Source organism: Tachypleus tridentatus, chromosome 6, assembly GCF_004210375.1.
Source record: "Tachypleus tridentatus isolate NWPU-2018 chromosome 6, ASM421037v1, whole genome shotgun sequence".
In the NCBI taxonomy this organism is placed as follows: Eukaryota; Metazoa; Arthropoda; class Merostomata; order Xiphosura; family Limulidae; genus Tachypleus; species Tachypleus tridentatus.
Window position 1 is genome coordinate 70,268,902 of NC_134830.1, and position 288,358 is coordinate 70,557,259.

Consider the following 288,358-nt stretch of genomic DNA (forward strand, 5'->3'; position numbering starts at 1 on the left):
ATTTAATTATTATGTTAATTCTACATTAAAACATATTTAACATAAAATTTCAAGAACTGTTTTTTCTTGGAAAAAGTAATGAAAGTAATGAAAACCAGTTAACAGAAAAAAAACCCAACAAAAACAAAGCAGTTGACATCACTTTAAATAAGAAAGATAACCATAATTTTATTTCAGGAATAAAAAGAGGAAATTCGTCTAGTGTCAATAAATTTAAAAAAACTGTCCAATAAATGTACCCATACAAACCGACACTAGGAGCAAATGCCACTAATAATTCATGTTAATTAATGAAAATAAACTTAATTTAAAATACAGTACACTTTTATTAATTATGGAACAACCTGTTAAAAGACGGACAAAACGTAATATTAACTTAAAATCCTGATTAACCGAAAAATGTGCCAAAACATTTTTATTCATTCAAAGCAATTGAAATATGGCATTTGAACAATAATGGATAGAGATAAATGATGTGATTTCTCTTCGTTTAATAACTTCTTAGAACAAATTCGTCTTCTAAATGAGTTAATAACGAACATTTAACTAAATACTGGGTGTATACTGGAATTGAACATGTTATAACAACAAAAACTAAATGGCCGAATAAATTTTCCATATTTGCTCTTATAATATATGTATATAAGAAGAAGAATATTTTGAAAACAAATCTTGTAATTTTCTTTCTTTAGTTTAATGAATTGATAAATAACTGAGCTCTTACAGCAAAATCTAAATTTCTGTGGGAAAATGTTGCATCCTTTGTCATAGGAGGTTAACTTAAGGCAGCGAAATAACAAAGTACAAGTTGTATGACATGTACGTTAAACTTGGTTTCCTCTTGTTTTTAGTGAAAGACCATTATAATATAAATCTGTAACATCACACTGATTTGATTCAAGACCTTAAATACTTTGTAAACATGAAATAAAATACCTATCGTCAGACTGGTTGGTTGTTGTTGTGGAATTTCGTGTAAAACTACACGAGAGCTACCTCCGCTAGCCGTCCCTAATTTAGCAGTGTAAGACTAGAGGAAAGGCAGCTAGACATCACCACTAACCGCCAAATCTTGGGCTACTCTTTCAACGAATAGTGGGATTGGCTATCACATTATAACGCCTCAACTGGGCTGAAAGGGCGAACATGTTTGGTGTGACGGGGATTCAAACCTGGAACCCTCAGATTACGAGTCGAGCTTCCTAGCTTCCTGGCCATGCCGGGCCTCTATCGTCAGAAGATGACGATGGAAATATATTTGCGGGAAAGATGCGCTCTGCTACAACTAATAATAAACAAAGACTGATAATTTTAATTAATCATTAATCTGATATAGCAACCAAGACTGCAAGTTAACTAAGTTAAAGAAAGTTGTCGACGTAAAAATGTCAAACAGAGAAAATAAAATTATCGAACGAGATCAACTAAACTACATTGTGTGACACAAAATTTGTTCCTGGACAGTATGTGTTAGTTCTTAACTACTTATGTTGCAAAAATACAGGAAATGGCCATTATTCCCTTCAAACTTTGCTTTTGTTACCTGAATAATGACATTTAGAAATTAACTTATTCTCTATGTAAAAACGGACAAATTTGCCAATTTTCATTTACATAAGGTCTGAATAAAACGACATGTGAATCAAGATTTATATGTATTTATACTAAAGTTATACAAAAATTTTTAAAAGTGATTAATTTTTCGAGATTTGCGACTGTAATGTAAATCACTTTCACGTATCAGCCCCCAAATATAGTTTCCCATCATGTTTTCGTTATATGTTCCTTGATAGCGGCGTTCAAAGTCCAGTATATCATGGTGGAAGCGTTCGCCTTATTCCTCTAAGTATGCTCCCACGTTCTCCTTGAATTTATCAAGATTAGCGTCAAGGATATGGACTTTCAGGGACATCCTGCAGCCCATTTTGCCGTAGTTCTTCACCAGAGCCTCAACCAATTTCACATAATTTTCGGCCTTGCGATTACCCAAGAAGCCCCGAACCACTACGACAAAGCTGTACCAAGCTTTCTTTTTCCCTTCCTACTGAGCTTCTTGAGGAATTCTTTGCACTCCAGGATCTTCTTTATTTGTAGTCCAACGAAGACATCAGTTTTGACCTTTGCCCCAGACAGCTTAGGGAAGAAGTCTCGAAGGTACTTGAAGGCTGTGACAAATTGTTTCATAAGACTTAATTTTATGTGCAATGCTGTGACAAATTATTTCGTAAAACCCAATTTTATGTGTAATGGTGGGAACAATACCATCTGGAGGTTGACATTTGACATTGTGCCTCCCAACAGGGAACTCGGTCCGTTGTGGGCAGTGTCCCTGCTGTCACAAAGGCAAAGATAACAGGGAAACTTGGTAAAGCTTCCTTAGAGACCCATCAGAAATGCCACCATTTTGAAGTATCTGATAACCTCCCAGTCATACTCATCATACTTCAAGGCTTCTAACAAAGTCTTGACGCTGTTGTATTCGTCTTCGAGGTGCACCGAAATATATTTAAATTTTAAAAGGTCTAAAATTTGTATAATATAAAATCTTACTATTCAAGCAAGCAAAAATTGTCCGTCTTACCTTCTAGATTTTTTTTTAAATGCTCGCAGGTAAAATGAGGTGCCCAGGGTTTGTCTTAATCCCAGAAAGGCATGCTGAAACATGCCTTGTAGGCTTCACACATTTTAGGAGATGCTGTCAGAGAGTACTTTTTCGCTCTTTTCTTGATAAATTGACCACATACATAGCAGAATGCGTCTGGAGAATACTTGCAGCTTCTTCATGCCATCTTTGATAAAACCAGATAGGTCTATGTATTCACTTACGCAGCTAGAACTAAATTGAAGTGGTGAGTGGTGATCCCCTGTATATATATTACTATGGAAAGTTCTAGAAAATTCTCGTAAGTTCTACAACATTCTAGAAAGTTCTTGAAAATTATTGTAAGTTCGAGAAAATTCTCTATTATCTACTCAGCACTGAATCTACCTGAAATGTTTTGTAAAATGAATAAATTTGAAAATTTTATTACTCAGGTCACAAAAGCAAAGTTTGAAGAGAGAAATAGGTCTTTTCCATTTACTTTAGGCAAACTCATAAGTTATTGCTGTAATTAGATTTTCGACGATTTGTTCTCTTTTATAATGATTTTATTTTTACAAATCTTTGTATTTTAAATAATTTTTCAGACCTCTTTGATAAAATGATAACTGCTACATAATTAATAAAAATATATTAATAGAGTGCTTGCAACTTATATCGGGCAAATAAAGTTTGGTTTCATTAATCTTATTTTAGAAATTCGATTTGTTGTAAAACACTAGAAAATTACAAATGCAATGACAACGACAATATAATTTATTACAGGCGTTTGAAATGTAATGTGATAACAGTAATAAATCCTTAATGTTACCTAAACCTAACCTAAGTATTATGTAAACAAAGACAATAAACGCAGAGGTCCTTAAACATGACGGCAGGAAGTGAGAAACTGACTTTTCTAAAAAAAATAAAAAATAAATGATACATTAGTGAAAATGTTTCGAAACATTATTATCTTGTTATATTTATTTTTCTCATATCTTACCCGTGCATACAATAACAATGAGAATTTTTGGTAATATTTTATGATTAATTAATCACTTGTGAAACAAAAACGTAAAACGAAACAGTGCTATGAAGCAGGCTCTTGATGACAAAGCAGCAAAGAAACTTAACAATATTAATTAAAAAGGGTTATAAAAATAAGTTAACTACATACGTTTGCATAACAAATATTAACATCGCCAATGGTACAGCGGTATGTATGTGGATTTATAACCCTAGAAACCACGTTTCGATACTCGTGGAAGGTAGCGCATAAATAATTTTTTTGCTACAAGAATAAACATTAGGAATATTGCTCTTCCAGGATTTTACTAACTTTCAGAATTTAAGCCTAATATTTCTTTAATATTTGAAATAAACGTAAGATGTGTAGGTACTTTCACTGACCTGTTATGGTTATCTTTCAATCTTTAGAAAAGCTTCTAGTCAGACGTGACGGATACACCACACAATATTTTTAAGGGGATGTCGGTCGGTTTGTAATTTATCATGAGAGTGTATATTCCTAAAATATTTGTTTAATAGTATGTGTGTTTTATAGGAAAAAACACATTTTAGCTATTTGCTGTGTTCACCGCAAGGAATGTAACCTCGAATTTTAGCGTCGTAAGTCCGTAAACGTATAACTGTCCCACTAGGAGATTTCTAAAGTATAATACAACAGGTTTGCTGTGTTAGTTGAAGCAATATTCATCTACATTTCCAGCTCTCAAATGAAGCACTTGTAAGGTCATTAATATATATATATACATATATATTAGGTTGTTGTAACCAAAAACAAGCCGAAACAAAAATAAATAAAAATGAAAACGATATACTAATTTAAAGGATCCAAAGGTACAAGCTATAATGTGAGATATAAAATGTATCCTATGTTTTGGAGGTGACGGAAGAAGTAGTAGCCACATTGCGGTAGAGATACACCGTCTATCAGTCTTAACCTCCATTCGCCAGTCTCGCATAAAAAAATAAAATAAAAGTAAATGAATAGCAATAGAAACAGAAATTAAGGGAAGTGTGATGCGAGTGCTCAAGTCCACAATATCCCACATCTATATCACTCTTCACTGTGTGCAGACAGTTATTGGAAAATGATTCCTCTCCAAAGTGAAGAAGAAGAAAAAAAAAAAAGGTACTACATTGGGGGTAAGTAAGTTAAACAGACTTATCTCGTGAAGTTAGTATTCCAACCCCCATTATGGTAGAATGGCTCTAACTGGTAGCCCAGTGAACGAATTATACTAATATAAAAAGTCCCATCCAGTTATCTAAATTAACTAGTATAGCTCCAAACCACCACACATTTATTAAGTCTAGTATGACTATCATGCTCTAAACCAGTGGTTCTTAACCTGGTAGTCGTTTGAAGTTTCTCGGGGAGTCACAGAAGGTTTGGGAATTATTGGGGAAATCACGGAGCAGTTTGTAGTTTTTGTGGCAAGTGCCTGTAACTGCCCACCAATGAGAAACAAGCTGAAGTGCGGCAGTTGAACCGCGTCGAGATGCTTGTTGCGCAACCACCTATCTAATTTTGAGTAAAAATTTTCATATATTACAACCTTTTGAATTGCCTAAATTTTTAATTATAATATTAATACATAGTACTTAAAATTTAAATATCAAATTTTCCATCGTATTTAGTATATTTTCTCATTATATATATATATATATATATACTGGAAGCGGAAAATGTTTGGCAAGATAATTTAGCCTCTGAACAATTCGGTCTCAAGGAAATTCGTCCTCAAGATGATTAGGTCTTGAGATAATTGAATCTCAGCATATTTCTGCCTTAATTCATTTGGCCATCAAAAAATTTGCCTGATAAACCTCAGCAATTAAAAATAGAACTAATTTCCACAAGACTTATATTAAATTAGAAAGACAGATAAAATGTTACCATACTATATATATATATATACATACATTTATATAATGTATATATATTGACTTTTTATTTAATTTATAAAAATAAAAAAAATTCGTTTGTTTGTTTGTTTTTGAATTTTGCACAAAGCTACTCGAGGGCTATCTATGCTAGCTGTCTCTAATTTAGTAGTGTAAGACTAGAGGGAAGGCAGCTAGGCATCACCACCCACCGCCAATTTTTGGGCTACTCTTTTACCAACGAATAATGGAATTGACCGTCACATTATAATGCCCCCAAGGTTGAAAGGACGAGCATGTTTGACGCGACGGATTTACGAACCCGCGACCCTCAGATTACGAGTCGCACGCTTTAACACTAATCAGCGTTAAAATTCTATCCAAAACTTCTTGAGGGGTGCAGCGCTGTGCCATACTGCAGACACACAAGACACTTTTCACACAAAAAACAATATTTTTGTCTACACAAGATCGAGTGAAGTTATTTATTTTACTATTATTGTTTATTATTCATTATTTATTTCTTATTTTATCTTCATGTCTGCAAGTTTCTGAAACGAAATTTTATTTTCTTGCAGATACATTTCTGTTTTCTGTTCGCAATATGTCTGCAAAGAAGCGTACATACAATGAAGCCTTTCTCAAGATGGATTTCACAAGTATCGTTCAGAACTCTGTGGTCAAGCCGCAATGCATCGTTTGCGGAAAGGTTTTGAGTAATGAAAGTATGAAGCCAAGCAAACTGAAGGTGCATTTTGAGTCTCTTCACAGCCAACTGTTGGACAAAAGCTTGGACTATTTCAAGTGAAAAGAAGCTTCTCTAAAGGCCAGTCGCATGGACTCCACTGGTCACTTCGCTGGTCAGAACAAAGCAGCGTTGGAGGCTTTATACAGAATTGCTCTAAAAATTGCGTAGACCAAGAAGCCTCATACCATTGGTGAAGATCTGACTAAGCCTTGCATTCTGAAAGCAACGAAGGCAATTCTTGGAGAATAGCGGGCACACCAGTTGAGGGCAATTTCCTATCGAATGATATAGTCAAAAGTCGGATCTCGGACATGAGTAAGGATATTCTGCTGCAAGTTGGACTGCTGTAAAGAGTAGTCCTGTGTATTCACTGCAACTGGATGAGTCGACAGATGTTGCCTCGTGTTCCCAACTCATTGTTTATGTTCGCTATCTTGACAGAGAAATTATGAAGGAGGAGTACTTGTTCTCTGAGCCAGTGGCCACAACAACTCGTGGAGAAGACATTTTCAAAATTCTAGAAACCTTTCTCCTTAAACATGGGCTGAGTTGGGAAGCACTTGTTTGTCTGTGTACAGATGGGGTTCCTTCCATGACTGGTTGCAAATCTGGCTTCAAAGCCTTCATGAGAAATGTCGTTCCGCATGTCTCGTTCACTCATTGCATGATTCATCGTTATGCTTTGTCGATGAAGGTCTCCCACTTGGACTTCAAGAAGTGCTTACGGACGTTGTGAAGGTTGTGAACCATATCCGAGGGAACTCAACAACTTCAAGAGTTTCTAAAGTGCTTTGTGAAGAAATGGGTGCTGACTTCTCTGTTCTTCTGTTTCACACGGAGGTACGTTGGCTCTCAAGTGGCACGGTTCTGAATCGGGTGCTACAACTTCGAGAGGATATAACGATGTTGTTGGAACAAGGTCGTACCTCGAAAGAGAATCTTCTTCATGAAAAGATGCAAGATGACCATTTCGTAACAAAGGTTGCCTACCTGGCTGATTTCTTCTCTGAGGTGAATTCCCTGAACATTTCACTCTAAGGAAATCTTGCAATGCTGCACACAGTTCGTGACAAAGTGGCAGCGTTCAAGTATAAGATTCAACTTTATCAGAAACGAGTTCAGGACGGTGACACAACGTTCTTCTCTCAGATGACGACTATCCTGGCTTCTATGCCAGAAGCTGAATGCAGTTTCCGTGTAGAGATTTCAGCTCAAGTTCTGGCTGTGAATGACGCCATCAAAAGTTACTTCCCAAGATTGGATGACCGTTGTACTGATGTATGGATCCTTCAGACCCTTTTTAGTGAAGGAGAGTACCATCAGTGATACTGATGTTGCTGCCAAGGTAGAATTTCTTCAAATTCGTGAGGATACTCAGATGAAAGTCGATTTTTCTGAACAAGAGCTTCCTACATTTTGGGCAAAACTGAAGAACAACTATCATCTCCTTTCGATGCGTGCACTGACTATGCTGATCCAGTCCCCTTCGCCCTATCGCTGCGAAGCTGGATTCTCAACTATGATGGCTCTGAAAACAACGGCACGCAACAGGCTTTTGATTAACGCCGACATGAGGTGTTGTCTGTCGAGCATTGTTCCTCGCTTTGATGTACTTATGGCTGCAAAACAATATCAACCCTCACACTGAGTGAATAAGTAGGTTTTGTATGATGTTCAGTAATTCCATGAATTTTGCATTTGTTTAGCACTTGTAGCATTTCTCAAGGTCATTTATTTGTAACATTTTTAATAAATTAGAATCTTTATATAGTTTTGTTTTATTCTATGTTTTGTTTATGGCAAAGTTCACCATTACAAAAATTATTATAGGGGTCACGGTAATATCCTGGAGAGTCTCAGGGGGTAAGACGATGAAAAAGGTTAAGAACCACTGCTCTAAACAAACCAATATAATTAGTCAGAGGTTTAGATTTGCTGTTCTTAACGGAGTCTTTCCTTTTGATTATGTATTGATTTAATTTACTTAACTCATTCTGTATTAATTTTCTCATATATATTGGTTTGTTATAACTTAAAAACAAGCTAAAACAAAAATAAATTAAAATATAATAAATTACTAAACAAATAATGCTGCAAAGATTCCAGCATACAAGCTATAATGTGGGATATAAAATGTACTCTAGGTTTTGGAGGTGACTCAAAAAGTAAAACTCACATTGCAGTGGGGATACACCATCTATCATTCTTAACCTCCATTCATCAGTCTCACATAAGAAATAAAGGAGTAGCAACAGACATAGAAATAAAAATTAAAAGAGCGAGATGTGGGTGCTCATGTTCATAACTATCTTACATCCATATCACCCTTCATTGTCTGCAGACAGTTATGGGAAGGTCACTGCTCTCCAAAGTAAAGAAGAAGATAAAAAAAAGTAAGTATAAGGTACTACATTGGGGTAAGTAGGTTAAATAACTTACCTCATGAAGTTAAAATAATAATATATTGAGCATTTAGGTTATTCTGCTAAAAGCCATTCAAAAGATGAAGAAATTCAATGAATGTAAACTTAGTTCGCATTAAAGTAAAGTGTAATATTCTAACTCAAACATTTTCAAGTTCATTTAATTCATAAGAGAATAAATTATTAAACCTGGATTATCAATAAACGCAAGGATTGTAAAGTATGCTTTCATTAATCTCATATAAATCTTTACTTTTTTACTCAACAATGTAACAAGTTCTTGTAACTGGTAACGACCAATTCTCCACCTGCAATAACATTCAAGAGCTAAATGCTTTTAACATTCCAATAATTGATAATAGTTTTTTTACTGAACCTGCCCCTGTCTCATGGCTCAGCTGGGAGCTTCAAGACTAACAACGCTAACATTTTGAGATTCATTCCTACGGGCATGACCAGATTAAAGGCCTACCTTAATCTGCCTGGAGCTGAAGACTTCCAGAGGACCTACTCACATTACTTCATGATACAAAAAACAAATAAGATGGTCATTCGAGCCAATTATTTAAAAGAACTAACTTTATAAGTTTCTAAAAGAAGACAGATCAGAGAATTGAAATTTAAGTTTTTTTTTCTCAGTCAGGAGAGGATACAGAATTTTTTGAAGAGCGGCATTCAGCCTGTAAAAGAACTGTAAAATAAATAAGAACAGTAGTATATTTGTGATATTAAGATGCATGTAGGAGTGTTTCAGAGGAAATTCGTTGATTCGATCAATAGTCAATACTAAAAATCTAGGTTTGTCATAACATACTTGTTTTAAATTTCCACTTATTATCCTACTAAATACTTTTATGTTTTAAGGTTGTGCTTGGTGAATTTAAGTATAAGATGTTGATGAATCTTCGAAGTATCATAATTCTTACGTATTAGGGCAATTTTATCTGTGAATAAGATAATTTCGAAATATAGTTCATCGACATTTTGATATTTATCATATGCAAACTATACATACACAAAATGCATAGAACTTTAAGATATGCATATTTTTGAATTAAGATAGATTGCATAGAAATACTAAATGTATATTTCATTTCACAATTGGGTCAATAATAATAGTTCACGTTATGCATTATTCTAGTTTGAATTTTGAGCTGAATAAATATCTTGAAGATAAAATAATTTATGTCTGTGTTATTAGCTCTGTTTATACAAGATCAGCCATTTTTACCGATATTGTAACCACCATAAAATATATGAAATAGATCTAAATCACCCCTTTTTTCTTTCTAAAACAGCTACAGATTATAGTCGAAAATTATAATTACTTACAATAATGTGGCTTCAGAATTTTTTGTTCAATTATTCATCTTAGAATATGAAATATTTTCACACACATGGAGTTCCCTAAAATTGCGTAGTTTATTTAGCTTTCTAACTACCATAGAAATGACTTAAAATTATTCCGATATCTGGTCAAACAAAGCCTCAATAGAGATATTTGAAGAAAACAACTTACAGATGTTGAAATTATTAGTCCACTGTTCCACAGTTTTAGACCCTACAGCTGCCAGTTGAATACAATATTCGCCTTTTATTGGTTTAATATAATGTAATGTAATGTAATGTAATGTAATGTAATATAATATAATATAATATAATATAATATAATATAATATAATATAATATAATATAATATAATATAAAACATGACATTTGTCTAGTATTTTATTGCTAATATCTCTATAAAGCAAAAGCTTTATTGTGACAAATTCTTGCTATAAATTCATAGTTTAGCTTGAAGATATATGAATATAATGTAAGTGGTAAATTACAAGGAAAGTTATAACGCCTTAGAGAGTAGCAGAAAATGTTGACATAAATAGTTCGAACTGGAGAACTGTCATCATGATACACAGAAAGTGAAGTTTAGCATTTATATATATATAAAAAAGAACCCTTCTAAGAATACAAAATTGACGCTTCATTTTATGTTGATGAAGTTTTATTTGCAAATTATGTTAAATGCCAGCTTTATTGAAATACATTTATAATAAAGTAGTTTAATTAAAATTTGAATGTAAATGTACAAGACTGTGTAAGACGAACTTTGACCTATTCATAGTAAAAGCGTTAACACTCTCAACACGGGCTCGGTCCCAGGAAACGACTTTTACCTGTATGTCGTTTTAATACTATGACAGTTAATGCATTTAGTATATCATCACAAAATCTGACAGGTTCTCAGTAAACAGAAGAAGTCGTTTGCACGAAAATAAATAAGTTTTGTTTAATGAAATATTTTTACCAAAGAATTTTCCGTGAATTTATCGAGTTTCTTTTTAATTAGTTCGAGTGCAAAGTGATTTTCATTTTAAGATTAAAAATAGTTTTCTTAATCTCAAATGACATTTGCGTTATCTCTAAAACTTAAATATATGTTAAACTTTTTTTTTTCACTAAAACTTTATATTTTACTTGTTATTTTCTCCACTCTAGCTCTATACAAGGTTAGCCAATTTCACCGACCTCATAACCACCAAAAATCTCGAAATAAATCTAAGTTACATCTTCGTTTTTGGAATGACTTCAAATTGCAACATGAAACTACATTTCTTTAAACTAAGTAGTTGTAATTTAAAATTTGTCTGTTCTGAAAGTGTTTGTATATGAAAAAGTTTTCGTTTGTTCATTAACCTAATATCTGTCTTTCTTCGAATACATATAAAACATCTTCCTTTAGGCTCGGTATGGCCAGGTGGTTTGAGTCACTTGACACGCAAACTGAGATTCGCGGACTCGAATTCCGAATTCTCATTCCACTAACATGCTCGCACTTTCGACCGTAAAGATATTATAATGTTTGGCCAATTCAATTATTCGTAAAATGGGTAGCCCAAGAGTTGGATGTGGGTGGAGATCACTAGCTGCCTTCCGTCTAATTTTTCACTGTTAAATTAGGAACGGTTAGCGCAGATAGCCTTCCTAAAGCTTTGCGCGAAATTCACGAAACAAACAAACATATGTAGGTTTTCCTGCAAACAAAAACTTCTTCTTTCACAGCTGTTGACGTTATAGTGCGGGAAAATACTATGTTTGTTGTTACACCAGGGTCGTGGTTTGTACCCTGTGCACAAGTACACCATATGACACTTTCCAAGGCTACATCCATGTACGTAATGCATCAGTATATTAGCATTTACTGTGAAAAAGTGCAGGTTTACCTACCAGCTTGTAAATTAATAGTAAAACAACAAAAAAAGGGCAGATATTTTTTTATAATAGACAGTTTACAACCCCAATTCTGTTCACAAATGCATTCAACATTGTAACAGTTTCGTTACATCTTTGGAAAATGGGGATTATGGTTTGCAGTACCTTTACAAAGTCAATTTGACTATACTTTGGTTGTAGGATGTTTTCATAAATAGTGTGTTTTCTTATATCAAAGCCATATCGGGATATCTGCTGCGTCTACGGATTTATAACGCAAAATTCAGGTGTTGGTGCCCCCCCCCCACCGGTTATACAAATTTTATAACGAGTTATTTTTAATTATAATTTTGATTACTTTCTCAGAATTTAGTAATCGAAAAACAATGAAATTTCTGTCGCATATTGAAGGAACTTCACAGCAAAAATGGCAAATTTCAAACCTCAAGAACTACTCACAAACACATGCTCCAAGACCTGACGTTGATCTCGTGTGCAAAACAGATTTGGCTATTTTCATGCAGTTAGTTCTAGTCGCTCAAATATTTTAACCGTCTCAAACTGTGCATGTGTTTCCTTCAGATTTTTCTGTAATAAATTTAGACCTATCACACATGACTAAAGCTGCACGCGTCTTCTGTTTGTTTGTTTTGTGTTTGAATTTCGCGCAAAGCTACACGTTTGTTTGTTTGTTTTTGGAATTTCGCGCAAAGCTACGCAAAGGCTATCTGCTCTAGCTATCCCTAATTTAGCAGTGTAAGACTAGAGGGAAGACAGCTAGTCATCACCACCCACCGCCAACTCTTGGGCTACTCTTTTACCAACGAATAGTGGGATTGACCGTAACATTATAACGCCCCCACGGCTGGGAGGGCAAGCATGTTTGGCGCGACCGGGATGCGAACCCGCGACCCTCAGATTACGAGTCGCACGCCTTAACACGCTTGGCCATGCCGGGCCGTAAAGCTACACGAGGACCGTGTTTGCTAGCTATCCCTAATTTAGCAGTGTACGACTAGAGAGAGAGCAGCTAGTCATCACCATCAACTCCCAACTGTTGGACTACTTTTTTATCAACTAATAGTGGGATTGACCCTCTTATTATAACATTCCCACAGCTGAAAGGGCGAGCATGTTTGGTATGACGGGGATTCAAACTCGCGACCATCAGATTGTGTGTCGAGAGTTCTAACCACCTAGTCATGCCAGTGTTTTCAAATATTTTAAAAGCTGAAACCGTCAATTTTCTAATGCGATTTTTGTTTTTGTTTTTTTTGAGCGCGATGGGCCAGAAGCTCTGACTTAATCCGGTTCCACCAACAGGGCTAACATCACAGATTCTGTAACTTTACGCTTAATTCTAAATAAATAAATAGTATCTTATTATTATGCTTAATTGAAGTATTTTCTTAATAACCAAATTGTTACTTTTGAAAATATTCTGAAAAACAAAAAACAAAACAAAAAAAGAACATCGCTCTTATATTGGTTATCTGTAATAGAATTTTTTTATTACGTTATTTGATAATCAGCAAAAGCTTATCAGTACACAGATTATTGATGATTCAAAACTTCAAAAAACAAACATAAACAATGAATATAATTTAGTTTAATATTTTTGAATGTCATAATACAATATGGTAGCGTTATCTAAAGCATCAAATATATACAAAAATATCAATTAGAAACAAATAATACTGAAATATAACAAAACTGATAATCACAATTGGTGTTAATATAAATCTGAAACCACATTTCTAATAACTATAGTGGGTCGTCGATGTTAAGTTTTCGAGTTCATACTATTTTATTTAAAAAACAAATGTCACTGCACAGTGCCATGGATGGAAACATTCTGTAGCACTAATAACCTAGAATACTTCATTAATGGTGATTAGAGGACTGTACATTTCTACCAAATATTCCACTGTTAGTTCGGAAGAACTGTCTTTTCAATAATGACCAATACACTTATAAACGTTAGAAATAAGCTGAGACGAGGAATCGAGAGGCCTAATCAGGATGAAAAACTACCTTTTCTGGTGGTATTGGTGATGCAAAATGTGTCAGTGTTTCTACTATATGTTAACGAACTTGTAACACTAAAAGTGATCAAGGAACTCGGTCTTATCAACGAGAAATTAGAAAGTCCCGTTGCAAGCTTTCATAATGTTTATTTTTATACGATATACGAGTATAGCTACTTCTGTATAATATGCCTATCAAAGGAAAGTTGTATCCTATTTAAGGTGCTCGAATACAGTAGATTGTCCTAAGTTGGGACGAAGCTATTTAGTTGACTGTAAGTTTTGTCTAATAATTGCTAAGGTAAAAGTTGATTAAACTATGTTTCTCGAACCGAGCATCAAACGCCCAGAAGTTGGTTTTTAAGACATGAGAAAGATATAATAGTAGAACATATGATAACATAGAGATAGTTGTGTGCAAAATACGTCCAATGATTCAACGTAAAAAACTGCGTGCAAATAATGGTTTACTGACACTGTGAAAACAACAAGGTTATTATCAATTCCAGGGCCTGAAATTTCTCTCTAAAAATAATGAGCCTGTAAATCAAGTGTTAGAACGTTATACTCTAGGAAAGAACATTCTTTCCGGACGTTCCATATTAACCTAATTTGTAAGCCTTGCTTTAGAGCGCACAGCACCTCAAAACTCGAGTTATAGTTTGTTTGTGCAAACATAAAAGTATGAACTAAATTTATAGATCAACGATATGCTATAGGTATTTCAGCCCACATTATGACTTTGTCTGTTAAATATATATTTCAAGCTAATACATGCATACAAATATATAATTATCACATATTTTTGTTACTGCTTTACAGACACCTTAATATTCTGAAAAAAAAAAAAATGGCCAGGTTTATAAATTCTCAAGCAGAACCATAAAATGAGGATTTTGCTATCGACAACCATGCAAATATGTCGTGAAAAAAATTGGACAGAACTGGTTGAGGTTTGAACAAATAATTTATTTTAATCTAACTGTTTTTCTATTACTATTTGCCAATCAAAACTCTGATATAACTTTATCCTTCAACAATCCAAAGCTAAATGTAACAGTTTTGAATAACAAATCTTTGTTGAGCCTAAACCACTATAATATATGTCAATTTAGCCTTACATGCGTCTTTTTGATTACAGGATTAAGTTACAATTTGAAAGTGTCAGATAAGTTCACTTTTATTTCCTTGCCATTGTAGTAAATAAGCATAACATGCATTTTTTACCTTTTTTTTCGAAATAGCATCATTCAAAATTGTCAATTCTTATATGTGCAGTTTTCATGTAACAGTGAATAAGAAAGTCACTAAGTGCCTGTATTTCAGTTGTCCTTGTCATTCTTTTCAAATAACACTCATTGATAAGCAAATTCCTATTTTGTGAGGACTCTTTGATGATTTTATTGTGTGGTGTGTTGGCTGTGTCATTATTAGAGCTTCATTTGGTCATTAATAAACGGTATGGTCTTAAGTTTAACAGTTAGTGAAGCAACGTTTGAGGGTCTTTTTTCATCAGAAAAGGGTATTCTTATGCAAATCCATGTTTTGAGTGATATTCTGGTCAATATCATGTTTTACTATGGGTTTTACCATGACATGACTTTGCATTATGGTAGCCAATGCAATGATTGCTATTAAAACTAAATTATTGAAGTGTTGAATGCATGGCATTATATTTTAATGGATAAGAACTCAATTTATTAGTTTCTTTCAAAGGATATATCATTTACAATGTTCATTCACTTATATTAAAGGATAATTTACTGTGTAATCATTATGAAAAGATATTTCTGTGTATTTATTGAGTTAAAAGGTTGTTGAAAGAACAATAGAAAACTGCAGTATTATTTGACCATATCATGTATAAAATGTATTGGTTTTTTAAAGTTAAAATTAGTTGTTAGCAGAGAACAAGCCTGACGTACAAGGGTAGGGAAAGTGCACTATATATGCACAGCATGTAAACTTACCTTCTTGTACTAGTACAGTATTATTTCAAAATTTATCAGTTATTCTGGTATGTGTAGTTTTATATAATTTTTAGATTTCCAAACAGAAAAATCTGCCCTTTATCTTTTACTTAATATACTTTAACTTCATTGCAATGTCCTGCAATATTTCCAAATGCATTAGCATTGTTTTTGAGATTATTTCAACTATTTTTTTGTTAAAAGAGACAAAACAAATGAGTAAAAACAGTCAAATTATACATCCATGAAATCTTTGATTATTCATTTTATCCAATTCAGTTTAAAATAGGTTCAACATACCTAGAATTATTTAAGAATCCATAACATTTCTAAACATACAACATACTAATTTTATGTTTTAGTATTACTTTGAAACTTTTCAGAAATTTTTATGAAGAAGAAATAGTATGACTGTGTAAGGTATTTTGACATGTTCAGATTTGGGTTTCTCATTATGTTTGAGAGATCTTGAAGGGAGGAAAGGTTACGTTTTATAACAATGAAAAAATTCAGGTAGGCCAGTAATGTTCATGGTTTAATATGACTCACAGTTTAGTGTCTATCATGAAACCAGAGCATTTTTACTTTATAAAAACTTTTATTGGGACACTAGGGCAAATTACCAAAAAGTGGAAGTGTCCTGGCAAAACTGGAATTTTTGATTGCCTTAGGACAGTTTTGTCTTTCAGTGGTAAGTCAGTGATGTCTTGGTTGAGTTTATTATCTCCTTTAAGTTGGGGTGAGAATGACCAGTAATTTAGTTATCACTAGTTACTCTATTAGACAATGTATGGTTTACACAGTCTAATTAATGATTTTGTCTAAGTGAATCAGATAGAAGTTACTTCTGATCTTGTAAAATTGACTGTCCTTTGTCAAATCATCAAGCAGATATACATTGTGTTTGTGTCAATAATAAAGTTTATTCACTTGAGTTTTAAATTGTGTCCTGTCTCATTATTTCATTTGTCACAAACTCAGAAGTACTCCGAGGTAAATATCTTGAAAAATCTGTTATTTTAAGGGGCTCATCTTATCACTCTAAGGAAAATCTGTTTTAAATACTAAACCATCCATACTTATATAAACATGAAAATTAACAAATTTTGCAGATACTGACTGATCACAATTATGTATTGTATTATAGAAACCTTATTCAGATAATAAATGATGTATGTATATTTTTGCAATGCAACATTTCACTTTGCATGTGTAGAAATGTTAAATAAATATATGTGTAGACTTTTTGTATGGACTGGCTGAAAATACTGCAATGACTATTGAAACATTAGACTAAGTAATTACACAAATGTGGGCATCCACAGGAGTGGCAAGCACTTAACATTTATTTTAATTTAGTGCAAGCTTTCTTTTTATTAATATACCAAATTATCAATGGAATTAGTCATATAGTTTATGATCCTGTTAAGTAGGTTAAAAAATTTTGTTGATACAGCTACAACTTTTATAATTCTTCCAAGAGTTGGCTTAGTAGAGCAGAACCAAGATTGTAAATTAATAAACTGAATTAATAACCTGATGAATATAAAATGTTATTTCATAGTTTAAAAAATTACCTTTTGTTAAGAACCTATCAATAGGAAATAGATAATTAATTGTATCATTTTTGAAACCTGAAAAAGAGAAAAATACTAATTTTATTATATTAATGGTCACATATTTTATTTTTAACATCCTACAAGAACGATATATATATCTACAAGTATTTTAGGAGCAATTATTCCTAATGTGAATAATGTTGCAGATATATATTTTTAGTAGCTCACAATGGAATTCGTTAATAAGAGAAAGTAGTAAGGAAGAACAAAATGTTGACTACTTTACAGGAAGATGTAAACAGAGCTTTGCACAAAATAATGTTTAGAAAAATCATTATTCACTGTGGAAAAATTTTTAGTTTAATGTTTTTTAGAAATTTACTGATAATCTGACAGTTTCTATATAATTTAAACTATATTACAAACTAGTAAAGGAGAATAGAAAACAAATATGGAAGATTTCCCAGTGTAAGGCATAAACTTACAATATCCAATGAAAAAAGTATCCTAACAATAACCAATATTCTATTAAAAGATTAGTATTACATTTTTATTCTCAACATTCTCATATCTCTTCATATCACATAGTTTTTCAATAATGTTTTGAAACAATGAAATTAGTAATTAAAAGTTTCTCTTTAATAATGTTTACATACATGAGAAACAATAACTTGAAATTCCTGAGAATTTATTTTTTTGTAATAAGTTAAATGAAGTACATAATTAAATATTTTTTTTATTTATTTATTGTAGCAAAGAACAACAAAATATAAAAATTCTATGTGTGTGTGAAAAGATATTTGAATACCATTATCAGTTTTGTTTTATAACAACCAGATAAGGAAGTTTCTTTTATAAATTATCAACCCCAAGTTTTAAATATAACGACAACAACATGTTAATGATAAACAGTCTTACAATAACTATTAAAAACAAAACAAAATTACAAAATATGAAATGTGTGAAATGCTTTAATACATTATTTTTATTTCGTCTACAGTCTTTCATTCATAGCAAGCTAATGATGCAACCAGAGAAAAGTGATAATGTGTACTCATGCATTGTAGCAAAGCTGTAATGTTAATGTAACAATGACTGCTACTTTATTCACACTAACTGCACATTTTAGCAAAGGCAATAATTGTTATATTGTACAGAAGACTTTATAAAAGTGCAACTTCAAATAAAACCTTTTTAAATTCAACAGTTAAAATAAAAAAGTACTCAACAGAATGAAGACAGAAGTTTACTGATGAGTTAACAGTATAGCATTTACAAGAAGTTATGGTTCAGCTGGATTAAATTCTATTGATTGCCATCATCAGTCATAAACTGGCTTAGAACTTCCTGTGTAGGATTATCATATTTCTGTTCATCCCTATCACCATGTTGTACAGAAGTGTCAGTCAATCTGTATTGCTGACAATTAGTTCCTGTAGTGGTGATCACATGTGTGGTTAAAGACCTGAAAAAAAGACGATATTGTCTTTATTTGAATAAAGTTTGAAAATTCAAAGATTTTGAAATCCTAAAATTTGACATTATTCTCAGTTTAATTATATTTTATCAAAGAACAACATATGGGAAAACACATATTGGTGGTGATGACAAACTAATGAATTCATGAAACACAGTTAACCTGACTTACATAAATAGTAAGACTTAACAAGACTTAAAAAAATCTCATTTGCTGAAAAATGAAACACACATGAAAATAAAGACTGAAAGGTTAAGGTTAGAAAGGCATATTGACAGCAGATATCATTGCATGACAAATATCTTATATTTTAAAGGTGAAAAAAGGAAGTAAATGTAGGAATAGCTTATGTCAATTATTCAAAGACAATGTGCTTGTTTTATTTGTTTGAATTTAAGCACAAAGCCACACAAAAATGGGCTATCTATGCTTTGCCCATCATGGGTATGGAAACCAGGATCATAGCGATGTAAGTCTGCAGACATATTGCTGTGCCACTGGGGGGTGAAACAATGCATTTAAACAAGATAGTAGGATGGCATTTGGATCATAGTTACATAATAATACAGGCACAAAGTGTTATAAAATGTTTACAGACAAAAACTGGGTAAATTAAACTTAATTGTGAATAGTTATATATATTACTGTATGTTAATTCTTGTATTCATACTATCCTGTTTGTATTCTTTTTTGAAGGGCTGATATTCACCTTTCCAACATTTACTTCTTTTTCTTTTTAATTTGTCTGTTTTTAATACAGTGTTTCAATAGACATAGGAGGGTTGTATTTATAACAAAAGTTTTAAAATACAGTGAGGTTCCAACTGTAATATTTATTGTTTATCTATTACAGGCTGGTAATTCTTGTTTTACCCTGCACTTAAGTCTTTTAAAGGATCACAAATTTCTGTAATAAAGATAACTTCAAGAAGTAATAATAATGTCATTTATACTATAATTATGATTTTTAAAAAATGACTACTAGTTATTATTACTACTTACAAAAGCAGATATACCATTGGAAACTATGTCACCTCATTGAAATTGATCGACACTATTGTTTTGTTTCTGAGTTATCATGTAATAAAAGTGAAGCAGAAAAAAATAAAACAAAAAATTTAAACCTTTTTCTATATTTACATATCCTGAGAATAGTGACTCAGTCATTACATAAATATTGTTACAACAGGATGTATAGTGATGTAACATTCTGATGACCTATTGAGGAGACATCTAAAATTTAATTTCTACAGGGTGTTTGGAAAGTCACTGTGCACTTATATATTTATTAACAGACAAAATTGCACAGTGACTTTCCGAACACCCTGTATGAACAATCTGAGTAATCTCTACATAGGCAGTGCTACTGTTTTGTCTGATAATTTCTGCTCAGACATTTCATTATATTAAAAGTCTTAAAACCCAAAACTCCAATAGTTTTTCAAATTGGAACAAAATCATATATTGGTAATGTAACTTATTACATTTTCATATGAATGTATTTATGGGTGCATATATATATGTACATACACACATCTTTATATAAAAAAAAAAACTTGCTCTAGGTATTAAAAAATGAAGTTGTGTGTCACTCCAATACCAATGCATAAAGATTAACTGAGTACATAAGAATCGGCATTATCCATGTTTTTCTTTTTGTTTTTTTTACTGTACATAAAGCAGTTAACCTATTCATGCTAAATAGCCTTTATTTATCTGGACAGCTTTATATAGTAGCTATGAAAAGAAAATTATCAGTCTAAAATTATATCCATAAGTTCTGGATAGAACAGTGTAGTTGATGCAATCTTTATACATGCATTTGTATCTATTCAATTAAAAAAGGCTGATGATGTCTATTTTTCCAGCTAATTCATCCACTTTTGGTTTCTATATGTCCTGTAGATTATAATTTAAGACTGTGAGCTTGCATGTAATGATTATCCAGGAACTGTAGTTTTGAGTTGCATCAGATAAGCTGGGTATCATTCAGAAATGTTATCCAGTGGGACTTCATATAATGTTAATGTGTGGTTTGTCAATATAAATGGGCTAATAAGAGTTTCCAAAAGCTTTTATTTGCTGATCTTTTTTATTGCATCTGTATTTGTACTCGTGTTATCTCTCTGAACTTTCACACTCCATCAAACTGATAGTTTTAATAGTTGAAAAATTAACTTTTAATAAAAGAAAAGAAAAAGAGAGACAAGCAGATAATATAACATACCTTGTTAATGATCTTGTAAGTGTAAGTAACAATGTATATAAAGTTTCAATTACAATACTGAGTCCTTCACAGGTTGGTTATAAATCCTTAAGATGTGTCTGACAGTCATTTAAACCTAGCATCATCAAATAGTTTCATTGTAAATACAACAGGGTAATTTATTAAACATAAAAATCCAGAGATATAGCTTGTAAGTGTACTTTAAAATTTTATAGACTCTTTACACTTCTAACATCCAACTGGTGGTTAAATAGTTTATAACAGTGTCTATTTCCAAGACAGTTTCATTATTTATGTACTTTCCTGTTTTCATAATACACAATATTCTACAAATTAAGAATCACTTTGTTTTTATGTTAGTTTGTGTTTTAGAAAAACATTTCATTTCATTAACATTAAAATGCTTACCTCATTCCTGCAGTGCTTTGTGCAGTCCAATGACTACCACCATTGTCATTTTCAATCTCATGTTGCCTTTCTTGTTCTCTTTCTGTGAAAGTAAATCTTAAATATTGTAACTTATTCAATTTAAAATTCTCAAAGAAAAAAAATCATCCTGGTTTGAGAATTTTTCATTGAGAGCTGTTAAACTTTATATCACTACATTTGAACTGATTTTCACACCAGAATTATTTGGCGTCTGGATGAATGTTCATATAAATTTTATCAAATAATCAATTACTATTACCACTATCAGTAACTGTATTTCAAATGTTTAACTGCTACATAATGTTTAGATATTAATCTGTAATGTAAGTATCGAAAATTAAGTTAAAATAAACATAAAAGATGCATAATTTCTTACAACAATAACTGAAATGGAATATATGAATGATTTTTGAGAATGATTAATTCGTAAGTATGGTTAGATTTGTAAAATTACAGTAATATATAACTTCAAATAATATTACAGAAACTTATGATTTAAAACAACAGGAGTTGATGCTTCATTAACTGCAATGGTCATGCCAACAAAATAGAACATATACAGTTGACAACAGTGCAGGTTTTACTACAGTTTTCAAATATATGCAGTAGTAATTGAAAGCAAATTGTAGTATTTTACAGGAATAATAAATACTGTGGTTTGTTTCAAAAAAACATAGGTTCTTTATACTTTCACTGCAGTAAATTTCTTTAAAGATAAGTTCACTAGATAATTAAAAGTCTCAGGGTTTGGGCCTATAAGCACTGAAATATATGGTGTTTCAGTATAATATCAATCATTTTTCTATTCTGATTTTTTAAGATACCAATGTTTATCAATGGCTCTGGCTCACTTCATTTAAACAATGGCTCATTGAAATTAGAACTATTTTTGAAATGATAAGTCCAAGAAAAATTTAAACTAACCACTCTGATAAGTAGGCAGATGTTATAACCAACTAAGCTAATATGTATGTCTTAAATGTTTGGAAACCTAAAATTCATTTATTTCTGTTTTGTGGTTGAAAAATTCTGCATGTTTTTACTTTGTGATTTTAGAAAATTTAAGAAAGGAATATGCTAGATAATAAAGTTTTTGGCTTGAATCCTATCCAGTCTTAGTTTCCACATACTCAGAACTATTTCTATTAACAAAATTTCAAGTTAAATACATTTATGTCCCAAGTTTTAAAAATATATGAAAATCGTTAGATAACAAGCTAAATAATTAATAGCCTCAAATTTCTGAAAATGTTGAAAGTGTGCTTAATTATGTGTTTACTTGTTTGCATACCTACTCATATGTTACAAATACAAGCAATTAAAAGAAATACAAGAAATCTAAAATTCTAGTTTAATCAGAAACTTTATTTTGTTTATTTTGATGTTGTTGCTCTTAATGAAAGGTAGTAATAATATCATTAGAAGGAATCATTAATTTGGGAATTGTAAAGTTGAACATTATATTTTATACTGCACAACTTTATTTTGGAAACAATTCTATTAGAATTTGGAGATAATTTGCACAAACAAAGAATTAGCAGTAGGAAACAGGATAGCTAATGTCTCTGCATACATGTAGTTTTATCTAATCAAAAACACCTTAGATATGAAAAAAGGTGTGGCCAGAAAAGGACTCAGTATGTGACTTAAAGAAAAGATATACCCATGTTTCTGCATATCCTTTTATATTACAGTTTTGCAACTCTAAATCAGCCGTCTTTACTCCAAATGACAAAAAACTAAAAACGTTCCAGTATTTCTTGTACATGAAGTTGTAATAAGAATGTTAGACAAACAGCTCACATGACTTTTAATGTAAGCATGCTCAAAAAGTTTTGTTAAATGTAAGCAGTTTTTGTTGAATAACGTTGCATGCGGCTTATATTTATACCAAACAAGACTCCTAATTGTAGGTTTTAAACATCTGCCAGTGTCCCAGATTTGGAAAACTTTCATAAGAGTTAAGCATGTTTTGTTATTACATGATGTTTCCATACTTTTGGTGTCAAGAAAAAAGAAAAAGAAAATCAAAATATAGATATTATACGTCACGTATTTCATAAGGGATTATTTGGAAATTTGGTGTGTGAAATTAATAATTCAGTAGAGCACAGCAACTAAAAATATATGATAGTTTGAAGTATCACAGACCGAGATACACAATGTGGAAAATCACTTCATTTTCACTCTTGTTAATAACACAGTGTGTTCTGTAGGTTTTTTTGTTTTGTTTGGCCACAAAACACGCTACCATGTGTTTTGATTTATACACTTGACACAAATGCTCATCCCTACTGGAACAGCAGTAAGTTTTCTGATTTACAACACTAAAATCAGGGGTTCATTTCCCCTCAGAGAACACAGCAGGTGGTCTGATGTTGCTTTGATATAAGAAAAATACACACAAATGCTCTCTACATATCCACAGACACAACAGAGTAATTTAGCTTAGACATGAATGTTCAAAACCTTTTTTTTAAAACAATAATTTTACTTACTTATCAAATGTTTTACTGCAATATAAGATGTGCAAGTACAATGTTTAATAATACTTGATAAATATTAGTTTGTTTAGTCAAGTCTTTGCACGGGTACTTAATTATTTTATGAAAATTCCTAAAAGTAAGTAGAAATGAAACAAAAAATATTTTTTTCATCTAACAGTAAACCAGTGCAAGAGGTGATTTAATCCTCTAAAAGCAAAAAAAATTAAAATACAAATTTAATTTTTAAGTATGTTTGGAGAGGAGAAAGTCATCTTCAAAACTGGTTGAAGGACAACTGCCTCAATAGGAAAATTACCTCCTGCAGTCATATCTTCTTATATTAATATAACTGACTAAAATAGAAAATTGCCTTTTGTAGAAATTGTGGTGTCAGGCAAAGTACATAATCCAGGCCATCACACTAAACATGATCAAAGATGGATTAAATATATTCAAAAGCAGCATGAGACCTTGAACATTGTTCTTGGTAAGTACAACTACCTCTCAGTATAATAAAGTATGAGTTTTATAGGATAGGAAGTTCTGTTTCTAGTAAGTTAACTGGTATTACACATATAATGTTATATTATTGAAGCACATGCTTTTTTATAATTTCATACATAATAAGAAAATAGAATTAAAGAGTTAATGAGAAGTTAAAATTAAGTTAATTAGTACCTGATGTCCATTCCCGAACATCCTTGGAAGATGAGTTATCAGGTTCAAGCATATTGTAAAGAGGGAATGTGGCATGGATGTTAGATAAAGTAGGGGTTGACTGTGAAGGTTGGGTTGGGTAGGATTCCATTTGTGTTGAGCAATGATCACCACCTGATGAATCATGAGCTATATAGGATTCACATGTATGAATCTGAAGTCTCTCACTATGTGAAATTTTTGTCATCAGCTCATCATCATGGTATTCACTCCATCTTTTTGTGAAATCCTCCATTTGTTTCTCTGCATCTAGATTTGATAAAGTAGCTTTATGAATCTCTGGTTTCACAAATTTCTGTGTTGCACATACCACATTTCCATCTTCATCAGCTTTTTCATAGTAATTTTCATCTTCAATAGTATGCTGCAATGAGTCAAAATTTTCAAAAAACTCTTTTGTCTTCTCTTCAGCATTTGAGCTTTCACAAATCTTTTTATTAATTTGAGGCTTAGCTTTCAAATGTGTTTTCCTTATCCTTGTGATCACTACATTTCCTGTTTCATCCACTATCTGATTCTTTTCAATGTTTTTCTTTTTTTCCCCTACTTCAAGAGTTTGTTGTTTTAGGAAACTTCTGAACCTTCCTTCAACATTATCTTCTTGTTCTGTGCTGCTTTTCTGTGATTCATACTGAAGATTCATTTTAATACCACAAACTGCAAATGAATTTCTCTTTTCATCTACAGTTTCAATTTCTTCTTTGGTTTCTAACAGTTTGCCAGTACCAAGAAATTCAGCATGTTTTTTAAGTGTTTGGGGTGTGTCAGTATCCAAGAAATGCTCATCATTTCCTTCACTAAAGTAACTAGTTATTTTAATAGGTTGGTTTAAGCTATGAGAGACTAAATGGAATTGATCTTCTTTGTGAAAGTTTTCTACCTGCTCTTTATTTGAAAGTTGACAAGTCTTTGTGATTCCAGGTATATTTTTTACTGAGTAAGAAAGAGACACTTCTGTCACTGAACTATCACTTCTATTCACCCATGTTGATTCCTCTCCTGAAGAAAGAAACTTATTCACAATTGAAGAAGATGTTGCTGAATTAGTTTTTAAGTCACAATTGGCATGAATAGCAAAGTAACTGCTAGGTTCAAGGGAATCTGTACTTGATATCATGGAGTCTTTAATATCTTGAATGTTGTTATCATTTGAATTTAGGTCTTGTCCAAAGACAAACTCATCTTTCAAAGAATCTTTGTCATATTCCTCTTCAGGTGGGTGCTCCTGAGACCAAGAAATTTTATTATCTATTTCTTTGGAACTTTTATTATTATCTATCAAAATATCTTCATAATCATCTGGTAGTTCCATTTCTTCATGGAGAGAATCTTGGTCCAAATCTTTTTCTTCTTGCAGTGAGTCTTTATCAGCTTTTTCTTCAGCTAATGAGTCTATGTCTGTAGAAATATCATCATGTAAGGAATCTTCTTCAGCATGAGCATCCATTTTTTCGTGAAGTGAGTCTTCTTGCATGGAATAATCAGATTCATCATTCAAAGAGTCTCTATCCTCATCTACAGCTACATAATTTTCATTTCCTTGATCTAAGAAAAGATAAGGTTTATGATTGCTACCAAATTTTACATTTTCCACATCTGCCCCAATTTCTTTTAAGGAACCTGAATCATACTGAGTTAAAGCATAGGACAAAGTCTGTAGATGGGAAACACAGTTTTCAGCTGGGTTATTATTTACAGTTATCCCACCTAAAATGTCATAAGGTAAAACAACCGAATGAGCTGCTTTTTCAGGTGCAAGAGTTTGTTTTGTTATTTCTGTTGCACTAACTTTGAAGGCTAACTGTTGTCCATTAAACTGCTCATTTCCATCTAAAGAATCAGCATCGTTATCATCTTTCTGAGATGGTGTTTTCTCCATAAGGCTACTTTCAGTACTTAGACTTGATCCTGTCTTGTTATAATGAGGCATCCCAAAAGCAAAACCAGAATGTTCTAAAAGTGATTGGTCATGATCAGAATAAGCTTGTTCTATATTTGTCTGAGCTTGCCAAATGATGTTAGCAATTTCACTTATTCTTTTTTCATAATCCTCTGAATCACTTGACTCTGTGTTTTCTAATCTTTCTTGACTGCCATTATCAAGAAACTTTAGAGAGCCTTCTTTGACAAGTGAATACTCAGCCTCTGCACATTCTTTTTCTGACTGTTTGTATTCAGTCTGAAAACGAGGGATGTCATTTACTTCTTTTGAATTCTGAAATGTTCTACCAAGTAATGAACCATTGGATTGTGGACTAAGTTTATGCTGTGTTGAAATGGCTAACTCCAATTTTTCAAACTCTTGTAAAGATGAAATTGATTCATCACTTTGATCACCCTGAATCGAACATTTGTCATCAAAATTGTTATCCATTTCTATTACGGACTGTTGTCCATAAGTTTTCTGAGCTATTTCAATAGTTTCTCCTTGGTGTATTTCACTAAACAAGGGCTTTCCTATAGAAGAAACTGTTTTAGTCTCCTTTTCAGTATTTGTATCATAAACATTTTTCTCAGATTTAATAATAAATGAATCTTTTTTACCTATAATTTCAAATGGTTCACTGGTACAAGGGCTTGTCTGAAATTGACCAAAATAGTTCTCACAAGGCATAATTTGTTGTTTATTCCTAATGGCTGATTCTGCCTTACTTTCAATAACTGAGGAGTTTGAGGTTGAGAAAGTCGAAGCATATTCAAAGCTATTATTCTGTGTAGTTGGAACACTTGATGGGATGTTTCCCTGAAAGTAAACTGAATCTTGGTCACTCTCTGGGAGGTATATAATATCTTCACCCAAAGATGTAGACTCCAGCTGTAGAGGTGAAACTAGGGTTCTATCTTTTCCAAGTCTCTTTTTTGCTCAAATTGTGATACATTATTAAGAACAGTCTTCATTTGTGAGTCTACATTATCTTCTAGTTTGTCATCTTTACTTGACAGATACAATTCTTTTGAGAATTCCAAAACTAGCTTTTTATTTTTATTATTTATTTCAAGCTGATTAATATTTTGAAATTTGTGTAACTTTACTCTTGTTTCTTCATCCTCATGTACTTCAGACTCTTGAACATACTCTTGTTCCTGAAATTCTTGCAACTTTTGGGTTTCCTGAAATGACTGAATTTCTTGAATATAATGCACATCTCCCTCAGAAGATTCAGACTCTGAGACTGTGTGTTCTAAAGGTAATGTTTTCTGGCATAATTCCTGAGTTACTGCATAAGCTGTTTTAGGTTGTGGTTGGTAAGTCTGTGAAGAAACTACATGCATTCCATCTCCAGCAGAAAGAAGCACACTGCTTCTTGCTTCAGTGGTGCTTGTTTTTTCTAATGTGTCTTGTATGTCACTGATGATGCTTTCATTTGTTACTAATGATATTGTTGAGGTTTCTTCTGTAAAGGGCCTCACAGTACTTTCTGGTTGTAGTCTCTCTTTACCTAGAGTATCATATTCTGGAATATACCTCACTTCAACAGAACCAGTAACTTGAGGATAAAATACTGATCCTTCCAAATGAGGAGACATTTCTGGTTCTTGTTCAAATACTTCATCACAGGAATCAAATGTTGAAGACTGTTTTTGAGTGAAGTTGTGTAGTACTGTAAATCTTACTTGCTGGTCTTGGCTAAATCTGTTTTCAACAAAAGTCCTAGCTTGCTGTTCTGAAGTCTGAATGGAATTTTGATCACTTGAAGGAAACCATGTTTGCTTACTAAGAGTGGCAGAACTTTCAGATGCAAAAAGCTCTTCTTGCTTACAACTCAAATTAACAGTAAGATCATGCACTGAATCAGTGACATCTTGTTCCTCTCTATATATTTTACCTTTCCATGCACTTCCTTCTGAGCAGTAACATCCATCTATAATATTACTACCAAAGGTAATTCCTTCTTTGTTATTATGAAGCTGCTCAGTCTGCAAGACAAATGCTAAATAATCTACTGGATAATCTTCTAGCTCTTCTTTTGTAATGATTTCAAAAGGACTTGATGGAGCTTCTTCCATTTCAGAAATTTTTGACTTGTCATCAAACATATTAGAATATGATGAATCACACGACTGGTTTTGCTTCCACGCTTTTAGAAAAGGAATCTCCATACCTCCTCGAATTATTGCTTCAGGTATTTCCAAGTCATAGGGTTCCTTGGGAGTGAATGCATTGATCATTTCTTCTTCTTCTATTATTGTTGTTTCTGTATTTCTTTGAAATTCTTGTACTGATGGAACAAGAGTTTCACTTGTTACTGAGGACTTTTCCACACTAGTTAAATGTTCTGAGCTTTCAGAATCTAGGGAGCTTTGACTACGAGATGAATAAGCAGTGTCTTTTGAGATATAAACTGTAGCATATGAGCCAGAGACTTCTGGTGAAGTGGCACAAGTGTCATATCCTGAAGATATTGGTGCAACATAAGTGTTTGCATCAAATTCTGAAGAGCAAGGCTGACTTGTTGTTGATGTACCCTGAGATGTTCTTCCACTCTCAGACATTCGAAATGTGTGATAGTGACTATCAGTTTCACCAGAGCTTGAGTAAATCTCATAGTTTTTGTCTAAATGCTTTTTTGTTTTTGATGTACTTGAAAGATCAGATGAAGCTACTTCTACACCAGGACTAGAACTTAATTTCTCTGGTTTATCAGATTTGCTTGTCTTTTCTTCATCAGCTTTAACAGCAATTTCAAAACATGTCTGACCTTTTGTTAATGTATCTTCCTGAAGATCTTCTACCTGAAGGTCACTTCTTTCATCTGAACATTGCCACTTGTGTTTTTTATCATTTGTAATAATTTCTTCACAGTATTTGTGAGTATCTTTTGAGATCTTATGAATGGTTATTGATTTTGGTTTTTGGGCATCTTTGACAAAATTCTGTGTGGTAATCATTGATGATTCTGATACCTCAATGTTTTTTTTTTCAGTGTTAACAGAGGTTTCACGAATTTGTTGCAAAGTTTCTGGAAGAAAATCACTAATGTTTTCAGTGGTTTTAGTTTCTTTTTTAGCTCCTTCTGTTTCATCACTAATGGTCATATCAATATCATCAGAATCTTTATGTCTTTTACTTTCACACATGTCATTAAGTAAATATTCCTTCTCACACATATTCAAAACAGCTTTCTCTGAAAACTTTGACTCAGTGAAACATCCTTGCTCATCGTATGGGACTAGAATTTGGTCATCTTTTGTTTCTTCGTTTACCACAGATAAAGATGAATGATCGTTATTGTCTTTTTCTATTATAATTTCATTCATTTTGATGTTTGCAGTATCCACTGATGAAACTGGGAACCACTCATCTTCATGTTCTCCAGAAATGTACATACTTTCTTCTTTGGTTTCAATGTTAGCATTAGTTGTTAATTCTTTATAATGTTCACTTACTTGTTGTTCAAAATTAATATCATTACAACCATAGCCATTTGTCTTACTGTCTAATTTCAGTTCTTTCTTTATTTTAACATTTTCATCCTCATTTTCTGTATAGGACTGCTCATTTTCTGAAATTGTTTTATGAAGTATTTCAGGCATATCTTCAGAAAATGTGACTTTTTTTTCTTCCAATTTATCTCTTGCTTTTAATGATGATTCTACTTGCAGAATTGGGATATATTCTGCTATATTTTCTGTGAAATCTTCACCAGAAATCTCAGAAATAGATTGTTTTAATAACTGACAGACATTCATCTCTGTTTTGATATCTTCAATAATGCCCTTAGCAACTATGGTTGCATCTTCTTTCATGGAAGAAATTCCTTCACAAACATAATCTTCATTGAATTCCTCTTTTAGTTTTTTAGATTGCCATATTTGCTCGTTCTCATTTACGCTTTCTTCAAAATCTTTTTTTTCATTGTGTTCTGTTATTACTTGCTTCTCTCTGAGCTCTTTCTCTTTTTCACAGACCTGTTCTGAATTATATTGTAGAGGAGTCTCCAATATAGCATGTTTCACAGAACTACATTGTGTTTTTTGTTCCTTATCTGATGTTCTTGAAAAGCCAATCATTTCCTTGGCAAATTCCTTTTCAAGTACTTCAGTGTTTTCTTTGTAATTTAGTGATTTTTCAGTATCAGGTTTTAAAATATTAATGACTTGGTTCAATGTAATGTTGCCTTCTCTCTCAATTTTTTCTTCAAAACTAGCTTTATATGTTTCAGATATTTCATCTTCTTTTCCCTGGTCACATGGAAAGGCTTTTTCTTCTGGTATATCACTTCCTGTGTTATCACATAAATCATGAGTTAAATTTTTTTCTTTTGTCTGGCCATAAGGAATGTCTTTTTCTTCTGGTAAGTCATTTTCTGTGTCCTCAGAAAGTTCATGAGCTAGAATTGCAGAACGAATCTGCTTAGTAACTATGTCAACTCTTTCTACTTTTGTTGGTTTTATGTGTTTTCCTTCTAAGATATTTTTCTTCTCTGGAGTATTTTCTTCTATAGACTTGTCAAGTTCTTCACTAAATATCTGGGACTTAATTTGATGTTCAACACTTGTTGTAGTTTCTGGGATAAATTTAGAAAACAGTAAGCCTTCCTCTATTGGTAAATGAATGGACTGTTCTAAAAAGTGAGAATATATTTCTTGTTCACCTTGTGTTGCTCCTATAGTATTTGTGACTGGAATGAATGCTGATAATTCTTTATTAGTTTTCCCTACAGTTTTGTAGGTATTAGTACTTCTTTCAAAGTTTTCATCTTCTACTGCAGATTTATCAATAACATCAACCCTGGTAAAGGCTGTGTTTTCATATACATTAAGAGTTTTCTGATATGAAATATCTTTTTCAGGGGTTTTTGAGCTTTCAGGTAACTGCATATTTAAAGTCTCTTCTTGGGTCACTTTTGAGGAAACACATTCCTCATTTCTAGTGAAGGTGTCAGTGTCACAGTTTTTTGAAATACTATCTTCATCAGTGTAATCAATTTTTTGGGCTTCATTGTACAAGTTTTGGAAAGGTGAAGAGCATATTTTAGTAAATGGTGTTTTTGCATTATGGGCATAAAACTCATGTGTAGATTCTGAAGAAATGTTTTCTTCCATTCCTGTAACAAAATTTTCATGTTCAAATACATATTTGTTCATCTCTGATGATTCTTTAGGTGAAATATCAACAAATACTTGCATTTCTGGAACAAGGTAAACTGGGTAATCAGCAGCAGGTGATAATTCTTGCTCAATATGGTAGGAGGTGGTTGGAATAAGAGAAGGTGAAGATAAGGGAGATTGTTTTATATTTTGAAAATAAACAGGCTTAGCAGGGCAAAAGAAGTCTACATGGAAAGTTGTTCCTCCTTTTGTGAGAGTTGGATGCTGAACAGAAGAGTCATGCTCTAAAACATTAGTAAAGAAAAGGTTAGTAGAATGGAAAATTAAGCATTTGTATCAATAACATTACAGCAGTTACAAAGACCTGTGTATTGCTTGTTTAGTATTCACTTACTCAAAATAAAATATATAATAAATCAATGAATGGAAGTGCTTATAACACCACAGTCCAGTTCATTATAAAAAATGTTAAAGCAGAAATTTTTAACTTTTTGTGTGCAATATAATTTCACTAAAACAACAGTGCAATAGTATTGCAAGTAATGCATTCTCAAGAAGGCTAGTATTGGTATTAAAACTTGAATTAAAATAAAGTACAGAACAATGTTCCGACCTTCTTAGGTCATTTTGAGGTTAACAAAGAGAGTTTGCAACTGACTGTTGCTTGGTTCATGTCATAGGGACAAGGGTGTAAGTGGTTACAGAATTGTAGGGGGTGTTGCACTATATGTTAGGTTATTAATTAGCATAGGTATAAAGGTGTTCCTTTATATTGGTTTAATTTTGGTTAGAGTTGTTGTATAAGTAGGGCTTCTTTGACTTTGGGTTTGTTTATATTTGTTTCCCTACTTTGTATCTGGGTTTTTTCTATGGGTATATTGTGTTTATTTGATTTGCAGTGTTCAAAAGCATGTGAAGGTGTTTTTTGGTTTTCATTTTTCTGCTTGTTTATCCAATGTAGAAGTCATGGCAGTTGTTGCATTGTATTTTTATGAATAATATTGGTGTTGTGTTTGTCAGTGTAGTTTTTAAATAGCATGGACATTGGTTTTGTACATGGGTTTTAAAGAAATTTGGTGTCTACTGGAATGTTGTGTTTTAAGTTTTTCCAAATGTTAGTTATTTTTTTCCTGATATAAGGAACATGTGGTATGCAGCTGTATAAGGTTTTGTAGTTTGTTGTTTCTTATGATTTATTAATGTTTGCTTATTGTTGACTGTATTGTTCATATAGATGTGTGTATAAGTTTTTTCAACAGTTTTTGGAGGAAATTTGTTGATGTTGATGAAGTGTTGTTTCATTGTGTTGATTTCATCATTAATTTTAACAGGTGAGCATAGTTTTGTGGTTGTGTTTATTTGGTTTCTTAATATATTGAGTTTTTGTTTCATTCCATGTACTGAGTCCCAGGGAATGTACAGTCCAGTATGGGTGATTTTTCTGTGCATTTCCATTTTGAATTGTGTATCGGTTCTTGTGGCCTTGAGGTTGAGAAATGCTATTTGGTTAGTTTTTTCATGTTCACAGGTGAACTTAATGTTGGGGTTTATTGACTTAATGTGATTGAAAAAAACTAAGTGTGTGTTCTGTAGACGTGAATCCAGCAATTGTATCATCAACATATCTGTACCAGTATAGTGGCAGGAGTAAGGTTGAATTGATTGCTTCAAGAAAATTGAATTCAATTGAAATTGTTTGAATATAAATACATCTCGTGAGGCTAGCAAAAATAAAGAAAGATCAATGTGTGTGTGTGTGTGTGTATATATATATATAAACACGCACACACTCATTAACTTACCAATATATTTTTCTTTGTCTAATTATTTCTCATTCACAGATGTACGCATTAACCCTAATAAATTAGAATTATGAAATTTTTTCATGCTTTCAGAGGAAATATGGTCAAGTATAGCAGTATTTTTATAATTAAGCTGTTGAAATCAGCATTTAGGTAATTATGAAAATACATATTTGGATGAATAGTCCAAAAGACTTTAAATAAAAAGCTTTATTTAAACATTTCTCTAAGTGAATTTTTTTACATGAAGGTTATTTTAAATTTTTAATTTAATTGTTTTGTTGTATTCACATTAATTTATTTTTTAAGTATGAAAGTAATAATTTCTACAAATATGGGTAACTTTTTATTCTACTTAACTAATATGACATCCTATTTTTTAATCTAAGTTAATATATTGAGGAAAATATGATTACAAAAGGTTATTGATTAATTTTTGACATTCTGTTGTATATGGAGATAAGGAATAACAAAATTTTAGTTCAAAATTTCAAAATAGCAAATTTTGAAGAAATGAAAGATGAATTATCTGCTTTGAATTCAGTAACTGAATCAATTGTAAAACTAAAATATGTTGGAAAATTTTGAAAATAAATATTTAAAGACTCAAGACTAGCATGTTCTTTACAGAAAGAAAATAAAGGCTACAAGTAGAAAAAAGGTTGCTTACAAAAAAGATAAAGGATGAACTTAAAGAAGAACATTTAAATACAAAAAGCTTCAAATGACTGCAAGAATGGGAGATTTGAAGAATCATAGATGATTAAAAGACTTGTTCAAATGGAAAGTTAGGAACTCTTAACTATATGAGAAAGGTGGCTGAAAATATAGAAATTAATAGTAAGGATTTTTTTAATTTATTAAGATTGGAGTATGATCTTTAATGGATGATACAGGAAGGCTAATATCTGAGGATTTGGTTATTAAATTCTACTTTTTTCTTCACTTTTTTGCAAATGAGAATTTAAGCAATATTCTTCATCCTGAACAGTTACTAAATGGAAACAAGACTGGATATCACAATTCAAATTATGAGTATAATTTAAGTGGGAATAAATTTAACAGTGTTACAGAAGAAAAAGATCTTGGTATTATGGTTGATCAGTTTCTTACACAATGCAAGTAAATTGCTGTTGGTAGTGGCAGAGCAAATAGGATTTTAGGTTGTATCTGCAAAAAGAATGGATACAAGTCTGAAAATGTTACATTGTTATTGTACAGGTCATTGGTCAGGCCACATCTGGAGTATTGTGTTCAGTTTTGGGGTCCTTACCTAAAAAAGGATGTTGAATTGTTGGAAAGGATTCTGAGAAAAGGTACTAGGATGATAGCTGAGGTGGAAAGATTGTCATATGAGGATAGTTAAGATATCTGAAATTGTTTTATTTTGAAAAATGAAAAGTCAGAGGAGATTTGATTGAGTTGCTTAAGATTGTTAAAGAAATTGATGGTGTTGATGCATCATTGTTTTCTGTAGATAATAGTAGGGATAGTAAGATTATGGGATATAAATATATGGGTGGGAGTCTTCAGCTGAAATAACATTTATTTTTTAAACAGAGTGGTGGTCTATGAAATGGTTTGCCTTCAAATGTAGTAGATGGAATTAATTTAAGGGAGTTCAAGAGAAGCTTGATAAATATTTGGATGATAGGGCTACCTTTTAAGTTTTTATTTTTGAATTTAGTAAAGAGGATGGAATGGAGTTTTTATCCTTAAATTATAAATATTATAAATATGTATGCCTGAAAACCACAATAGCTGTATATTTTCAAACTTTAAAACCACAAAAAATATTAAAATATTGAAATATGAAAATATATTGGAGACAGTCACCAAAACATTAGGAAAAACTAATAAAATTTCACTGTACAGAATAACTTATTCTTGAAAATTACTTAATTAGACATGATTGCTCACTGTGTGCAGGTTTTATGCAAATACGATTAAAATTAAGTTAAAATTGCACTGGAAAATCATTTGCTCATGAATTGTCTACAAAATAAAAATAAATTATCAAGTATTTTGGCTTAAAATGATCAACAGGAAATCTTTATAAAAATTTCTGTCTTTTCAACTATCACAGTCAAGTCTCTAGCAAAACAACAAGAAAAACAATCAAGAGCCAGCATAATAACTGTAATGTTTGAATATTCACAAGTATTATAAATGTGTATTAAAGAAACTTTCAGCAAGTGATAACTAATCTTGATTTCCTTCTTTGATGACATAACTACTGTGTTTCTGAGTGACATATGGAACAGCTTCTGATTCATCTTATCTATCTCTTTCATTAATAGCATTAAGAATTTTTACAAAAGTTGATTTTTTTAAGTACTGTTTTTAATACAAATTTTACACTACCTATTCATACTGATGAAAAAGTGAATAACAGAATCTGATAGATGATAAAAATTCCTTGTGTTTGTGTGTTTCTTACAGTACCATATGTGTGATTTTGTGGTGAATTACAAAGTAATATCATTATAATATTTAAAACATCATTATTATAATTAGCAATTGAACATTTCTTTCTAGGTCTCTTAAAAGGTAACCCACAGATTAAAAAATCAGGGCCTTAGTGTTTGAAGTAAAAATAATTTAGTGATATAACTAACATTAAATTCACATATATGCTACTTGATCTAAAGAATGAAAAACAAATGACAGCTCACATTGCAATAAGATAAATTAAAAATTACATAATATGATGTTTCTGATACAAATATATACATATCACAGCAGTTACAAATGCCTAGAGAAAAATAATGTAATTCATTGTTGGAAAACACTAAAATGGATTATTTTCACAGCAAGTAAGGTCTTCTTGTTCCTTTAAATAAATATTAGATACATAAGTAGATAAAAGGAACAGAAATTAAAAAATGTAGTTAATCTATTGGATACAGTAAATACATTACAATGTACAATATGTAACTCTAAAATTATAAAATTAATACACCTTTATATTTACAATTAAGAGCTGATGTTAAATGTAGGGGGTTTAGGGAAGTACAAAGAATTTCAAATTTTTATTTAGTATTTGAACTTTTACATTCCAAAGAATTTACACAATCTTTTATTTTATTATAACGTTCTTATAATCACTTTATTATTATAGTTTTAAATATATGTTTTAGGTTCAAAGAATGTGGTTTATAATTGATCAGGTAATTTTAAACCTTTGACTTGGAAACATATGATATAATTTTCCAAAATAACAGAAAGATTATAAATTAGGTGTCATCTAGTTTCTTTTACGAAAATATAAAAAAAGACTGAAATGAAGCATAGCTATTGATAGATATTTTGACCATGATATATAGTTGAAACCATCAGCTGAGAAAAAAAAGATCATAAGGGGTCACAAATCAATTTATTTTTTTTCAGTTTAGCTTGTTTTCTGAATAAACCTCCATAATTCCCATCAATGCTGTACAGAATATTGTGTTGTATTAGAGTCAGATAGATACACATAGGTACTAGGCATTCAGATCTAGTATCAAAAGCATTATGGTTTTGTCTTCTTCTTTTTAATGTAATTTTCCAACCAGTGATCATACAAGATGTTTTTTTTCTTTTACTATAATTAAAAAATACCAGCCACTTTGTTACTTCTGAAAGAATTATTTCTATATTAATTCTGTTTGTTTGTGAATTTGTTTGTCTATCAACTCTTCCCAGAATTTTGGAATTATTAAGACCAAATTTAATAGGCAAGCTTGGGTGGCCATGAAATGCCCTTATTGGTATGCTATAGTTTTCCTATAAAGGGGGCTAAATATTCCCAGAATGGGTTGCTAAACTTAAATCTGGCATCATATTCTTAATGATGAGAAACCCACAGTCACATTTCAATTCTCTCTTTCTTAACTTGAAGATGACCTAGGAAGGTCAAAACGTTGTTCTCTCCTTATTAATAAAAGGGTTAATACCCATAACAGCCGTTCTGAGATACATTTTTATTTCAAGTGGGTTCCTCATCATCAAGAATTACTTCACCACGGCAATTATATGAGAAGTGTAAGTCTTTTGTGTGTCTTTGTGTATTGTGCTATCTGTTTTAAACTCCATTTATGCTTGAACTTACCTATATTATGCCATTGTTAACCATACACGCTCATGCAATCCTAATGAAACTAAGAAACTGAAATAATAAAATCATCAATAAAAGAAATGAAATTTATTCCATCCAATAGTGAAGAAAGGAAAAACTAAACCATAATTTTGTGAAGAAAAAAGTATTGAAGAATTTCATCCAGTGTACAAACATTATCCATAATTTACAGAAAAAAACTACTAAAAGTCATGTTAAGCTCAAAATATAAAGAACTAAATGACCTACAGAAAAAAAAAATTAATCTAGACTATCAACTGGCCTGTTGCATTCATCCAGACATCTATGGACCCATACTACACAACATCAATCAACTCAATAGTAAGAATGACAAGGAAAAGAAGGCCCGCCACAACAAGAAACTAGATAAATTAAGGTGCAACAACAAAAAAAAGACACCAACATGACAAACCACCAACATACCTCATAATTAACAGATCTGACCAAAAAGTAAGCAATGAAGAAATACATCTACTCAACAAAGGACTTAACTTTGCAGTAACACCTAGAAATATTCCATCCATCGAAATGAAAGCCTGCGTGGAAGACCTAGCTAGAATACTGGTGATCCACTCTACACAAACTGAAAACATCAACAAAACAACGAAAAACAACCACCAGAGAGAGTATAACTTCAACAATTTCATCAACAGCCTGTCTTTCCAGGTAGAACTGAAAACATCTATTTTTCTGAAACATCTCAAAACAATATCTTAAACAACTTTTTCAAAGAATTTTCACACAAAACTATCAACATAATTTCACAGAAAAGAAATCTAAAAAACAACCTCACACAAAAAGATATTAATTCTATAAACAACTTAAGACAACAATATCAAAATTCTAAAAGCAGATAAAGGCAATGCTATAGTTATAATGAACACAAGTGAATACATTAAAAAATAAACATCTTGTCAGATACAAACAAATTTAAAATACTAAACACAAATCCAACAAAAACACATGAAAACCAGCTAAACAAAATACTACTACAAATGAAAAAAAAAACCAACACAATCTCAGAAAACATTTATTCTTACCTACAAAAGACCAGCTCACCCACACCACAACTATATGGCACCCCCAAACCTCACAAACCTGATTGTCCACTACGACTCATAATGTCGACCTATGAATCATTTAACTACAACCTCGGCAAATATATAGCATGGGCATTTTATAAATATGTAACATCATCCAGCTCATTTTTCAAAAACTCTTTCAACTTTAAATGTATTCTTAACTACATCATAAAGCCTTAATGGCCAGTTTCTATGTAATCTCCCTCTTCACAGAAGTCCCAACAACTGAAGCCTGCAAGATAGCTTTAGAACTTTATATCCAAGACCCCAACCCATTGATACACGCCCCCAGCAGCCAATTAGCAACCACTATAGAATTCACTACCACCAAAACTATCTTTATGTTCAAATAACCAAAACTACCTACAAATAAATGACCTAAGTATGGGGAATCCTGTATCACCAGTTCTAGCCAACACTTTTATGACACAGATTGAATCACAAGTGATCGATTCAGCCTTACACCCACAACTATACTGGTACAGGTATGTTGATGATATAATTGCTGGATTCACGTCTACAGAACACACACTTTTTTCAATCACGTTAACTCGATAAGCCCCAACATTAAGCTCACCTGTGAACAGAAAGAAAATTAACCAAATAGTATTTCTTAACCTCAAAATCACTAGAAATGATACACAATTAAAAACAGAAATCCACAGAAAAATCACCTATACTGAATTATACATTCCTTGGGACTCAACACATGAAACAAAAACTAAACATATTGAGAAACCAAATAAACACAGCCATAAAACTATGCTCACCTGATAAAATTAACAATGAAATCAACAAAATAAAACAACACTTCATCAACATCAACAAATTTCCTCAAAAAACTGTGGAAAAAATTATATGCACACACCTAGACCAACAACAAAAAAACAATAATAAATCCCAAGATAAAACAAACTACAAAACCTCATATTGCTGCATACCATATGTTCCTGACATCAGTGAAAAAATAACCAACATTTGGAAAACACTTATAATAAATCACAACGTTCCAGTTAAAATCAAAATTATTCAAAAACCAGGTACAAAACTAAAGCCCATACTGTGTAAAACTACACTGACAAACACAACACCAACATTATTTATCAAACACAATGTGATAACTGCTATAACTTCTATACTGGAGAAACAAGCAGAAAAATGGAAACTAGATTCAAAGAACACAAAAAAACACCTTCACATGTTTTTGAACACTGCAAATCAAATAAACACAACATAACCATAGAAAACACCCAGATATTAAGTAGGGAAACAAATATTAACAAATGCAAAATCAAAGAAGCCCTACTTATACAGCAACTAAAACCAAAATTTTACCAATATAAAGGAACATCTTTATATCTATACCAATTAATAATCTAACATCCACCTGCAACCCCTACAATCCCATACACGTTTATGCTCTCATCCCTAAGACATGTGTATGTGAACATTCATATTTAAATTCTCTCTTTCTTAACCTGAAGATGACTTAAGAAGGTCAAAAAGTTGTTTTCTCCTTCTCAATAAAAGTGCTAATACCCATAACAGCCTATCTGAGATACATTTTCTGGCATCATATTGTTTCTTTCAGATAGCTTCTTTGGGGGTTAAATGTCCCTTTTCTACAAATTTTAACCCCTAAAGAAATCATACACTATTGACAAATATTTTTATTAGGTAAGCAATGTTTCACAGTAAAGTCACAAATTTTAAGAATAATTAAAATGTTTTATCCACAAGTTCAACTACAAATGTTATTTAAATCACCTTTCAAAATAGAAAATAAATTCAGATCTAAAGATCTATTTCCTACTCCTATGCATTCCAGGATCATATACAATTACACATGTTGTGGCTGTAGTGCAACTTACTTTGGCAAAATGATATGCCAGTTACACCTACAGGCCTTTGAACATATGGGAATATAAAGCAGAAATGGTACAAAACTATCAAATCTACCACACACCACAATTGACACACACAGTGAAAACACCAACTGTCCTGTATTGATTATGAACTTCAGAGTCATCCAATGTTGAACTTTTAATTAAAGAAAGCTTACCTATTATAAATGAATTCCAAACCATAAATAATAACACAACTTCACTACAATTAGATCTGTTCTGAATACTTGTATAATACTGTTGCATTATCCTAACCTTTGTTTATTTTGGTGTCTTTTAATTTATTTCTTCTGTTTGAACTTAATAAACATTTGTACCTGATATTTTACACTGTTTAATTCAGCTTGCTGAAGATGGAACATGTATATTCAGAATCTTTCAATAATTTATTCTTTGTTACTGTAAATACACTTGTCAAATATTTGTTGTTGATGGTATTAATTTGTTGTTCATCACCAAAGATGTGTTTCTGTACACAGTTATGTATGAAAGCAGCTGATCTATCAATAAAAATTGCTAGAAGAAAGTTTAATACTATAAAAACAAAAAATGTTTACAAACACTTCACTCAATTGTCTTGTGTTTGTTTTTGTGTTTTACACTTCTAATTTTTAAACTAACAAAAGAAACTGAAAAAGCACTGAGAGGGAAAGTAAAAAGCTTATTACCAATTGCTCATCAATCTTGTATTGCAGGAAAGCATCAAAATGTATTTCTTATAAAGCCTCAAGTTAGCAATATCTTTTTAAGCTTTTCTTCTATGTTTTTAGTTTCATACATTGCTAAAAATCATGAATGATGTTGAAAATGTCCTACCATTCTCTTCAGTGTGCAAGTCTATGTTAGGTTTGTTCTGTGCTATTGTTGTCATAGAAATGATTGCGAGTTCATTTTGTTTATTTTCTGGAAAACTTGAAGAAGAAACCTGTCTTGAGGTAGTTGTAGTACATTGCTCTGAATCAACTTTCAATTCTGAAGGAAGTTCACCCAGGTCTTTGGAAATAAGTAAATAAAAAATATAACAGACACACACACATAGATACATATATATAAGCTGGTAAATTTAGAACTTGTTTTTTAACATACAATATACTTTTTATTATTCCTGAAAGCACTTTATTTATGCTAATAAACTACGTTAGAAACCTGTAAGAGAGCATCAGGTGATTTTTGTACCTGCTGTTAGCAATATAATAATATAGATCAATCTTTGAAGTTTATATTAAGATTCAATTGATTAATTTTGGTTACACAAGTAAACTATTAATGATTAATATTGTAGTGAAATGGATGTTTCATACCATCTTTGTTTGTAAAAATAAACGTATTTTGCAAAAGAGAAAACAATTGTATAATTTCATAAATTTACTTTGTTATACATTCACTACAGTTTTTATGTCGTAATGGGTAAATTTAACTATGTATTTCTTTCAAGATATTATAAGTAAAAATAAAACTAACTTCTTTTATTGTATAAGTGAGAAATTAGATCGTGGACTGGAGTAGCTTTCATTTGTTTGTCAAAATGAAAATTCTAAGAGGTGTATTACAGTTTTAGTGTGCAATGTTCATTCCTAATTTTGCTAGGGGAGTTTTTATTTATTTACAAAAGTGAAAAACCATGCAGTTAAGAAACTACTGCAGTGTTAGAGTGTTACATTCATAAGATCATATTTATCTGAAGTGTGGATAAACATCACTTTGCTGTTTCCTGCACAGGAATAATAAAATCAACTTCTATCTTTTAAAGTGTTTTTTAGTTAGAAATGCAAAAAAGATTAAGGTGAAGATTTTTGAAATATGCTATATCCTTGGCTTTGGAAACATTCCAAAATAGATCTGTATTAACTCATTGGCAGTGATCAAAAGTAGTTAAAATAATTAGTTAATCTACTAGATAAGCATACTTTAGACAAAGTACATGGTACATGAGTTGATATTTACGAACATGAGTATTTGCTGTAACGCACAAATCAGGTTTTTAGAAGTTCAATTCCTATATATTAATTTATTTCACATGATAAATATTTTTTCAGGTTATAATTACAGAAGTTAAAATTTTGGACCAATCAGATCATGGTTACGTTGATTCAAACCACTTTAGGACTACTGCATGTTGGAATATGATTCACAATTGGTAATGTCATTTTTAAGGCCTGAAGTTTTTTTTTCTCTTTTGCAGGTTCACATAAAACTTTTTCTTTGCTCATTTACCACTTCATAATTTTGTCTCACTTTATTAATATATTTATGATTTCAAACTTTATTCCTCATTTTTCATTTTTACTTCTTATTAAATTATTTTTTACATTTTCTGTACTTTTCTGGTAAAGTATTAAATTGAGCTGGAGGTTATTAGAATGTTTAGTTCTATTTTATTATATATTTAATTTAGAAATTAAATTATAGAGTACAACAAGTTTACACTGACTAATATGACATTGCTTGCTGTTTCTTAAGGATAAAACTGTTTTCTTCTATTTTATTAGAAAGAACATTTAATTGAAAAAATTATATGAGAAACATTATGTATTTTAGACTGCATGTAATTCATTATTTCCTACAACTGTAAACAATAAATGTGTGTCCTATAAATATTAAAACCAAAGCTCATTGAAAACTATTTTAAGTTTTTAACAATCATACTATGACAAAGCACCTTACAGAAAAAGCAACAACAACAAAAAACAAACAGTTTTGTTATAAGATGTTTAGTAAATACATTTTTAACAGATTTACCTAACTGGGTTGTCGATTTACTACAAATATTTCTTCACATTTCAATTCCATCTATAATTTATTTTATATAAAACTATTCTATGGTCATCCTTTAATTAATGAAGTTTTTATTTAATCTTAGTATGAATACCAATTTTCTTTTTTAATTAACACCAAGTTATGTATTACTGAATATCCTGAAAAATGCATAATACAATATTGTATATACAATTTTCATTTGCTAATTTGTTTCAATGCCTGTACTAGACCTGAAGAATAAAATATCTTTCAGAGATACAGCATTGAAATAATAAAAAAGTCATTAGTATGTTTATTATTTGTACAAGTATTTAAACCATTCAAAATGTAATGATAGTAGCAAGAACAACATCTCTGTGTATTCACACTCTTACAAATAAAAATTACAAAGTTACTTGCAAAAGTATCTTTATAAAAAGTTTTGAAAATAGTTAAACGCAATATTTATAATAGTAAGATTTACTTTCACATTACAATAAGACAAAAAAACACAATAACATTGGGAACTATAAACCAACTATGTTGTTATAATTAAGTCATAAGCAAAAAGTATTTGGTTCAATCATATTAAGACAATACATGAGAATAGACAATACACTTACTTTTTATTGATAGCTGCATGAAATCTTAAAGTTATATGTATTTCCAAATGAATCACCATTACTGTATTTGTATCAAAAGGTACATGCATTAACATACAACATGAAACTTACTATGTTTATGTTTGCAATTTCACAATATACTAAGATAATACAAAAAAAAATACCTTCTGTTGTTGGTTCATCTGATGGTATGAGTTTTAAATCTTTCTCAGGTCCATCTAACAATAAACAGGTTTTCTCTTCAGGTTGTACTGTAATCAAACTGTCTGAATCAAAAGTTCTGGTATCTGGAATAGACACTGGTTCAGATACAGATTTCACTTGACACGTTTGCATAACTATTTCTTCAAGTTTGTGATCTTCTACTCCTGACCTTTCTACAGCATCAGTTTTTATCACAATTCTTATATCATTATCTCTTGTTTTTCTTGATTCACCAAATATTTGCTTTTTTACTTCTGGTTGTTCTATAACAGGCACTAGTTCAACTATAGACCTTATCTCTGGCCGTTCAAAACTTTTTTGTGTCTGCTCTTCCAACTTTAGTTTAGTCACATGTTCACAGATAACTTCTGGATTTTCTAATTCTTCAAATAATTGATCTTGTGATCCTGATGATTTTGCAGGAGGTTTCTGTTCAACAGGAGTCTTTACTAGTTCTTGTTTTATGACTTCTTTAAAGCTTTGTTTTTCTATTTCTAACATTTGTCGAAGAGGTTCAGATTTGACCACATTTATGGTTTTCTCTGATCTTTCAAAATTTTCAAATTTCTGCTTTCCTATATTTATGTCTAAAAAATCTTTAGATTCAATCATAGCTTTGGTTTCTTTTGAATACTCCATATTTAAATTTTCTAAAACAGATTCAATTTCAGTTTCATAAACATTTTTTTCTTTTTCCGATCTTTCGGTCTCTAGCAATACCTCTGTTTTTTCAAGTTTTTTTACATGTTTAATTGTTTCTGAATTTTCTATCTCCTTTTTTAACTTACATTTTTCATTTTCTTCTTTTGTTATAAGGGGTTTACACATATATGTTGACTTTTCTTTAGTTGACTCTATATTTTCAAGAGTTTTCTCTTTCACTTCTATGAGTATGTCTTTTGGTTGTAATAAATCTTTAAACTTTTTTTCTTGGTGTGTTTTTTTGTTTTCAGTTTCTAATGTTTTTTCAAACATTTTCTCTTCTACTGATTCTGATTGTATGTATCGCTCAGGTTTATTAACAGCTTTAATATCTACTTCTAATTTCTCAAACATTTTATTTTTTTCTTCAAGGCTTTCCACATCAAGACAGAGTGCATCTACACTTTGAACTTCAGTTACTACTGTTTTTAGTAATTCTTTTGATTTCTGTTCTTCAAATTCTTGGCTTTGTATAGCAGATTTATAAGAAGATGTAACTTCAGATATAATTTGATTTGACTCATTTACTTCCTGAAATTTATTATTTTCTGTATTTTTTTCTACTAGTTTTATTTTCTCTATAGGAATCTCTCGCTCAATCTGGGGTTTGATTTTAGGTTCTTTCTTAAGTGTTTGTTCTTCTTTCCCTAGTTTTTCTAACTTTTCTTCTATTTCAAATTTTTCAACAAAATTTTCATATTCATAAATGAATTTGTCTTCTTTCATTGTTTTTTCTTTTAATGTTTCATGCTTTTTCAAATGTGAGAGCTTTTCTTCTTCCAAATCTTCCTCAGGTTTTTCTAGTATTTCCCATTTTGGACTTATTCCATCTCTATTTAAATCTTGTTTTCCAGATCTCTCCAATGCTATAAGTTTTTCATCAAAAGATTGTGACCCATCAGTAATTTGGGTTTCTTCAAGAAATGATATCTCTGCTTCAACATCTTCTCCTAGTCTTTCTGATTCTTTACCTTTTTTTTGTATTTCTGGATATTTTGACAGAAGATCTTGTTCAATGTTGGGTTTCCCCTTTTTCATTATAACCTCCTCCTTCTCTTCATGTTTGATTACCTTCTGAGGTGTCAATTTTACAGACAGTTCATTATTGACTTCATCCTTTAGAAGTTTCTCAATTTGTTTTCCAGGTACATGTTGTTGATCAACTGAGGATTGAAAAGTTTCATTGACAGTTGGACAAAAATGTTAACTACATTAAATTTATTCATCTAACTTTGGAGATGAACTATGTACCTAAGGTGATAATAAAGGTCCAATATTGCTGCAGTGAAAGCAATAAGCACAACTTCCTTATCAAGCATGAGCAAAGGCATACGTTAAAAAACACAGTCTATTAAAAAGTAATATGCAATATGTATTACATGTGCCACTATAAAACAACAACAACAAAATATCAAAAATACAATATTTACCAATGCAATCAGCAAATACGTACAGAAATAAAATATAAAACAATGTCATGCACAAGATACCTAAATTACACCAAAAAAGCATAAATTTCAAATTATAATTACAAGAGCATAAGGTAAAAAAAATTAAAACAGACACTCATCTAGCAAATGTAGAAGCCACAGAAAAATTGTTTAAGATATATACTGAAATGCTAATAGGTTATAAAAATATCTGTGCTTAAGAGATTTTTTTGAGACATTATTAAAAATATTAAATTTTTTTAAATGTTAACAATTTTAATTAGTCACGTGCTAAAAGTTAGGTATTTATTTTACTCAAAAATTAATTTCAACAAAAGTGTTGATACTTTTTTCCATGACCACGGCATAAACATAATACAAACAAAACGTGCGACAAAAACAAATGAGAAAACATACATAAGTGCCACATTCAGAGAGCTATTTTTATGTTTTGTGACTAGATTAAAACACTTGCAAATATTTTCTTTGTATCTCTCTTTTAACTGTTTTTATATTGCAAAGCTGCATTTAAATATATCAGAGAACAAGAAAAATTGTACAAGTGCAATGCACATATAGTTTACATAGACTTCAGAGGTTACAATAATTCATTCTAATAAATGATGAATGTAGGAAGTGACTTAAAAGTAATATTCTAATACATCAGCATTAATTTTGATCATAAAATAATAAAACTACTTTTTACTCCAATATTATAAAATCTTTCTGCAGCATCTGCTTTGTTGGACTTATATTTTCAACTGCTAAGTTATAATACAATGAAAAGATCTTCCTAGGCATCTTATAAACAACAATATTTATAAGCATTTCATATTTTAATATTAACTATGGGTTTACTTAAAAACAGTTGAAACATTTCTAAGATGAGAATCTATCAGTCAAAGTAATAACAATATATGGTGTAAAGAAACAAAAGAAAAACATTACCTTCTTGTTCCTTCTGTACTAGTAAAGACAGCTGATTTTCATGAGCAGAGCCATATTTGCTTCTTACTTCCTCAGCTAGTTCTGTTTCCTGTGGGGTTTTGTACCATTGAATATTTCTTAGTCCTTACAACCTCTTTTGACTTAACTTCAAAATAACTATGACAGATTACTAACAGCTTATATACTATATTATTAAAAGGTTTAGTACATCTTTATAGCAGTATAATATGAAATGCCATAAGCAAGCTTTTGAAAAAATAAAAATATCAGCTATCCATTCCAAAAATGCACAAAGAAAAAAAAAATAAACAGAATTTTAGCTTCATAAGCCACATCTAGTGCATTAGAAAATGCAGTATTTAACAACATTTTCCTTTAGTGTTGTAAAAATGTATTTATATAACATGTCAAATATTTTATTAAAATGTATTTCAAATCAAAATACATTTTTCATACAGGTATGCACAATACATGAAAAGCAAGGCCCAGCTAGTAAAAGGGGGGAGAAGAGGCAGAAACTTTAATTTGCAAAAATACATGAAGAAAATCAACATACTCTAACATTTATCAAACACTATTCTGTTATTGGCAGGGAAAGATTATAGCAAATGTGGACTACATTATAAAAATAACCTTTAAGCTTAGCAAATGTTTCTAAGAAATATAAAGAGCAGAAAGACAAATGAAAATAAAGAGCAAATTTTCATGAGGTATGTTTTAATAGTTTATTTTAAAGGAATACACAACAGTGCAAATATCTAAATAATATTGTGTAATTTTCATCTGTAGTTCAACATATGAAGTACCTATTGTGTAAGTATCCTATGCACAAACTTTCATATATCTCAAGCCAGAGAAACAGGTATGTTTTTGTTATTATATAAGTTTCAAAAAAATTATTTGATTTTATCTGCTCGTATATGGTGTTTTACTCATTACTTATTCAGCTTTAAGCTTTTTCTTTCATGTATTTCAGTAATGAAAATATGTTTTCAGAAATAGTTAGAATAAATATGTCTTCATTTCTGTTGTTATTTTATTTTGATAATAACAGTAAAATTTCTCCCTTTAAAGAAGTCAGTAAAACAAAACACACACATTACAGTTCAGGAGCTTTACCATAACAGGGTAACACAAGCAGCAGATCATTTCTCAGTTTTCTGTGAAACACCACTTTTTTATTCATAATATAAAAAATGTCACAGTGAGGAAATGTGCATGATATTGATCTTTTAAGATATCAATAGTCATTTATACCAGATTGATTGTGGTATTAATATATTTTTTTCATTATTTAATACAAAAATACATAAAACAATATACACTGCTGAGCCTGATCAAGGATATTATCAAATAAAGTAGCAGAGTAAGTACACTTCTAATAAGTGTACATATACAAATAGAACACGACAATGCAGTCTTAAGTTAACAGCCTACATGCCAAAATGAGTGAAAAAAAAGCTAAAACAAAAAGTAATGCTTTTTCTTTCCTGCTTTTCTCTATATTGATGATGAATCAAAATACAGTCACCAAACTCAACTGATGCCAGAAAGATGGGAAAAGAAAGAAATATATGAATGGATGAGAAAACTTGGAATTGTAGTGATTATGTGTATATCAGTTTATCATAAGGTTTCTAATTATATACTATTCTAAAGACTGATAAAAGTATCTTAAGACTATTTTAACACAATAAAACACACATATTTTATTTAACACACACACACATATATATCTAGAGGATTTGGATAAAATATAATGGAAACACTTGTTAATTTCTAAATTTTCTTTACTTATATGGAACTTGTGTTCAATTTGTTCATAGAGGTTCAATAACATTTAAATTTCGTGACTGTGGTGGCCACATTAGGTGCTCAAACTCTCCTTTTAATCACTGAACCAATTTTGGGAGTATGAGTTGTTGCACTGTCTTCCTGAAACACATTAACTTTGTTTGGAAATAAACTGTTCACCACAGGGTGGATTTGGCCTGCAATGAACTCTAATAACCATTTGTTGTCATTTGACTTTTTAGTGAGACCATATGTTCTAAACTATTCCAAAAGCAAGTTGCTCATACTGTCATAGTGTCTTTACTATGCTTAACTGATGATGGAAGACATTTATAGATTTAAGCTTCTTTTAGTTTTCATCATACATGAACATTTTTATTTTATAGGAAAATTGTAAAAGATGATTCATCTGTTCATACACTTTCTTCCATTGGTCTAATATCTATATTCTTGACAACATTTCAATCAAACTTTTTGTTTTTTGGTATTATTAGAGGTTTTTGAATGGTACCTATAATATGATAACCCATCTTCTGCAGTTATCTTTGAGTGTTTTGACAGAGTTTGACTGATGTAGGCTAATATTGAGTTCCTTGTACAATTTTGATGTTCTGGTCTTCTGTTTTCATCTGAGTATTCAACTTTGTTTTTTAACCACTATTACATTTGTCTGGTTTTATTTTATATTTTGATACTCATATTGGCATCACTTTTGATGCTGTTCTTCTGGATATATTCATTACATTTAGGTGTTTGTGTTACTGAGAGTCAAGGTAAATGTTCATCTACAAGCATGACATTTTTGGAAACCTGATAAACTTTTAAGTTAAAGATTTTTGAAAATGTTGTGAATAAAACAACAAAACAATAATGTTTATTTGATTACAATCAAATTTAATGATACATAATAATTATATTCGTAGTTAAGCAACCACACATATACATTTTCCCTTTAAAAAGACAAAACAAACAGTGGTGTTTCCAATATTCTGTCCAAACCCTTTATGTGTATTGCTATGGTTAAAACACTGATATAAATACTTTTACCATCTGAGCTGCTAGGGTTCAAGTTCAATGTAGAAAATTTCCATCCTAATAATTACAGTTTGGTGTCATGATGTATATGCTTCTACAGTGTGAAGTTCAGTGTAACAATAATTCTTTTAAAGCTATAATTAAAATATAAACTGTTGACACATTTTTCAGAATTCAGCAAGAGTAATATAATCTGAGAAATAAATATAAAATTCAATGAAGACTTAGTTATACATTGTATAGTATGTTAAACTGTGTGTTTTTTAAAATTTTGACAGCATTACAGTAAATTTTTTGAATGTAGCTGGTGTGAAGTGTGCAAACCACATCATGGCAGTTGATTTTCATTAAATTCTACATATATGCATATCTTGAAACAATTAAAAGACCTATCAAAACATAAAAAATTTATGACAATTAGAGCTTATACAATAGTAATGGAAAATCATAAATGTAAGTGAAAGAAATGTTATGTAAAAAGGGAAGCTGCCCCTTGCCTAGAAAGAATCCTAAACATCTTCTTTATATAAAAATGTAATTAGCAGTATAAATTGTTTAAAATAGCTTTCAAGCATCCACATCCAAAAAATTCTCCAAGTTTTCTCAAGATTTGTGCCTTGACTACAAGTACAGTTGAAAAAGAGAGAGTGGGTAATGGTACACAACCTACCTCCAACAATACGAGCCTCTGTCATGGAGAAATTATCAGGAAAGAGGTACATGTAAGATCTCGTTAGGCTAAGAAAGACTAAAAGAGTTTGGTAGCTGCATGGTTAATCCAAAGTATGTGCAATTATGCTTACTTCAGCATAAAAAAAACATAGTGTTTAAAGATGCTGAATCTCTATTTAAACTATTTACTAATATTAGTAATAGTGCAATGTACAATAGTTGTACAGTATTCATACAGCAAATCATAGTTCACTTGTTCAATTATTTTCTACTACATAACATCTGTCCTTTCTTCACTACATAATTATTTACTTATGTACCAAGATTTAACTCATTATGATTATAATTAAGCTGATATGAGTTTGATTGATACTCAGCTACATATTCATAGGAAATGTACATTATTGCTGGTTTGTTTTTCACAAATAAATCAGAAAAACACTACCTTTTTTAATTTACTAACCATAAGTTAACTATTAGCCCTAAAAGCAAGGAAAATTGTACATCAATTCTAGCTATGAAATACAGTTACTAGGTGAGAACAATGTTATCTCATGATGTGATCACTGAAATCTTTGTGATCAAACACTTTTTAAAGTATTACATATATTTAAAATAAACACTTGCTTTCACCTAAATTGCTTAAATTCTTTGTATTGAAGAAAGGTGTTACATTTGCTTTTTATATATATACACAAACAAGTAAACATCATAAAATACTGAGATCCAGTTATTAAAGGTGACAACATCTTAAATCAGACAAACTATTCATAAAGTAACTGGCATTTAAAAAAGTACTCAAATATGTGTATGTAAACAACTTCAACTACTGTTCTGTTATAATTAACATACAAATAATTTCTCATCATTAGTAACCAGTATTAAAACATTACAGAATGACTACATGCATTTTGTACTACATTAAAACTTGCATTGAATGCTATTAAACCTACATAATTGTATCAAATAAGAGACACAAATAAAGTAGCTATGTATTTATTACTTGTCTCCAGCTTATAATTTCAACAACTGGTACTCAAATAGAGAAAACTAGTTCTTGAACAGAACTTTTTGAACAACAACATGTTTTTGTGAATTCGTCACTATATATTTTTTACCAGAACAAGTAGAATTACAAACATTTGTATTTTAACTCTTTCACTATTGGATTCGTCTTCAGAGGATTTCTCACAATAAGGAACTGAACTAACTTTATTGAAGTTAATAAGATATATTAATTTAGGGCCAATTATTTTGCATAAGCTTTTGCCTTGATTTCAATGTTATTTTTCAGAATATTTCAACCATGAATTTAGATATAAAACTAATAATCAAAAGATATAAAACATCATTCATTGAATAGATATGTGATATAGTCTGTGTATAAAAAATTACTATTAACCCAATTTTCACTTCACAATGAATGGTAAGTAATCTGAATCAACATAAATAGAAGTCACATTTAAATGCATAAACAGTTTTTACATTAAAAGCCACATATGTGACAAAGACAAAACATACTTTCTTTATAATTATACAGCAAACTAAATAACATTTCACTATACACACATAGTTACATATTGCAAAACTATGACAATAACACAAGCTTTAAATAAGTTAACTGTGAATGTCCAATAATTTCACTGACATATAAGTTATGCTGTTCAGTAACATCAACTCAATATTTCCTTGCAGGCAAGCTCTTTTACAGATCTGTCTTTACTAGCATTCTGTTGGTTATCTTAAGGCCACAGAAAGAAATGATCATCCACTTTATGGCTCTCCTATACATCTGGGAAGCGTCTAAGAGCAGAATATTTTCTCTGCTTCTCTTCTCCGATACATTTTTATCTTTGATGTACCAGAAGAGATATGTTGTATTACTTGAAGTCTTAAAAACAGCCATTTCTAATAAAATTGGTTAAGCTTAGTACAATAGTTCTTGAAAATTCAGAAATATTACAAATAAAAGTAGCCACAAGTTTAATAGTCAATTACTGGTTTTGAGTGCAGAAGATAATGGTAAATTACCACAATGAAGTCTTCATTTATCTTTCATTTCATCACTTGTGCTGAATGTCAGTCGAAGATACTAAAAGATTTTGATTACAGGTAAAAACATATGAATTATGATGTTGCTTGAATCCAAAATTCCACCCTCTGTTTCGTATTACAATGAAAAAAATTCAACTTCCATATAGCTTCAAGTATGGAATACTTAGTGCACATGCAATATGAGATGATTAGTTGATCACTTATACTGGTGTCCATATAGATAATATAATATCAGGACATTTCTCAACTTTCACTTTGATAAGATATAACTTGCCCAATAAAGCCAGAAGTAAATGATGAATTAAAAACAATAACATGACTAACAAAGTCTTTACATTATTCAGTTTTTTTCAATCCAGATGAATAATATAACAGACAATATTATTTAAATAATGGTTACAGATACTGGTCAAGGCATGTACAAATAATGGTTTTCTAAAATGTTCAGATTTGTGGATAATTGGGAGTAATTTTCATTTTGTTGAAAAAGATGTGTAAGTATTTTCATTTATTATTTTATACTGGATTTTTCATAATATCCAAATAGAATTTTCTGTGTTCTCACGGTGTATATATATATATATTTCCATCACTTCCAGTAAAGAGCACTTTATACAATCATTTAAGTCCATTGTATTTTCATTCTTTCCTTGAAAAATGATACAACAATGACTTCTCTCTGGTTTTCTATTGTCCTAAAGTACAACTAATATTTTGTGGAACAGTGAGAACAATGCAAAGGCTTCATCACTTTTCAAGAAGATTGCAAATTAAGATTCTGTTAAAAAGGTTACATTTGTTAATTAATTTTAAGTGTTTTTTTTCTTTAAAAAATATATCGAATGATAATCCAAACAATTATTGAATAAGTTATATTCAGAACCATAACTAGTATGACTGCAATTTCTCTGAATCACATCTTTCACATTTTGTGACAGTTATTATGACAACACTATGAGATTTAATTCTTTCACCACAACCACCTACACTAAGGCATAACATCATACAAACTCAAATTCAGTGCCACACATCTTAACTGCTGCATTTTCACAAGTAATAACTATATAAATATGTAATAAATAATTTGTTGTTTAAAAATTATTGTTAAAAACTTGGAGTTTTATTACTGACTTCTGAGCTAATGTGTAAACATAAAAGCACAATCATGAAACTGATCACTTCAATCGATTTTGTAAATTATTTAAACAGCAATAAAATTTCATCTTAGCAAATTGTTACTGAATTTTTACAAACACTAAAGAACATACACATAAAATAAAAACACTATAAAAATGACATCATAATTATGAAAATTTTGCAACTGGATATGATCATCAAGAAAGATCAAATTAGTTTTTGAGACAAAATCTACATAATATCAACAACTTTTTAAATCACTGATTAGACTGATATATTTTTATAGACATGTCACTAAATTATTTTCTTGTTGTAAGTTAATGAAATACCACAATCAATTTAAAAGCTTAGGCAAAATAAGGTCCTCACTATGCAAACACAGTTTGTACCAGTTAACACTTGTGCTACTAAACTGATCTAACATTTTTGTTTAACTGATGAGTTTTTATATTTCAGAGTAATTTTATTGGCTTGTTTGCACATTAATTTCCAATGGTGAAGGAGTTAAAACCAAAAATTGCAGCTGAAAATATTTTATAACATGAAAAACAGCATAGTAGTAACACACAGAAACTACTTATTCTGTTTTATTAATAACTGGACAGCAGGAAAAAGGCCTCCAATTTTACTGTAAAGACTGTTACAATTCAACGAATATACAAGCCTCTAGCAAGCAAAAGTCTTTGAATAAAAAAAATTATACCTAAAAAGAACCAACTCAATATAAGAAATGAGTATATCATTATATGTAATACACGTACTTTCATTATGTCCTGTTCATCATAACACATAGCATGGACAGTATCACGTTTCAGCGAGATATCTCTAGAGGAGCCAAGTTCATCTTTGAAAGTGTCAAATCCTGCATAGAAAAGAAAAAAAATACAACAATTAGATAAAATGAGCAGACCTATTATGACCTATTGTTCAGATTAGAATATTTGCTACTGAAAATTTCATATGAAAATTGGAGTTTTGCTTTTCTGGTGCACCAACTCTTCAACAATATATCATAATACATTATTAATCAACTTTTTAATAGAATAATAACAATTACAGTAGCCAAGTAGATATTTTCTTTAACAGTGTTTTCAAGAGTATAATTAAAAATAGTAAATATGATTAAATATGAAAGATTGTTTTAACTTATATTAAACCAGCTATTATTGAAAATATGGTCAATAGCTGCAATATGGCAATGTTAATACATGTAACAACTACAAGATTAATTTGATTAACAGAGAAAGAAATACAATCTAAAACATACTGGATAATTTTTTGCACATAAATTAGTCTAATACTTCTATTAGAATTTCACTTGCTGCTTGGAATGAAGAAGTTTTATATCATTCCATTAAGTCTAAATGCATTAATGATAAAGATGGGACATTTACTTTCTTCTTAGAATAAATTAGCTCCATTGCATCAAAGGTACATACAAGTACAGATATAAAATGGTACTTACACTTAGGCTCTGGTCATAAAAAAAAATGTCTAACTTCTCCAAATTAGCTCATAATTAAAACCAATTTGTTGATTTTTTCACCAATTTCTAAAGAGAGAAAGGACACTATGTGAAGAAATATGAACTACCTCTTATTCTGGAACAAAAGAGAGATAAAGAATCTTAGAATTCTTTCACATACTTAAAACCCACAATTAAAACCATTTGTTATTGTTTTTTCACCAACTTCTAATGAGAAAGAAAGGACACTGTTTGAAGACATGTGAACTATCTCTTACTCTGGAACAAGAAAGAGATAAGGCAGCTTAGTATCCTTTCTCATACTTGAAAATGGTGCAAAAAGAACCTGAAATTTTGTATGTCCTTTAAGTATTATAATAAACGAAAAAAGAAAGTAAACATTATCATTATGTACTACTAACTACCTTCTGGGCTTTTTCAAAATATGTGGAAGTGAAAACAAACAAAAACATATGTACTAAATGTATCCAAAATTTTTCTTTAGTCCTTACTCTTTACAGGTTCAGTTCTAAATATAATTTGCATACAAATTAGAAAGACGCATTTCTATTATACCTGAATCGTTTGATATTTGAGCATTTTAGTCGCTTCCTTTCTTAAAATTCAGATCCACTTAACACCAAACAATACTGATCATAGTGTGTTCAATTAAAAGATGTTTATTTCAGGTATAACATAGGAATTTAAAGGCTACACCTTTACCTGACTGATCCAAATGCACTTTATTTACTGCCTTCTTCACATCATCAGTAATAACCTTCACATTAACCATGCATCTGTTGACAATATCCTCTCTGTTGATCTCTCTCAGAGCCTTTTCCAAGCTATTGCCTTAAAAAAAAGGGTTAAAAATCAAACCCCAATATAATAACTAAACATTAGAATAAAAGAAAAATTTAGTAGAAGTTCTAATTATTTATTCTTTACTTCTGTGCATTGTTAAATTTACAGTAGGAGAGCACATTTAAGATAAAGCAAAAGCAATCTCTGTTTTTTCAATTTATTAAGTAAAAACACTGACATGTGTGTACGGTGATATATCCACCTAAAAGCTATATAATTACTTTAATGTCAAACTGATAGGGTTGTATTTGAATATTAGTTTACCAGCCAGGTTCCCTTGGTTGTTTTGTTGTTATACATAGCAACTCTTCCTGGTACCACAGTGTGTATAAAAGCAGAATATTATACCAAAGCACTGGAGAGATACCTTCAGTATAGCAGTTACATTGTTTCAATAAAATATGTTCTGAACTCCTACAATACAACATATTAAAAAAGTGTTATCATAAAATAAATATGAAAGATAAAGCATAGGATAACACTAACAATTTTAATGAATATCTCTGAGATATTCATTGCTACCCTAAAGTATGGGAAAATGTTTTTTTCTTAGTCATATCATGAAAAATGTAGGTAATAAATACAAAAATACATCGATGTTCAAGTGATAACTACTAAAGTTAAGGTACGTTTCATGAACAAACTTATTTTAGTTAATGAATATCTTTCTATAACTACACTGCTTTTCTTTATATGATTTTAGGTTTAGTATTGTGATTTGCAGTACTTTATTAATTACTAGCTATGTGTATTTAATTAATCACTAAATAAATAAAAAAATGTGCCAGTGACTGATAACCTGCTCAGAACAGTGACTGTTAAATAAAACTTTGTTTTGTCTAAGTCAACTTCAGTTCTTTTAATTGTCTGCAATGTGTGCTCCTGCAATGCAAGCTTATATCGTATGAGTATCACAAGCTGTTCTAAGTTATTATATTCTTATACTGGATATATATTTTCGACAGGCACGTACCTCTTTCACATGTACAGCTATTCTCATACAGTGTTGCCTTCTGTAGGCAAAAATGTTTTTGATGCCAAGCACCTTGAACTCCCACATATTCCATGATCAATGCGTTTCAACTGCACCTCACAGGTAAATCAGTATACCACAGTATACCAGTATCTCAGTCTCACAGAAGAAAGATTGTAGAAGAAGCATCTACAGATAAGAAAGTGGGGAAAACTAAAATGGATGTGATTCAAGATGTAAAGTGGCTAGGGCACAATGTACTGCATGCGGCTGATGAACTTCAGTCCAAAAACTAAACTTTATTGGGAATATAACCTCTAATCTGTGGTAGGAGGAGGGTACACATAGTCTTCACCTCAAGTTAAGCAGAATGTACAAACCAATCTATGAAAAAGGTACATGTGTGCCAGAACTAACCATACATCCAAGAACCCGATATCCAAATGACAATAGGAAGAGATGTACCAATATGGCAAGTCACATCAAACTGAAATTTGATTAGAGAGGCACTCCACTGCACACCATCAGTGTCATGCAGTAAAAACTCCCTGAGGTGAAGTATGAGAAGGAGAAATGTTGCCACAGTCAATATTATCCACTGAATAGCACTGCACAGAAGTGATAGTGCAATGCCACTCTCTGGCTCCCACTGTGCTGAAGTGGATTGCCTCTAAAGATATATAGCATCCTCATCTTTTAGACAGAACTGCTCAGAAGCTGGACACACAGGTAACCTCCAGGATCCACTGCATGGAGGTGGAGATCATGTGGCAAATTGAGTCAGGAAGAGGAACATAACCAACATATATGTGAGAATATATGTTGACTGGTCCAGATGAAATAAAAACCACTTACTGGGAACCAACATCCAGGCGATGGTAGCATAAGGGATACAAAATTCACCCAAATGTACAAGATATTGGGTAGGCAAAAAGACAGACTCCTCTTTCTGTAGAATCCAAACAACATGAGTTGCATCTATCAGCAGCAGATATGTTTATTAAGATGACTCCAGTCCATATAGTAGTGTATACACAACCCAGAAACATGCATAAGTCAGACAAAGGCCTTGATCACCCAACAAGCTTGGGTGAATCCTTATGAATCAAGTTTGAAAGGTTTAGGTGTGGTACTGATACACAATCCCATGGTGTACAAACTGAAGAAAGCATCCAAACAGATGAGAAATAAGTAAATAGAGATAGACATTTGAGAAGTCTACCATGGTCATCCATAGTTTTGGAGAAAAAGAAAACCCAATTAAGCATGATAAAGAACTCCATGACAAATTGTGAAACGTTCATAAACTGGTTGAGGCAGGATTGACAGATCACATGATGGCAGTCCCCTGATTAGGTTTGGGGACTACATAAAGGATAGAGTAAAAACATGTAGAAGGTTGGCTGACAGACTCAACAGATTTCTATGACAGAAGGATCTGCATATCCTTAGTTAAACAAAAAGTGACAGTTAAGTCCTGAGTGAATGGGAAGAAGGGTCTTTATGACAAAACTGGAATCATCCAAAAAAATTGGTAATGGATATGTACCGCAGGGGATCAAAATTGGCCAAATGTGTTCCAGATGGGCAGGATAAGACCTGGTAGTCATTGAAACTGATGGCAATGATAAACCCAAAATCAAGATATATGGCAAAATTTGAACACCTAGGGGCAGAAACTAGTAAAAGAAGGGAGGCTGCAGAAGAAGAAACAATTATGGGAAAGGTTCTGGTATCATAATGTGACAAACCATCAACCAAAGTGTATAAAGTGGTCTCACAGATTCCACATATGATTCCAAATGTAGGAAATTCTCCAAAAATAGACTGATAGAGAAGATAGGCCATTTTACAACTCATCACAACGATGAGTGGAAGGTAGATGAACCTGTGACAAAACTTTATTTCCATTCAGATTCCAACAGCAACAAAATTGCATGTGAAGGGATAGGGCTGAATACAATAATCACACCTATGTGGAAGTAAGGAGAGAAAAGATATCCCTCTAAAACCCTTCAAGTATTGGTGGAATACCTCAAAAAGTACGTGTATGTTTGACAAGTACTGTAGGATAGCTGTAAAGATAAGTCAAAACCAAGAAACATGGCATGGGGGAAAAAGATAGGACTTTAAGAAACAGTCTGTTATCACCCACATTGGCACAAGTGACTTTAACTGCTGAAAGCCAAGAAAGGGTTGATCAGCCTGCTAAGAAGCTATAACATAATTGTCATAAGTCAAATGTAGTTAGAGACACGTTAAAACCAGCCATCAATTGAGAAATGAGAAGTCAGCATGAATTACAATGTGTGTGAAAGAAAGGAAAACAAGGCACTCTCAATATGGGTGTCATGTAACAAGAAAGGTACAGTATCATATGAAATCAGTGAAAACGATAAAATAAAACCCACTGGAAAAAAAAACCATATCAAAAAAGGCAGAGTTAGGTCTAGTATAGGCATGAAATGGCATGACAAAGTTAGGAGAAGGAGGAAAAAGACTGTCAAATTCTTTCTTGTCATGAATGGGTTTGGACAATGCAGGAGGAACCCAAACTTTCTGGGAGAAGATAAACGATTCTTATTATGACCATTTTCCAAAAATAGCTAAAAAATCCTCAGTCATTAACCCCAGACCTGAAGCATGTATAATGGCACTTGAAGTAGTGGTAAAAATATCAGAAGTTGTATAGCATATAGACTTTTGGAATTGATCTTAAGCTGTGAAGAAGTCAAAAATGAGAAAAAAATCAATAAAAAAAAGGTAAGTTATTGTAGCAAACTACTACAGACGATTTACTGTAGTAAATGAAAAGATCAAGGAAACCACTACTTCAAAAAAAATGAAAAAGCGAAAAGAGCACAACTGAAAAATATCAGCATTTGAGCACTGATTAACGGGAAGTGATAATTTGATATAATCAAACTGATGGTGTCACATGTGTCAAGAATGTTGTCACATGATGAGTCAACATGTAAGATGCAGTTAAGTCCTGTTAATCATAGGGTATGTGGGAGTGAAAAACTTGTGGTATGCAAAAAAATTTTGCATATAGAAGGCAGCACTGAACAAGAATAGAAGAGAAGGTAATGTACTGTACATGGATTATGTTTTCATAAACAATATGTATTTTAAAACTATAAATTATTGTTTTATCACACAAGAATTACCTGTAAGATAATAGGACATTTAATAACATATAACAGAGTAGTTATGGTTATGTTTACTAGTAAGTTATATCAAATATTACTACTGAAGATTCAGAACAATTACAGAATGAAATTTTGAACATTTAAAGTGTCAAGGCCAAAATGTACCTTTTGTTATAGCCCTATAAACTAGCAATATTTCTTCTTTTAAACATATGCTTGGATAATGCTTTTTAGTTTAAGTTATTAGGAAAAAGTAGCAACAAAATTAATTTTTACCTGTTGCTTTAGGATATGATCGGTGAATCCACAATCGAAGCATCACCAAAGCTTGTTGGATCATGTCATTGGGGTGCTCTTTCTTGATGCTATTTACATCAGATTTAGGAACATCAAGTTGACCTGCTAGCTGTATCCAGTCATGATTTAAGCCTTGGGCAATATCTGACAGATGAAGGTCAGCATGTTGGATATGCTCAAGTTTAGCTGTACAAAGTAATATAGTAAGATACAAAATTCTTCATACAGATAATATATATACATATCAAGACATAATACTAACAAAGAACTATGCTTTCATTCTTTTTATTTCCAAGTATTATCTCACAAATGTAAAATTCAAAAGGTCAGAAAGTATTAATTCCCATATTTTATGTGATGAAATTTTAATTCAAATCAGAACATTAGTTTCCAAAAAAATACATTTGAGCTCATGTTGTAAAACAAAGACACGTTAATAGTTGTTACTCAGATCTGATGTTTGATACAACAATATCTCCCTATCACTGACATAATAAATCTATGTTATATCATCAAATTTCATGCTTGTTTACACCTAGTAACTCGATTTATAAGAATGTGATATATGTTGTATATTTTTAATATCAACTGATATAGCAATTAATATCTACTTATTCTAAAAAATGTTTCTTGTAATCACACTTACTTGGTCCTGTTTTTTGGATAAAATCATATTTATTTTCTATTTTTAACACTTCTGTTGTTACTGGTTTCCTTTCAATCTAAAATAACAAAACTAATTTATTAAATCAAAATTCTTCTCATTTAAAAAAACTACAACTTTTGTTTATTAGTAATAAAAAATAAGATACACATATATTCTCAAATAATTCAAGGAAATCTGCACAACTTCTTCACATTTTTAAAGGTAAAGCTTTGTGAAAAGAAAAAACTGACAGAAAAGTATTAAAACTACAATAAGAAGAGATTTACATGAAATTTACAAAAAGGAATAGACACAGTTATAAGATATGAAAATAAAGAAAAAGCAGTTAATGGTAACAATATGATCACATCTATGTAGTAGTTTGAAGTTCTAAAGTGTGCCATATAGGAGGCTAGCTCTTTAGATGAGTTGGTAGAATATTTATATAGTGTGCCATGTATATATATTGTAATAATGAATTATGACATTGGTGTCCAGCTACTGATTGTCCAATGACCCTGAAGTTAGGCCCAAAGAAGGACCTTGTTTGTGAAAACTGATGAAGGTAATCGTTTTAATTGTTAAAAAATGCCTTAATAACAAGTGCTAGGGAAAGGTGGGTAGCCTTTTTAACTCAGCTGGGAGATCTCTCACCTAGTGTATGAGAGGTCTCAGGGTCAATTTTGTAGCAAAGACATATATCATAGAAAAAAATGAGGACACCCTACATAATCTTTTTTACAGTACTTTTCTCCTCTTTATTCAATTAGAAATAGAAAATGAGACAAATTTACCCAAATGGCTTTGATCTGTACTAAGATAAAGATGATTTTACTCCTGCATGGAGAATGTATTTTAAATTGAAAGAATTTTTTTAAAGTCAAGTTCAGCTATATTTTCTCACCATATGCACATAAGAACACTAGTCTTAATATTAAGAATGGGGAAGTAACCTTTCCTATGTATTTATTATCACATAATGTCTTACATACCAGAAATCATGATGAAAAAGAACAATACCTAATTTAATATACTAGTCAGATACATGTGATCATGTGTGGTACAGGTCTAAGAGCAGAATTAAGCATCTTCTTAGCTAAGCATATCCTTTTTAATTATAATATCTAAATAAAAGCATACTGTGCTAGAATGTTTAAAATCTTCACCTGAATCTACCTCAATAAAAATATTAAAAAAGGTTGAAGTCATAACAACTACATTTTATATAACAACACATTAAAATATTTTGAGAATACAACAAAAATTTACTTTAATCAATACTGTATAATTTTTATCTACCAGTTATATTTCATAATATTCTGTAATGCATTAATATTTCAAGTGATATGACGATTAAGTGAAGAAAAATTTCTATATATGAAGTCTAAAGTTACACAATTCATACACACAGTTGTTTGTTATTTCAAGATTAAAATCTATACGGTATCATTATTTTCAAAATAAATCATTTTGCTTTAAGAAAGGTATTTCCTTAAACATCCAGAGCATAATTTTATAAATTAAGAGTATTACAGTTTAAGACTGGATTATGTTACAAGTTATCGAGTAAGAGAGATTGGGAATACTCTATGGAATTGGGCTAATAAACACTAGTATATAAATATGGCATGATTTTTCTACATTCTTATTTTAATGTTATTTTTATTATGAAGTTATCATTAATATTTGAGACTGTGCAGTTTTCACAAAACTCTAGCCAAGAAAGTCATTAAACTGATTTTATTTGAGAAGATAATTCTTATTCTGCCCCTAGTGATCAATGATAGGTCTGAATGATTATAACAGTAAAAACTAGGTTTTGATACTTATGATGGACATAATAGATAATATATTGTGTAACTTTGTGCTTAAGAACAAAAGACAAACTGTTCTGTCCTTGACATTATGGCTGCAATGCTACACATTGTGCAAGAATGTAGGTAACTATGTTCGTCGACAGTATATCATGTAATATCTCAAGGTTATGACCTTCTTTAAATTTCAACAGAATTCATCAACAGTGACCTAAATGGTTCATGTATTCTGAGAATAGAGAATTACAAACTTTGGTATGTAATACTACTTTCTGTTAGATAATCTTCCGCCTCAAGACGAAGCTCTTAGTTTTATAAGTGAAGATTAAGAGTTCTTTCTTAGTAATTAATATGGATGTAATTCTGTATGTTATGAAATAAGTAGACAATTGTGTTCTCTAATGGTAGGCCAGGCAATATCTTTAAGTTATAACCTTACTTATGTTTCAATGAAATTGGCCAAAAGTGGTGCACAAATTGGTGGTGCACATGTCCTAAGAATATAGTATTATAGAATTTAGTATATAATAATATGATATGTTGATTAGTTCTCTCTCTTTTTAAGAGTTCAAACTCACATTTTGTGAGTGAAATTTAAGTCTTTTTTTTTTGTAAATAGCAATAACAAACTGAAGTTTAATGTGCATCATTAACTAATTCTTATTAAAACATCTGAGTGATAATCAGACAATAAAAGTGCTGTCCAGGAGCATCTGCAAAATGTATTCCAGATGAGAACAAACCATCCCAGAGCACAGGTCATTTGCTTTGAAATTTGAATGCGATGCTACGATTGATAATAGCTTATTTATCTAAACCTAATTTCATCATTTAAATTTAACTAGCATTATTTTTAATACATTTTTTTCATTTTCCTGAAATTCCAAGGGAAAATAAGTCTCCCACTCCTTTCTATATTCTGTAAATACCCATAGTGCTGTTTTATGTTCAATAAAAATCACATTACTTTGATTGCATTTGTGAGTTTGGAATAAAAAAGCATATTCATTGTATTTTTCCTTTCTTAAATTAACTCAAATCTGAAAACTTATAATTACTTTACAATAAATATTTTGTTGAATCTCCTGTTATTATCCAGACTTATCACATTGTTATAAGGTTAACTCAGTTTTACTTTAATTTTATTACAAGATGAACAAAAAGTGTGTGTTTATTGGTTTGCACAGGAGAATTACAGACAGTCTGAAGTTACTAGCAGATAAATCAAGGCTTGAGACTTTAACAAGTACTTGAAACAAATTACTATTTTATTTTGAATCCTGTCAGCTTGAATTTAAGCTATCATAGAATATAATTTTTCATTAACTCATCTTACAATGTGTAATGCATCTATGAATTAAGAGTACATACAAATATGTTATTTAAAGTAATATATTTCATACAAAAATGTCATACAATTTAAAGGCAATAGTCTCTCCTACCTTACAAATATCAGGTAATGCAATATTCAAGTTGCATATAGGAGTTTGTGGAGGTTCACCACGTCCCACCCTTGGTTCTCTCATAAAGGCTATCCTACCAACTGGATCCTGATCAGGATCTTTGACACGAACAATGAATGGTAACCTGTTTTCTTTGAAAGGTTGGAAGCTTAGAGTAAGTTGTTCCCCAGCCTTAGTAACTGGTACAAGGTTTCCAGCAAGTTCCAAAAACTGAGGTTTACCCTCCAAAACCTATTAATAAAATAAGATATATTAAATCTAAAGTTAACCAAATGTTTGGCATAACAAAGAATATTACATTACTGTACAAACAACTTTTACTGCAAGCAAGAAAATGCACATAAATATATCTCAGAAGAAAATAAAAGAAAGGTTGAATGTTAACATTTCCATTATCTAAAAATGTATATCAGATAGGTATTACTTCTCTAGACAAGAAAGAGCTCTTATCTGAAAATTTATTACTACACTTCAAGCCTTGATTGAAACTTCCACCTCTGTACGTATTAACTTGTACTGCACCAGCCAATGACATAATCATCATTAGACTACAACCCTTTGTCAAAGGAAGGGAAGGCAGGGGAACAACACATTCATCATGTGCAGGAATCCCCAGGAGCACTAGTATAGGAGCAAAAGTTCATTCTTGAAGAGAAGAAGCATACAGTTTTACTTTATAAATGTTCTCATTATGGTTTATGTAGTAATATTTATGATACTCTTAAAACTTATCTAATAAACAGAAAATGTTAAAGCAAAATTAACAGAAAAGGTACTTTTCCATAAGTTCATTATAGGGTTCCTCAAGGTTCAGTCAATGGCCCTCTCTTATCTATTATTTATGCAAATAATTGAATTATGGTATGTTTAAGTGATACTTACAATCTGTATGTCAATGATATGACTTTTACTACAAAGGCTGACACTCTTGCTCCTTGTTCTAAAATAATTGATAATATCTTGTTCTCTGTTGGTATCAGGCTTTTTCAAAATTGCCTGGTTTTAAATATTTGATATTTAGGGTACAGGTAAATAAAGATTTGAGTCTTAATGGCATTACTCTACATAGGATTCATTTCATCAATATTTTAGGAGTATTATTTAGAATAATCTTAGATGGAATGAACAAACTGAAAGGATTTCTAAAAACTTGCCAGAATTAGTCTTTATGATAACATGGTGTAAAGGGGGATGATTCTGCTTCAGGTCCCCTATAAAATCTCTCATGCCTCTATTTCTCAGTTGATCAGCTAAACATGAGTATATAGTGTGGTTAAGGGTAGTAAGTCTGACCATACAGTATTGTAGAAATACTTTAGTGAAGGAAGAAACTAGTAAAGGGAGGAAGGATCCCAACCCATTTACATTCTAAGGACAGTGACTGACCAAATGACCATGAATGGTTTGGTCCAGAGTGTAGTGCAGTGGCCTGCAATACACTTTTAGGCAACACCTCAATCCTATTTTAATCAAGGTGTGCATTATTTAGTCTCATACCAGTAGGATTACCTCTCAAGTGACTTGAGACTCTAAAAGCAAGGGTTTTCCTGTTATTACAAGAAAGGAACCAACAGAGGTACATGAGCTAGACAGGAATTTGGTACCCTTTGCAAAAGGTCCCATACTTACGGACTATGTAATGGATTACTATGAATAGGGACAGAAAGTGTTAGCCAGGTGTGAGAGTTGGCACACATCTGGTGCTATTGGTGTTTTGCTGTTTTGTGAAGCACAACTTTAAAGTAAAAATATAGTAATATACTGCAGAAGAAGTTTTGTGGAAGATTCCATCTAAATGTTGATTTAAGTACATAAAATATTCCCTCCAAGGAATCGAAAGTCATGTGGTAGGTTTCATGATTTCCATTATAGAGACAACAATATATAATAATGGTAATTAGAGAGCTGAAAAACAGGAGTCTTTAGAAAGACTAGAGAATGGCAAAAGGAGGTAGCCAAAACTAAAAGGCAGATGAAACAATATGTTGAAACAGTGGAACACTAATATTTCTGTGGTCATCCACATCCCTGCCTACAAGACCTTGTCAAAAAGACATTGATGGTGAGAGACAAGAGAAGCTGTAAGATAATTAATTTGATGGAAGATAAAATGAGAAAAGCAAAAGATATCTTCTTCCACGAAAAAAACCAAACAAACCTTATAAGTAATTTAACACAACTTGTCAATATGGAAGGGTATAAGTCACAAAAAGAAGAGGAATACCATGGCAAGAAAATATTATGTTGAGTGCCTAGTACTGAAGCATTGTGACAAGTTAACACTAAACTGCTTAAACAGGACAGAGAAGATGGTTAGGGTCAGAGTGATTCTATAGAAAAGAAATGGAAAGAAGAGTGACTGGAGAAAACATCTGATCACATTCCCAGGCAGATCAGAGAAAGGAATGGTCCATGAATAAAATTAACTTAATATTGTGGTGGAATGTGCAGGAGATGTTCCAGGCAAACATGCTGAGCAACATCTCCTGCAAGCAAGAAAAAAAATAAGTGTTTCAAAAGAGAGATAATACAGGGAATATGTAAAATCCCAAACAGCCAAACAAACATTCCAGTCTAGAAGAGGAATTGGACAAGGAGGGCAGTTGATGAGAAGGGCTTGGAAGAAACCCATAAGAATCAGAGAAAGAAAAGAATAGCAAAAGAAGAGACCAAAAGTCATTGACACAGCTGCTGTGTAACAAGCAACTGAAGAAACGGTTAAATTGCTCTTAGAAAGGCAGATTAAAAAAAAAGTGGAATGAGGGAAAGTTGGATAATCTGAAGGAAGGGAGTAATTAATAAATGAGCAGTGATAAACCATCTATTTGTATTCATAAGGTGCACAAGTGGATGACCAAGAAGAACAGGCAATAAAACAGGCTACTCTGTGAAAAAATCCCAACTATATTGCAAAGAATTACATAAAAGCCACAAACGGAGATAGAAGGCATGTTTCAATTCAACATAAAAATGACCTCCAAACTGGAAGTAGAAGAGATTTTTCAGATATCATGAAGCATAGAAGTGGAAACTACAACTGAAAGGAACAAGGTAAAAGACATAGCAAACAGTGTCATGAACAAGAGACAGAACCCTTGGAATAAACCAAAGAGAAGAATAGAATGAGGAAAGAAATTGGTTTAATCCTATATAAAGCATCTACCACCACAGCTGCAGACTCTGGGACTGGCAACCAGAAAAGTGAAGGTTGGGTGTTCCAAAGTGTCACAAAAGCATTGATGAGAGGATTTATCAAGGCATAAAAAAACTTACTAATACATCAGAAGATGAACAGACAACTCTGTGAGAAGGATCCAGTATAAATTATACAGTCAATATATCATTAAGTTCAAAGTTCATGAGATATAACAGACTGATAAATGAATGTGATAGTCATGGGCTCAAAAGAAAATTGCCAGAATCAGAGAGCAAAGGTTCTAAAAGGAAGTGGCTCTCTGCAAGATACTTTTTATTATAAGGAACAACACTGGCATTGCTCAAATGGATCATAATAAAGTTACAAGACAGACTAAGCTGAAGATGATGGCAAGCTCAATGAGAATCCAAAACATTGAGAACATTGATATGAAGTGACTGGTCTTCTGAAGACTAAAACTACAGATAGTGCAGGTGATTGGTCTTACCCCTCACAGAAAGAGAGGCACTGGTGAACAAGTGCACATCCATACAAGATTTAGTAAGAGGGATGCCCAGTATTATGTGAAACCAATTGAACCATGAGAGTGAGAGGAGAGGAGACAACGGATCCCTAAACATTTTCAATTGATCTGCCACAGTTTATCAAAGTGGATGCACATGAGCATGTCTAAAAAGAACAAGGGTTCTTGAGCAAAGCCAGAATCCCCAAAAGGAGACAAAATTTCTCACTCATCATATTTCATTCCAAAAATAAAAGTAGTGGATGAAATTATTTTAAATTTGAAAAAAAAAAACGTTGTTAAAGGTATGCAAAAAATTAGTTTTGAATTTTCTACTATTTCTATTAAAAAAACTGTTATTTATGGTAGTTATTTGTATCCAGACTATGAATAGTTCATGTGTAAGATGATTTTCATGTTAAATATAGAAATATTTTTTTTTATCTTACAGTTTTCAAATTTTATTTGCATAACCTCTAGTACTTCCTAAATGAATAGGCCTGGCATGGCCAGATGGTTACAGTGCTTAATTCACAATTTGAGATTCACAGGGTCTAGTCCCTGTTCCACCAAACATGCTCACCTTTTCAGCCATAGGACATTATAATGTGGTGGCCAATCTCACTATTTTTTGGCAAGAGAAGCCCAAGTTGACAGAGGTTGGTGATGTCTAACTGCCCTCCCTCTAGTTTTTACTGCAAAATTTTGAAAAATTCAAAATAAACCTAAATGAGCATCAAAAGTTTTTAAGATAAAAGTTTATTATTTATTTTTTATGTTTTCTATCATATCTCCAATTATTATAATTAATGTACAGTGCAATGCAATGTTTAAAATTAAGAAATGAAAATTTGTAAATATCTTTGAACTTTTCATTGAAAAATTTAAAATATCTTCTTTGGATCATATGTGTAATTTAACATCTTTACCTTTTCACTTATAGATTATTTTTAATGTTTTACTTTACTCAAGTTTAATTATTGTTTTAGAAGTCACTTGTGAAATAATAGAATAAAAAATTAGATAATATAAAATGTATTTAATAATTCTAATTTCATTAAAATGCATTGGTAGTAAAGTGATTTAATTAAATTTTTAATGTAACTCAATAGCATTTCATGATATGCAAAAAAAATAGTTTAAAGAGTGCACTAGAAGTCATAGGTTACGATTTTGGTAACCAGAAACCCCATCTCTTTAAAACATGGAAGAGAAGGCTGAACTTAATTAGTAAATGAGTTGAAAAAAGATTCCCAAGAGAATTATATACTAAGTAGGGGTCAAGGCAGCCTTGGAGTACTTGAACACCTAACCCAAACCTGAAGAAGAAGATGAGAGATCACAGCTGAGGACACTTCCTGCAATGGTGCAAGAAGAAACCAGTCATGATTAAGTAGTGCAGATGGAGAACAAAGTAAATGCATCCTCCAGGCAAACATTCATGGGGATCAGTTGAAATTGTATGAGGCTATCACTAATCTGAAGGGAATGGTGAGAAACTGAAAGTTCTGACTGAGGAAGCAACAAATCAGAATGTGGATTAAGGTCTGAAATATCAATGTAGGTCAATCATAGCCAAAGAGAGAACACCCACCTAAAATTGAGAAATCTATTCCACTTTGAACTTAAGGGTGACAAGAAACTGAATAAAGAACAGGAGATCTAGGACAGATGAACAGTCCACAATTTTGCTGAAACCAACAAAACGATGAGAGTAAAACCTCAGAGAGGAGCTACGGGCCTGTTCTACACTACTTATAATCTTTAGAGAAGACACAGCATCTTCCTGTCCCTAAAAGTGCAAGGAATCTGTGAGGTACTCAAAGACAACTGGAGAAGGAAAAAAAAGGATGTTGTTTGCAAAAAGACAAGGAAAGTCTGTGCAAAGGCATGTGATTCAAAAGTTTTTTGTAAAGGGATTCTACATGTGTGCAAATAGCAAGAATCAAACTTCCACTAGAGTGGGCCTCAGTGGTAGCTTCAAAAACAATTAATCTTTGTGATATATCATATCCTCCATCTTGAAGAGAGAACATCAAAAAGAAGCAAAAACACAGTAAGCATAAGAAGAGGCAACCTAGTAAAATTCTCTAGGATAAAAATTTCTAAGGACCCATGAATTATGAAAACCAGAAAATAAAAATAGGTATGGATAATTGTTGTCAAGCAGTTTCTGCTCCAGATTCTAAAGCATAATGAAATCCCCCAAAACCTTCTCTTGAAGGAAGGGTACCAGGTGGACGAACTGGGATGTAGACTGGGGGAAGCAAACACTCAAAAATGGAACATCTCAGTCAAACGAATTCCAAAAACAAAGAAGCTGAACTGACTAGAATAGAACAGTAGAAGGGGCTGAGGCCAAGATGATGGTCCAATTGTCTGCAGAAAAGTTTTCAGAGTATTTATACAGAGCCTCCCAGAAAGGTGATGAATAGATAGACATAGAAGAACTTGACCAAGAGACAGATGAAGACAAACTGATTGAAAGCATGTGAGTGACAAAGTAAGAGAATGGAGAAACACCAAGATGGTACAAGAGATCTCAAAGAACTGAAACAGAAGGAAGCTACAATAATCTCAATCATATTCCAGAGATTAAATCTCTTGAGGATAAAGAGGATCAAGGCAGTTGAGAGTCAGTGTGAAACTGATATAAAAATGTAACAACACAAATACCTAAACCAGGGGTGAGGGGGAAAATAAGATATTCAGAAGAAGGAGGCAAATGCTGCAACATAGCCTAAGACTTAGTAATAACAGCTTAGGAAATAGAAAGAATGTCACATATCTAAGCAATTAATACAGCAAAAGATGTAAGTTTGGCTAGCTATTCCTCATGAAGCAGAGAAATATCAGAAGTGGGAACAAATAATCATACTCACTGAGAAATTAAAAAGGTTCAACCAAAGCAACATAAACAGGAGATCAAGAATCTTACATCTGAGATGAAGAAAGTAAACACGTCCAGTCACCTGGTACACAATAGCAGAAAACATCATTAACTGTCAGAATGCCTCCAGTCACCACTGAAACAGTAAAAAACAACTCACGTAGTTGAGTGTCAAGACCTAGGTATATGGAAATTCATTTGCAAAATGATCCACAAAATCATTTCTTTGTTGTGATCGATAAGTGATGCTTTAAATGGAAATAAAAGTATGTTAGTGAAGTGAAAGGTAAATAAAATGTTAAATTTTATACTTATAAGTCCATAGACTTATCCTGTCCTATCAGGGGATACTATCCAGGTTAACAAACACTGCTTTAGAATCACGTAATTCGAGGAGCAGGTGTATTATTTGAGAGTTGAAAAATGCTTCCACCTGGTGGTGGTAAGCTAAACAACATGACATACAAGGCATAATTGTCCCTTCACTTTAATGAGAAGTAAACACTCCAGCATGGGTTACAATATCTGTGGATGGAGAGAAAACCAATTATTTACTTCTAGGCACAAAAGTACACAGGAGAAAGTCCAAAACATCACACTTTCAAATAACCAACAAAAGAAAACAAATCAAAGGCAGCTTATCCCACAGTGGCTTTGTTTTCATTTCTAATAGTTCACTTAAGAGCTGTGTCAAATACTGTTGATTGGAACAGCATTTTGTGAGGTAAATTTGTTTTGTTAGAGCATATAATATTGACCCATCTGCTTCATCCACTCTAAAATATCCAACCCTGGATCCCATTGCTGCAAGTCCACAAATTCACCACTGTCCCACAGGGGTACTGAAAATCCAACAGACTAAAAGAAGTTACAGGAAAAAACCAATTTAAATTCTCTCCAAAATGTTGAGAAATGCCTTCAGTTGCAGCTTCAGAGCTCCCCAAATGATGACCACAGATTCAAATACATGTCTCCATCTCACTATGAATAAACTTACTGACAGTCTCAACTGAGAGTGACTCTCTATCCCCACCCTCAACTGATGTATGATGTTAGATATCAGCAGTGGGATAGGAGAGACCTTACTTGCCAATGTGCTGGAAATAATAATATGGTAATTCATATTGCAAATTAGATTACTAATTGGAATAAAATAAATATTTTTAAAAATTATTAGTAAGAAAATCAACTAAATAACAAGGATAACATTCAGCATTTCTCTGCATGATCATAATCATGGGAAAATCATTAGTGAAACTTTGTTGAGAAAAAGTTATAACATTATCAGGGAGCATTGATATTGGTGGAGAGGGTCAAGAGATAAATATTGCCAAGGGTAGTTGAGTGGGGTATAAAATAGAAGAGCAAGTGAGAAAATGTCATACCAATACTCACATGAGCAAAAGAAGAAATCCTGGCAAACAAGTAATACTTATGAGTAAGAAAGGAAGTAAGAATGTTTTCGAAATGCTTGATGGCAAATACAGTGCAGAGTGATCAGAAATTTACTACTCAGATCATTACTTTTCAGAAAGGTCTCTTAGAGAAAATATTATCATAGACCAGGTCTCAGCAGTCATTCCTAGAAAAAGTATATGATAGGGAGGTAAAAACAAAATATCAGTATGCAGACTTAGGCAGAGACAGCAGACAATCTGGGCTACTGTAATAAATGGCAAAAACAATTTTAGTAAAACAAGCGATGGCACTCTGATGTCCCAAAAAGTTTAAGCAAAGAAGTACAATCTTTGAACAACTATAAAAAAATTTTAAAAAATAAGTAATGAGATGCCAATATTTTGTAACTGACATTCAGATATTTTTGTATAAGTGAGTATTCTTTAAAAAAGAGAAGTGACAGCTAAAATTTTGTTTTGGAGCTCAAAAATGAAATATAACAAAAGACCTATAAAAAAGTCTCAACCATTCATAGTTCTTAGATTAATGCTGATTTAACTTAATGTAAAGAGTATGTAGTAGCATTAGGGAAAAAAAAGTTAGAAAAATTCAAGTAGACGTTTTATATGTCTAACCACTAATGGTAGGACTTCTTGATACAAGTAGGAAAGATTAGTTCAAAAGCCTTGTCTTACAAATTACTATATAAAATAATAAAATTATATGGTCAAACAAATGTGCATACTAAAAATTAAAACTATATTAACTCACCTCAACGTCACGACTTTTAGCTATTTCTGTAAAGTTTTCTTGTATTTCCAGTGTTTTCTCTTTCTTGTCATCTGTCATACAAAAGACTCGAAGCTCAGCCTCCATAGTTTGATAACGCTTGGCAAACACCACAAATTTTACCATGAATGGTACATAGATAACTTCTCTATATAGTTCAGTTGCATAATTTCCAACTTCATTAACATGTCTACAGTCCATCAACCAAAACCTGCAGTAAATAATGAATATGCACATTACAAATTTCTCTTCTTTTTACCAAAAGTAAAATTTAGAACATAATATGAAATGTAAAAGCTTAACAGATTCTTTGATTCAACATTAGAGAGTTTTGTCCATTCAAGGATTATCATCATGGCATGGGTCAACAAAACAAAATACATATACTGCTGGTGAAAATCTGAGGGCCAATGAACATAAAGAACAAATATACATTTTGCATTGTTAGACTCAACCACTTATTTGAGTAGAGCTTCGAAACAAGAAAATAAGAAAAAGGAAAATAAAAATGAAAAACATTTTTAGCATTTAATAGGGAAAATGTGAAGACTATGAAATCAGCCTAAATACTAGCTGGTCAAGAGTTTAAGACCATACCAAAAAGAAGTCCTAAACAGGGTAGGAAATGCCCAACAAGAGGTCTCAGTTGTGAGTTGCATGGCCGTCATTGCGAATAACTTCAAACATTCGTTTTGGCATGGTCGATATAAGCATTTGTAGAAGGCTGGATGGAATGTTATTCCAAATGGTGAAGATGGCTTCACGAAGATCATGCACTGTTTGGAATTCATGTCCATTTCTATAGACTTCTCTTGCCATCCACCCTCAAACATTTTCAATGGGGTTCAGTTTGGGTGAACATGCTGGGTGGTCCAAAAGAATCATATTATTCACCATGAAAAAGTCCTTTGTTTTGTGGGCATTGTGGATTGCAGCATTTTATTTTTATTTTCCTTTTTATTATTTTCATCTTTTGAAGCTCTACTCAAATAAGTGGTCGAGTCTAACAATGTAAAATGCAGATTTTTTCTTTATGTTCATTGGCCTTAAGATTTTGGCCAGCAGTGTATAGTTACATTTCTTGGAACAGTGATTTGTTTATAATATCTATGAAGTTTTTTCGTCATTTGTAACTCATAATTTAGTAATCTAAATGAATTTAGGTGTGTGAAAAATGTTATGGTATTGCATCTAATTTATTATTTGATATTATAAAGAGAACTAACTCTTTAATGATTATATTACTGATTTTTCTTCTTTTTTCACAAGAGATAAAACTAAAAATATGAGTTATATAGAGTTTTATGGGCTTGGCCACACCCTTTCAAAAACCCATAAATATTATATAACATTACTGTTATAAGAGGCCTAACTGTATTTCTTGGTTTGCTGACCCAAGCCATGCTGATACACCTTGAATAGGCAAATATTCAATCCAGAGCAGAGAGTGCTTACTGCAAAATATATTTTCAAAAGCAGTAATCAAATCTTGGATTAAGTTGTGTCATCACTTCAAAATTTCAAAACATACTTTCTCCCCTATAATACTACTATTTATGGACAAAAATATACTTTGTAACATATACTTCAATAAGATAAGTTTGAAAATTATATCTTTGTTGAGTATCGTAAAATATTTAATGCAGAATTATCTTTTATTTTTTCATGTCAAAACAAATAATTACATTCAATCCTTTTGATATACAATTAATAAGGTAAACATGATAAAGAACAAAAGTTCAAAGCTGAAAATTAACAAACTCCAATCTCTAATTGTATACATTCAGCTACCTATACATTTATTAAGCAATCTACATGTCTGGCTCTAAACAATTGTCTAAAGTCATCTCTATACATAATTTTCATAGAAGCAATATATCACACAACTGTTTTAACGTTAAAAAAATGCAACTTCAATTCTCTTCGTTGACAAAATTGTGCTTTGCCAATAAACTTTCAAAACAGCTGACACTGGCATTTAGTGTACATAATACTATGGAAAATATCATTTACAGTTGTTTGCACATTTGAAACTTAGGCATGAATACGCTTCACATAAATATCACAAAGTCCTAAAAGCAATTATGTTTTCAAGTATCTCAGAAAAAGTGCAACAGGACAATTTCTAATGAATTTTAAAGAGTAACTATACACAAATAATTTAGATATGAATAATAATATAATTATGATAGCCCAAATTTACCCACCCACATATAAATTCCAATGGTTGTAAGGAACGTAAAGAAAATATACAAACATACCTTGCTGATACAGTGGTTGTAAATGAAACACAATCATTAACACAAGTCAGAGGTGTTGATCCAGTTACATCCTCCCACTGAGCTTTGGTAAAACCTCCTTAAACACATAAAGCATTATCTGTTTATTAAATATTTACTAAACATCTATAAGTTGCTACACTGTTTAATGTATGTGACATCATAAAATTATAAATAATTTATTACAAAGTGTTTTTTTGAGTTGCAAGTACACAGACACTTAAATGTATGTATGTATATAAACAAAATAAACTAACAGAATCCAGTAAGGGCAATACATGCGATTTATTAGCTTGAATTACCAGAACAAAAACCTGACACAATGAACACTCTCCAGGTGACCCTGAATTTTCATCAACATCAGATGTAATGAATGAAACAAAAATCACCTGTTATGGTGTGCACATCTTTTACAAGATGAAAAATAATTATTACAATCACTCTTGTTAAACATTAGTATCAGACCTATTACATTTTTAGTGAACAATAATGTCATATGACAAGTATAACTGTAAAAGCATATCTTGTGTTACCACAAATTATAATCTCAATTTTACAAAATATCATTTGTACAAACATGCACAGATACGACTAAGTAACAACATTTATGTATAACACATTACTGTAACAACCTTTGATTAAACCTTAAACTGTTATGTCACTCATATTACAGAGGAGCTAAATGAACAGCTGAATAAAACTTTTTAATATGTGTGATTTAATCTTCATATGAAAATGAACCATGGGAAAATTAAAAATTGTTTGTATGAGGATCATTTGGAAATAAAACCCTGTTTAAATGGATCAAATTTGTTATTACTCTTGTGTACTCGATATGTTTGTAGTGACATGATACATCACCCTCAGAAGGCAATATAACCATGGTTGAAGTATCATTATATGTGTGGCTCTGTCTTAATATTGACTCTAATAATTTATTGTAATACTTTTTCTCTGCATCTATCTCATTCAGTTGTTCGAAGTTTGGAGTTAGAAAATACTTTGATATAATAATTATTATTGATTAATACACTTAATATGATTTTCACATATTTAAAATTTCTGTTTAACTAAAAGACAGACATATTTTAAACTGGCAGTTTTCTTGATTGTTTGAAATAAAAATATTAGTTAAAGATTTCTGTAATTAGCTGCTAATCAGACAACTAACTAACCAGATTCTTCATACCTATTATTTGAAAGTTAACATTTCAAATGTTAGTTTTAATGTATGTAATTTTCTTAAGCAGATTTTATCTCATGTTGATAAAATAATTTCAAAGTGTTTTGAAATCTATTTTGGGAGCTAAACATTAACCTATTATAGAACTAAACGTTTTTAATGTTCTTGTTTGTTCTTTTCCATGTATACATTACAGATAAAAGTTGGAAGTTTATGCATGCATTATACATGGTATTGATGTATAGTATTAGTAGGCTGGAGAAAAAGGGTGAAGCTATGGATTGATGTGGAGTAAAACACCAGACTGGTTTGGTTTGTTTCTTAGCTTTGCTGGTTGGGAGAAACATTAAAGCAAACAGTGTCAAACTACGTTTTTTCCAATTCAAATACTTTGAATCTAGTGTTTCATAAAGGCAGTTTAGCTTTCAACAAGCTGAAATCCATTTATATGTATATCTAGAATGAAGGGGTAATCTCATAAGATGAGTTAACTCCAAGGTTTGTTCTGATTTGTAAACAAAAGGTTGAGTATGTTATATTAAAATGATTTTGAATAGGCAAATGAACACATCACAAGATAACCACAGCCAATATAAAGTTTAGGTTAAACAGAATGTATCTTACCTGCATCATTAAATTGTTAAGCATTTATCACTTTTGGGAAGAGCATGTTACTGTCTTTTCTGACCCAAAATTATCATACCATCACACGATAACATAGAATTTCAAGACAGAGATATCCCTTGTACATAGAGGTTTTGGAAAACAAAGAGAATACAGATCAACTTAGGACACAAGAATCATCCATACAGAAACCTGAATTAATAAGCTGTAACACAATTAGGGTAAACAAAGCATGACATCTTCTAACGAGTGGGAATCCATTAACACAGAAGTCAAAAGTAAAAGTTGTGTGAATAATATGCTCTAGGTAATGATAAGCAACATTAAAGGAAGAAGGATCTCTACATGAAAAAGTGATGCAGTCGTTTCATACCTGAAGCAGCCAGAGAATGAAATGGGTTTTCAAGTTATTATATATGAAAACATATTGGTTAAGTCACCAGATGCAGCACCTCTGTGGAATCAGACTGTTGGCACAGATATTGAGAAACCACTGTTATTATGCACTAAATGCCTTATATAAAGCATACAAGGAAAGAGAAGTGTACTTTGAACAGAATCTTTTGCAACAGAAACTTTGTTGCAGGGCCATTGTGTAGATGAACTGCTGATAGCCACAAATGGATTTGTGCAACATGAACTGTAACAGTTATGTTATATAGCTTTGTCTATAAATCAAGAAATGCAGATAAGGTTAGATTTCAAACTCAAATTAAAAACTGATTGCTAAGAGTCTGCTCTTAAAGCAGTCATTAGACCTTATTCTAGAACAAGTGTTTGATTACTCTAGCATTGTAAATACAAAATAATTATGTAAAAAAAACACTTTGAATTTTGTTTTTATTTTTTCTTGGTTATCACACATTCAACAAACATTGATAAATGCTTCTGAATTTATTTAAAATCATGAGAAAAATATAAACAGAAGAAGTTAACTTCTACTAAAATTCACTAAATGATCAACAATCCATACAAAATGCAATTCCTTGGAGACTGGTTTTATCTTTATTATTATGTAAATAAAATTTGACTTAAATTGGAGTTTTATTGTCAGTCATTGAGTACTTGAACCAGTGTTAACCAACTCTGAACTTCAACAGGAATAATAGTAAAGTTTTAATTTTGCTGTACTGAACATGCATTTTCAATAGATACTTACCTCCTCTCACAGATATAAGTTATTCTCATTTGTTTATGCCCTTTATATACAAAAAAAATGTTTTGCATGCCACAAGTCTTGAGTTCCCATGTAGCCCATAATCAGTGTGGTTAAACTGCATCTCACATGTAAATCATCATGTTACAACATTCTTCCAATAGGTGTACCACACATTCCTGATACATGTGACTCCCTTTATTCAATTCTACCAAGCCAAGACTTCAAGTATAGGCAAAAAATAGAAGCACCGATTTTCAGTGGGAAAGAAGAGTGAGAAAAGGCAAATACCTATCAAAGTATAGGGAAATTATAACTTCTGACACAATACATTACTTCTTCTCACAGATATAGTTAGAATCTCACATTGAATAGATGTAGGGATCAGTGTGAGGAAGAGAAAAAAGCGCCTTTGAAAGCATCCAAAGAACACCTAAAATGGGGAGATACTCTCAGTAGAGGATCATACATTGGAGACCACACCAATTCTGTACCAGCTATATTCTACTTTACATCTAATATGAAGAGTGGTGTAACAAACATATTTTGAAAATGGGAGTGGCACATTCAGAAGGAAGAGAATAATGGTTGGACAGGGATCTCAATCCCTTTAATGACAGTAATGTTGGTAAGAGTAAAAGGATGTACCCTAAGGTAGAGAATGGCTAAAACATGATGGACCATACATGGCAAGTGAAGTTCATCCAAAACCCAGCCACTAGAAGCCAACATCCATGTTGAGTAGGATAAGGATCATATAATAGGTAAGTCAACTATAATCCAAAACCCAGCCACCAGCAACTAACATTCATGTGAGGAGAGGAAAAAGGATCATACTATTGGCAAATCAAGTACAATCCAAAAGTCAGCCAATGGGAGTTGATGTTCATGTAGGGATTTAAAAGAGGATCATATTGGCAGTTAGTTAACTGCAATCCAAAACCAGCCATCTGATGAGGGTAGGAAAGAGGACCATATCATACTCACATCAAGTTCAGCAAGCTGGAAGGATATCTCATATCCACTAATGTGTGATTTTGATACATGACTGCAAAGTGATAAGATCTTTTACCAATCTGGGAACCAAAAATATGGATGATTTGAAGAAAAAAAGATGTCTCTGTACTGTGAAATATCACACTCAAAACCAGTCAGATAGAAATCTCCAGTGCAGTAATATCCCAGTTATATAAACATTTTCTAGAAATAGTGGAAGAAGAAGAGCTGTAGTAACCTGCATGTTCATTCATCATGACCCACAACAAAGTAGCAGTAAACATGTGTTCAGTGGAGTGAAAGAACAGAGATACCTGTAATACATGCATAAGGACTTATGTTGATTGGCACAGCTATGAATACAAAATTCAGCCACTGAGAACCAACATTCACATGGAGGTAGGATGAGGGATCCAAATCAAAATGGTGAACTGCAATTTTGACAATTCAATACAAAGCTGCAGCATCTCCTCAAATAAACCCATTCAGATAAAAAGCATCTAACTAAATAGCATCTACACAATCATTAACACCACCACCCTACTCTCAACTGAATGGATTTTGTATTGTTTGCATTTGTATATTGGTCACATTCAGGAGGATACCTCCATGATCCACCATGTTTGTGGCTTAGAACTGGAAAGTGGTAAGAACTTCCATACTTTATAAGAAAAAAATGGGTGGATAAAACGTGGTGGAAAGTGTGACAAGTAGTCATGTAAATCCTTTCTGTAAAGCAGACCACTCCTCATTTCTTCAATCTAAGGAACGGTTGGGATTGGAAGCTACCTTCTTCTGCTTTATCCATGAAGCCCATGGGTTAGTATGGTCCTAAACTAGCATATTAATGAAGCACATATATCGAAAGAAAAACAAATGAGCAATTTTGTGGAACACCCCATCTCATCAGTGGTCATATAAATAATAAGTGTTAAGTTTTTTTTAAAATCATATTTACATATATTATATGAAACATATATCAAACATTTAACAGCAGCCAGTAGAAAATAACACAAAAATCACTTTTATTAAAACAGTGAACAAATTTTTGAAAATTTTATAATAATAGTGTGTATTTTATTCATATTATGGCCTAATTGACTATATTCTCAAAAAAATTAAATCATGTATGTTCTCACATGTGCATTTATGGATTCCATTATGTACATTACAGTATACATTTACCATATAAATATTCCTTTACAAGTACTATTATGATGCTGTTAGTTGTAATTTAAAAATATAAAAGGAAAGGCTCCAGAAACTGATAATTAAACAACTGTTTGATTTGATATCATTACATTTGTAAAAAAAATATATACACACTGAGTATATAAGTTGTATACTGCATGTGACTTGAAATAAAAATAAATCATTATTTCCAAATCACAGGTACTTGCATTCTTGGCTCCTGGTTCTGTGATTGTTAATTTTGTTATTGAAAATAAACAATATTTAACGGATATATTGCATATATGAATACATTATAAAATTAGTAAAGTTATATATAATTTACTCATCAAACAAAAACTTTCTTATTTTTATAGTATTTTTCCAGTTACAATAACTAGTGTACAATCCACATCTTAAGTGTACCTTATCAGCTGGCTTAAAATACTACTTAAAACTTATATTTAGTTGCAGCACTCACACCAAAAATTCCCTGTTCTGTCAAGCAAAAACAATATTAAATGAGTCTTTTAAATATAAGTGAAAATTTCATCATTCTAAGGCTAAGTAAATCACAATTTTGAAATGAAGGCTGTGAATGAGTAATATGTTATACCTAAATCAAATGTATACTCATACATAGATGATAGCCAATTATGGACTTTTTCAATCGACCAACTCCACCGGTCTTGCTCGGTCCACACGTTCAGGTCACCTATAAAATGAGAAACCCATTCCTACTGGCCACAAAAGATGAATAAACCAAGCTACAAGTGTCTTTTCACCTATTTTTAATTTATTTAATAATTTCAAATGAAAAAAAAATTGATAATGAAATAATGTATACACCTGTTGATTTTATAGAAAAGAATAATATCTTAACTTTAAACACAGGTTACAAAAGAAATTCTCTGGTTTGAATTTGATTACGAAGATGTCAAGAGCACCTGTGAATATCAAATCTTCTATATAACTGTAACCAGATTTTTCCATTTAGACTTGAACTTACTTTACTTGTTGAGAAATCATTTTGGACATTTTTATAAGTTAATAATCATTTATTTGTAGCTCAATTTAGTTCTATAACCTTTCTTATGGAAAAGTTTATGTTATAATACAGTTATATCTTCAGTTTTACTATGTATGCAATATCTTCTATAACAAGATCTTGACAAACATGGTTTTGATGATAAAAATATACTAATAAAGTACTGGAAGCATTTAAATTATCATGCATGAACTCATAAAGACAGTTATGAAAAATTTGTTCTCAATTATTCATTGTTCACATGTGTAGCTTTCATTCCTTTTGGAAGTCATTATTATTATTCTGTAAAGTGAAATTGTATCATTAGAAATGTTATTATGTAAGAAATACAATATCTTATACACTTATCAAGCACTTTAATATATAAAACATACTTAAGTATCTGTTAAGCTATCAAATAAATAATTACTCATTTTAATACTTTCAATTAAAAAATAAGATTTTTTGAAACATTTAAAAAATTGTTGTTTTGTAGATGTGTAATTAACATATTATGTTTTAAACAAGTCTCAAGCCAAAGTATTACAAATAATTTAAGCCCCAATTTTAGATGTAGAAATATGAAATAGGTATAAGAACAATTTTAAATTGTTAAAGTACAACTGTAAACTCTACATTACTTAAGCATGTTAATTTTATGTTTATGTCAGATAATATGATTCTCATTTCTCTTTAACATATATGGATAATTAAAACTTTTAATGGGCATATAAGAATATATGAAATGGTTTACAATAAAAACCAGTATACATTTACTTGCAATGTATACTTATTCAAAGGGATATTACAGTGGTCCCTCTGTACAAAAGCAAACACAGGGTACAGGTAAAAAAAAACAACAACATGATTTCAAACATGCATATACAGAAAGAAAGAAATTATCAAACTATTCAATCACACAAAATATTTATAAAATATAATTTATGTAGATTATAAAAAAACTGATAAGCATAAAACAGCACAAATGCATTTTCTTGCAAAAAAAATCAATAGAACACATACATGGAAATGCTACAAAGGAAAAGTTATGCATAAATTTTCAAGCAAAAATTTATTTGAATACCATACCTGTCAAGTATTACTTGTTGGCCATAGTGGCTATGTTTTTTAAATTAGTTTACACAGCTTACTACTAAATTACTCTTTGCTACAGATTCAAAGTCATGCCTAATTTTAGGTTTGTTTTTGTTTCTTTTGATAAATAAAGTATCACAACATTCTTATTATAACTGTCAGTCCTTTTAAGTTCCTTCTAGTGACACACCACTGTATCATTGTGCAGGAGTAATTGTATTAATTTCACAACTTTCTTCTTCCAAAAGTGTGACTTCCTAAAAGATGACAGAAATCACACAGTCCTGTGGGTAATTTAGTGAAATTATGAGTTTTCATTGTAATAATTATAGGTGGCCATCAAAATGAATTAATACGTATAGACTACATCAGCATAACACATTTTTCAAGGCAAACATCCAGGCAATGTTTAACAGCAAAACTGTAATGCTGAATAATTATATTTATGAGAGTAAATATCCCTTTTCTGTTGATGAAATTCAAAGTTATGTATAATACCTGCACACCCAAGGAAAATATAATAAAGTTGAGCAAAAAAAAAAAAAAGATTAAGACTACAATGAAACTATTGATAAAAATTCTGAGTTACTCAGACTTTGTCAAACAAATGATAAACTATGTTTTTCAATTTTTTAATTTGCATTATTTCATGTAATATTTTGTCTATGTTATTTTATTTCTTGTTTTACATGCAAAACTACTTGAAGTCTATCTGCCACACCTAATTTTGAAGTGAAAGGCTAGGGGGAAAACAGTTAGTGAATGCCACTTACTGTCAACTCTGAAGCTACTTCTCAACACTGAATAGTGGGATTGACAATAAGAAGATAATGCTCAAATGATTGAAAGAGGGAGCATGTTTAATGCTGGTTTTTCATTCTGCAGCCCTCAGACTGTGTGTTTCCTGAACACCTTGCTATACTAAACCATTCAGTTTATATACGTAAGTTTACGAGTTACTTTTCTTTTCTTATTTTATACTATTTCATACAATGATTTCATGTAACTTCCAAAGTTACTTACTTAACATCACAGCAATGAAAAAATTTTGACAACCAAACTAGGTGTATTAGAGTCAAATATAAGCATGAAATGAAGCAGTTAAAAAACCTTTTTTTAGGTTTTTCTTTTAATTTTGGCCACATTTTTGCTGCAATTTAAAGAAAAACATTTTGCCTAGATACTCACTAAGTACTTTCCTGTAAAGAGAGCCATACTATGTAAAAATAGATAATTGGTCTTTTCTACTAATACCTTAAACATTCAACCTTCTTTATTTATTGATGGACATGACCAACAGTAACATCATATATCCTGAGAAGAATGACATAACTATTTCATGCAAAACTATGTTTTCTTGCTTTCAGAGAACTCCTCTAGTGGATATCAGAATTTTGCTGATGCTGTCTATGACTTCTTTCTTGCTGTGACCAAAGACTGAAAAAGGACACTTGCCAAAATCCAGTTCATCTAGAATGGTCAATAAGGTTCTCCCCTCGAAAATTATCCTTAGTGTACAGAATACAAGATGACTAATTATCATTGTGATAGCATACAGTGGTGAATCCAAGATTAAACAGTGCTATTTCAATGGGACTCTTAACCCTCTGGCTGTGGCCAATGCCACTAAATAGCAGCTGACACATGAGACACAAAATGGCAAAGTTGGTGATCCATGAAACAGTTCTGAGCCTCTCCATGGTAGAAGGAGGGAGGAAGTATATGGCCAAGGTGAACATGGTCACTCAAATGTCTAGGATTACATACAGTTCATGGACAACCTACCATTCTTCCATCCAATGGTAAGGGATCTGAGGCTCATTCACAAGCAAAGGGTCCTGAACATATCCATCAATCACACTCCCAATGTTTAGAATGCTTTAGCCTGGCATTAGCCTAGAGTCTATGGGTGAAAGGTTTATACTGAAATCATAAAAAGAAGTGCTAGGAGCTATACAGATTACAAACTTGATAGTCAGTAGTGTAAAGAGAAAGGATCTGGACTCAGTAAGAGATAGTGTAATATTTGACCAAGTTGGGATTGTACAGCCCTTTATTCCACCAAATAGATGTTGTTAGTTTAGTTATGTGAAAATAATGGAGCACAACTCAGGCCTGATCATTAACTAGAAAGATTAGATACATGCGAAAAAAGTATGATGACCAGCCAAGATCTTTCAGGGCTGGGTGGTACTTGTTATGTGCCCATAAAGATATAGAGACAAAGTTCCTGATTGATATAGAATTCTTCACTACATAATGGGACCTAGTCTTTTTGTTGAATGTCCCAAACCTGCACACCTTGTAGAACTTAAAAAAGACATTTCTTCTATAGTGACATTAAGGCATTTGGTAGGACATTCCCCTTGTGGTTAGGTACTATGATAAATATCTTAGGAGTTCAGGAATGTTCAAATAAAACACCCAAGACTAATGTAAGCATTCCTTGTTGTACAAAAGGATGAAGTGTTGCTTGTGCATTTTCAGGAATATAACATGAATGCATATTGTCTATGGCACTTGTACAAGCAGCTACAAGTACAACTGTTTACAATCACAAAACTACAGTCTCATGCAACCTGTTTTGCAGCTATTGGTTTTCAGAACTTTACATAATGGAAAGACTGGACGCCACTAAAGTGTTGCTTGCACTTTAAATCATGTACAATGGCAGTATTACTGGTAGCAATCAAATTTAAATGTAACATGGTTATTGAATACTTTGTACAATGGATACTGCCCCAAAATAAAGTTGGCCTAAACAAGATAAGCTCCACCACATAATTTTTGTTTCTTTTTAACAGTGCTTGATATCCCTAGTCTGTTCCCAAAGAGTGAATGAGAAAACTGACATGTATTGATCATTATTCATTCATTCACTGAGTGAGCCAGTTTTTATCCATTAATCAATACTTTGGCACAGTCTGTTTCTGATCTATTGATGGGACATTAAATGGTCCAATTTGGTAAATCTAAAGAAATTCACATGCACCTGGGAGCTAATTTTAGTATCTGTTAATGTCTTAATTGTGTAAGGAATTTGCTGTGTGGAGTAAAGGTACACGATTGCCATTATCACTCACAGTCTGATGGTTCGGTAGAATGAGTAATACAAAGTAAGAATTGAAAGCTTGCAAAGTTTGTTAATCCTAGTCAAATTGGCTTGGTCAAATTTTCTATATGTAGTAATAATACATAATATGTAATAGCATACCATGCTACAGAAAGTAGATAGATTGAATGATTGCCAAACATGCTTATGTGTTTTTGGGAAGCACAACAGTACTTCACAAACAGAAATTGCTAAGTTTCTTTTGCCCTACTTATCAACTGAACTGAGGTATCACATCTAATAGCAAAGGTTTACATTAAGAATGATATGAATAAAATGATCTTTTCTACTGGCAGGGCAGGACAAGAATACAACATTCCTTTTTTTTACAATAGAAATAACCACTAGTTATGTGAGTTGTGTTTGCATCATGAGAACAGCAACATTCTTTTATATGTACAATACATTTACTTAGATTGTAACAGATTATTCCACATACTCAAGTACAGGTGCCATAAAATATACTTGTATAATTTTGTACAGATCACAGAATTCTGAATCATTTTGTTATACATTTTTTTTGTCAAACCTTTTGCCATTTTATGGCTCATAACCAATTATTTTTAAAGGGAAATTAGTGAGCCTTACATAATTTAGCAGTGAATGTGATATGGCTTGGAAATAATCAGTTTATTTGTCAAAAAAATGTCACAGCTTTGTAATCTCACCCCCAAACAAACAAACTGTTTCAAATTTAGCAGCAGTTAGCTAATTAAGAAAAGTTTTTGATAATATACTTTATGGATTAGAAAGTATTTATGTGCATGCATATATTGAAAAGGAATATTAAGCTGGCTTCACACAAATCTAAACAACCATCTTAAAACATTTAACTTACAAATAATTCAAGTAACAGCCGATTTAGGTAATTTAGCTTGTAATAGCAATTCATGTTATAATTTTGGTTTTCTAACTGAAGCTAATTTGTTTACTATCTTAATATGACATCTAGCTCAATTTGTTTGCACTAGCACAAAAACAATAAAAGTAGAATTTTACAGAAACTTAGTAAATGATATATAAAAATCACATCACTATTCCTTAAGCATTACCAATCAAGAAGTTACACAAACAATATGATCTGACAGACATAAAAAAGTAGGAGACATTTTAATATATTCTTCATATACCGATCATCTATTTCTTTTATTTATAAAGGGATATGAATAATGTTCGGTATAGCATTTATTAGCCTTACACTTTGGTACTATATTCAGTATATTTAAAAAAATATCTAGATGCATATTTTTAGAATATGTAAGTTTGTAATAAAATAAAAGTAACTATTCACAATACACTATTTTGAATATTCTGACTGTGCAAGTTATTCCATAATTCTTACTTAATGAATTAACATTATATATTAAAGAAAAAATCAAATCATTGAGGGTATAAAGGATAACTAAACACATACAACAAAATCTTCATTTCCATTAAGTTCACATATAAATTCATAACCAACAAAACTTAAATTAAATCAGTAAATACAATTGGAACTCTGAATATATTTGAGGGTCACCTGGATTCGGAATGAGTGAAGAGACTTGATTTAACTTTCCTAATGCAAATCAGAGTTTAATTTTTAAAAGTGAAGGTTGTATTGAATTACCTAACTGATTTTCAAATTTTGCAATAAATATGATCTAGGTTTTGTTCTAATTGCAAAAAATATCAAGAACTGTTCAATAACCATTAAAATATCATCCATTTGCCTTTATGTAGTTTCCTAAAGAATGCAAAAGTGCATTAATACACCCAAATAAGCTTAACCCTTTGAATTCCAGCATGATAATAATTTTTAACAATGTAAATTTTTAGGTCTCTTCATCCATTCAGTTACTATAAGTGTTTAATTCCTTTTAAAACAAACAAAGAATATATGGTATATGAATACCAAAGGCATAAATGTAGTTAATAAAAAGGTGATTATGGAAGCATTACTTTTTTATACAACAAAAGTGTTATTTCTTAAAAAATATCATAGTGCAGTGAAAGTATTCCACAATGAAATTCATTTATTTTTATAGGTTTTATGGCTTAAAGCAAAAAAAAAGAAGAATCATGTACAAGGAAAAAGTAAGGGAGTAAAAACAAGGAAACAATAGTAGGACATAAGAAAAAGACATTTAAATGGCATAATTGTAGTAACAAAAAGGAATAAAAAGATAATAATATTTCATAATACCAAAAATAATTATTTTGTTTACAAGACATCATACAGAAAATTTTTAAATTTTAATTTTGTACTGATTCAAGACTAACAACTTCGATAATTTAAAACAAAACAACTTTAAAATGTTTGGATATATGGTATAATTAGGCACTTCTTTAGCTTCCAGTGGAATTAATGGGGAAAAAATGAAAATTATAAAAAGAAAAATTAATGTATTATATTTAAATTGAATGGAAACTGTCTTAAAAACTAAACCACAAATGACCATATTCTTAAAAGGTAGGATGAAAATATGTAAAATTAACATGAAACACTAATACAGTATGTGAAATATATGACTGTAAGTTTGATATATATTTGTATACTAATACATGAGTCAAGAAGTCTAAAAACATTCAAAACTGAAATACTTATTGTAACTTAGAAATAAGAAGAATACATACCAAAATCAGACAAGTTCAAATATGATTAAGTTAATATGTACATGCTTTCTCAGAAAGGACTTTAGTTTATTAAGATGTTAAAAAACAACCATACTTTTATCTTATTTTGATTTCATTGTTCAACATGCTTAACATGATACTACATTAATAGTAGCATTTTGAAACTACACTCACGATTGAATCCTTCTGTATCTAAGGAGATCACAAATAATCTTAAGATTCTAGATGGTAATTAAATAAAATCATGTAAGGCTATAGTAAGAGAGAGAAATTGATTTAATATATTAAAAATATATGAGAAATACTAAAATTTTAAAGACACATTTGAGTGATAAACATCAGAATGAATAAACATGTTGACTTCTTAAAATTCACAAATATCAATTGCTTTTCAAAAACACACTGAAGGTAAAGTGCATAACAGTGACATAATAAAAAAAAAGAATGTATGCATGCAGTTTTGCTATCAAGTGCAATGAGCAAGCAGTGCTTTGTAGTTAGTGTTCCACTATCATTTATGTTAAAAACATTAAAATTTGCATTTTTTTGAAACTTTGATGGACAAAATAGCCTTTTAAAACAAATTGCATTAGAATGAGGTCTTAAATTTGAATAAATATGCTGACATATATAAATGAATGGATTGAGATTATCAAATTTTTATCATACTAATATCTAACATATTTTTTTGTTGTCCACTGCACTTTATAATTAGAAATTAAAGAAATGTTCAACAAAAGCAAAAGAGAGAAAGCCCATAAAGACAAAAATAGCAAACCTGATTTTCTACTACCTGATATACTGCATAACAGTCTCAGAGTTGGGGCATTTCCACTATACTGATTGATCATGCCCTTAGTTGCTGTCTGTGGTACTGGGATAGTCAGAGTGATTGGCTTGTGAAATTTTCTTCTTCTTGGTTCTATAGTGACAATAGGGCTCACTCCCACACGGTTGCCCAGCATTTTTGATACAAGCTCTGGAACAACCGGATGTGCCTGTGGGATGACACAATTGTGGTGCCATTGTGAAGAAAAGTAGAGAAATCATACACATTATGAAGATGTGAAACAGAAAAATAATAATAGTTAAAAGTTTTATGCAGTTGGTTGAGAAACAATTAGAACAAAAACAAAAAACTAAAAATAAACATTTTGCACATAAATGTAAGGAAGAAAACACTGAAATTTACACTGACTTAAAAAGAAAAAATACAAATTATAAAAATTGGTCAGAAGATAGAGTAACATTATAAGCAAAACAAATCTTGCTTCATAACTGGTTTTGTGTAAAATGTTGTTAATGACAATGAGAGATAAAATAATATTATGTTAAAATAATACTTCTGTAGTACAAATACTTAAGTTGTGTGTTTGAGAAATGTTTTATTGATTAGGCTAGAATGATTCATAGGTCATTTAAGTACTTTTATATGTTATTAACAAAGTCACAAAATTAATTTCATGTTCTGTACAACTTCATCTCTAAAGATACAATTACATTAAAATTAATATTTCACATACCTCATGTTGGTTTGTGTAAGTTTAGCTAATTAACATTTTATCAAAACATTATAAGGTATATGCTCTTAAAAATATTTGCAGGGAAATTTTACTGAATATCCACAGTAAATTCTTTTAATTACAGCATTTATAATTAATCGTAAGTAACATATCTGCACTTAGAATTGTCAAATATATTTTCTGTACAGTAAAGTTGATGAGAAGTTAGTACCATAAAACAAATCTCTAATGTTATAACATATGAGCTAACACAAAATTAGTCTGTATGAGAATATAAAACTGTAACACAGTGTAATAAAGCATAATGTTTAGTAACCATATTTATATTATAAACTTAAATATGGCATATATTTTAGTAAAATAAAACTTCCTATCTTGACTCTATTCTGGGCTTCTAAGAATATGATACATTTAATAAATAATGTAAATGAATCTATGTACTTAAGCTCCATATTAAAGTAACCTGCAAGTATATAAGCATTGACTTGTTTTGTTTTAGAAATAGTACACATTTAGAATGGTGCCAAGAAATGTCAATACAGTATTATTTTGTATGAAGTTTGTTTAAAAAAAATTACAACTTTCCATTTAAGTGTCTTGGTTTCATCAGGTTTGCGTAAGTCAAAAGACATTCAACATCGTAATCTTCTAATAATTTCTAATGGCATAGAAAATTAGGTTTTTCTTTGTAGAATTAATTTCTCTGTTGCTTTGAAAACATAAGTTAGAGAAATGTATTTCAAGATGGCTGGTATGGGCATTAAAATTAAAGTTTTAATACACATACCAGCCATCTTGAGATACATTTTTACTTCAAGTGGGTTTCTCGTTATCATGCATAAGTGATAGGGTTTGTTTATTCGTTTTTTATTTAAGCACAGAGATACCTAGTGGGCTATCTATGATATGGTCACTATGAATATGAAAAACAGATATTTAGCATTATAAGCTTTCAGATGAAACAACAAGTGACCAGGAAACCAAGTTATGGGAAGCAAAAACAATGCTTATAATAATAATCACAAAAAAATTATAAAATTTTGCATTTTTGTTAATAATAACTGAAATAAAATCAAAATTTATTTTACCTGATTCATTTTGGTGCATATGTATGCATGAAGTTTTTAACATTTATTAAGAAAATATGAATAATGTTTTTATGCAGTACTAGTTTTGAGCAGCTGTTTTTTTCCTTTTTCAGATTGTTTGTAAATGAAAGTTAATTTTCATTAAATAGTCATTCAAATATAAATTGTGAAATTAATTTAACATTATGTTTTAAGTTTTTGTGAATAACATATATGTTGAAATCAGTTTTCTTAATGTAATGTTTTATTTTAACTGTTTTTTAGTTGGTTTTATTACTGTATATGTTAAACATTATTTTTTATTGTAAAGTGTGCTTTAAGACTATGTTTTAATCAACTGTGAGCCCAGTATGTGTTAAACATAGCATACGTTTTTCAGTTAACTATAACTGCAGCTATGTTGAATATTAATTTTTCTTCTAAAATGTATTTAAGGTTATGCTTTAGAGAAATTTGATTATTGTATATGTTAAAATTATAGTTTTTATTTCAGAATGTGTTTTAGTATACAGTTTTTATGTAATGGAGAAATGTTTAATAGGTTGATTCCCAAACAAAGCTTTTCAGTACTTTCTCTCTATTCTTTTAACTTATAAAAAGGGATGTTAACTCCTTACAGTATCTTGAATCAGAGGTTCTAACCACTATGGCCAAGTGTACACTATTGGTCATGCCATAAAAAAATCTTTAAAGTAGTATTAGATTAATAGAGCATCAGGCATTTAGAATGACCCTTGGATATAATGACACAATGCTACCTGGCTAGCATGTTAAATGCACATAATAGTGTTCATTGCATAAATAGTATGTATACATACTAATGGATTCGAAATATAATGCATGAGGAGAACAAATTGTTTGATGATGCAAGAAGTGAAATATCATTGAATAGTCATTTCCAATAATGCAAGAAAGTTATCCTTTCTTTTTTGCATACGTTTTCAGAAAATTGTAAAAAATAAATAATTATATTTAAAGACAACCCATTTAAGAAAATAAAAATGTTGACATGAATATTATTGCCTTTAATAATTTGACTACTAACTTTGATAATCTCACAGATGTGTATTTTTTACACTTATATGAATCAAATGTTGCAGTTTTCTTTCCGCTATGTAATACATTCAAGTGAGTGTTATATTTTTAAAAAAATGATATATATTGCTTAAAAAATAAAAATATTCATAGCAGTTAAAACTAAGTGAATATAGATAATAAGCATTAGCAGTTCAAGTGACATTTGGCATCATTAATTAAAAAAAAGAATGTAAAATCAAGTCTACCATTGCATAAAACCAACAAAATGTTATCTGATACAGCCTTGAAGTGTTATTCAAACTCTAAAAATTACTAGAAGTTATAATAATTAATAAAAACAATTGTAATATCCTTTTACATTAAATCCACAACCCATTTCTATTTATAGATATACTTAACTATGAATATGAAGCATATGCTGAGTAATATATGTTCTCCTATCCATATTACTTGCAGGCATCTAAAATTTGTTTTAAGTTTGGACTGTACAGTGAAAATTAAAATTTAAAGAATTTTACTGAGGGTTACATTACAGCACTATCAGATGTTTATCAAACCACATCACACTTATAAAGTTTCTAGCCACACTCTGAAGCAATTTTTTTAATATCAAATACATAATTCTTTTAACAAAATATAAATTAGTAAATGGCTGACATCCTACAGCCTACTGAAAATAAAATATGAAAGGTATAATGAAATTAAAACCTAAACCTCTAAGTCTGGATAATTTGGTTAAACATGCCAAGAGTGCAGCTAAAAGCTTTTGTGTGACAAAATATTTGAATTTTCATTACAGTTATATTGTAGTGAAAAAAATGAAAATGAGGATAAAAACATTTTAAAGGTTTAGTTTTTCACATTTTTAATTAGTATTTACAATATAACTGTGCTATGCAATTATAAGTTCAACAACCCATTAAAAGTACTTTTATTTTTTTGGAACTGTAATGGTTGGCCAAGGAGAGATGATGAATAACAAGCAAGGTAAAAATGAAGAGGCTGAGACAAAACTAGTTTAAGGTTATTTCTTTTATTAGTAATTACAAGCATCCAGACTTAGAAGTTTCAGGTACTACTTTATGATTACATCATACATCATGAGTTCAAAAATCCTGTATAATGTAGAAAGTAATCCCAATTAAAAATAATAATTGTAGTTCCATCAAAGATAGCAGTATATTTATCTGATTGATAAGTCTATACATTTTGAGTGACCAACCTTCAGATTTACTGTTCTTTATTTTCAAACCTTGAAGTTTTCGCTGATGAGTACATTTCTAAACCCATTGTTGTTTTCATCTGATAACACAGGCTCTCACATAAGTACGTATAAGTTGCATATAACTAAAGAACCCAACAGAGACTTTTTACAAGATAGTTCATTAAGAACATAAAATATTTGTATAATAAGCTGTAATAGAGAAAAACAGCATTGAATGTGGGGAAAACAGTATCAGATTAAAAGTAAAACATTTAACGGTGTGTTAATATATGTAAAAATGACTTAACAGACTCATATAAATCTTGACCATGTGCCTCTCAATTCACAGAGAGATAAATACAGTAAGATTCTGGAGAGAATTTCCTTCTGCAATTCTTTAATATAGAATAAGTAAAATCATAAATCTATGTGCCATTCAGGTGAATGCAACAATGTGACCATTTCAATACTCATCAGTTTTTCTACTTGGGAGACAAAAATCAGTTAGAATTACCCAAATATCCAACTAAAACCAAAGGGTTTGTTTAAATAATATACATCTTATTAAACCAGATGATATCTATTACTAAGGTTACAGTAATATTGCTAAAAAACTCCATGTGCTTTTGATAATCAAGAAAATTATCTCACCCACATCAATTCACTAATGTACTTTTGAATTCAAATTAAAAATATAGTGAATAATGCACAAAAAATACCAATATGTTTAAAAAACAAACCACAGGATGTTAGAATTTAGGCAAAAATACTAAGGGATATACCAGCATACCAACAAACTGTATATTTCTTCTGATTAAAATCTTAATAAGATTTTTATCTGTGCTCTTTGATATATTAACAATGGAGATGTCAAAATATTTTGAAATGCATTAAAACCAATGCTGTGTTTGAATCTACAAATGATATGCTATATTTGAAAATGGTTAGTTAATGTATCTATTATAATAAATACATAATCTGTTTTTAATACCAGACTTCTTACCTTGAATATTATGTTGTGAAGTATTGTAAAATTCAAGCTAAGATGTCTAATAGTAAAAATGTTGATACATACACTGATAAATTTAAATATTCTCACTTACTATTAAGTTCTCAGAATCCATATCTCTTACACCACAAATTCTATAACAAAATGAATATTATCACACTAAACATATGAATGCAAATTATATGGTTAGATATATAAATATGGCACTAATTAGTATTAATATAGTGTTTACTTCATATAGCTCTCAGCCAAGTTATATGAATTTACATCAGTAACATAAAACATATCCACAGTGAAATACATAAATAACCACAAACATTCCAAAACAGGCACAACTTCAGACATGACTCCATAAATAATATTTATATATTTCAAGAAACATACAAGAATATCCAGTGCAATAAAAGTTTCTTTCCTTTCCACTATATCTTAGTATAACATTTACAAGCATGACAAATTAAATGTTAAAAGACATACCATTAGTGAACTTTTTTCAATGATTTGCTTAATTTATGCTATTAATACACAAACAGATAAATCCTCAAGTTAAATATGGCACTGATGTGGTAGCACAATGTACAATATCACTGTGGTCCCTATATAACCAGGCACAATGGTTCTTTTGGGACACAGCATTAATCATACGGTCAATTAAGTAGAAAGAAGTAACATGATACAATTTTTTTTTCCCCTGAAAAACTGAACAAAATGTCAATGCAAATATTTGATGACCAATAATAAATAAATGTACAGTTTAGGGTTTGATGCACATATAACTACTGTACTATATACCACATTTGCTCAAAATATGAACACTTGCTATATTGCATAATTCAACTGGAGGGACATCAAATACCATGAAATAAAACTTGGTTAGACTTAATAGTTTTCTTTCACCTTTCAATGTTGAAATATACAATGATAACACCAGTTTCTACAAATAAAAAAATCTTCTGAGAGAACAATATACACAATAATTTTTTCCCTAACATTTTATTACAAACTAAAATGCATTGCAGAGTATAACCAAAACATAACATGTGCAGAAACAAACTAACAAATTGTGCAAAAAGAATCAAAATAATACAAGTAAAACAATAAGAAGACAACAGAATCGATCCTAATCAAATAGTTTTCGATAGAACAATGTGAACGATCAGAGCATTATAACCACACACAAAAGAAAAATTAAAACAGTGTTCTATAAGATTATTATTGTTTCTAAACATGTATTAAATGCTATGCACTTTCGTTTTTGAACTTCAGTCACCCTGCACATAATGAACGTCACCTTTGAGATTTCCTAGTGGAAACAACATTGAATCTAATAGATGTTTTGGGAGATTAGAAACAATCCAATCTTTAAAATGAGCCTAGTTAAAAAATGTTCATGGACAAAAGCTGTAAATGAAATTAACACTGACACAGAATTAGTAAGCTCTATCATCTCTTTCACTGTGTTTGACTAATTTACTGAACAATATTATATAAGACACTGATACTGTATAATGTGTCCTTTATTTCACAAGCTATTTTTATCAGAGATGAGACACTAGGTACAGTTAAAAACATTTAAAGTATATGAAAAAATAAAAAAATGTTGCTTTTAAAACACTTAAGGGTAGTTTTTGTTTATTTAAGCAATTATTTAATACATTAAATAATTATACTAATGTGAAGATATTCTGTCAACAGAAGACTACATATATGAGAATGTGCTCATTTTGCTCATCATCTCTAAAATCACTCCAATTTCAGTGTCCTATTGTGTAATATTGGCTAACAAGTAGGTTATATATTATCTATTTAACTTGGTTTACACATGTTCTCTGTTACATTAGATATCTAACTGGCTTGATAGCCTTATGAATGCTACTCTTAGCCTTATACACTGTACACTTCATGATCTACATGTCAGTAAAGCCTAAATATCATCAGTATAGGTATCTATATATAATGATATTCACAACAAGACAATTAGTGTATTCTAAAGTACATTGTAGCTTCCAGAAAGTAAAGTGTGAAATTCTAAGACAAAGATTCAGTCCTCAGTACTATAAAATAATAAAAGTTATAATTTATTAGTAACATAAAATTTAGGCCTTGGCCTTCAGTCTTCTTTATGTCCTTACACTAAATTCGCTACAATGAAGAATTCTCAAGGCTGAAATTTATGTTACTAGTAAATCATATTTTTATTATTTTTTATGAGTGCTTATCATTGAATCTCTACCTCAAACTATAAAAAAGTGTCTACTTGTAGGATAACTCATATAAAATTAAAAAGAGAATAATTAATGTTCCATTAACATCCACTACAGACCAAGAAGATTAGTAAGTAATGTAACACACTTTTTTGATTACTTTCTCTTTTATATATGAAGAGTGTTCAGAAACAAACAATACTTTCTTACACATATGCTTGATATAGGTAAATATTGAATATTAACACTTATCAAATTATAACAGCATTTACATAACAGGGCATACAAAACATTTAAGTTAGGAGAACTGTAGGTGATACTAAATTTGGAAACTGTTCTAATCAAGTTTGTGACAAAAGAGGGCAAAATGGGTGTGTTCATAAACAAACAGTTAAACAATTTACACAGTAATGATTTATTATCACATACATAACTGTACAAGTAGTTTAATAAGGTACACTTGTCCAAACAAGCTTCAGAGATTAGATAAAGTTAGGTTAGCCACAAAGTCTTTAAGATAAAGAACTACATCTGCAATACCATAACCTACAATTGTACAATACTAAAATATCTGCACAACATAAAACATCTACAATAAGTTGATTTGGCAAGTTATGTCAAGGCTTCTGAGATTAGTTAAAGTTAGGTCAGCCACAAACAGCAGTAATTGATGACAAATTTGTGAGAATAGACAAGATAAAAAATGTATACAAAACATCTAGTGATACCAACTGGGAAGGGTAGAAGACAACTGTCCCACTTAAGCCTTAATTTTGTTTTACAGAAATGTAAAACATTTGGTTAAGGGGCTGTATTTATGAGAACTTATAACATTAATATGTTAATTAATTAAAATTGTCCATATCTTAATTGGTCTTCATAACTGTCTTGCAAGAACTTTAATAGTTATTACAGTTGCTGTATGAACTCTGAAACGTGCTACATAACAGTTTAAGGTAGCTAAAACACCATAAATCATATAATATTTATTTTCTTATATGAGTACTTATCATTGAATTTCTACCTCAAACTATAAAATAGTATCTACTTGTAGGATAACTCACATAAAATTAAATAGAGAATAGTTAATATTCCATTAATATCCACTACAGACCAAAATACACAGTGTAATTATATAAGAAAAAGCACTACATCTGCAATACCAGAACCTACACTTGCACAAAAGTAAGATATCTGCACAACATAAAACATCTACAATAAGTTATTCTGGCACGTCATGTCAAAGTGGATGATTTCTTTAACTGGATTGTCACAAATAATCAATATTGGCTGCATCAATGTAAGCTACAAACCAGAATTAGATATAATCTGCAAGTAGTAAAATCGTGTTCTTAATGAACACCCTTGAAACACATGTATTTCATTGAGGTGAGCTTTTTGTTTACTGAACATTAAACACAAAACTGTCTTATATATAGCTGGAATCTTACAATTTCCTGCTGTCAAAAATCATCCTTCAAGAATACTCAATAAAAGTAAAGGTCAAATATCTTTCAAGGTCTCTACTTATCACAGTTAGAAAAGTTTCAGTTTTTTAAAATATATGGCTGTTACATTTTGGCTGTTATTTTGTTTTGAAATGTCTTTGTATTAGAACACCCAATGAAGGTGTACATATTTCTATTTAAGGTTGTAATATATAAAACTGCAAAGTAGAAAGCAATGCTTTTTAATCGAATATATATAAGTACTGCTGTTTATTTCATTTTAAACAAATAGAACATTTAAATAACGCTTATCTACACACAATAAAAATACATAAAACACTTGTAGGGACCTATGTATAGGCTGATTTTCTTAATTTATTTATGCAATAGAAACTGTGTTTGAATTATCTGAAGCACACTTTTTGAATAAAAATATGGTTGTTTAAGTTACCAAATGCAAACACACACAGACCAAATCCAAAGTTGGTGATTCACAGTATAGAATATAAAATACAAAATTATTTTCAATTACAAGTAGCTACACTACTTCTCACCACAATAAGTATGGATGACTAGAACACTAGACTAGATACATTTGCTTATTACATGTTTGAACAGATCAAAAACATAATTTCTACTCATATATTGATAACATAAAAATTATTTTTAAAGTGCAGTTTCTTTAAATAATTTGCTCACATACTTGAAAACAAGTCTAGTTTTGGCCAGGTTCTACGGATAAATTCAGCAAAAAAGCCAGATTTTGGTGTAGAGTGCTTTGAAGAAGGATCTTTATCCTTTTTGAAAGTTGGGAATCGGCTAGAAGTAGATCTTGAATTCTGATTTGGTTTTTTAACACAATTATTATGTGGGTGCTTCGGTTCTTTATCATTGGACAATAAGGATGGTTTGGCATGACTTTCAGAAGCATTACTACTAGAAGGCATTACCTGAAGTCCTACTTTAATCTTCTTTGTTAGTGCTCCCTCTGGAAAGATAGCCTGAACCTGGGGAACTACTGTAGAACTGACTATTCCTCCCTCAGGTCCAATATTACACACTTCTTGTCTTACACGACTAACAATAGCAAAATACTGTGGAAAGTCTGTAGTCACAATTCGAGTAATGTGGTCAGCATTAAGATCTTCTAAGGCATTTATTTCTAAAATGAAAAGAGCATTTTTTTAAGCACAAGATCTTTCTCTTTTTTAATACAATTATGATATCAAAAATAATAAACAAAAATGGAAAGTCACAACTGTAACTTTACAATATAAACACTTGAAAATTTTCTAATGGTGGTATTTTTTATTTATTTAAAGTATGGACAAGTCCTTATTATCACCTTGGTTCACACTTTCTAAGGAAACTTTATACTAAAAGATATAGAAATGGAAGAATTCTCACATAATTTTAATTTATGAATAATTTAATTCACATTCTTATTTTCATGATAGACCATATATCTGTATATTTCATAAGCACTTTGAGAGCAAAACATCCTTATTATAAGATTTAGTAACTTAAGCAATATTTACTTACAATCAAAATTATTTTAAAATAACAAAAATAAAAAACTGAAATCCACCTTCTTTAAAACTTTCATTCAAGATATCTTGAACTGCTTCTTCTGTTGCCTGAGTTGTATGCTCTTGCCAGACTTCTCCATTATCACTACGTAAAATTATTATTTCTCGTTCTTTTCCTCGAAGAGACGTAAAGTGTGGAATTTCAATAATAATAGGCCTATAATATTCAAGAATGTTTTTATAAAGATTTTTTTTCTATCTATAAATACATAAAACAACTTGATGCCAAATATATCATGTCTTGGTATTATCTTTTTAAAGAATGTTATTTAAAAATTTCTAAAATTTTAAAATTAAAAAAATGTTGAGTGCCAATAAAAATGTTATTTCAAAATATAAAAGAATATTGTGTGATATATTTCAAGGCATTATATGAAAGATAGAATGATAAGTAATGACACTTCACAAGTGTATATTAAACATATAAAGCATTTCGAACACAAGTAATGGAATAGAAAACACTGATACTTATTCTACTAATTACAACAATTTTAAGAATGTATATTATACACATACATAAAAAAGTATGAAACTTCCAAAATTCTATACATGTAAATCTTAAGCAAATAACGTACCCTAAAAACTTGGCACCAACTGGTCCAACCTCTAAAATTCGTGCAGCACAAGCTTCTCCTTCCATCAGTGGAGGAGGATGGATTAGTTTCTCTTTTCTTAAGTAACGACACGTGATTCTCATGGGCATAGAGGCTTTCCGAGGTGGAATTATTACTCTTACACCTGATTGTCGGCATCCTCGCATGGCCCCTCCACGAGCATCCACCATAAAGCTGACAAGAAACCTAAACAAACATTCCAATACTTGAGTAATGACAGTAAAACAAGAAACTTGACTAAGAACTACAATATATAGTTAGTTTAATTGGTACAAAAAAGTTGCAATTCATGTATTAATTATAAGAACTAAACATAATATGCTTAAAGTTGCACTAAAGTATTTACAATTAAATAAATGGAATGGTTTTCTTAATTTTCAATGTAATAAAACTAACACCACATATTTCATTTAAATTACTTGTTTCTAAAACAATCCTTAAATTTTAGAAGTCTTTTTTTTTTTTTAACAGGTATCAATCAACTGAAATAATTTTCACAGGAGTTGTATTGCTCTTATAACTAACAAATAGTAATGTTTTGTAAACCAGTACAAAATAAAGTGTAGGATAAAGTTTATTTAATTATCAAATTTTGTTTAACAAATAAAGATTCTGCAGAGCAAAAGAAAACTTATCATGTTTTACATGTATTCTGTTTAATATCTACTGACCAAGCTAAAACTTTATCTTTAGAATAAATACATGTATCTAGTAAACCAAAAGACATACAATAATCAACTTACATCTTCCATTTCAGCTTGCTAACAGTTCCAAACAAATAAGGGAAAGCACAGGGATAAAAAAAATATAGGTTAGCTTAAAGAATGAATATTTATATTTACAGGTAATATTGCAGTGTAAGACATTTAGCTATTATTCAAAATGCTAACAGAAGCTGCTTAATACAAAACCATTTACTCAAGAAAATACAAATATACAACAACAAATAATGGTAACTGGAGAAAAACTTAAAATAAGAATAAAAATTTACTTCTAACTCAAAAATGTTAGATGAGGAGTTTCTATTTGAAACAAATATTCAGCCCAAAGACAAAAATACAAACACTGATGAATAAAAAATAACAACAAAAAAATTCATAGTTCATTAATAAAACAATTATTCATATTTTTATTATGGTGTAATAAACCAGTACAAATAAATCATTAGAGTTATAATTAAAAATAATATAATTATTCAGTCTGTACCTCTAAGAACACCAAATTCCTTCATTTTATATGCATTCTTGTTGAATAAAAACACAGTAGTTCAGTATACCACAAACATAAAACTATTTCAGTACTATTTATAATGTAACGTACAAGCCAGGATATATATATATAAAGTTAAATATTTAATCTTTAAACAAATAAGCTATACAGAGTATCTTTAAAGAGAGTTTCATTTATATTATTGATAACAATGCTTTACCCTCATTATTATAATTTTCTTTTACTATCTAGCTTACAAAGATTATTTCACATTGTTAACTTAATATACAGACTTTGGACTCAGTTATATTTCCTGAGCTGGACAAATCTTATGAGATATTATTAGAATTAATGTAGAAAATATTACAGAAGAAGCTGAACCACTGATTCAACCTATTGTAATCATTTAGATTCTAGATTTATGTTTTAATTTATGGCATTAAGTACTTTCTATTTGTCTGTTACACAAGACAGGCTTCATTAATTTAACAGAACCTTTTAGTTCTGGTCAATTCAATTACATAACATTTTATCAGAAATCTTTAAATATGCATCAAAGGCACAAAAATGAAATAAAGTTTAAAAAAACACATTGAATGTACCAGACTTGTTTTTTTTTCAAATTAGCAATAATTGGCAGAATTAAAATGAATTTCAACTTAGTATCCAGGGTCATAGTACAAAGCATTATCCTGAAACTGTTAGTATGAGATTCTCAGTACAGAATACTTGTAATTAAGTAGAGAATTAAATTAAAAAGGCCATTACAATCACAAAACCAACTCCGTCAGTAGGCATCCCAGAATAATCTAAAAGAACCAGGTGTTAATGTGGTAGGTATAAGATCTGAAAAGCATGAAAAAGACCAGACTTCATCACTCAACTTTTCTAGCTGAATCCAGTCTTACCCCTGTCGTTCTGATTCTGAATACTGCTCAAGCTCTCCTTATTCTTGCTATTTGTATGTTACTTTCCTGTAGCAAAGCTCAGCATCTTGTGGTGACCTGATTGTCTTTTATTACAACACTCTTTAATTCCCTCTTCTACTTCAGTGTGGGTATTCTGGCTTACAGAATTTCAGAGGTAAGTCTGATTCACAGTTTAGACTTTTAGAACAAAAATCTACTTTAAGCAGACTCTTACACCTGAAATGCATTCCCATCTGCCCCCCTCCTAGCTACTGGAATAAATGTGTTATTTAATATGAGAGTATTATCCAGTTTATATTATGTGATCATTGAAGCAACTTATTTTAGAACTATTTACAAATCATTTGTTATATAGTTTAACTGTTGTGATTACACATCATGTTACTTGGACCTTTTGAATTTTTCTTATTGCTTTATGTGAGTATTGTTATTTTATAATGTATTGTAATTTGTAGAACGTTCTAGGCCTCACTTTGGTAATATACATATGAGAAATAAAGTTTGTGCAAGTAAGTTAGTTAGTTAAAATAAAAACAAGACAAAGTTAGTGAAAAATAAAGTCAAATAGATCTAGACTGTTTGTAAGTGTAGCCATAAAGAGTGCATAGTGGTGAATTTTAGTGTAACAACTGCAGACTGAATTGAAATAACAGCAAAGAGAATAATTATATGTTTCTTCAACTGGGTTCTAAGGTAACTGAACCAGCCTGTATGGACTTTTTACATAAAAAAATAATTTAAAGCTCTGTATACAACTGTGGTAAATCACAGAATAACATAAGTGAATGACAGAGCGAAAAAAATAATTTGTCTTGCCGAGTGGGTACTATAAAAATAAAACCAGCCTGTGTGAACTCTTGAAGAAAAGAGATGATTATTTAAAGTTCTGGATATACCTGTGGTGATCAACTGTGTAACAAATATTTGTATATAAATTTGGCTTGTTTTTGAATATATGATTTTGAAATAAGTGGATTGTGTGCTATCTGTTTATTGTTGAAATTTATTGCCAACAAATCACAGGCACATACTTTAGAGAATTCTGCCCACATATATGTAAAAAACTGCCACCAACAAATAAATCTTGGATGAGGTTCTTGTACAATAAGTCATATGGAGGGAAAAAGAGTAAAGAACTTTGAGTAAAGAACCTAATGAATTTCACCAAGAACATTCAAAAACACAAGTACTGTGATTCTTAATGATGAAAAACCCACTTGAAATAAAAATGTAACTCAGAAGGCTGGTATGGGTATTAACACTTTTACTGAGAAGGAGAGAACAACGTTTTGACTTTCCTAGGTCATCTTGTTGTTCTCTTCTTATCAGTAAAAGTGTTAACACCCATACCAGCAATTCTGAGATACAAGTACTGTGATTGTTGTCAGAGTAAAAAAATTTCAAGATGCTTATAGAATGTATGTAGTAAATCTACCTGATTTGAAATATATTTATAAATTGTAGAGTTGTAGAGGTTTGCTAATTAATAAAAGACAGTGCCTTTCTAGCTAATTAAAGCAAGTATTTATGATGAGAAAAAAAGAAAAAAGGTGAAACAGGTGACAATGCCTATATCAGGCTGATAATTGTAGAGAAGACATTTTGGAGTATCAAAGGATCTACAAAGGTAGTACAAGTAGAGTATGTAATGTTTCAGAAGCCTTTTGTTCTTCATCTGTTGATCAGCTTGGCAAGGACTATGACTGACTTGTGTAGTGTTTGGGTGAAGTAAGAAGTGACACTGATATTTGAGAGTCATTCTTGATTGTAGCTAGCAGAATATGCACATGTTGACCACAGGTAACCATAAACTGATGGTTTCTATGTCTGAATTTGCATTTAGTGAGGGTTATAGCATATTAATGTAGACAAATTTTATGACCTTTCTTACTTTCCAGAATTTATCTGAGTCAAAGAGTCTATAACTGTCTTGGTCTTTTTTATGTTTCACTAACAGTGAATGTTCTGGAATTGAAAAATCATGTGGTTTCATTAGTCTCATGCAGTCTTTATGTTATTTTATTCTTGGTCCAAAATGTCTTACAAATTCTCAAATGTAGGTCTGTTTACAGGAACACAGTATTTCATCAACAATATTTTTTATGTTTGTCTTGAGATGTTCTCTTATTTAATTTTTACAAGTAGAGATATGAGTGTATTGTAAGATTTCCAGCAAATTTCATCTCTGGATCTTCTTGAAACAATACACTAGCCAATTTTGTGTATAGTGTTTCAGATTAGTGCATTGTCATTCAGTAAATACATGTATTAAACATTAAAAACATAATATTTTCAAAACAATCCTTAAAAGCCAAAGAATATAAAAATTCAGTGTACAATCTTTCATGTTTGTACCATAATTTCAAGTTATTCCCTACCTTGCATGAAAAGGAGCTCTTGACATATCAATGTTATCTGTAGCATTGCTATCCACATATGTAGTCTCAGCATTGTAACTAACATGCAGAGGGGAAAGATGATCTTCATCTACTGTTAATGGGGCTAAAAATATATAAAATGTTTAATAATTGTGTGTTTATATACAAACACACATACATATTAACTATCATTGTTGTGCAGAACATACATCAAACTACTGAAAAACTCTGGAAAACCATAACATCAACTCAATTTTATATATTATTTATATATCAGACAACATTTATTTACCAATTAATGACAGTTCTTTACAGTAAAACTATATTTACCTCTCTCACATAAAGCTATCACAATCTTCTTTCTCCTCTCTAAGCTTTGCTAAAACTTTTCAGGCTCAATGCAAAAGATTATATACCTCACCAATTTTGCACAACCATTGAATATGTACATAGCATGTGAAATTCTTCATCGATAGTACTGTATCACCTATGCTGTTTCTGCTCAAACCTCACTTTTGAGAATTGGCAGAATCTATAATAATAACACCAGCAGTGGGGAGGAAGGATGGAAAGTGTGTGAGTAGAAATTAGTATCTGTTAGAAATACATTTTCTCTGTAAGAAAATATTAACTTCTGATATAGTCTTACGTCCTCTCACACAGTTAGAATCTCACATTACAAAGGTGAAGAGGTTGGTGCTTGTACACATTTAAACCAAGTGGTAAGCAACTGCCCAGAATGAACAGAAGTGCTCCAAAATGAACTGAAGCACACATGTGGGATACCACACTACTTCTAAAACAAGTATGAACTTCACCATCACAGAAAGAAATGGACTTGACACAGGTGGAAAAAAAGGAGGTACACAAGTGTAAATCATTCTAAAAGGTGTATTCCAGAGGTTCAATTTATAGCTATGGCAATACTCAGTGTCAACTGTACAGATGAAATTCCAAAACTCATCCTTGGCATTAAGAGACTGAGAATCAATCAGATAAAAACAAACAGAAAGTAACATACACAATATGACTAAGGCATGTGAACCATATTACATGTACACATGAATTCCAATCATAAGAAAACAGTATCATATGTAAAGCATCCAGAACTATGAAGAGGAAACTAGAATCTGGCTGAAACTAGACAAACTCTCAAAAACCACTGCAGGAGCAAGAAGTACAACAAACTGAACTTGGCATTAGAGGGTCATGTCATTCACTCATCTCAACTACAAGAACATGACAATATCTGTAATCGGTATTAAGAGCAGAAATTTTAACTCACCCAACTGTAAGTGCATGGAAGAGTCATCCTGCATCAGGAATTATGAGGAAGATATGTAACATTTGCTCAACCTTAAAAACAGTGTGTGTACATCCTGTTGCTGGTATAACAAAGCAGACAAAGTTCCCCCAAGCTCAACCATAGGATCAGAAAATGAACCACTTGCAACTCGAATTAATAAGAAGAGAAGTCTTTGCTGCACACAACCACAGATAAAGAAGAGTGTCATCCCAAATACAATTTATGAGGATTCTGCATAAGCTAGTCCTGATCCAACCGACAACTGTTCACTTGGAAATAAGCATCTAGGGAAAATAAAAAGAAGAAGACCAACTTTTATGTCTTCTCACTGAGTGGATATATGGAAAGTTAAAAGCCTACAATGCATTCAGGAAGAAGCCTCAATGGTATAGCACCTCAACAACTAGAAAGTAGTAAAGACACCTTTGCCCCACTCAAAAACAAGAGAGAGAAGTGTGGTGAGGAGTCTGGAAGGACATTTGAATAAAGTGCAATGAGTGTCCACAATTTGCTATTTTGAAAAGCAAACCATCCTCTTCTGCTTTACTTGTTTCTCATGAAAGTTCATAAGCGATGGTACACAACTGAGTAAAACAGATGGACATTGAGAAACATATGTATATACCATTGGGCAAGCCCCCAGTGATCTTAGTGAATACCCCATCTCTACAGTGAGCATTAAAGTGCTGCCAGTAAACAGTGCAGGTTTAAAGCAAAGCATACCTGACTAGGCGACACCTATCATAAAGTGGGATCCCATTAGCAGTGGCAAAAAAAAGAGGGTCTCTGAAAAACCATAATTGAAATGATGTGATAAGACTTATCCCAGTCAAAAGAAAATGGGTATATGTATAATTCATATGGGAGTGAAACAATGTCTATACAAATAAGATATGGCCAGATTGTTCAGATAATGAGTGATGAAGATTTTGGGAGTAACATACATTCCAACATTAATGCTTCCCTCCAAAGGACAGTGGGATGGCAATAAGATGTATTTCATGAGAAGAAATGTTTTGGAGATTGCAAAACTGCATGGGTAAGTCAGAATATACTAGCCTAATTAGTTGATGAACCTGATCAGTTAGTGTGACAGGGGATAAATCACAGGAAGCAGATGGATCCCAGGGAAGAAAAAATCAGGAAGGTGAATCCTGAAAGAAGGCAGTACATGGCATATAACACCATAAGTTGGAAGTTGGACAAATGAATCTATCTGGATCAGAATGGGAGCACAGGCAGGAAATAAAAAGTATGGATTTAAGTTTAAAAGCCAGACAGCCTTCATGGGTGGTATAAGTCTTGGGTAACACTAATGGCATAAATATCTGGCTGACAATGTCTGTAAGCAAGGAGGAGAAGAAAATTTGTCTTAATAGAGAGATGGTTAGAGAACATGTAAACAATGGTTAAAAGGGAAGATAGGAAAGGGCATAAAGGACCATAATGTTACCCAAATCAGGCAATTTAAAGGAACTTGGAGGATGCATGACCCTGAAGTGTTCAACAAGTCTGCCCAATAGTCAGACATGGTCTTGCAGACTAAGAACCAGGTGAAGAATTAGAAGAGAGGAGAAACAAAAGGATGGGAAGGGACCCATGTTGAAGAGAGACCAACATGTGGAACCTAGTAGGTGTGAAATGGGTAACCCAAAAGGAAAGAACTTTGTTTTCCAGTGATGACAAAAACATCGATATGATAGGTCCCCAGCTGAGAGCACACACCCCAAAAAATCCTGTGGATTCATGTACTACTCCACAGAGAGGCTCTTGTTAGGTTGAGATAAATAATCCACAAACAGATTTAGGGCACCAGGAGCATGGCAAGTTAAAACCACCATGTGCAAACTACAATTGTGTATTACAAAAAAAAATGTTCAGTATTTCTAATGTAACTTTTACTAATAATCTTCCATGTCTTGTGGTCTTTTCCTACACTGTGTTTAACTCCAATGATTCACCATCTACATGTACTCATGCTTTTCTAATACCTAATTTCTACCTATATACAAATTACCTGGTTAAAAAAAGGAGAAATATATTAAGAAAATATCTAAATAGACATATTATCAATTTGAAATCATCTAGATCCTAAAAGATAATAAAACATGTTTTAATTTTTTATTTTAAAATTTCATTGACACTTATTTTCCTAAACTTTCACTAATAAATGTTAAAAGTAATCACTGGTTTTCATCATTTTTGTACAATCAAATCAGCAATTACCCACAGAAAAATGATACTAAAACAAATCCATGTATGAAAAGACAGTAAAGCAAATTAATAGATTCATAAGAAGAAATAAATAAAAATGCTGAATACTATAAATATATTTCTATAAATTGTTTGCCTGAAGCAGCTTGATTGAACTGAAGATTCAGGGAACAACAAATCTAATGTACATATCACTCACTGTACATGTTTCATTCTGATCTATGGTCTAGCTCAAAATAGCTTATTAAATTATGAATTAATAGTACTAGATATAATGGACAGACTGGAACTTATGCATTTATGTACATATGGATGAAAAAATTATAGTTGGAACCAAAATTGAAATATTAAAAGCATTTAAACTTAATTATAAGAATTAAGACTATGAAACATTTTATGAGAAGAGGCACTCATCACAAACCTCCAGAATCTGCACATAAAAGCATTGAATCAGTGGTTCTTTCATCTTTAGTTACATCGATAGGCAGTGAGTCATCTCCAAGTGATTTCATTTCATCTGCTGTCAGATAGTGCAGAGACTGATCTCCCAAAATCGTATCTTCACCTGTTAAATTAACATCATTTTATGTACACACTAGAAAATAAAAGTTAATAATAAATTAAAACTAAATTATCAGTTTTGCAAAGTTAACAGATTTATGGTTCATGTGCATATTGATGGTAATTTACAAAATAAAAATAGGTTTTAATGTTTACTGTTTTAGGGATTTACAATGTTAACAGACTTCTTTGCAAGAAGAAGAATCAACCAATATCACGATTGTACAATTGTCCATAATCACAAACATTCTGTTAGCATACACACAATATTTGACCAAATTATTAAGTTTCAAACTATTTCATTTTTAAAACAAAATTAAAAAGCAAAAAACAATGTTAAAACTAAACTGATTTAAGTCAATAAAATAGAAAAAAATATTCAGAGATATTTTTCAAGAATAGCTTATTTAGTTTTTGGTTGAATAATAAATTAAAAAAAAACAAACTATTCATTAAATCATTAACTGTGTGAGCTTTTAAACACATATAGCACAGAAATACAGTATAATAATTGTCCATATATCTTCCATTTAGAAATACATCAAATAAAGATTTTTTTGTAACTATACTGATTCTCTGATATAGTGATTATATGTATAAACTTGCATATATATTTACTATTGAAACTGTTCAACATACAATCTACTAAAATACAGAAATCTTCATCAAGAAAAAGACAGATAATTGAATGAAAAAAAAACTACTAGAAGAGAGTAATTACGTATCTTGCACAGGTGCAACATGTGGTTTATATGCATGCATTGATTAGAAAAATTAGTGGAAAATGCCTTACAAGAAAAACAAAAGATATATCAAACAAGCCTGTTTCCTTTTTTACATAATTATATTAGCCATGCCAAGCAACTAAACATAATAATAAAATACAAAAATCAACAAAGATTTCATACTTTACAAGTTACACTGTAGAAGTTTTTTGTGTTGGACAAAAGTATTATCTAAGATCCATGTGTTTTAATTTTAAATTCTTTCTTACAGGCTAACTGATTTATATCATTATATGTACAATAGCTAACTTCCTTTATTCTTCATTCATTTTGATCTTTGCCCAAAGCAATTTAATATTTGTATTTTTTTTCTAAAATACATTGTTTCACAGACATGCAGAAAAATAATCCACTTTGTGTTTATAAAAAACATTATAGAATATTTACAAAAATGTACTACCTGTACCAAGCTATCCTGTGACACAAACACAAACTCAAATCAAAATTTTTAAATGCCATAGTTTTTAACAACTTCCCAACTTTGAAATAACACTACACAAAGAAGAGCACATTCTTTTTCACAAGCAGATGAGACTTGAAAGACCCAAAAATATAATAAAAATGCACCATATAACTAATGAAAACCCATAAGAACCAAGGGTAAATATGTACTCTATCACTCCAGGAGCTAAGTGGGAAGGGGGAAAAACTTACGCATTTGAAACTTTTTACCCTCATAATATGGTAGGTACACATGAGTAGCATTAGTAAATGTCCCAAACAAGGTGCTTTCTTCTATTTCTTCACCTGCACCAAGGGGTATATAACAGGAGAAGATATTAACCCATAAACTAGAGCTCAATTTTTACTACATTGGTGTTCAATTAATAGCTTATGAGAAGACTGAACTTACATATATTCCACTGAGAACAAAACTCACACCCAATCTTTACATTTTCTTAAGTACAAATGATGAAATCAGAAAAAAATTGCAAAAAAGATTGTTATTCACAACATGACAGAACATATAATTACAAATTAGGAAAATTAATATAATATATTACATCTAATGGACTAGTGAACAGTGAAGTTCTATCACTAATATTAATCTGTCAAGAACAAATGATATCATATTTAAACACAAGTAAATACAATTTATGTGAAAGCTAAAGAAAGTCATGTGATAGAGATTATTAAAAACATTAACCTAAAAGTTCTACTTAAGTAAAAAGTAATAGAGATTTAGCATATAGTGTGGTATATTATTCATTTCTAGAAAACAATACTGGACCATTTCCAGTTACATATTCTTAAGAAGAGGAAAATAAACTGGAATTTACATGTTCAAATAATTAGTAAGCAGTCCATTTTCAACTAGAATTCCAGTAAAATGAGATTTATTGTAAAAACATGGCACATTTATAAAAAATTTAATTTTAAAAGATAAATGAAGAAAAGACAGCTGACAGATACAACTCAATAAATGTAAGTTTATTATTCTTAATTTCACTATTTTACTTGTTAATTCTTTTAATTATACCTAGAAAGGTAAAATAAAAGTGCTGTTTAAAAGTTATAAAGATAAATTACTTTCAACAATAACCTGTTTTAGAAAAAATACTCCTATTTTCAATGGTGCAACTTCTAATTACAATCTTGTCACACATAGTATATATGTTGTGATCTAGGAAGTCAGTTATAGATATACCAACTGAAATAATGAGAATTTTGATCATTATGACTTTAACTACACGAACACATATATATACATACAATTCAGTTAAGCTTAATGCATTTTGTTTAAGCTCACTATAAACTAGCATATGTGTGTATAAATATGCGTCAATGGGGAGCTAGTGGATAAAACATGGTGAAAATAATTATTTGAAACTCAATTACTGTAATAGATGTTGTTACATATGCAGTTATGTTGTATATGTGAATCAATCCCTACTTTTTCTATGTGTTATTATCTTGAGCATTCTACTTACTTCCTTGTGTTTTCCAGTATGTTTTTGGATTGATAAAAAGTTACTGTTGCCTAAAATATGTGATTTTGTGTGAATTCAAACTGTTTGTAGAACTTTATGTTTTTAGAAATAGATTTTCAGTTTAAGAGAATGTTAACTTTCCATACAATATCCTACCTCCTCTCACAAAAAGCTAGAATCTTACACTGAACTGGTAAAGAACCAGCACGAATATGATCCCCCTTCATAAAGCTCCTAAAGGAAGATCATAATGCATAATAAAGAAGTTAAAAAATTCTAGTGAAAAACTTCACCACTTTTGAGCCAAATGTACTCTTTGCCCTTTAGTAATATTTTAAACAAAACATAAAGGTTAGGAACTTGAAGGGGTCTCAAACAATAAAGAAATAATGGAACTTCTTGGTGGAGAGTGACTAGGGCATTACAGACCATAAATGAGAGTTAAACCTCAGCCAATACTAAATGGCATCTGAAATCCACGGCAGAAAGATAGTTATTTATCTTTCATCTCAAAAACAGGTACTGGAGGGGAAGAGGAGCTCCCATACTAAAAACCAGTCTCTGCATGTGTCCACTTCTAACATTAGATTCACCAGGAGCTGATATCCAGCAGGTGGTAGAAAGGAGAAGAGCACAAATAGTTGTTCATCTCTGATCAAAAACCTGGCAGCATTGGGAATTTATTCTGCAATCTGTGGTAGGAGGAGGATACTAGCCAAACAAATGTGAGGCCTTATGTGGCTAAATCGTCTCTGGGCAACAACAGACCCTTGGTAACTGATATCCATAGGATGATATGAAGGAGAAATAGTTCAGTCAGACAGGGAAAACTGCTTTTTTGTTTTTCTTTTGTTAATTTTTTGCTTATATACAAAATATATATAAGAGAGTGCTACAACCAACACCTGGTAGCATTTGGATCCATCGTAGGAAAAGTATAATGCCATTGACACCCACAAACTGCCAGTTCTCTATTCTCAATCTGAGTGATATTATGCAAACTCAGGAGGACAGACCTCCATGGTCAACCATCCCAGCAACTAAGAACTGGTAAGTGTAAAAAAATTATAACTCTCTAAGAAACAGAATGAAAATGTAAAATAAATTAAACCAGAGGAGAAATTCAGGAAAATAAAAACATATGGATAGGTTAATTAAACTGTAGTAAACTAAGTAAAAAAATATGTCTAATCAGTAGAACTGCCAATTGAGAAGTGATTAACATGTGCATAGTTATAGAAGGTGCTAGTTATGATAGAGATAGTATTGCACTCCTAATGGTGGATGGTTGATACATGATCATTTCCATGTTAATATACATTAACAAGTAGGAGTATAAGGCTAGTGGGGAGCACAAATTTTCACCAGTGGAGGGCAGTAAAAGTCAAGAAAGATTTTTGTGAATAAAAGTAAGATATTGTATTGAAATTTTGTTTACTTCCTATAATTGTAATTAATAGTAACCATGCCCACAATGCATGTTTGGTTTGCTAGTTTGTCACTGTTAAGAGTTGTTACTAAAAGTATATCTTGTTAGAAGAATCAGGAAGTCATGAAAAATAAAAACTACAATAAATATGTTAAAACTGTAAAATATAGCCTAGACTTCCCCTTCTTTGCCCGAGTCCTGGGTTACAAAGTCAGTTTTAGAGTTTGGGTACAATTCTAGAATTTTTGCAAGTTTTGAGTGAGTGCAGTTTAACAAATACAATTTAAGAATAACAATGAATCTATTAGTCAATGTATAATATCATATACTCTAATAATAAACAACTCAAAGCCAGCACTTATCATTCAAGTATCTATCAAAGCTTCCTTCACAGTCCCTTAAATTTACTGCATTCACAACATCTGAAGACAACCTATTTATTTCCCATACACTCCATCAAAAAATAAAACTCTCTTATATGAAGATGGCTTCTATGCTTCCAAACTTTATATTTTTCATCTCCTTATCCTACATTTTCACCATTAAGTGTGAAAATAATTATGCAATATCACTATTACTTTCCTTAACAATCTTAAACATGACAATTAAATTAATTCTTATGCTTGTTTTCAAGAAAACAATTTTAAAGATTTTAACTTGTCTGAGAACCCTCCATCCCAGGTATCATTTTAGTAACATTCTTCTGCATCTTCTCCAACAATTCAATGTTCTTCTAAAGGTATGTAGCTCAAGACAGAATAAAATACTCAAAATATAGTCTAATGAATGGTCTATAAAACAGAAGTATAACTTCTTTAGACTTTTATACAATACTTCTCTAGATAAAACTTAAAATACTACTTGCTATACTGACAACAGCACATTGCATTGATGGCTTAAAGAACAGATCAACCAGAACACAACAATTCATTTCATCTATAACATTGTTAGGGTTATTCTCATCAAAATAACAATTCATATTATGACAACTGACATGCATTACTTTGCATTTATTAAAATTGAAAGCCATCTGCCACTTATTTGTCCAACACACCAAATAATTCAAATCCTTTTATAAAACACTAGCATTCTTCTCATATTCAGTAACATCCAAATTTTCAAAATGAGCAGAATATCATGCAAGTTGTATATGATAACAGACATTTAGTGGAAAGCAAATCTAAAGTGTATACTCTAACACATGATTTCCTCTGTTCTTAAGTGTATCTGTAGACCAATTAAATTAAACAAAAAAAATCAAATGCTTTTAACAAATTATTCCAAATTACTAATGATGAATTTTGTCTCATTGCCCCAAAATTGCCTTTTTGAAAATTAGATACTGAAAATTTAATTCATTTCACCTCAACATGTAGTAGCAATACATCAAGCTGGACTATGGAGTAATAATTGTAACCCAAGTATCCCCTATTTAAATTTTAGCATTCATATCCTGACACATAAATGTATAAACGTTTATACTCCCATCCCTAAGATGTGTCAGGCAACGGTCACTTGCAAACTTTCTCTTTCTTAACCTGAAAATGACCTAGGAAGGTCAAAATGCTGTTCTCTTCTTTTCAATAAAAGTGTTAATACCCATACTACCCATTCTGAGATACATTTTTATTTCAAGTGGGTTTCTCATTATCAAGAGTTATAACAACTTCCTCCTTTGACTTATGATCTTTCAACTTTGGTTTGTAAGACACTTCTATGGCTAATGACCATCTATTAATAAATTAATGAAACATTGTGGAAGGAAATTAAGAGCTGGGTGTTGAAAGAAGGTAACAAAAGGCAATCCTACTGATATTTTTTTGGCTGATACCTCTTAATACGAAGTTACCCTCACCCTGACCTTTGCACAGTATATACCATGTTTGGAGTATATATATATATACATAGACACACACACACATACATATGACACACATGCACATATATATACATAGACACACACACACATACATTTGACACACATGCACATATATATACATTTTTATATATATACATACATATATACTAAGTTTTTAAACCTTAAACAAAACATTTAGTAAGGTAACAATGAATATTGTAATAATATCTAATGTTATAAATAGCATCCACCTGCACATTTTTTCAAGTTCATAACTTGGAGAATAACCTGTTTATAAGCTGGAATTTCACAATAATTCCTATTACGAATTTTCTTGAGATGCAAGAAACTTTCAGTAATTCCTACTACATCATAGTATTCACTTACAACTAGTCCTGAACTCATCTATTTTGTTACTAATACTCCTAAAATTAGAATAGCTGCAAATAACATTTATCTTGTATCTGCTGTGTTCATCTTGAAACCTGAGAGATTTATTTGAATTATTTAACTTCCCATGCCCTTAATTTCTGTAATTGATTGGTAACTTCTGTCTGGTAGTGAATGCTGAATCTGTTGATGTACTCTAGTTACAAACAGTCTTGCATTTCTATTACTGGCATGTCACAGCATATCAAAATGGCCAAGTACTATATGTGGATTAAGGATGTAGTACAAATTTACTGGCTGTAAAGTGTAAAATAACATACAATATTTTCTTGATATAATAGTTAATACTTAGTACATTTCCTTAAACAGTTTTCATAAATTACAAAATAATTTGGCTGTAGTATATATATTACAGCATGAAAAGATTAGTTACTTTATTACACGCTTTACAAGTTTAACCTTGCAATTTACATTACAACCTGTCATTTTATATTCACAAAATTATGTTTTTTCTGTGTCTTGCATGTTAACATTACATATTAAAGAATGCCTTCTTCTGCTGAAAATTTTGAATGTATCTCAAATATAATGCTTTTAACCTGTGGAACTTAATAACAATATGTAGCTGGTTTCTAAACAATTAATTACAAACTATGTAACCAACCAACCAACCTCCTTCATCCTCAGAATCACTCATGAAGGACTCCTGCATAATCTCAGGTGCAATAACTTTATATTTCTCTTCTGTCACTGTACTTGTGATAGGGATGATAGAATTTTCTGTTACCACCTTTAATGTCTCCACAACTGAGATATAACCAAGACGTTTTGCAATTGCCAGTGCTGTCTGTCCTTCCTAAAAAGCATAAAAATGAACTTTTTCACTACTATACAAAACAATAATAATACCTTATTTGAAATTTACTTGTACTTCTAAAACAAAACTTTTAAGCTTTTTCTTGTTTTCAAATTATAAAACTTGTATTAATTTAAAAATATTAAGGTGGCCCTTATTTTCCAACTTTCAACATTTTTGGGGAAAAACACTAGGGATTTGTGGGCTGACCAGTGGATTCTGCAATGTTTTCCAAGGACAGACCCAATTTATCCAATTGCGCCTGGATGCAAAGGTCAAAAGGAGCAATAGCAAATCGTCTGTTTTGAAAAAGTAAGGCCCACTGAGGAAAGAAAACACATCTCCAAGTGGGACGCTTTGGTAAGGAGCGAAGTTTTGAAGAATACAGTAAAGACAGTTGCAAACGGTGAAGGTGCAGAGAAGATTCGTGAGATTCCACATATAAGCTCTGAACTGGGGAGGTGCGGAAAGCCCCAGTGCAGAGTCGAAGTCCTTGATGATGAATGGGGTCCAGCATCTTTAAGGCCAAGGGTCTGGCAGAGCCATAGACAATTGATCTATAGTCGAGTTTTGAACGAATAAGAGCACGATATATCTTAAACATAGAACATCGATCCATTCCCCAACTGGCAGTAGAGAGGGCACGGAGGATGTTCAGTGCTCTTGTGCATTTGACCCATAGCTGCTTTAAGTGTGGTATAAAGGTCAGCTTACGGTCAAAGATAAGCCCCAAGAACTTGGTCTCAGGGCCCACTGACAGCGAAACTTCACCGATACGGAGTTCAGGATCAGGGTGGATACCCCATTGGTGGCAAAAGTCCACGTCAGTACACGATTGAGGACAGTGTGTAGTTGCCACTCAATATATCTCATGTTCGACGACTGACACGAGATGTGAAAGTCATCAACATAGAGCCCGTCTGCAACAATGAGAGGGAGTTGTTCAGTGATGGCATTTATCTTTATACTAAAAAGTGTGATACTCAAAACACATCCCTTAGGGACTCCAAGTTCCTGTACAAAAGAACGGGAAAGTGTCAAACCCACAGGAACTTGGAATCTCTTGTCCATTAAAAAAATTTTTTAATAAACATGGGTAAATGCCCATGTAACCCATATATATGGAGGTCTCGCAAAATGCCATACCTCCATGTTGTGACATAAGCCTTCTCAATGTCAAATAATATTGAAACAAGATGTTGGCATTTGAGAAAGGCTTCTCTGATTGATGTTTCAAGTCAAATTAGGTGAGCAGTGGTGGAATGCTGTCATCAGAACCCACATTGGGTGGGTGAGAGAAGGTTGTTTGATTCGAGGAACCAAACAAGACGAGCATTAACCATCCTCTCTAAGGTCTTACAGAGACAGCTCGTTAAAGCAATTGGACAGTAGTGTGAAGGAATCTTGGGATCTTTCCCAGGTTTAGAGAAAGGTAAGATAATAGCCTGGTGCCAGGCATCAGAAAAACATTCTCCTGCCAGATCTGGTTAAAAACAATTCGAAGAATATCAAGAAAAGCAGGAGAGAGATAGCACAGCATGTCATAGTGTACATCATCAGGTCCAACAGATGTACTGCCAGACCGATGAAGGGCCATTTTCAGTTCCACCAGTGTAAAGGGACAATAACAGTAAAAAAGACAGTCAGTTCAAAATGAAAGAGGTGAAGGCTCTGCCTGAGTCTTGATGGCCAAGAAGGTGGAGGAACAAGCAGAAGTGCTAGATATCTGGCAAAAGCTTTCACCTAGAGTATCGGCGATGCTCCGGACATCAGCTACCTCTTGGCCATCAGAGAGTAAGATGGAGAGGGGGACAGAATTGTAGTGCCCACTGACCTTTTGAATCTTGTCCCACATGACCTTGGAACTGGTGGTAGAAGATATGCTAGTTGTGAACTTAATCCTAGCATGTGCACGGGCCCATTGGAAAGCGATGCGGTTCAAAAGTGTGGGATATCTACGGAAAGTATCCCAGGCCCGTTTTTGAGCTTTCCGTGCCAAATGGCAAGCAGGATTCCACTACGAACGAGGATATCGTGGAAAACGTGTCAAGGTTTTAGGTATACACTGAGAAGTTGCTTGTATAATACAGTCAGTTACCACTGCCACACAGTCATCTATTGATGGCTGATTCACGATGGCAGGATCAAGTTCTGCAAGAGCAGTAAAAGTGGACCAGTCTACCTGATCCAGCTTCCACTGGGGAATGGGGGTTGGGTGGCATTGACCACGGCCAGTCTCTCTCAAAAATATATGAAAATGATCACTGCCTAGTAGATTATAGTCAACCCTCCATGAAAAATGGGAAAATAATAATAAGGGGAGCAAATCGAGAGATCAATAGCTGTAAAGGGCTGACTAGGTGTGTGAAAATAAGTGGAAGAACCAGTATTGAAAAGAGAAAGATTGTGATCAGAGAGCATACACTCTACAGAGTGACCCCTCCTATCAATAACAGCACTTCCCCAGAGGGGATGATGTCCATTAAAGCCCCCCAGGATTAGAAATGGAGACGGCAACTGCTCAACAAGAGCATCAAGGTCTGATCATATGTCTCTCCCAGGGGACAGGCCAAGAGAACAAACAATGATGGTATGACCTAAGGAAACAGAGATGGCTATGGCCTCCAAGGGTGTGTTGAGTGACAAAGACAGGGTGAGCACATGCTGATCAACCAATAGTGCCACCCCTCCATGTATTCGTCTATCACACAGCCTGTCATTTCTGTACAGAGAAAACTACCGACTTTGGTGACTATATCAGCAGGTTTTAGAAATGTTTCTTGTAAGGAAAAACATACAAGATGGTAGGAAGCAATCAGTATTTTGATGACATCCAGATTAGAACGTAAACCTCGACAGTTCCATTGTGTCAAGGTGGCCATTTTTAATGGCGGGTAGGCGAAGTGGCTGGAGAACCCTTCTGTTTACGACCACGTCTTTTTTCCTTACTGTCCTTATTCGGAGGAGGTCTATCAACCTCCATGGATCCTGCCCTGGGTCGATTGGGTAGGTCTTTGTTGTTGGAAGGCGATTCCAGTGACTGAGGACGTGAACAAATGATTGTTTTGCATCGTGGGGATAGAGAAAAAGATGTATCGGAAGAAATGCCTGTATTTGAAACCGAAGGATGTAGATCTTGAGATTTGTTGGACTGTATGGGAGGAACAGAGATGGGTGTAGAAGTCGATTCATCAACCTTTTTTAACCATGGAGATCAAAAGGCTTTTCATTTGTTTTGAAAACGATTCTCTTAGAGGTACAGAGAGGTCTGTTTACACTCCCAATGTAGTTGTGGAACGAAGTGCAGCAGCATATGTCCAAGATGGAGTGGCGGACAGCAATTTCCGAAACTCAGGATAACAGATGTTATGGGTCGTTTTCAAACGCTGCATCTCTTTTTCCTCCAACCATTTTGGGCAAGAACGAAAGTAGGAAGGGTGGGAACCATAGCAGTTGACACAATGTGGGTTCGTGTGACACTCATAGGCATCATGGTCCTTGCCACCACAACAAGCACATGTCAGGGAACCATGACAGGACGTCTTTGAGTGGCCGAACCTCTGACATTGGAAACATCAAAGAGGGTTTGGAATGTATGGCCATACCCTGCAAATTAGATAACCTGCCTTGATGGTGGCAGGTGCATGTGGTGATGTGAATGTCAAAACAAGGACATTTGTTGGCAATGTAACTCCGTCTTTGCAAGTGGAGATGCACCTCACTGAAGAAACTCCTTGAGTGGAGAAACCAGCGAGAATCTCTGACTCGGGGACATTCTTCAAATCCCTCTCAACAATAACTCCTCATGATGAATTCAAGGTAGCATGAGGGGTAACCTCAATAGGTACATCCCAATTGCCTTTGAATTCAAGAGGAGTTCACTGTGTTGGGATGTGGATGTTTCAACCAATATGTCTCCAGATCAAAGCTTCTTTACTGACTTTGGAGAGCCAGCAAGTCCCTCTAGTCCCTTCTGAATAAAAAAGGGGGGCATTTGCCCTAAAGATTTTTCTGAAAGAGAATGTAATATAAGAAAATGGGGTACAGGTGTTACAGATGTTGAAGATTGCTGCTCAGAGTCTTCAAGAGGAGTTCACTGTGTTGGGATGTGGATGTTTCAACCAATATGTCTCCAGATCAAAGCTTCTTTACTGACTTTGGAGAACCAGCAAGTCCCTCTAGTCCCTTCTGAATAAAAAAGGGGGGCATTTGCCCTAAAGATTTTTCTGAAAGAGAATGTAATATAAGAAAATGGGGTACAGGTGTTACAGATGTTGAAGATTGCTGCTCAGAGTCTTCAAGACGTGATCGTTTACTTATTGACTGTTTTTTCACTATTTTGTTTAAATTTTTTGTTGGAGGATCCATAGAAAAAATGAAAATTTCAGTACACCCTGACTACACCCACCATGAAGCCCTACAAGGGGATGCACTACAATGTCATGCAAGGACATTGCAGCAACACCAGGGTTTCCTGAACACTATACCCAAACACCAGCATCAGACACAATGTCCACAATGCTCATTGAGAACTTCCAACACTGGTACTTGGTTGACTTTAGCCCAAGTGGACCAGCCAACTGACCTAAGGGGGGCCACCCAAAGGCTTCCCGTCTACAGGAATTCAAGGCCAAAGTGGTGTGTTAGGGTTGGACCCCTCAACCACCAGAATCCTCTCCTCCCCTTCACGGGTCGCCACGCATGGCAAACACATGGGTGGATGTTTAGATTTCAGAGGAGGTAAACCGAAAGAACAGAACCTTCCGTGGAAGGTCCCCTCACCATGTACAGGAATCCATACCGAAGGGCTGAAAATAGTTTCTCTAATACATTACATCCATGTATATCTGTTGGTAACATACCAGTCTACACATAATTTAAACACATCAAAAACTATGTTTTAAGTAGAGTACCATTTGACCGAGCACTTGCTTAAATATACAATATGAACTATAGCGAAATAATCACAGACAATATTTGATTATGTACATCACATGTAAATTCTGACACATAATTTTCTAAACAAAGTTAACATTATCACATAAAATAGGGCAAAGAATCAAGAGTTTCTACATGTAAAAATGTCCAATCAACTACACTAATACTTACCTTAGTCAATACATTAGGAGAGGCTTTATGTTCCAGCAGAAGATTGACAATTAAAGCATGACCTTGTTGGGCTGCTTGATGAAGAGGTGTGTACCCATGCTAAGAAATGGAGTAAAATATTTCAAACATGATAAATTCTGTATGAGATGACTGATGAAATACTAATACACCTATCACTCAATATGCAGGATAGATGTGTTTTTGAAAATTGTCCATATACTAAAATTCCATGTAGCAAAACCCATTAAATAATTAGATATGTTTTTACAAAAACAATTTCAGCATGAAAACATAAAATAAAAACAACTGAAAACACAGAAAGCATGTTTTAAACACAAATTTAATATAAGTTCAATAATGTTGTGATAAGATATTAACATTACTAAAAATAAATTGTAGAAATAAAAATATAAATGTGTAATAACATTTAACAGTTACTGGAGACTGTGGTTATTGCTGTGTGAAGTGCTTTTTCGGAGATGTAAAATAGTAGGAGAGAGTGGGAGGAGAAGTAGTTTCATCTGCCTTATCCTTCGAGTCATCTTCTTGTAGCTGCCAGTAATATTGTCAACAAAAAAGTACTTTTAATTTTGGTTATTTTAATAATAATACACTTTTTTCCAAAAAATATATACAAAAATAGCTGCTTTGAATGCCTCTTTTTTCTTTATACAGTGGATATCATCATTTATTCTTATGGAAAACTTCAGGTTATGTTCACATTTTGGATCAAAATGAGAAAAAGCTTCAGACAGCTGCTTTGTATTCAACCAATAAGAGGTAGGTGGAACTAATTCTCTCTTAACCACATCTTCTACATTTTGCTCTTGTTCCAACTGCATTAGTTCTTCATTCATAAAGTCTTCTCCATTGGACTGTATGCAACTCAACTACATCTGTTTTCATAATATGTTCAAAATTTATGTCATTTGCAAGACCCACAGTGTTTTCACAAATTTCTGGTTGAACAAATCCAGTAATACTGTGGACACACTCAAGCTATACTTTCCTCCACACACTGTTCACAGCTGATGCTTGAACTTCCATCCACTATGTGATGTTGTTGTTTATGATGTTCATAATGTTATAGTTTTGCCAAACTGCCTAATCGTAGGCTTTTCCTCCCAATCAGTTTCTTTTATGAGTTAGCAAAAGGGTTTCCTCAAATAATAAGTCTTAAAGATGACTATCACACATTTATCCATGGGCTGGAGCAATACTGTCATGTTTTTAAGGAGATACCTTATGCTGAGGCATTATCTAAGGTGAGCAAAGCCTTGTTAACAAGGTTCTTTTTGGTGAAATATCATTTCACAGTAGAGCAAAATAAAATAATGGAACACTTGTGAAAAATGTGAAAAATCATTCAGACCTTCCAATTTGAATGCCAAATCACAGACAGATTCAACTTGGAATAGTCCTTCTCGGATTTTAGGAATGATAGACCAATAAGGGCTTCAACTTTAAATCAGTCTCTCAGCATTGCCTCTCAGAAAAAAATATTAACTGATTTTACGTAGTCTTTAAAACCTGGTGCAGTTTCTCTTCTGTACAAATAAATGTTCTGTCTGGCACACTCTTACAATAGAATCCTGTCTAGCTTACATTAAACATGTTTTATTATGTACCTACCCTCTTTGATTATTTTCTTCAGTACATCAGGATACTTATTACCAAACTTTTATCAGCACTTATTTTAATATCATACAAACCATTTATATCTATCAAACCACCATTTACTAGCACTATTATAAAAGCTGTATTTTCAGAACTTGTACTTTGTTCATTCTTTTACTTCTAATACAAACTCTTCACTTTCTCTGAATAATTAGTCTTTATCAACACATTACATAACAATTTGGAACAATATGGAATCTACTGGTCCATCTTGGCTGTTCCATCTTCTAAAATTAAATAATTTTGAAAGTATATATAAAAATCTTAAAGCCAGCCCTTATCATTCATATATATTTATCAAGATTTTCCTTAAACTTATTTAAATTTACTGTCTCTACAACATCTGAAGGCAACCCATTCAAGAGTCCAATCACCCTGTTAGAAAAATGAAACAGTTTAGCTGAACATTACTCCTACCCTGCCAAAATATATACTTGTGTATGATATTTTTACTATTTTCACTGCTGAATATAAAAAAGATGATGCATCAACATTATTAATTCTCTTTACAATCTTAAACACGTCAATCAGATCCCCCTCAACACTTATTTTTTCAAGACAAAACAATTTGAGATATTTCAACCTCTCCTTATGTGACAACCCCTCCATCCCAGAAACTATTCTAGTAACATTTCTCTGAACCCTTTATAACAATTTAATGTCTTTCCTGAGTTAAGGACCCCAAGACTGAACACAATATTTCATATGTGGTTAACTAGTACAATGAAATGATAACTTCTTTACCCTTGTGTTCAGTATTTATGTAGATACAACCTAAAATCATATTTGCCCTACCACTAGCAACAGCACACTGCTTGAATGTCTTTAGAGGCTACTACTACACCAAGATCTCGTTCCTTCATAACACTGTTAAGTCATTTCAATTCAACTTTACTTATACTTCAAGTTATAAGTACCCACATTCATTATCTTGCATTTATAATAATTAAAATCCATTTGCCATTTATTTGTCCAACTCAATAAATGATCAAAATCCTTATTGTAAAGCAGCAGCAGCATTCTCTTCACAGCTGGTAATACCCAAGATCTTAATAACATTTGTAAATTTAAGTAATTTATCAACTATTCCTTCATCTATGTCATTGTTGTAAATCAAAAAGAGCAAAGATCCTAAGACTGAGCCCTGAACTCCATTTGTAACAACCCTTTACTTTCTTCTATAAAGCCACTATTTTATCCAATTTGCTAACTTATCACCCACATCTACAAAGATAATGTTTTTACAAGTATTGTAAGTGGCACCTTGTCAACTGCTTCTTGAAAATCCAAATCTACACCCTTATCCTTATCTACATAGGCAGTAATCTTTTAAAAAATTGTCAATACAGTTCTACGGCAAGATTTTCCATTAGTGAAACCATGTTGTCAATGGAATAAATTTCTAATATATCAGCCATCACATACTCATTAGATTCTAGACTTCCTAAACCATCCCTCAAGGGTTCTACTCCAATTTTAACATTTTGCTTACCCTTGATGCACTTAAAGAAATCCTTACAGTTAAGTTTTACATTTTCTCATACATCCTTCTGATGTTTTATTTTCCTATTTCACCAAATATCTTTATCTTCTAAATCTTGTATCATACCAATTAATTTAAATTTCTTAAATTTATTATTCTTTTCTTTAATTTTATCTCTTAAACTAAAAGTGAGCTAATCTAGCATTTTACTTGTAGCTACCCTTTTCTTTCTGTAAGGAATATGCCCTGGTTTGTTTTGAATTTTGTGCAAAGCTACACAAGGGCTATCTGCACTAGCTGTCCCTAATTTAGCAATGTAAAACTAGAGGAAAGGCAGCTAGTCATCACCACCAACTGCCAACTCTTGAGCAACTCTTTTACCAGTGAAAAGTAGAATTGACCATCACATTGTAATGCCCCCAGAGTTGAAAGGATGAGCATGTTTGGTGTGACAGGGATTTAAACCCGTAACCCTTGTATTACAAGTTGAGTGTCTTAACTACCTGGTCGTGATGGGTCTGTTTACCCTGCATACTTAAACATCCTACACATTTGATCAATGTCTTCAAATAACTCAGCTGCCCAGTTCACAACAGATAATTCTTTTTGCATCCCTTCAAAATTTGTTTCTTGAAATTTGTAAACAAAATATCATTAGTTCTTATTTCCATATGTAGCAAAACATTGAACATAATGGGGCAATGATCACAGATGTTTTACAATTTCTAGCCTCTCGATCATTTCTGTATTTGAAGTTAAGAATAAATCTAAAATAGCATTGTTTCCAGTAAATTCCTTAACTAATTGGTGAAGAATGTCATCCTGAAGAGTTTCAATAAACCTTTCTCTCTAATGGTTTGGCTCTAGCATTTTGAAATCTATAGGCCTGAAATCAAAATCACCCATAATTATGACTTCATTAACAGCTGAAGTCTTAATCTCATTATGAAGTCTCTCACTAATTTCATCAATATCATTTAGTGGTCTATAACAAACACCCTCTGAAAAGAGTTTTATATTTACAAACAGAAAACTAAAAGGATACAATCTCCCTGCTATTATCTTTGATATCCTAATTTTCAACAGAATGTAACTAAGATTTTACATACAAGAACCACTTCTCCCCCTCTTTTTAATTCTCCATTCTTACTGAATAACATGTGAACCTGTATTTCGAAAAACTTCTGTTATCAAAATCATTTATGTTTAAACATGTTTCAGTTATTCCCATTCTATCAAAATCCTCCATTCCTACCAGTGCTTTAAAGTCATCTGTTTTATTTCTTATATTTTTAAATCTTTCTGTGTTTTCCATTACATCACTTCTATGATGAGTTAGTTTCATAGCACTTAAAGATGTAGCAGTTAGAGAAATGGCTTTTATTTAGTCTTTGTTACCAACTGTTGTCCCTATTGTAGAGCAACTCCTAATGTTTTCAAAATTTAGTTAAAGCTTAACACATTTAACATCACTTCTAAGGTAACTGATTTATGGTCTATTTTTGCACCTCTACTATCATGAACACTTAACACTCTTTTTCTAATTGTATTTATGTACTATTAATGTAGCTAAAACTCTGAACAAGGATGAAAGACAGTCAAGCAAGATCCATACAACAAAACATGCATTATGGAACAAAGCAAATTAGAATGAAGTGGTATGAAATGCCAACAAAGAGAAACAATGTATCATGCAGTGCACTGAATAGAACATCGCCCAGTCATTTGATTTTGGCTATCATACTATATTTTGAGAGAGGTTTGTGGGTAGGTTTGTCTGTTAACTCCTAGGTTTTGCATCTGGACATGCCAAATATGGTTTAATCAACTATGAATGGTGTTAGATGTGTCATGAATAAGTTTTTTTTCATTAAAATACACAGATTTAATAATTCAAATCATGGCTACTTATATACCAGTCAATATGAGTGGCTATTAGTGGTACTGTGAAATTTACAGTCTATGAATACATTCTTTATACACACTTTCATGGCAAACATATATATATATATATAATTCTTACAAAATGGTTTAATAAAGTTAAAATTTCTAGTGACAAGTCAATAGTGATGATATATGATAATCTTTTTAAAACAGAATTCTTAAATCAAATTCTAAAAGTAGCCATGTCTAACTAAACTGCCGACTTACAGAATTAACAGAGGTCACATTACTACGATGTTGAAGCAAGAACCTAACCATGTTGACTTGACCAAAGTGACAAGCTACATGTAAGGGAGAGTATCCAGCATTTGTTTCTGAGTCAACATTAGCATCATTTTTCACTAAAATTGTTGCAATATTCACAAGATCTTCTTGAGCACACAGATGGAGAGGAGTAAGGCCATTCTGAAAATATAAAATTTCAATAAATCAAAGGACTGTACTTATATAACTACTTACATATAAAAATAAGTTACATGAATTTTTAAGTAGAAAATATTGAGCCAAAAAACAGTACTTCACTCAAAAATTAAAGCATTTTTAAATGTGTGGCTTAAGAGAGTACATTTATACTATGAAATAAGTATGCTCAAGTCAGAAATGGAAAAGCCAATCTCACAAATAGGGAATAATATACATGTAAACCTAAAATCTACATCCTTGACAGCCACAAGTCCAAAGTTATTTGCTAATGTTTAAATAGAGTTATATAGGACTTTGTTTTCAAAGTAATTAAATTTTAAAACTTTTAATAAATTGTTTGTTATAGCCTTTTAATAAACAATCTTATTCCTACAGAGAAAAAATTACTTTATGGCTTTCAGCTCCATCCTAATGCTGGTTGTGGAAACTAAAATGATTGATCAGCCTTATGAAAAATGTTATTACTCCATAACATAATAAATGTCCAACCAGATCTGTTGCTACCTGTAGTATAGAAATCATCTGTAATCATGATGACAGATGACTATCTATCACAATCTTTAAAGAGGTACTGATAAGCATTTTGTAAGGTTTCTTCAGTCTTTCACAGCTGTATAATACTTATGTTGATAACTGGTAGCTAGTAATCCAGGATGTAATGGATATGGCTTTGATAGGGCAGAAACAGATGATGTTTCTCAACTCTCTTCCCTATTGTAACTTTAAATGCATTGATACCTTTGGTAGGTATAATTAGCATGGTGTTAATATGGTTGGTAAAGTTATCTGTTACAAATTACCATTAGATATTTCAGTGTTCCTTTTTGAAGAATAGTACTGTCTGTAAATGATGGTAATGTTTTTTCCTCATCAGCAGGTCTGTTGTTGTTGAGTGTGTAGAACATAGTTGTGGCAGGACTAATGAACATTCCAGTATTATTACGTGTTCACCCTTCTTGGGATAATTACATCTTGCTTTCAAGTCCAGTTTCACTAGAGCCTCTACTGTGCACCAGAATGAGATAAGCAAATATCAGTGTACTGAGTCTGATCTGTTAAGCCTGGCAAGATCCGTGGTGTAGATGTTGAAGAGGACTGGCAAATGTGGTGATTCTTTAGCTGAATTGTTAGCTTTTGTGCTTCATGATGCATCCTCTGATAGTTATCACACTAATGACCCATCGTACACATTACACTGATGTGAATTCTGAGCACTTTCATCAAAAATGAGCAAATGGACTCTACCGAAGGTATCTTCCAGAGCTAAAACCACTGTCATGGACATCTTACCATCATCAAGGCCTTCAAATGTATTAGATTCAAATTCATGTTTCTGTTTCACTGCAATAAATACCAAATGATGATGACAGTACTAGTTCATTCGTATAGGCATGCTGCTACCAATATGCTTTTGATGCATGATTTGACTATTTCAATGTACTATGACTCCTTTTCTTCCCTATCACATTCTGCCTCTTACTCTAACTAACTTGGATTTCTTTCCCTTTCCAGATAAGGCCCATGATGATCAGTTTGTATCACAGTTGCATTCTGGGGTCAGCATGCCTCATTTCTTTTGAACCTCAGAAAATTATCCTTCAGTATATCATCATTTGGATTTCCATTACTTTACTCTCACATCTCAGTTCTTGATCTATGTGTGGGGTTCAGACTCTGATATCTCTGTGAGATTTATTTAAGCCCAATTTTCCCACCTTCCTTTGTTCCTAATCCATCTTCCTGAGATACCCCTTCCCTATCCATCTGCTGTCCAAGGTTATCCACCACTTCCATGCAGGGTTTTTGGAGGGTATTTGCTCCCTTATATATTTCACAGTGAGTTGACTGTCTTCTTTAGTTCTTTCCTTTCAAACATGACTAATCTGTTGTTGGTATCTCCTGGGTAGCAACACACGTTAACTAATGTGTACCTACCCATATCTTATTTACAGGACATCCATATGGCCCTGTGCTTACATAGATCAGTTTTTGGAGATCTTCCAAACTTTTTGGAGTGTTAAAAACATTCCTCCCTTTCATCCTCGACCCCTCACCTAGCAGATCCTATTCCTGTTCCCATTTCCTGTCCTCCTTCTACTCTTTTGCTTATTCCTCTTTCATGTGTTTTAGTAACTAGTAACCAAATTTCTTATCACTGGCCTCCCACTACCAACAGTACTGGTGACTATCCTGTAGGTTCTGGCAAGTTCAAAGTGCTCTTAGTCAAGCTTGGGTGCTTCAGGTGTTGTAAGAAGGTATTTCCCTTAATTTTCTCAACCCTCCTTACTCATCCCCTTATCTCATCCCTTTGTCTCCTCCTTGAGACCCTATTTCTTGCCAGCATCTCTTTCAAGCAGTTCAGACTCTTTTTCACAAGGGTGCTTTAGATCCTATCAGTCTTCCTTCTCCAGGATGATTTTCAAGGCTGTTCATAGTTCCCAAGAAGAGCTGGGATTAGTGCCCTGTAAGAGATCTTTCATTTCTCAACTGATTTCACTGAAGCATTATAGAAAATGCATTATAGAAAAGTAAGGATCCCCTAAATAAAAGAAAATGCTTACCTTAGCTTTTGCATTCACATCAGCATCATGCTCAATTAAGAGTGTTGTCATATCTGTGTGTCCTTCCTGTGAAGCTAGGTGAAGGGGTGTAAATCCAGTCTGAACCAAATTAACAAAATTCCCATTATCAAACTGAGATCATACATGATTGTTTGTACAACTTAAAAATGCTCATGTTATTTCAAACTAATTTCACATTTAAGTATTAAATTTAGCTTAACTAATTAAAGATAACAGACAAAAACAAGATATTCACAATTCTTTGTATATGTTGGTAATGAATTACCTTAGATTCTGCATTGGCTTTAGCTCCATATTCCAACAAAGTTGTAGCAATATCCATTTGGTTGTGCTTAGCAGCAATATGCAGTGGAGTGTAGCCATTCTTTGCAGCAGTATGAGGGGATGCTCCATTTTCAACTAACAGAAGTGCTACATTGACATTATCATAATGTGTTGCCACATGTAGTGGGGTTACACCATTCTGTTTAAAATATAATGAAACTGACTTTACAACCTGTTGTTATTTAACCACAATTCTTCTAAATTTGTAAGAAATCTGGATTAAATAATTAACACTAATACAACAGTTATGTTTTCCATTCAGTTTTATACTGACATTTCAAGTTTAGATTTATCAGGTCACCCCATAAGTAATGTCTGAAAATTTAATAGAGAAAATGCAACATCATTTCTGTCTTTGTAGCAGGCTTTAATGACTAAAATATGTAGCAGGACTCGTATAAAAATGTTCAGACAAATAAAATAAACTAACCTCGCTCCACTTTATCAGATCATTAATCAAATAAACCCTTATGAAGATGGATGTATATGATGAGCACATCAGGCATATAATGCTTTGTGAGTTTTAAAAAAGGCAATAATGCAGCAGAAACTACACGAAACATTCAAGGTGTTTATGGGTCAGAATATCTTAATGAAAGAAAATGTCGAAGGTAGTTTCAGAAGTTAAGATCAGATGACTACAGCTTAAGTGATGTGCCACGTTCAGGCCATCCTGTTGAGTTTAATGATGATTTGCTACTGGCTGTACTTGATGAAGATCATTCTGTAACAATTGAAGAATGTCACAGAAGCTTAATTCAACCCATTCAATAGTTCACAGTCATCTGCAACAGCTTGGAAAGGTATCAAAACTTGGAAGGTGGGTCTCCCATGATTTAACACAAGCCAACCTTAAGAGTAAGAGTGGACATTTGCACTCCTCTGCACTCTCGTGAATGTAACTCATTGTTTTTGGACAGGTTACTAACTGGAGATGAAAAATGGGTATATTATAAAAATGTTAAGTGCTACAGACAATGGTTCAGCACAGATAAAGTGGCTAATGCACAACCCAAAATGAAACTCCACCCTAGGAAAGTCTTGTTAAGCATTTGGTGGGATATTGTTGGTGTGATCCACTTTGAGTTGCTGCCACTAGATGCAACGATTACATCAGACTTCTATTGTCAACAGTTAGAGTGCTTGAATGTTGCACTGAAAGAAAAGAGGCTTGCTTTGATCAATTGTAAAGGTGATAAGTTACACCAGGATAATGTATGGCCCCATACAGCAATAATCACCTCTGCAAAGATTGAAGAGCTAGAATGGGAAAAAATTCCACATCCTCCTTACTCTCCAGTCCTTGCCTCATCTGGTTATCATCTATTCTGAAGTTTGCAGAACTATCTTGATGGGAAAGAGCTTGGAATACAAGATGTCAAAACTACCCTCTCTACATTTTTTTCTTCTAAACCCCAAGAATTTTATAGAAGTGGCATTCAGAAGCTTGTTAATCATTGGCAGGAAGTAATTACTAATAATGGAACATACATTATTGATTAAATGACATTAAAAGCATTTGAAATTCTTTCTCTTTTTCTGAACCTAAAATTGGACATCACTTAAGGGATGACCAAATAATACTTTATGTGTGTGTATTCCAATTTTGGTTATGCAGTCAGGTGTGAAACACTTTTCATGCCAGTACAGCATCAAATATACAAGTTTAAAAACATTTCAAATAAAAAGTGAAAACTGATGAAACTGGGTAGAAATTGGCAAAATAACATTACAATACTTGGTGTTTTCTGACATGGTGCAACATCAAAGTGGGTTTGGCCATTAGTACTCCCATTCCTTGTCCCTAATTTTTTCAAATCAATATTTTTCACACTTCCCTCATGTCTTTTTTTGGTACTGAGTCTCAAGAGTGACTTAACTCTAATCCTATTCTTCTCAAAGATTTTCTTCATGCTAAGTCTTGACAGTAACTGAATTCTAATCCTATTTTTCTCAAAGATTTTCTTCATGCTAAGTCTTGACAGTAACTGAACTCTAATCCTATTTTTCTCAAAGATTTTCTTCATGCTAAGTCTTGACAGTAACTAAACTCTAATCCTATTCTTCTCAAAGATTTTCTTTATGCTAAGCCTATCCTTCAATTAGCTTTATTTAGAGCTATCTCTCAACATTTCCTGACTACTGCTGATATCTTTGCAATAGGTTTTTTGCATCTAATTAAGAAGGCAGCTTTTTTTTGGTTTGATTAATGACTAAAACTTGTTTTGAATATTCAACATTACTGTTTCTAAAGTAATCTCTATTCTACAATAATGCTCTCTTCACTGGGACAAAGATGATTCAAAGTCATCAACACATGATTTTCTTTTTCTCTCTCATTTTATTTCCTTAAAAGACATAGTTTGAAAATTGCACTGTTTCAAGTACAACATTAAATGTTAATAGATCACACATAGTTTGAAAACAATATAAAGATAAATTATATAGCATATTGTTCTTGTTTTCAGTCCATAGTGCTTAAGCAAAGCTGTGTCAGACTGCAATGATGGTATTGCTTTGTCCAACATAGAACTCTCAAGTGAGATGTATAGAACCAAAAATTTAACTTTAAAAGGTTATATCATAGTTAGAACCTAGATAGTCCACAACATAGAACTCTCAAGTGAGATGTATAGAACCAAAAATTTAACTTTAAAAGGTTATATCATAGTTAGAACCTAGATAGTCCACATTTTTTTTTATCTAATTGATACAGCTGTAAGTTGATCACATAGCACATGAAAATAAGCAGTCACATACCCAAACGTAATGGGGGGGGGGGTTGTTACTTGGTAACTCACAGAGCATGTTCATAATAATATAATATGGCTATTAGTGTATTGTTAGCTCATTAAAAGCATTGCAAAATAGTTATTGTTATTACCAAGATTATAAGTAAAATTCAGAAAAATGCTTTTAACCAAGGTAGCATAATTCAACCATGCGCATTTAGATTTGCAAAAGATGAAGGCAGGAGAGAGGTATGCCTTTGCAACAATATTAGTCTTCAAATAATCAGATTGAGAAATTTGTGGTTTTGTGAAATTTTTGTTTTAATTTTATAAACTTTCTCAAGTGCTTTTGTGGCTTGTGACTTTGCAGTTGATTTGTTTACTACCCAATAATGTGTGTGTAAAGTGTTTATAAAGTTTTATTTATATGTTGTTTGTAGTATGTTTGAGACTTTAATGTGTACTACATACATTGCACATCTGGCATATTCCTACTAAAAGTACTACCATACTTATAATATTGGTAACTTCTTTTAGTAAAATTTTAAAAATGCATTGTTTTCAAATATAGATCGAGTTTTTAACAACAAAAAATTCAATTATCAATTAATATATTAAAATATTGGCATTGCACATGCACTGTGAGATCTACATAATAATTATTTGTTTTAAGCTCTACTTAATCAATTTCACATTATCTGTTTGTTTTAGTGCAAATCCATCTTGGACTATCTGTTATGTCCACCTTGAGGAATATAAGTCCAGATTTTAGCATTACGAGTCTGTAAACTTATCACTGACCCATGGGGGACAAAAACTTTTCAACTGCTACAATTAATGTTTTCCATGTAAACGTGTCTATATGTGAACATTTTTAAACAGTGAAAAACATTTTTATCACAACCTTAAATACTTTTCTATACAAATCACTGACATGCTGTTTAAAAAGTGCTATGTATTTGCCAATCAGTAGTATTAAAAGATATGTATCAGAACATGTTTGAACTTATATGATTTCTAAGACTAAAATAGGTTTTTCAGATGAAGTGACTTATTATACATATTAGATTTTGTAAAAAATTCTCAATGAGACTATCAATTATTTGGTAAATTTTGCTGAATGACATAATTGCTGTAAAACCAAAGGAAAAATATTTATTAGTACAAATTTTCAAAAATTTTACATGTAAAATAACAAATAACTTTGACATATTATTTCTAATGTGAAAGAAAACAAAACTCACTTTTCCTTGGACATCAACTGGAGCATTTCTCTGGAGTAAGAGTCTTGCCACTTTGATATTTCCATACTTAGCAGTCAGATGAAGAGCAGTAAACCCTTTCTATAGATATATCAATGAAAATAAATTGTAAACACTTTTCAAACACACATAAATAATTTTGAAAGATTACAATATTTGTTTTTCCTGAGGTTTCATTTTAATTCTAGACACTGCTTTGGTGTACATTCTAATTCTGCACTCATTTCTTATTATATCCAGAAAAAATATTAATATTTCAGTTAATCTTTATCAGCTTAAGAATAATAAAATAATGCACAAAGGAATTAATTAATAAAATGGACATTTTACACTTAAGTGGTTGACATCATGCTTTCTTAATTACTAAAAGCAATTTTCAAAAAAATCAGAATTAATTTTATATTGATTTTTTGTCATAGAAAATGGTCTAAATAGAAAAAATTGTTCCCCTAAAGTCAGAAAAAAGTTCTTGAAATCTGTACAAAAAAAGGATTAATAACAATAAAATAAATGGAGGAAAAGAGGCACTGGTTAGCAATTTTATGTGGAAATTGCTTTAGTCTTTAAGAATACTACTTTCTTATTCCTAACTCCATTCCCAAAACATTGCACTTAGCTGTGTAATATCAAACACTGAAACAGTTTTTAAAAGTTCTTTTATAATTTTTCTTCTACAAACCAAATACTGGTCATGCCACCTTCAATAGTTTGGGAAATTTTATGAATGTAATTTTAATTCTACAAGAGTAACTGTACCTTTGTAGTAGCTGTAAGAGAAGCTCCATTATCTAACAAAAGAGAAGCAACCTCTTCTTGTCCTTCTTTAGCAGCAATGTGAAGTGCTGTGTACATATCTTTAGATGTGGCATCCACTGCTGCACCATGCTGAATCAGCAGACTCACAATGTCAACGTTTCCAAGTCGAGCAGCAATGTGCAAAGGTGTCTGATGTTCCTTATACAATAACATCATATACATACACATACATATTTTATAAAGGTCTTGTTGACACCAGAACTGTCCAAATGATACCTCACATAAAAATGTAACTGAGAAACTCTTAATAGGAAGTTAAGTAACAATTCAAGTTGCTTCATTCATAATGTTATAATTATTTGAAATTGAAGATTGTGCATTGCATTAAAAAATAAATAACACTATGCTCATACTTCATGCTAAAACCTTTGGTACAAAACAAAAAATGAGAGTTATAAATTCATGAAATCACTCTAGCAGCAAACAATCTTCCAGTATGCAAACTCACATAATTTGAAAATTCAATGTTGTATTGTTAATTGCAATTAAAAATCCATTTCATAAAATACTCACTCTAGCTTTGGCATCTACATGAGCTCCATTTCGTAAAAGAATTCGTATGATGTCTGCCTGGTTAGCTCTTGCAGCTAAATGAATGGGGGTTTCTCCCCGGACTGTTGGGATATCTGGGTCAGCTCCATGTTGGATCAAAAATATAACAATGTTCATATTTCCCATAAAAGCAGATACATGGAGAGGTGTAAGACCAGACTGTGAAATAAAAGTATCCATAGAGAAAATACAATAAAAATATTAATAATTTGTTTAAATCATTTCTAAACTTTAGAAATGTATGTATTAACTTTTCTGTTGCAAGCAATCACAGTGTTATGCTATTCAAACTCTAAAAACAAAGTTAGAATAAAAAAGTACACAACATTAAGTGTAGCAGTTAGTAAAAATCTACAATAACTGGAAACAAACTATCAAAAACACTTGACATTAGAGAAACTGGTTTTAATGCTTTCACACAACCTCTTCAGTCCTCTTGTTTTCTGAAAAGTTTTATCACTGTTTAGCCAATTACTGTTTCTCAACCTTGGTTGTTACAGTGTGATGCAATTACCTATACCTCAGCTTCAAGGCACCATAAACTATTAATAAATGAATAATATTTATTTGATCCTTTTCAACAGTAAAAGTCAATATGGATCCCAGAGCAGATAAGATTCATGTAGAGATTAGAAAAAAAGTGATAAAAATTTAGTGATATGAGTTTAAAGCTTGTAAAAAATTACTTTATCATCTTATATTACATTTAAATTATAATGTTATGATATTTTATGACAGAAAAATAAATGGAGTAAGTTAGATAATTATGCACTTTCAATATTAAGTTAAGCCTCACCAACAAAAACCACTATGTTAGGCTTTGTTTACATTAAGCCTTTCTGTCCTAAGTAATTGATTGTATGGGCGAAGAAAATTACAAAGAAAATGTAAATATGTGTGCGTGTGTGTGTAATATATATATATATATATAACAGATTTAAAACTTTTTATTTTATATTAAACAGCACCTTCTAAATAACAATTTAAAAGATCACCTGGCTTGCTTACAATGTTAATAAGTTAAAAACATTTTTACTGCATGCCAGTAACTGTAAACATGGTGGAACTGTATATGGCACTAACTATTAAAATCAAAATTAAAATTCACAGTTTCATAAAATAAAAACTCTGTAAGAAAATTTTAAAATAATGTAATAAAACACAGAAATTAGTAATTAAAATTTAAAATAAATATTACCATTTTCAATTGTTTCTTTAAAAAAACATATCATAATGAAATATTTTCAAAATTTCAAAGTTTAAATTTATACAAATATCTCATATAAAGGTATTTCATCTGTGGAAGCTAAATAAACTATAGAAAGTTCTTCAATGGTTAAACAGACATCAAATAGTTTTTAGTTGTTTTTTTTTCACAATGCAATATAATGAACTATACAACAGCTGCAACAGATTAAAGCACTAGGCCATTTCATGCTAAGGTAGGAGTAACAGCATCCATGTGCTTAGGCAAATATTTATCAGACTGATCAGTCAAAAAAAAAAAAAGACACCTATATGTACAAACAGTGCTGTCAAAACACCCTAGGGGGCTGGAAATTTATCCTTGACCCAACTACTTTTTGAAAAACAACTTCTAAATATATAGAGTTAATAACTTCATCATCTTAAATATAAACTTGCTGTGTTGTTTGTGATGAAAGAGAACATTACTACTAGATTTTCTTGTATGTTATTTTTTACCACAGTTCCATTCTGTCAGTGGCCAGGATTTTTTTAATCAATTTGTCAACTCCTCTAATGACACAGTTTTTCTTAATTGTGAAATGGATTTGAAATAACTTTTGTGTGCAGGTTGTACATGTTCTCTTAAGATGAAATTTAAAAAAGAAGTTTGACAGAGACTTTACAGAGTTTTCAGTGAACTCACATTGTATAATAAATGGACATTGGACAATATAAAAAAAAAAAAGGTGTGCATGTATAGACTATGATTTAGTCAAAGAACAATATATGTGTATATGGATCATGATCTCGTTGTTCTAAACAAAATATTATACACATTTATTACATTTTATCTTGCAAACAGAAGCAAGCTTAATCTTTTTAATAATTAAAATTTTCTGTCTTGTCCAATTCTTGAAAAGGCCTGTTCAAGGGATGGTGTAATGGGTTTGCATTAATGATTTAAACATAATAAATAGTCTTTCATGTGGTTATTAGTTATTATTTCTTGTACCATTTATATGGAAATTATAAAAAAAAAAACATATGAAATAATTTTGAAACAAATTTTTAAGTTTAATGTTGCTCCAAAGAAAATGGTTTAGCTGTTCAAAAATGCTTAAAGTTTAGCTTCAGGAACAAGATTTAGCTGCCCTAAAAACACTTTAAATTTAATTTCAATGGTAGAGCCATGCTCCCTGACAAGAGATATTGCTCCCTTGACCCATACTGACAGCAAATCCCTTGACCTTCTTCTATTTTAAATAATAACGACAGGCATGAAGAATCTAGTATTTTGTGATATTTTTTGACATTGCACAAACTGAAGACAATAAGCATAGGAGTACAAAGTATCTGGACACAAAAATGTGAAATCAAATAAAAACAGTCATCTTGTATAATGTCAGATATTACATTACATTCAATCTTTACATCCTTAAAGTGAAATAATATATGCAAAGAATGAAAATTGTTTCTTATAGCCATTATCTGAAATCCTGCTCCTTGATTGTAACACATTCTGGTCTATAAAATATGGAGCAATGAAAACATATAAAAAACACTGACAGCATAAAGCCATGTGCATGTTGACAGAGATGAAAACCATTTGTGATAATGAGAAACCCACTTGAAGTAAAAATGCATCTTAGGATGGCTGGTATGGGTATTAAAACTTTTATTAAAATAAAGTAGAGAACAGAGTTTCGACCTGTCAACCTAAAGATGACCTAAAAAGGTTGAAACATTGTTCTCTACTTTGTTTTAATAAAAGTTTTGATACCCATACCAGCTGTCTTGAAATGCAGATGAAAACCATGTTAAAGCGAGCAGTGTATATAAATCAAATAAATAAAAGTGTGCATAAAAGTAGTATTACAAATACATCTCTAAGTTACCATATAATATCAGTATGACATTTTCTTTTACTATATGCTTTGGTATCTTACATGTATACATATATATAACACAAACTACTCATACCTCTGTTCTAGCTTCAATGGAGCCTCCATGTTTCAATAAAAGTTCAACAATTTTGAGTCTGTTCTTCTTACAGGCAATGTGAAGTGGAGTGAACCCATTCAAGGCTCTAGCATTAGGGTCAGCTTTATGATCAAGAAGAATTTTTGCCACTTTGACATGACCACAGTGAGCAGCCACATGCAAAGCTGTCAAATAGTCCTGGGACAAAAAATTGTTATTTGGTTTCTTAAAAAACTTAATTTCTTTTTCTTTTCAACACTTTGACATAAAATTTAAATATACAGGCAATGTTTTGTTAATTTGTTAACTTGTATACAAGAAAAACATTAATGATTATTTTTTGTTTCATCATAAAAATACATGCATAAAAATAACATATACTCTTGAAAAAAAGAAACACAAAAAGGATATTTTTGTTATTTTAAAGAGAAATATATGTAATAACGTTACAAGCTCAGAGTATGTGATGTTACACGTGTTAAGGCACTGATTGTCAGACCAAAATGACAATAAAAGTTGTGCACTTTGAAAACAGAGGAAAACATCGGATTTTTCGCCAAAACGCATGCGTGTCCAATAAATTTGTTTGAGAGATCTGCATGTTCTGCAAGTGCAACATGTGCAAAATCCCCTATAAAAGTGACAGGTTCTCGATTTCCATAGCTCAGTGTTAAGCCACCAACACGCAATACAGTTATGCCAAGACTGACTAAAGCACAATGCAACAATGCCATTGGTCGCTTGGAAGCAGGCGAATCTCGATCAGATGTTGCCAGAGCTGTGAATGTCCACCCAAGCACCATCACAAGGCTATGGAATCGTCACCAACAACATGGATCAACTTGTGACCGTCCACGATCTGGCAGACCTTGTGTGACCACGCCCGCACAAGATAGCTACATCCGGTTACATCACCTTCGGGATAGGACCACTGCTGCAACGTCTACTGCCTCAACCATACCAGGGCTGCGTAGAATTTCCGATCAGACCGTACACAACCGTCGACGGGATTCTTAGGCCCCATGTGCAACCCATCATGGTGAATGTCAACGACGTTTTTCAACATGACAACGCCCGTCTTCACCACTGTCTTCATGAGACACCACGACATCAATGTTCTTCCCTGGCCCTCCAGATCACCAGATTTAAACCCCATCGAACATCTTTGGGACGAGTTGGACCGATGTCTGCGACGGCGACAACCTCAACCACGGACTCTACCTCAGCTTGCAGCAGCTTTGCAGGCTGAGTGGACAGCCATTCCACAGGATGTGATTCGTCATCTCATTGCTTCCATGGGCAGGAGATGCCAAGCAGTTATTGATGCTCACGGGGGGCATACTCATTATTGACGTTGAGTGACGTTAAACTTCAACTAGTGAGCGTGGACTTCGCCTTTGCAGACTTTGGATGTTCAGCAGTGAATGTGCAAAGTTTCACACATGTCATACAGAACTACCCAAAATAAACTTGTTAACAATATGTCTCAAATTTTGCCTTTTGCGTTTCTTAATTTGAAGAGTATATATTACAAAAATTAATCTTCTCTAAGTTTTTTGGTAAGGATCATTCAATATCTAATTAGCTGTAGACAATGGAAAAATACAGTAGATTACTTGTTATTAATTAAAGTGGGATTTGTATGTTAAGGGTTATTTGGAAGGTAAGGTTTTCCTAATATATTAATCTGAAATTGAAGATGAGATTAATTATGTTATACAAGCCAAATCAAAATTAGTCATAAGGTCAAATGCACACTATGGGCCATTAGTTGGTCATGCTGGTCTCAATGAACACTTTATTTATAATATCCTTATCTCTCTTACAAAGCACATGTGCCAAATTATTATCAATATATGTGAATAAACTTGGTATCCAAACATAGCTGATATACCAAATTTTAATACTGCATGAGGTTTAAGTTTTTATTTTTATAAGAATATATTTTTTACAAACTCCTCAATCTCCCCCTCATATAAGAATTGTTAAATTTGTTCTCTTAGGCTTCCCCTTTATATGTATTTATATATACCATCCCTCCTTGAAATACAGAATTTGATATATGTCAGACATTATAATACAGATGTTACTGAGACAGTGTCAAATTTTTCCAGCCTTAAATAATATTTGTTTACTAAGTTATAAACTATAAAACCAAACTCATTTACCTGTCCACTTGTAATACCTTCTCTTTTACAAACAGCCAATAATTCTGATGTTTCAGGCTATCATTTTTAACAAAGAGAAAGGTAGAAAGGTAAAGTTTTCATTCACTGAATATTGTATAATGTGACACTGTTTCCAGTATAAAGTACTCTCAGTTTTGTTTTCAGATGGAAAGTTCATCTTGCAGTGTTCAGATCAAGCAACTATGAGAATTAATTTAAGTCCTTTGTCTTAGTTAGCAAACCAGTTAAATTATAATAGTCATATGACATTGTTTGCTTTGTGCTTGTTATTATTCTGTGTCATTATTTAAGTAAATCAAAATTATTTAGCATAAAAATACTATTATTATAAAAAAATGAGGCTCAACTTTTCTCAACAATCAACAGCTGAAACAAAACAAACAAAGAGATCAAATGTAAGTACTATATTTGTTGTTTTCCCATTTACAATTTTTACTTATTCTTATAAAGGTAATTAAGGTGTAAAAAGTAGAAATTTATTCGATTTTATCAGATAAGATAATTAAAAAATAATATTGAAAATAATTCTTCACAATGTATGCTTTTGAGCAACTCATACATTACATCATTCAACATGGTAACCTCAGTTACAAGTATGAGATTCCAAAGTAATATACAATTTGTGCAACAGAATTATGAATTTTACACACTTCAAAGGGCAATAATACAATAAAATTACATATAAACAAATGTAGACTTTTGACCCTTAAACTATTTAGGATAAACAACTGCAATTTGTGGTTACAGTCAATGTTACCTCTAATTTTTTTCAATCCATGTAACCAATGAATATTTTCAAGTACACCAGTATCTAGGCACAATACAGATGTACACTGCTAGATTTTATTTTAGGGTTTAGACCATCAATCCAATTGGATCATTAAGTTAATTTGCAATACTGTCAATTGGTTATTTGGGTTTTAGACTTTTTTAACTGCATAGATCATTAAGGCCATCAACATGTTGAGACTCCTCACCATTATCAAGGATGTGTGTAGCCAGAATAGTGAAGTGAACAGCACTATTTTAGTTGCTGTTCAGTCATATAGCTTATAAAGAACACTAGTTACAATCTGTAGTCATTACAGAAAGGAAAAAAAGGGTAATTTAGGTTGATTTTATATTTTTTATGATGATTAATAGATAGGTAAAATCTACCAGATCTGTATGAAGTTAGGTTAGAGAAAAACATTTTATATTTATTAAAGAGACTTTAGAGGTTAAGTAAACAAAATTTTAACAATTTCAGATGCAAAAATGTATTTGTATTCTTAACATGAAAATCACTTTGCACTTAAAGAGAACTTCATCACTGACTTGACTCCATATATTCAAGGAGAAATCTTTAGGAAAACTGTTAATTGAAAAAATATGATTTTTTGCACACAAAAGACTCGTAATACTTATTGAAAGCTTGCCAAATTTCATAAAGATACACATATCATTAAAATGTACAGTATAGGAACTCTGGTGATTGCAAGGTTGATCACATCAACCAACTTTGTATGGAGAACTAAGAGATAGAAACTAGTTTTTCACTCTCAAATATCTTTTATAAAGATAATATTTTAATCCTCTTGCTATGTATATCTGTTTCTCTATGTGTCATGAAGTTTTTAATAAGTTACGTTCAAAAGTTATTTAATGTACTTTATTACAATGGTATGTGAATAAACTTGGCATCAAAATGTAGTTAATAATCTAATGCTTTAAATTCTTAATTTTATAAGGCAATATTAAAATAAGATAATCAATTTCTCCAAGAGAATTGTGACATTTACCCTCCAGGTATCTCCTTTTCTCTAATTTATTTATCACCCCTCCTAAAAGTATGCAATTTAATATAAATTAGTCATACTACCATCATCAATCATGCAAAGTAAAATTTCCATATACTTCAATCTTATATGATTACAGAGCCATAAACTAAAAAATCAGACCCCCTTGCCATGCCCACCTGACACATCTTCTCTCTCACAAATTGCCAAAAGTTCTCTCTTACTTTTAGTACTATACTATTTTACCAATATAAGGCCAAAGGTTTTAACCTATCAAATTATGTATTATATTACATTGTTCTCTGTACAAAATATTGTCTTTTCACTTTTAATTCCATGGGAAATATATCAATGAATCAGCTAAATTTTTAATAGTTCTTGTTGCATAGTTCATCTGTAGTCAACAACTAAAAACAAAAACTCAGGTAAGTTATACTTTTCTTTCGCTAAAAATAGTATCTCATATGTATCTACTGAAAATCTATTTTCAGCATAAGAAAGTGATAACTTCCGATATAATACATGCCCCTTTTAACACAACAGCTAGAGTACTACATTTAAGTAGCCACAAGGACTGATGTAAGATAAACAAGAGATTCACTGTGAAAAATATCTGTAGATAATCAAACAGGTGTGTTCTTTAATTGAATGGAAGCACAAATGTGGAGAGTGCACCACTTCTGAACAGGTATGCTCTCAGCCCTTGAAGAAGTGGAATGTCATGAAATGCACAGCAACAAGGTTTCTAGATAGTAAAAGTAAGACCTCTGAAAATATTGTATCAGGTGTAAATATTAAACACAAGTCCCAATTCATCTACAACAAGAAAAATGTAACCAAAAACAAACGAACTCTGGCAGATTAAGAGTCACAAGTACTTAAAAAAAAAAAAAAAGAACATAGATAGACAACTCCAAATTCACCAAGCAAAAATAGAAAGCCAACAGTCAGTTCACAGATTTATTAAAATGGAAGCATTCAATGAGAGATTGTTAGGTAGCTACTCAAACTCAATTGTACAGATGAGATTTCATATCCTGTTCTTAGTATTATGAGACAGATGCTCACACATAAGATTAAAACCAATATATATACAGTGCATGGTGGCCAGGGCAAGCAGACTTTTAGTAATAAATACCCTTCCCATATACACATGGTGCTATAATGCAAGCAACAATAAGGAAGCTTGCAAAAGGCATATGCTGCAAAAAATTCCAAAGGATCTGTACAAGACAGGAAGTACATCAAACTGAACCTGAATTTATGAGACTGTGTCTAAGCCTCAATTCATCCATAAGAATAGGAAGTCATCTTGTATCCTATATTATGAGTAGGAAAATAACAAATCTAACTCAACTATCATGTGGAAAAATGAGGAATGCCTATTTAACCATAGGAACAGAACTTTGTATATCTTGCAACTAGTATTATGAAACTGATAAAATCCCCCAAGCACAATCATAGATGCAGAGAAAGAAAACATCTTGCAATCAGAATTAGCAGGAATGGGGCACCTACTGGTCTCAGATATTAAAGCAAGGCACTATCAACATGAACGTAGCATTAAAAGGAGGATGCATTGTTGGTTGGTCCAGCATATCAGCACACTTGGGATTAAACCTTCAGGACGGTTCCCACCTTTGCCCTCTTCTACTATAGTGGAATGATATTTAATGTTATGATGTATGTTCTACACTCATGAGGAAACCTCCACAGTTTACCATGCCTGTAGTTACAAACTGGGAAGTGAGAATTAAGGGCACCTCAAAGTCCACTTAAGAAAAAAAGGAGGGAAATGTCACACCAGAAAGTTCAATAGAGGGCTGCAAAACACTGTTTTGAAAAGCAGACCACTTCTTATTTATTCAACTGAAGGAGCAGCAGGGATGGGTAGCAATCCCATTATGCTTTACTCCATGAGTGATGATCCACCAAACATTTATTAGAAGTATACATATAAAACATATATATGGTAAGCTGCTAGTGATCTTGCAAAGCATCACATTTCAACAATATGCATTATAAACTTAAAGGTATTTGATGCAGATATATGGGAAAGCATTCCTGACCAGGTAACACTCATCACTGTGTGGGATCTGAATGTATATTAAAGGAAAACGAGGCCCATGAAGAAACAGAAAAATACACTTATCCAAGGTGGAGTCAAAACTGATGTATGTAGAATTACCACAGGAGGTAGAAAATATCCACCAGAAAAGGACAAGCAAGGTGCTGTAGGTAATGAGTAACAAACGTCTGAGAGTAGTCCACATTCCAGCCTGAAAGATCTCCTCCAAAAGATAATAGAAACAGGCCACTACAGATATGTCAAGTCTGATGAGGTGAGACACAATAAAGATTATGCCACTCTGAAGATAGAGAAGGGTAAACCAACCAAATAAGTTGAAAAACCCAACCCATAAGGATGATGGGGGAGAAGTTATGTAACACAAAAGGGTTCCACAGAATAAACAAATGTGAACCACAAAAAGAATCTGTATATGCCACAAAGCACCATAAAACCTGCAAAGAACACGAGGTGATCTGGATCTGAACTGAAATAAATATGGGATATTAAATGGTTGCAAAAGGTTATGATAAATGATTAGCAAGGGACAGTGCAGAGTATGCAACCTAGTCATGTAAACAAGGGACTCAAAAAAATCAGAACAGCCCCTAAAGAGGGTGTTACGTAAAAACAGTTCCATCCTTAAATCTCCGAGGAAAAACAAACTCCCATGAGCAGCATGTCTTTCCCGAGCAAGTGTCAACAACAAAGTAGTCAGGTAAGCAGTGAAAGGGCCAATGAAAAGAGCCTCACTGAAATTGACCATAGAATGGGTATGAGGTCTTCCAAAAAAATCATTGAGAGAGCAACAAAAGGCCTCAGACAAAATACACAAAGAAGTGAAAGTGTTAGTAAGTGTAAGATGAATGAGAAAATGACACAGAAGCTTTAGAACTAGAACTCCAAAGGAATAGCAGCAGATCTAATTTTTGGGAATGCAAATAAGGATGTGAAGAACAATAAAATGCTAAAAGCATTTTGTTCAAAAATTAGAAACAGGTCAAGGCATACTAACCTATTAAATTAACTGTAATGAAAAACCATTGTAAATGAACCTCAATGTCAGCTAGGTTGAGAATCTCACACAAAAGAGGAAGGAGAGAAATCATAGGAAACACAAGAAACATTCAAAATGTGATCAACTTGTGTGATTAATAAAAGGAAAGAAGTAGAGGGTCTGACTTCTTCCTAAGATGCAGGAAGTGGTTGTATAGCAAAACAAGAAGCAGAAAAAGTCTGTCTAAATCATCTTTGTCTTAAACATTGTCATCGGCATTAAGAGGCACATGTTAAATTATCATCCTGAGCTTATGTGGTACAAAGAATAGTGCATCAAGTAATAAAATTTCTTTTCAATGTATTAGAGGGCAGTGGAAGGTTAAGAATATTTATTTATTGAGTGTAGGTGTGTATCGTATCAGAAGTACTATATTTCCTGTTTTTCTTATTTATTCTTTATTTATTATAATAACGGTATGAAAAATGTAAAACCTAGAAACTTCTTAAGTTACTTAGGTTAAATACAGAATAATACCAAAAACATTCACTAGCTACACTCACAAGTAGTCCATGCATCATACAATTTGCGAGATATATGTTCCTCAACTAATATTCCACTTGCTTGGTGAGAATATTTGTTAAACACAGTTCAAAGAGCAATGAAACAATAAAATTTAGTAGTGAACAAGTGTATACTGTTATTAAGTTTAGTACTTAAAATAAACAAATATAATTTCATCTTACAATCAGTAATCATTTCAAACTTGAAACATCATAAAAACAGAGCCATAAGAATGACCTGTATACACAGAAACAGGAGACAGAATACAGTGTTGCAGCCCTGAAAACATCCGAAAAGAAGCAAACCACGTGTACAAGGCTATATCTGAAGACAGTACATGGTCAACAATGGAAGGGAAATCTGCCGAGAAGACCCAAATAGAGGGCAGCATAAAACAAGAAGAGCTAATCTTGGGAGAAGAGGAAGAGTACCACATTGGAAATATTTCATTAACCTCCCCCTTTTTTTGTTTTACAAAAGACTGTTAATGACTACTTCAACTTTCCAAAATTAAGATATACAACACATCTTAGAAGTTTTAGTATGGACACTATAAAGTTCAATTTGGGGACACTTTTTAGGTTGATTTGACTAAGCCCACAGTAAGAGAGTTAACTTAGCATCAAAAACTGTTTATCTTTTATTGATCTGGGTGTCATGTTTATGTGATATTTATATACTTTAATCTGAAACAAATAAAACTTTAAAATATGGCTATATGGCAACTAACTTTTTCATTGCCTTGATTCTAAAATTACTGATTTCATTGTATTTTTATTTGCAGTGTCAATGTACTCTTTTCATAATTTTCCTGCCGTATTTTGACTTATCAAACAAAAACTTATCTGACATTTGCATTGATAAAATGAACAGCAACATAAAAGAAAACAGAAACAAATTATGTGAGATGTATTGAACATCAAGCATTTATTAATGTTTAAGAAAATCTCATTTGCCTTCTCTTGTTTTCTATCTCTATGTCAGCTTGTATTTTTAAGGCTATTTCCATGTGTCTGAGCTACAGCAGTAAAACGTTTAAACAACAACATGATTTTTCTGTACTATAATAATAAAAAATGTAAGAGAAAAAATGTTTCTGAAGGACCTTACATCACATAATATAGTAATTGGAAACTTATAGCCCTATACCTTCAATGGTTTAAAATTAATTCTCTTATTGTATTTTTCAAGGAACTTTTGAGAAATAAGCTCTGTATCATTTTTAAAATAACTTATTAAAAACTATTTTAATCAATTTTCCTATACTTCTGTATCAAACATAAACAGAGATGATGCAAATTGCAATATTAATATGTGTAAATAGCTCTTGTAAAACTTTCTACTTACAATTGTGACATCATCAACTGGAGCCTTATGATATAACAAGGTTCTAGCACAATCTACATTATCACCTTGAGATGCCATGTGAAGAGGAGCGAGCCCATTCTGGAGCAACAAATGAATAAAAGTTACCCTAATCATTCAATTAAGTAAACATTTATAAATATATTTCAAAGAAAAACACATATTCTAAGCTGGTCATTTGATTTTTCAAGTATCTCAGTATTCACACAATTTTTTTTTAAATCTCAGGTTCAAATATTTTTCTTTATATATGCAAAACCAGTTTTATGTACCAAGTCCTGTCCTTTCCCCAAGCTGCAAAAGTGTTAGAATAGACAAAAATTACAATAGTTTTATTGTGATAAAAAATATAGGGTTCCTAAATTGTTCTCTTTTTATTTTTGAACAATACTAATGTCTAATATTAAACAAAAGAAAAAATTAACATTTGTCTAATATTAATGTTTTCTTTGTAATAAATAGTTGAAAGCTTTTCATAAAGTAACATACAAACTTCAAATATGGAAATGTGACTAAATACTTTATCAATTCACTGAATCACGTGTGACAGAAAAATTTTAATTTGGTATGTAACATTTTTTACAAGGTATTTCACAGTATATTGTACATAAATTTCAAACTTTAAATAAATATTTTATTCACATAGATTTTACTTTACCTTTGTTTTTGCTGTAACTGGAGCACCTCTTTCAAGCAATAAGTCTACAACCTGATCATGACCACTACGGGCAGCACAATGCAGTGGTGTTAGACCATCCTATAAAATGAAAAAAATTAACATTTTGCATAATATTCTATCATTAAGTATATGTATTGAAAAATCTTTTCTGAAATACAGAAGTAACATATTTTAACTATTTTAATTAAAAACAACACAATCAGCTATCTGTGCTCAGTTCAACATGAGATCAAATCCTTAAGTTTTGGCATCAAATTTTCTGAAACTTACCATCATGCATGAAATAAAACTAAGTTAAATGGAACAACCACTGAGATAATCTATAAAAATTCCATAATAAAGAACCATATAATTGGAAGTAAAAAATAATGATGTTTTTAGTTATGAAGTCTGAAGCATCTTTGTAATTAAAAGCATCACATATAATTGCAGCAAAAAAATTAAAATCAACAAATACAATAAAAAATTTATTCAATATTAGAATTATACACAACTTTGATCCATTATCCATTACTAATATCCTTTTTCTGATGAATATTTTCTGATGAATACAATAATTGTCTGGAAACCTAAAAACAGTTGATTCATATTTAACTCTTGACTGAGTTGATAGTGAACTAACACTACCTAAAACTTATGAGTCCTTTGTGTGTCATACCAGAATACTGTTCAGATGTATATTTTAAACTCTTACATTAATCTGAGGCAGATACAATGAAACATAATTGTTATACATTTCCAAGACAATTAATTTTGGACTACACTGAATACATATTTTGAGTAATAAAGCGACCAAATTTAGGTTTCTTATTAAAATAAAAAATACAACTGTCTTCTAAATAGTTTTATATTATCTTAATAAACCCCTTGAATAAAAATATGCAAAACTATATTTTGTGCTGCCATCTACCAACGATAATGATGGTATATTAACAGTGGCAAAACTTTGTTTTTAGCTGATACATTTTTTATTCCATTTTAGCTGTTTTCTGAATTTTTAAATTTTTGTAGGGTATTGGATACCTCTTAACATTTATAGCAAACAAGAAGATTTAACCCAACACTCATGTTTTAATATTATGAAAAAAAAGGGATTATGGTTGAACTGATAACTACAAAAACAAAATTTCTAATATTTTTACACTTTAGAAAGTTGAATGAAAAAATTAATAGTTTGCAAAATAAGCTATAAATACCTTAAAAGTATTTAATATTTAAAATATTCAAACTGAACACACTGGGAAATTGGAATTATAAAATATCTTTAGTCAAAAAAGAAGTATCTGTATTAATATTTCTATTTTCAACAGAAAGAAATGAGTATGAGTTCTATGTCAAGAGAATCTACAGCTTTCCTGCTGAAATCTCAAGTACTCTTCTGAGAAAGAGGAGTTTCTGTTAATTAACAAGTAATTAAATGAAAAACTCAACAAGTTTTTCTTATTATAATACAGTTCCTCTTATGATATTGTAATTATCATGCATTGTGTCTTTGAAAAATTTGTATATGTACTTGTAAATTAACCTAATTTCTACTATTGAATTATAGTGGCCACAATTATATATGCAAAATATAAAATTGGTAGAAATCCAGGATTCCTCTTGCAATTTAAGCCTCACTATGGAAACTTTGATAAGTTTTAATAACTAATTATATATTACCAAAAGGCAGAATAAGTAGTAAGAACACATTTTTTCTATCTTATAATTTATTCGTAATATAAATAAATTTCTTGTTTTAAGAACAACAACAATAAAAAAAGCACAGACTAGCCATGTAAATACTTGATATACATTCATTCTGTCCAAGTTATATAAAACCACCCATTACAATATAGCTTTGGAATGTAATATAAAATCTCAAAACCTGAACTAAAAATGTTATCTTAGTACACTATTATTATGTCTAATATTGACATTTACTGTTTACTATTTTTATTATTACTTCTTCTTTTTTCAAAGCAGATATATAAAATCAACTGTTGTCAACTGTGCTGAGAATCATATGAAGCCTATGCTATTGAACAAAACTTAGTTACCTCCTACATTTTGAAAAGAACCTTCATTACAGGAGACATTAATGGAAATTATGATGATAAGAAAGATAGAATGGACCAACTATGGGCATAAACAGGGACTACGAGGGCTATTCAAAAAATACCCAGACTGATGTCATAAAACAAAATGTACTTTATTTAGAAGTTACAGGTCTGGGACCCCTTCAAAGTACTCTCCTCCCCAATGCACACACTTATCCCAACGGTGTTTCCATTTGTTGAAACAGTCCTGGTACGCTTCTTTTGTTATGTCCTCCAGCTCCTTCGTCGCATTTGCCTTAATCTCGGGAATCGTCTCAAATCTTCTTCCTTTCAAGGGTCTTTTGCGTTTGGGGAACAAGAAAAAATCGCAAGGAGCAAGGTCAGGTGAGTAGAGGGGTGGGGAAGAACAGTGATCGAGTGTTTGGCCAAAAACTCACGAGTTCTGAGGCACAAATTTCGCAGCAACGTGGTGCATCCTCAATTTTTCAGTCAAAATCTCGTAACAAGATCCAACTGATATCCCACACTTTTCAGCAAGCTCCCTGACAGTCAGACGTCAATTTGCCCGCACCAGGGTGTTGATTTTGTCGACATGTGGGTCGTCAGTTGACGTGGAAGGACGTCCAGGACGCTCATCATCTTCAATGGACTGTCGACCATCCTTAAAACGTTCATGCCACTTGAAACATGCCATAAGCTTCATAGCAACATCACCATAAGCCGTGTTAAGCATAGCAAAAGTTTCAGTCACAGATTTTCCAAGTTTAACACAAAATTTCACAGCAAGTCGTTGCTCCTTCAGGTCATTTATTCTGAAATCCGCCAAACGAAAAAATCGCACTTCACTTAAAACCGCGTAGCTAATACACAAATGAAGATATCTGCAATCGAGAAATGGCGTCATAATCAACTGAACCTAGCGACACCAAGTGGATTCCCCTGGAACCAACTGGAGCCACGCAATTCAAACAGTCCGCGTATTTTTTGAACAGACCTCTTATATTTGATAATTTGTCACACATAGCTTTACGAGTCTTTAGTTTGTAAAATGTTTTATTTGAATTGATTTATAACTTCTTAAATTTATTCAGATATGAATTGTTGTATTCTGATTTAAATTTTTTGCATTTAAATGTGTTGTTGTTAAACAATGTATAGTATGTACACCACATCCATCTATAATGCAAACATTACATTATTTACCTTATCTTATTAGTTAAATTTGAGCCTAAAGAATACTTTAGTATGAAATTGAAGGTTCCAATATCTGTCTCTTGTAAATTCTCTTTCTCCACAATTATATGTTTTTATTTCATATATCTAGGTGGTATAAAACATTTGTCTGTAGTTACTGTGTTACAAACTAATTAAAAGCAATTTGATGAAGATTCTTAAAACTCACAATTTAACCCTTTTGATGCAAAACTCTTTAGATAATGTTTACCATCTAAGTTATCAGTTTTGCCATGAAAAATAAATGTCAGAATTTTGAAAATTTTATTCAAAAATAACGTTTGTTTACATTAAGATGTAAGAAAAATTAATGTTTACTTTTGAAAACTGTAAAAAAAAAAGGAGTAAAAATATTTTTCATTACACTGTTAAAATCGACAAGAGTCAACTGTAAAACACGTCTTTCTTCCCTATAACATGGTAATCAACAGTTTATGCTAAGCAACAGTTGTAGATTACCACAGTGAAGGGACAAATTTCTTCTTCTTTGTGGACTTTTGTCAGCTTATGCAGTTAAAAGGGAAGACAAAGTTTAGGTGACTTTAGTTGCAAAATTCGGTAAAAGGGTTAAAAAGAAATTCTGCAATTGAACAAATAAGAGAAAAACAATGTTTTTGAGATAATATCTTACCTTTGTAAGGACACCAATTTGGGCTCCTTTTTCTAAAAGTAACATCACCATATTTGATTTACCCCATTTTGATGCTACATGGAGAGGAGTTATTTGGTGCTGAAACATAGAAAAGGATTTTCTAAACTAATATTCTTAACACAATATTAATATATTTTTATTACCCTTATCATCAACAATTGTCAATGGTGAAATCTTTTATATTAACAGTGTTGTATTATTCAATTTCTTCTACGGACATCATATAAAGGTAACATTCTACTCACTAATGCAAAGAGGTTATCTTTATTTGAATTATCTAACCTAAAATTACACACATACTCGCATATGTTACATTTATTGTTCTAAAGAATAAAAACATACTCAAAAGTGGGAATTGTTTTATATGTTTTTGTTAATATTTAATTAATAAGCTGATGTATTTATCAATTATAAAGCTCATACTAATATAACAAATGCCATTTTGAAGAGATTCATTAATAGCTCTCATATATAATAGTTTAGGATTTTAAGAAATCTTTCCACACTTCAAATTAATCTCGTGAAAATTGACTCACATTTGTGTTCTGAATTCAGCGATTCACATATTATGTATATATACATTACTTATACCCAAACATATATATGCACAATTCATAATACCTTAGCAACATGATTAACCTTGGCACTTTTCTCGAGTAAAAGACGTCCAATATTGTCATTACCATAATGAGCTGCAATGTGAAGTGGTGTGAAGCCACTCTGAAAATTTGAAGTAAATTCATATTTTAGAACATTTAATACCTGGCATAACATATGAAGGAATGTTTATTGAAGTGTAAAACACTTTTAAAATGTTGATTTAAATGTCATATAACTGCAAATAGTCAAAACAAATATTTATGAACCAAAAATTAAATATTTCAGTAAATATATGAAAATAATTAGATATTCAATAAAATTTTTTTCTATGTTATATACACATCACATAAATATTTCAAACTTTCACTAACAAATCTTCTCTCTTCAAATAACAGCAGCAGTGCCACTGAAAATGTACATGAACTGTCATGTAGCTTGAATTTGAATTTCACGCAAAGCTACTCAAGGCTATCTGCGTTAGCTGTCCCTTATTTAGGAGTGTAAGACTAGATTGGAAGGCAGCTAGTCATCACCATCCACTGCCAACTCTTGGACTACTCTTTTACCAATGAATAGTGAAATTGACTGACACATTATAATGCCCCCATGGCTGAAAAAGCGAGCATGTTTGGTGCAACCGGGATTCGAACTTGCGACCCTCAGATTACGAGTTGAATGCCTTAACACACTTGGCCATGCCGGGCCCCATGTAGTTTGAAACAACATTAAAGTTTTGTGTAAATTTGTACACTATCAAATATGAATGAATATATTATTCTATCACAGTTATATATATAAAGATGGAAAATTTGGAATTTCTCTTTTCAAACCATTTTTTTTTATTCTATAATGATTATGACACAAAATAAGTAAATGTTTTACTTTTGAATCTTCCATATATCTGTTGATCATGCCAACTCCATCCTTTCAAACTTATTTTTTAATACAAATTTTATCAGGTGATCTGTTACCTTCCAGTTTTTGATATTAATTTAAGACTGATTTGAATTTATGCTTATGTGAGGGTATTGCAAAGAAATTCTAGTAACAAAATTACATACCAATTCTCAACTCAGATCAGAAAATAAGTTGTAACAGAATAATTTATCTAGTGTATAATTTATATAACCATACTTTTATGATATACAAGAGAAAGTTCTCTGGCAGAGACACTTTCTAATAAGGGCAACATACAAAAAAAAAACACTCACAGATGATGAGATGCAAACCTTTACTAAACAGTTTAATAAAGATGCTGAAATATCCCATATCCTAAAAGAAGCTAGGTTTGTTCCAATTTTCAACATATTATAATATATTTGAAAAAGTATTATATGACATCTAACCAAATAAAAAAAACAATACTTTTGAAGTCACATCTGGATTGTGATCATTTTGAAGAAGTAATGCAGCTGCTTTGCAGTCATCTTTTTTAGCAGCAATGTGGAGAGCTGGGAGACGAACTCTCCCCTTGGCATCATTCTCAAGTAGTACTGTCACAACTTTGTCATGACCTTGCTGAAGAGACACAGCAAGTGGAGTAAAACCATCCTAAAGAATAAAAATATTTCACTCTCGTTATGGAAATATCAGAAAAATTGAAACAATATAACATTGAAACCATTTCAAAAAAATAAAACTTACTATAACTAGTCCCTATCCAAATCCCTTGCAAAAAACAACAGTAACAGAGCAAGCTTAAAAGGTACAAGCCTTAATCTCAAATATTTCAATAACTTTGCTCTTATTTCAAACAATAAACCCAATTCAGTATTATTTGTTTCTGTTTATATAAAATAAATTATTCTATGGTTAAAAAAACTATCATTTAACTGTTTTAATACTGATAACTTTTGAAGAAAGTATTAAGACAATTTCTCAACTCTTTTCGTACCAACAGACACCACAAAAAATTGTGTTTCTTGATGTTACTTAACAAACTTAATATTATACAATATATTTATTGTTAGTAGAATTATATTACACATTTGTGTTTAATGGTAACTTGTATAATCCTTGCTAGCTTGAAAAATACTTAATGATAATTAGTTACTTTCTTCAATCTTTCATAGGTTTTACTGTACCATTTTTAACACTATGTTACTGAATAATTTACTTTAAGCAAAAAAAAGTAAACTGGAATCTTCTCAAGCAGAAAATTTCATCAGTATAAAAAAATATATATATCAAAAAACAAGGATATGTTTATATTATTTTATTTAATGCAAATTTTGATTTCAATTTTCTTAATGCATTATTTTCACTCTTTAAATATACAGGGTGTTCAGAAAGTCACTGTGCACTTATATATTTATCAACAGACATATTTCAATATAGAATACAAGAGGTGAATATGAATGATAATTATAAACAATGTTGAAACACTTTCAATTTTGGCATCAATACAGGCTTGGATCCTTCTTATTTTGTTTCTAAACACCGCTATCAGTTGCTGGCTTGAAATAGACTGAATGAATACTGTTATCACTGCTTTCAAAACTGCACAGTGACTTTCCAAACACCCTGTATTATTAAAATCATGAACAATTACTTAACATTATCTATACTTAATTAGTGATGACGAGAAAACCCACTTGTAGAGAAAAATATATATGTAAAAACGGCTGGTTTGGGTTGAGAAAATTTTTTTTTCATGTAGAGGAGAAAACAATGTTTCGACTTTCTTAAGTCAGCATCAGGTTCACAAAGAAAGAAAGAGGTAACTGACCAATAGCTGACCACCTGTTTGAAGGGGTTGTGTAACTGAGTGTAGGAATGTAGAGGGTGTGCTTAAATGTTTGATTATATCTATTAATATAGGTATAAAGGTGTTCCTTTGTATTGGTTTATTTTGGGCTTGAGTTGTTGTATAAGATAATACTTTATCAACATCAATAAGTTTCCTCCACAAACCATAGAAAACATTGTACGCACACACCTAGACAAAAAGCAAAATCAACTAGCAAAGGTAAATATATCCCACGAATCAAAAAATCACAAAACTATATATTGCTGCATACCATATATTCCCGACATCAGCAGAAAAATAACCAACATTTGTCAAAAACTGGTAACAAAATATGACATTACATTTAATACCAAATTTATTCAAAAACCAGGCACAAAACTAAGGTCTACATTAAGTAAAAACTAAACTGACAAACACTACACCAACATTATTTATAAAATACAATGTGATAACTGCCATGACTTCCATATTGGAGAAACAAGTATAAAAATGGAAACCAGATTCAAAGAACACAAAAAGTCACTTTCACACATTTTCAAACACTGCAAATCAAACAAACACAGCATAACCAGAGAAAACACCCAAATACTAAATAGAGAAACAAACATAAACAAGTGCAAAACTTATACAACAATTCAAGCCCAAAATAAACCAATACAAAGGAACACCTTTATACCTATATTAATAAATATAATCAACATCTAAGCATGCCATCTACATCCCTACACTTAAATACACAACTGCCTTCAAACATGTGGTCAGCTATTGGTCAGTTACCTCTTTCTTTCTTTGTGAACCTGATGATAACCAAAGAAGGTTGAAACGTTGTTCGCTCCTCTACATAGTGCTTTCTCTATCCATACCAGCCATTTTTACATATATATTATCAATACTTCTTAAACATCCCATATATTAATTAGAATGGCTCTGAGCTTTTTCATGTACAAACTAATAGCTCATAGCTCCATCACTTCTTGACTGAGTTGAAATCTAACTACAGTTTTGGACTCAGGAAGTCAAACCCTTTTAACTGATGTGTTTGACTATGCCAAGGTCTCACAGATTAAGGTAGTCCAATCCTATTTAATAGAATTTCAATTTGAAGGTAGGTCAGTAGAAATTCTGATGAGTAATAAAATTGAATCAAGTATACATGTACTCATGCTTGGTTGTTACTGACACACAGAAAAATAGCTAATTATGAGAAGAGGAAGGTCTCACAGAATAATTTACTCTAATCCCACCTAAACAAATTTAAAGTACCATGGCTATTAAGTATTCACTCTAATTTTAAATGTTTTTATATGAATTGAATACAAAGTAAACACTAAATATTACTTAAGTGGAAAAAAAAACAAATACTGTAGATAAAGTACAGTTTAAATGCAGTTTAACTCTCTTCATTCATTAATATTTAACTGTTTTTTTTTTGTAACAGTCTTTACCATTAGCAATGGTCAGTAACAACAGACTTAATTCACTAAAATACTATTTTTATTTTGGTTTTGACTTCAGCACCATGTCTGATCTCTTTTCTTTCTTTTTGCATCTGTCCTTCTGCCCATTAGATTCATGAACCTCTTGTTCTTGCAAATATCAAGCAACTGTGAGCTAAGTTTATTCTTGAATTACCATGTTTGTAGAGTAAATACCTTTCAAATAACTGTAATTATGGGTGTAGAAAATGATATTTAGCTATTTCTCTTTGTCACAGATACATCTTTAAGCTATTGAAATTATTCCTTAACTGGTTCAAATATTTTAATCAATTCTTTTATATTTTTTATCATCAGTATTCTATTACAATGAGTAACCTAATTGTACATCAACATAAACAAAGAATCTTCCACAACAGACTTTTAGAAAATAAAAAGGTTTCACACCTCTGTTGCAAGGCTCTGATTTGCTCCATTGGTGAGTAAGAAGCAAACAACACTGTGATGGTTTTCTTGGGCAGCCATATAAAGGGGAGTGAAGCCATTCTGAGACTGAACATTCACGTTAGCCCCACTCTGCACAAGAAGTTTTACCACTGCTTCCTGGCCTGCTAGGGAGGCTATGTGTAGAGATGTATTCCCTTTCTATAGGATACACAATCACAAACTGCTAATAAGAACTGACAAACAAAGATTGTGATAGGCAACTATTACTTGTAAAATGGAGGGTAATAAAGAAACAGTGAATCATGCATTTTCCAACAATTCAACTACTTATACAAGCATTTATTCAAATTCCCATTATTATTCGATACAGACTATTAATATGATAAATCTACAACTACTTAAAACCCCTTCAAAGATCTCCAGGTATATTTACTGTTCTTCTTTAAACAGCATTCCTGATTATGATGCATTGTACAAGTATCGATAAAATCCTAGTGTATATGCCTTGGTGACAAAAATGAAGTAGCTCAAACACTCACTTTAATGGATCCTCTACAGTTATCTCAAATTGCAAAGATTCCTTATAATATTTAAATATATTGCAAAAAATGTGATACACCAAGGAAGATCATGGAAATTGATACACAGAGGCTCTTTCTTAACTAGCTCAATGATGTTCCTGAAAGAGAAAATCTTAAAATTTAGAACTGCAAAAGTTTTTACTTAAGAACCCATTTAAAGTTGCTCATATCTACAAATGCCTATTTTAGTTTCTCACTGCATATCAGACATCTCTGGCTGCATGTCTGCAAATTACAACTGGCAAGGGTAATGTTATCTAGAAGTGGTAAATGATTTTTTTTCAGCAGAAAAGAAAAATGTCTTAGAGGCTAGAAAGTATGAGATTATAATATGGGATGTGTAAGCAAGTAAAAACTATTAAATTGGTTTATCACACAATGACACCTTTGGATTGATAGGTCTGCTTATTTTTTGTTATTGATTTTGTATCACACAGGTAGCAACTAAATATATATGTAGAATGATGATTATTAAATACTGTATCACTTCAGACCTTCCACACAGTAATTAAAAATTATCAAAATTTTTTTATTTAACACTCCCTCCATAACATTCAATTTCTTAAATGTAACAAGTATATTATGTAAATTAATAAAAAATATTTTATTGCCAAATTATACACATAATCAATACACAAGAAAACATGTATATGTATATATATACATCTTTTACCATTAAACAAGATGGGAAAAAATGTATTCATTCATGAATGAAATAATACTAAGACTGTTTTTTTTTCTTTCCAGAAAATATTATGAAAGCGTTCAACACTTTTTTTCCCTAATGATCAATTTATATATGTTGATCTTATTTAAAATAACTGATAAAGTTTAGGAATTCTCAAAATGGTTTTCATGAACAACAAATATTTTATTTTGAAAGTAATAATAAATTTTTCAAAATGACACTAATGCATATCTCCATGGTACAAATGTGTTCTAAGTCCCATGGGACTATTTATGCAGAAAAAAATATAATTGGCTAAATATTTTTGCATTGATTATTTCATAATGTAATGAAGCTAAGTCAGAGGTCTCCCTGAACCTAATGAAATTCTACCAATATTTTATGAGAAAGATGCAAGATAATAAAGGAAACAAATTCAATTGAGGAGTTCCATGAGAATACAATAAAATGCAAGATTAACCAAATAAAACAGAAGAAGAAGATGCAAGGGTAAGCAGATGAAAAGAAGCCCAAAGAAGTGTTCATAATGAATTCTGTACTTGTTGGAAGTTCAACATAATTGTTCATCCCAAAAAATCAATGAAATTGTAAACAACTGTTATTTATTTGTATGTATTATCAGTTATGTTCATGAAAGAAAGAAGATAAAAGCAAAAGACCAGGAAAATAGAGAAAATGGCCTGGAAAAGGATGCACTTTTATGGAAAATGTACCTAAAATTGTAGTTTTCAAACAATAATAAAATTTCAAATATTTATGCCTAAAAAATAAAAAAATACTTGAAAATATTCTTGTTGTTGTAGTTTAGTACTAAATGCCCTATTTCAGTGTTCAAATTCTGCAGGTAACATTCTGCAGAAATTTGCAATATATCAATATATATATATCACAAAGTATGCATTACATGTTAAAATGCCATGCAAATTTTATGTACAGGTTTTTCTAATGAATAAGATATGATTGTTTCTCTCCTACAGATGAACTATCAATATAAAATTTAAAAAATCATATCTAAAAGAATAAATAAATGCATTCTAATAAGTACAGGTTTTAGTGTTTTTTTGTGTTTTAATGTAGGACATTATATACTTCTCGTCATTATTTTATACAAAATTTGATTCATTGACTTAAAACATTACATTATATTTTAGTTCTAATCTATAGAGTTAGTTTACTTTTGATTTGAAGTTATTGATAATTACTGACAATTTGTTCTTATCTGAAAATAGCATAGAATGAAGTTTCCCTAAATACTTTAGGAAATAAGAAATCCAGTTCAACTGAAAAAGGTGTAAAAGGATCTCTGTCTGTTCTATGTATAGTAAATAAATAAACAATACAACATATATATTGTCACTGTATTTTCAATAACATGTTAGTGAAACACATTCTATTCCCATATAATGAACAGTTTAATATTAGTGGTGAGACCAATTAAAACTATCCTCTTTCTATACATAAATTAATTACAGAAGTATAATTTTTCCCTATACATTATTTACGTCTTTTGTGAGATTATTCCTTATTAAGTTTGTAAGTGAAATATTTAAGAAACGAAATACTTAAATAAAAAGAGAGCCTCATGTAAACATTTTCACAAGATTTACCATTACATTTATTTCAATAAGTTAACATACTTTTGTAGCAGCATTAACATTGGCTCCTCGCTTTATCAACTCACTAACAATGTTCACATGACCCTCTTTAGAGGCAAGGTGCAATGCATTTAACCCATTCTGAAAAAAAGAAATAAACAAATTACGTGTAGATGCAACAGTGAAAAAGTGAAGTAATAACTTTATTCTATGATTAAAGAAAACCAGTGCTTATTAAGATATTTAGGATGGTAACATGATTATAGGAAAATCACTAATATTTTATATTAAGCATATTACTTTTATAGTTTTGCTTCACAGTTTGTACTTTAATTCAAATAGATAACCAAAAATAACTTTATACTGTATCCACCATAAACTATAAATACAGAACGATGTTAAAATATTACACAGTTATTTACCTCTCTTGAAACTTTTGACTGTTTAATAATATAATGAAGACAACATATTTAAGGCAATTATTTATCCTTACAATAAACAGTATAAATATGCTAAATGTGAAACAAATGGTATCAAAACTAAACATATGATCAATCTGCACAAGAAACTAAAAAAACAATGTAACCATCATGTCACAACAGCCCTCTACCAACAGGATGGCAAATAGATCCCCACGAGCACTTGCACTCAAAATTAATGTCATTCTTAAACTCTGCACTGCTGTTAACAGATGAGTTTAATTCTGCTCTTCATTTTGTGACCACATGTAACCTTTGTAATAGATTTCATGTCGTAATCTTTGATATTATATTTACTGTTTCTATGACAATATTTTCTTTCAGTGCATGCCTGTTCTTCCTTTTTGACTTTTGTGAGATTTATAATTTTATTTATCATCTATGTTCATTTGTGAACAGTGGTAAACTACAAACTGTGTTAGGGTTACCTTTCACTTTCATGTTTCTACGGCTTTGTCCTCACGAGATTCTACCTCTGTTCACAAAGCTGAAATTTTATCTGGAGTAAGACTAGTTAATGTCCTCTAATACAGTTTTTGGAAAAACTCAAAAAACATACAACTTAATGTCTCAAAACTCCCCAGAGATCCTATATAATTGTTCACGACTGCTGGAGGTTCTATATTTACAGATGTTACCATTAGTTTTTAACATTTCATGGATTTTACCTTCCTTCCTTCTACTTTCCATACATCCTCCAGAGCAAATCACAAGGCCAACAATTCTGGCCTGCTATTTCTGTGGGCTAGTTTTTCTCTGGCCTCCTTGTTTTCTGCTGATAAAATTCTCATCTCTTTCTCTCTTTGTTGACTGTGTTGAGTTTGTACTATGCTCCCTCTTTCACCTATTTTCTGTGTTTGTTAATGATACTTATTCCATGCTCTAGTTTTATTTTTTTACCTCTTCATCTGACATCAGTATCCATGCAATGATATTTATGCATAATTGCCACTCTTACACACGCCATCCTCTTCATTGCCATGATTTCTTTGACATGAATTGTGATCATTTCCTTTCTGCTTCCTTTGATCATCAATCCCTGGAATCTCTTCTGGCTGCTGGGGTGTTGACTCTTTGTCTCCAGTATCCCAGTATGCCTTCTCCTCGCTTTATCCTTAGCAATCCATTTTCTTCTTATCTTCTATCTGAGGTTCTCTAGTGTGATCCAGATAATATTTCTGGAAATTTTCTATAGTTGGTCCTAGGACATTTCTTTTACTCTCTCTTTCATCACATGGTTCTTGTATAGTTGAGATCTATTGAGACATGACACCCCTTTCTCTATAATCCATCTTCCTTAATCCTCCCTATGTAATTTGTGTCTAACTATACTCATTTGCCACAAGGTCTTTGTGGTGTTCCTCACATCTTAGTCTTAGGCACAAGGCTTAGATCAATTTTCTCTCACTTCTTTAGTTTCCCCTCTGGCTCATTCCTGTACCCTCATCCTTTTAATTTTGACTTCCCACCACTCTACCTTCTCTCACTAATCTTCTTCCTGGAGGTTAACCTTTATATATCCTGCCAATGATTAGTTCTTTTTGTACCCATTCAGCTAAGATCCTATGGGTGCACTTCTTTTCTTCTTTGTTAAACTGTGGACTCCTTTAATGGCTCACAATTGGGTCATTCAAGTTCTTATTCACTCTCTCTCTTTCTTCACTTTCCTTCTGTTCCTATTTCCTCATTGATTTTCCTTCCCCTTCTAATTCTCAAAATTTCCACCATCTTGAAGTTCTTAGTTTTGAAAGCCATAGAAAGTCACCTGCACACCTCTGGGTTACTGTTTCTGTTTCTTCACTACTCCAATGAACACAGGAAACTGAAATCTCCTCATCATATGTTTCTCTGAGTCATTTCTCATGACTCCTCAGTTTCTGATGAAAGGATTTCTTTCTCTTCATAGGTTTTAATCCTCTGGCCTTTGAATGAAGATGTTCCTAGTCTCAAATGTCTTTCTTCCAACAGTCAAACCATCATGGCATTCACTTCACTTTGTTCACCATGATATGACTTACTGGTTTTACACTCTTATGTCTTCATTCAGGTCATGAAAGGTTTTGCTTCTCACACCCTTATGTTCATCTTTGTTTTCATCCCTTTCTGGATGTTTGACTCTTTTTGCTTCTACATGGTAGATCTCTTTCGCAGCCATATTCCTTCTCCTCTAAAAAGTTGTTCATTTGAGATGGTAGGGCTTATTATCATGATTGTTCCTCACTCTGACTCCATATTTGATCCACCTCAAAAACTCTTCTCTTCATGACATTCCATCTATGAGTCATGGAATGTCTCATTACCTCAGCTCCTTTAGACCTCAATCACACAACTGGATGCTCTAGCTGTGGACACACACAGACTTTATATGTTCTCCTTCTGCATTCCCTCATGTGTTTTGTCAATGCTCCACAATAAACCTTGACGAGTCCTCTTGGTAGTTCCTTACTGAACAACTCTGTCTTGATATCCTCTTTGACTGCCATTTAAGTACCACTTCTTCTTCTATTATCAAGGTTCTTCATGCTCCAACCTTCTACAATACTCTTTCATATAGGACTGTGGTCCCTTAGCAATTATATGTGGATTTGTCCATCATTTCATCAAAAGGCAGTTTCTCATACTGTCTTGTTCTTCTTTTGTTCCACTAGATTCTTCCTTCCACTCTCTCTTTGTTTCCCAATGCAATTGACGTTTTTATCAGCACTTGTCTGCCTGACATTCTCTGCCTCCAGGCCATCTTCTGTTAACCATCCTTTGGAATTCTTTGACAATATCTGGTCAAACAGATATATCTACACTTTTTGCCTTTTTTGCCATAACTGTCTTCTTCTTGTTCTTCTACTTTGTTACAGTTCTTCCTTGTTTCTTCTCCTGTCCTTCTTCCTTCTACTTTCTTTTTCTTCTTTAGTTTTTCTCCTCATTCTGTTCATTTACCTGACTGTAAGTTTCCTATAGTTTTATACATTCTCACCCAGATACCATTTGAACCTTTGACCACTTTTCCCTCTTCTAACCTTTTCTTAAGTGCATCTTTCTTTATCCTTCTGGTTTTAGGTTGCACTACTCTGATATTTATGTCTCATATGGCTCCTGTACTCTATTCCTCAAATCTCACTTTCTCTTCCATGACTGTTCTTACATTACCTATATGAATGGCTTGAAAGGGAGACAATTCCTTTCTGCCCATTTCTTTTTCTTAGTTTTCTGGCCACAGTGATAATTTTTACTTTGGTTATCATTTTTGCCTAATTTAGATGATCTGGTGTTACTTGACACACATGGCTCCCTTTCATTAATTCCCCATTTGCCTGTACTTTATGTATGACCCCTCCTTATTCAGAGATCTTTAGACTACTACACTTACTGGTTGGATACAGAAGTTGAGGAGGATACTCACAGACTTAACCTATCACTTCTCCTCTGATTCTCTTGCTTTGCTCTTTCACAACCATTGGATAAGGTCTTACATGCAGGGATGTGAATCTGGTATTTCATCTCTATCTAGACATCTCCCTCCAGTTGCAATTCTTCAGTCTAGTCACTAATTTTAATGCAATAAGTACCTCATTTATTTCTTTATCAAATTTTAATAACTGTCTTTTCTCCACTTCAGAAATATTCAGTAGTAGGTGATTACTTCCTTAAACTTACATAGAGTTAAAGGTAACAGAAAGTACTAAGCCCATCTTCACTGGTTCCTGTATGCTCACAACTGAGATGGAGGTTTCCACAGGACAAGTATGGTTATATATATATATCCCTCTATGACCATTCCCATGCTTTTTATAAACTATTGTGGAAAAACACAGCATTTGGGGGAGTGCCTACCCACTTCCTTGGCTCCTTCATGGCACATTTTCAAAATAGATTTTATGATAACCTACTGCATTTTCTTCAGTAAAAATTCTTTGTATTGACTGTATCTGATCAGATTTGATCATCTCTCAAGATTCTCCCTATTGGCCTTCAAGTGGAGCACAAGAGGCTCTTATCTTTCCCAGGTCCTAGCCAGTGAGGCAGTCAATTCAGAAAGTTAGTCATTTGTATGTTAATGTCTTTGTGATTTTGATCAATCAAACTGAGCAAAGTAGTGTTCTACTTAGACTCCATTCCCATAAGTATGGTGAGTAAACAGTACAACAGAACACATATCAAAACATACAGTCTGATTACTGCCCTAACCATACTAAACTTCATGTTCATCCAAACTGTTGGGTGCAAAAGCTTGGTTGGTCATGTATTTTACCACTCATCCCTGCAACACATTGGCTCATTTTTTTTTTTTTTTTTTATTTCTATCAGAATGAAGTGTACACCCTGAGAAGAAAATGGTCTCCCAAGAGAATTGCCTTTCTAGTAAGTCCCCACAATAGAGTATCATACTCCATGAAACTTCCCCTCCTGATGCCAACTCTGAAAAAAAAGTTCCTTTAGGTTTTTTTCTTTTGCACTGAAACTTCCACTGTATCAGAGTCGGATTCTATCTACTTTGTGTAATGAGACTAGTAGATCATTTGAAAAGTCAATATTTTATTTACTTGCAAAAGTATTTTCAATAGCTAACTCTATGCATACTTTTCCACCCGACCTCTCCATTACCAGTTGAACTTATTCTTGCCTCTTTTACTAATGATGATACTTTTGAGTACAAGTGCTTAGGGTAGTTATACTGTGCAAGGAGGATATATCACTCTCCTAGTGATGAAGGGATATTGGTGCATGATAATGACATCATGTACTAATGCAGGTCACATCAAAACAAAATTTATGTGGTGTGTGTATATATATATATAGTTCAAAGTTAGTGACATACACAAAATCTCATTGACAGGCACACAGAGTAGCAACTGTGAGAAGAGAGGTAACTGACTATTGGAAATACATTTTCAGGTAAGGGAAACACAAGCATTATTTGTTAACTCATAAACTCTTCAATATATTCAAAACACTACACTGCATTTCACAGTAAGTAAATATATGTCATATGTTGCATATAACATATGTTTTAATTTTTTAACTAGAGAAGAAAGAAAAGACTGTTTGACTATACTTTGTGTATTCTAGTTATACGAATATCCTTACTACTTGCAGTAAAAAAATATAACAATAAAAATTACTAATTTACTGAACACAACAAAAAGATGTCAACTTACAGCATTACTGGTGTTGATGTCAATATTTCCTTTCAAAAACTCTAAAACCTTTTCTAGATTTCCTGCCCTGGCTGCTCGTAAAAAGCTAGCACTGACATCAGCCTGAAACATTAGATTAAAAAGAGAAAGAAAAAAAAACAGAATTAGATGAATTACATATATTCATCAGGAACAGAATACAACTTGTGCAAATAATATTCAGTCCATCAAGATTACTCACCTGATTAAACACTTAGCAAAAACAATAAATAAAAATATTAATAAAAATCAAATGAAAATGCTGGTGTACCATTTCAGAATTGACTGGCCAATAAAAAAGTAAATTTACTAAAGAACAATTCCGCATTCAGGTTTATAAAAGTTACAACCAATGTTTTCATTATTAAGGATTAAGGAGTTACTGTTTAGCTCTAAACATATATTTTAACATTTAACTCCTAGAAAGTCAGAAATAGTACTAAAAGGGCTAGCTAGAAGTAGTGCATCTAACTGTACTAACTTTAAAACTTACAGCTTTTAACAAGTACAGACAAGAAATTATGGGAAGGAAAGAAATTACAAAAAGACAGATAGGAATTATAATGAAAAGTAAGAGGTTATAGTTAAGTTATTCTTTTACATGATGCACATATAGGATTGCCTTTTAGGGTGACGATAGAACAAAATTAGACTATGCTATTTAGGAGAATGAGTGAAGGATATAACTGACAGAATAAGTGATATAATGGAGAGTACTAGCAATGGTGCAGCTTTTTTTTTAACATACAGGAGCTAATTATTTATGAGAGGATAGATCAGAATTGATAACTGGTAATTGCAGATTTTTAATTAAAAGGTGTTTAAAGAAAATGGCAAGAACTTAATTGCAAGTAGAAAATTCCAATTAATTAATTAAACTGAAATCTAGGCTTAAATTAATATATATGGACTAGCAGATTGATCAGTTAGACTTTTCAAATAGACGATTTCCATATAAATAAGAAAGGGGCTGGCTTGTTTCTAAGTGCAACTATAGTGGCTACTTTAAACTAGGACTAGAGAAGTGAGGACCAAAATAATGAAAAAATAAGATGTAGAGATAAGCACAGGGTAGGAAAAAGTGCAATGTAGTTTTAATGGTTGGCTAAACTTTTTCTTTCTAATGCTGGAAGTATAAGAAATAAAATTAACAACTTTATAATAATTGTTGGAACAGAGAATTTTGATGTAATTGTTTACTTCTAACTAGGTTTCACCTATTACAATCTTGATGACAGGAATTTCTTTGAAATACAGTGTTGTAGTTTCTTTAATATGGAGAAAGGTTGTCATATGAACAGAGATTAAGATCTTTTAAATTGTTTTGTCTTGAAATAAGAAGAGTAAGTGTTATTTTAATTGAGGCATATAAGATTTTCAATGAAACAGATAGTGTTGGTACGTTTTTTTTTTTAACATACACAGTGGTGAGAATGGTAGAGCTGAGGGACACAAACAGAAATTTTGGCAGGGTAGGAATTATCCTCAATTCAAACAGTTTTATTTTTTTTAACTATTCAGTTGACCTATAAAACATGGTGTCTGTAGTAAATGTACAGGAGATCACTCAAAAGACTTTTCACACATTTGAGTAATACAGGTTGCTTGCAAGTTATTTTGTAGTTACAACAGTCCTTTGCATGTAGAATGTTATAAATACCCCCAGTCACTAGTGGGGGATCATTTTCACTGAATTCTGTGTGTGTGTATTCAAAAAAGTGTAATGTTCTCAAAGTTTTTACTTATGGTCAATGACCTTGCTATAAACATAACTAATAAATATGGATTTTGAAAAATTGATCACATTTTAGAACAAATAAAACTATAAAGATGATCATTCCACCTAGACATAAACTAATGAGAGAAAAGAATTTTTAATGTATATTATTGATATGAGAATGTACAATAGTGTTCTTATAAAGTTTTTACACATGTTTAATGATAAATAAATAAATATTATCCATTGTAAAGCACAAATGTTGTTGGATGATACAGTAGAGCACCATTAAGCCACGGACCAGTAAACCGCGAATCGCTTAAGCCGCTGTAGCAAGTCTTGTGAACGAGGATTATCGCGGCTCACCGCTACTTTAAGAACGTGTAAAAACGCGGCTTACGAATTTAATCCTGGCTTTATAACTTCAAGGGGATATTTAAAAAAGGATTTGCTTTAATTTGGGAAATAAATAAAATATATTACAATAGAAATCGACCGTTAATCTACCTTATCCGCTCTCTATGTCAGCTTTATGGAGGCCACCATTGTTACCGAATCACACCTCTCCATACATTAAAGTTCATCCGCGGTAAATCAGTGAAAAAAGTGATCAATAATTAAAGTATTATTTTTAATTCGATAATCCGATATAATGATCACGCAATGGCCCGGATGAGGCTCCTCGGCGGAGCTGTTGGCGACTTCGGCTTTTCAGTCACAATGGTTTAAGCCGCGGTTAAGTAGGTTGACCCCCCAAGTACCGCGGCTTAACGGCGCTCCACTGTATCTACTGATGGGTTGGCTCCTATATTTTTAGTAAAATAAGCAATGTAAAATTCATACCATTTAATGACAATAAAATATTTTATTTCTTGTACTATAAGCTCTACAAGTTAGCATGACAAATGTTTACTAATAAGCCCACTCCACAATAATTTCTCTTTCTTGTTAATTCTCCCCTGTATGTTATAGCACTAACTCAGTTTTATTACAAACATAAATAAAACAACAAATTAATTAAATCACACAATACCTATATTGTAACAGATAAAACTTAACCACCTAAAATGACCTAATTTCCTATTCATTTATAACTCAGTGTTTGAAAATTTTGGAAAAATTTCCAAATGTTAAACCAGATTCTCATCATATTATGTCAAACCTCTCTTTGCCCAAAGATCAATACTAACATGTAAATAAAAAAAAGAAAAAAAAAGGAATAGCCTATGGCAATTTTAATTTTTGACATTCAATCACTTATTTTGTGTTTCAAATGAATTTGTAAGAACTTCATACAATATTAAAGCTCAATCTATCAACCCTTAAACAACAGGAATGTCATAGGTAGCAGCATTAGTTAATAATGGCCACTGTTTAGGCCTTAGGGGTTATTTTAGGCTGTTGAAACCGTGTAAATTTATTTTAGCAATTAAAATAATAAAACCAAAAATATAATTTAGAAACATAACTGACTAAACTAAACCAAACATTCTGTATTATAACAATGAATATTTCCATTAAGATTTATAAACTTTCCCTTAAATATATGGAGCATCAAGTGCCATAAAATAAAGTTTATAAAATCATCAATCAATCTTAAAATTATTTTTCGTCATGTACTGAACATCTTTATAATTAGGAACTATAAGAGCATTAAGTACATTCAACAACATAATTCAGTACTATAATTAAATCAATATGAGTAAAATACAACTGAAAACACAGTACAATGTCTTAGAAAATTTCCATTGTATTTTAATATATACATTTAAACCATTTCAACTAATCAACCAATTACTTATATTCACAGGTAAATGGGGAATATATATATATATAAACATGAACTCATTCCAAAAACCTGTCTTCGTAAAAGTTGTAGAATTATTCCTGCAAGAAAGCTATTTCACTTCTAACCTAACCAAACAATCAGTTAGTTGAATTACAATTTCGTCAATTAATTCATGGAAAACCTTGTCACTATAGTTTAAATAAGTATAATTTTAAACAAGGCAAATCCTACGAGTATTACCCAAAAACATTTCGTACTCCAACGTCATTACATTTATGAATTGATAAGGGCTATTTGAATTTTATATATATACGTGCAGAAAATTCAGATGCAATATGACATAAATAAAACCACCAAATCTGCTTGTTATATCTTCAACAACGCTGGCTTTTACTTCTTAAACATAATTTAAAAGTAAAGGGGTATACATATGAAATTACTGGTACGTGAGACCGGTTTACGTCATGGTTGAAAGACTGAGAAAGGTATTGTTCTTCCCAGGCATTACAGGATAATAATCCATTATGCTTTTATGCATTTCGATGGATTAGTGTCCATTGCATAAATATGTCAAATATTAGATAATGGGGATAGCTTTTTTTTTAAAATCACTTCAGTTGGCTTGCACTCATGGCTTTGATAAAATATGTCGTTTTGAGACATAAAACTATGAAACTACTATGTTATATGTGATGACGACAGTCTAATACTTGCACGAACGTTAAACTACACAATTACTGGAGTCAATGTACCACAAAATCACAATTGTGTAGATTTTGACGATTACTCCATCTATTTCGGACAATTTACATAATGCTTCGTAGAAAAATACATTTTATAAATCTCATAAGTACACATACAAAAATTGGAGATATGCCTACCTTTGATCATTTGTAAACGAAATTATTTCACTCCCCAACAATCTTCTTTACATTCGTTTGCTCTCTAAACACTGATATATCTCACAGATTGAGATATACCCCTATATGTTTTGCGTCATTGCAGCAGCATGTGACCACCTTCCCCCAATCCCATTATGCTCTCTATACCAGCGCAAGCAGTTAACATTGCAGCACACACCTCACTTCTTTGATTGGCACTACAGTGTTTAGACGTGTATTTTCTGTTGTTTTTCAAGAGAATTTTGCAACTTTTTTGTGCGCTGTCTTGCTAGTTTTCACTTTCAGCTGGAGTATTTGTTCATTTAGTAGTTCTTATATTATTATTTTTTTTAAAAGTCCACGTGGATTTAGGAATTCGAATTTTTATGTAGTGGGCAAAGAAGTACCACCACTAAGGACGAAACTCGTGTCACTAGTGCCCACCTGGAGAGTTGCCAATGTCGAACGAGGAGAGAGATTCAGGCGTTAATTCGACGAGAGTTGGAGACTTTCGCTACTTCTACTAAATCTCCCTTCCCCAGCACCACGTGTTCAAGGAAGTTTTCATTCATGGTAGAGCATTTTCATTTGGGTTTTTCCTGCTTTAGTTTTTTTCTAGTCATTTACATAATGAGCACTCCTTCTTAGTTGTTTTCCTTACTAATTCTACTGGATATTTGACTGTTAGAGTGCTATGTGCACCTTCTTCTTCTTCCAACTTCTTCCCCTACTTCTGAAATTTCTTTCCACACACTCATAATTCCTATTCCACTTGGCCTTACCACTATCAGTGATAGAATGTCTTTCCTCATGCAGGTGGGGCCAGGTAACAACTTTTTTCTGCTATATTAAAAGTCTTCACAATGGATGTGTATTACAAGTTCTGTTAGAGGGTCTAAGCATTCAGTTCTAGTCCCCTCCTTCCTTACCCTCTTTCCCAGTTTCTTTTCATCCATTTTGGGCCCCTAGGTTTGAATTTGTGTAGGTCGTGAGGGGACCTCCCAGGGAAGGTTATATTCTTTCAGTTTACTTCTTCTGGGATCTAAACATCCACCCACGTGTTTGCCATGCGTGGTGATCCGTGAAGGGGAGGAGAGGATCCTGGTGGTTGAGGGGTCCAACCCTAAAACACCACTTTGGCCTTGAATTCCTGTAGATGGCCCCTTGCATTCAAAGGCGATTGGGGATATATCTATTGAGGTTACACCTCATGCTACTTTCAGTTCATCAGGTGGAGTTATTGTTGCGAGGGATTTAAAGAACATCCCAGAGTCGGAGATTCTTGCTGGTTTTTCCATCCAAGGAGTTTCTGCAGTGAGGCATAAATCTACTCACAAAGATGTAATTACGATGCTGACCATTGTCCTCATTCTGACACTTACATCAGCACGTCCACCTGCCACTGTCAATATAGGTTATCTAAATTACAGGGTACGGCCATACATTCCAAACCCTCTCGGATGTTTCCAGTGTCAGCAGTTCAGTCACTAAAAGACGTCATTTCGTGGTTCCTTGACGTGTGCTCGTTGCAGTAGCAAGGACCATGATGTTTATGAGTGTGAAACAGACCCTCATAGCGTCAATTGCAATGGCTCTCACCCTACTTTCGTTCTTCCCCTAAATACTTAGAATAAAGAGAGGTGCAGCATTTGAATACGATTCATAACATTACTTACTTTGAGGCTCGAAAGTTGCTGTCCACCACTTCATCTCGGACGTATGCTGCTGCACTTCGTTCCACTACTACAGTGGGAGTGAGTGCAGATGGATCTCTCTGTACCTCCAAAAGAATCGTTCTCAAACCAAATGAAAAGTCTTTTGACCTTCATGGTTAACAAAGTTGATCAGTCAACTTCAATACCCATCTCTTTCCTAACATACATTTCAGCGAATCCCAAGATCTACTTCTTTTGATTCTAGGTACAGGCATTTCCTCGGGTATATCTTCTTCTCCCACTCCAAGATGCAAACCGATCATTCGTTTACGTCTTCAGTTGCTGGAATCCTCTTCCAACAGCAAATATCTGTCCAATCAACCAAGGACAGGATCCATAGAGGTCGATAAATTTCCATCGATAAAAGACAGCAAAGAAAAATGACATAGTCGTAAACAGAATGGCTCTCCACCCAATTCGACTACACATAAATAAAAATGGTCACCTTGATACAATAGAACTGTTGAGGTTTGCGTTCTAATCTGGATGACATCAAAGCACTGATTGCTTCGTACCATCCTGTATGTCTTTCCTTACAGGAAACATTTCTGAAACCTGCTGATACAGTCACCATTCGGCAGTTTTTTTTGTACAGAAATGACAGGCTGTGTGATGGACGAGTGCATAGAGAAGTGGCACTGTTGGTTGATTAGCATGTGCCCACCTTGTCTTTGTTACTCAACACACCCTTGGAGGTCTTAGCCATCTGTGTTTCCTTGGGTCATACCATAACTGTTTGTTCTCTCTATCTGTCACCTGGATACACATATGATCAATCAGACCTTGATGCTCTCATTGAACAGTTGCCGTCTCCCTTTTTCATCCTGGGGAACTTTAATGGACATCACACCCTCTGGGGAAGCGCTGATATTGATAGGAAGGGTCGCTCTGTAGAGTGTATGCTCTCTGATCACAACCTTTCTCTTTTCAATACTGGTTCTTCTACTTAGTTCCATGCACCTAGTCTGTCCTTTACTGCTATTGATCTCTCAATTTGTTCACCCTCATTATTTTCCAATTTTTCACGGAGGGTTGACAATAATCCACGGGCCAGTGATCATTTTCCTATAATCTTGAGCGAGACTGGCCGTGGTCGATGTCACCCGACCTGCGTTCCCCGGTGGAAGCTGGATCAGGCAAACTGTCCCTCTTTCAATGCTCTTGCAGAACTTGATCATGCCATCGCCTGTAAGCCATCAATAAACGACTGTGTGGCAGCAGTAACTGACTTATTAATTATACAAGCAGCTGCTCAATGTATTCCTAAAACATGTTTTCCACTGTATCCTTGTCCATGGTGGAATCCTGCCTGTCACATGGCACAGAAGGCTGAAAAATAGGCCTGGAATACTGTTTGTAGGCATCCCATACTCTCGCACTGCATTGCTTTCCAGCAGGCCCATGTACGTGCCAGGTGGGTAAGACGTCAAAGCCAGAAGGAATCTTGGATTAAGTTTACAACCAGCATATTTTCTACCACCAGTTCCAAAGTCATTTGGGACAAGATTCGAAAGGTCAGTGTACCCCTCTCGATCTTGCTCTCTGATGACCAGGAAGTAGCTGATACCTGGAGCCTCGTCGATACTCTAGGTGAAAGCTTTTGCCAGGTATTTAGCACTTTTGCTTCTTCCTCCACCTTCAGAGCCATCAAGACTCGGGCAGAGCGATCACCTCTTTCCTTTCGAGCTGATTGTCTCTATAACTATAATCGTCCCTTTACACTGGTGGAACTCAAACTGGCCCTTCATCTGTCTGGCAGTATATCCGATGGACCTGATGATATATATTATGAAATGCTGCGCCATCTATCTCCTTATTCTCTTGCTATTATTCTGATTGTTTTTAACTTGATCTGGCAGGATAATGTTTTTCCTGATGCCTGGCACCAGGCTATATCCCTACCTTTCTCTAAGGCTGGGAAGGATCCTAAGATTCCGTCAAACTACCGTCCAATTGCTTTGACAAGCTGTCTTTGTAAGACCTTAGAGAGGGTGGTTAATGCTCATCTTGTTTCGTTCCTTGAATTAAAGAACGTCCTCTCGCCCACCTAGTGTGGGTTCCAATGACAACGTACCACTGTGGACCACCTTATTCGACTTAACGTCAATCAGAGAAGCCTTTTTGAAATGACATCTTGTATCAATATTCTTTGACAGTGAGAAAGCTTATAATACAACATGGAGGTATGGCATTTTGCGAGACCTCCAAATATATGGGTTACGTGTTCCTTTCCCCCTTTTTATTGAAAATGTTTTAACGGACATGAGATTCCAAGTGTGTGTGGGTTCGACACTTTCTCATTCTTTTGTACAGGAACTTGGAGTCCCTAAGGGCTGTGTTTTGAGTGTCACATTTTTCAGTATAAAAATTAAAACCATCATTGAACAACTACCTCTTACTGTTGCAAAGGGACTCTATGTCGACGACTTTCACATCTCATGTCAGTTGACGAACATGAGTTATACTGAGTGGCAGCTACAGACTGCCTTCAATAGATTATTGAAGTGGACCACTGCAAACGGCTTTAACTTTTTTCTCTCTAAAACCGTTTGCATGCACTTTTGCCGCCAATGGAGTATTCACCCAGATTCTGAACTTCGAATTGGTGAAGTTGTGCTGCCTATGGTCTCTGAGACAAAGTTCATGGGGCTGATCGTTGACAGTAAGCTGACTTTTCTACCACACATCAAGCAGCTGTGGGTCAAATGAACAAGAGGTCTGAACATGCTCCTTGTCCTTTCTTCCGCCACATGGGGAGCGGATCGATGTTCTCTGCTAAAGATATATTGTGCTCTATTTCAATCGAAACTTGACTATGGACCAGTGGCCTATGGCTCTGCCAGGACCTTGGCCTTAAGGATGTTGGTCCCCATTCCTCATCAAGGACTTTGGCTCTGCATTGGGGCTTTCTGCACTTCCCCAGTTCAGAGCTTATACATAGTCTCATGAACCTTCTTTGCACCTCTGCCATTTGCAACTTTCATTACTTTATGCTTCGAAACTTCGTTCCTTACCAAAGCACCCACCCGTGGTTGTGTGTTCCCTTCCTCGGTGAGCCAAACGTTTTCAGAACAGACGATCTGCCATTGCTCCTTTTGGTCTTCGTATCCAAGCATAGTTGGATGAATTGGGTCTGTCTTTGGATAACACTGCTGTATCCACTGGTCAGCCCATCCCATCATGGCTTCTTACAGTCCACAAATGTGACCTGTCTTTAAGTCATCTGAGTAAAGCAGACACTCCTGATTGAAAATACAGTCTGTTATTTGCTGAACATCTTTTGAACCATCCTGCCATTCCTATTTACACAGATGGTTCAAACTCAGGTGACTGTGTGGGTTCTGCCATGGTTTGTTGTGGTTTGGTGGTTGTGTGCAGAATCCCTTCTACAGCGTCTGTGTTCACTGCTGAACTGTTACCCCATTATCTCATGTTCTGGGTCACAAAGAAGCTAAGCAGTACTCAAACTGCACTATTTATACTGACTCGCTTAGTTCTCTACTGGCTCTTGAATTGCTTCACATTAGTTCACACTCTGTGCTCGCCGATATTCAAAACCGACTGGCCTACTTCTCTTTAACATCTACTTCTATCCAGTTTTCTGGATGTCGGGCCACGTTGATATTCGCGAGAACAAGCTCACCAACAATGCAGCTAAATCTATCTGCTCTGGCCCTATCACCACTGTGCCTGTTCCATGTATGGACTATGGTCCTGTATTGAAGGCTCGGCTCCGTGTAAGTTGGAGTGAGCAACATGCAAACAAGCTTTTCTAAATTAAACCCTATATTAGACTTTGGCCATCTTGCTTCCATTAACAATTGGAAAGAGTAAGTTGTCTAACTAGACTACACATTGGTTACAGTTTTTTAACTCATCATTTTCTTTTATCTGGGACTGATGCACCAATGTGTTGTCTGTATAACACTCAGGTCACAATAAGCTATATTTTACTGTCTTGCTGTCGGTAAGACTCTGAATGACAACACCGTTTTGAACATGTTCTGTCCGAAGGTTTATCCATAACGTCAGACAGTGTTATTGGTGATGGTGACACTGTACACCTTGGAAAGGTTTTTAGTTTTTAAAGGTCATTAGTATTTTTAATGCTTTTTAAGTTTTTAATTTATAAATTAGACTTTTTAATGTGATTCTCTTTTAAGAATCAAAGTCCATCTAGTTCGATTTGAAATTTAAAAAATTGCCGTAACGTGAAATAACTCGAAACTAGGAGAGAAAAGGTCAACCTCATGTGATTAATGCTGCTGTTTGAACTACCAGTTAGTCATCCTGGCAAGTTATTATTAAAATTTTGCTGCAAGTCTTTTAAAAACTTAATTTCTGAAAATGGCCGTAACGTCCAATAACTCGGAACCAGGACTGGAAAAGCCAACATCAGGCGAGTTATGATGAATACAATTATGCTACAGAAAATCCTTTATAACTTGTATTACTGTAATTTTTCTCTTACCTCTGTAGACTAGATGTAAACATTGGTTTTAATGCTATTTGTGTTTTTTAAACTTTGTTTTATTTTACTTTAATTTCCTTTTATGAATTTTACTAAATTTAATTTTAACTTTTTACTGGATGTTTGGCGCAGATAGCGTGGCTGCTTTGTGCCATAAAATACCAATCTAACCAACCAACCATCCGTTTTGGGATCATGTCTTGCCCAGTTATCTAGTGGATTCAGTTATCAATGGTCTTCAGTAGAGTACTTTAGAACATGCGGTATTTATTTATATGGGATTTTACTTCCATCTGTTTGTTGTCCCCTAAAACACGGGAGATTGGAGAGTTATTATCGATCTATCCTATCTGAATGCATTTTTGGACACATCCCAATTCACCTAAGACTACTACTATATCTCTCTTTGGTGGATTTTTTCCTCGGTCTCTGGATGACCAAATTCAAGGGACATATACTTACTTTCCTGTTGCCTGGCATGGCCAAGCGCGTAAGGCGTGCGACTCGTAATCCGAGGGTCGCGGGTTCGCGCCCGCGTCGCGCTAAACATGCTCGCCCTCCCAGCCGTGGGCGTGTATAATGTGACGGTCAATCCCACTATTCGTTGGTAAAAGAGTAGCCCAAGAGTTGGCGGGGGGTGGTGATGACTAGCTGCCTTCCCTCTGGTCTTACACTGCTAACTTAGGGACGGCTAGCACAGATAGCCCTCGAGTAGCTTTGTGCGAAATTCCAAAACAAACAAACAAATACTTTCATGTCTTCCATTGCCCAGTATTCATATCATTATCTTTGGTTTCTCCACAGGGAGGGTGTGGTTATGGTCAAGTTCCATACACTACCATTTGGTTTTGCCCTGGCTCCTTATGTGTTATGTGAGGCTGTTTATGGGTTTGCTTGTGATCATCATTCATTGGGTATTCAGCCTCATCATTACATGGACTACTGACTCCTGGTCACACTTCCTGTGCCCATTCTGCCAGTCACACTCACTCCCCTCTTTAGAAGTCTACTTGGGTGGAGTTTCTTATTAAGGTGGAGAGGCTCTTTCTCTTTCCCACTTTATACCACATTCATCTGGGGTTCCTGTTCAATTTCCATCCCAATTATGCCTAGTGTTTCCACTGTGGCTCCTGGATATGGAACAAGCAGCCACTAATGCTTTGTTTTCACCTCCTTTTCCAACTTGAGAGGTTCTCTCTCTCTCTTGGAGAAGTGGGCCTCCATGAAAGCTCTTGTTCCCTTCAGTGGGTTCTTCTCAATTCGTGGAATTTTTCCTGCAATCCCTTGGTTCATCCTATTTCCTTGTTTCATGGCATGACAAGGCTCTTACCACAATGAAGGATCCTCTTCTTCTGTCTGACTCACGCTTGTCCACAGATACTTCTTTGATGGGTTGAGGCTTCCCTGAACTCTCAAGAAAATTCAACTCGGTAATCCACTGAAAAATCTACTTAACACGCCAACAACTTGGAGCTGTTGACAGTTTGTTAAGCTTTCACCCATTTCCTCACACTCTTACAAGAATGAGTGGCTAAGGTTCATTTCATCAATTTGATTGTTGTCAGTTACATCTTGAAACAAAGAAGCAGTAAGTCCAACACCCTGTATTTTCGCACACGCAATCTCTTATACTGGATTCACAGCAACATCATCACTGTCTTGGCATGTCATGTTTTACGTGTTACGAATATAGTTGCAGACCATCTATCCCACTCTAATCAAATTCTTTCTACAGAACAGTACCTTTACCTGGGGGTTTTCAGTGGGCATGTTCTTATCTGGGTATGCCTCATATCAACGTATTTGCAACCGACTGGAATGCCAAACTTCATTTATTTTGGTGTCCTGTCCCACACCCCCTCAGCTCTGGCAATAGATGCATTCTGTCAGGATTGAAGGGGTCTTCATATTTATGCTGATAAGACTCATCTCTAGAGTTTTTCTCTGATACAGGTCATTTCCTGCTATATGTTACTAGCTGCTCCATATTAGTTTGCTTACTCGTGGTTTCCTCTACTTTGGTCCTTACTGGAGTAGAAACCCCTTCCCTCACCTCTATCCAGGTCTTTACTTCGACAGCCTCAATCAGCCATATTTTATCTAGATGTCATCAACTATTATCTTTATGCATGACCTTTGCCTAGTCCATTGCCTCCTCTCAGGGACTCACTACCCATGTAGATTTTTTGATTATCTAATCCATATAACCTTACACATTGTTGGTTTATCAGTGTCTTTGGGCTACCTTTCACCAGTGGTCAATATCTGTGAATTTTATCATTTAGTTTCTCACTTTTCCAGGTTCTTTACCTTGTTGGTTTAACACGGTTTGTGTGTCCACTGTTTCTCGTCTCTCACTCTTATCTCTGTTTTCATATATCTTTCTCCTTTTCCTTTATTTCTATTATTTTCCATTCCTTTCACAGAGTTTATCTATCCCATTCTATTTAAGTTTCTGGATTTTGAATTTAATGTCATTTTTCATACCTTTGTAAATTCTCCTTTTCAACCTGTTGCTGTGTGTTATTTGGATCACCTTTCCCTTAAGACCTATTTCTTTCTTTGAGTTTATCTCTTAAGTGAGTGTTGTACAATAAAAAAAAATCTCATAGTCGTATGTGATCACTTCATGATAAAAGGGCTGTCACCTTTATGCTGTCTATTATACACACATTAGGGCATTATATCTATTATCACAGCAATTCCACTGAGTGTTTTCTGCCCAGATGGATTACACTTGACATAATTCAATATATACCAGGGGCTTTTCCTGGGTGTTACTGCCTGAATGTACCTCACTTGGGTATCTTGATATCTATCCAAGGCATTTTCCCGTGGATATGTTTGCTTGGGAAGACTGCCCTTATTGATTTCTATCATTTTCACGTTGCATTTTACACATACAATATGATATGAAATATCTTATGCACGGCATTTCATTTGAATGTTTTTTCTCCAAATAGACCACACTTGCCATAATTCACTGTATCACAAGGAACCTTTCCTGGATGACTCTGTCCAGGCGGACTGCACTTGTTGATTTTACAGACTTGTGAAAAGCGCTTCCATGCTGTTTTTGCTCTTGAATTGCATTTGGCATAACATGTCGTATCCAAGGGCATTTACCTTGGATGTTTGCTGCTTGAACAGACTGTACTTGACCTATTTATGTACGGTACTCTAGCCCTAACCACGCATTATCTTCATTTCAGCTCTATTTGTTTTATTTTCTGTACTCGGTGGAGAGTGTACCTGTTTCAGAAGACATACTATATCCCCACAACAGTGTTCCTAGTTTTTATTGTGGCATACCTACTTTTTCTATAGCAGCCAATATCCATAGCGATCCACATATTATAAAGATCCGACCTACTTGTATGGTTAGCTCATTCAGCAAATTTTTCCTATATAAACCCAACCTTCTCATTTCCATGTAGTAAATATAGTTTATCAAACGATGCACTGCCTACACAGTACTACTCTGAAGTTGTAAGTTCACTGAACTAACTACCCTCCCTAAACATTCTACCAAATCATCAAATTAATAAATATTCATCAAGTTTTAAGCTCATCTTTTCCTTTCAAAACAATGAGCTGTATAATGTTTATCAATGAGAAGAACAAACGTTCAAACTATTGTTCCTGCAAACAAAAAGATCAGAACACACATGTCATGGATTTGCTCTCCTCAATGGCGTAGTGTTATTTCTTCGAACCAACAACATTGGAAACCGATACCCATTGTGTTGTTTAGATTATAAACAAATAATTCAATTTTTCAAGAAGATACATATAACTCTTGATGATTAACAAACCAAAGCTGCAGGAGACGAGAGGAGGCAAGAGGACCATTTATCACCCAATTTTAACAGCAAGAGGAGCAACTGTTTAACGAAACTTTTAAAAATGTATGCTTAAACAGATGGACAATGACGAAAATTTTGAATATTTGTAAAATGCGCAGTTTTAATTATGAATTAATGTTACGAAAGTGCGGGGCCTGACGATGGTTGATGTACGGGTCTTTGATTCTCAAGGTCTACAGTTCATTACCCGTTTCCGCAAAATTGCGCTCCTCATTTTGGTGCCGTGGGTGTGTTATAACATTGATGGTGAAATTCCATTAATCATTAATAATATTTCAGGAGTTCTGGGCTGGTGTTTCTAACTAGCTGCTTTCCTTCTAATCCATCGCTTAAACATTAGGGACATTTTTCACAGGTAGTTTTGTGCGAATATCCAAAATAACCAAACAGATATAGTAAAATTAAGATTAAATCACTTGTGGTGAGGTGTTCGTATATTTGTTTCTTACCAAACAGTGAGAAAAAATTAAAGAATTTTTATTAAACGTTTACAGAGAACATTAAAAACAGAACAGCGAGTTTATTAATAAAATTAGTGGAATCTCGGTGTCTCAATCGTATAAATCAAAGCAAGATACAATATGTATATTTTTATAAGTTGTTTTTAGTTTAGATATTTGTGTTGCTGTTTAGCCAGGGGAAGATAAGACCAATCATAATGGGCTTATGGTATTCAGGCACATTGATATACAAAAGGTATGGAACACAGGATTGTAATTTATTTTAAATTATTTAAAATAATTGCATATTTCAGGGTTCTTCTACCTCTGTTACTCAGGTAAATTATTAACTGACTTGTCAGTTTATAATTATCGCTACTATTTATAAACTGACATCTTGGCTGAGAAACATACTTGTCGATTTATTAAAAACACATGCTAATGTATAACCTGTCCTTCATTTCAATAAATCTCCTCCTATATATATAGATTGTCAAACAGTATAATGAAATCAACAGTAAATTAAAAGTTGTCCTGTGCATTTATAAGTGTATAAAAAATTTCTCAGCCAACTTTTCAGTTCACACATTACAGGTCATTTATAAGCTATGTATGCAACATATGAATTACTCATAAATTCAACTTAAATTACGAAAATTACGCTTGTCACCTCATAAAAATTCACCCAAATGTTTCCGTAAAAATGCTTTTCTTTTTATTTAAGGTATTTAAAGCGAATACCAGAAACTTTTAATGACGCTTTTCTTTACGAAAATTTAAAAAAAAAAAGCGTCATTAAACGTTTCTAGTATTCGCTTTAAATACCTTTAAATAATAATAATAATAAGAGATATACTTCTGTAATCGTCAATGACGACATAACGACACGTTTATTTTTATAGATTATTGAGGCTAGACTTCTGTGTTTGCATGGTCTCAGATATGAATTCTCAGCATAGATATTACTTAAAACTTTAGGTCGGAAAGCCACATCAGTTTGGATTATTTATTAAATAAAAGCTTAAACCTTCATTTAATGTGACCGTGTTGCAGTTTTATTCGTTTTGTTGAATTTCGTGTAATACTACTCTTAGTCTGTCTTCGCTAGTCGTTCCTAATTTTGAAACGATAGGCTATAGAAGGAGAAGAGCTAGTCAACACTACTCACTGCCAACTCGTGAGTTACTCCAATTGATAGTGGGATTTGACTCTCACTCTTATACCATACCAACGGTCCCAAAGTGCGGGCAGCGATTTTTGGTTTTGTTTTGTATTTTGACGGTAACAGGGCAGAAGCCAAGGAATTTCAGATCTCTAGTCTCGCACGTTAACCACTGGGCTGTGCTCAGGCTGCCTTACAACGAATATCAAATTTTCTGTGAATTAACGGTGTCTGTTCATTTGATATTCCAACTGAACTGTGTAACAGATTCAATATTATGTATTTATTTTAATATCTATGCTTGTTTCAGTCCTGCTTGTTATCTAATTTGTAGAAGATTCTCGAGCGTACGAATCAACAATGTTTATAACTACGGAAATACCAGTATTGTTGAACGAACTGAACTTTCTAGAAACTTCGCCTAAATGTTTATATATTGTGCCATGCAGAGAGACAGTTTAAGAATAGGATATTGTTAGGTCGCTAAAGTCAGTATACTATAAATCTCGGAAGCTATAATTGTGATAAACACTTATTAATAGAAAAACTACAGATATTTGACCAGGATAGTTTACAAGTTTCAAACATGATGAGCCGTTTAACTTCAGAAAATTAACTTTGGACGGTGGTATTTTTTCGACGGCATGAGATGGATTCCTCGGTAAAAAGTGAGCTTATAAACCGCATGTGTCAAGCCAAAAACAGAGCTAGTTAGCCTTTCCGTCAAGTGAAGTGTTTCTGTGTATCAACATAGAATTAGTTTGCTCTCCGTGAATCGTCGGTAAAAGATTCAGTACCAGCCCAGATAGAAGACTAAGTCTTGTTTATAAGTTTGTAAAACTCTTTTATATAAACCATTATTTGTAATAACCGGTATTATAAAGTGTATTATTTTTTGTGTTAAGAAAGAAATTGTATAGATTAATCTTGTTGGCAAATATCATAAATTTGATATACATTGACATTCAATTAAACCATAAATTCAAATTCTAATTCGATATCGTAATATGTAACTTAAAAAATGAGAGACTCGTCACTTCGTATGTTACACAGAATCTTGAAAATTTTCACTTGCCATGGGTAGTTAAAGAAGTTGATAAAAGCATATCTGAATTACCTAAACCTTTAACACACAAGCAGTTGCATATTTGCAGAAGCTCAACCCACAATTAAGTCGCATAAAAACCAAATATTACTGTTATTTTTTTGTCTTTTTGTCATTTTACAGTTCATGAAATATCAGTGTTATTTGTTTGAGCACAGTATCTGATTTAATACAAGCTCAACATTACATCTCGTTTGAAAGAAGATGGACAGTAATTGAGAGACTGGAAGACAATAGAATTGAAGCTACCTATAAATGAATCATAACTGGGAAATATATAGTTTCTGGTTGTCTTGGGTAGAATAAAAATAGTTACACAGTAGATCAGCGGTAAGTTTATGGACTTACAACGCTAAAATTCAGGACTCTTCGCGGTATAAGAAGTGCAGACAGGCCAATATGTAACAGTATAAATCTATCTGTACCAATAATGTCTATGAATATTGGTCAACAATGTTCAAGTTTTACAGAAGAAAAAAAAGTGTATTTATATTTATGATAATACTCTTGTGTTATTTTTAATGCCTATTCTCTACAGCTACGCTCAATGACTTTTTTTTTCTAACCGAGAACCGCTTTATGTGCTCCCAACATGCAATTTCCAAAATAGTATAAACATCTATTGCAAAAGTACAGGGGGTGGTCTTACAGTCCGCCAAAGCCGACCGAGCTCTTACTTACTTTCCCTTGATTGTTATGAATAAAGCCCGCCGATCATCCCATTCTTTTCTTTTTATTTTACTAGGTATTTAGGCCTAAATTCGCTCTTGCAAAAGTAGTACAAAATTATAATTGTATAGTAACGTTTATTCTACATTAAATTTAAATACGTCTAAGTTAAACTTCTTGCGAAAAAAAAAATGAGAAATTTTTATTGTTTAAGAAGCATGGATACGTGGAAGATGTATGTTGATAACACTGACAGCACCATAGAGGTCTATTGTTATATCTTTGGACAGTACCGATATTCAAAGCACCGCTGCCTATTCATATACGAGTTATTTATAGGGTCGAAAGTGCGACATAAAAGAACCACTACTTCGGTTTCTTCAAAACTAAAAGCATCTTCAATGCAGATACGACACAAGCAGATGTATCTCGTGACATAGCACGGCATAATAAAAGTAATAGAAACTATCTTTCCGATATGAACCTTTGCAACTTTGGTTACTGAAATATCTTGATACCGGAGCAATGCGGAAAAGTATATTCTGTGGTGTTTTTTTTGTTTTTTTTTCTTTTTTTTTGCTGATTTTGTTGCGTCACAGCTAAGGAATTAAATTATGCGACATCATATTTTCTAATACGTTTTACATAACATATTCATAAATTCAAAATAGCAAGAAAATCTGATACAAAATACCTCACATTTTATAATAAAGGTTGAAATTACAAAGACAAAGGATTATATCTCATAAAATGTCAAATTAGTTTTATAATATATCCATTTGTTGCTTTTCAAGGTGTATCCAAAACGTATCCCAAAGTTGTGTGCAATGAAGAGAATAATACATTTCCAACTAATAATTGTCAGACCGTGAAGAGAATAGACTACATGTGTTTTACCTTAAGAGCCCTCTGGTGGTATAGCTGTATACGTGAGGATCTATGTTCGATATCTGTACAAAGCACAGTGCAGATAGCCCGCCCCCCGCTAGTACGGCGGTAAGTCTACGGATTTACAATGCTAAAATCAGAGGTTCGATTCACCTTGGTGGGCTCAATAGATAGCCCAATGTGGCTTTACTATAAGAAAAACACATACATACAGACAGCCCATTGTATGGTTTGTGTTTATACAAAAACAAACAGAACTTTGTACACATGGTAAGTCACCGTTCTCAACTGCTGGTCTCTCTGTTACTAGATTCCTATTTGTAAATGGAGACAGATCATAAACCTGCGTCAGTTTCTGAAGCTGCAGTATGGACTTTCGGAAATACTGCTTACATTTGGCATTACCGACTTTTATCTCTTTTTACTAGGTAATAAAATATCCCCAAATGGTTTCTTCTTTGCAGTTATGATTGTGCAGTTATCGTCTATGGTTGTTATGTTTCAAAATGAACAACATTAATAGCTAATTATTCTTCATTCGTTTACCTTTTATTTGTTATTATCGCTGTAGTAATTAGGGTATATTTAGCATATCCAGTTTCTAGGACTTCATTATTCGTGTGTATATAGTCATTTTGTAATAAAAGTATTGTTCCGCGATGCGAAAAAGTTATATCGTATTCGATGTTTAGAGAGCTTTACATAATCCTCTGGCCTGTCATGCCCAGGTGGTTAGGGCGCTCTACCTGCAATTTGAGGGTCGCAGGTTCGAATCTCCATAACATCAAACATGTTCGCCCGTTTAGTCATGAGAGCGTTATAACGTGACGGTCAATCACACTATTCGTTGTTAGAGTAGCCCAAGAGTTGGTAATGGGTGATGATGACTAGATGCCTTCCTTCTGGTCTTACACTGCTAAATTAGGGACGGCTAGCGCAGATAGCCCTTCTGTTGCTTTGCGCGAAATTAAAAAAACAAACAAGTAAACATAAATCTCTTGTGTTCATATCACTATGTTTTACAATCAGAGCATATGTGTATGTATATATATATAGTGAATATATAAGAACCACCTGCAGTTACCCGATTTGCACAACAATGAAATGAAGGAAGAGGGTATTAACAAAATTTTGTTTAAGGTTTGGCCACTTGGAAACAATCGGAATTGGAAGCTATGATCGATATCATATTGAAACATCCAAAATTCTCGCACCTATGGACCCAATCTTTTAAGTAATTAGCTACGTCTCTGCCAAGTCATATACACACACGTTAAATATTACAGTTATGATTTAACTATTAACTTAATATAATGTATATAAGGGTTGTTCTTGATAGAACTCCCGAAAAATGGAAGTCGTAAGAAAGTGCTCTAACGAAGCACTTAAAGTGGGACGGCAAAATTCTCTCCATCCAAACATTTTAATTGGATAAATCGGTAAGTAGTTTCAAATCAGTGTTCCTCGCAGTTGACCTCAACCCATTATCTTGGGTTTGAGTAATTAATGTTTCTGTATTTGTCTGGGGCTTAAAGCAGAAATATCTTATCCTTAATTTAAATAATTATATCTACAATATTCAAAACTGGAGTTAAACTTTTTTCTACCCGAAATGATTAAAAATATACATCATTGTATTTTTTTTTTTCGAGTGAAAATGTGTAGAGCATTTTTGATTAACTGAGTGAGACAAAGATTTTGAAATTATCATTTACTGGTAATGAAACATATCAAAACACTATGAATAAGTATAATAACAACTTGAAAGCGGTCAAGCGGATAAGAAACGGAAAGGAAAACGGAAAGGAGAGAAACCTGTCTTATAATTGAATTACTGTGATGTTATAACAAGTGACAATCAAACCGGTATTTAGTTCAAGGTCGGACAAAGCCTTCGAAGTGGAGGGTACTGTTTCTTTGTTTTTGAATTTCGCGCAAAGCTTCACGGGGGCTATCTGCGCTAACCATCCCTAATTTAGCAGTGTAAGACTAGAGGGAAGGCAGCTAGTCATCACCATCCACTGCCAACTCTTGGGCTACTCTTTTATCAACGAATAGTTGGATCGACAGGCGCATTATAACAACTCCAAGGCTGAAAGGGCGAGCATGTTTGGTGACGAGGATTTGAAAACGCCACCCTCGGATTACGAGTCGAACGCCCTTATCACCTGGCCATACCGGGCCCTAGAGGGTACTGTTGACTAGCAGTATTTTCAATGATTAATTAATTGATTAATTACGGATGGCTATATCCAAACCTTAAGAGTTTCTTATCTGGCTATTTAATTAATACACCACAGTGGCAGTAAGTATATCCTAAAACCTTAGTTACACATAAACTATAAATGCTCATTATATTCTCAAACAAATCTCCTCGACAATCTCCAGCTTCCTTAATATTTTGCATCGAGAATTAATGTGATCAATCAATCAATCGCTACAATAAATCATCATGAACTGTATCAGCTAGTTACTGGCTATGTTTATTATTATCTTCACAATGTATAAAGTTAGCAACCATATCAAATAATCCTGTGTTCATAGTTGAGAATAAACAAAGTCAACAAACATGATAAATAACAACATGGAAACTTAAAAACCTGCAAATATAAATCGTAAAAAAAGTAAGCTTACAAGGCTAAAGATACGACTTAGTGAAACTACAAATTCCTATTTTTACTCCTCCATATGTAGTTCTAGATAACAACATAGAGCCAGAATAGGGGTTTGCAGTTTCTGTAAGCAGTGTCTACAGCCTTGCATGCTTATTTTTTATTATCTCTATTTACAGGTTTTCTTAAATTTCTAAATTTTTTATTTGTCATGTTGTGGGACAGAAACATTCCAAGTAAAAGATCAATCTGTACATGATACGGAATGTATTTCACACTTAGCCAGCGCGCCATCTTGCGTCTATTGAACTAACTAATAACACTTTTTGGGAGAATACTAAAGTACCCTGCTAGAAAACGGATTTCAACACAGTCGTATGCAATGGTATAAACGCGTAACATGAAGCGAAAAATAACATTAAATGAAATTTAATGCCATTTATGGTCGATTTATATATATATTTGTTTTGTATCTATGTTGAATGCGATATTTACAACATCCATTAATTAAAACTTTTTAAGAAATCAGGTTTCCAATTGCACAGCAGCAACTTTTTTGCGTACGTAATTTACATATATGAATGCATAATTAAAGTGTGGACTTCTAGGCCTAACGAAGTCGAGTCTAGGTCTGTATTACCAGATTTATATTATTTCCCCTTGTTTCTTGTAGCTGGGGTGAATAGCGTCTAAAGACGAGACAATCCTATTAATTATGGCTTGTCGAAAAACGTCTAAGTTGTAGAAATGTGTTTGTTGTTGTTAACTCATGAAAACAAAACGTATTACGTTGCTGTTGATGGTGGAATTGTATTAATTATGTACAGCATTTTAAATGTCAATAAATGTAAAGTTTGTATAATTTCTTATTTCATTGCATACTTACGGGATAATTTTTATATTATCTGCATAACTAGCATTTCTGTAGCAAATAATTTCCATGTATAAGTCATTATTTGAAGCTCTAGTAAATATACTCAAAGGAATAACTTTAGATATTTTACATCCAAATTACATGAGAGATGTTCATCTGAACATTTTTCGAAGTTAAATGTGTAAAGAATTAAATACATGGATTGAGGAGAGTTTAAAAAACATAAAAATAATAATAAAGATACCATAACCCCATAAACCACTTGCAGGACACTTGAATAAAATGTAGGAAGACACATTTTAACACAATATGATAATATGCTAGTATTTTTTATTTTTTTATTCTTAGTATTAACAATGTTTTATATGTGTCGTAGAAGTACGTGCATTCACTAAAACAGAAAATTTTGATTTATTAATCTCGTTTTTATTCTAGTGGTACGTATTTTAGGAATATAAAGTCATAACTTTAGCTTTTTCAACAATCTGGGAAAACCCACCTGTCTTTGATCTTCGGTAACCATGACAACCAGCTAGCACAATTCCAGGCAAGAAGCTTGAGGTAGAAGAATGGGTAAAAAATTTCACTACGAAAAGGGGAGTAGGTTCACCGCACCTATATTTTATTAATATTGGAAGAGGGGACCTGAAGACAAAGATTCATATTTCTTTCTTATAACGTCGTTTTTAAAATATGTGAAGAGAGGTAAACAGATTGTTTTAACGAAATGGTAACCATGGCCCTTCTGATAGTGCTGTGATGCGAAATGAGTTAACTGTGCTCCAGCTACTATGCAGTATTTGCAGCTCAGACGTCAATATTGATTATTCTACTGCATGACGCATGCTCCAGGGTTCTCTGCAGACACTCACCGGCGGTGTCCGCCAAACTCTTGGCGCCTGTACATCAACTCACGTGGCCATTGTTTAGCGATCACCACAAACAGCGTGACCTATATGTTTGCTAAACTAACGTTGTTTTAAAAAACCAAACGTGTATATGTTTTTGAGAGTAAATGATCCCATTTTATTCTTGTTATCTGTACCTAATTATATATTTAGCAGAGAAAAGTGCACCTACCTCTGTTGCAAATATTTTTGCGCAATATAAAGGTTTATACAACAATGCATTGCGAAATATTCCTGTGAGTATTTTAACGCTTTTTAAAAACAGCTTCAAATTTTGAATTGGGTGCGATTGGAGAATTTGACATGTATGTATTAACTTTCATGTAAAGCACCAATCTTTATAAAATCCAATACGTTTGCATTTTATATTGAAACTTTGTTAAAACTCAGCTTGAAAGGTAATTATAACATGTATTTAAAACCTACGCCATTCTGTCCGGTAAGCAGCTGATTGCTTGGTAAAATAACATAACTCCAGTGTGGCTATGTTGTTGCAATTCATCCTTGAGGGATTACATTTTAACTTTATTATGGTTGAATTATCTCATTTTGCTTAACTGAATTTAGGACAAACATTTGTTTTAGAAATAACGCAAAACTTTGAAAGAACATATTCAGCATATTGTAATCCTATATGTGACCACATAATGAAGTTATCACAATATCTTTGTCACCATTAGATAAGCAACCAATAATTGTCACTTTGGTTTGTTTATTTTTGTTTTTGAATCAAAGCTACACGAGGACTATCTGCTCTAGTCGTCCCTAATTTAGCAGAGTAAGATTAGAGGGAAGGCTGCTAGTCGTCATCACCCACCACCAACTCTTGGGCTACTCTTTTACCAACGAATATGCGATTGATCGTCACATTATAACGCCCCATGGTTGAAAGAGCGAGAATGTTTGGTGCGACGAGAACTCGAACCCTTAACCCTCAGACTATGAGTCGAGCGCCTCAACCACCTGGCCATGCCGGGCCAAATAAGTGCGGTACAATGGAAAATTGTTACATAAAATAAGTCAGAATTTTAACGTTTATAATTGTACGATAATTTATTGTACAAAGTTAAAAGTGAAACACACAATTAAAATTTAGTGTAATCAGAATTCTGCATGTTTCCGTTGAAAACATTTCTACTGTCTTGTAGAGACCAGAAGAAAAATATGAAATTTCATTTTAATAGAAGCAAATGTATGTGTGTAATTTGAATTTGTTCAGAGCCCTCTACATAATATATTTTCAAAAATTCTCTTCTTTGGCATCTGGACCCATATATTTACTTAAAGCATTTTTTATTTAATAATTTCTTGAAATTTTCATGTGTTTACATCGTGTTTTTCAAAGAATTTGAACCTTATCCAATTCAATGTTATGCGAAGAGTTCGTCATATATTTCGCCAATGCCAAATCGCCAGTTTTTAATTTTTCGACGGTATTTCTGTGTTCACTATTGAAACTTCAAACTTGTCTGCAAGAGATTATATAGACTTCACATGTATCCTTTAGTTCAGTTTTGTTTTAAATGCCATTAACGATATTGAGGAGTAACGGCTGATAGACAAGTCTTGTTTCTCATGCACATTTGACCTATTTTTTGTAACACTGACGGCACATATGACAAATAGATTCCTTTTTTAATAACCGTCCCGGCATGGCCAGGTGGTTAAGTCACTCGACTCGTAATCGCAGGTTCAAATCCCCGTTGCACCAACTATTCTTGCGCTTTCAGCCGTGGAAGCGTTATAATGTGACGGTCAATCCCACTATTCGTTGGTAAAAGAATAGCTCAAGAGTTGGCAGTGGGTGGTTATGACTTGCTGCTTTGCATCTAATCTTACACTGCTAAATTAGGGACGGCTAGCGCAGATAGTCCTCATGTAGCTTTGCGCGAAATTCAAAAAACAAGTAATGTCTTTAAATTCAAAGCCAAAAGCTTATAAGAAAGTGAAAATTTGCTATTTTTCAAGATGTTTGTTTATTTCTCGGGCAAAAGTCCTAAAACAAAATATCTCATGTACACCATCCGAAATTGTCCATTTAGCGTAGAAAAAATTGTAATCGAATCAGAAAACTATAGATGATGGAAGCCCAAAATCTATTTAGAAAAGTAGAAACACTTGTTTCCCTCTTCTCGGGTTGTTGTTCAGCACAAAGCTACACAACGTGTGCTATCTTTGATCTGTCAATCACGTGTATCGAAATCCGAATTTTAGCGTCGTTGGCCTGTATACTTACCATTGAGCCACTGGGGGTTCCACTTCTCTATAGGAAAAACCTAAAACTGTCGAACAATTTCCAGTTAAGATATAAAAAAATTACTATAATCGAGCAAACTAACTCTGGATAATGACTTGATATACACACATATAATAGCTTATCTTTATTCATATATAAACTAATCACGTGGTTTTACATGAAGGCTTATATTATAATTCAAAGAATGGACGTTTTCATTGATAACAGTTCACAATATAATTACGAAATTTCACTATCGACATTTCATGGTTTCTCAACATTTTAGCCACTAGTGATCGGTTCACTGCCTCCTTAAATTGTTCTAGACTGCTATAATACAAGTAGAACGAAGAACAATTACGACTTACGTACGAATATTCTGTCAGCTTTTGCATATTTGTTTGTTTTAGTGAAATCCCACGGGCCGGAAACGTAGAAGTGATGGATCAGTGGTTGAGAGACCTTATATCATTAAATATATACGTACAAATCTGTTACAATTATACAAACTAAATAAGTAACCGATAAAATAATTATCACCTCATTGAGAATGGTATAGACATTTACACATTTGTATTGTTTATTATATTTTACTGTGTTAATTTGTTTGTTTGTTTTGGAATTTCGCACAAAGCTACTCGAGGGCTATCTGTGCTAGCCGTTCCTAATTTAGAAGTGTAAGACTAGAGGGAAGGCAGCTAGTCATCACCATCCACTGCCAACTCTTGGGGTACTCTTTTACCAACGAATAGTGAGATTGACCGTCACATTATAACGCCCCCACGGCTGAAAGGGCGAGCATGTTTGGCGCGACTCGGGCGCGAACCCGCGACCCTCAGATTACGAAGCGCACGCCTTAACGCGCTAGGCCATGCCAGGCCCTACTGTGCTAATAAAGGGCTTAAAATAAGACCATTAGCTTGAATTTCTTTCTACTTCATGGCCATTAACATTAAAAGTGCATTTTTCTTGATGAATCTATATTGATGAAATTTGCTAAGTGGGATAATGACAATTAAAATTTGATAAATATGCATTGAAAAATAATAATCTCATGATAGCACATCTTAACTTTTTAAAACTTTTAAACTATATTAACAAAAATACACACAATTTGAACTTTGTTATTTTGTTAGCTTTTTGTATCTAACTGCTGAAGAAAACTGAAGTTTCCATGTGAAATGAGGGGTCATCTTGTCTGTCTGTTTCAGAGTTTCACACAAAGCTGTATAATACTTGTCTCTAACTTAAAAAAATCCATAATTTATTTCTGATGTTTTGTGACATGAAAAAAACTGATAAAAATTATATTTTATTGATTCTTTCCAGCTTACACCATAACAATTGATGTTATCTGATTTGCTAACATAAATAACATTTCAATCACTCCCATGCACTTCGTATTCCAGCCGTACCGAAGATTCACGATGTTAAGCGAAAGGCTTCATCGGTACTAATAGAGCAGATACAAGATAAATAAAAAATTTTAATTTAAAACATGCAAATAGAGATACTATAAAAAGTAAGAAAGTAAGGCTGAAAACATTGTAGACCAAATAATGGTCAAACCACCAATCCTTATTTTCAGTTCACAAAATGTAATTCTAAGTAACAGCATAGAGCCAAAGTAGGGATTTGCAGATTGAATAGATAATGTCTACTGTTTCTTCAGGTTTTTAAATTTCCAGTCATTTATTTGTCTTGTAAATAGGGACGATTAAAAAAAAGTAAGGAAACAAGTCTGCAAACACCTATTTTGGCTTTGTGCTGTTTGTTATCTAGAATTAAATTTGAACGTCAAAATGGATATTTGTAGCTTAAGTAAATAATATCTGTTTATCTTTTAACGATCCCTATATGCATTTTTTTTTCTAATTCTAAATTTTTATTTATCTTGTTTACTGGCTTTGTTTATGCTCAACTATAACAAAGGATTACTTGATACGGTAACTAACTTTATACATTGTAATGATAATAAACATAGCAAGATAATACGGTACGTGATGATTTATTGTTGCTATTGACTATTTTACCTCATTAGTTAGAGATGTAAAAATGTTAAACTGCAGCTGAAGATTGTCGTAGAGATGTGTTTGAGAATATAATTAACATTTATAGTTTATGTATAGATAAATGTTTTTGCATACAATGTAGCAATGTGCAAATATAAGCCTGGACTAAGACATAACCTGCACTAAGCGAGTATGAATTTTTACCAGTAGAAAATAAGGCTTTTAGAATAAAACATATACGTCTAAGACATCGCTTCAAATAAACCTTCGTGTCTTTTTTAAATTAATTATTCTACATATACGTGTAATAAAATTTAATATTATGCGTATTGATTTTTTTACTCCTTCATTTAACACATAATATAGGATTACCTCCCTAAAGACACCGATTGTATATTGTACAAAGCATTGAGTATATACATGTTACAATTATCTAATGTTCTTATATTATTGGCTGGTAATTCCTGATTCGTCTTCTGCTTAAGGTTTTTAAGAGAACACAAGATATTTATGAAAAAGCTAACTTCAAGAAGTAATGATAATATACACTCTTCAAAAAAAGAAACGCAAAAGGCAAAATATGAGACAAATTGTTAACAAGTTTATTCCGGGTAGTTCTGTATGACATGTGTGAAACTTTGCACATTCACTGCTGAACATCCAAAGTCTGCAAAGACGAAATCCTTACTCACTAGGTGAAGTTTAACGTCACTCAACGTCAATAACGAGTATGCCCCCCGTGAGCATCAATAACTGCTTGGCATCTCCTGCCCATGGAAGCGATGAGATGACGAATCACATCCTGTGGAATAGCTGTCCACTCAGCCTGCAAAGCTGCTGCAAGCTAAGGTAGAGTCTGCGGTTGAGGTTGTCGCCGTCGCAGACGTCGGTCCAACTCGTCTCAAAGATGTTCGATGGGGTTTAAATCTGGTGATCTGGAGGGCCAGAGAAGAACGTTGATGTTGTGGTGTCTCAAGAAGACAGTGGTGAGTCGGGCTGTGTGAGGACGGGCGTTGTCATGTTGAAAAACGACGTTGACGTTCACCATGATGGGTTGCACATGGGGCCTAAGAATCTCGTCGACGGTTGCGTACGGTCTGATCGGAAATCCTACGCAGCCCTGGTATGGTTGAGGCAGTAGACGTCGTAGTGGTGGTCCTATCCCGAAGGTGACGTAACCGGATGTTGCGATCTTGTGCGGGCGTGGTCACACGAGGTTTGCCAGATCGTGGACGGTCACGAGTTGATCCATGTTGTTGGTGACGATTCCATAGCCTTGTGATGGTGCTTGGGTGGACATTCACAGCTTAGGCAACATCTGATCGAGATTCGCCTGCTTCCAAGCGACCAATGGCGTTGTTGCGTTGTGCTTCAGTCAGTCTTGGCGTAACTGTATTGCGTGTCGGTGGCTTAACACTGAGCTATAGAAACCGAGAACCCGTCACTTTTATAGGGATTTTGCACATGTTGCACTTGCAGAACATGCAGATCTCTCAAACAAATTTATTGGACACGCATGCGTTTTGGCGAAAAATCCGATGTTTTCCTCCGTTTTCAAAGTGCACAACTGTTATTGTCATTTTGGTCTGACAATCTGTGCCTTAACACGTGTAACATCACATACTCTGAGCTTGTAACGTTATTACATATATTTCTCTTTAAAATAACAAAAATATCCCTTTTGCGTTTCTTGTTTTGAAGAGTATATTTACACTAGAATTAAAGTATTTTTGAGCTTATGTAAATTGTAGAAGAAACAAATCGTCTTTTTAATAACTTTATGACCTTTGCGGTACCTTATTTAATGTTATATAAAAGGTTTGGGGAAATATACCAAACAATTTTTGATGTATGCTGGTAATAATAAGAATTTCAAACTGGCCGTTTTTAGCGGATTTTCTTTTCCTCATTAGTCTACACGCGTTCTTTGTTGTGAATTTTTATACCTTGTACAGCATCAGCCGTCAACAGTAATGCTTTGAACTGTTTAAGATTATTTTTGCCCGAAAGTCGTGTTAGGCTTTAGTGGTTCATGTTAGTGTAGTTTACATGTTATTATTCGCTCTTCTTTACTTTCATTTTAAATTATTTATTAATTGTTTGAAGTGATAAATTACATGGAAATCAGTTAGACAACACAAATTTACACTATTTCTTGTTCTACTGTTGTCTCAACATCTGAGCGAGTTTTTATGGTAACGTTAGCTAATCACAACTCCAAATACGATTCTATATGCCTAATATTAATATGTATATTTATTTTTCTTAGTAACTTATAAATCAAGAAAAATAAATCAAATCGATTTGAAATTTCTGACCAGAACTGAATGATTGATATGTGACACTATTATAGTAAAATAAGAGAACTGTTGTTCACTAACAGTCGATTTAAACGAGAACAATTGAAATTGTACGATTGAAATTTACTAAAGTAAATACCGAACACTACTAAGAAAACAATACCGAATTCAACACTCAACCGGTAGTAGAACCATTTGTTAATTTCCCCAAGAGTATGTTAGAATAATTTACTAGTTCACTCAAGAAATCTAAGTTATTGTAAGATAAACAATGTTGTAGTTATTATTGAGATCTTTTAGTAATTGATTAACAGTGAAAGTAGAACATTCGTTGTGTGTCAGTGTTAACATCTTTCGTAGTTGAATGGAGGATAATTATGGAAGTTCACCACTTAATATTCTTATTTGCTAATTTTTAGACATTAATTTGATAAAAAATAACAGTACTTTATTCAATATTAAAACTTTCCTTTCTCTTAGTAATATGGGTATGTAATAAGGTACGTTATTAAATGGTTTCATTTTTAGGCCTAATCTATGTATATAGCGTTTTTTGGTCAGAAGTTGTTGATAGGTCTTGACTAAAACTAAATAACTTTATATGTTTACAGTGTTAACAACTTGGTACCAACCTTTTTAGTATAAAATAGATATAAATAAACTTATATAAAACAAAATAAAATAAAAAATTAAACATTGTCACGTTTTATGTATCCGGATGTGTGGACAGAATTCTTTATAGAAGGAGTTGTCGATAAATTTCAACAATAAACAAACATCAAACAAACCACCTTTTTATTGTTTCTTTGTTTTGAATTTCGCGATGAGCTACACGAGGGCTATTTGTGCTAGCCGTCTCTAATTTAGCAGTATAAGGCTAGAGGGAAGACAGCTAGTCATCACCACCCGCTGCGAACTTTTGGGCTGCTCTTTTACCAGTGAATAGTGGGATTGATCATCACATTATAACGCCCCCACGGCTGAAAAGGCGAGCATGTTTGGTGCGACGGGGTCTTAAATAATTGTCTTTTCGTCAAAATCCACAAAGGCTGGCTCAGCTACTTTACAATACAATTGACGATATAAATTATTTTTTTCTGCTTCGCTTCTTCTTTGTGGGTATTTGGGTATGTTTAATTTTTAAATACCCAGGAGGGTCAGGTGCACAAGACTTCTTCCTCCATCCCTAACTTTCATGTCGGCTACTTCTTAATATTTGTTGTTGTTGTAGTGCTTTTGGGCCAGAGTATCCTACAGTACTCCGGCCCTTTTCAGGGCAATGTCCATGTATTGTCTTGATTTGCCCTTTTTTTTCTTTTGCCTTTATCCATTCATTATTTTTTTCCTCTTTTGTTCAATTTTTATTATTTGTTTTCACTTTTTTTCGTGTATATATATATTTCCTTTTTCCATATATATTTATCGGAAAAATTAAATAATAATAATAATACAAAAGAAGATAAAAAGAAAAAAAATAAAACATAAAAAAGAAATAATACTAGTTTTAAGCGTCTAGTGTGTGGTGGCCATCTTGATTTATATTTTTTAAATATATATTTATAGGAGAGAGGTACTTAGGACTATGTTCATCATGTACGTAGTATCTGTCGAGATCACATATTAAATCATTTTTATGCCAATTCTTATTAAAATAGTTTAGTACATTATGCAAAAGTCTATCAGATATTGTCTCTATGTTTGCATACTTGTGCATGAATGTGGATGAAGTGCTACGGGGTACTTTATAGGCTGAAGTTAAGATTGAAGTTTTTTTTCTTTGTTGCGATAATTTCACTTTTAAAAAAAGCGCCACTATACTCCCTTTACAGTTAAACTTACAACAACACATTTAAGATCGATTTGATTGTACTTCTCACTAATTTCTTCATATTTTCTATATAACTAACTGGAACTCTATTTTGTACGCGCATTTACAGCTTTGTTGAGTATTAGAACTGTTTACTCAATAGCGGATATTGTGCTCAAAACAAGAAAAACATGTTAGGTTAAAGTATCATAACGCAATAATACAAGCGCCAAATCACAACCGTAGAAATAACTAGAAGACGTATGATTCGTACACAGGTACGTAAAATAAAACAACTGCAATAAACTATTTCCACTAAACATAACTAGATTTAACACTTACATTAAACTTAGATGGTCATGTAAATCTAAAAATGAGCTTTCTTCAAGAACAAAATATTTATAATTATTTTACTATTTTATACTAATATATAGAAAGACTGTTTTCAATTCATACACATAATCTACGCATACAGTTTGTATTAACATTTGCAGTTCCCCTGTATTTCTGGAGGTTCAACGACTGCTACTTGATTTTCGCACTGTTGATTTTGTGCCTCTGGGTGTATGCAAGTAGTTGATACTTCGTCTGGACGATAAACTCCTTCCTGTAGAGATAGTTCTGGAACTTCTATATATCAAAACACTCTGTTCGATCAGACAGACTAATTCTTCTCGCTACTTAACAGCTTTTGATTCACGTAAATTATGAAAAACAGTCCATGCAGAGGCTCTTACAGACATACTGCTCCAATTGCAACAGCTAATGTATTAGCTCGAACAATGAATGGTTTGTTGAAGTTTAGCATTCTAAGGATTCATCAGTTTCTGGGATATCATCTGCTTTGGTTTTTTCCCATTTCACCTTCTTGGGTTGGCTTTTCTTGTTGAGAACCGTTAGTGGTGTAGCGAATTCAGCGTAGTTTGGGATGATCATCCGATAGTATCCTGTTAATTTCAGACTTATTGCTTGGTCACTGGAACTGTTGTATCTTCTGTGCGAGTTAGCTCCTCCTCTTCTATGTCTAACTATTGGTTGTCCAGCACAAAATAACCAATAAAGCGCTCAGCGAGTCGGATGGTCAGAAATGCTTCCTTCACTTTGAACTGGTACTATGTGTCTTGTGTCACAAAGGCTGTCTTCATTTGAGATCATGTCTTCATAGGGATCTGCCAATAACGTTCACAGAGGTCAACCTTGATAAAAAACTTGGTATTACTTAGTTTTGCCATCATAACATCTGTGTTGCCCACAGGTTTAAAGTCCAACTTCGTCACGAAGTGGAGCTTCCAAAAATATATGCAAAAGTGGTTTGAATCATCCCTCTCAGTCACAGTTACCAGTGGTGAACAATAGGTTGAATTCAAAGGCTCAATGATTCCAGCATTTAACATTACCTCGCCTTCTTGTTTGATCAGGTCTCTCATTGCATACGACATCTGGTAGGGCTTACTGGATCTCTGGTTGTCATCTCGATCTTGTGTTGCATGAGGTCTATTTTGCCTAGTTAATTTATGAAGGCATGCGTGTACTAGCTCTTTCTTCTGCTTTCCACTAAATTATTCACTTATGTTGATGTCTTTGTACTCTCTTATCCGCTTAGCAAGCTTAAGTCTAGTAGGTTTTCATCTTGTATGATGAAATCATTACCTTCAGGTTATTACATTTATGACAGCTACACCTGCAATATCCATTTGTGCCTGGCTGCACCCTATTTGGTCTTCTTTACTCTTGAAGTACATTTTCAGCAGATTGATATGGTAGATCTTGGCTTTTCTGTTCACTTTCACCTTATATTTCATTCTATTGACCAGAGCGAGTTTGCTGTCATCTTTTGGTAGGAGAACCAATATCTTCTATCGGACCATGAAACGTTGATACTTTGCCTTCTTGTCAAAGACGTGCGTCTGATTGCTTTGAGCTGCATACAAACTTTCATTTGCGAGTCAAGAGGTCTCTTCAACATCTGCATCAAAACTAGTTCTGTTATTCCATATAGTAGCTCAAATGGTAAAAATCCTGTATTTACTTGTGGAAATTTCGGTAAGCAAATAATACTGCCTGTAGATATCTGCTTAAATCACGTGCTTTCTCCACCATATTTTCTTCGGTGTGCTCTTTAAGACTATGTTGACTCTCTCACAAAGTCCATTACATCTGGAGTTGTATGGGGTGGTAAATTGCTGCCTAGTTCTGATGAGTCTGTATGCTTCTTACATCAGTTCTGAGGTAAACTGGGTCCCTCTGTCACTCAGTACTTCTCTTGAAAAGCTTATTTTGTAGAACACTTCGAGGGGAAGTTTCTGCTACTCCCTACATCTCTATCTGTGGCAAGGGCATGCTTCCATGTAATGTGTTGCATAACCGACTACTGTCAGAGCACAGCACAGTAGTTTCCCTGGTCAGATACAAATGCTTGTAGACTGATCAAGCCTAAAGCCGTTCTGCTGAATAACTCTTGTGTGCGAGGCTACCTTTCCTTTAGGTACTGTCCTTTGGCAGATTTCACACGCCCTACAGAATTTGGTCACATCACTGACTCCTAGCAAATAGAAGTTACTGACGATTCTGTCTGCTATATTCTTTATTCCTAGGAGTCCTTTCAAGTCGACTCATAAACGAATTTCATTACTTGATTCTGGTATTCTTTTCATACCACGATCTGTTTAACTTATTCAGTAGAACTATCTTGGTATATTTAGTACAGCACTCCCTTCCAGTCTTCTATTATGTAAGTCATTTTTTTCTTTTGTCTTGTGCTCTAGTTTTTCTTTGGAAATGCTTCAGAGTTTCTGTAGTGAAGGGTCTTTATTTTGTATTTCTTTCAGTTTTTGAATACCTGCATTTAGGATGTCATCTTTTGTACCTTGTACGAGCTGGGTGTATTGCTTACTCTTCTTCTCTTGAGCTCTTGTGGTGGTTGTAGATTCATTTCTGTGTGGTTCTCCAAACTTCTGCTGTCTTATAGATTGCTAGTCGCCAAGCCACAGATGGTTGCTTTCATACACATGGCCTTATGGTCTCTCATGTGGTATGAAGTATCCACTTTTATTTTAGCTATGGGAAACTTTCTCACTGTTCCATCAATCAGTACACATAGATGCATCATACTTGTCAACTGGCCATCAGATGCTAAATAGTTTATCACTGCTCCACCTAGTGTTTTGTATAAATGTCATTTTATTTTCCATAACATAGCATTCACATGTTGTCATGTTCTGATTTATTGACATTTCTTGATATTTGTCATGTGCTTCAATCACTACTGGTATTGTTGAACATATCGTTCATTTAAGCTGACCATCAATCATGCATTGTTTAATCATAATAATAGCATTTCCTTCTCGTGGTGAATCTGACAAGTTGTCTTGATTCTTTTTCTTATGGCAACAACATCCATGGTGATAGGCACTCTTTTATTTTTGTCAACAACATTTTTGTAGGTAACTTCAGCTGCTTTATATTGAGATTTCTACATTGGCTGTTGATTGTAGACTTGTACTTACTTGCAATGTACTTCATTTTATAACAAGCAAAGCAGTTCTCCATTTTGTTTGTTACCTTTTTGTCACCCTTGATAACTACCTGCTACTGGTCAGCTATTTCTGGTTTCGACTATGACTGGTTATTCTTGAATTTGCCCTTATACTCCCTCCATGGGCTTCCATATGCTGCTCTTCCAGTTTGATTATCTTGTCGATGTCTTTCAGGGACCCTCCTTTAGGAACAGTGGCATTTCAGTGGAGGACGTGATCATAAACTGTTTACATATTAATACAATAGATCTGTCAATCCTTCAAAACTCTCTTCACATTTGGCTATATCAGTCCATTTTGTGAGATGTTGCTGTAGGTGTGCTACAATCTGAGATACAACTTCTAGTTAAAATGATAAGTCATTACCTTGGTGTAAGAAACATTTCCATTTTTACAGAGGACGTTTCTGTTTTGACAAGCTATATCTTGGGCAGCTCATCCTAACCAGCAGTTCCTTACCATGGATTGTAAGGCACTTCCTGGGGCTGAAATGCAACCACGCTGGTTTCCAGTAAACAGGAAAGACTATCCCACTGTGGACTATTATTTTTGAAGAGAGAAGCAAAATGTATAGTTTGGGTGTAATATTTTCACTCACGTTTGAGTAAATTACCCAATTTTGACAAGGTAAACAAGGTTTGTGATTTCAAGTAACGTCTCAGCAAGTGTAAGAGAGGAAATACCTATTTTCTGTACAAAAAGTAAGTAACATTAACTTGGGCAGTTATCTTTTCAATTACTGGTATTGTTTTCTAATTAAAAGGTATTTAGTTTTACACTGGAATAGTCAATTATTCATCGATAGGTTAAGCAAAGTGCAAGTAACTGAGACTAGCAGTAAAAGCAGGGTCGTATTCATTGCCCTACATCCAACAGCAAGTACAAGGCTGCAAATATATCTGAAATTGTCGGTTAAAGATTATGGAAAAACCCTTTATCCAATGTAGTGAAATCAAATAATTAATTTGTTGACTCAATATAATGATGTATTTATAGGACCACATGGTCAGTTGGTTTGAATAATAATTGATACAGGCAGCATGTTAAATCAAGCTGATTTCCCTACAATACTAAAGATGCATCAACTACTGAAATACAGTGTTTATCAAAGGACAAGATAATAACATCTCCAGGGATGTCTAATCCATGCCAATGATATTTTAGTGTTTGGTTGCACATTAAAGGTTGAAATTAGGAAATGCGCTCATTAGCACAGAATGGAAATTTTGGTTAAGTTGTAGATAGAAATTGAGTCTTTATGCACCCTTCTAAAGTAACAGTGCTTTTGCATTTTATTACCAATTAGTTGTGGCTAAATTCTTCAAGATAGCAACAGCATTGTTTACTCTCACTACAATAGATATACTTGGGCTGGAATTAGAAATTTAAACAGGTATTCGGAACTCAAAATGTTACTTGAATGGAGGATCTAATTCTAGCATACTTACGACAAGATGTCGATTCGTATTGGACAGTGATGTCAACAATAGTCAAATTTGATCAGTGTTATCACAATTGCAGGATGGAGTAGCACATGTAAAAGTATATGTTATTCACGCGCTCCTGAATCCTGTATGTAGATAAAGTATGAAGAACTGTTAAAAGTTGTAGACTTCATAAAACATTTTTGACAATACTTGTATGGTATGAGGATCACGTTTTATTGAAATGGCTAATGTACATTAAAATACAGAAGGTATGATAGGACACTGAATAACAACATTATAATAGCTCACTGCCAAGACCTGCAAACACGGAACTGCTAATGTATTGTCTCGCCGCATGGTGAAACCTTGTTCATGTCACGAATGTTTTGACCCAGTACACCATAATGTAGTTGAAATACTTTTGGCCAGTAAAAAATTCCCTAATGGATGGATGCCACAAATGACTTTTTAGGAACTCTGTGAAGAGCAACAGAAGGACTTAAGTCTTGTTATGGGTGATTCTTGCCATGCAAGAAGGTAAGGTTTGTCCAGCATAAATCGAGTAATGCCGTAAACACAGATATAAATTACTGTATTTCTATTATCATATATATTGTCAGTTGCAAGTGCAGGAAAGCAAGCTATATCATTTTCATCAACCACTGAGCAATGGTGCTCAGCATGTGCTGCAGATAATGGTCCACAGAAGGCATCAAGGTGCTACCCAAACTTGTACTAATATTTTACAGCATTTCTACTAACCATATTTAGGCTGAAATGTTGAGCTTGGCTGTGGACGCCTTATGATACGTACCACTTAGAGAAAGTACTGGTCAAATAGAGCAAACTTCAGCAGAGAATAGTTGGATCTCCTCTAAAGAGGATAACACTGGATACTGCTGGTCTGATATTGGAGGATGAAAAAGATAATTAATACTCATCACCATTGATTACTACATCAACTGAGCTGAGGCACAATCAGAATCTCCACCTGAAAAAAGTCACACAAGTCACTTGTGCACAAACTATTTTCATGAATGGCAGTGCAATTGTCACATATTTCTTTCGGCTTGAGAATGAAAAGAATATGTATGTTATTCCATAATAAAACATACCAGCCAAGTCGCCAGATGCATCATCGATAGATTTCTTTGTAATTGGACTGTTAAAATGGTCATCCTTACACACCATGTATATATTATGGAAAGCAAGAAGAAAGGAGGAGTGCGCTTTGAACATGAAAACCTTGCTATGGAGCCTTCTGCATTGGGACCTATGCTAGAGGATATTTTTTAAGTTACAAGACCATCAGATAGAGCATGAATCAACATGGTTACATGGACTAATGCGTATGGAAGCTTCAAAATCGCTTTGATAAAACTTTTAAACCTCTGTAATATTTAGATGTTGATAGTTGACCATTATGTATCTTTGTGCTTATTTAACTATAAACAATTACATAAACCAACAAAGAAAGGAAGGCCTAAAGTCGTAGTCCGAGTTGCTGATTGTTATTAAGCACAAAGGTACAAATGGGCTATCTGTGCTCTGCCTTCTATGGGTATCGCAAAACGGTTTCTAGCAGTATAAGTCCGTAGATATACCACTGTGCTACGGGGGTGGGGTATAGTCTGAATATCTCTCGCTTCATTTTCTTTTTCTTTTGTTTAAGAATTAACACGACTCAAACTTGAACTAGGGTAGATATCAATCCTTATAAGCATACATATTTATAAAACTGATGAAATGCAAGAACTGTTATTATTATTACTACTAGAACTACTGGCGAAAATGAATCTCATCGTTACATTAATTACCTGAAGAAAATAATAAATAAAATGGGTAGAATTGTATATTTTTGAAAAACAAATGAGAATGATAATATAGGTTGTGGTAAATCTAATTATTTATATATAAAAGGCAAAATGTAATAAAAGGATTATTTAAACACGTGTAAACAAGATACAATTAAGGTGAGAGTAATCCAATTGAAACCAGACACTGCTGACGTTGACAGATTTTAACACAGCCAGACATTTGTAGGCTTTCTAGTTATGAGTCATTTTGCATAATACTGAATAGGAATGATGCTATTCATTCAAGATAAACGTTAACATCAGCAATCAATTAACAGGATTTGGTAGTGTGAAAATAAGGCTAACATGAAAATAATAATTTTAAATACATTAATTCAGGATGGACAAGTTGTATTAGGCCATCCTCCTTGTTTTCTTGTTTCTTTCCATGTTTTCAATAAGCACACTGTTTTAAAGAAGGTAATCTTATAATCATCTATACTAGCTATTGCATTTTTTGAGTTCATTCCTATAAATCTAGGAATTTTCATAAAGTAGCTTAAATCAGTCGTGTAATGTATCAAGCGATCACTTAAATCCTATGAATACAGATATATAAATATAAGAAAATGAATGACCAAGAGAAACAATCTGTCAAATTTCGAAAAGTAACACAGAGAGAGGATACTTGCCTATCAGATGCGTTATTTATCAATTAGTAATTTTGCTTGACTTTTCAAAGATATCTAGTCATCACAGTCTAAAAAATATTAGTGATCAAAAAGGGATACGTTTGCCGATGAAAACGAGTATAGTAACCAATCCCCGATGATTCCTTGGAAGGGAAGATTACTAGACAGTTTTCTAAAATAAAACATATAACAGTCTACGTTCCAGTTAACCGACTTCTTTAATGCAGATTAGGATTTGACTATTTTCAAATGTGCTATGCAAAACAATTTACAAAACTTATCATAAGGCAGCCAAGCACTATTTTGGAAATTTCTGATTTCAAGTGTAAACGAGAAAATCCATCTTCAGTGGTGCTTAGAGGATAGATAATGGACAGTAAGTAGCCAGAAACGTATAACGTGGTCTGGTGAATCACGTTCTGTCCTTTTTTTTATATTGATTGCAGACTGCAAATAATAAATACAAAGGTATGATGCATTTGACACTTTAGACCAGTACAAGGTGTTGGTATAACATTTTTTTTTATAGGGGTTGAGTTCTTTTACTGCCAATCATAAAGTCCTTCCCCCGTGCAACGATGGTGGACAAAAGATCTTCTAAGTATTTAACACAACTGTTTACCACATTAGTATTTCGATATTGCTTCAAAGAGCATAGTTGTGACTTTAGCCAATTTGCTTGACCAACATAGTCACATTTTAACCTGAATGAGCATCTATGGCATGAACACTAAATTCGCATTAATCACTGTAATCCTCTGATGGCATCTATGAACCTATGGCTGATAGCACTGAAAAAAGTGGAGGAGTGGTTACAATCGAGGAAGACAGCACTGAGTATTTTGTGATGGATGCGACACATCAAGCGCAGGCTTGAGTCATAACAAATTAAATCTGGTCCAACATAATATCAGGTGACTAGTCAATATGATATGTATTCTATGTAAACCCTCTAGACTCTGTATTATATTTTATATGCTGTTTTGACTCGGCATGGCCAGATGATTAAGGCGCTTGACTCGTAATCTGAGGGTCGCGGATTCGATCCCCGTCACACCAAACATGCTCGCTCTTTCAGCTGTGAGGCGTTATAACGTGACGGTCAATCCAATAATTCGTTGGTAAAAGAGTAGCCCAAGAGTTGGCGGTGGGGGTTGATGATTGGCTGCCTTTCCCATAGGCTTACACTGCTAAAGTAGGGCCGACTAGCGCAGATAGCCTTTATGTAACTTTGCAGGAAATTCAAAAATAAAACAAAGCTATTGTTTTAAGTTCTATATTATCATTACTGAATTCAATAATGACATTTCTTTCCAAAATTATTTCAATAGGAAAATAACACCACAAATGAGAAGAAAAGAAGGAAGTACATTTTTAGACATATCTGGATATTGAGAAAGCTAAAATTATATGAAAATACAAACAATTTGGTTTGTCTCAGTTATTTTCGAAGTCCACACTACTTATTATTTTTAGATTTGACGAAACGTTTGCCAAAATACGAAAACACTTTGTATGACATATTAGTAAATATGTGTAAGTCTGAATAATTGGAATACAAGTTAAGATAATTATAGTTTCAGCTACTATGTTCCGTTAACATAATTTTGTGTTAGATAGTAAATAGAGAGACTGGAACTGAACAACGAGACACTTTGTAGTGGACGGTGTTGATCAAAAGTCTAATCTTATTTGTTGCTAAAATTTTAAATTTTTGAATGACTCAGTGGTTAAATTAATAGGGAACAACTGGGAATTTCTTACCCCTGTTAAAATAAATATCAGACTCGTTACCCACGTTCACAAAATCACGTCATAGGGAAACGTTCGAGAGTGAATCAAACTTCACTGACGGAGTCTCAAAGGAGACACATGTGTACAGCGTCAGTTATATTGATTATCTCTGCGTCAAACAATTTTAACGTTTAATGAGGAACCTACTGAAGTGAATAGTTGATTCAAATATACAATAACAGCAACTTCTACTGTTTAAATTTTTGATTTTAATTACTCCAACTTTTCGACTCATAACAATCGTGCCACATCAGGTAAGAGTTACATTTGATTGTTAAAACGAATTATTTATGTAACCACAATTTCGTATTAGGTGACGCTTATTTCACTAACACAGGTGTTCTTTGGTTCATTACTTATAATAGTTCATTAAACATTAATCGCCTGTTTGTGAGTGTTAGAAATTAAACAGAAGGCTATACAATGGGGTAATTGGGATTAAATAGAGATATACAATGGGCTAGTTTGGAATTAAACAGAAAGCTATACAATGAGCTACCTATTTTCTGCCCACCACGGGTATCGAAAACCGTTTTCTAACAGTGGAATTCCGCACACATACCGCTGTGCCACTCAGGGGACGTGATATTTTGGTAATGACTGGGTTAAATTGTATCCAAGTGATAGATTTTTGAAGGCGAACATATAATGTTGTTTTTGCACTTTAGTACACCTCGACAGAAATAAAATATATTGTTAAAGAATCATAGTTTAATAACTATCAACTCTGTATTTTGACATTGACTGCATTTGTTGACACTAAAAAAACTTTGTAAAATAAAGGTTCCATAATTTTACTTTAGAGATAAAAACACCTTATCTTACAAGCAATTTCGTGTTTTTTAGGTAAAAGCAACAAGTAGTTTCTTTAATTCTTAAAACTTGCATCAACATTCCAATATGCTAACAGAGATAATTGACTTTAGGATAAAATGTCATTGCTGGCTTACTTTTCTCTAAACAAAAGGCATACATTTAAAGAAAAAACTATCAGTTGTCATAAGTTTTGCATTTCTAATGTTTTTGTGTTATGTTCATAAAGATAAAATCGAACAGTTTCTTCTTCCCTATTCTGTACAATGAATGGATCTTATAAATAGAAGATTTACAAATATTAATAAATCACTAAAGAGACCTATATTCTCAAACATTTAGAATTATGAGTTTAACAGATTAACAGAATAAAGAGCAGTTTTTATATATAACTTAAATACAATTTGAGAGTTTTAAAGAGCTGGTTAAAATATTAAGAAATATATTACTGTAACATAATATATATATATATGTGTTGCAAAGTTATATAAATGCTTAGTGTTAATGGAAAGTTTATTTATTTCGGTTCATCGTGAAATAAAGAACAGATTAGTTATTTTGTACATTATTTATCTGAATCTTTCAAATAATCGTAATAAACTTACAACAGTTGTTGAATATGTTTGTTTGTTTGTTTAGAATTTCGCGCAAAGCTACACAAGGACTATCTGCACTAGCCCCACTAATTTAGCAGTGTAAGACTAGAGGGAAGGCAGCTAGTCAACACCACCCACAGCTTACTCTTGGGTTACTCTTTTACCAACGAATAGTGGGATTGACCGTCAAATTATAACGCACACACAATTGAAAGGGCGAGCATTTGGTGTGATGGGGATTCAAACCAGCGACCTTCAGATTACAAGTCGAGTGCCTTAACCACATGGTCATGCCGGGCCTCGTTGAATATGTAAGCTAGCCTCCAACCGTTGCTCTCTCTATATATCTTTAACATACGTTTGTTACACATTTAAATAAAAATATTACCATCTAAGTAAAATATATCAATCATTTGATGAAAAAAAATGATTAATCTACTAATTTATGCATTTTATATTTTTTCTTACTTAAAATATAATTCAGAAATTCAGTACAGTGGTTTTAAATAAACATTTGTTATTTTTTTCCGACCGATTTCATCTGTTTGTATGTTAATAAGAAATATATATATATTGATATTTTCAGTCTCTTACGGTTTGTTTTTGGTAAAAAATTCAAAATTCAATAAAATAACCTTATTGATTAGTAACATAGAAGAATAACATACATATATTGACGCCTATATGGTATATGTATAAAATTATAAACGATGGTCCTGCATCGATAGGTGGTTAGAGCGCTTGACTCACAATCGGATAGTTATGGATTTGAATCCCTTTCTAATCAAACTTGCTCGCTCTTTCAGCCGTGGGGACATTACAATTCGACAGTTAGTCTCATTATTCGTTTGTGAAAGAGTAGATCCAGAGTTGGCGATGACTAAGCTGCTTTTCTTCTAGTCTGACACTACTAATTGTCCCTCGTGTAATTTTGCACAAAATTCGAAACAAAGAAGAAACGAACTGTGTGGGTATTTGAAAAGAAGTATCCATAGTTACAAAATATAAACGTATTGTGGTTAAATGTGCAAATTCGTGTTCAATATTTAAAGGTTGGAAAAATATTAACACATATAAAAGAAGTATAATATTCATTTGGTATTGTCTGTGGCCTTTAGACGATTCAGGCTCACTTACCATCTTCCAGTTACCAACGAAATGACTACCTCAAAAAATGTGTTAAAAATGATAAAAAAGGTATGAGGAAATAAAGATGAATTAAAAAATTCCACTAGGTGTTCATCATAACTCCACATTTGTATAATTATTAAGATAATTTTTACTAGAATGTGGAGAGAGATAATTACGTGTATAAAAATCGTACTAAAACATTTACTGAACATGCCTGTTGAACTTCGCATCTGCAGCTTTTCTGGTTGACTCCAGCTAAGTTTAAATTCTGCTCTGGGCTTAATCTCGACTGTAGCCGTATTAGTATCTTTTGATTTGTAATCTAACTGTCAAGGTCAACGATCTCCATGTATTTGTTTTTGAGTCACACTGTATTTTGCTTCAATTATTACGTTCATGTTAAATTTCCTTACTGTTGATTTCGGTTAGGACATTTTAAAATAATTTCACGTGTGAAAACGCTAATTACTGAAGGCATATTAAAAGAAACTTAAAACAAATCTATCATCTCCACTTCATCAAGGAAAGGTTATCTTTGCAGATATTAGATTGTGTGAAAACACATTGTATAATTGCCAAATAGAAAAATAAAAATAGCAGAAGAGAGAAGCCAAATAATGATGTAAGAAATCTCACATACACACTCGTATATACATATATATTTATATATAAATGGTTTTTGACAGTTGTATCTGTTTCTCGTAACACACGTTAAGTCAACTGTGATAACAGAACTCCCTAACTATCGCAATGAACCTGTTTTCTTGTAGTTTGAAAGTGTTTTGTAGTTCATACATACATACGTAGGGCCCGGCATGGTCAGGTGGTTAAAGCACTCGACTTGTAATCTGAAGGTCGCTGGTTCAAATCCCCATCACACCAACATACTCGCCCTTTCAGCCGTGGGGGCCTCATAATGTGACAGTCAATCTCACTATTCGTTGGTAAAAGAGTAGCCCAACAGTTGGCGGTGGGTGGTGATGGCTAGCTGCCGTCCCTCCAGTTTTACATTGCTAAATTAGGAACGGCTAGCGCAGATAGCCCTCGTGTAGCTTTGCGCGAAATTCAAAAACAAATAAACAATACATTCATAAGAGAAGTATATCTTCTAACACATTTGTTAAGTTACGGCGCTTCGCGCGACATGCGAGTTGTGTCTGGCGAGTAGAGAACTATAGCTTTAATATTCCAGCTAATTTTTAACTGTACTAAAACTCAGCAATATAAAAATTATTTGTTGAAGATGAGGATATACTTATGATTTGACTTTCTCTTCCAAGCTCTAAAGCTATAAAGCCTACAGCGCAATAATAAAAGTTGTATTAAAAGCTAATAATTTTCAACCTCAAAGATAACGACAAGTCGATAATCAAATCTTCTTTCATACGGGCGATATATTAAATGAACATGTAAGTGTATTACGATAGTTTAACTTTATTCCATGTTTGTATACTTTTTGATCTTAGTTTTGTCAAAATCGTACGGAGTTGATTCTAGTCAAATACATAAATAAGAAAATGACAACACTGAGCAACACAGTTTTAACTGAATTCTGTCAGGTTTGCATCTGATTGCAGCGAAAACAATATTTCTATCATCGTTACCAATATGGCAGGCTTAGTACAAAAGCTTACGACTAGCCTATTAGTTTAATATGGCGAAGGGAAATGATTTACTTACACATCAACCAGACTCTCCAATTCCATATCGCATCCTTCCTCCAGTGGCACAGTGATATGTCTGCAAACTCAAATTACTAGAAACCAGGTTTCGATCCACGTGGGCAGAGTACAGATAGCCCATTGTGTAGCTTTGTGTTTAATTTCAATCACTCAATATCATATCTCTAATATAACAACAATAAAAGTTATCATAGGAAATTCATTCTCGCAGTTTCACCACAAGTTACCAAGGTTATAATATTTGATGTTTATTTTTAAGAATAATTAAAGAGCATAATAATTATTATTAGGATTAGCACCTAAGTAAACCTGGCTACTAAATTATCCATAAAGGTATATTTATTTATATATATACATAAAAGTGTAGATATGTATTCATATCAAGGAAATTACAACTCACCTTGAAATTCTCATCAGTCACCATGTCTTAATTATTGTGTAGCTTTCGTTATTTTACGTATATAAGTAACAATGTATTCCATCCAATTAGAGACACTCAAAAACAGCGGAGGATGTTTGATGAAACCAATCTAATCTAAGAAAATAAACTGACCTTTCTGAAACAGCTTACCCCACACTTATATATACTTATCTATTCGAAAAATGTCGAACTTAATATGACACACTGATTTAAGCCTACATTTAGAGTGTTAGACTCATATACTTCGAATCTAGTTTGCAGTTGATAGTCAGTATCTGAAATCTGACCAAGAATATAGCTTAATAAATGGATAAAATTATGTATTACTAAAGTACAGTTCGAGACTATAGAACGTATCACGAGGCTTCAGTAACTGGTCATGCCCTTTACTACGTTGATAACTAAAGTTAAAACTGAAAACTATTTGATTTATATCACCAATGAGGCACCCATACCATAGCGCATGAGTCACCATTCGCGTCTCTATTTCTACCACTAGCGTGGTGTGCTTAGCTGTTCTTAAAATTGCCGCTTCTCCCCCACACACTGTCTTGACAGATATGTCAAAATCTAGGCTGAATTGAAAAAGCGAAAATTATTATTTCCATTTTGTCATTGAGGAAATAAAGCTTTAAGGTTACTTTGACCAAAAGAGATTTCAGATTATTTTTGAAATCGATTATGAGAGATCTTAGAATCCATATTTGATTGGTTCCGCTGTATAACAGATTGGAAAGCAACACTGGTCTGTAAAGAAACTTGTTTGTTGTTAAGCGTAAAGTTACACAGTGTATTGTTTGACTGGTTGTTAAGCGTAGAGTTACACTTTGCTTTGCCTACCACTGGTATCGAAACCTGATTTTTAGTGTTGGAAGAAAGCAGACTTACCACTAAATCACTGAGAGGTGGGAGGCTAGACAATAGGTTACCTCTGTTTCGCTCATCCTTAGTATCGAAACACGATTTTGAACGTTATACGCTAGAAAATACAGCCCAATTAGAATATGATAAAGGCCTATGTTTGTAATATACATATATATATATATATATAATGTCCCTCGATGAGACAGCGGTAAGTTTACGGACTTACAATGCTGAAATCCATTGTTAGATTCCCTTCGGTGGACACCGCAGATGGCTCAATGTGGTTTTGCTATAAAAACAAATATATGTTTTTAATTATTGTTAGTGAAGCGAAGAAGATTTATTACGTAAATGTCATTTGCATCTTTTAAGAATTTGTTAGAAAGAAAAGATAAACGAAATTAAAATATTTCATGTTGTAAGCTTACAAGTTTAGCGATGCGTGGTCTCTTGTTTTATGAACATATATGCTTTACAATGGAAATTACAAGTGTTCTGTTTAGATAGTCTTATCAAGATAAAAGGCTAACTACATTTAAACTGCGCAAACCCAACAAAAGGACGATCCAAAAACAACTCATGGCGGAGGTGTAGATAAATGTGAAACTGACTAACCCTTTTTATGTGATACTGTATTTGTTACTGTGCATGTTATTACGAGAAAATTAAGTGCAATATAAAGCTTACATGTGTATGAGTGTGTGTTTTGTATTTTAATTTTCATTCCTGGTGCTTTTATATATTTTAAAAGTAGTCACTATGCTATCACACACATTACTTCTTAGCACGGATATTATTTAAAAGTTGAGGTTTTGTATCCTTGGATAATTTGTGAGACCGGTTGTGAAATACGTAGTACCAATACTTCATCTAAATGCCCATCTTCTAGTGACATAGCGGTAATGTCTACGGACTTTAACGTTAAAACTCTGATTTTGATACTCGTGTGCTATTCAATTATACAGTATTTTAAAATGAAAGAAAATTAGCAGATTTGGTTAATATCTGTAATGCACATTGATGGATTATAAAACACATATGTTTTTAGAAATGAGTGATCGTACAAAACAACATTTAATTTAGTTTTTAATTGATTGGACACTCCAATTGAATTTCCAATTAACTAAACATAAAGATAACAACAACTAAAATTAGTGATATAAGGACGTTTATATTTTAGAATCAAGCAACTATGTTTGTAACAAGCAGATCTCATTTCTAATAACAGGTGTCTACACAAAGATTACGTTTATGTATGAAAGATTCTCAAGTTTTCAGCTATGTATAGAACTGACTGTGGGATGACTCGAGAACTTTGCTCAGTTCGCATTAATGAGACGCCAAATAAAAAACACAACAAACGGTATAAAAACGTGAAGAGTTCTAATTTATTCAGATTAGCACTGAGGATCATATATAAATGTTTTTGTTTGTTTGTTTGTTTGTTTTAAATTTCGCGCAAAACTATACGAAGGCAAACCGCGCTAGCTGTTCCTAATTTAGCAGTGTAATACTAGAGGGATGGAAGTCAGTCATCACCATCCACCGCTAACTCTTGGGCTTTTACCAACAGTAATGGGTCTAACCGTAACATTATAACGCCCACACGGCTGAAAAAGCGAGCAAGTTTGATTGGATAGGAATTCAAAACGGTGACTCTCATATTTTGAGTATAGCTCTCTAACCACCTGGCCATGGTGGGCCATCCACATATAAAAGTTGTAATGGTTTTCAAACAAGACATGGCCCGGCATGGCCAAGTGGTTAAGTCACTCGACTCGTAATCTGAGGGTCGAGGGTTCGAATCCCCCTCACACCAAACATGCTCGCCCTATCAGCCGTGGGGGCGTTGTAAGTGACGGTTAATCTCACTATTAGTCGGTAAAAGAGTAGCCCAAGAGTTGGCAGTGGGTGGTGATGACTAGCTGCCTTCCCCTTAGTCTTACACTGCTAACTTAGGGACGGTTAGCGCAGATAGCCTTCGTGTAACTTTGCGCGAAATTTAAAACAAACCAATCAAACAAGACCCAGAACTGGAACGTTTCCGAATAGTTCACTATTATTCTCCTGAAAAACAGTTTTAATTTATTTCATTGTGATGTGGAAATATTTTATAAATAATCGAATTACAGCATCGTACATTAGAACGATGCAATCTGATATTAATTAGTATTGTTAACTGCTTTACATGTCTCACTCTGACGTTAATAAAAGCTATGCTTTCAAAGAATGCATATTTAGCCTGAAAATATCAATACTCATACTGCTACAGACTGTGTAATGCTGATATCTGTGATGATTGTGTAAGGATTGAATTACGACAGTTTAAATATACTAACCGTTTTTTAACAATGGTGTTTTTATTGTATTCTCTGTCTAATTTTGAATGTATGAGTAATACATAATCAATAAGTGAAAATACTTTGTTTAATAATTTTGGTTTGTTACACTGTTAACTGACAGTACTAGTCCTGTATAAATATAGCTAAATTTAGACAACTAAAATTATTTTTCATGTACCCTTGACATTTTTCTTATTAAGAGAAAATTCTTATACATTTTCGTTTATTTCGTGTTTATTATTTGAAGGCAGACAAAATAAAAAGTCTGGTTGTACCTTCAACAATATATATTTGCATATACCACAGTAGACTGATGGCTTTACAAAACTCGGATCAGCTATAGGCGCTCGGATACTGTGCCTTGATAATCCAGTAAGTCGTGAAACCTGCGCGTGCACAGTTTCCTTCTTTTCCTTTTTTTTTACTGCTAATGATTAAAAGCCACATCCCCCACTGCACAAAAATTATTTCTCCCATGCTAGAAATGTTGGAAAATGAGTCAGTAAATAAACCGCTGAGGCATAAAGGCTGCTTAGACGGACGGCTGGAACAGTAGGTGGAAAGAGAGATTTGCAGGCAGCTGTGAGCACAATGAGCTTGAACACAATACGGGGGGAGGGAACAGATGGGTAAGAAAAATTGGAATAATGGTAAAGCACCCGACTGTAGAAAAGCGGTCAAAATATATTTTGGCTAAGTTGTCGTGCATTCATTTTCAGTTTTATAATAACGTGCACTGAAAATAAAATCTATATTCTTATGAAGCCAATAAAATTATAATATTAAATACAAACCGAAGTTATTTCAATACTTTAACCTATTTTTCTACATAATTATTATTATGCTTTTAAATTTATTTTTATTCCTATTGAACATTACTGAACATATTTTAATTCAGATTTTATAATGAAGTGTATATTAAATAGTACTACTGAACGAACAAATATTTGCTTTACTGTAATACGCAAGATATATATGTAAAAGTTCGAAACTAAAAATCTCCATTGAACATATATGTTTCGCAATTTCTTTTTTCTTAACGTTTCTTACTTTATACGTAGTGTTGTCTATGGCAAATGTGTGTAATAAAATAAAACATTATAGTTTTGTCTGTATTTATATTTAATCATCATATATATGTATACATATACACCTTAGTTTGCAGTTTACAAAAGAAGAAAGAAGTTGTGGAGTCATTCCCTCACTGGTATAGCGGTAAGTCGACTGAGTTATAACCTTAAAATTAGGAGTTTGATTCCCTACGGTGAACTCCGGAGATAGCTCTATGTGGCTTTGCTATAAGGGAACACACACACTCGCTTCGTCAGACCATACAAAAGGTTCACAGTATAAAATTCTGTGATTTATTAAATGAATTTTCGACAATTTTATTAAAGAAGTAGATGATTTTACTTTATATATTGGAATAAAAACTAACACTTATAACTAGAATAATTTAATTAGCCAAACAGTAAAAAAAAAACCGTTTTAAGGCCAAAGGAAATAAAATTTTTTGTGTATGCACGAAAGAAGTGTGTGTTTGAGAATACTTAAATGTACAAAGCAACTAAGAATACATCTTAGTCAAATTGACACAACTGAAGCAAAGAGCAATAAACTCTTCTTTGACTTGACTTTAAACCATACACACGTTGGCATGTTAAACACACACATGCACACAATAAGAACAATAAAACAACTTTACGTCCAGCTATAGTTTTGCTTTTGGATATTCATTGTTTGAAATTTATGAGTTTCGTTCAGTGCATGAGAGAGCACGATTTTTGTGAACCGTTTTCTTCACACAAGAAACTATCAAAAGTGAACTTCACTATATCGGAGCGAAGAAATAGGAATATTGAATTTGTTTTTTTAATTTTTTAATTTCGCTCAATGTTACACTAGGGTTATCTGCGCTAGTCGTCCCTAATTTAACGGTGTAAAACTAAATGGAAGGCAACTAGTCATCACCACCCATCGCCAACTCTTGGATTACTCTTTTACCAATGAATAGTGGATTGACATTGTAACGCCTCCACGGCTGAAAGGGCAAGCATGTTTGGTGTGACGGGGATTCGAACCAGAGACCCTCAGATTACGAGTCGAGTGCTCTAACCACCTGGTAAGGCTGTTAAAGAGCATAAAGTTTTATACACACACACACACTAACATATTGTGTTCTTCTTAGCTACTCCTCCAAACTTATCTTCCAAATTCGCTAGTTAAAATTATAATATATCTTAAACGAAACAATCTAAATAAATTTTATATTTTTTTATAAATGTAATTCAACTCTTTACATGTAAGTTTTACATCAAGATATAATGAAAATGTTTCTATAGTACAGTATAGTTGAGTGAACTTATTTTTTGAAGATGCATAGAAAGTTTAGGGCTTCGTTAAACCCATTTCTAATACCATAGGAGGATATTATTTACGGTCCGTGATGAGTGTAGAAGAAATATAGCAGAATTTTTCTTACTTGCTTAGCTATTTAATATACTATCTGTCTGACAAAACATGAGTATAGAATTAAAGAAGATGTTATAATCTAAACATAAACAATGGTTATGCGCGTTACATTAAATAAAACTTTGAATATTGAAATTAGCAAATCATTCGACAACAATGGACAAAGTCGCTTTGGAACTGTGTTTATTATAATTGCATTTTCAGATTGTTTGACTTTACGTAGGCGTAGTGCCACCGAAGCTTGGCCGTTTTTGGAAGGGTATGAAACAGCACTTTCAATGTAAACTATTCTTACGCTTTATAACGTTCCGTTCAGATCGGTGATTTAACGGTTTTGAGCGGAGATATTTATTGTTCTTAATGTCATTGGAAAATAAAATGTGAATCAACCTAGGGTCCCAGGACCACCTAGAAAGAGACCTGAAATTCGTCATACCCCAATCATGGTAAGCAAAATGAGGCGTCTTGCAAATGGCCAGAGGTAAATAATTAAAACAAATATCCACCTGAAAAAGTGGGCAACAAGGTAGGGGTTCACAAAAACAATGTCTGCCTATAGTCATACCTGCATTCATTTATGGAGGAATGACTCAAATTAATTTACGAATGTGTAAAGTTTATTTAGTAGACATAGCTTGTATAATATATATGATATGGCATTATCTAAATGTACTGTATCTTTTCGTTTCTTTCCTACGGTTAACTAGCCATGAAGAAAGTGGTATTTAAAGTATTTTATGCTATTACATAAAAGTCAGATAAGACGAATAATGAAAAAAGTTTAGTTTTATATAACAAAATATCTGGGGTGCTATTTCAATCACGACTGTTCAGAAATAATATTTTGTAGTAGATGTTGCATAGTTCTTTTCCTTCGAAAACTAAAAAAGATATATTTATAGATTTTAAATACATTGATAATTGTTCTTTGGAGCTGTAAACAATGCTCTTTCATAACGTTCCTTGTAGTGAATGTTACGAAGAATCTGGCCCGGAATGGCCAGGTGGGTTAAGGCGTTCGACTCGTAACCTGAGGATCGCGAGTTCGAATCCCCGTCGCACCAAACATGTTCGCCCTTTCAGCCGTGGGGGCGTTATAATGTGACGGTCAATCCCATTATTGGTTGGTAAAAGATTTGCCCAAGAGTTGGCGATGGGTGGTGATGACTAGCTGCCTTCCCTTTAGTCTTACACTGCAAAATTAGGGATGGCGAACGCAGATAGCCTTCGTGTAGCTTTGCGCGAAATTGAAAAAACAAACAAATGAAGAATCTGCACTGAGTGACTGCACTTTATTATGTACCCATCATAATATGAAATTTTTAATATTTTTCTGTATAATATTCTGGAGTTTACGTAGGTAAGAAGTTCACAAAGTACAGAATAGACATCGTATTGGATTATAATTTAACTTCACCAAAAATATGTATCTGATTCATAGATGCCAGTAAAGGATTGTTCTCTAATGTGACAATGAGGTACGTTTTCTAACAATTTTTGGATCAAACTGAGATCAAGTGTCTTTGTTATAATAAGGATATTCGAATGTTGTGTTATTACTTTATTGTATAAGGAGAGCACAAATAAAGCATTGTGAGATGGATATGGTAAATAAAAACTTTGTTCATTCAGTTCTTTGAACCTAATAATGGGGTTGGTTGTCACTGTTGAAACGTACCTGCAAGCGAAACTGCAAAAACTGTTTAGAATCACCATCTCTCTAACCCCAAACTATCGATTTATAGCCCAACGTTTTAAACGTTAGACCATGTCGGGTCCAAAGATTAAAATTACTAAACTTTTGGCATTGGAGCAACTCTGCACGATTATTATATCTCCATTATGTTATTGCACGACAGAACAAAATAATTATTGTAACGCTTTTGACAGCACAAATGTGGTATTCAAAGGTGAAACTGGAGCCATCAAGTAACCAACAATGCAAGACAACAACAAGAGACTGTACAGGAGATGTCTGGGAGAACATTTCAGTCAAAATGTAACCAGCAAAATAAAATAGACACACACTCATAGATTCTGTTGATGTTTTGAGCAAAATATGAGCTTTATTAACTGTGGGGAATCAAACCCTGGATTTCAACACAGTAAGTCCTGAAACATACTGTTGACTCATCGAGGAACACACGTAAATTTAACAAATAACTTTACAAATTGTGTTGAATAACATATCAAGATAGAAAGTGTTGCGTAAAACTCACGGTTTTAACTTCTTAACATTGGATGTTATGGAGAAAGCTTCTTGGTGAACAATGGGTTATAGACAAAGCTTAATGGCAAACAATGTGTTATGGACAAAGCTGAATGATAAGCAATGAGTTATGGACAAAGCTTAATGCCAAACAATGTGTTATGGACAAAGCTGAATGATGAACAATGGATTATAGATAAAGCTTAATGGTAAACAATGGGTTATGGGCAAAGCTGAATGATGAACAATGGATTATGGATAAAGCTGAATAATGTAAAATGGGATATGGACAAAGCTGAATGATGAACAATGGATTATGGATAAAGCCGAATAATGTAAAATGGGATATGGACAAAGCTGAATGATGAACAATAGATTATGGATAAAGCTGAATAATGTGAAATGGGATATGGACAAAGCTTAATGGTAAACAACGAGTTATAGACAAAGTTTAATGGCAAATAATATGTTATGGACAAAGTTGAATGGCAAATAATATGTTATGGACAAAGTTGAATAATGAACAATGGGATGTGGATAAAGTTTAATGGTAAACAATGGGTTATGGACAAAGCTCAATAATGATTTCTTTGTTTTTGAATTTCTTGCAAAGCTACACGAAAGTTATCTATCTACGCTAGCCGTCCCTAATTTAGTAGTGTAAAACTAGAGGGAAGGCAGCTAGTCATCACAACCCACTGCCAACTTTTAGGCTACTCTTTAACCAACGAATAGTGGGATTGAATGTCACATTATAACTCCTCCACGACTGAAATGGCGAGCATTTTTGGTGCGACTGGGATTCGAACCTATGAACCTCGGATTACGACTCGAGCGCCTTAACCACCTGGCCATGCTGGGCCTAAGCTGAATGATGAACAATGGGTTATGGATAAAGCTTAATGGTAAACAATGGGTTATGAATAAAGCTTAATGATAAACAATGAGTTAACTAAATAAACGAAAATACGTTAATAATTCGAAGATATTTACTTGATATACCTAAACAATGGCATGCTCTTATTCCAAGTTATTATGTACAGAAAAGGTTGAGACGCAATTTACTAGACGTTATAACATTTTTCCTGTAAATTGTTGTCCATAGTTTACGCTTTAAAGTACAACTGAAGTAAATGATTTTTGGATTTTCCATATGATAGTTTATTATATTATTTTGTCATTTGACTGGTGATCGTGAACATTTCTAACACAATAGATCAACAAATACTAGCGGTTGATGGCCACTGTTTATTTTTCCTAACAACAGATGTTGTTGTTTTCTCAGTTACTGTTGTTGATAGACTCTGATGGCAGGTGTCTCGTAGTAACTGACCAAAAACCTATTTAATAATACTGCTTCTGGTAAACGGATAATGCCTCTTCGAATATCAAAGATATACTTACTGTAACTTATCATGTCAGATATTATTGATTTTAGTCCGGTATAGTAACTACTAAGTTATGCCCGGCATTGTTGGTTTTAGAAGAAACTTTCCACATATTTTGGGTTACAGCGATAGCTATGATCGGTTTGGAATATAGAAAAAAGATAAGTGTATGTTTAATAATTTAAACAAAAACAATGTGTTTAAAGCACATTCGGTAAAAACAAGTTACAAAACTAAGAAACCAATTATGAGAGAGCGATAATTTTTCATATGCTTGTTCAAAGTAACACGTAATTAACTCATTTAAAATAATAATACTATAAATTATTCTGCTGCTCAGAATTCAAGAGCGAAAACCACCCTTTTGTGGATAAGCTTTCCTTGAGTTAATGAGATATGTAGTCTGAAATATATACCTCCAACTCGAAAATTATGTGATTTGGCCTTTTAATTTAGGTTATATAGATTTAGATTCCTTCTATTAATTACACAAAGCAACTTGTTAGGAACGTGATGACGATTACATGAAGGTTAATAAGTAATGAAATAACTAAAACCATCTCTCAGATTTTCAAGTGATTTGTAGCTTCTTCCTTTGACCTTTGTTAAATGCGATTGTAAACCATTCACTATTTGTTTTAACTAGCATTATTGACTTAATGTGCATTCAACGTTATAGAGCTACAAGTCATTATATCGTGAGTTGAGTTAAACATTTGTTGTGCATGACAATAATTGGTATAAGCAGTAACTCACATATTTCTTATGTCAAATGTTCAAAGATTACAATTTTATCACACATGTTTGATGATTTAAATGGCTGATGGTCGAAGACTGTAAACTAACAATTATAAACATGTTTTATGTGAAACTTTGTTAGACATAGAGTTGAAATAGGAAGAATAATGTTCAACTGAATATCTATATCTATAAGGTTATTTGTTTTCCTTTAATTAAATTTTCAAAAAAGTCAATAGTTAAATGTATCTTTTAAAATTAATCAACGAAAATAAAAACGTTTGTCTTTTGTGAAGACGTTATATCAATGGAAACAATATTCATATTCTTATGTTTCACTCGTGTGGTCAATGGAAACTATTTACATTCTTATCTTGCTAGCAGATTTTGAGAGAAATGGAAATGGACATAATTATGAAACATGATGAGAACCCTTCCTGATGTTAATAGATAATGCTCCTCACCAGTGGCACGGCGGTACGTCTGCAGACTCACAGCGCTATAAACCATGTTTCGATACCCGTGGTGGGTGTAGTACAGATAATCTATTGTGTACTTAAGCCCGGCAATGCCAGATGGTTAAAACGTTCGACTCGTAATTTAAGGATCGCGGGTTCGAATCCCCGTTACGTCAAACGTGGGGGCATTATAATGTGACCATTAATTCCACTATTCGTTGGTAAAAGAGTAGCCCAAGAGATGGCAATGGGTGGTGGTGACTAGCTGCCTTCCATCTAGTCTTACACTGTTAACTTATGGACGGCTAGCGCAGATAGCCCTCGTATAGCTTTGCGCAAAATTCTAAAACAAAGCAGTTTTATGTTTCACTCATGTGATCAATGGAAACAATATTCAGTATTTTGTGTTTCACTTATGTGTGTCTGTTTGCAAATGGTCTTACCTTCTAAAGTTTTATATTTTCTTGGGTGTTTTATTCAATACGACTGTTTTTTTTTTTGTTGACCACAGTTGACCGTTTGTAGATGGATAATTCAACTAAATACTTATTTTTCTTTATGAAATATAGACATGGAAAATGAAATTTATTTTTTTATTTTTTATTATGAAAGATATAAAACTAAAGTGTAAAAATCCAATACTCTAATAAAATAAAAATGTCTAGTAATAATCCTTGGACATTCCTGTTGTGAAAAATCTCATTCACCACGCATTTAGAGTAAAAAGTCATGTTCAGTTAACATAGATGTCACACAGACATAAGAAGTCACATGTATAAAAAATAATTTGAAACAGAGTTGAACGACGGGTGTTAAGATGAAAGAGAAAAACAGCTTCAGCTTCACAATGACTTAACTGTCGTGACTGTGTTCATACATGTGAACAACATCCAACGATTTAAATTCTATCAAATTGAAATTTTATCAAATACGTATGAAATTCTATCAAATTGAAATTTTATCAAATACGTATGAAATTCTATCAAATTGAAATTTTATCAAATACGTATCAAATTCTATCAAATTGAAATTTTATCAAATACGTATCAAATTCTATCAAATACGTATTGCGCATTTTCTTTGTTTCAGCAGAAATCTGGCCAACAGACTCTCTGAGCTGTGTCCATCGCAGGGTTCAAATCTCCTCATTGTAGCAAGTTCCAAAATACTACCGCTGAGGCTCGACTGTCTTTACATAAAAGAGTAGTCAGACCTTCACCATATAAAACAATTATTATTCATTTATTTTCCAAGCTCAACAGAAGTGGTATATTCTTATAGTATAAGCCATTGTGATTGAAATTAAAAAAAAGAAAATTTTGATGTTGTGAATCGATTTTTTTTCACACAAGTTTTTAAAATGAAACTTAATAAATACTTCTTCTCGGTAAAAATATCTATTTAACTATCTATAAATACAGATAGGTATCCAGTGTTCTGTTATGTTTGTAAAATATTTTTTTATATTATTTTCATTAGTTTAGCTCTGATCCAAATATTAGAGGTTTCTACTGAAAGTTTGATGTTCGATAAAAATTCTTATTTGCAAACATTACACGCGTATTCAATCAGAAAGAGGTCAGTACAAATCTACGCATTTCTATAGATATATAAAGAAGCTCAAAACATATGATATTATAAAAACCTGGTTTAAAACAGTAAAATCAAGAATGTAAATATAAGACCTAAGAACCAGGAAATCGGCTCACAGTGTAAATAACAGAAACATTTTCTGTTATATATACATAATATTTTTATTCTCAGCATCCTAATTATCTTTAAAAAAATAACCTGATCAGTCAAGCACGAAGAACTAACGGAGAGATTACGTCATCCCCCGTGTTTCTGTGATGGAAGCTTCTATGAGCTGAAAATATCTTCTCAATCAATACCAGCAAGCAAACCTCAGCTTAACCAAGAAACCGTGTATTTACAGCCAACAATTTTTCTTACACGTAAGGAAGATGAAAGAAGCGCGTTAACAAAATGTTTGTGTGTGTCAGGTTATTTGTTTCCACTTCGTCTTTTAGCCGTGTTTCTTTGCTGGTTATATAATATCGACTGAGCTCAACTTAACCGCGAATATTGTTTGTTTGTTTTTTTAATATTCGCGCAAAGCTAGCCACCCCTAATTTAACAGTGCAAGACTAGAGGAAAGGCAGCTAGTCATCACCACCCACCGCCAACTCTTGGGCTACTATTTTACCGATGAATAGTGTGATTGATCGTAACATTATAACGCCCTCATGGCTGAAAGGGTGAGCATGTTTGGTGCGAAGGGGCTTATAGTCACCCATTGATACAGCGGTAAGTCCATGGATGTGCAACACTGAAACCAGGGGTTCGATTCCTCCCGGTAGACTCAGCAGATTGCCCAAAGTAAATTTGCTATGAGACAAACAAAACACACTTTCTTTACATCCTTACAATTCATGAGAACAATTGTGTGTTTAGAACTACATACGAATATCTATCAAATATTTTATTCTATAATAAATTTTAAACATGAAAAACAACGCGTGCTATTTAAATATCAGAATGCTGTCTTCAAGGAAACTTTGATCACGAATGTTTGATCAAGAGCACGTTCAGACTCGTAAGTTACTCTTGGCTATCAGTTAAGTATTTTCTTGATGATGTACGTTTGGAAAATATTCAAGTTAAAGCTTTTTCAATTAAATTATTTATGTTGTTCATTGAATTTTTTTTTTCAGTAAAATGGTATCTCCCACTTCTTGGTGATCACAAGAATACATTTGCGAGAAGCTCTAAGATAAGTAGTTTTCATAAGAGAACATAAGGGAAGATGTATTTGTTTTTGTTGAATGACCTTTCTCCCGCAGAAGTAACCATGGACAATGATACGAAACGGCAACAAAATATAAAACTAGGAGAGCAGAACTGTGGTTTCTTGTTGTTATTGTTTAACGTAACGTGATAATTAGACAACATTCGTATTAACTTTAACAGAAACAATAAATAATGCTGTTATTTATGAAACAACCAAAACAATATCTTTTTGATATTTTCGAACATTAATAATAAAAAAAAAGATTTAGGGTTAAGTAGGTATAAACAGGCCAGTGGTGTATATGCACATGCATATATATATACATATACCTGTATATATACTTTCAACCACTGTACCCTCTCCCACCGCTGACTCAGCGTTAAAACTGAAAGCTTACAGCGCTAAAATTCGGGATTCGATTCATGCTATGGGCGGTGAGGATATTTTGAATGTAAGCAAGCTAACAATGTATGTACAAGCAACTTTTCATAATATTAGCGTGAGTATCCATATCTGTATTAATTAATTTGTTTGGACTATCAAAAAGGTTTTTTAGTTTTTTTTTTGGTTTGGTTAGATCCTGTTGTTTATTAAAAATCTTGCATCTGTAGAATGTTTAGATAATTGAGACAAAAGCTGGTGCGTTAATTTAAGAAAACTAATAAACGTGGTGATAATCCAAATAAATTAATTAAAACAAATACGTATACATACACATCAGGAGTTGCTATACAAGGAAAGTTCGAAATTTTACCGTTGAGAAGCCCCATCTGTAGGACAAAAAAAAGACTATCTATTAACATTTTTTTCCTTTTATATTTCATATTGATTTTGAAAGTGTGCATTGATTTTCGGTATTGAAATTTGTATGTTTGATTTAGTTACACAGTACATCACGGCATAAATTATAATGACCTTAAAAGCGATTTTTGTTTTTCCAAACTGCAATTCGAAACTTCCTCATTTTCGAACCTGGAATGATAGTGTTAAGGCACTGATTGATTGTCAGACCAAAATGACAATAAAAGTTGTGAACTTTGTAAACGGAGAAAAACATCGGATTTTTCGCCAAATCGCATGCGTGCCCAGTAAATTTGTTTGAGAGATCTGCATGTTCTGCAAGTGCAACATGTGCAAAATCCCTATAAAAGTGACGGGTTCTCGGTTTCCATAGCTCAGTGTTAAGCCACCGACATGCAATACAGTTACGCCAAGACTGACTGAAGCACAACGCAACAACGCCATTGGTCGCTTGGAAGCAGGCGAATCTCGATCAGATGTTGTCAAAGCTGTGAATGTTTACCCAAGCACCATCACAAGGCAATGGAATCGTCACCAACAACATGGATCAACTCGTGACCGTCCACGATCTGACAGACCTCATGTGACCACGCCCGCACAAGATCGCTACATCCGGTTATGTCACCTTCGGGATAGGACCACTACTGCGACATCTACTGCCTCAACCATACCAGGGCTGCGTAGGATTTTCGATCAGACCGTACGCAGCCGTCGACGAGATTCTTAGGCCCCATGTGCAACCCATCATGGTGAATGTCAACGACGTTTTTCAACATGACAACGCCCGTCCTCACACAGCCCGACTCACCACTGTCTTCTTGAGACACCACGACATCAATGCAGGAATCCGACCTCGACGTCCAGTCAGAGGCGTCATCCTTACCCAGCAACATCGTCAAGCACGGCTGCAGTGGACTCGGGCACATCGGGTATGACCTCATCGACGATGGAGGCATGTTTGGTTCAGCGATGAATCACGTTTTGTGCTTCGTAGGCAGGATGGAAGGACCCGTGTTTACCGTCGCCGAGGTAAACGTTTGGCAGCAAACTGTGTGCAGGATATTGACAGATTTGGTGGTGGCAGCGTCATGATGTGGGCTGCCATCGCCTACAATGCCAGAACAGACATTTTGCACATTTGAGGGAATCTTACGGCTCAACGATACGTCGACGAGATTCTTAGGCCCCATGTGCAACCCATCATGGTGAATGTCAACAACGCTTTTCGACATGACAACGCCCGTCCTCACACAGCCCGACTCACCACTGTCTTCTTGAGACCCTACAACATCAACGTTCTTCCCTGGCCCTCCAGATCACCAGGTGTAAACCCCATCAAACATCTTTGGGACGAGTTGGACCGACGTCTGAGACGGCGACAATCTCAACCGCAGACTCTACCTCAGCTTGCAGTAACTTTGCAGGCTGAGTGGACAGCCATTCCACAGAATGTGATTCGTCATCTCATCGCTTCCATGGGCAGGATATGCCAAGCAGTTATTGATGCTTACGGGGGGCATACTCGTTATTGACGTTGAGTGACGTTAAACTTCACCTAGTGAGCGTTGACTTCGCCTTTGCAGACTTTAGATGTTCAGTAAAGAATGTGCAAAGTTTCACACATGTCATACAGAACTACCCGGAATAAACTTGTTAACAATTTGTCTCATATTTTGCCTTTTGCGTTTCTTTTTTTGAAGAGTATATAAATGGTCCTATTTAGTTCTAACATAACAGCTAGGACTATTTATGTGCTCTCCGTAATGAAATTATTTTAATTTCTTTCTCATGAAATAACATTTATAATTTTTATAATGAAGTATTGCTTTTTCCTCTTTCTTTACTGGTTGTAGGGATTTTTTGGTTATGTTTCCATTTTTTCATATATCACATTTTCATGTTTTTTTGAAACGTCACCTGGTGTTATAATACTAAAACTAGTTTCTTCCGGTGGGATAGCGACATACAATACTAAAATAAGGAGCTCAATTTCTCGTAGGTGACACAGCAGATAGTTCAATGTGGCTTTGATCTAAAATAAACACCAAGTTAATATTAATGACTAAAAAGAAGTGAAAACGACGTGAAAGACAGTGTGAACACAACCAAATGTATCACTCAGACATGTATCACTCAGACGTTAACCACTCAGACGCCTGAGTTATGTTTCATTCATTCTGATGCATAATTTATTTTTATTTACTCAGTCAGATGCCAAAGTTATTTTTTATTCAGTTAGCCTAGTTATTTTTGGATTCATCCAGATGTCTAACTTAATTTTTATTCATTCACTCACATACATAATTTATTTTTTCAATCACTCATGGGCTTAAAACATTTTTCATTTCAAAATATTATTATTTCTATTCCATGATTTCAGGGTCAAGTTCTCAAAAAGATTTATTTATTATTGGTGGAAAACTCATCTCATATCGTAAAGATGACATTAACCATTTCAATCGCATGCTAGTCTAGAGGACCTTGTTCACCTCTTGGCTGACGAGCGTAGTCGACTTTAGAAAACTATACATTAGATTAATGTAATGTATTATACAATATGATGATAAAGAAAGTTGTTATAATTTTATACTATAAAATGTTTGTCGTTAAGCGCAAAGCTACACAATGAATTATCTGTGCTCTGTCGAACACGAGTATCAAAACATGTTTTTTTTAGTGTTATAATACTTCAAGCATAACTCTGGGCCACTAAGGTTCTATACTTTTTATGGGTGCTGCAATACGGTTTTATTAATACTTCTTTTTATGCTTAATACCGATACAAATACGGGAAGAATATTCATTAAGTTTTGAAACAAAGTAATTATCAAGATTATCATGCTGAAGAACTCAGCTATCCTCTTCTTCTTTCATTAGGCATCGTTAATATATATCTAATCACACGATATTTCCGTTACAAACGACGCTGTTATCAATCGGATATGTGTGTGGAATTTTCACAGTTCTCTGTGGCCATACGAGAAATAAACATAAACGTGCAGTTTCCATTCTCAAACGTTCATTGTTCCTCGAGTTAACACCAAGACGATATGTATTCTATTATTATGGATACCAGTATCAGTTGTTTTCTTTATATATAAAAGAACTTATGAGTTATAGAGTAATTAAACGAATGTTTGATAAGAGAATATGAAACCATGATTTGGTACCAAAAAATAAATGGAAAAGCGCCATGCTGTCAATACGTTTGTAAAACATAGCAATAAAGTAAACTGATTACAAGCGTATAAAGCTTCTCATGGAAACACCAATCGTTAGAATGAATCAAGAACAGTAAAACAAAAACACTTAGTACGCAGAAAGCCACATCTGTAAATTAAATGTAACGAAAAGATGGATGTTAACTTTGACTGACAAAAAACCTTGTAGAAAAAGGAATACGTATATTCACTGATCTTGTGTTTTACACATTCCACCATCAGATGATTAGTTCACTATTTTAATGTTTCACACATACCACCATAAGATCAATAGTTCACTATTTTAAAGTTTCACACATACCACCATCAGATGAATAGTTCACTATTTTAATGTTTCACACATATCACCATCAGGTGAATAGTTCACAATTTGTATGTTTCACACATACCACCATCAGGTGAATAGTTCACTATTTGTATGTTTCAGACATACCACCATCAGGTGATTAGTTCACTATTTTAATGTTTCACACGTACCATCATCAGATAATTAGTTTGTTATTATTATGTTTCGCACGTATCATCATCAAATGAATACTTCTTTATTTTTATGTTTCACTTCGATCACCGTCAAATCACTAGTTAACTATTCTTGTAATTTACGTATAATTATCATATAGTTTACGAGTCGAACGCCTTAACCCACCTGGACATGCCGTGTCTTATTGGGAGAAAGAAAACTAAACAATTAAATAGAGCGAGCCTAATGAACATTTCTTAGACGTGATTAAAAAACATTGATAAAAGAAGAAGAATAAAAAATAACGGCGTCAGGATTCGAATAAAATGACAAAAACTTATTGCTCACCCGGAAATGGGTGACAACACCTGGGTAACAAGTTTTATTTACAGTTTTTGTATGTTCTAAATAAATTTATCAGTATACTTGAGAAAGCTCTCCAATATGTAAATCTCATAATCATCTAGTTACTTATTTCAAGTAGCCAAAGATTCTAATCTGTTAGAGACTGATATCTAAATGATAACAGAACCTAAACTTGTTTGTATTATGTAAATCATAATATTCGATACATTTAAAAAGTTTCAAATTAGATTAAGCGTGATGTTTTGTGTTAAAACACGTAATGAATCGACTTGCAATTTACTCTCTTTATGTTTCCAGAAGTATTAGGATTATCGGTATAAACTAAAGTCAGTATATAACAGAATAATTAATAAAATGACACGAGCAGAGAAACATTTATTAGTTATGCAATACATTAATTACTTCTGAATAGCTGTCAAAATATTCTGTTCGAAAATTTTCATGAAAAACTAAATAGTAAACCTGAAAAGACTTTATCAAATCATCTGAAAAGCTGTTGACGTTTGTAACTTTATGTTTCATTTTCGAATCCTTTCAATATAAGAGCTTGTTTTAAACAACACATTTTTACTCAGTAAATACGTAATTGAGTGACTATAAATTATTAGGTTATTAAAGTGGGTACATTTATACAAATATTAATACAAAGTATATTCACACTTTTCATAATATAACATTTTAATATTTTTACGAGCCACAACTAATTAATTCCTCTTTTTTAAATCACAAAATTACATTGGATAACACTCGATTATTTTAATTTTGACCACAGAAGTATTTCTTCAAGTTTTTCTTTCTACGGATTGTGTCTCAATCTGTAAACGAAGATATAAAAGTTGTCTTTAAACTAGTACTTGACAGGAATATTAAGCCTGTTTAAAGATTTTAAACTGTTTTTCGATTAGTGTTTGCTATGCCACATTACAATACTTTATCTCATTACTATTTATTGAGAGAATTATTTTAATTTCATATTCAAAACACAGTGAAACTCAAATTATTCTTTTTATAAAAAAATTGTTTAATTTAGTGTAAATTTAATGAATGTAAATAGAAATTCAGCATCCTAAGTATGTATACTGTTAATGACTTTTACTATAATGAATTAATAATTTTCCTTAATTTATAATAATTTTAATTAATGCATAAAGGCCCAGCAAAATTATCAACCATATTATAATTTTACTGAGGTTTAGAATATAAACGCAATTCAAAATATTACTTGAAATATTATAAACCAAAACTCACACAACTGTAACACATAAGTTTGGTGTGTTTGTTAGGATGTAGTTATCATTTTGTGGTAATGCTTTTTCAAGATTAACATTTTTTTGTAGTTTCAATCAGCCCCAATTTTCTTTCAAATTCATGACATTTGTTTTAGATAAAGCGATGCAATATTAACTGATGTACTAATTCTAATTAAGGTAATTTAATTACATTTTTATCTACAACTATACTTTATTTATTATTTTTTCAATGTCTACAAAGAAATTTCAACAACTGTCGTTATAATCATATCAAATTACAAGCACTTGAAATTTCCTTTCTATAAACGAATATCATACGAGACTGGAACAAAATTGTAAACATTTAAAATCTAATTCAAAAACATTTTAAACATTCATATTATTCTGGGTATTCCAAGCTGCCTTCCCGTTTGTTGTCTAACCAATATACTTTTATGATAGTAAGAAATTCGCGGACAAACAGAAAGAAATTGAGAACAACTCTCTTTTTATCGTTCTAAGTACGCTGAGCCACCAAGGGCTTGTAAAATATATAAATTGATGGATTTCAATAACTATTTTATAATAGATACTACATTATATTTTTAGTGTTCTAAACATTCTGAACGGCCCGGCATGGCCAAGCGTGTTAAGGCGTGCGACTCGTAATTTGAGGGTCGCGGGTTCGCATCCCCGTCGCGCCAAACATGCTTGCCCTTTCAGCCGTGGGGGCGTTATAATGTGACGGTCAATCCCACTATTCGTTGGTAAAAGAGTAGTCTAAGTGTTGGCGGTGGGTGGTGATGACTAGCTGCCTTTTCTCTAGTCTTACACTACTAAATTAGGGACGGCTAGCGCAGATAATCCTTGAGTAGCTTTACGCGAAATTCAAACCAAACAAACCAAACCGGGGATTTCTAAAGTTTATTGATGACTGTATTTTGATAACTATTTTAGAAGAGATATACTGTTTGAACTAGTATAGCATTACCTTCACTGGAAGTAATTCACTATATAGAGTTTAAAAGACAACTATGGTTCAGAAAAAAATATTTTCCAAACAGCCTGACTTGTACGTCAAAATATTTCAGCTTGCATCAAATGTCTATATGTTTTTGTTAATTACATGTATTGTCATTTTAAAATTTTAATTGGGTCATAATGGAATGCCTATAATGTACCAAGACAAACCTTTTAGCTGGTAGAGGTAGAATTTTAAAAGTTATTTCCATTTTCGGTTTTATTATGAACATTTTTACGATATGAAGCTATGTTAATTCCTTTGTACATAAAATTTACTACTATAATGACAAGAATGTTACAATTTTGAAATATCTAATGTGCATTATAAAACATAAATGTGTGTTTGCGTGATATTTTATATTGATATTTTAAATTATACTACACGAAATATATCGAAGATTTGAATCATATTAATATAAAAATATGTCATATGGGAATATAGTTAAGAAACAACAACTTTTAACGTATTTCTGAAACAATTAACAAAGTTCAATAACTCTTCTTTGCAAATCTTCAAGTATCATGATTTACTACAAAGGTGATCAAATAAAAATAAGTTCTTATGTTTTAAACAGCAATTGCACTGTCAGAGTAAAACTATCAGGGTAATGAGTCATATAGTTTCCTTCTGTCAGTGCACAAAATGTTAAAGAACGACTCGACAGATTATATTATTCGTTTCTAGTTGCGACCTAAGCACCAACGAAACCTTGTTTTTCTGTTTGCACCTGAGGAAATCACTTTCTAGAAGCGGGCTTCAACTGCCTGATGTCAACTTTTTAACGTCCTTCCTAATATAAGCATAAAGCAATACAATGGGATATCTGTGCTCTGCCCACCGTTGGTATCAAAATCTGGATTCTAACCACTGGGGAAATATAATGTATGCATATGTAAATATACATATATTTATAAAAACGCAAGATGTAAGTTTCGTAAGTATCATAACAGCAATAACATAAACCTAGCTATCAGTGTTTGAATGCTTTGTTGATTTTAGTATTTTGATATAAAATATTTTCATCTTGTTTTTTCAATCTCTCTGATAATTTATTTCATAATTAGAATTGCCTCATGAAACTTTTCTTAGTTTTTTTCAAATGTCAAGTGTCTTTTATAACATTTTGTTGCCGTTGCAAAATTTTAAAAATTGCTTTTTTAACCAGATTAGCTTTCTTTGCTTCATAATAGGAAATAACTATGGAGTTATTTGCTTTTTTAATCCTCGCATTACAGAATGACTCTTTCTGTATCTTACTTGTTGGTACACCATCGTTGTCCCAATATGGAAAACACTTAAAAACAGGAAATTACTTTGGGAGGTAATTATCAGAAAATAATTAGGCTCGTCAATCAAACCAAATGATTTCGGAGCAGACATTGTCTTTATGTATATTATTTTATGAAATAAAACGGATATAATTCCATGCTGATGTTTAAGCGTATGTATTTTAATTACTATTTTCCCCCTTACCAAATACATCTAGGTATATTCGTTTCGTTAGAGTATGAAATATGCTTAATACGTTTGGCTTTCAGTGGTTCAGTGACACAATGGTCGACTTCAACCAAAATTAACCCATTCGGACTCCATGAGCATATAGACCTAGTTCCAGATTGAGTGGATGAGACTGATGACATGTTTTACTTTTACAAGATGCCAATCCATCATAAGTTAATCTCTGATACTCATTTTGCAGCAACATGGATAACATGGACTGAGGTAATTTTGGAGTCTTGACTTGATCAAGGAAATAGTAATTCGGCATAAGCAGGCTTCGAATGTGCATCTTTTTAGTTATGAATCGAATCCCTAAATAATAAGCTACGCTCTTCCTATAAGGCATTAAATAGTTCAAAATTTTTAGTGAGTTACTTGTAACATTAACTAACATACACAAAACTCACATAATTAAAAAACTGAGCATCGTTATGGAATCTCCTTGGAAAAGTAAGAAAGAGTTCATTGCTTTTCTGAACAGAATAGGCACTAAATGTTTTATTTTATACGGTGATTTATATTTAATTTTTTCCATAATTTGTTATTAATGAATTGACACGTACCAGAAACACATTTTGACATTTTGACGTTTCATAATTGATAGTTTTGGGAAGGATAACTAAAAGCCCTTTCAGGTGCAAAATATTCATATACACTCAGGTTATAAAGATGTGATCAGACTGAGGGTTTAGAGCTTCCAAGATGGAGATATATGTTGTATCTAATGCCATTGGGATAGACAAATTAATATGTATCATTCTGAGTCACTAGGACGATTTAGAAAGGGACCTGCAACAAGTCATTCTCTAGTAGTAGTAAGCAAATTGCAACGTCTTATAATAGGTGAGAGTCTACGAGCAAATACTTCATTGTCAATAGCCGCCTAAGTGAACAAGGCAACGGTACGAAAAAAAATTTCCGCCTCGAAAAGCGATACAAGTTACGTGTATAGAATTTACTTTAATCAAATATCTATTTAATACATACCTTAATTATCTAGAACATTAAACAGATATTCATATCATTCTTTTAGAAGATGTATAGTTCAATTCGCATATTGATTTCTCTGTAATTATATTATTAAAATGATCACTTGTGTGCCGTCGTTCTCATACACTGGATGGAATATGGAAAGCCTTACGACGGAACCTTTTTCAATAAAAACTACGCTGCCTCGCTATTTTCAAGTCATAAGATAAAGCATGAAAGGACGTGGCGACACAAACTGTAACCATGTAGTGAGGGTCTAGTGCCTTTAATATAATATACTTACTACCCGATGTATTTTATAAGTTTTTGATTTTGTATCGTATCATTAGCCTTGTTTGTTCAGCAAAAATATTTGTTTTGACTTTAATTTTACCACTACTTTCATAAATAAATCTATGATATATTCCAACAAGTACTTCAATACGTTTACCATCATTATAAACAAATTCACGTTTCAAAAAAGTACCCCTCTTTTAGTTATTGTGCAAAAAAAAAACTAGTTAATTTCTGTTGTTATGAATTAAGCACAAAGCTACTCAAACGTCTATCTGTGTTCTGCCCACCACGGGTATCGAAACGCGGTTTTTAGCGTTGTAAGTCCGCAGACATACCGCTGAGCCACTGGAGAGTAGTTAGTTTCTAGTACCATATAAATCCAAAGTATCACCACCGTCGTTTCTATTTTGATAAGAGAAAGCACAACTATTGCTAAAAATAATTTGGTTTCATTGTAACATACTTAGAAACTTTTTATCAAAGGCTTACTCTATTATACACTGTTGGCCAAAATCTTAAAGCCAACGAACATAAAAAAAACTACGCATTTTGCGTTGTTAGACTTAACCACTTCGAAAATGAAAATCAGAAAAGAGAAAATAAAAATAAAAAAGTTTTCTAGCATTTAATAGGGAAAATGTGAACAATATGAAATTAGCCTAAATACTAGCTGATCAAAGGTTTAAGACCATACCAAAAAGAAGTCCTAAACAGGGTAGGAAGTGCCCAACAAGAGGTCTCAGAAGTGATTTCACGGCCGTCATTGCGAATAACTGCAAACATTAACTTTGGTATGGTCGATATAAGCGTTTACAGAAGGTTGGCTGGAATGTTATTCCAAGTAGTGAAGATGGCTTCATGAAGATCATGCACTGTTTAAAATTGACGTTCATTTATATAGACTTCCCTTGCCATCCATCCCCAAAAATTTTCAATGGGGTTCAGTTCGGGCAAACACGCTGGATGGTCCAAAGGAATCACGTTATTCGCCATTAAAAAATCCTTTGTCCTGCGGGCATTGTAGATTGCAGCGTTGTCCTACTGAAAGATCCAGTCATTTCCATACAAGCGAGGGCTTTCAGTCAATAAGGATGCTCTCTCCAACATGCCAATGTAGCCAACTGCTGTTTGACGCCCCTGTATAACCTGAAGCTCCATTGTTCCATGGAAGGAGAAAGCACCCCAGATCATGATGGAACCTCCTCCACTGTGTCGTGTAGAAACTGTCTCCGGTGGGATATACTTATCGTGCCTGTAACGTTGGAAGTAATCTGGAACATCCAGATTAAGTTTTTCTCATCAGAGAACAAAACCTTCGTCCACTTTTCTACGTCCCATATTTGGTGTTTCTCAGCAAAGTTTAATTGAGCTGTTTCATGACGTGGAAGGAGGCATGGCCTTTGAAGACGTTTACGGTTTTTAAAGCCTTTCTCTCGTAAATACCGTCTCATTGTTCTTGAGCTGCATTCTGCGTTCGTAAGGGCCTTAATATGGTTCGACGATCGGCTGGTGTCTTGTCAGACAATCCGTCGAATCCTCCTGCTCAACGCCGGCGAAATTTTCTTGGGCTGACCACTTGAAATTCTCGTTCCGTATCCCTCAGGGTCTTTTAAGAAATTAGCAACAGCAGTTTTACTTTGCCCAATCTCACCAGCAATGGCACGTTGACCTTGCTTTTTAGCTCGACAATTGTGCCACGTTCAAACTCTGTCAGCTGTTTAGCCCTTGCCATGTTTTTACCCAATATAACACAGGAGATGTCAGTGGGAGATGTTGACAACGCTAATGCTTGAATACAAATGAATAAATTTCGTTGCGTGTTTAACGATTAACGCTTAGTTTCAGTACGATTTTAATCTTTTAACAAGCTAGTATTTAGGCTAATTTCATGGTGTTCACATTTAATAGGAAAATGTCTAAAATAAAAATGTCTTTTATTTTCTCTTTTCTTATTTTCATCTTTCAAAGCTCTGTTTCGAAGCTTTGTTTAAAAACATGTAAGGCTACGAGGTACATTTATTTTATATTAACTTAAAATTACTACTCTTTAGTTTTTCAAACATTTTACATGAGAGTTAAGAATTATTTTCAATCGTTTAATTTTAACAATATTACTACACACTGCACTTGATTCTTTTCATCCAGTAAAGCTAAGTTTGTAGTTTACAAGAAGTTACGATTCACTACTGTTGTTTTCCATTATTCCTCATACACTGTTTCGAGTGCTAGAGTGATTTACAATTTGTCTGTATAATTTTCCTACACATAAACGTACATTTAATATTGGTAACAAAACATTGTGACAAACAAATTACAACATTTTACAGATACTGTACAATAGCTTTACGTGAACTGATTTCGTTTGCCTGTTCTAGAATTAATAAGAAATTAGCTGACATTTTATTTAAATATAAAACTCGGTATAAACCAACAACTATCTTATATTGCTATTATTATTTTCACATTTATCAGTCCTCCGGTAATACAGTGGTAAATCTACATAATTCATTTACGTCTTCAATATGTTTACTGTAATAGATTAAGTTTTTCTTTGTATTCGCTATTTAATAATTTGTCTTTATTCTTAGAAATGTATCTTTTTCTTCTTTGACTTTTTTCAGTATACCAAATTTTATTTCATAAAGTAACTTATATTTAAAATATATGTACATTTGTCATTGATTTTCTTCAGGTTGTAAAAGTAGGTAAACACCTTAATCGTATTCTACTGTTATGGCATCTTTGATAAAGACATAAGACGTTACGTTAAACAATAAATACAAGTAACCAGTTCGTTTATTTTCACAAAAGTGGCCTTGGATGGCCTAGTATTTAGAGCTCTTGACTCACGAGGTCGAAGCATCGAATCATTAACCAAATGTTCTCGCTTTTAACAACTTCGAGGACGTTATTAACGACAGTCAATCCAACTAGTTGCATTCCTTGTGAATGATGAATCCAAACAATGGTGGAACAATGCGTCAACGGTAGTTAGAATTCAGTAGTGCATTAGACATAGAAGACTCTGACGTATCGATCTATCCATAATAACCTATCATACCAAATAAAAAAAAAAACATACGATAAACTGAAATGATATAAGAATAATGAAATATGAGCCACATGTAAGAAAAAGCCAGGTAAAAGAAGCCGTATACATTCATATAGCTAATAATCACTCTGTTAATTTAATATATTAATTTGGTTGATTGATTGACATGAATTAAGCACAAAGCCATACAATGGCTTATCTGTGCCCTGCCCACTATGAATATCGAAACACGGGTTTAACGCTGTAAGTCCACAAACATAACGCTGTGCCATCGGGGGGATAATTAACATAGATATCCCCTTACATAACAGACAACTTTTAATTTATGTCCTAACGAGGGAGACTCAAAGCAAGTGGATAGACTCCAGCTCTTCTATCAAAATACCGCTGGTAAGATAGCGGTAAGTTTACGGACTCACAACGTAAAAATGCTGGGTTCTATTCCTTGTGGTGAACATAAATGATAGCTCAATGCGGCCTTGGTCTAAAACGAACCCTAACAGAATGACTTCTCTACGGATTAGTAGTAAGGCTATAATGCTAAAAATGAGGTTTTGATATCGAGTGGTGCTGCATTGGTAGCCCGTTATGTAAAATTAACAAATAAATAAATAAACAAATTTAGTCAAGAAAACAATCGATAGAATACCAGCCATTACTGCTACAGATATAATCTTACTTACCAACTAAAAAAGTAGGATATAAACTAATTAGTATCTGGTGCCAAAAATTGTAAATAATTAAACTTGTGTGGTTACACAAGTTGTTAACCACGAAAATGTCTTCTCTTTTATTTCGTCATCGCCCTCACATTTACATGCTAGTTTATACATGTTTGAAACTATATGGTGGTCGAAATTGTTTGTTTTTGAAATCCGCATAAAGCTACTCGAGGGCTATCTGTGCTAGCCGTCCCTAATTTAGCAGTGTAAGACTAGAGAGAAGGCAGCTAGTCATCATCATCCACCGCCGACTCTTGGGCGACTCTTTTACCCAACGAATAGTGGGATTGACCGTCACATTATAACGTTCCAACGGCTAAAAGGGCGAGCATGTTGACGCGACGGAGGTGCGAACTCGCGACTCTCAAATTACGCTGATTTCTCCAAGTCTGTTCCATTGGCTGTGGTTTCGCTAGATAGTAGACAGGGACAGTGGGAATCTCGTTAATCCAACGAATAGTGGGATTGACCGTAACATTATAACGCTTCCACGGCTGAAAGGGCCAGGATAATTGGTGCGACAGGGATTCGAACCCGTTTACCTCAGATTAGATGTAGAGTGTCTTACCCACCTGGCCATGCAGGGCCGTAAAAGAGATGAAAATAGAAAATGAAAAGACTGATTTTTGTTTTAAATGTATTTGAAATTTAGATTTAAAGGAGAAAAATGAAATCACAACATCAGGTAAAGAGAACATTTATTTTATACTGCGTATGTTAAACCCTCAAATACTTCACTCGTAAATTCAGATTTATATTTGACTGGATTAGAACATGAATTCATTAATAAAAAGATCGTATTTAAAAAGAATAAATCGTGAACACACTATTGTTTAACGTGATTTAAATCAATAAACATTAAAAATGTATAGAACAAACTATGCTAAAATCCGGGATTCGATTCTCCACAGTTGACACAACAGGTAGCTCAATACAGCTTTACTCCAAAACAAATAAAGTGGAAAAACAAGCAACATATGTCACTTAATATCAGATTCGAATTTTTGTATATCATAATTGAACTATTTGAAATTTGTAGCTTAATTATTTTAGCGCAAGATAAAGTAAGTTCACAAGGTAATTATACATGTAAACAGAACGCAGTCTTTTTAAAACGATAATAAGATAAACACTAAAGAGATTGGAATATAAGTAAGCAAAACAGGTGAAACCAGTTCAATTAAACTCGAACTTTATTTTTTTCATTATCCATTGATTGTGAATAAATAACTAAAGGCATAATTCGTATATGAGGTTTCTTATTATATGGAATTGTAAAGGTTTTTTTTACTTAATTATTAAACAAATTAATAACATTTTAGGGTTTGCACCTAACTACTGGACGAGAACATTAAAAATTAATTTAAAAATAACACAACTTTTATAATTAAACATAAAACTACACAATAGACTATCTGTACTATACCCGCCATCGATATCGAAACCCTGTTTTTAGTGTTATAAATCTCCACTCTTACCATGTGTGTGGAGACAGTATAATATGAATAAAAGTTTCTCAGTTAGATTTATAAAATAAACTATAAATCTTTGAAAAGCCTTGAAATTTCCTATGCCACCCACAATAGTGACACTATAAGTGTCATCTAATACTTATATACGTATTTCCTGAAAGCATGCACTGTAGCTATAAATAACTTACTTCTGTAGAATTTTATTATATTGTAACGTGCGTATTTGCAAAGTCTAAGTGAGTTCCAAGCTGGAAAACACCTGCGTTAAGGATTGAAATCATGTAATTTTCGATTCATCGTATCTTACTTGTTGGTGTGAGTGGAATACGTTATAAGTCTATGATGTTTTTTTTTTTTTTTTCATTTGACATTATTTGTTGACCTTTATATTATTGTTCACCTTTTGTTTTATATTAGTTGTATTTTTCAGACCATTTAAAATTATACTGTTGTTTTTACTATTTACCAGTGCATTTAAAGAACACGGTGATCAATTAAACAGTTAATAATATAATGTTATGTTTGTTTCTCGTAGGTGATTTTGTCTAAACATTTTGACATCACATCGTTAACAAAAGGTGAATTACTGCCAGTACCTTGACTAAATTTCATCCACTATACACCTCTCCCCCTTTATCTTGTAAAAAATGCGTCTGCTTGAGTTCTCATGTGGAAACTTAGTCGACCATTGTTAAGTGAGAACATTCTATAATATCATTCCGTTGTAGATGTTGATATGCTTTCAGTATTTTCAACCTGAGTGTGTATATAGTTAATTTTGGGCTTTTCTGAGGGAAGGCAGCCAGTTAGTAGCACCCGCTCTCAAAATGGCTTTGACTGGTGGTATTCAGTAGAATAATGGAGTTTATTGTGATACTTATAACACATTTCCAGCTAAAAATGCAGAATGTATCCAGCTGCATCGTAACGCAAACCTTGGACATTTAGATCATAAGCCCATTACGCTAGTTACTGGGCTACGTTTGACTTCTGTTAAAGATCTTAGCAGTGGTTAATTTCTAGACATCCTGTCTATGTTTCTTTGTGTTAAAGGTAAAGTTACACAATGGGTTATTTGTGCTATGTCTACCAAGGGTAACAAAACCCGATACTTAGCATGAAAATTCTCTATTTTATCTCTGAGTCATTGGAAGGCAAAACTTCACAATGAGCTATCTACATTCTCTCCACTACATTGAATCGAATTTTGGCATTATAAGTCAGTAGTCAGTAAATTTATCGTTGACGTACTGGGAGATTAGACTTCTTGAAGATAATATTTTACTGCTAACATAATTAGGTAACAAAACAGATTATGTAAAAAAAAGAAAAAAAAATTGATAAATACTCGTCTGTTTTATCATTTTCAAGTCAAAAATATGTTTTTGTTTTATTTAATACACTTGATATTTACAAAGTGTTTCAACATTATTGTATTTGTTCCAAATGCTGTTTCGATCCAAAGGTATGAACGTGCATGCACATTTGTTGTATATATTTTGGTATTAGTTAAACGATTCTAGGTGTAATTTATTTGTTGGTTTTCTGTTTTCGTTTTGCTTTGCCCACAGTAACACAACGGTATGTCTGTAAACTTACGCTGCTACAAATCGGATTTTGATACCCGTAGCAGGCAAAATATCAGCTAATAAAAATGATATAGTATGTTTGGATCGAATTAAGTACTGAGCAAAAAACAATTATTTAAGTTTTAACCAATATTCTTACCACATAATATAAATGTTAATCATAATGCAATAAAGTTGAAGACAATAATATTAATTGACAAGCTGAATACCCGTCATATGACCGGAAATAATAATTAAAACTTGTTCTCAACATTATATCTAAATAAATATTTTCTATTAATTATTATACAGTGACAATATATACGTATGGAGAACGACTATCACATTTCTAGTATTTCACGAAAGCAATATTTTTATTTACATTTGATCATCTTCTTTGAATACATCTTGATTGGCATTTTGATTTCTATATATTTTTAAGTTATGTTAAAATTTTCTTCGCGAGATACCCTTATAAACTGAAACATAAAACAAAACTAAACAGATTCTGAAAGATATATTTCTACATGGTCAACTGTATAACCTCGCAAAATATTAATTGTGATGGTAAAGGAAGTGGAATTTATTATGACTTTTGAGATAGCTTCTTTGAACTATCTTCTTGGCTTTTGGATTTTTTAACTTACTAAGCTGAAGAAACGCGCCTTAATTTGGGTATTTTCTCAATTGTTTCATGTAATTAACGTGTCGATCGGTACCACAACGGCCGAGATATCATATAACACACAGATAAACGTCTTCGTCTTCATATAGCACATTAACTGCAACAAACAAAACATTCACGGTAGTTTTAATAATATTTATTCGAATTATCCTTAGTCTCTCATTTTCACACACGGCATTTAAGCTAAGTTCGTTTTGTTTTGTTTTTTGCAGGTAGCTTGTGTTAGATCTATGGTGTCCAACACAGTCTTCGCTCGCTATTGACTTGTGACGAATTGGCGCTTTATTTCTACCGTTTATTTTTTAAACATAATTAATTCTTCCAATAAATAATTGAAAAAAAAATTGTTGTGTATTTTCCTACCTCTCTATTTCTATAAAAACACAGTTTATAATTTTTTGTCATGTGTCGAAAACGTTGACACATTCTCCATAATTTTGGCGATTACGGAAAACAACTGTTGGACACAGCTGCGTAAGATCGTCAAATTTTGGTCTATTTGAGAAATTTAAGAAGTCAGATGTAACTTTATTTAATAACACTACAAGTAAGGTAAACAGTAAAATAAAGTAATGTTATTTATAATAGTATACAGGGTATAAAATAGTTATGAGTGTTTAATTTATAACGATTTTATGCGTTAAAACAAATAAAGTGACAAAAACGAAGAATAAAACTGTTATTAAACAGAAAAGTAGCTAAAGGTGTTTACAGCAGTTTGTGAAACGAACTGAAGGAAACTTATGGTAAAGTAAAGTAAATATAAAGTTGTAATGAAGGCAAACTTGCCTGATTATGCAAAAACGTCTGAATGTCTATTCACAAAGTGGTGAACATACGATTTTGAACGAACTGCAAATGCATATTTTGGATCTGAATATTTAAGATAAATTGTATTTAGTGTAATGTTCATATTTTAAGGAAATTACACAGTGATTAAATGTTTTCGTGTGAAGTGCTTTGCATACTACAGAAATGAGATTGAAATTGAAGTCAGCCGAAGGCATTTGTCATGTAATTACAGAGATATTGTGCCATCGTGTAACATACTCAATGTATTAAGAGGTTTGGCTAAGCAACAAATAGGTAAAATGGTTATTTATGAAAAAGCCGATATGCAATCCGGACTCCTCGGACAAATGCCTTTTTAATGATATGAGATTTGTAGCATTTGATAGAGAAATCTGCGAGAAACGTTTTATACAGAGAAAAAAATCGCCAACATACTGATGCCATAACTTTGTTTTCAGAATGGGGCTTGGTTTGTTTGAATGTTTCTGAAAAGATATTCAAGAGCTTCACAGACAGCCTTTCTTGCAAAAATAACCTTGTTTTGTTAGTCTCCTAGTTACTGCTGTGCTATATACGTTGGGATGAACGGGTTCATACCATTTCTGTTGTAAGGTGTTCAATACTTCTTTCGACCTTATTATGTTAACCTGATTAAAACATGGTCATGTCGGGCAGTAGTTTTGCAGCGTCTACCAGTAAACTTTTCTAGAACAACATTTTCTTCGATCTAATGACACTTCAGGATCCTTGTTCCAGTGCATTTGGGGTACCTTAATCTCCTGACAATATTTGTTTGCCTCAAAACCATTTCTGGGCGGTCGAATATATGACGTTGTATAACTTCTGGCACGTGACGAGGCATGATTTTACACCAAGTACAGCAAAATTGTGTGAAAAAAGGGTTGATCTGATTTGGCCCGGCATGACCAGGTGGTTAGGGCGCTCGACTTGTATTCTGACGGTTGGGAGCTCCAACCCTGTCACACCAACCATGCTCACCGTCTCAGCCGTTGAACGTTATAATGTGACATTCAATCCGACTATTCATTGGTAAAATAGTAGCCCAAGAGTTAGCGGGGATGGTGATAACTATTTGTCTTTCCTTTAGCCTTATACTGCTAAATTAGAGACGATTAGCGCAGATAGCCCTCATGTAAATTTGCGCGACATTCAAAAAAAAAAAAAAAAGATTCATCTCGAAAAATCTTATACCCAAACAGGTGTGTACGTGTGTTTTGACGAACAATTGCTCCATAAAATTCATACACACCAAAATGACAATTCGTGCATATTTGTCTTATCATAATCTACTTTTTCTGTTACTACTTGAGTTCTTACTCAATAATTACTCCATGTACGAGGGCTGTTCAAAAAATACGCGGACTGTTTGAATTGCGCGGCTCCAGTTGGTTCCAGGGGAATCCGCTTGGTGTTGCTAGGTTTGCACAGATCAGTTGATTACGACGCCATTTCCCGATTGCAGATATCTTCATTTGTGTATTAGCTACGCGGTTTTAAGTGAAGTGCGATTTTTTCGTTTGGCGGATTTCAGAATGAATGACCTGAAGGAGCAACGATTTGCTGTGAAATTTTGTGTTAAACTTGGAAAATCTGCGACTGAAACTTTTGCTATGCTTAACACGGCTTACGGTGATGTTGCTATGAATCGTACGGCATGTTTCAAGTGGCATGAACGTTTTAAGGATGGTCGACAGTCCATTGAAGATGATGAGCGTCCTGGACGTCCTTCCACGTCAACTGACGACCCACACGTCGACAAAATCAACACCCTGGTGCGGGCAAATCGACGTCTGACTGTCAGGGAGCTTGCTGAAGAGTGTGGGATATCAGTTGGATCTTGTTACGAGATTTTGACCAAAAATTGAAGATGCACCGCGTTGCTACGAAATTCAGCCCTCAGAACTCGTGAGTTTTTGGCCAAACACTCGATCACTGTTCTTCCCCACCCCCCCTACTCACCTGACCTTGCTCCTTGCGATTTTTTCTTGTTCCCCAAACGCAAAAGACCCTTGAAAGGGAAAAGATTTGAGACGATTCCCGAGATTAAGGCAAATGCGACGAAGGAGCTGGAGGACATTACAAAAGAGGCGTACCAGGACTGTTTCAACAAGTGGAAACACCGTTGGGATAAGTGTGTGCGTTGGGGAAGAGAGTACTTTGAAGGGGTCCCAGACCTGTAACTTCTAAATAAAGTACATTTTGTTTTATGACGTCAGTCCGCGTATTTTTTGAACAGCCCTCGTATGTAAGTATACATATAGAATATATGTATATTCTATATAGAACATTATGCAAACATTTTGGCCAAGACTCTGTCTTTAAATTAACAGTTACTCTGGTACTGAAAAACTGATTTACCTAATGTATATTTTTCGTGAGAATCTTCGTCAAAGGATATGTTGTGTGTATAAATATCACACAGTTTTACAATTTCAGAACTGTGTTTTGGGAAGTAATATAATATCATTCCAGAGGTTTTTTTTAAACTCTTTTTGCAACATTTTGTAAACTGTATTCTTAGATGAATCAATAAGAATAACATTAATCAATTCAAGGCTGCTTAACATTTTATTGAATATAAGGATTATATTACACGTATATAAAATAAAACCCGTGAAAAATTTGCGTGTGATTTAAAGATAGGAATATTATGCTAATTTTTGAAAAGAAAAATTCATCTAAATCATATAAATTTTACAACATGCAAAAGACCACAGTAAATCTGAAGATACATCTTAGAAGTAATATACAATTTCTAAACAGGCAAATATTCTTGCTTATATATGTGCATACAAGTTGTAATTTGTGGTATGTTAATCGATCAAGTGGCTTATTGGCGTTGGTATCGCTCATAAGAATAAGAAAATTGCAGTTTATTAATAAAAATTTAATTTTCAATTAATTATTAACTTACAAGGAACATCTAAATTCCAGAGTTAGTTTTTCCGTTTTTAAGTTGCATAAATTTATTTAATTGTGCAAATTAATATCAATTTTCCATGTAATGCCTTGTCAGTCAATGATAATAACGATTTGAAGGTGAGTTTTATTTTGATTATTATTACTTTGTATGTATGTATGTATGGGGGGTTTCTTATAGCAAAGCCACATCGAGTTTTCTGATGTGTCCATGGGGGTGAATCGAACACCTGATTTTGGTATTATAAATCCGAAGACTTACCTCTGTTGTAGCGGGATAATATTACTTTGTCATTAAAGACCACTGTTGAACAGGTATTATATCAGCAACGCTTGGCATTTTTTCTTTTCTCATTGATAAGTTTGCTGTCTGTGTATGTGATATTCGATGAAATAGTTTTTTTTTAAATGTGATTTAATATTTGTCTTAGAATTTTCCTTTCTTTATTGAGATCGATAAAGATAGTTGTTTGAAATAACACCTAAATTTTTTTCTTTTCCTTCAACCAAACGCCATTTTGAATTATTTGCAAAAAATGGGTTGTTTTGATTGACTCATTGGCAATGTTCATCAAATTAATATGAGAAAGAAATCGAATATTTTCATTGTGGATGATCAATTTCTGGGTGAATTACAGTCAGCGGTATGCATTGAAATCTAGTTTCAGAACTCTCCTCATGATATCTGTTTATACGTGATAGCCGGTGATCGAATGACTCTCTACTCTCCAGTGTTGCGGTTTGTGACCTGTGAATATTGAATAATCGCTTTCGATTTGTGTTCTTGCCGGTATTTTGTAGATAAGAAAACTTTTCCCTTAAGGCAGCCTTAAAGCGAGGGTGACTCAAACCATATAAGAATGGGTCTAGAACTGAGGCTGTTTTACAGAACAATGCTGGCACCACAGAGATAGTAGGTGTGAGTAACTGTTGGTTAAAAGAAATACCCAACAGTGCAACTACAGCGTAAGGTGTCCATGATATCATCCAAAAGGATATTAAAGCAAACACTAATTTTGCTAATTTAATTTCAGTTTTTTTATGCTTTTGAATATTGAAACGATTGAAATTAATTTCCCTTTCCTGATTCCGATAAATAAATTGTTTTTTACACACAATAAAAATTATACCAGAGTAGCTCAAACAGATTATTACTACTGGAAAGCACCAAGCCGCGATAAAAAACACTAAAACAAAGATCCGGCTTTTCAAATCACTTGCTATATAATCAAAGCTGCAGCCACTTAAATAGCCCTCGGGAACGTATTGGTTAATGCGGAATACAGGCATCACACTGAACGTGAGTGAATATATCCATATGCAAATAGCAATGACTGTTCCTCGAAGTCGGGTCATCTTCCATCTGGGGTCTAGAAGACGAGAGATTGAATAATACCGTTCTCCAGCCATCGCGGCAATAGTCATAATGGCTGTTGTTCCTGTTAAACCACCAATAAACCCATACAGCTGACAACCTAAGAGAAAAAAGATAAGACATAGAATATTAGGCAACATAAAATAATAAAAGTTCCATTTATATGTTGGCCCTGCATGGCCAGGTGATTAAGGCGCTCGACTCGTAATCCGAGGGTCGCAGGTCCGAATCCCTGTCACACCAAACATGCTCACCCTTTCAGCTGTGGTGGCATTACAATGCACTTCGATGCTAAAAGAGTAGCCACAGAGTTGGCGGTGGGTGATGATGACTAGTCGCCTTCTCTCTACTCTTAGACTGCTAAATTACGGACGGCTAGTGCAGGTAGCCCTCGTATAGCTTTGCGTGAAATTAAAAAACAAATCATATTTTGATAAGTGTATTTTATCTTACGATCCAGCTATGGTGAACTTCTTACTGATTAAATGCAAAAATGGCTCTGAAGACAGAAAGTTTTTTTCAAACGTTAGTTTTGCTAAATAAAAGAAGTCTCTAGGCAGAACAACATCATTGTAAGGTAAAAAACAATGATATTAAAACAACAGTAATGAGATTTTGAATTTCTTTTCAACACCAATAAAGTAATCTAAAATAATTATTTTAGTTATTTGAATAATGTTAGGGATTTTTCTTAAATTGTTATTTCACACTATACATCGGACCAAGTATTTAATAATTACATATATTCGTTAAAGGTTTATTTCCAGTTTCACGTAGAAGCCTAATGTTTTCCTTGATTAGCTTCGCTCACTGCTTTGGACTACAATTTCGCGTATTCAAGGTTCATCAGCACAGCTTGGGTTGGCAAGTAAAATAATACAGTGAGGACTGTCAGTCACAGACTCTCCTTTCAATTTTCTATATGCACAACTATGACTTTTATAACACTTTACACATCTTCTGTCCAACCAAAATGAATAAATAAAAAATCCATCTCAGTTGTGTATCACAGATAATAAACCTTTTAAAAATGCGTACGTATGAAACATACAAAACATTACTAATTTATCCTATTGAACATTTTAATACCCAAATTTGTCTATATTAATAACAACGTTGCGCGTGATGAAAATAATTTTTGCAGTTTATCTTTCTGACACCCTGTTCTTCAGCTGGAGCGGTTTGAAAGTTTGAGACAACTCTAGCACAATCAACCAGAGAGTTCTCTGACATTCTGAGAGTTTTGTGATGAAAGATACTCAATTTCTGGTGCAAACTGATTAACTTAATTATTATATATACACATTTTTAGTTTTTGTGGTGTCGAGATTCAACTTCACTTCCAAATACTGGAAAGGCTGTCCCACAGAATTACACTTTTCACCAGAGATAGCCATTCGCCCATTTTTTTTTCTCTATTAGCGTTGGTTCTAGTCAAATAGATAAATCAACTTCCAACCAACTAACCTCATCCACTGCAGAACAGGCAGATAGTGGATGTATCTCAGAAATACTGCTGTGGGTATTAATACGTTTACTGATAAGCAGAGAACAACGTTTCGACCTGAAGATAACCTAAAAAGGTCGAAACGTTGTTCTCTGCTTTATTTTGGTAAAAGTATTAATACCCATACCAGCCATCCTGAGATACATTTTTATTTCAAGTGGGTTTCTCGTCATCAAGAATAACTAGTAAATGATTTAATACGAAATTTGTTAGATTTTTTCTCAATCTTTTCTGGCTACATAGAAAAAATATTCTAGGTTCCAGCTGATAAAACAGGTTCAAATTAATTAAATTGTAAACGGTTAACCTGATAAATCAATGTCTACCTGTTTCTAAAAAAACAGCAAGCTGAAACTGCTCATGTTTTAACGAAATTTGTGAAAATGACTTGATGAGTTTCGGGTTAATACCGTGGAGTGGTTAACATCAACATTTAATGAAGGGTCACTTCTATTACACTGTGTAACAAATTTTTTTCTTATTTCTGGGCAAAAAATATTATTTCCCAATTGTCTAAAGTGAATGGAAAAAACCATTTTTTCTCTTCAAACTTTGTTTTTGTGACCCGGGTAATAAAAGTTTCAAATTTACTCATTTTCCAGAACATTCGAGATAGATTCAGTGCTGAGTAGCTGATAGAGAATTTTCTTGAACTTTCTAGAATGTTGTAGAACTTACGAGAATTTTCAAGAACCGTTTATAATTTTCTAGACTTTTCCATAGTAATATATATATATATATACAAGGGCTCACCACTCACCACTTCAGTTTAGTTCTAGTTGCCTAAGTGAACACATAGACCGACCTGATTTTATCAGAGATGGCGTCAAGAAGCTATAAGCATTCTCCAGACGCATTCTGCTATGTATGTGGCCAATTTATCAAGAAAAGAGCGAAAAAGTACTTTGTGACAGCATCTGCTAAAATGTGTGAAGCCTACCAGGCATATTTCGGCATGCTTGTCGGGGATCAAGACAAACCTTGGGCACCTCATTTTACCTTCGACCACCGCTTAGAAACTCTAGAAAGTAAGACGGACAATTTTTACTTGCTTGAATAGTATGATTTTATATCATATAAGTTTTATACCTTTTAAATTTTAAATATATTTCGTTGCACCTCAAGTAGGAATACAACAGTGTCAAGACCTTGTTAGAAGGCTTGAAGCATGATGAGTATGGCTGGGAGGTTATCGGAGACTTCAAAATGGTGGCATTCCTGATGGGTCTCCAAGGAGGCTTTACCAAGTTTCCCTGTTATCTTTACCTTTAGGACAGCAGAGACACTGCCCACTATGGACCGAGTTCTCTGTGGGGAGGCACAATGTCAAATGTGAGCCACTAGTGGACCTCCCGATGGTATTGTTCCCACCATTGCACATAAAATTGAGTCTTATGAAACAATTTGTCACAACTTTTGATAAGGAATCTGCAGCCTTCAAGTACCTTCGAGACTTCTTCCCTATGTTGTCTGAGGCAAAGGTCAAAGATGGTGTCTTCGTTGGACCACAAATAAAAAAGACCCTGGAGTGCACAGAATTCCCCAAGAAGCTCAGTGGGAAGGAGAAAAAAGGAAAAAAAATGTGCAACTTTGTTGCAGTGGTTCGGGGCTTCTTGGGTAATCGCAAGGCCGAAAATTATGTGAAATTGGTTGAGGCTCTGGTGAAGAACTACGGCAAAATGGGCTGCAGGATGTCCCTGAAAGTCCACATCCTTGACGCTCATCTTGATAAGTTCAAGGGGAATATGAGAGCATACTCAGAGAAGCAAGACGAGCACTTCCACCATGATATACTGGATTTTGAACGCCGCTACCAAGGAACATATAATGAAACTACGATGGGATACTATACTTGGGGGCTGATACGTGAAAGTGATTTACATTATAGTCGCAAATCTTGAAAAACTACTCACTTCTAAACATTTTTGTATAACTTTAGTATAAACACATGTAAATCTTGATTCATATATTGTTTTATTAAGACCTTATGTAAATAAAAATGTGCAAATTTGCTCTTTTTTACATAGAAAATAGGTTAATTTCTAAATTTCATTATATAGGTCTCAAAAGCAAAGTTTGAAGGGAATAATGTCCATTTTCTGTACTTTTACAACATAAGCAATTAAGAAATAACACATACTATCCAAGAACCAAATTTGTGTTACATAGTGTTATTTACAAATGCACAATGTTTCTCTCGAATAGAGATTATCGTGACATTTTTATGCAGTGTTAAGATTATTAATTATTTTGTGAAATAATTGCCGAGCTAAATGGTGTGTTATTAATATTCATTTCAAGTGTTTGGTTTATCCATTGTCAAATATCAGACTGAAACACCTTGAATATCGATCGATTCAAGGGGAATTCACAATCACGATTATACATTTTAATCATTTCAAATAAAATGAAACTAAAATCAGGGTTTGTTAGTATTTTAAATTATAACAAGGTTAAATTAAAGTTAGGTAGGATATTTTCGGCCTATTTTACTTTTGTACTGAAAGTACACTTGTATTGTTTCAAGAACTATGCGTATTTTAGTATTACCATTAATAAGATAAATACCGAGACAACATGCGTGGTGCAGCTAGAATGTGGATCAATAAAATATTTTAAGTAACTTTCCTCAGTCTAAGCTAATAATCTTACCATATACCATTTAAAGTGTTATTATCTATTCATCAAAACAGAATGTTCTGCTCACCAAACGTATTTGTTTATTTCTCGAGAAGCAAGTTGTTAATCGCTTTAAAACCTCTCACTTCGCGTATTTTTCCTTACTGTAGATTAGTTGTTTGTTTTTGAAATTCGCGCAAAGGCTATATGTGCTAGCCGTCCCGAATTTAGCAGTCTGAGACCAGAGGGAAGGCAGTTAGTGATCACCACCCACCGCCAACACTTAGACTACTCTTTTACTAACGAATAGTGGGATTGACCGTTACATTATAACGCTCCCACTGCTGAAAGGCCGAACATGTTTTGGTGTGATGGGAATTCGAACACGCGACCCGCGCATTACGAATGGAGCGCCTTAACCACTTGACCATATTGGACCTCTATACTGTAGACTGTGCATGCCCGACAGGTTTTAGTGTTAACACAAATCATACAGGTAGCAAATAGTAATTTTTGTATTTGGAATGCCCCGTATATGCGTACCCTCATTTAGTACAGAAGACAAAAATAGAAAAAGAAATAAATTTTTATATAATTTATTTTATTATTTTATGCCTATTTAACGATATAATGGACATTTTCCAAGTAGTTTTTGGCACCACAAAGTGGTTTATACAATTTATCTGTATCCCAGTAGCACAGAGGTACGTCTGTGAACTTACAACTGGATTCGAACCTGCGACTCTCAGAATACAAATGCAGCAGATATCTCTCTGGTAGCGCCTCCTAGTCGCACAGAGGTACGTCTGCGAACTGACAACTATAGAAACCGTGTTTTGATACCATGGGTGGGCAGATCACAAATAGCTCTTTGTGTAGCTTTATGCTCAAGTACGTACAAACTTTTTCTTGTAATGCTGCGTATGAAAGGAAAACTGATTCTTATGTTCGATTAAAATGAATATGATAGCTTAAAACATGTATCACCACTATACAACAAAGCCTTCTTAATAAAGTTACTATTAAAAATATTCTTAATACCGCCTATATTCCTTAAATATTAGAACTTTTATTTTTATTATAATTAGAATGATTTATTGGGGAATACTTTAGATGTTGTTCGATTTAATCATAAAAAATTACGATTTTTGTAGTTTGAGTTAAAATTCGGGTTCAAAAATATATGTGAAAGGAAGCTTTTAATGGTTGGTATTTCTATAATATGTAAAGAATATCTTTTAAAAGTTCGTGTTATTGGTGTTTCTGTGATATACAAATATCTAAAACAGGCTTATGTTACTAAGGATTCGATAATTAATTTGAGCTTGATTGAATTTCTTTTCGTATTTCGAAAGTATTTCAAGCTATGCTAAACATTCTAGGTAACGGCAGATAAAGCTGACTGCAACTTGTATATTTTCATGTCACACATACACTACTGATCTGCATGCTTTCCATAATCAACGAAGACAACAATTTTCAGCATTTTTCCCAGTCCAGTGTCACAGAAATCCATAGTCAGTGAGTCTGGTGACTTGCCCGGTATCTATCTCATGTAGAATAATTAACATGAATGACTGTTACATTATCCAGCTATTTGAACGGATATGCCGTGGAAGCAATTTATGCACACGTAACTTGACTAAGTAACGTATTATTCTTTACAACATGTGGACTGTTTTTGGCACTGAATTTTGTGTTCGTGGTTCTCTCCTGTTATCAAACGCCGCAGTTTGCTGATCAAAGCTGAGGAAAGACTTATGACAGGGTTCTTTCTGAATAGTTCTGCTTTCCTAAGATGACCCATATTCCTTTGTTTTCCAGTGTCATATATGTACAATGGATATTCTTATCTTTGAAATTTTAAATTTCTAAATTCTAATTCTGAATATTCTGCGTCTGAAAGGGGTGCTACCTCACATTCTCAATTTTAAGGTTTGGCGGCAATAAAGAACTTATATACGCCAAGCAACGTCGAAATCTGTGATTTATGGTTTGGAGGTTAAGGGAGCTCTACTTTGAGAACTGTGGATCACGAGATCGAAACCTTTCTTAATTTACTTGTCTTTTCAGCCATGGGGCTATTAAATGTAAGTTCCATCCCACTATGCAGTGTTAGTGAAAACAACAAAGTTGATGTTAACTAGCTGCCTTCGTTTTAGTCTATCGTTTCAAAATTATGGACGGCTACAACTTGATTGTTTTGAATTTCACGCAAAACTACACTAGGGATATCTGCGCTAGCCGTCCCTGATTTAGTAGTGTAAAACTAGAGGGAAGAAAATTAGTCATCACCACTCACCATAAACTCTTTGGCTACTTTTTACCAGCGAATAGTGGGATTGATTGTAGCATTATAAGCTCCTCTAGGCTGTAACTGTGAGTATGTTTGGTGTGACAAGGATTCGAACCTGCGACTCTCAGAATACGGATACAACAGATATCTCTTTGGTAGCGCCCCCTAGTCGCACAGCGGTATGTCTGCGGACTTACATCGCTTGTGTAGCTTTGTGCTTATCTCCAAACAAATAAACACTCTCGAGTAGTCTGGCGCAAACTTCAAAAACAACAACCACGACTTTATATTAACTTTTGCTTCAACGTGGCTTATTGATTTGCATATTCAAAGTCGTTTTAATATAACAATTCAATAATAAGTATGAATTACAAAACTGAATGACTGTTCTTATAAGTATTTATAAAGAATAAAAAGTATGTTGAAAGACTTTTGATAATTTACCCCAAACTCCAAATGATGGTTTTTGGTAAAAACTGTTGTATATGAATACTGGCATTTCTGTCATCATCAGGAAATCACTAATGGCGAGATTAACAACGAGTATATTTGATGGTCTTCTTAAGGCTTTGGTCCTAAAAACAAGAAGAATAAAAATATAAGAACGAGGTACTAAATTTGGTAACAATGTATTCTTATAAACATACAGTCATGTGAAAAAGTTAGGACACCCTATGAAAGCCTATGTATTTGTCTAACATTTTTGGATATATAGATATTTAATCTCAATTTCAACAATACTGAGAGATTATATAAATATAACTAAACAATTACAACTGAAGAAAAGATGTTTCAAGATCTTCTGTAAATGTAGTTCTACAAAAATGCATATTCTAACTGAGGAGAAAGTCAGGACACCCTTCCCCCTTATAGTTTGTGTTACCCTCTTTGGCTAAAATAACTGCAGTGAGATGCTTCTTGTAGCCATCTATCAGTCTCTGACATCGGTCAGAAGAAAGTTTGCCCGCCCCACTCCTCAATGCAGAATTCTGTCAGCTGTGAGATGTTTGAGGAGTTTCTTGCATGTACAGCCCGTTTCAAGTCACCCCACAGCAACTCAACGGGATTAAGATCTGGGCTTTGACTCGGCCATCCCAGGACTCTCCATTTCTTAGTTTTCAGCCAGTCCTTGGTGAATTTACTGGGATGTTTTGGGTCATTGTTGTGTTGCAGGGTCCAATTCCGTTTCAGCTTTAATGTTCCTACAGATGGTCTCACATGATCCTCAAGCACCCTCTGATACACAGTAACAGTAGAATCTATGGTGGATTCTATGATTGTGAGCTGTCCAGGTCCTGCTGCTGTCAAGCAGCCCCAAATCATGACACTTTCACCTTCATGCTTCACAGTTGGTATGAGGTCCTCTGTTCTGGTGTCCAAATAATTCAATTGTTAAATTCACTTAAACCTACTTGACAATTATTTGCGCTAACGGTACCTAATTTATAAATGATAAAGTAGAGGGAAGGCATGTTGCCAATACCATCCACCGCCAAATGTTAGTGTATTCTAGTAGTTTGATTAATCGTCACATTATAACTTTCTCGTTGCTGAAAGGAGAAAAGTGTTTGATGATGAAATTCGAACTCGTAACCAGCAGATTGCAAATCGAGTGATGTCATTCAAGTCATGCCAGACAATTTGTTTGTTTAATTTTGTTTTGAAGTTATGCGCAAAGCTATGTTATAACTATCTACGCATATTCTAATTTTGAACTAAGACTTGATAGGAGGTGCTTCTTAGCGGCACCCATCGCCAACTCTTTGTCTGCTCTTGTCTCACTAAATAGTGACATTTCACTGTCACTGGTTCTCGCAGTTTTAATACGGCAGTTATACGGTAAAAGGACGCGTACCATAAACCTCATAGTTCGGTCATGATAACCACTATATTACTCCAGATTAAGGGTTTGAACATTGAAATTTAGAAACACAATAGAATTTACGTGGTTAGTTCACAGAACGACAAGTACATTTAGCGTTACATTTAATCATAATATCGGGTAGTGGGCTGGTTTTCCATCACTATACAAACTCGTTTCTTCAGCCTGGGGACGTTATAGTGTTACTATCAGTCATATAGTTCGATTAGAGTAGACTAAGAGTCTGCGGTGGTTGGTGTTGACAAAGTGCATTTATTCTAGCATATCACGTTTAAATAACAGACCACTAATGCAGATAACCAAAGAGCAGCTTCGCGTGGAACTCAACAAAATTAACAAATATATATTAACGACATACATAAATCAAGTAAATATATATATATATATACACCTTCTACTAGTACAGCGGTAAGTCTACGGATTTACAAGCTAGAATCAGGGGCTCCTCGGTGGGCTTAGCAGATAGTCCGATGTGGCTTTGCTATAAGAAAAAAAACACACACATACATATATGTACTGTTCTGAATATCTTCACCGACACATAAAAAAATCATCTAATTTTTCAGGTTACAGTAATTCCCTTTGTTATCAAATGCAATAACCAGAAACTTACACACTAAAATTTCAATTGTATGGCACATTATGCGCTCATAGCTAAAAGAGACCAAGCCAAATACGTTACTTGGATTCATAGGTACTCCTTAATTTTGATCTAGTTATCAGAGAGAGTAGAGCAAAAGAACATCCGACTCATTGATTCGTATAAAAAGATTGATTGGCACTTTAGATAACACACCCATTGGTCATATAAATAACTTGATTGATACGCTAAATAACACACCCGCTGCTAAATGTTTAGGACATGTTTAACCGCATTACTTCTTGTATTCTAACCGTTTCGAAGAGCAGCCCAACATGCTAACCATTCGATCAAAATAAAACAAATCATGTAAACAGAGTACCGCCAATCGCTTAATAGACTTCAGAAATCAATAATAGAAGGTGGTAAAATATGTTGATAATATTTATGAAAATGTTTATAACTTGAGGATAAAACGATATACAACAAAAAGAAGCTATAGCTAATCACATTAAGTATCTGCAAAATAAACCGCATTAAGAAGGTATATTTTGTTGGTAAATATTATACTGTAATTAAAGCGAATAGACAGTTCAAGAAAAAGGTTTTGACATCCGGAAGAATTGCGAGTGTTAAATGTATTGGAATACTGTTACCATTTTTTAAAATAATATTTTACCTTGTGACTTATCTTACACGGTGGTCTCAGTATCCATTTCTTAAACTGTCAAAGTACGAAGATTCGTTGTCTCTTTTTACCCTCACTATAAGTATAAGCAGAAAGGCTAATAAGCACAATACACATCTGTATTTAAGATCCAGGACAAAAGTTAAAGAAGTACATGAGTATTTCGAGGCCTTTGTTAAATGTTGTAGCTGTATGTTGTTTGACTTTCAGCTGCGTGTTGCAATAATCCCATTGTGCGTAAATTCATTTGTGAATTTATTTGTGTGTCTACAAACTCGTCTCAAGTTTTGAAGATAGCAGGACGAAAATTTGGAGGAGGACTCGAGGTGGCCTGGAGGTGTCTTTATGTGTGTGACGTATTCCACCTACAACTGGAGTATCAAGACTTTTATATGCAAAAACGGCTCGTTTGGGTTGAGAAAATATTTTACATAGAAGAGCGAACAACGTTTCGACCTTCTATGTAAAATATTTTCTCAACCCAAACGAGCCGTTTTTGCATATAAATTTCTGAACAAGTGGGTTTCTCGACATCACTGGAGTATCAAGACAGCTAAAACGCCTCAAGAAGGTCGTTCTGGTATGCTTTGGTCCTAAGAGCAAATTCACAAAGTTGCTGATACCGAATCTGGCTTCAGGTTTTGTGTTCCTTTTCCTCTTTCTAGTCCTTGGGGCGCCATGTTTGAAACTGTGTTCATACTTCCATTCATAACGGACTAAACGTGCAATATGTGCTCAGATACCACGAGCGTGTGTCCTGCTGACGTTTTCCTTTGGGTAGCTATGAAAGTAATTGGAGATAATGGAAGATTTTTATATTTGTACTTGGAGTTATGTAAATCATGAGTAGACTTGTGATCTTCGTAGTATAGAGTGAGTATTTTACAAAATGTTACCAATGTGTGTATCACTTTTCTATGAGAAAATAACTGAGCAGTTACAGAGAGAATTGAGATTGTTAGTCACTGCTCAAAGCGAAAGACGTTCAACAAAATTGTCAAAGTCTAATTCCACTTATGAATTAACTTATATTAATTCACATTGTGTATGTGCTAAATTGTTTCTCCGAAAACTTGTTTCACAGCTTTAGAGCTAACAAGAATAAACTTGGCAGGTAGACTCATGGTGGACGTGTGGTATCCTTATCTATATTGTATCGTCAATCACAAGGAACAGAATTAAACGCCACAGGGTGTGTGTGTGTGTGTTTCCTATAGCAAAACCACATCGGGTCATCTGCTGAGCTTACCGAAGGGAATCGAACCCCTGATTTTAGCGTTGTAAATCCGTAGACTTACCGCTGGACTAGCGGTGGGCAAACGCCACACGAAAATCACCCAGACACAATGAGATCCTAAGAGAAGACTTGAAAAGCGTTGAACGCGAATCTGGCGTCATATTTCGTGTTTTTATGTCTTTTAGGATCCTTAGCCCTTTTTCAAATTTGCGTTGAGATTATATATCATGTTCGAGTTTTGAAGTGTCTATAAAAATAACTGGAATAATGGAGGAACTTTACCGATACTTTGTGTCTGTATGGGATTTTGAACCTGCAAGTGTAGCATGTGTAATTTATGCTAGTTAAAACAAAACACATGACGGATCTACTTCTTGATAGGTTTGCTGTAAGACATATTAAAATATTTGCAGAATGAACCCAATATTAGAGGAATACTAAACTTTTTATAATGTCTCATACTAGTATAATAACAAATGTTATATATCATAATTTGTCTCGTACGAGTCTCCAATTTCTAAAGTTACCTACGTTACGTATTACGATTTCAAATAGCCTGAAACTCTAATTTTAACTCAGAAGTTATGTGAATTTCGAGATCTATCAAATTTATATTTGTCAACAAGATTGAAACACACAATTTTCTTTCTCAACACAAGTACGTTCTAACATAAAAGCAACAATACAGTCTATAATAACGATTATTACAAATAGTTATTATAAATAATGATTTATATACAAAAGTTTTACAAACTTATGAACTATACTGAGTCTTCATATGATCTGGAACTGAATCTTTTCATAACAGCAAAAAGTTTTAAAGTAGCGAACAAATCATTGATCTAATAATAGTCTACTTACGAGAAAACGAGGCAGATTAGCAAGAGATTTCCTAAAACACCCGGGACCATTATCAAGGTATATACTGCTCCTAATACTTGATGAGCTTCCTTTGTTGGTGGTGGAAACTGAAGCCAAAGGTCTGGGACAATCTCAAAAATTTCCGGGGACAAGAACTCTCTCCACTGGTCAACTGGCCTTTTTTGTGTCAAGTCAGTTGAAATGAAGTCCCCTGTTTCGCCTTTTTTTTCTAAACCACCGTCAATCCAGTTTGTTAGTACTGTAGAATCAGTCATTATCGTGACTTTTATAATGGTTAGAATAACGAATGTTATACAAATTAAAGAAAAAAAGCAAAACTAACTTGTGATTGAAACCAGAATTACAATTTCTTATGTAAAGTATTTTCTCGACGAAGATGCTTGTTCAAAGGCATTGTAAAAAAGAAAAAAAAATGTTTCCTTGCAAAGTGAGAAAATACAGCATCATAATTTGTATGAAACAAGACTTGCAAGCATCATTCTTTTCTATACTTGGCAACTGTTGCAATATACCTTGTAAGTCGTGTTACACGTTTCACTTTTCAATTGGTACATCACAGCCACGAAAGAGAACATCTCTTCAATTGAATGTTTAAGTGCTCACTACAACGGTTTTCGACACTTCACTGTTGCCTGTTTATTAACAGCGCTTAAAACACCTGGCGAGACATCAAGTTGTGAACGTGCTTGGAAACTAATAGGAGCATAAACGCTATAAAAGGATCGCTGTGTTACTGGCATTTTTTAATACAATGAACAAGTGTAATGATAAAACAAGTAAAATTACAAAGATGACTGGCAAGGCTAAAATTATTTTATTTACAAAAAATGTTCAGACGTTTCGAGTGTGTGGGCTTTTTTTATAGCAAACCCACAAAGGCTATCTGCTGAGTCCACCGAGGGAAATCGAATCCCTGATTTTAGCGTTGTAAATTCGTAGATTTATCGATGTACCAGCGGAGTACAGGACGTTTTGAATATCACTGGTTAAAGAAGATGGAATTACTGTGTTCCAAAATGTCTGACACTTTTTCTTTTAAATAGAAATGTTTTTTGCTTTACCTGTTGTTATTTTGAAGTAAGCACAAAGCTACTCAATGAGCTATCTGTGCTCTGCCCACAACGGGTATTGAAACCCAGTTTTTAGCGTTGTAAGTCCTCAGGCATACACCGCTGAGCCACTGGGAACTCCGCTTTACCAGTCGTCTTCATCTATTTTATTTCCAGTGAACTTTATCTTTAAGTATAATTTTCTTATTAGAGTTTTATACTAGATACATATTTTTGAGTAATCTTAACATTAAATTTCTACACTTTGTAGCATTTTTATTTTTGAAATCTTCTTTGATTATTTTGTCTTACTGTCAGACGACTTTTTCTAAAATTGAACTTATCACGGAGTCCAAAACATCTTCTGAAAATTGGGTGAAGAGCAAGAAGTTAACAAAAAATAGACTACAAATGAAATTTGTTAGTAATGTAACATCTGAAAATGTTAATGATGATTTTACACAGCATTTAATCAAAACTGATCTTGAGTGTTGACTGACATAACAATATGTAACAGTTAGAGTTAAAAAACATTTTTTTTATAAATTGATAAATTAACAATAGGTAGTAGTCGTGAATAAAATATGAAGGGCCGGAACATGATCACTTATTATTATTTAGAAAGCTTAAGATCTATTACAATAATACTCGGTTTTGTTTCTCCTGAGAATGTGTGCGCACTTTTCAAAAGATTGAAAGAAAAGGTGGTTGTAAATATACTTCACTAGAAAAATTTCTGCAACAACATATATTAAAGATTATTAAAGACCTAACAGTAGGTTGTATAATAACATTATGAGTTTGTTTATTAATAGTATTAAGTACAGTAAAGTTTAGTCTTAACTAAATTAAAGCAAGAAACGTACACAGGTTACAGTATTAAGTCTTCTCTTTATCGAATATAAACTATATTTATTAAAGGCTTAACTAATTTGACCACAAATGTTTTTTGGGTCTCAATATAATATGGAAGTTTTGTCTTTGTAAAATTATTTGTAAGTCTACGTAAGAATCTAGTTAATAGCTCATGTTTTTCTAGAACCTTTTACAATTTATATAATAATTAGGAAAAAAGTTAGTTAGTTAGTTAGTTTTGGAATTTCGCACAAAGCTACTCGAGGGCTATCTGTGCTAGCTGTCCCTAATTTAGCAGTGTAAGACTAGAGGGAAGGCAACCAGTCATCACCACCCACCGCCAAATCTTGGACTACTCTTTTACCAACGAATAGTGGGATTGAACGTAACATTATAACGCCCCCACGGCTGAAAGGGTGAGCATGTTTCGTGCGACGGGGATGCGAACCCGCGACCCTCAGATTACGAGTCGCACGCCTTAACACGATTGGCATGTCGGGCCGTAATACTTGAGGCTAATCACGTCGTTGCAGTCCATATTACAATATTACATCATGTTATACTTGACGACCATGTCTTCAGAACAGTCGTGCAGAGTAATTTCTTTTCATAAAGCGCCACCGTCAGATTGTCATGTTCAAAGTACATCTCTCCTTCCTGTGTACTTTCAATAATCTATAATTTAGTATTAAACGACAACAGTTTCCCAAAGCTTATTTCAATAGTTCAATTGATCAGGTATTCAAAAATGCTCTATGTGAATGCTTGACGAGTAAGTCTTTGAACAGAATACCCACTTTATTCTCCACTTGCTTGTGTGAAGCGACGGTTGAAAAAATGTTGTGTATAAGTGACTTGTGTTGCTTTCCCAAAACGAGATTCTGCTTGATGTTGCATAATGTAAATAGGGGGAATGGTGGGTGGACTTTGACGTTGACTTGTGTGTTATTGGATTTTCACCTGTTATAAAACGCTACACTTTGCTTGACATGGCTGGGATATAGCTTTTTTTAAGGTCTTTTATGAGTGATCTTGGTACCCAATTTAACCCATGTTACCTTATTTTTCAAACGCATTAAGCACAGTATAGAAACATATCTCATTCTTGAACGATATAAGTACCTGATTTGAACTCATATTTATATTTTGCATCAGGAGGGATGTTACTCTTATCGCTGGCACCGTATGACTACAACTATTGGCAAGAAAATAGTAGAATAGTTATGTTATTATAACATATTTAAATGAAAGGGAAGAAAAGACAGAAAGACATTCATTGAAGAAAAAACACAATTTTATAAATATATAGCGTAAATCCTAAACAACATTATCAATTATATTATTTATTGCATACACATCTATCGAAGTACAATAAATATGTGACGTAAAATTTTCTAAAAGAGCGAAATTAAAAAGTTATTTAACAGGTTAAAATCTTTCTCACCAGTTTGGCATGGCCAGGTGGGTTAAGGCGCGCGACTCGTAATCTGAGGGTCATGGGTTCGCATCCCCGTCACGTCAAACATGCTCGCCATTTTAGTCGTGGGGGCATTATAAGGTAAAGGACAATCCTTTAAGACGTTCCATTCGTAATCTGAAGGTCGCGGGTTTGAATCCCCGTCGCACCAAACATGCTCGTCCTTTCAGCTGTGAGGGCGTTATTATGTTACGGTCAATCCCACTATTCGTTGGTAAAAGAGTAGTCCAAGAGTTGGCGGTGAATGGTGATGACTAGCTGCCTCCTCTCTAGTCTTACAGTGCTAAATTTGGGACGGCTAGCGTAGATAGCCCTCATGTAGCTTTGCGCGAAATTAACAAAAAAAAACACGAGACTTTTTCGCTGTATTTAAGTGGTAGTTTTCTGTATCGTTGTATTTCATTTAGAGATACTAATACCTAAATGTCTAAAATAGATTCTCTTTGTATTAGTACTGTCATTGAAATGTAATTTGATGCTCCTTTGAGGTACCTAGCTTTCTCTTAAATTAATTATTTTTCTTTACAATTTCGTTCTGAATGATTGTGACGGATAGCCTAAATTATTGGGTGTAGGCAAATAAATTACAAAACTAAAAATCCGTGTTTGGTATCACAATACCTTTAATCAATAGCATGTTTTGTTTAGAATTAAGCACAAAACAACACATGAACCAATTTGTGCTCTGCTTCCCACTGTTATCAAAATCCGGTTTTTATCGGTGTCAATCTGCGGACATATCGCTGTGTCACTGGGAGCGTTATTATAAATGCTAGAACAACGAAATAAATACAGGAAAAACAAAGTTTACCATCGGAGCAAAACCTGTAATAGTATAATAACATTCGACAGACAAAAATAGGGTTCATAAATCTGACAGTTTTCATCAATTTTATTCAAACTGTTTAAATATCTGGTTGCATTTCCAATTACTAGTTAAATTATACTATTTGTAATAAATTTTTTAAACGTCTTATAAAATTACCTTCATATTACATTGCTTAAAACATTTCATATATTTGTGTTTTCCTTTCCAGTTTAAAGCAAAATTAGTTCTAAAAAACTATGATGCATTTTTTTATATTTACCTTCAAAGAGACAAGTTATATATGACGCTTTACAAGCAATTTTTTTCTCACATATCCTATTGTAATGTATAAGTTTCTAATTATATTAAAATGTCAAAGTGCAGAACAGGAATTAATTGCATCAATAAGAGACTCCATTAAATTAAATCATGTTACACGTATCATTGAAATATTTTGGATCAGTTTTGGTGAATTGGTTTGGTTTGTTTTGAATTTCGAGCAAAGCTACACAAGGGCTATCTGCGCTAGCGTCCCTAATTTAACAGTGTAATACTAAAGGGAAGGTAGCTAGTCATCACCACCCACCGCCAACTGCGAATATTGGGATTGGCTGGACATTATAACGCCCCCACGGCTGCAAGAGCGAGCATTTTTGGTGTAACGGGGATTGGAAGGAGGATTCTGGGAAGATATTTGGGTTAACTTATTATTCCGTTCCCCTTCGGGGAACGAAAAAATAATCCGGGGTGGTCAGAAACTGTTGTTTCTTTCCGCCCCACACGAGGCAAGAATAAATTAGTCACCTGATCTCGAAAATAATTAACTAAATTAGAGTGGCACGTTGGTTGTTAATCTAGACTCAAGAGCGATAGTCACTAATGACCTTGTCGAGTTGACAGTTTTATGTATGTAATTGAGGAGCGTCGGGACACAGCTGCGAAGCGGGCCGGCGAGCCGGAGGGAAAACGAAAAATGAGGGGAAAAGGTTCAGCACAACATTCATGAGCGTTCGAAGAATTAAGTGGTGTAAATATCATCGAAGTGAAGGGAGCAGAGAGATGGAAACACAGTACGCCGACATAATTAAGACACATGACTTTGATTAACTAGAATTTAAACACTTACAATTTAGGTACTAAAGTGACGGACCTCTTTTCAGGGCTGGGATCTATAGATCCTATGAAACGGAACTTTTGATGTGGGGGAAAACGGGAGTACCCCGAGAAAACCCACTTTCACGATCAGGGCGCCGAATAAAAGACCCTGACCGTGCCCGAAAGAAGAGCTGTAACCCGCGACTCTCGAATTACGAAACGAGCAGTTTTGGTGCAAAAGAAAAATATCATAGAAACATCGATGAGAAAGTTTTTTTTTTGTTTTGTTTTTGTTAATTTCGCGCAAAGCTACATGAGGGCTATCTACGCTAGCCGTCCCTAATTTAGCAGTGTAAGAGTAGAGGGAAGGCAACTACTCATCACCATTCACCGCCAACTCCTGGGCTACTCTTTTACCAACGAATAGTGGGATTGACCGTCACATAATAACGCCCTCACGGCTGAATGGACGAGCATGTTCGGTGCGACGGGGATTCAAACCCGCGACCTTCAGATTACGAATGGAACGTCTTAAACCGCCTGTTCATGCCGGACCAAGTCTTATGCATAGTTGTGAAGTTTAATAAATTTTTGACTGTTATATCATATACAAATACATTAATTTACTGATATTAAAATTTTATTAGAAACGAAATCATGTATATTTGAAGTTTTAACATAAAAATTATGCAGAGTCTTGTATGAATAATTTACAAAATGTCGTTTTATTTGTTCAAATTTAGTGTTGTTACCATAAATTATTCATAAATAGGACATTATACTATAAAAATAATTAATCATTTTGCTTTCTGTTAAAATTGTTAGTCTTTCTATGAGACGAGATATAAATCCAAGTAACTAAATTATACGTATTTGGTGTTTCTATTTCTTGAATGTAGTAGTGTTTTTTAATTTTTTCTAAGGTCTAGATTTAATATTTTAATATAATAACTTTAGTTTGATAAATATTAATACTGAAATGTTTCAAAAATTTTTGTATTAATGTTGTTAGTACTATGATAGAAGTGCATAAAGCGATGACCGATTACCTAAATAGAGAAACAAAAGTCATTCTAAATTCTCACCTGCGGACTCACGCAGTTAGAAACCGGGTTTTGATCCCCTTGGTGGGTAGATACCCCATTCTAAAGTTTTGTGCCTAATTCCAATCAATCAATTCTCACAAATCAATGACTTTAAAAGAAACCTTAATGAACGTATCGTTACTTAAGTAATCAAACTCAACATTAAACTTAACTTTCTTTCCTTTCAAGAACAGGAAATATTTAAAAACAGTCTTACAAACTTATTTACAGTTCTTGACTTCACTCCATTTAAAATCATGTTATGAAACGTACAGCAAGTTACCACTGGTGATAAAATTATAAACTATCAAACATAAAAAGCTTTCACGAGAATACTTAAGTAAAGTATTTTTGAAAAGGATTATAACTGTTGCTGGTAATTTTCAGATATTAAAATGTATTATTGTAAAATGAAATTCTCACTACCAGTTAATTGGAAACACTTCGATATTTTCTCTGAAAAAACAAACAAATTTGATTACAATTTCATTTGGCCCGGCATGGCCAGGTGGGTTAAGGCGTTCGACTCGTAATTTCATGGTCGAGGGTTGGAATCCCAGTCGCACTAAACATACTTGCCCTTTCAGCCGTGGGGGCGTTATAATGCGACGGTCAATCCCACTATTCATTGATGAAAGAGTAACCAAAGAGTTAGCGATGGGTGGTGATGACTAGTTGCCTTCCCTCTAGTCTTACACTGCTAAATTAGGGACAGCTAGCACAGATAGCCCTTGAGTAGCTTTGCGCGAAATTAAAAAAAACAAACAAACAATTTCATTTAGCCCATATTTCACTGCACGAAAAATACCAACAACTTTGTTATGCTGAGATATTTTTCTATATCTCTCTTAACATGTTTTCTTGGATGTTTAAAAATGTTATATGATAATTGTTACACAGTACATCATACCAGGAGTTTGAAGTTATATAAATTCTTTTATCATTGGTCCGGCATGGCCAGGTGATTAGGACGCTCGAATCCCTGTCACATCAAACATGCTGGCCCTTTCTGCCTTGAGGGTGTTATAAAGTAACGTAACGGTCAATTTCATTATTCGTTGGGAAAAGAGTAGCCAAAGAGTTGGCGGTGGGTGGGCTACTCTTTTACCAATAAATAACGGGATTGACCATAACTTTATAACGCCCCATTGCTCAAAGGACGAGCATGTTTGGTGCAACTGAGATTCGAAAGCGAGACCCTCAGATTACGAGTCGAGTGCCTTAACCACCTGGCCATGCTGGGCCTGAATAATATGAACTTGTAACTTAAAAAAAAAAAAGGTTGGGAGATAAAAGTTTTCGTCCGTTTTTTTTTGGCAAGTGTTCCAAACAGGACATCAGTTATAAACATCTAATTTTCATTTTAATATTTCTTTATACGTAATTTCTATTTTCTTTGTACTACTCTGTGAAACAGTTATTTGTTTACTTAGATGATATCGTAAAGGATGCTGCATGTGTATATTAAAATATTTATGTAAATGCAATAGAATTCCATTTTTGTTTAATTCAAGCAGAACTGCTACTACGAACTTACAAACTACATCTTATACAATGTTACGGTATGACTAGAGTTGAAAGGACATATTTTACTTTCTTCCATTTATGTTTTAGGGTACCAGTCTTTTTTCTCTAACATCTTTTACAATGTTACGGTATGACTAGAGTTGAAAGGACATATTTTACTTTCTTCCATTTATGTTTTAGGGCACCAGTCTTTTTTCTCTAACATCTTTTACAATGTTACGGTATGACTAGAGTTGAAAGGACATATTTTACTTTCTTCCATTTATGTTTTAGGGTACCAGTCTTTTTTCTCTAACATCTTTTACAATGTTACGGTATGACTAGAGTTGAAAGGACATATTTTACTTTCTTCCATTTATGTTTTAGGGTACCAGTCTTTTTTCTCTAACATCTTTTATAATGTTACGGTATAACTAGAGTTGAAAGGACATATTTTACTCTTTTCAATTCATGTTTTAGGGCACCAGTGTTCTTCCTTTAATTATTCAGATTAGGTAATAATAAAACACCAACTTCGTTTATTTTTTAAATATTAAACCTATTCTAACATAAACTCATCAATAAGTGAAAGTTTTAGAAATTTATCAGAATCATCTCATAGAACACCTGAGATAGTGAAGATTATGCTATTCAAATATGAAAATGAATGCTGAATAATTACTCGTAGATGCGTAGGATGATGCTAAGTCTTCTTAAACTTAAGGTGCAGGACATACTATTGCGTAAGTATCGAAGTTTTATCTGTGCATGAAACTTAAAATCACGTAACTGAACTTTCTGGACACTAGATGTATGACAGCAGTTGTCATACAGAGATGCTACTACAGACTGAGTGTTTGGAGAATTACGATTAATTGTAATACTGTCCTGTCGAGTAAGCTTCTTGGAACAAAATTTCTTTTTTAGTTTCATTAAACAATAACATCCAGTAAACATGCTTCTCAAGGATTTTTATAATTTCAATACATGCTTGTGATGTCAAAGTGTCAGTAAACAAGCTGGATAATGAGAGTAGCTCACACATATTTTAAAAACCTGGTAACACTGTTTAAGGGCAGTAGAAACGGTAAAGCTGGACATTAGATTTTAGTCGGCATTATCACCGTATTCTAAAGACTTAAAGTCGAAAAAATAATTCTGTAATACACCTGTTATCCGGTTTTCTTCTACAAATATGGACACTTAGTAAAATTGGTTTTTAGACCTTATATCAATACATCATATTGCTCCTTTGTAAGGTGCCTTGTTGTTATTATTGTAACAACTTATAAACACGATGTTACACTCAAGAGTCAACAACAAAAACGCAGTTTATTCAACACTTAGAATTAAATGTAACACAGTTAATAAACAAATGCCTCGCCTGGAATCAGGAAAAAGAACCAGAAAAAAAAACACCTAATTAATAAAAAACATACAGTAAATACAATACCTTTCAGTATCAATAATAACTTCGAGTAACAGACAGCAACAACAATCTCATATCTATTTCTCTCTTAGTAAAACCTTTCACTGAGTATTTATTTATTCACAGATTAGGTCAAGATAATACAACCTTATGTGATCATAAATTTAAATACTATTCGGTTACATTCACAGTATTTGTACATCGTTGCTGGGGAAACTGGTGTCAGTTTCATCATATACCCTTATATATATATATTTACTCAAAATGAAAATAATCATTTCGACGCTGAGTTAACCCTTTAATACAACTAAAATCCGTAGATAAACTAAACGACAGACGGAAATAATAAATGAACGAAAGACAAACACAATCATGATCAGATCATAAATAAACAGAATTTACTATTTCACACTGTCTACTGATCCACTTTGTCAACTTTGACGTCATTTAAAATGCTCTTCACGGCCCTATTAAGATTTTTAACCACACACGATGGACGGCCAGAGGGCAGGTAACATATTTTAATGTCAGATTTTAATTCAAATTGTTTATTGTCTATGATTACGTTATAGATGAAAGATAATATGAGGATCCTCACAAACAAGGAACGGTGCACTTATTTCTTTTAAACAACAATTGTTTTCACAAATTTCGTAGACAACGCATGATCACAATGAAATTTGAAGTGACATTAAAGCAAACAAGGAAGGCTGAGCAACTAACTTATTATGTTATTGCAAACAATAAACCATTAAGAAATTGCGCTAACTTGGCAGGAATTTATAAATGGGGAAGACCACAACCAGGGAGATGAAGTCTACATTAGTGTAGGCACAGAAGATAAGTATCTAGAGTAAAACCTCTGAAAAATAACTAGACACAAGTTTCAAACGAGTGAAAGCAAGGGGTAAGATGAGACCAAGAAGAACATACTTAATTCTGAGGAAAACAGTTTGTTTTTGAATTTCGCGCATAGCTACATGAGGGCTATCTGCGTTATCTGTCACTTATTTACCATTAAATGATTAGAGGGAAGGCAGTTAGTTAGTAAACATCACCCACCGCCAACTCATGGGCTACTCTTTTACCAACGAATAATGAGATTGACTCTCACATTATAACGTCCCCACGGCTGAAAGGGCGAGCATGTTTGATGTGACGGGGATTCGAACCCGTGGCCCTCAGATTAGGAGTAGAGTGCCTTAACCACCTGGCCATGCCAGGTCAAAATTAGAGAAAGAGGAAAACAATTTTTTTTTTTTGCCAGAGGTTCTAATGTTGTAATGTAAAAATGTACTCATTTCTATTTTAACAAGTTGGAAATCTTGTCTCTTGTTTAGGCAATTTTTATTTCCCAACACAGAAGAATAACCTTAACATTTATCACATAATCTAATAAATAGTCTTAGATTATTTCAATTCTTCGTATAAGTGATACCGTTTAGAGATTTGACTGCTTAACGTATATATAATTAGCCCGGTTTGGCCAGGTGGTGAAGGCAGTCGGCTCGTAATCTGACCGTTGCGGGTTCGATTCCCAGTCACACCAAACAAGCCTGCCCTTGTAGCCGTTGGGGTATTATTATGTAATAATCAATCCAACTATTCGTTGGCAAAAGAGTAGCCCAAGAGTTGGCGATGGGTGGTGATGACTAGCTGCCTTCCCTTTAGTTTTACACTTCTAAATTATGGAGGGTTAGCGCAGATAGCCCACGTGTAACTTTGCGCGAAATTAAAAACAAATAAACGTATATAATTGCTGACATAGTGAACAGCAGACACTGTGAGATATTCTTTACATTCGTAGTTATCTCAAATGATCCACAAGAATTAGTTTCGTAAATTTTTAAAGGCGACATATTTTCTCTCGATGACCCCATGCTCGCTCTTTCAGCCGCTGGATGTTATATTGGGCGGTCAATATCATTATTCGTTAGTAGAAGAGTTACCCAAGAGATGGTTGTGGGTGGTGATGACTAACTAACTGCCTTCCCTGTAATCGTTTAATGCTAAATAAGTGACGGATAACGCAGACAGCCCTCAAGTAGCTTTGCGTGAAATTCAAACCAAACTAGACCTAATGTCTTTAATGTTTCATTTCTTGAAAAATATAAATACAGCAAAACAACTCATTCTATTAGAAAAGTTTATCCAGTTTTGTGTTGGAAAAGGTTTCACCCACGTTTTCGTAAACTAATACAGATCTTTTAATAACCTTTTAAAGATGCTTTAGGAAAAGCATTGGGCACTCAGGACAAAAGAAAATGGCTTTGTTTGAATTAACAGTTGATGCTATAGGTAATAAATTACTATTCGTGCAGATAGTGTAAAGTTGTTTTGCCATAACTTTTTATAGGTATATCAATTTTGCAAACTTAAAGTTTGTTTATTCAGATTTAGATATGCTATATTACTGATAGTCTTAAAATTAAAATTTGTTTAGAATATTTAATTTAGAATGTCTGTAAGAAAGGAGTTTTGGAGTGAACAGTCATGAATTACTCGTGTCTCATAATAAGATTTCAGATTTTTAAAGGCTCGTGGGAAAAAAAGACTGAGTAAAATAAGAACCGAAACCTTTTCTCCAGCACTTACACATTTCTCACAAAGCATCATGTGTACTTTTACTATTTTCATTGAAATAGTGTCACAATTTTCACCCTCAGAGTGGTGACAAACACTGGCTACAGATTTCTTGCAACTGTTCCAGAAATAACAAGAAGCAAATCACTAGAAAATAAACGCCATTTCTGGATAGTATTTGTTTTTGCGCGCACTGATATTATTTTTTATTTTCAAAATTATTTATTTGTCGACATGGCAACAAGAGGTTGTGTTAATAACCCAGATATATTCTGTTATACTTATCGTAAATTTATTCTAAACAGACCAGGGCAAAACATTACAGAATTCATGAAAAAAAAGTCTATTAAGAACGTTTTATAAATGTACGAAAATCTCGATCTTCTTGTTAATAAGTTCAAATAAAAAGAGAGATGGTTGGCTAATTTATTGAAACTAAAACGTCCTTTGAATTTTATACGATCAATAGCCCGTTTATACAAAGTTTCCATGTTTTTTGTATAAATGGAGCAGCAGAACAAGAAATCAGCACTGAATAATGTAGCAATGGACATTCAGAGTTGGCCCGATACCGGGATCAAAATCATTGAACGTGAAAGTTTGACTGAAAAAAGAACGTCCTATCACCTCCACTTCACATAAAACTGGATTTGATGAAGCAGTTTCTAAAGGCTTTAAATAAACATGGCGATTGTTTAAAGTATCTACGTGGGCAATTGCAATAATTTCAAATGCGAAACTCAAATAAGGGTTTTTTTTTTTGGCCTCAGATTAGGAAGTTGACTTCAGATGAACGAGTTTTTAAGAAACAACAATGAACCAAATTACGGTAATACTGTCAATAACATGCTCGATAAATTCAAGGAATTGAGTTATAAATGACCTTGAAAATTCATTTCTTATATTCATATATAAACTATTTACACATTAAAATCTTGGTGGGAAAGGTTTCGTCAAGACGTCAAGGAAATGGAGAAAAGTAATCAAGGATGGTGGAACATCAACATGATGGCTGATTACTGCTTGTCATTGAAACGAGATGATCTTGATGCAATAAATAAGACTGTTTTCTTGAATTTCACCCAAAGCTCCAATAAGGCTATTTGTGCTAGTCGTTCCTAATTTAGCAGTGAAATATTGGAGGGAATTCAACTAATCATCACCAACCACCGTAAACTTTTGGGTTACTCTTTTACCAAAGAATAATGTGATTGACCATAACGTTAAAGTGCCTCCATGACTGAAAGGGAGAGCATGTTTGGTGTTTCTGGAATTCGAATCCGTGACCAACAGATTGCAAGTTTAGCACCCTAATTCTCTAGTCATGCCAAGTCTCGCAACATATAAGACTATAACACGTAGTTCTGAGACTAAAGGACGTAGAATTCACAACAGAATTAGGATGAAAGAGGATGCATATTTGTATCAAATTAGTGTTGTTCCATTTTCTTCAGTTTATTTTTTTTGTTCATAAACATAATAATAAAATTGTTTATTGTGGCAAACGAAGTAATAACTGGTCTAAGTAAGAGTTTTGTTCCTTCCCAATTTGTAAAAAACATTCTTACATAATATAAAAAAGAATATTATTTTCATAATCTATGAAGCTGAATTATGGAAAACCATGGTACACTTTATAAACAAAATAGTAAAAATTGTTTGTGCCCTTTTACTTAATAGATGTCACAAATCTTCAGCAACATAGAAAATATTTATTTATGCAGTATAACTACGTTAATGGCATAATATTTTATCAAAACATTCCTTGGCTTATTGTGTACCCAATATATTACAATACGCTAATTTTCTTGTCATAAAGTGATGCCAGTTTTTATAAATTGATTCTTCCAACTCATTTTAACATCTATATTGGGATATAGGGCTGTCACTATTAGGAGTTGTAAAGTTTCCGCTGTTCTGTTAGTTCCATGAAAGGGTGCTGTGTGAAGAAAAAAAACACATCTGTTTAGCAAAAGTGCTTATCCTACATCCTACACATTTTATTAACTTAGTCTCTGAACAGTACTGTGCAAGCGTGTTAGGACAAGGCAATATTTTGTCATTCTTTCCATTTTATGGGGCTATTTCGTCTATTCCATCACTGACAGTAAATTCCAACACTATGGTAATGCTCACTGATCTCTGTTGACAATTGAATGAGCTAGAGTGTAAATATTTATTTTTTTAGAATTCTCCATATTTTTATCAAGGGCATGTCAAAAGAGTTTTGTTTGAAAGAACATACTAAACAAATTTAGGGCCTGAAATAACTATCATGGTACCCCATGAACTGTATTAACTATACAGAAAGAAGCTAGAAACGATCTTGCATATGGTACTGGTATATGCTAGAATAAATCAATTTAATAGCAATATATAAGTAAACCTTGATAAAAACATCCTTATATATTACGTTTTGTTGTCATGCCCAAAAAGCATAGAGAATTGTCAGCTGAGCAGAGAGTTTGCATGAAAGCTTTATGTGATGCTGGTTGGACTGTCCGGAAAATTGAAGTAGACTTGAAATGGTTCCCCACACTTTTAAGTAAACCCTAGATTGTGAAACTAACACAGATAAACTGGAAATTGTTTGATGGAACTGTAGTATTTTTGTAATATTTCTCACAGAGGTATAGAAATAAGTGAAATATCTGTCGGCACATTCCCCTTGGTATGGAAAAGGGGAGCTAAACAAATTTTAGGAGTTGTCTTAATCAAGAGTATATTCACTGTAAGTAGAAGAAATGATGGGAAACTGTGGGTGAAATATAACAGAATATCTATTTACGAAACGGGCAAAAGAATAGCTTATTGGTGTTTATAGATTAATATTTAATTATTGTAAATGTATTGCATTGTGGTTTGAATTTCGCGCAAAGCTACACAAAGGCTATCTGCGCTAGCCGTCGCTAATTTAGCAATGTAAGACTAGAGGAAAGTCAGCTAGTCATCACCACCCATCGCCAACTCTTGGGCTACTCTTTTACCAACGAATAGTGGGATTGCCTGTTACATTATAATGCCCCCACGGCTGAAATGGCAAGCATGTTTGGTGTAATGGGGATTCGAACCCACGACTCTCAAATTACAAGTAGAGTGCCTTAACCACTTGGCCATGCCGAGTTTATTGCATTGTGTTACGAATTATATGCAAACATTTAAATAATGTTTGATTATTGTTTAGCTTTCATTCTAAGATGTTTGTATTATATTTATAAGTCGTGCTGACTATTATATATTGAGTTATGGGGAATTATAAAAACAAAATCATCGAGTTCTTGTAATCACGTCGCATTATAACACCCCCAAGTCATAAAAAGCCCGCGACCCTTAGAGTACGAGTCGAACGCCTTAACACGCTTGGCCATGCCGGGCCCAAGTGAGTGGAAATAATAAATTGATAATACTTTGTATCAAAGAATATATTGATAAACTTCTGCTATAGCCAACGATCATAGATAGCTATATAAAATGTAACAATTGGAAAAGTATTACAAATGATATTAATAATATATATATATGTATATGTGTATTGTAACACCTTTAAACTTCCTAAATAAATCCATTGTTTTTCAATGTGCTTCTAGAAAAGTTTAGTTTCCGTAATGCAAGTAGTTTAAGACAAAATCGTTTTAAATGCCGGATTTCTTCAAGACGTAATCACTAACTGTCACTAACTCTATTTTAACATTAGAGCTTCTGGCAAACAAAATAACTGTTTTCCTCTTTCTCTAATTTTTACCCGGCTTGGCCAGGTGGTTAAGGCACTCTACTCGTAATCTGAGGGTCGCGAGTTTGAATCCCCGTCACACCAAACATGCTCTCCCTTTCAGCCGTGGGAGCGTTATAAGGTGACGGTCAATCCCACTATTCGTTGGTAAAAGAGTAGCCCAAGAGTTGGCGGTGGGTAGTGATGATTAGTTGCCTTCCCTCTCGTCTCACACTGCTAAATTAGGGATGGCTAGAGCAGATAGCCCTCGTGTAGCTTTGCACGAAATTCAAACCAAACTGGGGGACTTCTAAAGTTTATTGATGACTGTATTTTGATAACTATTTGAGAAGAGATATACTGTTTGAACTATTATAGCATTACCTTCATTGGAAGTATTTCACTATATAGAGTTTAAAAGACAACTATGGTTCAGAAGAAAAAAAAATTCCAAGGAGCCTGACTTGTACGTCAAAATATATCTACTTGCATCAAATGTCTATATGTTTATGTTAATTACATGTATTGTCATGTTAAAATTTTATTTGGGTCATAACTGAATAGACCATACATAGAAGCCCTTGATTGGTGGAAAACGGTTCTTCAGTATATCAAACATTTTAACAGTGATATTAACGATAGACATTAGTTTTTAACAATGGTACACCATTAGTTTCTTGGAATCTTGAATTTACTTCATTCTTTTCGAACGATAATTAAAGAAGTATAGTATTTTTCTCGTTCTTTATCTGTGTATATTGATTTAGGCTTATTTTTCAATAAGTGCAATAGAGGCATTAGTGAAATAAACTGTATTTTACTGATCATTATCCGAAAGCACAGTCATTAAAGGTTTTATTAAAATAATTATTTTCTTTATGACGAAACTAACAATATAGATTTTTATTATGAAAATCTTTCAGGAACAGATATGTACAAATTTCCCTGATAAAATCATGTTCTATAACTATACTGATGACAACTAAGACATTTCTATCTTTCACAAAAGTTTTTTCCGTATATGGTTTAGTTTATAACTTTATGCTTTACAATTGAACATAATCGAAAGACTAAGTTCAGTATATCATTAAGTTTATTACACTACTAAGTCGTATAGAAATTGGAATTCTCGCAGATAAACTTTAATATGTCTTTCTTGTACATTGAGACAGAACAAATTAGCATGAAGCACAACAGACTGATATAATTTACATACATTGTATATTTAAAATTTACAATCTCACTGTTCAATTAGTCGTTCACTTGGCTCATTTGACAACTAGTAAACCTGTAATCCAGCAGTCTAGGCCAGTTTGAAATTATAGGTCACTTGAAACACAAAGTAACATTTTTTTTTGTGGACACCGTATAGTAAACCAACCCCATTTACAGGCTTAAGAGAGTTGATCTTAAGTGCTTTCTTATAACAATATATTTGGGTTTTTTTAGTTGTTTTTGAATTAAGCCATTAATATGATGGAATTAAAAGACAAAACTAGTATTTTCATTCTGGCTGTATTCCAATGTTTCGTTTCGACTTTATTGTAAGATTATAAGTTGATTTAGAGTATCCTGTTTTTGTTCCAAATCATTGACACAGAATACTACAAAGATCTTTTCTACATAGTAAGACGTGTTTTATTACATTTCGTCTATAAGACTGTTTTGATAATGGCATGATAGACTTACTTTTAGTTTGTCGAGAAACAAACTCGTAAAACGGAGGTTAGAGTTTCGCGATGACGGAAAACCCTCTTGAAGTAAAAATGTTTTTCAAGACGGTTGGTATGGGTATTAAAACGTTGTTCTCTGCTATATTAGTAAAAGTGTTAATACCCATACCAGCCGTCCTGGTATTACATTACTTAAATATCTCTGAAGCAAATTCTTTTATAAGTACGCACGTATTTTTTCTTGGAAACATATTTAACAACAATGTGAATACTCAAAGTAAAAATAATCTACTCTGTTTTCAGTCTCTTTCTTATCACATTGGCATGAACTACTATTAGCGTACACAGTTTGTAAATCCATGGATTCACGACTTCCATCCCATTGTCTCAAAAACGTACTCCGAAGTTTGGAGCCGTATAGTGATACTGTTCACTTTTAATTACTCGGTCAGACAGGTGTGGCCCAAGAGTTGGCAGTTGGTGCTGTTAAAGAATTAATTATTATCTTTGTCCATGGTTCTAAAACAAGGGGCTACTTTGTGCAGATATCATTAGAGTAGATTTGTGGGAAAAACTATAAAAATATTAACAGTATACCATTTTGAAAACAAACAAACATTTATTTACTCTAGATATGAATAGTCGTGAAAAAACAAAGTGAAAATGCTTGATATTGCAACAGATTTACCGTTATACGTTTATTTCAACACTCAAGCTTGTTTTAGTATAGTTGTTTTTTGTTTTTTTTTGCATATGACGTATGTTGTTGGATGTGTATTCCGCCTGCTCTTTAATTTGTAGAATATTTTTGAGAGTAAGTATCAACAATATTTGTTCCAGGAAAACGCTACCTCGTTTTCGAACATTGTTAAAACTTCGAGAAACTCAAGTGAGTCATATAAAAAGCATCTAGCAGAGGATTTGGTTTGGTTTTTATAAATTTCACGCAAAGTTAGAGCAAGGCTATTTGCTCTAGCCGTCCCTAATTTAGCAGTATAAGACTAGAGGGAAGGCAGCTAGTTATTATCACCCACCGCCAACTCTTGCACTACTCTTTTGCCAACGAATAGCGGGATTGGCTGTTACATTATAACGCCCCCACGGCTGAAAGAGCGAGCATGTTTAGTGTGACAGGATTCGAACCTGCGATCCTCAGATGACGAGTCAAGTGCCTTAACCACCTGGCCATGCCAGGCCTAAATAATATGAACTTGTAACTTAAAAAAAAAGGTTGAAAGATAAAGTTTTTATCCATTTTGGGCAACAGTCAGTACGTTTTAGGCCTGCAGGCCCGGCATGGCCAGGTGGGTTAAGGCGTGCGACTCGTAATCTAAGGTTCGCATTCTCGTCGCACCAAACAAGCTCGCCTTTTCAGCCGTGGGGGCGTTATAATGTTACGGTAAATCCCACTATTCGTTGGTAAAAGAGTAGCCCAAGAGTTGGCGGTGGGTGGTGATGACAAGCTGCCTTCCCTTAGTCTTACACTGCTAAATTAGGGACGGCTAGCGCAGATAGCCCACGAATAGCTTTGCGCGAAATTAAAAACAAAGACAAACAAGCTATAGGCCTAAGAAGCTATAATTGTGATTAACGCCTATTAATTAAATAAACTATAGAATTGGACCAGAAACATTTATATATTTGAAACATTACAAGCCGTTCAACCTCATTAAATTAACTTCCGACGTTACTGTTTCTACGATGACATTAGATATCGTCGCCGGCAAAAAGAAAGAAAAAAAACGTACTGGTGTTTCATGCTAGCTAGTCGTCAAAAGAAGTGTACAAGGTATCAACAAAAACTTAATTTGTTCGTCATTGACCTAGATCGTCGATAAAATATCCAGTTCAGATCGGATATAAGTTTCAGTATTATTTGTAAGACTATCATTTGTAATAACTATTAGTAATAACCGTTATTATGAAGCAAATTGTGTTTTTTTTTGGTTTGCATATTAAAGTATATTTGCGTTAAAGAAGAAATTAAAAAAGAAACAAAACCTACGAGTTACGTTGTTAAGGGTTAGACATTTTGTATGATATGGAGGTTTTATGTCTTACATATCTTTAATCGCATTGAATGGCCACTTAAGTGCGTGCATTGATGAATTTAATACCGTTCATAATAATTCGATAACAGAATATTCTGAAATCATACCTATGGAAGCCCAAAACAGGTGTAAGGAAAGCCTAAAATTATCTCGTCCAGAAGCAGCAGCTCTTTTAATTCAGTAGATAATTTAATGAGTGTCTAGTTAAGGATAAAGCTAAACGATGGGCTAACTGTGCTGTGCCCACAACGAGTGTCGAAATCGGATTTTTAGCATTGTAAGACCACATACATACTGGTGAGGAGGTAATTTAGTACTGTTTACGTGATATAATCTTGTGTGAATGTGTGTGTCTCCATATTATTAGTATATAAGTATGTTTTTCTTCAATCATGTTTCAAATGAATGAAAAGTGTAAATCATTATGCAATGCTATGTATACTTATCACAATGCATAAAGTTATCACCTTAATTGTTCGTGCCTGTCTGTGCAGCAAAATAAATAACTTAATGGAAATCATCCTAAACGTTCCATCTTTCCAAATAGAAATGAATAAACTAATATTTTAACCCTCAGTTGGCAATAACTATAAACTATTATTTACAATAAAGCATCGTCAACAACAAGTTTACTTTCCTCAAATCCGATACAAGTGTATTTCTGACATCTGCTTACTTTTTGCAATACAGTCGTCCGATTGTTATAAATGTCATCAAAGGACATGCTATTTTTAAAGTTTGAAATCAAATGCCATCTGGAAATACGCATCTAAACATCTGCTGTAACTTGTTAACTATACGTCACCCTTTTCTTATAAAACTAAATATACAACCATAGATGGCTACAATAACACTATGTAACAAACTTTTTACTTTTACTTGTTCCTGGGCAGAAAGTGTTATTTCCCAATTCCTTATGCCTAAAGTAATGGAAAAGACTTATTTTTCTCTTCAAACTTTGCTTTTGTGACGTGGGTAATGAAATTTTCAAATTTACCTATTTTCCAGAACATTCCAGGTAGACTCAGTGCTGAGTAGCTGATAGAGAATTTTCTTAAACTTAAAAGAATTTTCAAGAACTTTCTAGAATTTTGTATAATTTTCCATAGTAATATATAAAGTGGCTCACCACTCACCATTTCAGTTTAGTTCTAGCTGCCTAAGTGAACACATAGACCAATCTGATTTTATTAGAGATGGCATCAAGAAGCTGCAAGCATTCTCCAGACGCATTCTGCCATGTATATGGCCAATTTATCAAGACAAGTACGAAAAAGTACTCTGTGACAGCACCTGCTAAAATATGAGAGAAACCCATACCACCCCAAACAAAGAGACATCAATGACTTGATCAGAGATTTTGGTCTAACAAAGTTGAATGCCGAGTTTTTGAGATCTAGGCTCAAGAAATAGGATTTGTTTGATGAAAGTGTGCAAGTTGCAAGTCAAAGGAAGCGTCACCGACATTTTTCAAGCTTCTTCACTCGTCAAGATGGGCTGTGCTTCTGCCACAATGTATCCGGTCAGTGCGAAGGAATTGCCTGTAACCCGAACAAGTGGCATCTTTTCATTGATAGCTCATCCAAAAGCCTCAAAGCTGTGCTGCTCCATAACGGTAATAAGTATCCGTCTCTTCCACTGGTTCATTTGATGCACCTCGAAGGGGAATACAACAGTGTCAAGACCTTGCTAGAAGCCTTGAAGTATGACGAGTGTGGCTGGGAGGTTATCGGAGACATCAAAATGGTGGCATTTTTGATGGGTCCCACAACGGACCGAGTTCTCTCAGGGGAGGCACAATGTCAAGTGTGAACCATTAGTGGACCATCAGAAGGTGTTGTTCCCACCATTGCACATAAAATTGTGTCTTATGAAACAATTTGTCACAACTTTTGATAAGGAGTCTGCAGCCTTCAAGTACCTTCGAGACTTCTTCCCTATGTTGTCTGAGGCAAAGGTCAAAGCTGGTGTCTTCGTTGGACCACAAATAAAAAAGATCCTGGAGTGCACAGAATTCCCCACGAAGTTCAGTAGGAAGGAAAAAGAAAGCTTGGTACGGCTTTGTCGCAGTGGTTCAGGGTTTCTTGAGCAATCACAAGGCCGAAAATTATGTGGAACTGGTTGAGGCTCTGGTGAAGAACTACGGCAAAATGGGCTGCAGGATGTCCCTGAAAGTCTACATCCTTGACGCTCATCTTGATAAATTCAAGAAGAACATGGGAGTACACTCAGGGGAGCAAGGCGAGCGCTTCTACTAAGATATACTGGGCTTTGAACGCTGCTACCAAGAAGCGTATAACTAAAACATGATGAGATACTATATTAGGGGGCTGATACATGAAAGTGATTTACATTATAGTCGCAAATCTCGAAAAACTTCTCACTTCTAAACATTTTTGTATAACTTTAGTATAAATACATATAAATCTTGATTCATATGTTATTTTATTCAAACCTTATGTAAATGAAAATGTGCAAATTTGCCCGTTTTTATATAGAAAATAGGTTAATTTCTAAATTTCATTATCTAGGTCCCAATAGCAAAGTTTAAAGGAAATAATGACTACTTTCTGTACCCTTACAACATAAGCAATTAAGAATTAACACATACTATCCAGTAAAAAAATTTGTGTTACATAGTGTAATCAAAATGACACGTCATGGATTGATTGATTGTTTGGAATTAAGCTCAAAGCTATATAATGGGCTATCTGTGCTTTGGCCACCACGGTTATCGAAACACAGTTTCTAGCAGTATGAGTCCGAGGATATGTCGCTGTGCCACTGGGAGGGAGGATCGGCATGTTATGGAATCCGTCTTTTGGTATTATGACTTGCAGTATCTTTTATATATTAGGTTGAGGAATAATTCGTGAGCGTTTTAAAATAATTTCATTCAAGCATTACATGCAAGACTATACAATACTTCAATGCATGAACACATTACACCAAAAACATTTATTATGATACTTTATTTCATGTAATACCTAGGTATATAGTATGCATTGTTTTAAACGAAATTGCAAGAAATTAAATGCGAAAAGCAGATGGTGTCAAAAATGCTCGATTTTGTCCACTTGACATTCCATTTAATGAGCTGAAAATGAAAGCAAAAATTAAAGACATATGAAAATCAAACACACCATCTATTAGAGCAAAAATTATCTACCAAATGACGAAATATTTTGCGAAAGCGTTTCATTTATGAATATATTTTTTTAACTTGAAAAAACGCTCACGAATTATTCCTCAACCCAATATATCTTTTGTAAAATATCATATATTTAAACAATGTGAACATTTTGAAATTTATAGAAAAGATGAAAGGTCCTCGAATTTTGCATAGACTTACTTACTTTGTGCTTAAGCAGTAAATCTGTTAACTCAGTTTATTTAGGAACAGACCAGTGATCAAACATTATATCAAAGTAAATCGTGATGTTTAAGATCATTATCTTGTTAAACATGCCTGCTCATTTATCATGTGTGACCAGTATTTTATCAAGATCACATGTATATATATATTGACTAACAATGTATTCCTTGACTAGATAGATTTTCCTAACATTCTTTAAAACTCGATCAGTCGAAAGTCTGAGAGCTTATGACAGTAAAAATCAGGTTTTAATAATAATACTGGTACATCCTAGATAGCCCATTGTGTAGTTTTGCGCTTAAGGATAAACAAACCTAACATTTTTACTCACACCTATTTTTCTTCAAATGTATAAGTGAAAATAATTCTGACTAATATCAAAATAAGTGAATCTTCTGCCCTTCCCCACAGCTTTGGTTAATTATTACCATTCTGTGTATCTTTTCTTACAAGTGACGTTTTGAAATCTGTCGTTACGTCACCATTCGTCACTATTCATTATATAGAATGGAAATGTTACGTAATACCTGGTTTCATGGGGTTTTAATATTGATGTTAACCAGCATAATTTTCAATAACTTAGCATAGTTTTGATGTAATTTCATCCATATATCTATTGGCTATACTGTTACACTACGTTTTCCTTACCTCTCACCAGGAGAAGTGGTTGAAACAAGGTCTTGATGGCCTTAGCAAGCAGTAGCCTCTTCCTTTATCATCATACATACATAAACACATTTGTTTGTGGATTACTTCCTTTCATAGATCTTCTTATTTGTTCAATGTCTCTGTTAGCTTGAGAATTTTTAACAGATAATCTATAATGCTTCATAAAAAGAGTTGATAAATTTAACTCTATTTTACGCATGCAGGCCTAAACAATTTTCAGTTGAAGAAAAAAATAGATTCTTTAATTGGTTTTAATTTGTGACGCTTCATTTTATTATAACTACATATAATTTGAATAAGTCCAAAGCATGCTTGACGAAAAATAATAATATTTATTATCATTCTGTGTCTGTGGCCTTTTCGCAGATCAGTATCGTATTTTTAACTAACATTTAATCTTTTTAACAATGAGAAAGTAGGATACAACTACTGATTTTAAAGTTAAAATATTATTTCTCAAGAGGTGCTTGATTTGCAAATAAAAACAACAAACAACAAAAAACAATTTAATATAATTTTAAAATTAGTTTAATCATTTATAAATTATTGGATATTTGTGTAATATTAAGTATTATTACCTGTATTTAAAACTAACGCAAGGTAGAAGTAGTGATTTCTATGGATAATACAAAATAATATGTGAATATGCCTAAAACAACTATCCTATTCTATTGTAAAAAAATGTGTATCCATAGCTGAATTTCTATAATCTTTTACACCAGTACTCCATATATCTGTAAGGCGAGTTCACGAATATACAACAACTCGACACCTTGAAACGGTTTTAATAAATTAGCAGCATCATAATTAGTGTTAAGATTGTACTAATACTATATTTAATATTTGTCATTTATTACAAAAAAATGTTCATGCTGATACAAGAAACCGTCTGTATATCGGCTGAGCTTCATTTTACTGTCTTTCACACTCTTCTGTAATATCTTCTCCAAAATACGTTCAGAAGTTATTTTAGTTAACTTTGTTTGTTTGTTTTCAATTAAGCCCAAACTATACATTTGCTAAGTATGTTCTGCCCGCAGCCAATATATAAAAACCAGCTTTCTAGTCTTGTAAGTTCGCAGATAGATCTTTGTATCACTGAGGGCATTTCAGCCAGCAATGATTTCTTTAATTCGTCCGAGTCTTCTCTGATCATGGTCTTTAAAAGATACCTAAATTTCTGTTGAGTAATTTGAACTCTTTTAAAAAATTGAATCACTTTCGGTGAGGTAATAATGAATACTGAAATAGTATGTTATAAATAGATTGTGTGAAAGCTAGAATTTTGCGTTTGGTATAAGTTTTAATATCTCAATGTGTATGTACTTAAAACATGGTATAAAGTGTGAACTGGTAACGGTGACTTTGTACAAATACGTATAGGCCAAAATAGTTACGTTCGGAGTGCTTTTTGTTGCTCGCTTTAAACACCAAGCTCTTAATGTAATCTACACAGTATTTCATGTAATCAATTAATTTACGGTCATTGACCATAGAAGTGCGTTAAGCCGAATTTGAAATGTTAATGGTCAAACTAAGTAGTTTATATAGCTCACAAAAACGGTTGTTCATAACAGGCTTTATGTGACTGTTGGAGTTCAATCTTCAACTGAATTTATGTAGCATTCTAATAAATACGCTCACTTTTGTTTCTCTACACTTCTCCATAGAGTGTGTTAACGCACTCTTTCAGACAAATAAGATGTTTTTGTGCTCACTACCTAATACTGTGTGTATATTGCTTTATAGAAAAAAAAAAAAAAAAAAAAAGTTTTTATAGAAAGTGGCGCCATCTATGAATGTAGTTGAGATTAAGTTATCTTAAAGATGAGAAATGCTCAATAACAACAATATTGTAGAGGATTAGAGGGTTGTGAACCCATCATTAACGTGCCCTTTGTTCCAAACTCTTGTTTGTGACCGGCCCAGAGACCCGACCGATCCAACCGAAATTTTATATGAATAAGAGATATCACCACATATGAGATTCATATATTTGATAGCAATAAATTGACAAAGAGAGATTTATAGGCATCATGAAAATTATTTTAAGGAAAAAGTATATTAAATATTTCAATACTACATAAAAGTTATACGTATCAAGTTGTAGTTGAGAAATCTGTCTTTACATTCATCATTTTGAATCAGGTTATAAAATACTTTAAGGTGAAATATTTTCCATTCACCAACTGTAGAAGGAAAATGAAAGAACTTGTTTAGAAGTAAATTACTAATTAATGTAATTTTTCACTAAACTATGACCGTAGATCTAGAAAAATCAGCAAGATTTGTCTTAATTTATTCAAATAGCTTACGTTCAAGCGCTTGGCTAGTCCTGTTCTTTATTTACGTCATAAGCCATTTGTTAATTACATTCTTTGCATGTACCATCCTCCCTGTATTTCATAGATCCTTGAGTCTTTTAATTTCGTATTTATTATTATTTTTACATAAACTCGGTATATAATTCACTTCTAGTGAAGTATGTAATATATGCAGTACATAAATTAATTTGCATAATGACCATTGTTTGTCAACTTACTATTGTATTAGAATACTTTGCTTCCATACATTAGTATAAAAATATATATATATATCATTTTTCCAAAATCACATCTAAGAACTTTATCTGCTAGGTGGTAAATACTTATTAAAACAACCAACAGATTTTTCAATCCTCTTTCTTATATTTTTAGTTGTTTTTTTTCTGGTACAAAGTATAACATGCATTGAGAAACTTAAACACCGATTTTTACGCTCAATATTATTCAATGTTTGTTATAAATCTCTTTTTATATTTTTTATGAGAAAAGGTTAGAATCCATTAAGTCTGAAATCATTGCAACGGAAGTGTGGTTCTCTGCAATGTTTTCACTATTGTAAGTTTCAACACTCAGTATATTCTTTATCTTTTATCTTTACTGATTGTAGTGGCATTGCCATCATTCATAGATACATTGGGTTAACTGTTCTAGCTCACATCTATGATTATTTTCGTTCTTGACCAAACTGGATTAAGGCAGAAGGCGTAGTAGATAAGAACCTTAGATAACACTTCTATCTTGAGGGGGGGATGGTTCTTTTCTACAAAATTGAGTTATGCTGCAGTGCAATTTCTAATGCTTTATATATTTTCCAATTCTTTTCAAAAATTTGAATGACATCTTACCCACCATAGACAAATACATAAATAGTTGAACATTTACCTCATTTCTTTACCAACCGATGCCAAGAGCAATCAGGTGGTACCCCTTTAATCTTGAATCTCATCCATTCATAAAGATCTTGCCCCTCCATTGATGACATTAAAGCTTTGGTAGATTATTACCATCCTGTGTGTTTCTCCTTACAAGAGACGCTTTGAAACCTAATGTTACTATCACCATTCGTCAGTATTCATTATATAGAATGGAAAGACTGTGTGATACATAGGTTCATGGGGATCTAACAATGATATTAACCAGCGTAATTTTCACGTCACTATGCTACGTAAGTGTAGTTTTGAACTAATTTTATCTATGTCTCCATTGGCTATAGTATTACGCTATGTTTATCTTGCCTCTCAATAGGTGAAGAAGTCGATATAACAGGTTTTGTTGTCCTCATCGAACAATAGCCTCTTCCTTTATCATCATATATAAATAAACACATTTGTCTGTGAATTATTTACTTTCTTGGGTATCTTTATTTGTCCAGTGTCTCTTGTTCGTTCTTCTTACTATGAGGTGAACAACGATTCACAAGGCAATAATAATTTGTCCATAAAGATGAGGGAGAATCGTCACATTTGACATTATCTAATTTATGTGCCGCAGTAGAACATGGATAATACCATCAGACCTTCCTTTATCACTCTCTAGAAATTTGAACCCGCTTCATGTCCCCAAACCTTTGGCGTGTTTTTAATGGTATCTTTTATTGATACACACTTGACTGCTATAGAATACAAGGGATTCAGATACGGGTCGAGTATATCTCTTGAAGGCATCTCAATCTTAGCAACTGCATAGCCTTTTAGAAAGCTCATTTTCATGTATGGGTTATCAGACATCAGAACCAGAAAAAATGTTGAATAAATTTACTTTCACCATCAATTCAAAGGTTGTTTGAGACATGCCTCGAAAGATCAGCGGAAAGTATATAACTTATCCCCTTTCAATCTTCCAGTCTGATGGCTATGAAGCTGCATATTTAAAGAATACTGCGAACATCTTTGGATATTGTTTCTCTTACCAATCAAATACATCCACCTATTCCCTTCACCTTCTTTTTGGCCTGATTACCAATTTGCATATAACTGACCATTTCATTATGTTGCAACTTAAACTTCATTTTAATTAATTCATCAATCGAACGAGATGATACTAATTAGAAGATGCTGAATCGTTTATATCATGCATCTGTTATGCCTTTTTGGCTAATTTCAACTCGATTTGGTAGGAAGAAGAGTTTTCTAATTTAAGGCACTGGTTTAAAGATATGTTATCTTTCCCTAAGTTTGGGAAAGGTACCAAGACTTGTCCTAATTATAGACCTATTGTTTTAACTAAGTAACTGTGTAAAATATTGGGGATGATGATTGGTACTTGCATAACTTGGATCGTAGAAATAAATTATTTTTCTAACATTCAGTGTGGTTTCTATAGACAGTCACCCCCATGAAGAAGCTGATTTGACTTGAAACGCTCTTCAGGGAAGCTTTTATCAAGAAGATAATCTGTTTTCAGTCTCATAGCTTGATAATTTGATGACTTTAATTATAGGTCTGATATTTTACAGACCCTCCATTCTTATGAGTTACATGCCAACTATCCATTCTTATTCTTAATGTTTTGGGCCTATCATGGCCAGGTGGTTAAGGCACTCGACTCGTAATCTGAGGGTCGCGGGTTCAAATGCCCGTCACATCAAACAAGTTCGCCCTTTAAGCCGTGGGGACATTAGAATGTTACGTTCAATCCCACTATTCGTTGGTAAAACAGAAGCCAAAGAGTTGACGGTCTGTGGTGAAGACTAACTGCCTTCCTTCTAGTTTTACACTGCTAAATTAGGGACGGCTAGTGCAGATAGCCCTTGAGTAGCTTTGATCGAAATTCAAAAGAAACAATCTTAATGTTTTAAAAGAAAGCTCATTCAGAGTCTACGTAGAATCAACTCTGCCTGAACTGTACCTCAGTGTGTATATTAAATGTTAACTTATTAGCATTAAAGAATATGCCATTACTGAGCAGTTTCCTTCACCAGATTCGTGTCAGTCATCAAATAAGAGGTACCTTGAGTGGCAGCTCTGGGTTATGTAGAAGCTAAGCAATATATTACTTGTACTATCTGTACTATTATCACTTACTTTGGTCTTTGAAGGCCCTAAAATTGCTTAGAGCCAGTTTTCATTCATTTCTTTTAAATATTGGGAAACGTTTTCTACAGGTTAAACTTTCAATCACTGACTGGTTGTGTTGGTTCTACACCAATCAGAAGGATAAAGTTGTCTAAACAGGACTCTTTAAAAGTCGTAGTTTTTTCCTTTCCTATAAAGAAATAATCTGTCAATGTGTGAGTTTTGTGACAAGCAAGCACAAAAGACATTATTTTAGATATTTTAACTTCTGGTATCTCTTTAGGTTAATTTTATACCAATCACAGACCTACTTGTGAATAACCTTTCTTTATTATATGCAGTCATGTGAAAAAATTAGGACACCCTATGAAAGCCTGTGTATTTGTGTAACAAATTTGGATATATGGATATATAATCTCAATTTTAACAATACTGAGAGATTATAGGAATATAACTAAACAATTAAAACTGAAGAAAAGACTTTTCAAGATCTTCTGTAAATGTAATTCTACAAAAATGTATATTCTAACTGAGGAAAAAGTTAGGACACCCTACCCCCCTAATAGCTAGTGTTACCACCTGTGGCTGAAATAACTGCAGTGAGGCGCTTCTTGTAGCCATCTACCAGTCTCTGACATCGGTCTGAAGAAAGTTTGCCCCACTCCTCAATGTAGAATTCTTTCAGCTTTGAGATGTTAGAGGGGTTTCTTGCATGTACAGCCCGTTTCAAGTCACCTCACAACATCTCAATGGGATTAAGATCTGGGCTTTGACTCGGCCATTTTAGGACTCTCCATTTCTTAGTTTTCAGCCAGTTCTTGGTGGATTTACTGGTATGTTTTGGGTCATTATCGTGTTGCAGGGTCCAGTTCCTCTTCAGCTGTAATATTCTTACAGATGGTCTCACATGTTCCTCAAGCACCCTCTGATACACAGTAGAATTCATGATGGATTCTATGATTATGAGCTGTCCAGGTCCTGCTGCAGCAAAGCGGCCCCAAACCTTGACACTTCCACCTTCATGCTTCACAGTTGTTATGAGGTTCTTTTCCTGGAATGCTGTGTTTGGTTTACGCCAAACATGTCCTCTGTTCTGGTGTCCAAGTAATTCAATTTTGGACTCATCTGTCCATAGAACATTATTCCAGAAGTCTTGGTCTTTGTCTATATTCCCTCTGGCAACCTTCAGTCCGGTCTTGATATTTCTCTCAG

The 288,358-nt window shown here is 33.1% G+C and overlaps 4 protein-coding genes and 1 long non-coding RNA gene across 12 annotated transcripts; 2 read left to right on the forward strand and 3 right to left on the reverse strand.

The window, feature by feature from the left end:
- Positions 1-7,470: 7,470 nt before the first annotated feature.
- Positions 7,471-7,890, forward strand: LOC143251639 (protein FAM200A-like). The gene has a single exon (XM_076502904.1). The coding sequence runs from the start codon at positions 7,471-7,473 to the stop codon at positions 7,888-7,890; it is 420 nt and encodes a 139-aa protein (XP_076359019.1).
- Positions 7,891-13,469: 5,579 nt separating this feature from the next.
- On the reverse strand, positions 13,470-27,599 carry LOC143252769 (uncharacterized). The gene is made up of 3 exons (XM_076505433.1): positions 24,732-27,599; positions 21,547-21,628; positions 13,470-18,899 (listed from the first exon to the last, which is right to left on the reverse strand). Exons 1-3 carry the CDS (start codon positions 27,382-27,384, stop codon positions 18,740-18,742), a joined length of 2,895 nt encoding a protein of 964 aa, XP_076361548.1. The 5' UTR covers positions 27,385-27,599; the 3' UTR covers positions 13,470-18,739.
- On the reverse strand, positions 27,599-211,538 carry LOC143252767 (uncharacterized). Of its 8 annotated transcripts, none has more exons than XM_076505426.1 (38): positions 210,997-211,538; positions 165,660-165,761; positions 160,070-160,168; positions 157,164-157,361; positions 153,897-154,082; positions 152,553-152,651; positions 151,911-152,009; positions 147,987-148,085; positions 147,311-147,409; positions 138,368-138,565; positions 135,161-135,358; positions 134,588-134,785; positions 133,814-133,912; positions 129,779-129,976; positions 129,493-129,591; positions 126,716-126,913; positions 121,405-121,503; positions 116,112-116,295; positions 110,486-110,578; positions 108,907-109,050; positions 104,966-105,089; positions 101,193-101,210; positions 100,411-100,635; positions 99,835-99,992; positions 99,197-99,408; positions 89,526-89,730; positions 81,499-81,597; positions 75,736-75,832; positions 73,457-73,685; positions 64,718-64,969; positions 61,462-61,537; positions 60,795-61,001; positions 56,253-56,381; positions 54,826-54,926; positions 47,372-47,459; positions 44,252-46,156; positions 41,545-41,721; positions 27,599-32,107 (listed from the first exon to the last, which is right to left on the reverse strand). In XM_076505426.1, exons 1-38 carry the CDS (start codon positions 211,018-211,020, stop codon positions 27,600-27,602), a joined length of 11,523 nt encoding a protein of 3,840 aa, XP_076361541.1. In that variant the 5' UTR covers positions 211,021-211,538; the 3' UTR covers position 27,599. The 8 variants fall into 8 exon arrangements, with proteins under 8 accessions (XP_076361541.1, XP_076361542.1, XP_076361540.1 ...); XM_076505427.1 differs by lacking the exon at positions 210,997-211,538 and adding an exon at positions 188,366-188,671 and having other exon boundaries at positions 134,588-134,776; XM_076505425.1 differs by lacking the exon at positions 210,997-211,538 and adding an exon at positions 188,366-188,671.
- Positions 211,539-214,715: 3,177 nt separating this feature from the next.
- Positions 214,716-222,795, forward strand: LOC143254578 (uncharacterized). Its single transcript, XR_013030266.1, has 3 exons — positions 214,716-214,852; positions 215,382-215,438; positions 222,581-222,795. It is a non-coding gene; the product is annotated as an uncharacterized LOC143254578 (long non-coding RNA).
- Positions 222,796-245,838: 23,043 nt separating this feature from the next.
- Positions 245,839-258,697, reverse strand: LOC143254579 (opsin, ultraviolet-sensitive-like). The gene is made up of 3 exons (XM_076509736.1): positions 258,423-258,697; positions 253,619-253,749; positions 245,839-246,852 (listed from the first exon to the last, which is right to left on the reverse strand). The coding sequence occupies exons 1-3, from the start codon at positions 258,695-258,697 to the stop codon at positions 245,981-245,983; spliced, it is 1,278 nt and encodes a 425-aa protein (XP_076365851.1). The 3' UTR covers positions 245,839-245,980.
- Between the last annotated feature and the right edge of the window lie 29,661 nt (positions 258,698-288,358).

Coding starts and splice junctions, on each gene's coding strand:
- LOC143252769 (XM_076505433.1), bottom strand. CDS start 27,384: ATGCCTTGTGAGAACTATTTTGGTCAATTTCAGACAAGCCCTTGTACC. Junction 21,629..24,731: donor TGTTCGGGAATGGACATCAG/GTACTAATTAAC, acceptor TTACTTTCACAG/AAAGAGAACAAGAAAGGCAA. Junction 18,900..21,546: donor CAAAGCACTGCAGGAATGAG/GTAAGCATTTTA, acceptor TCTTTTTTTCAG/GTCTTTAACCACACATGTGA.
- LOC143254579 (XM_076509736.1), bottom strand. CDS start 258,697: ATGACTGATTCTACAGTACTAACAAACTGGATTGACGGTGGTTTAGAA. Junction 253,750..258,422: donor CTAATCTGCCTCGTTTTCTC/GTAAGTAGACTA, acceptor TCTTGTTTTTAG/GACCAAAGCCTTAAGAAGAC. Junction 246,853..253,618: donor ACCATCATTTGGAGTTTGGG/GTAAATTATCAA, acceptor TTTTTCTCTTAG/GTTGTCAGCTGTATGGGTTT.
- LOC143251639 (XM_076502904.1), top strand. CDS start 7,471: ATGACGCCATCAAAAGTTACTTCCCAAGATTGGATGACCGTTGTACTG.
- LOC143252767 (XM_076505426.1), bottom strand. CDS start 211,020: ATGGTGACTGATGAGAATTTCAAG. Junction 148,086..151,910: donor AAATTGGTGTCCTTACAAAG/GTAAGATATTAT, acceptor TTCATTTTATAG/GATGGTCTAACACCACTGCA. Junction 73,686..75,735: donor ACAACCACTGTATCAGCAAG/GTATGTTTGTAT, acceptor TATTTACTGCAG/GTTTTGGTTGATGGACTGTA.